This window comes from Oenanthe melanoleuca, chromosome 2 (assembly GCF_029582105.1).
Source record: "Oenanthe melanoleuca isolate GR-GAL-2019-014 chromosome 2, OMel1.0, whole genome shotgun sequence".
NCBI lineage: Eukaryota > Metazoa > Chordata > Aves > Passeriformes > Muscicapidae > Oenanthe > Oenanthe melanoleuca.
In genome coordinates, this window is record NC_079335.1 from 94,194,389 (window position 1) to 94,482,746 (window position 288,358).

General features: G+C 40.9%; 2 protein-coding genes and 1 pseudogene across 3 annotated transcripts; 2 read left to right on the plus strand and 1 right to left on the minus strand.

Moving 5' to 3' along the window:
- The first annotated feature begins 4,120 nt into the window (after positions 1-4,120).
- PDE1C (phosphodiesterase 1C) lies at positions 4,121-229,154 on the plus strand. Of its 2 annotated transcripts, XM_056485529.1 has the most exons (19): positions 4,121-4,307; positions 22,600-22,650; positions 33,381-33,552; positions 82,871-82,897; positions 153,231-153,344; positions 154,202-154,384; positions 156,558-156,624; positions 158,606-158,722; positions 161,104-161,244; positions 168,545-168,645; positions 170,363-170,491; positions 176,122-176,223; positions 177,526-177,646; positions 186,445-186,526; positions 191,640-191,760; positions 192,915-193,090; positions 196,196-196,492; positions 199,770-199,844; positions 226,805-229,154. In XM_056485529.1, exons 1-19 carry the CDS (start codon positions 4,223-4,225, stop codon positions 226,972-226,974), a joined length of 2,331 nt encoding a protein of 776 aa, XP_056341504.1. In that variant the 5' UTR covers positions 4,121-4,222; the 3' UTR covers positions 226,975-229,154. The 2 variants fall into 2 exon arrangements, with proteins under 2 accessions (XP_056341504.1, XP_056341505.1); XM_056485530.1 differs by lacking the exons at positions 4,121-4,307; positions 22,600-22,650; positions 33,381-33,552; positions 226,805-229,154 and adding exons at positions 62,376-62,505; positions 63,090-63,192; positions 213,902-215,166 and having other exon boundaries at positions 196,190-196,492.
- Positions 229,155-240,131: 10,977 nt separating this feature from the next.
- Positions 240,132-259,055, minus strand: PPP1R17 (protein phosphatase 1 regulatory subunit 17). Its single transcript, XM_056485630.1, has 5 exons — positions 258,512-259,055; positions 251,221-251,333; positions 248,192-248,341; positions 246,605-246,766; positions 240,132-241,896 (listed from the first exon to the last, which is right to left on the minus strand). The coding sequence occupies exons 2-5, from the start codon at positions 251,300-251,302 to the stop codon at positions 241,820-241,822; spliced, it is 471 nt and encodes a 156-aa protein (XP_056341605.1). The 5' UTR covers positions 251,303-251,333; positions 258,512-259,055; the 3' UTR covers positions 240,132-241,819.
- A 20,065-nt stretch (positions 259,056-279,120) lies between these two features.
- Positions 279,121-286,414, plus strand: LOC130248807 (uncharacterized; annotated as a pseudogene).
- Positions 286,415-288,358: the final 1,944 nt, after the last annotated feature.

A 288,358-nucleotide genomic window follows, 5' to 3' on the forward strand; every position in this document is an offset into this window, starting at 1 on the left:
CACTGCTCCTGTGAAATTTGCCTGTGTTAGGAACAAAGTAAAGAGGAGCACAGATATGAAAAACCAGGAGGACAGAGCTTCAGCCCTGTTGAAGTGGGTGGGAATTTTACCCTTGACATTTGTGGAGCTGGGATTTTATTTAATGCTCTCATTTTTCATTTCTCACACTACATGAGCCAGGAGATACAAGACTGAGAGAACAAACTATGCCTGTAGTTAATACAAAGAAGTATTTCTCCATCTAAAATAATAGTGATTATTTTAGATTATATTTGGAAAGTTTGTAAACTGCAATTAAAAATCTTTCAGTCCTGCTGAGGCAAATTTATATCAATAGTATGCCTTTTCATACTGAATGGCAGAAAAGGACTGGTTAGAAATAGGAAGAATTTCTTGTTTGTTATGGGTGGCTGTTTTTTCACCACTTTCTCCAATATGTATTTTGGAGATTTGGATGTGATAGAAAAGATGTGTATTAATGTCTTTACAAATAATTTGATGGGTAAGGGCGTTAACCTCTTTAAAATGAGTCCTAATGTCTCTACTGGCTTTGGGTAGCAAGATGTTTCCAGGCCCAGACAGTTTGGCTCCTGAAAGAGACAAGGGTCTGCACAAGCCTGAACTTCTGAACTTTGGGATAAAATAATAAGTTCAAGGGGAGGTATGGAGTAGGCAGTTCAAGAAGGCTGTGCCTTCCTAGTACCTCAGCCAACAGGGAAAGGAAGAAAGCAACAACAGCTGAGAGTTAGGATAAGAGGGATGCTGCAACCTCTGAAATCCTGAATGAGAGAGAGAAAACCCTGTGGGCATGTGCCAAATGAACTATCTCCCTTTATTTGGATAAAATTGAATTACTCTTTTGTCTCCTTTTTGGACATAAACCTCTGGTGTTTGCGAATTTTCCCATCAGATTGGTATTTGGTTTAATTTGAGATGATCATTGGTTAAAATAGACTTCCTGAGAACATACAAACTCTTCCACACATAGGAAAGTAAAAGGCAAAATATCAAAGTAATGCTGTTTCATGGGCTGCTAAATCAAAAGTTATGTAGACTGTGGTCTTTTAACAGAAATAATAATAAATATTTTTTATTCACATTGTGCTCTTCACTTTAAAGGATGTTCAGGCAGTTTACAAATGACACATCTATTGCTCTACATGGCAGTGAACTGCAGCCACAAGAAGTGCCTGGTAATCTATATTGGTACTTCCCAGCAGAGGAAGGTAAACCACCCATTCCTTGGATGAATCTGTAGGAATTGTTTGGGAAAGCTGGATGTCACAGTGGTGGGTGACAGAGACACAGCACAGCACTCGCGGATTATGTGGTAGAGAGAGTGTTTAATGGCTTACACAGCTCTTACACACCCTCTTCAAAAGACTCTGCATTCAAACCTGGTTGGCTGTGAATGGCCACCAAATGCTTGTGTCCATCCTCAGGGATTGGCTCTCTGAAGCCAAACCCCTCCTCCTTTCAGGCTTCACAGACTGACTGTTTTCCTGTGCATAGCAGGATGTAAATGCAGACTTGAATCCAGCCAAGAACTGAACAGCAAAATGCAAAGAATCAGAGAGGATCAGGTATCAAGCTTCTGATACAACTTGGTAATTATTTGAGCAGCTGGATTAAGTTTTAACTAGAGCTAGGGAGAAACTGTTTTCTTCTTGGAAATCTTGCAGGTCAAAACTTTTCTCTTTTCCCCCCAATGTGATTACTCTGCAGTTTTGAATGGAGGGAGCATCCCTCTGCAACCAGCCAGTTAAGGGCCCTCTCCAACAGTATGGATAATCTGTCTTCTAAACTTATTTGATCACTTTACCCTCTTGAGTGAATGTCTTTATTCTTTGTGGTGCAAATGTTCACTTTGACCTAAATGAGCTACTCAAACTACTACAAATGTTTGAATTAGCATTAGCTGGACCTTGAACAAGTATTATAAGGTAGCTCCAGAGTTCTCAGCCACAGAATGGCCAGATCATTTTCTCTCTGGCAATCTGTACAAACTGGCCAAAACAGCAGTGAAGGAGATCAGAAATGAGCATCACAGCAGTAGCTTGGTGATCTGGATACTCTTCTGAGAAGAGAAATGAAAATATAATTTTCCTGCTTCCTGTGTGAGTACATGGTCCAAAGCCAAGGAGGAAACAGGACTGTCTCTACCTGCCTTTTTTTTTAGAAGAACATTTCTCCTCCAACTTAAAAACCTGGCTGTAACTTCATCAAATCGTCACTAGTATCTTCTCACAATTTTTCTTTATGAATAAATGTTTTATGGCTTAAGGAATAAAATGGTGTCAGCAAATAATTAAAATTTAAAAAAAATCCCATACCTGATAGTTCCAAAATATTGAAACTGTTAGGGTTCCTTACCTTTCATTTAGGCAACATTTAACTTTCTGCTTTCTAAATATAATATGATTCATTCTCTGTGCTTTTGCTGTCTTAGGAAGAGCATTGGTGCTTATATAATCTCTATGACCAGTGACAGACAAAATAATTCCTTAAAAATATTTTATACTTGGATTATTTTCCTACCTTCTTTTGGAGAGGCAGCTACATGATGGATTTCAATAAACTGCATGAGCAGTCTTCATTGCAGTGGCTATGAAGTGTCTACAAAGAGCAGCAACTTTTTTTAAATTCCAGAACTAATGCCTACACTTTTCATATAAAAAATAATTGAAGGTGCAAGTATTGGAAATGTTATATGTAAGTAGTTGTTTTTGTTTCAAAACAATGACTTATTAAAAAAGCCCAACAAACCCTCACTGCTAGAAGCCCTTTTCATAATGAACTTGTCTTATATTATTGAACATCCAAATAAATAATTTTAAAAAGTTAACAAAAGAAACCTCCACTATGGTAGAACTAAGTGGAATTTAAATTAACTGCTGGAGTTCAGTAGTGATTCTCTTCCATCCTTTGAAGAGAGGGGATTTAAAAAGTGCAGCATTCCTATCTGACTTAAGCTTTTGTTGAGAAACCAAGGTAGGGCTGAGGTTTATACCTTAAACATGACCACATTTGCTGATATTTTGTAAACCTTCAGGTGTGCATAGAGCAAGCTTTTAGTAAACTGTGTCCTGGCTATTATTTTGATGACAGTCTTCTTGAAACCTAGTGTTTCCAAGTGGTTTTGATCCAGACCAATGCAAAACTTGATGCATTTATGTGGAATTTACGTTTTTTCTCAGGAACATAAAAATTGGAACATTTCAATAGCACATCTATAATTTTAACATATATTACAAGAAAAAGAATTGCACAGACTTATGTGTACTTAATGAAATCGTTAAGTGTTTTTTTAGATGCCTACTCAAAACTTGAAGCTGATGTTCTTGTGAAAACTTTGCTAGCCTTTACTCTAAATTTTGTCTGTTCTTAGGATTTGCCTGCCTTTTTCAGTGGATTGCTTGCACATGCTCTGAGTCAATATTTCTAAACATTATTAGGAAAAAAACCTACAGACAAGAGTTTACAAACCATGATAAATGACAAGGAGAAGGAAGAGTTTAGAAGGCTGTTTTGTGTGTATGCATGCATGAACATTTTGCTCAGTTTATCAATATTACAGCTAAATTACATAGTTTCCCTGTGTTCTTCTTCACTGATAATCTCTAGTTCTGTGCTCTCAGTTAGGTTTCTAGAGACTTGCTGTTCACGTAAGTAGCAGGTGATTGATGGTGTACTGTATTTGGGTTGATTCTTTATATCTTGAATTATTAAAACATACTGCTTCTGTTTTAAGTGCTGAAATCTGAGCACAGTTTGCTGCAAGTCAGAAATCCCTATAAGTAAGAGGAGCCACAGAAACTGGTTGCAGCATAGCAGGGAATACAGGGAGGGTCAGTGGGTAGATAACAGCAAAATCTAAGCCTTTATGTTTTTCTGTGTGCTGCCTCCTACACAGAGATTTGACAGCTACGGCTGGCTTATTGACTTGGTAGTCTAGCACTAATTGACTGCCAGCTTTGATAGGGGAGCCTCTAACCAGCTGAACTCTGAGCTGGCATGTAGGTAACTTGCCAATGAGAGTGTTTGGGGGAGGAGAAAATTCTTGGGTGCACGCCTCTCAGATCTGGCTCCCTGCAAGAAGATGTGAGGCTTGGTGTGTGAGCTGTCACAGGCAGATACTCAAGGGCAGCTAAGAGGGAGCTTGAGTGCTCTGCTTCCATCAGGGAGAGAAAGGCAGCTGCTGGAAGTACAAGCTGGCAGGATCATGACAGACCCAAGTAGCAGAAAGGAAGCATTTAAAAAATGCCGGAGTGCTACATTCAGTATTGATGGCTATAACTTTACAATTGGTGAGCCTGTTTTAATTTGTCTTCTTTCATCTATTTTCTTTCTTTTCTTTCTTTCCTGTCTTTCATAGTAGTTCCAGTAAGTACAGGTAAAAGACAGCTGTTGTCAACTGCCATTTGTCAATATATGCCTCTAAAATGTACAAATGCCCTGCAAGTTTTGCCTGTATTGGTTTTGCATTCTGTCTTATTTTCTTTCCCCAAGAAACTTGCCTTTGATATGCAGCCACTCTACATCCTTTTGCTGAGTTTTGGCACAGGTTCACCAAGATGTTTGCAGTACTTTTGTTTTGGAGCCTTACCTCAGGAAAGCCCAGGCTCCAGGGCTGCAGCTTTCCAGCTTGCTAACTGCATTTCCTTCCTATGAGCCCAGAATGTCATTCTTGGGAGCCTTGGCTTTTATTGTTTACTTAGCCAGTGTTTTCAAATTCTGCAATCTTTTGTCATTTCTCACTTTGCACAAAGATACATATGTAACAGTTTGCAAACACAAAAGTGAAATTGCTGAGGCTATGAGAAATATTGAGGAAAGATTAGGAATTTTAGGATGGATTGCTGAAGTTGTTTGGAGAGTGCTGTTTCATGTTTATGTTTGCTGTCTTAGGGAAAAGTGAGGCTTCTCAAAGTGAAAGGGCTTTTTCCAATAGATTTGGTACACAAAATTTGAGGATTCTCTGAGCAGAATCTCTGCTTTGCTTCAAATGCTAATCCTACTAGGGTATGTGTATATATATGTACCCCTATACATATCTAGATACCTATAGCCTATACCCCATATAAATATCAGAAGTAAAGCAAGCTTACGTCCCATTTGAATTTTTATATTAAATCCAAGTTAAAGCATATGGATAACTTACTTGTAATAATCAATAGAAATTCCTGTTGAATACCTCTAAAAAGACAGAGGTTCCACTTCCTTGCTATTGTGAAATCAGAAAAGTTTTTCCTGGGTGATACTAACATAATTGGGCCATAATTTATTCTTATAATGATGGATACAAGCTTTTATTGGTGTGGAAGGAGATATCCATTTAGTCCTTTGTTTAATGGAGAATTTGTTTTGCAGTCATTAACATCATTAACATTAAGCTTGTTTTAAAAAGCTGAATATATATGTTTAATTAAACTATCTTTACATAGTTAAAATATCTTAACTATCTGTTAATGTTCATATAGCACGTTAAAAGTGAAACTGCCAGGCCAATGCTGCTTTTGAAATTTCTTTCTCTAATGGGAAGGCCCTCCACAGGTTGTTGCAGTAGGCTCACTTTTGCACCCCCTATCTTAATCTCTTCCACTCTCAGCATCATTATTAGTAGTGGGATTTTATCAGTTTGTGTCAGTCTGGTGGATGAAAATTTTCTTTTTCTTTGGATGTGGGGTTGTGGGCATTCTTTTTGCTGTTTTTTTTTTTTTTTTTTTGTTTGTTTGTTTGGTTTGGTTTGTTTTTTTTGTTTTTTGTTTTGTTTTGTTTTGTTTTGTTTTTTTAAATTCAGAAACAAACCAGCAGGATTGCTGGGTTTGTTGCTCTGCTATCTTTATTGCTGCTCATACTCACAATATGACTGGATCAATTTTAGGATCAAATGACTCAGGGTTTAGAACTGAAGGTGTCTTGGGTAATACAAAAATGTTACTGTATTTCATATCTAGTTTTGAAAGTTACTATCTCTAAGGTTTGCAAGTCTGGAGCCGGATCATGGGGCAGGCAGGTGTGGTACATCTGAAAGGTTGGAGCACACATGGCAGGGACCCTTTTTTCACCTTTTGACTTGCTTGCCACACTTCTGGGCTTTCACCTTAAAGCTGAGATAGTGTGGGCAGAGGCTTCCCTTTTGTGTTCTCTTTTGTGTGGTGGCATTTTGCTTAAGGCAGAGGTTGTTTCAGGGTGAAGGTGTGGCATTTTGGCTATAAAAGCGGTGGAAAGAATAGTGCAACATAGTTCTTTGTGTAATGGAGAAGCAAGAGAGCTTTATTTAAAGAAACATTACAGTTATATAGGGTAGTTTGTGCAAAACAGAAAAGGCTCATTGGTCCAAGAAGGCAACACCTCTTTGAAAACATGCTTTCTGCCAAACATCATGTTTCCAGCAGGTGTTTATGTAACTGTTATAATTTCTTGTCCTTGAGCAGCCTGAGAAACCCAAGGCTCCAAGGTGCTTTTTCCCTGGCTCCCAGCAGTATCCAACGACATGAGGAGGCAGGAGTTCTGGGCTAGCCACCCGGAAAAACAGCATTTCTGCAATCAAAAACTGTGACAGAGTGAAATTTGCAAACCTTTGCTGGCAGTGCAAAGCTTGAGCTGCTCCCTCACCAGGCCACGCTGTATCGATTCCAGATGTTTCTCTCTGCCCACAGCACACCAGTGGCTCAGGGGACAGCAGCACCAACATGGTGGAGCACAGTGGGAGGCAGAAGGAAGAGAAGGAGGTGGCAGGCAGTGGAGCTGACCCCGCACGTGCCGGCAATTCCCATGTGCCAACAGAACTGCTTTGCAAGCTCCTGCTTTCCCAGGAGGGTTTGCTGCCATGCTTTCCCCTCTCTCTCCCGAACCGCGTGGCTGCTGCCAAACGCTGCCATCTTGGCCAGACGCCATTTTGGCTTTGTCTCCCTACATGTGGTGGGCGCCATCTTGAAAGGGCTACTTCGCCATTTTGGGCTTCTTTTTGTTCTCAGGGAGTTCCTGAGATTGACCAATTTTGTACCTAGTGATTGTTTACTGCTGTTTTTTGCCTGTTGTAGTTTTGCTTGCTAGTAAACTGATATTTTTTTCACTTATATCTACTTGGATTTAATTTCTCCTTATTGGTGGAAAGGGATTGATTAAAACAATGGAGGCGAACTCATGTTAAGAGTGATCCCCTTTAAATTGTCTTAAAGCAAGGCTCAGGTTTTTGCTGCTTCTTAGCACAGTTGTTGCATTGGTGCTTCTGTGCTACTTTCTTTGGTGTGCATCTCTATTTGATGCACATAGTGTATTGATTCTATGGTCTGTGTATTATATAACATTTATTTTTGTATCTGGGCAAGTGTGCATTGTATTGAGCGACATAACTATAAAAACTTTGTAAACATGCTATGTAGTATTACCAGCACTGTGTGGTAGACAAACCTAAATAATTAATGTATTTATTAATCCTCTATCCAAGAAACCCCACAGCAATATTAGTGCGTCAGGGATGGGTTTGAATGTCTTTTTTTTCCATCAGATGAGAATTCTGTTTTTTGCGTCCTGATGTTTTTTTAAGAAGTTCTTGGGAAACGTTGAGCTGCTGCACCTGTAGTATTAGAGAGAAGGCTGATACCCTTGAGGAACAGGGAAATATTAGTTTGAGAGAAAGTAACATTCCTTTGGGTGCAAAACGAATCACAGTAGTTCTCATGCAACACTTGCAAATTATTGTCCAACTCTGTTCCAGACAGAGTGGGAACGAGACACAGGGAGTTTGGGTAGGTCCATGATCTGTACTATTATAAGTAAAACATGGTAAAATTGTAACTTCTGTCTTCACTATCATCATCTCCAGCTGCATGGTTGAGAGCACTGGAGAAGGATGTTTGGTCATTCCATTGTTTTTTTGGTGTACTTGGCAGTGTACAGTTTGCAATTGGTCTCAATTTTTCTCCACTAAAACATAACAGAGAGGAAGTTAAGGCCTTTTTTCCCCCTGTGGATTGTCTTATCACTGTGTGCAAATGAGAGACTATTAACTCAGAATGCCAGTTAAGTGTTGTACAACTTGCTGTTGTAATTGACTTTCTAGAGGTTGGTCCACTGTTTTTAAACCTGGGAAAATGATAAACACAAAGATTAACAAGAAGATGTTTTCCTTCTAGGACGGATTGCTTAATTTCAGCAAAACTCCAATTTTCTGCTATTTATATCCAGAACCATCTGGCAACACTATTTGTCCTATCCAATGTATAAAATAAACTTTTAAAAATAGATTTATAGAATAAGTGAAGTGGTGAGGAGTTCTGCTGTAACTTAAGTGTTTTGGAGAGGAAGGATGTGGTGCTGAAACACTCAGTCTAACTCATAGCAGTTATTTATAAATCTTGTAGGTAACTCTCTGTATGAAAACACTTTTTTATACTTTTTACATGCAAAAGCTGTCCCTACAGTTACTATGGAAGCCCTGAGTTTTGTTTGTGGTGATTTTTTATTCAAACACAAGGTGCAAATAGGGCAGAAGGTGGAGACACCTGGCTGGAGATGAGGACACCTATGCTCTTTGTGCTGGATCCTAGACCAAGAATTTGTCCCCCCATCCAGAAATGCAGTCAGGCCTCTTTTACAGACAGTGAGTGATGGTTACTCCCTACAGGCAGGAGTCCAATCCTACCGTGATGAGAAATAAAGTTGCCTCTGCTTTTGTTCCTCTCTGATCTTTGGTCAACTATTCCTGTTCACAGTGCCATCTGAATTGATATAAAGGTATTAATTTAAAAATTCATATTTTCTAGAATCCCTAAATTTCAAAATAAATAAAGAGGCATAAACTCTTCTGTGCCTTTTGAGCTCAGTTTTAGGCAGGCCAGCAGCCAAGCCTGTCCCTGACAGGCAGAATTTAATAGGGAGAACCTTCTCTCAAGACAGTTCCTTCTCCCCTGCTGAAAGCCAGAGGTCTGCCTCCTCCTCCTCCTCCTTCTCCTCCTTCTCTTCCTGCTGAGGATCAAAGTCTAGGAGCTTTCAGACTAACTGTCTTTGGGGATTTTTAGATTTTGCTGCAAATTTTCTGTTTTAAACCCTTGTGCTCCACTAATTGGTCTATTGTTTTGATGTCATGTAAACACAAGCTCATTTTTTCTAATTCTGTAGCTTTGCATGACTAAGAAAGCAAAAGGCTCCTGGACATATAATTCACTTATTTGTGTACTAGTACAAATCAAATCAAGGGGCAGAATCCTGACCAGCAGTAAATATTCATCACTCCACTGCAGTCAGGAGAACTGCAATGATTTAAATGAGCAAAGGATCTGTTCTGTTCTTTTCCAGTTAAGTAAAAGTTGCTATATGTTAGAGAAGGAATTGCCCTACCTACAAGGTAGGCAAATAATGCAGCTTTTCCATGGCTTGCTTGCAAGAACTTTGTCAAGGTTGTGCTGATATGATTTTGCTTGCCAGGTGACAGAGCTTGTATCTAACCAACCTGCTCCAAATTTCTAATAGCTACAGGCTTTTTACAGCTTTTTTTCTAATAGCTACAGGAAATTTTTAGGACTGAGAAATGAACCTTCATGATTGTATTCAACAGCTTGGCTGTAACTGCATGGAAAGTTAGAATTGTGGTGCAGGGAAGGATGCAGTAATTACTGAATAGATGCACTTAATGAATTCTCTACTGGTTTCCTAGCTGGTGAGTGAGTGGTTCACTGGAACAACATGAAACAGTCACTTGGGTCATTATGTCACATCCTCCCTCTTGTTGTCATAGCAGCTGCAATCAGTCCCCTGAAAATTTTTCTTAGGTGCAAACATCATCTCTCCATTAAATGGCAGTGCATGGTTTGTCTCTTGCTGCTACTGCTGCATGATGATACATTTAATGTCTGTTGATTTAGCACCCTTTCCAATCACCTCAGTCCTGCTTCTCACTGTTGTGCAGAGTGATGAAACCTGCCAAGTGTATTGGGAAAGGGGAGAGAGCAGACAACTAGCTCAGTCAGTACCACTTAATTCAGTTTCAACTCCAAGGACTTAAAGTAGATTTCCCAAGTAGATTCAAAGCCACTGGAGATGAGGATAAGGATTCTGGATTAATGTTGCATGTCTTTTCTCTTTTAGTATTGATAGTCAATCATTATTAGGAGTCAAAGTGTTCAAAAATCAAATTTTACTTGTTTCTTCCCCACATACATGGGTAGATGAGATCCTTGCAGTTCTCCTATATGGCATGCTGATTGCTTTTTATGGACTAAATTTTTCACATTCTTTCTTTGCTTTTGTTTTTGGGTACTGCATTCTTGAACTGTGGTAATGGATGTGGTCTCCAAATTGTGTGCTAGTGTTTTCCTCTTTATATTTTATAATTTCTTCTCTTTTATTTTGTACTTTGTGAGTGCCAGTGTGATTTAGTTTGAATGGAGTCCACTGAAAGCTAATCTTTCTTGCTCTGGTACTCACACACAGCTAATCACATATAGAGAATTTCCAGGAAATTTTTTTATTGCTCAGGTTGAGCAAGTAATTTAAAATCTTTGGAAACAGACTTGAAGTACAGATTATAAATATGTTAACTTTCTCTGAAACTACTTACAATAATTTTTGGTCTGTTTAGAATACTGAGTTTCAATTTTGTTCTTTTTAAAAAATGGATCTTTAGATGAAGACAAACAATTGGCACATATGAGGCAGACAGCCTTAAGAAAACCTGAAATGAGATTTTTATTCAAACCATGGTTCTGTTGTTGGACTTGCACAAGAAACCTTACTGAAATAACAGGAAGTAACATCTGCACCAGCAGCTTATGGAGTGGTGTAGTGTTACTGTATGGTATGGCTGACTTGCTGTATTGAATATTAATGAGAGGTTTATTTACCAGGATTATCTTTTGTAGTTTTTTGCACATGTTGTTCATTGTGAGAAACCCTTCCTATTTGTTCCACCTGGCAGGTGAGCCAAAGCAGCATTAGGTTTGTTAGATCAGATTTGATTTCATGAGCTGAAGGTGGAAAATCCTGCCCTGTTCTTGGCCTGCTCTCTGAAGCACAGGCAAAATGTACAGAGTCTGTTCAAATCCTGGTTTTAAGGTTATGCAGTACTCCACGGCAGGATTTATTACTCAAATATTTGGACTCCTGAATGGAATCCTAAAAATCTCTTAAAGTCTGTTGTATCTGATCCCGTGATGCTTAAAAGGTATATGAAGGGTGCATGCACTGGTGCCAAAGTGTTTATGTGGAAATCCCCAGCAACACCTGTGGAGTGACAGTGATTGAAGACAGCTGGAAACTCAGTACACTTCCATTAACTGAACCACTTTTGCAATATTTCGAGAGCCACTGAGCTGTTCTCATTCAACCTTGTTATTTCTCAAGAGTTAATTCTCAAGAGTTCATCTCTTGAGAAAGAAAACTCAGAAATTCATGAACATTCAACTGTGCATGAAGAGTGAGAGGGGAGAATTCTCTGATGATTAAAACTGAGTTGCTGAAGAGTTCAGGAGAGGAATTATGATGAAGCCTCTTCAAAAAAGAGGTTGTAGTGCTCCTTTTCTACTGCCCAAGCAAACCTGCTGGTGTTGGTAGATGAAAAAGCAGTAAACTTCAGAGCATTTTCAGTCAGAGCTGATGTACTTGAGCTGTGAATCCACACTGCTCTGTGGCATGTGCAATAATCACCCATACAGGATTCCTGTGACTAAAGGAGCTAGCAGGTCTTCTCCCAGTCTCTCTGTCAGCATGCAGGTGAAGTGTTGATGTTATTGGCAAAGAAAGATGTTTCTTAGGCCTCATTTTAAATATGCATGTGTGGGTTTTCTTGACTTTATGGAAACAGAAAGGTAAAACAACTATGCAGCAATTGTACAACAATTTAGGAGAATTACAAATGACCAAGGGTAAAAGTCAGAGAAGACCTGGGATTTAAAGAATATCCAAACAGCGGAGTTGTAAAGGTGTCATTCACACTTAATTGCCTTCCTTGTTTAACTCTTTTGTACCGTTGGCTTTTTGAATTTCATGGGGAAACATTAGAAGTGATATGTAGGAAAAGAAGAATGAGAAAAATTACATGTTCAGAAATAGATATAGGTGTCCTCCAAGGGAAACACAGAACAAGGTGTGGACTTCCTGGCACATGCTTCCTCAAGTACTATCTAGGTGTTCTCTGGGTGCCCTCTGGGCTTGGATGATGCCTGAGGCTCCTTCCTGTACAGGAAGGGAGGGAGAACAGGCATCAGAGGAACTTCCTGAGAAGTCCCATTCACAGTCATAGGGCTAAATCTGGATCCCCTGGGTCTGCAGAATGAAATACAAGGGCTAAGGAAATGGTATATAATTAGTCCATATTGAAAACAATGGGATTATTGCCTTGTAAACACAAGTATTTTGTAAATAAAACTTCCAGAGACTGCATGTTTTGAAATTCCTTTAAAGTGAACTCTCCTAGGAGCTGAGATACAGAGCCCACAGCATGCTACTGTTCTGCAGAGTAGGACCTGTTCATATGTAGGAAGATACCTGATGAAAACCTGATTGGGCAGAGTGATGATCCCAGGGGTGCATACAGATTAAAAATTAAAATAGGAAAAAAATGATGCAAATAATTTCCAAATTATGCAAATATGAAAATAGTGAGTTCATCTCTTGAGAAAGAAAACTCAGCCTCTCCCAGTTGTCTCTTTGTCTGGCAAAATAGCAATAGTTAACAGGAATAGCAGTTCATCATTTATACAATATGTTAGTTGTAGGACAGAAATTTATCCAACTAAAGAAAAAAGTAATTCAGTCAGGTTAGCCATGTTTCTTTTTTAGTAAATCAGCTAGCCTGAAATGCTTGTCTTTATGAACTGCCACAGAAATCAGTCCAGGCTCTTGAGTATTGCAGTCTTTGTGTAGGGGGAGATGAAAGATGATGTATGTCCAAAAAGTATGTCCTATTCACCTAATGTATATAGAAGAGGCAATGTGGAGGAAGATTACAAGAGCTGACAGGTTTTTTAAGCCTTGAACTCTCAAGGAGTCTGTCTGCTCAGTGCATCTTGTAGCTTTGGCAAAAGGTGAAAGTGTACAGAATCACAGAGCAGTTAAGGGTGGAAAAGACTTCTGGATCCTGTTTGAAGCCCCTTCTCAAGCATAGCCACCTATACCAGAATTGCTTATGACCATGTCCAGATGGCTTTTTAATATCTTCAATTTTGGAGGCTCCAAAAGCTTCTGAGCAACTTGTGCCAGTACTTGGACAAACTTGCAGTAAGAAAAAAGAGGTGTTTCTTTATGTTCAGAGGGAACCTCCTGTTCTTCAGTGTGTGCACATTGCCTTTGGTCCTGTCACTGGGCACCACTGTAAAGAGCCTGTCTGTCCTTTCTGCATCCCAGTCCTACAGATTTATCTACACACATATGAGATCTCCCTAAAAAAAAAAAAAAAAAAAAGCCGTTCTCTTCTCCAGGTTGAAGAGTTTCAGCTCTTTAACTTTGCTTATTCATGAGATGCTTTCATTAGCTTTGTTCACTTTTGGACTCTCTCCAGTGTCTCCATCTCTCTCTTGCTCAGGGAAGTGCAGACTTAGACCCAGCACTCCAAGTGTGTCTTGATCAGTGCTGCACGGTAGGGAAGTATCACCTCCATTGACTTGCTGGCAATGTTCAATGAAGCCCAGGACACCGTTAACTGCCTTTGCTGCTAAGACAAGTTGCTGGCTCGTTTTCAAGCCCTGTTCACTGTCTTACCCCTTTCCAAAGCGAGGCTTTGCACTTTGGTGTATGTGTGTGACAGACATACTGTGACATCTCTCCTTTATGAACCTCTGGGCCAGATAAGAGAGAAACTGTGGCATTGCACAGTGTACTAGCTCCCTTCAGGTGTCCAGCTGGAAAATGTATTTTCAGGCTGCACTCCTGTAGCTCGTCTCCAGCCTTGAAATGCCTCCTCCCATGGCACTGGGTTATGCAGTGGAAACAGGGCTGCAGGACAGGTGTGCACGTCTGTGCTATAATTGCTGTTGAGGGAATCAATCTAATACTGTGTGACCTCTTGTGTTCTGTTTTGTGGCACATATTTGGCAGAATCAGGGCAGTTGAAAACAATCCAGGGCAATCAGGAGTAAAAGGCAAATGCAAAGTACTGTGGTTAGAGTTCTTATCCTTTGAATGTTCCTGTCACTGCAAATGTAACCTAAGACACATTTGCTATGTATACAAAGGATCTAGCTCTCTTAATTCTTCAGGAACAACTTGTTTACACCTGGCTGCACTAAGATCATAAAGAGGCATGCTTGTTTTGATAGTTATCAGAACCTTTCTGTCATCAGTGGATGAGCTTTACAAAAGCTCCAAATGAAGTAGCAGCTGAGGCTCTGCTGTCAGGTGTGAATACAAGCACTTAACTTATGTTTCTGTCATCCTTAAAAGTAGGACTCGCCCTTCCAAAGCATCACTTACTTCTGTATCTTAGTATCTTGGTACTGACATAGAGTGATGCATCTCTCAGTCCTGTATTTCCAGGTAACAGAAGTGCTTGTTTGGCTGAGTGAGGATGCAGTTGTGTCACTGTCAATTTAAGCATCTATTAATAAAGTGCTCTGGAGTTACTGCATTTTTCCCCATGCTAGGAATAATTTGATTTGATGTTGTATTGGAGCTGGCAGGTACTTGAGGTTAAGAACGTTTGTTGCTCTGTGGTGGTTACAGGATCCTTTAATTTGCAAGCCAGTTCCTTTGATGAACAGGAAACCCCAAACCTCACACATATCAGAGGCTGAACTTCTGGTCTGCTTTTTTTTGTTTTTGGCTTTTTTTAAGGATCATTTTATTTTATCCCTGCAGCACACATAATTTCCTTTTTTGTGTATGTACAGCAAGGGGATAAATGTGCCTGTGAGAAATTAGGTGCTATTACAAAATTCAGATCCTAAGGGTCATAGCCACAAGAGCTTATTGTCCAACTGTGCTCTACCAATGGAAAAAAATTTTCATGGTAACTTTGTAGTGAATCTGCTTAAGAACCTTTCCAAGAAGAACTTTTCCCCATAAGATTAGACATTTATGAGGTTGAGCTCCTCTGCTGTAGCTACAACTGCACATGGTATTACTGGTTGTTTTACACAGCCCAACTATTTTCAAGGGGAGAATCTCAAGCATGATCTATACAAGCTGCATAGCCAGGTCAAGGCAGGATTTCACTTAATTTAAGGCATCATCACCTGAGGTAATCATGTTGGATTTCTTTATATGAAGAGAAATAAATTCTTTAAAGGTGTTGTTCATCTGACTTATATTGAACATCAATCTTAGGCTGAGCTGAATCATGCCCTGGAAGTGACATCTTCTTTCTGTTTTCTATGAAGGGAGCTGGACAACTGTATCACACTTGTCAATATCTGTGTCTGTAGAAATATCTGTATCTATATCTGCCCCTCTCACTCTCCATATACCTTTTAAATCTAGAGGTCTAGAAAATATGCTTTTAGAAAAAAAAGGGTAGGGTGAGTAATAAATAGTCGGTCAAAGATAAAATGAGGGACACTCATGCAACAGTTTTCAAAGACATAACTCTTCTGAGAAGAAGGGAAAGTGATCAAACTGGACAAAAGGAGTGGGTTGAACACTTCTAGTAAGGATAGTGAGACACTGATGTTTCACTGAGAATTACTGAGTAGCTACTTTTTTATTTTGAAACATTACACAGTTTATTTCATTTTCCAGAACTCTGCGAGTTCTAGTCTTCTGCTTGAACAGAAAGTTCCTTATTGATATTCTTTTTTCCTGTTGTCATGACCACACATGCTTTTACACCCTCACTTTGTTTCTCAACAATGTAAAAACCCCAATCAAACAGGTTTTTCTTTTTCTTTTATCTTCATTTAAATTTTTTTTCTCCTTCATTGTAAAGGGATTTTATAAGCAAAGGCTTTTATGTTAGGATTTTCTGAGGGAGTGGTTGCCAAAGATTTTTGTCTGCCTGGAAAACAAGAAGTGTGATACAGCATTTGAATAGAAATAAATCTGAAGAAGATGGTTAAAATATCAAAAAAGAACTAAAAAAAAAAAGTGTATTTAGTATTTATAAACTAAAGTCCCTCATTGGACATAAGTGGGGATGTCACATGAATAGGGGATATTTCCTTGACCGTTAATGGGGAGATGTACTTGATCCTTGTTTTGATTTAATTTGGCCGTCAGTGCCCCAGGAAATTTGAGAACCTTGTGCCCAAGCAGTCTGTCAGCATCCTGTTAGGGGGACCCTTCAGAGAGCAGTTCTGCTGGATTTAACTGGCTTAGAGAAATACACTAAAACAGTATGTGGGACACTCCTCAGTGGGTTTTCCTCTTTATCTGAGTATGTTATTCACTGCTGGTGAATGCTAGTGCCCATGAAGGACTCACACTAACAGTTGGGGAATAGCACTCCTTCTTGTTACAGGTCAGTGATAGCATCTGACTGCAAAAACATATTCAAAGTAATACACAGACAAGCTCTAATCCCAAGCAAAAGTATTCAGTGTGCATAGAGTATGATTTTCTTACCCTATAGGGGAGAAGACAGGTTCAGCCCATCAACTGATCTGAGTAGTTATGGTGGAGTCTTCCTTAACTTTGCCCCCATTCTCGACCTCATTTTATACTGTTTTTTGTATTTTTCCCTCATTCTTCACTTACTTTTATAGTATTTCTTTGTGTTTTGGTGCTTGAGTGATTCTAGTCATGCATACCTTTGTTACAGATTGGTGTAAAATTATCTAGCTTTGCTTTTAAAGATACAGCCAGAAAGAATATAGAGGACATGCCCAGAGAGGTGTAGTTGTACCTTGGAGGTGGGTAACTTTGGGATTGTTAACATTACAATTAGACTTTAATGAACCATGTTAATCTGAGGAGAGTGCTATGGGTAACCAAGGGTTGAAGAGGTGAGGAAAATTTGTCTGACAGTGTGAGTGGGATGTGTGTGGGGAGTCGAGTCAGTTCACTGGAGCCATCTGCTGCAAAGAGGCCTCAGTCCCAGTAGTGATGGTCTGGGATGGTGGGAGTGTGGCTGGGTGGTCAGACAGGAAAGTTTTCTTAACATCTCAGCTATGCAGGAATGTACCTGTGTCTTTGTACAGGGGAAGTATAACTAAAAAAGGGCAAGGGGTGCAATGTGAGAGAGATATAAACACACTTGATGCTGTACTTCAACTCAAATGCTACATGTTGAGGGGAACATGATGAGAAATGGAGGGGTGGGTGAAGAAGGTCATAAAGGTGGTTTTCAAGGGTATGCCAGTCAGAAGGTATGCAGGCTACCACAGTCTAATAAAACTTTCATGTATCTAATCACAATACTAATGTTTATAAGATGTGTTTTCTAATAGAAGTGAGCTGGAAGTCATGGTAGTGAGTTGACTGCTGGCCAAACATCAGTACACTCTTGAAAATTGTGTACTCATCTTCCTCTGCTATAATTGGAGCAGAGGAGGGAAAAAAAAAGTTAAACTAAAGCTCATGGGATTGAGATAAGGATTAGGAGAAAATGCTTTACAGGCAAAACAGGCTCAAAACTTTAAAGAGTGTAAAGAAAACTTAATTAACAGAAATAAGAGAGGAATGATAAGAACTAAATAAACCTTTGGAACACTTTTTCCCCCAGCTCCTCTTTCCTTCCCACTGACAACATAAAGAGACAAAACCTGTGATTATCAGTCAGTTTACCACTTCCAAAAAGAATCTTTCTTCAGTTCATTTATGCACAGGAGTCTCTTTTGCCATGCCACAGAAACAGTTTTCTCATGGTTTTAAGTTCCCAGCTAACAGTCAGCTGGAAAAAACCTGTTTGCACGTGAAAGTCCCTCCCATTGACTTACAGATTTTCCCCACAACTGCTCTTGAAGGCCATTTGGGCTAATGGGGTATAATTTAAGGATGAGCTGTTCTGGTATAGAAACAAAAGTTCTGTTCTTCGATCTCTGAAACCAAAGGTTCTCTTTTATCTCTAAAAGTAAGTGTTCCTTTCTTCTATTTCTGTCCAAGTCAGATCGCAGCTTCTTTCAACACTTATATTCTCCAGTTCTCTTCTGAGCTGCAGATGAATGCTGCATCCCCCCGTGTGCTTTATGAATTACAGGGACATAGATTGGTATATTGTATTCTCACCTCGACCTGCAAAAGCTTTTCAGCTCCGAAACTGGAGTGATGCTTTAAGTTCTGAGTTTTCTGTTGTGCTTGGTTGTGCTTTTCCATTGTGCATAGGGTGATGAAGACAAAATAGTCTGATTTCATCTATGGACTCAAGGGCAGTTTCTTCAAACTTCAGGCCCTAAGCATAAACAACATGAAAAGAGGAGGGCGGGCCAGCAAGCAAGCAAGGAGAATGAAATTTCACAGTTTGAGACTATTAATTGGATGGTCGACTCCTGTATGCAAATGGACTAAAGTCTATAAAGATGTGAGATCATGTGACCAAGCCCTGTTTGCTTCCATCTTGGAGCCATCCAGGCAGGGGCCACACTGTGGCACTGGTAATGCCAGGGTGTGGCCTTTGAAGACCTCTCAATAAATACCCATTTTATTCCCCATAACTCTGTGTAGCCTCTGTTTCAGCTCCTCTAGGCGTCAGGAGCATCTCCTCTCCTTTTCTCCTTTCCGCCCTGTTGTTTTCTTCACCTTTCCTTTTCTCCAGCTTGGGAGAAGATTGGTGTTCACAGATTTATTTGTTCTCAGATGGAATTCTGCAGTGATAAAAAAGGTTGATCCTGCCTGGGCCCCACCTCAGGGAATGGTGTGCTCAGCCTCTTGCTTCCTCTCCCCCTGCCCTGGGCAGGCCTGGCCTTACTGGGAAGGGGAGTAGGGGTGAGAAGGCCTCCATTCTTTTGCAGAAATCAGGGAGCAAGAGAGAACTTTTCTCCATTTGGGGAGTAAGAGAGAACTTTTCGCAGTTTCTCCTTTAAATTTAGTATTTATAGAGGTGGTTCTAGCTTCTCTAATTCTCAAATTATCAGTTCTCAGAGCCAGCCACCGATTGGTTTTGCCAGGCATAGAGGAAGCTGTAATGGTCTTTACAGAGGGAATTACTTCCATGCCTGGTGTTTCTTTTCCTTAACTAAAAACCAAGCTATTTCAACCCACCACAGTAGCCTACATGGGAAGATTCCTGTTCTAAAGATCCCATTGTTTATAATTTCCATCAGTGGGGCTTAGATTCACTTCACAGAAATATAACCTAGATATATTTTTCCAGATGTATATTTATCTTTATGAGAAATGTGTGAGTGGGTTTGCTTTTGTCATTGTTAAGGAATGATAGGCCCCAATTTAGTGCCCGGGCTGAGATTCTCCAAACCTCACTTGCTCCCTCCCTCCCTCTCTCTTCCTTTCTGTGGTGACTGGAGATGGGAATTGAAGGCCCAAAAGGCCAAGTTAATGGGCTGAGATAAGAAAAATTTACTGTAAACAGCAATGACGTAAGAAAATGAGCGGTAACAGCAACAATAATAAAAGGGTACAAAAGAGAGAGTGATTCACATGCAGAAATGCTCACCATGGAGCTCGTGACCTGACCACAGCCACACCATGTCACCCTTCCCTTTGCTCAGGACTGGCACCATCCAAATCAGTCCCTCCAGCTAAGAACCAGCATTACCACACTGCTGCAGCTGCTACATTTGCTTCCTCAGGAGAAAGTCACTTTCCCCCACCCCAGCAATGATGTGAGGTGGTATAGAATAACCTTCATGTCCTAGCCATGCCTCCTCCCACTGACTGCAAAACATTTACTCTGTCCTGGCTGCAAGCAGGACAGCTGTAAGTGTAGAAAATTGGGCAGGATTTCCACAGTAAAAACTGCATCAAGTAGAATCTTCTAAGATTTTCACAGTGAGCAAATGCAGAAATGCTCTTTGCTTCTGAATCCTTTCCCTTGATTAAACAGCATTGTGTCTGCACAATTCCCAGGCAGAGGTTATCTCAATTGTACCAGGAATATTCCTAGTAATGAAGGCTTAGCATCCCCTGTGTTTCTGTCCTGATCTTGCTCTGCTGTTCTCATTGCACCTTTGTTCTGCACGGCTGTCACCATCTAATGTCATTGGAAAGCACTGCCAACTGAAAACAAACATATGCATCCTAGAACTGGAAAATATTAATATTTTAGGGGTTAATGAGACCTGTTGAGCTGGGTGCTGTAAATCTGGGAGCTGAGCTGCCAAACACAGATCCTAGGTGAAGCACTCTTGTTGTAACAACCTGGGTTTGGCACAAAGTTAAGATCTGTGCACCTGGAGGCCCTGGTGACCAGGGAGTGCCATCTGCCACCAGAGTGGAGGAACTACTCTAAAGCAAATAGTAACACACTTAAAAGACCCTTAGCAGGCACATCTAATTGTTCACTTGATGCTACAATTAAGATATCAGTGCATCATATGAATGTCTCTGCTGTGATAGAGACACCTAGGACCCCAGAAGAGACTGGCTGGTGATCTCTCAGCCTACCCCCTGCAAAGTGTCATCTCTGAGTTAAAGACAGACCAGCCTTGAGCTTTACATATTTGCTATGGCAATATTTTTTGGCATGGTTCTTGATAACATGGATCCAACTGTTTTGATACCAGCTCCATGGAGGATGCTGCTGCCTTTCCTTCATGCCATCACCTGAAGCAGAGCTGGTTTTGACTCTGGGCCAGCATAACTCTGTACAATCACTCTGACGTCTGCATATAATGTCCCAGGAGAGCTTATTTAGTCTGGGTTTGTGCTTCAGGTCACAGTGATGGACTTAATCCAAAGAAGGGTGTCTTATTCTTTTTGAGATACTTCAGGGCCCTTGCTCTGGCCAGCCTGGTGAGTTTCTTAGGCTGATACAGGCATGCAGTGTCTTAAGGCTACCATCTGCTGGCTAATGGGAGCAAAATGAGCCAGTGATTTGTTAAGTCCCTCTGTTCACTAAAGTGAGTGCTAGAGTGACCTTAATCAGCAGATGGAGATTTAAGAGCAAGTAAGAAAGCTGCAGTGACATTGGATATGGGTCTTAAATAATTACAAATTTAAACTGACTACTATAAGGCTTGACAGAAGAATTAAATTTTATCAAAGCCTTTTCTGACTTCAAAAGATCCATTACAGTTTACTTGACATTATCTTGCTAGGAACCTGTGAGTCTCAGTTCTGATCTTTTGCATCCTTTTATGGATTTTATTTGCTTGGTTGGTCTAGAAAGCAGCATTTTCAAAGAAAGCAAAGAATTTGCAAAGTTTCTATGTGCCCTTACACTCTCTTCCTATGTGCCTATCAGTGTTGTTCCTCATGATTATTTTAGCTACAGAAAAAAAGTCATGGATAGTAACTACTCTCCTTGAAAAATCCTCTCATTTTCAGCTGTAGTTTAATGTTGGGAGAATTCTGCAGAGTTGATTATGTTCTTGTCTAACTCTGTACCAAGTAGAGTTCCAGCAACATTGAGCTATGTCAATATGAATCTGGGGCAGAAAAAACCCCAGGATTTGTATGGAATTGTTTTTATCCTAGGTGATATCCATATGCAGTTCCAAAGGCTGGAGGATTCTTTTGCACAGGAATTTAATATAATTTGCTATTAAATCAACCTCTGGGCTTCCAAAATTGTTGGAACATTTAATTTATATAGGTGCAATAATCTTACTTTTTTATTACCATACTCATTATTGCAACTGGCATTACAGTCTGCAAACAGTCTTTTCCCCTATTCTTGTGGGTAGCCCAAAATGTTACAGTATTCTATATCTATCTGCGCCCAAAAATTTTTACTGTCTCTTTGGGAGAAAATGGAACCAGGATGGCCGTGGGGGTGTTGCTGTGGTCCCTTTCCCAGTCTGAGGCGGGGGAGCAGGGAGCCATCTCTCTCTCCTGGCAGTGTTTGCTGAAGGCTCTGCTTTGGAATGGGTTGCTTTGGGCTGGCGACAGTAACCACCCCAAAAAAATTGCATTTCACAATCAAAAACTGTTTCAGTGTGAACTTTGCAAAATCTGTGAGCAGCACAAAGCTTGAGCTGGTCGCTGGGGCTGGGCACATCACTGCCTGTAGGCTGGTTCTTCCCCCTGACTTTCCCCAGCAAGGAGGAGCAGCCCCAATCCCGGTGGAGTGCAGTGGGTGGAAGCAGGAGGCGATGGGCAGCAGAGCTGACTCCATACACGCTGGAAATTCCCATCTCCCTCTAGAGCTGCTTTGTAAACTCTGCCTTCATGGGAGGGTTCTTTTCGTCCACCATTTCCCCCCCTTTGTTTCCCAGACTGCACAACCAATTCGGGTGCCATTTCCCCTTTGTCTTTCAAGCCATGCAGGAGTCTGTGGGGGCACCATCTTGGAAGGAAGGGTTACTCCACCATTCATTTCCCTGAGTTGGTGAAATCTAATGATTTTGTATCTAGTGATTAGTTACTGTTATTTTTTGCCTGTTGCTGTTTTTCTTGCCATTAAACTTATTTTTTCACTTACATCTACTCATATTAATTTCTTAATGATGGAAATGAATTGATTGAAACTAAAGGGAGTAATTTTAGAGTGTTTATTTCTTTAAATTTTCTTAAACCAAGACATCTATATATGCATAAAAATTCATATTATCATTAATCTTACTGTAATAATAAATTTTAATGCATTTTTTCTCTGTTTTCTTCTTTCAGTTGCAAATGAGACAAGTGACAAACATCCACGACCGCTTTTACAATTTGCCCGTAAGTAGCCATTTTCCTTTTAACTGATTGATTTCTATACCGACTATGAAAATAAAAAAATTAATAATTCTTTTAATCTCATATTGTGTCTGTCCTGTATTATGTGTCATTTACAGTAGCAAACTGACAAACCATAATATTTGATTGGAAAAGTCACCTAAAGAAATTCAGTCTTACTGAACAGAGTTGAGGCAAATTAAAATGAATGGAGGGCATTTTGGCCTTACTATTATTTCAAGCATAAAAAGTTATAAATATCTCAGAGGCACTGAAGTTCACTACAGTGCTTACAAAGAGCTTTGTGTCAAATCTGAGAAATAATATATGAAAAATATTATTAAACCTTACTGGTACCTCCTTTATCACTTTGCTTCACGCAAAAAGATGAAAAACTAAAACTATGGCTTGGGATTTGGAATAACTGACCCAAATTTGAATAAAAAGGATGAGATGGCTGTGACCATATGAATTACTTGAAAGATAGGATAGAATATGTAGAAATGAGGATAAAGATAGGGCATCCCAACCATAATATATGGAGTTTCATGGTGATTTGTGATTGCTTAGCAGGGAAAAACTCTCTTCATTATTAAAAGGAGGCGAGCATTTGTCATCATCATGGCCAGAGCAGCTCAAAACATTAAAATAATTTACATCTACGGTGCAGTATTTTGATCAGTCACAGGATGGCATTCTGAGCCTCCAGCTCAGCTGTAAGGTAATATACCCATCTTCCACAGGGTACAATAAAATGGGGGGGGAAACATTTCTGCAAATGTTTAAACTTATTCACAAGGATTTGAAATTAACGTTGTTGAGGACTACACCTAGTGCAGGTAGCCTGGTGGGCAGCTGTAGTGCAAGCTGCAGGTTGTGCTTGGAGGGCAGGAGACAGCAGGAGCCCCAGCAATAAACCATGACCTGGCACAGACCACTTGCACAACAAAGAGCATGGGGACTTGGCATTAGCCAGGTGACTGGCCACAAAGAGACATGTGGGAGCCTGTGGCTCAGCAGAAAGATCTCAGATCATTGAGCACATGGACTGTAAAGGTATAAAAGCCCAGAGATTACTGGGTTCAGGATCTCTTCTCCTCAGCATCCAGCTCAAGCTGGCTTTTTCTGTCTGTACCAGACAGAAAGGATCCAGATGTCTGACACTGCTATGGGAAACCTGTGTCCAAGCAGGTAAGGAGGTCTTGTCTGACTGTGTGAGAGTGTTGGGTGTAGGGAGTCAAGCAGGGCAGCTGTCAGCTAATCGGAGCTGGCTGCTGTGAAGGGCCTTTGGTCCCAGCAGTGAAAATCTCAGGTGGTGGGAGTGTGACTGCTGGAGTGAATCTGGAATGCTCAGACAGGAAAGTTTCCTTGCAAACACTGTGGGTGTTTTGTGGGTCTGGCTGAACTTGGTTCAGAAAGAAAAGGCTGAGTTGTTTATATTTAAGAAAAACTGGCAAAACCAAACACCATGAACAAAACAACGCAACTACTTTTAGAAATTATTTGTGCCAGTAAAAACTCATAAGCCTTTTACAAGATTATGTGCAAAACTTTTCAAAATAGTGAGCTGTAAACAGTCTTTTAATGTACAATGATTCCTTCAAGAGTTTAGCCTAAGAGTCTATTTAACTTTTTAATGGGCTTTTTAAAGGATTTTCTTCATTCAAAACTAACAAATAAGCAATCAGTATGTAGATGAAACATTTCTGGTGAGCCCAAATAACCCTAACTGAAGTGATTGCTCACTTTGATCTGTTGCTACTTTGTGCACATGGAGCCTCTTCCAAAAGAAGGATTTGGGGAGACCTGCTTGTAGAGGCACACTCATCTTTAAATATCTGGTATTTTTGTCTTAAATTTTTTATGTGAATTCAGATTTAGATGTAATTATCTGTGTATTTATTGTTGGGGTGTAAACTTAAAACACTATGCCAAGACCGAATTTTCCAGAAGGTGGAGATCAGCTGAAGAAATATATTTTTTTGTATGAGATTTTCTGTGAACTAGTACTGGTTTATAATAATATCTTATGTAAAGTTTTTGAAAATATTTTCAAAAGCACATTTTTCTCCATGTACATTTTTATTAGGTAAGAGAATAATAATACTTCCTTGAATACTTCCTCCAGAAAAAGGAGAATAATTGCAGTTGCTCTCAAGGAGATTTGATTAGTTCTATTCCTAAATGGAGGGCATCACCTGTGACCCAGTTTAGTAGCATGTTCACAGCAGCAGGAAGCATTTTCACTTTTCAAAATGGTGTTATTTATACTAACTTAGGAAAAACGGTTTTGTTTTCTTCTAGGGGAGGGGGCTGATATGGAAAGGGTACTGCCAGGAAACTGTGGTTCTATTGCCTAGTGCTCCTTCAGGATAAAGGAAAGGAAAATACTCTTGCTACTGCAAGAATTTTAAAAAATTAAATAAGAAAATGCTTTAAATTTCTGTTGTGGTTTTCAAGAGGTAAAGCCAGTGAATCTGCAGAGAATTTTGGCATTTACTGTGCTGCAGTTAAGGTATAACATTATTGGTTGTTGCTCAATGTGAGGATGACTTCTTATTAGAAAATAGGGGTGAGAATGTTTGTACACTAGATGCTATACATTTAGATACTGCCCTAGCAAAGAAGGGACAGCCTGCCCCTCAAACCTTCTAAACTTCAGCTCTTTCAAAATAAAGCTACAATATTTCATCTTTATTTTGTAAAGGGACTGTGAATGACAGACTGTCGCGGTCCACTGTGGGGAGCTGTGAGGAGTTCTTTTAAAAATATGTGGTCAGGGACGAAATTAATTCAAACCAGACAAACATTGCATCTGTAACTAAAAACAAAAAGAAAAAGGACTTGCCCAAACAAAAGAGGCTGGAAAAGATATGAAAGAAGGAAGGAAAATGGAAAAGGAGTGGGGGAGAGAGAGAAAAGGAGAGGAGACAGAGAGGAACAGAGGAGAGCGTTGCCCCCTGTGAGCCTGGAAGTGCAGTCAGTGTCCCGGCTCCGGACGGTGCTCGCTGCCTGCCCTGCCCTGCCCTGCCCTGCCCTGTCCTACCCTGCCCTGCCCCGCCCTGCCCTGCCCTGCCCTGCCCTGCCCTGCCCTGCCTTGCCCTGCCCTGGCTCCGGGAGGTGCTCGCTGCCTGCCCTGCCCTGCCCTGCCCGCCCTGCCCTGCCCTGCCCTGCCCTGTCCCGCCCCGCCCTGTCCCGGCTCCGGGCGGAGCTCGCTGCCTGCCCTGCCCTGCCCTGCCCTGCCCTGCCCTGCCCTGTCCCGGCTCCGGGCGGTGCTCGCTGCCTGCCCTGCCCTGCCCTGTCCCGCCCTGTCCCGGCTCCGGGCGGAGCTCGCTGCCTGCCCTGCCCTGCCCTGCCCTGCCCTGCCCTGCCCTGCCCTGCCCTGTCCCGGCTCCGGGCGGTGCTCGCTGCCTGCCCTGCCCTGCCCTGTCCCGCCCTGTCCCGGCTCCGGGCGGTGCTCGCTGCCTGCCCTTCCCTTTCCTATCCTGCCCTGCCCTGTCCCGGCTCCGGGCGGTGCTCGCTGCCCGCCCTGCCCGCGCTGCTCCGAACGAGCCCGCGGGGATCTCGGAGAGAGCCGGGGCAGCTGCCGGAGGGCTCGGAGCGGAGCTCCAGGACCCTGGACAGGGGCACGGCGAGGATCCAGGGCCGGGCTGAGCGCAGGAGCTCGGCAGGGACGTGGGGCAAAGGGCAGGGCGGCGGTCAGGGACACGGGGAGGCAGGAGAGCCGGGAGGGAGAGCCAGAGCCAGCGAGGGCAGGAGAGCCAAAAGCAGCCTGGGGCCAGGGCAAAGGAGGGAGGGAGCAAACCAATAAACAGCAGCGAACCCCATCACTTGCAGTGAGCCCCTAGCCCCTCTCAAAGTCTGCCCGTGGACAGGAGACCACAGGCCCAGTCCAACCTTTCTTTGCCTTCCAGTGGTGGAGAACTTTAGTGACCTGATTGGAGAAGCCCCTCGACTGTATCTCCTACTGACTGCCTGAAGTGAGGTGTTGCCAGACGAAGTCCCCTCAGAGATGAGGCATCCCCCACTCCTGGTTGCCTCCTGCAAGCTGTATGTGTACACCCTCTCCCCCCACATACCTCTGACAACCACAACAACCAGGGTTGAGACAAACTAAATTGGCTAAATCGAAGCTAAATTGTCTCCTCACACAGACCCAGAAAGAATAGAGGCCATAATTAAGCTCCCATCTCTGGTCATGAAAAAGCAGGCATGATAATTTCTTGGAGCTGTGGATTTTGTTGGCTGTGAATTCCTGCATTAGAAGAATTGAGAAGACCAACAATGAAGAGTTAGAGCCTATTGCATGGTGCTCAGTGGGAGCTTTCAAAGCAACCAAAGGAGCTTTGGAGCCTTTGGCATCTGCTTCAGCTCTCAGGCTCCCTGATTAGATCAAACCCCTTTAATCTGTAAGTACACTGACATGAGGTGTAGCCAGTGGACTTCACCATAAACCAGTTGTGTATTACTCAGTTCAACTAGATCCAGTTGCAGTGGGATCACCAGCCTATACCAAATCAGTGGCAGAAAGAGCAACAGTATTGGAGAAGAGCTGCCTCCTTATCCTGAATCATTTTGAAATAGTCCATATCCCAGGTAAACTGGAAATAATGTTGAGACAGTATGTAACCCAAGCTTTGGACACAATAGGCACATAGATATAAACTAATCCTCCTAATGGCCACTAACTTAATCTTAAAAAGCTGTAACACCTTGAATTTGGCAAGTGTAATAACTTTGCCTGATGATTTGAGGCTGCACCTTGAATCCTTACGACAAGAAAGTCATTGAAATTCTAGAACATGGCCAAAGAAGGGCTTCATTAGGCTGGTGAAGGATTTGAAGCACAAGCCTTATGAGTAGCAGCTGAGGGAGTTTGGGTTATTTAGCCTGAGGAAATGGAGGCTGAGAGGCTCCGGAGGCTTTATTGCTGTCTACAGCTACCTGAAAGAAGGCTGTACTGACGTGGGGATTGATTTATTTTTACCAGTAACAAGTAACCAGATGAGAGAAAATGGCCTTAAGCTGTGCCAGGGAATAATTACATTAGATAGTAGGAAAAATTTCTTTACTGATAAGATAGTCAGGTACTAGAACAGGCTGCCCAGAAGAATACTGGAATCACCATCCTGAGAAGTGGTCATAAAACATGTAGATGTGGTACTCAAGAACCTGGTTTAGTGGTTTACATGACAATGCTTGATTAATGGCTGGACTTGATGGTCTTTCCTAGCCTTAAAGCTTTTGTGATGGAGAACATCACCATTGTGAGCAAGTGGTGTATTTCAGGTGAAACACAGATTGAGTTAACTGATGTTGTGTTATGTAAACTGTTGGCGTATGAATGTGAAACTCACAAGCTGAGAGCAAAATGAATCTGTTTATTGCAGAGTTATGACAGTACTTACACACTTAGTGTGAGAACCTTTGTTCAGTCCTTCACACTCCCTGGATGTCAGCCTGTGATAAATCCATCAGCCTGACAGTTTGTTAGTTTTCCCAAGGTTTGCAGGCTTCAAAGAACCAATACACCATTCCTGTTCTCAGATAGTGTGTAATCTACTTTCTTCTGTGCATCCCAGGAATTTTGTGCAGTGTCAGGCTTGTTTCTTTCTCACATAACCCAGACCTAGTTGCTTTTGTGAATGTTTCATTCTACTACCTGCAAGGACAGCGATGGACTGGGTACACTGTAGTAAACCAGGGGCAAGTAATAGAAACAGAACCACTCCCAACAAAGATAAACATGCAGGGAACAGAGCTTCTAGTCTTGTCTCATGCAGCACACCTGAGAATAGGGTCAAGAAGTTAATGTCTATATAGACTTGCAGAATACTTTTGGGCTATGTCATGCATCAAGAATGTAATGGAGAGAACAGGGATTTTTCACATTAGCAGGAAGAGAATATCTAATGGAGAGGAAATATGGAATTTACTATAATCAGTAAAGTTACCTGTGGAAACTGACGAGCCCACATTAGAGGCATTACAGAAACTGGAAGAGGGAATCCTGTAGCTGGTGCAGCTGCAAAGGCTGCAGGCAGGCAGTCTCTGATGCAATGTAACATTGACTCTGATGGTTGACCAGAGAGAATGGCTAAATTTGAGACACAAGAAGACTACATATGAGAAGGACTGCTCAACAGAAAAACCAATGGGAAAAGTGGGAGGAAACTCAAAATGATGATGGAATATGGTCAATTGGAGCAAAACCAATTCTGCCAAATAAATATTTAATTACCATGACTAGATGAGAAACAGACAGGATAATGACAACCCACTTAGTTTGTCTTGGAAAGCCAGTGGATATAATCTTTTTGGGTTTCAGCAAAGCTTTTGATACTGTCTCTCACAGGATCCTTATTGACAAAATGTCCAGTATACAACTGAATAATCAAGTTACAGTATGGATGAGAAACTGGCTCACAGTCAGACATAAAGAGTTATAGGGAATGCAGTAACATCAGACCAGTGACCTCTCTAGTGGGGTTTTTCAGGGCTCAATCCTCAGCCCAATTTTTTTCGTTAAGGACTTAGATGCAGGACTTGAGGGAATATTAAGTAAGTTTGCTGTTGCCCCTAAAGTGAGAGGAGCTGTTGACTCCCTTGTGGGCAGAGAGGCCCTGCAGAGAGCCCTTGGCAAATTAAAAGACTGAGCAATCAGTTACTGTAAAAAGTTTAACCAGTCAAATGCAGGATTCTGCACTTGGAACATGGTGTAAGGCCCCCAAAATTGGCTTGATAAGCCATTTAAAAGGGCTTATTTTTTTAAAATACTTGGAGTTAAATGTGTGGGTGATATACCAGCAAGATATTCTCAAGAGGTCAAAACAGCAAAGAAACTTTACTGGCAACTTCAGAAAATCAGAGAACTTCAGCAAAAGTCTAAAGTAGCATTCAATCAACATAAAACATTTCACCAAGCAGTAACTTAGCATTCAACTTAGCAAACTCCAAACCTATCTGATTTTATTTTACTAAAAACTCTGAGAACAGGGAATTAGAAGAAGAAGATAGAGAAAGAGAGAAAAGATAGAGAAAATAACAAATATAGAGTCAGTCCAGCAGTGTTCCACTGAGAGAAATTCCAAGAGGAGGTAGGGCCAGGTCATGTGCATGCCTCAAGTCCTGGCTTAAGTACCCCTTGGCTTTACTGGGCCCTTCCCTGAGGTGAGGCTTCTGGTCATCTGGCTACACTGGGCTGAGATTTGGGCTCCAAGGGTGGGTGGTAGCACACTGCCTCCAGTGTGCCAGGGGTTGCCAGCCAAACCACTGTGGGGCTGGAATACAGGTCCACAGGGATGGGGTGTGTGAAGCAGGGCCACCACCTCATCGAAGCAGGGCCACCACCTCATCAAAGCAAGGCCCAACCTTCCTCTTCCCTGGCACGTGCCTGAAATATTTTGAGCCTGCAATCCTTCTAGCCTCTCACACAAGGCAGCTCTGGTTGTGTGTATACATCAGGGAATGACAGTCTGGAGAGCAGTGCTGCAGAAAGTGACCTTGGATGATGGCCAGTTAACTGTGAGTCAGCAGTGTGCTTTAGAGGAAAGGAGGACCAACTGTGTTGGGGTTTAATGGGGTTTAATGGGGTTTAATGCAGTTTCCATTAAACACAGCATTGCCAGCCCTTCAAAGGAAAAGACTGTCTCTGCTCTGGTGAGACCTCAGTACTGTGTGCGGTTTTGGGGACTGCAATATAAAAAAGAGATTAAGCTATCAGAGAGGTCCACAAGAATGGTGAAAAGTCTGGGGAGAAAGCTTTAGGAGAAGGGACTGAGATCACTTGGCTTGCTTTCCCTGGAGAAGAAGAAACACAGGGGAGACTTCATTTCACTCTTCAACATCCTCATGAAGGAAGTGGAGGGGCAGGCAGTGATCTTTTCACTCTTGTGACTAGTGACAGGACTTGAGGATATGGCATGAAGCTGAGCCCGGGGAGATTTAGGTCAGCTATCAGGAAAAGGTTTTTTACCCAGAGGAAAAAGTGCTGGATTGGCTCCCTAGGAAAGTAATCCAGCACCAAACCTCTCTGAGTTCAAGAAGTGTTTGAACAATGCTCTGAGGCACATGGTGTAATCCTTGGGACTGTCCTGTACAGGGCCAGGAGTTGGACTCAATGATCCTGATGGGTCCCTGCCAACTCAGGATGTTCTCTGATTCTAAATGGCCCTACTGTTTTAGGGTGTTCCTATTTTGCTGTTAAAATTTTAGGTTAGGAAAATTGGATACACCATTCTGACATCAAATGAGCAGTGAATAACCAATCAGCTGGGCAATAACTAACTCTGGAGAATGCTTTTCTGTATTGATAATTATTTAAGCACTTGTGTAGAAGAATCTGTAATCTTTACTCTGCCCTATAACAACCATCTTAGCATTAATTTTTCTATGCTTGTTACTTGTAATAATGTCACATATAAAGGTAGTGGTTACATTTCTTGAAAGGTTTTTCTTTTCCTTTTTAATGTATTAGCAGGTGTGCTTAATAAAATAAAGTGAAGTCTGTTGAGGACTATACCTAGTGCAGGTAGCCTGGTGTGCAAGTTACAGCTTGTGGCTGTGGGGTAATAGAGAGCCTCAGGCAACAAGACATGGTCATTTGCATAAAAAAGGGCATGGGGCCCTGGGCCATAGTCCAGTGAGGGGAGGATGGTCAGGGTGGCCAGTCACCCAGAGACTCTTGAAGGATGAGAAGACCTCGGAATAAATATCAGCATTGAAATGGGTGCATAGACTGTAAGATAAAAACCCCAAGGATTTCTATTTTGGGACACCTCCGTGGAGGCTTCAGCTGTCATAATGTTGAGCGCCATGGGAGCCAGGTGTGCTATGGGAAACCCAGGGACAAGCTGGTGAGGGAAATCTTCTCTGACTGTGTGATTGTGATGTAGGTAGTGAGTCAAGTGGGGTGCTGTCAATTCACTGGAGCTGTCCTCTGCAAAGGGGCTTCAGTCCCAACAATGAAATTCTTGTGAGTGGCTCCTGGATGGTTAGACAGAAAAGTTTCCTAAACATTTGACTAAAGAACAACCATACCATTACAGGGCATTGAATAATAATATTGTATAGACTTTGCATTTATTTCTTTATTTCTAATTTTTGCATATATTTCAATATATATTGTTATTGTATAGTCATTACTTGGCTTTGGACTACCTGGGGTGAGAAATTATATTTCTAGCTATTGTAGCACATGGCTTGGCACAGAATCTCAAGGCTACCTATAACTCTGGATAAACCCAGTTCTTACACATTGGGTAGCTGCTTCCATTTAAGAGCAAAGAAGAGTATGGAGTTTTCCTGATTATGTGGAAAATTGTCTGAACATAATTAGGGAATAGGGAAAGTAGATAAGAATTATTAGTGGAGAATAATTATTATTCTTCTGTCTTTGTAACATTTAGACTGTGTGAAAATAAGATATTTAAGACAATCAGCAAAAAAAAAAAAAAAAAAACAAACCAAAAAACCGCTGCTGGCTCTTGCCCATAGCAGCAGATATTGCTGCTTCTGACAGCATAATTTTTTGTGATTTATTCTCCTGAGGCATGGGATAACAGCTTTTCTGGTTGGTTTTGTCTCATATATTTAGTGTGCATTGTATCAAAAAGTAACCCTTAATCCATGTACTAGGTCCACTGGATAATTGATCTGAAAGCTGGGGAAATATTGGAAAATTCTACCGTGCATATAGTCCCTAATTAAAATCTGTTGCTGACTTCAGAGGTACCCCATTTTCCAGATTTTTAAAAAATTTTGCATATTGTTACAATGCTCTTGGAGATGACTACTAGCAGAGCTGGTTTGTATTACTGTTTTGCAATGTGATAAGACTAATACTTGCTGCACCTCTGTTGTGGGAAGTCTGAAATAATAATCAGCATTTCAGTACCTATCTGTTCTTATTTGGTCTGCTATATGTATAATTCTTTAATACTTGAAAATTAGAATATGAATTAGAATATTAGAGGTGTTCAGTACAGGAGTATTGCTGGGATTTTCAGAAGTGCCTGATTTATTCAGAAACTCTTTGAAAATATTTGAAAATGTGAAACAGACACTTTACAATATTTAAGTCATGTATTGTCTTCTGCGCATGGTGGACAACTGACTGAAGGATGCTACTTGCACTTTGTATGTGGAACCAGACTTACAAATAAGGATGTATTCTCTGAATGACATGCAAGAGCCACTTGATGGCACTTCTAAATAAGTGTAAAAAAAAAAGAAAATCCATAGAAATATTTTGGCATTTGAATGTCTACTGTGAAAAGCTGAAAATTTGACAGAAAATAAGTTTGGTACTAATCCTGTGGTGATGGCTTATCTATAATTTAACCACTACTAACTAGTCTAAAGAATGTCAATGATGAGTATTTTATTGATTTGGTACTTTGATTTTTTGCCAATTCTTTGGCTAAAGACCCATATCAACATATACTGAGTTAAACCCTAAGTGTGATGTAGTGAGGATGTTTTTTATTGAGGTGTGAAAGCCTCATGTTCTAGAATAAAATATTTTTTTGGGAAGTATTACAGTTTTGCATTTGGAATGACCCTAATATTTGTGCTTATTTCCACTTCAGACTTTTTTTCAGGTTTTCAGGCTTATTCCCAAACTGTGGTCATGCAAAGATAAAATGATAGCAGGCCACCTTTGCTTTTCATAATTCTGACACACTGGGCAATAAACCTATGAATTTATTTTCCTTCTCACTCTGTTTTTTCAGGGTCTAAATCACAAAACTGCTTGTGGAACACTATTATGGGTGGGCTGACCAGCACTCACAAGGAAAAGCCAAAGCTGACCATTGTCAACGACCCCAGACCTCCTGAAGAAATTTTAGCAGATGAACTACCACCAGTGGACAGTCCTGAGGCATTGGTGAAAACATCTTTCAGGTCTGACTGATATGAGTTTACTTCATTTATCTTTGAGAAGGTATTTTTTAAGATTAAATCTGCAGTGTGGGTTTGATGACAGAAATTGATACTGAAAGATTCTGTAATGCTGCATATCTTTGTATTGAAAAAGAGTGCAAAAAGAAATCTGTAAATAATATTGCCTGGATTTGCATTTCATTTCTTACACTTCATTAGCCCCCCTAAAAGATTATTTACTAGGTGGAAAGTGTGTAACTAGTCAAAATAATATGCATAACCAGCTCATTATATGAAGATGACTTTGAAGGTGGGTATTGTTTCATTTGAAGGTTGGTGTTGTTTCATTTGGAAGTGGTGTAATGATGAATAATTGCACTTTAGGTCAGATGATGTGCTTCATTGATGCAAGGGTGAGTTAGAGCTTTTTCAATTGATGTAATCAATTGAGAATTTGAGCATTAATATATGATGGGGAAGAGCTCTGGCCAGGGACTTGCAAAAAAAGTGATTTCTGCTGTTGTAGAGTGATATATCTATGTTTTTGAAGTGGGATATATATATTGCTGTGTTTTCCACTGTTTTATTTACTGCTGCCGATGTAGAGTTGCCACATGTTTATTGGAAACATGTTTTCTGAAAAATTGTCTCTCAAAGCAAGGTAAAATAGAGAAGCCATAGGGCATACAATGCATTTTTGACTGAACTGTGAAAATTGGTGTGCCCAGAAAAAGCAAACTGAGTGGCAGAACTGATTTTTCAAAATGTTTTTTGAGCTTATTTTCTGATTGTTGAAAATTTATGCTCTACTTTGTTTTTGTATTAAATACACCTGTGTTTAAAATAATGTTCCTTATTTTGGATAAATTTCTCTGACTACAGTGTTTCTGATTATACCCTAGTCTGTGAAGCTTATTTCACTCTTCATACAGTTATGATTTTGAAGGTACTTGATTGAGTCATTATATTAGGTAGTTATTTCAGGTATTTGTTGATACTGCTTGATGTTTAAAAGCATAAAGTGAGTGTTTAATAACATAAAGTGAATTTATGCCAGTCTGTATAAATATTCCCGTAATTTCATAATGCATTTTCCTTTTTTAGTATTCACATTTAAATGATTCAGGACAAGGGTTTCAGAACCTGGATCCCCCTTTTATGGTGGCCTAAGGTATTCAATGACTTCAAAACTTTGTATCTCTTATATTTAAAAATCTATCATTACAAGATATCTAAGTATTTGTTTGCTTTTATTTCTGATAGCAGTATATGGGTAACAACATTCCTTATATTGCCATTGTCAAGATAATTTAAAATATTTATTGCAGCAAAATAGTGTCACAGAATTTCAAGTGGTATAGCATAATAAGGACTGATGTGTTGGAAAATGTAATTTAACAAAACAGCTTTGCTAATACAGGTTAAAAGGCTTTATAAAAATCACAGAACCTTTGTATTATGTCAATATAGATATTACTGTATAATGTGGCATTTTGGTGGGCTTTATAGATGGAAGTCCAAACAAGTTGTTTTTACAAAATAGATAGCAAATGCCTAGTTTTCCAAAGAAACAAAGCCCTGTGTGTTCTGAAGAACACTGAACACACATCTCTTTGTGTGGGTGAAATATTAGATGGAGACTGGGGAAGCAAAGTATTTCCCACTGTAAATGAATATCAGGTTCATGACCACCTGAGGAAAGTGATTCTACTTAAATCCATGGGGTAAAAATGCATTGCAAGAATTGGACAATGTAATTGCCAAGCCAACTCTCCATGATGTTCAAGAAGTTGGGGCAGTCAAGTGGGACCCAGGTGAAAAAGAGTTACATTGCACCTGTCTCAGAAAAGAGTAGAAATGAGAATCCTGGGAGCTACCAACCTGTCCATCTCACCTCTGTGCTTGGGAAAGTCATGGAACAGATCCTCCTAGAAGCCATGCTAAGGCATGTGGAAGGGAGATGAGTTGAGACAACCAGCACAGTTTCACCAAAGTAAAGTCCTGCCTGATCTAGAAACATTAGTGACCTTATATGATGGAATGATTCCATCAGTGAGCAAGGGAAGGGGTCTAATCTGGATTTAGGAAAAATCTATCTGGATTTATTTAAGGCCTTTGATATGGTTCCCCACAGCATCCTCTCTGTAAATTGGATAGATGGGTTCGCAGGGGAGGCTGTTCACTAGAGGAGGAATTGGTTTGACAGTCACATCCACAGGGTAGTCAACAGCTTGGGGACCCAATATGAGCCCCTGAGAGATATTGGGGCCAGTGCTGCTTAATGTCTTAATGATGAGGGACATATACAAAGGGATTGAGTGCACCCTCAGTGCTCAACAAGGTTCAGAAGCTCAAATGCCAGGTTCTGCACCTGGCTTGAGGCTACTCCCGGGACCATACCAGCTGGAGGGTGAAGAAATTGACAGCAGCCTTGCAGAGAAGGACTTGGGGAAGTTCTGGTGGGTAACAATGATCAGAGGGATGGAACACCTCTCCTATGAGGAAAAGTAAAAGAATTGGAGCTGTTCAGCCTGGAGAAAAGAAGACTCCAGAGACACTTCTTCGTGACCTTACAGTACTTAAAGGGGGCTTATAAGAAAGATAGGGACACACTTTTCACTAGGGCCTCTTGTTACAGGACAAGGGGTAATGGTTTTAAACTGAAGGGGTGTCAATTTAGATTAGCTAGAAGGAAGAAAATTGGTATACTTTGCCAATGGTGAAACACTGGAACAGTTGTCTAGAGAGACAGTAGATGTCTCATCCTTAATAAGATTTAAGGTCAGGTTGGACTGAATTCTGAGCAACCTGATTTAGTTGCTGGGGCTGGATGTTCCAGAAGATGTTCCTGGGGCTGGACTAGATGACCTTTAAAAATCTCATTCAACTCACACTATTTTAAAAATAAATTTTAAAAAATCTATAAAACCATAGAATATATGGTTTTAAATTGTTGCCAATGGGAATAACAGATATGAGCCTTACTTCGCTGTCTTGTCTGAGTCATAGCAAGAGCCTTTTTCCAGTCACTTAGCAGAGAGAGACCTGCAGGACTTTTGCTTTACCTCCTCTCACAGTATGTGGGGTCTGAAAATTGGACAGTGAGGTCATGTTGTGCAGGACAGCTGTGACTATGCAAAGGCTAACTGATGGGTAGAATAAAGCCCACATTGTCTCCTTGCTGGGTCTCAATATTTGTTTCTGCCTGTTTTATTTGGATTAAAAAAAAACCCACACACACACAAATAAGAGACATCAGTTTTACTTTCCCTAAATTGCTAAAATAATAAAATCACTGCACAAAGCTGAGCATGTGAAATACACTTTCTTGTTGTATTTTAAACTCATCTACAACAGATCCAGGTCGCATTTATCATTAAAACATTGTTTGTCTCTCTTCCTTTTAGTCATGTTTCCCTTCTAGGTTCATGTTATGCTTTGTGAGAGCAATGTGCCCATTTCTTGTAGATTGAGATTTACAAGTTAGAAGGGGAATTAGAGGAGAAAGACTATCCAAAGGCTGCATTTTCTTCTTATCTTTGTGTACATCCACATGAAGTCCAAGAAGGTGTTTTTAGGCAGTCAAAATAGAAATGCATCTCTTTTTTTTTTTTTTTTTTTTTGATATCACTGTCTTCTTGTACTTCATAGAATAAGTGTATAATTGATGATAAGAAAGTGACTTGTGGGTGTTCTAACAGAACTGTGCCTCTGAATAGCAGTGAAAAAATCACATACAGTTTGAGCTGAAGTGAGCTAAAGCTCCATGGATAAACAAAGGGGCCAGAAGGTCCTACTTTGAGGACTGTCCAATGCCTGTCCTTGACCACACTTCTCTGCCTGATGTATATCACCGAGCACTTGTTTTGTAGCTGTGCAAGATTTCCAGTTCTGGTTTGGCCAGCATCAGATCAACTTGATCTTGACATGGATGGATTATGCTGGGGACCTGACACACAGAGAGGGTAGATATATTTTTAAAGCCAAATGTTGTATACCTGTATGAGCATGAATGTCTGTGTGACATTAATGTACACAAGGCAGTTCCAGGGACAGTTAGTTGCCTGACTTAGTGAATTTGCCAGCCCAGTCTTCTCTTTAGATTTATAGAAGAAACTACATTTGGGTGGGAAGTTGTGTATAGGAAAATACATGAATTTAAGTATGGTCTTCATCTTGGTAAGGAAGTGTTTAATAAAGTAACTTAGTTATCTTTGCCTTGAGAGATTAATAGCCTCTACATACTAATACCAAACTGGTATGCCTTGCAATTCCTGTTGCCATAATTTTTAGCCTGATTTCCTAAGGGAAACTGGCTATGCTTTACCTAAGGAAACATTCTGCAGAGCAGGGTAGACTGTGACTCTTGTGTCCTGAGCAGTGTAATTCCTCTGGAAATGTCCACCCAAGGAGACCTGATGTGGATGTGCAGAGGCCTGAGGTGTCCTGGGATTTCTGGAGTGTTATGGCTGCAAGGCAGCAGGAACATTTCTTTCCTGCAGTATGATGCAGAGGCTGCGTGCTGTAATTTCAGAAACATAATACCAAATAATAGATTTTTGCAGGTAGCAAATCTGACCCAGGCAGTATTCTGCTCATTGCCCTTTCAGGCAATAAAGGGGCAAAGGATCTTCATAATCATATATACTCAGTGGGTTTTCCTTATGAGCAATGACAGGATTCACCTTCATATTTTTAAGGTTTTCTATTTGTGTGTTTTTGCATCCAACCTGAAATTTCAGTCATGCTAAAGCATCTTTTTAACTTCTCTGGGAATGTAAAGATGTTTACCTGGGCACTTATTGCACGCCTTGGGACATAGTGCTTGGTGCAAGAGTGAAAGACCCGTGATGTAAATGAGCATCACACTGGCAGATTTACAGATGAGGAGTACTTTGAAGTTGCTTATACAACTGGACTGCTCTAAAATTTAGAGCTCATGTTTAAAAATTGAAATAATGACTACAGTGTAAAACAATTGGAATTATATAAATGAAGGATCTTGCCTAACTGGTTTACTAGTGACAGAGTGTTATGGTCTCGTTTTTAAAGTTATTAAAAATGCCTCTGCCCAAATTAAGGTGCAAATGAGACCATATGCCAAAGTCAATAGTATGGATTTTACTTGGTAGTGAATAGGGGGGAGAGAGAGAGAGTGGAGAAAGAGAGAGAGGGAGAGAGAGAGAGAAAGAAAGAAAGAAATAGAGAAGAGATGGGGAGACAGAAAGAGAATGACAGAGACAGATTAAAGAAAAATTCACCACTCTGTGGATCCCAGTGGTGTTCCATTGATCCTCTCCAGCTGGTCTTCTGGGTGGTCTTGATCCCTCAAAAAGCATAGAATCCAATGGATTAAGATACACTCAGGCTGGGTAGGAATGCCCAGGTACCTCCCTGGGGGAGTGCAGTTTGACAGTGCCTCTGGAAGCAAACTCTGTGTCTGTTACATCCCTTTGCATCATTGCAGTCCTTTGATGAAGGTCTCAGGAATAAGTCTGGGGAGTTCCTTGGGGGTCATTGATGGATTAGACACCCCTCAGCTGCCTTCCAGGTGAGTGTCCTGTGGATGTGACCTGTAGGGCTGGGGGTTTCACAGCTGGGCTGGTTTGTGTATGGGAAGATGGATATTCAGAGGTTACACCACACCCCCAAAGCTCCTCCTTCCCCCTCAGTTGGGGGAATTCTGTGTAAACTTGGCCTCTGGGGGCTGTGGTGTCCCCCACACCAAACCCAGCCAGGGATGATTTTCTACTGCGTTTGGCTTTCTTATGGATGCATTCCTTTTCCTCAGCCTTGTTTGTTTCTCCCTAGACCTGAGATGATTGTTCCCTTTATCTTATCTGGGCAGCTTATCTCACAGTCCAAAGTTCCAGTTAGGAATCTTCAAGGAGGGATGGGCTTCTGTGGTTGTCTTCATACAGGCTTTGCTATAATGGGTAAAACCCCCTCATAACAATGTTTGAGGCATGAAACATTTCAGTCTCTGACACAGAGGTGTAAGGAAAAGAATAAAACAAGTTGCAAATCAATCAATTAGCACTTCATTGTGTAGTAAACAGATCACCGATCTACCTGTGCTGATTCACATTTATTTATTATTCATGTATAGAACCTCACACTCTTCAGAGTGCATTCAAGATGGTCACCCTTTCAAGCTGTATCACAGTATAATCTTTGTATTAGTCACACAGCAATAATTTGAAATAACTTTCTGGATCGGTGAAAACAGCATTGGAATCTAACATTTCTCATGTCATCTTCTCCTCTGGAAATAAACTATACAAGGTGAGTTGCAGTGAAGCTTATACTCAGCTGAGTGAGTAGGTGTTATACTTGTTTTCTCACATTGAGATGTGTTTCCTCAGCTGTGAAATAAATAACTGATCATTTACAAGGAAGACATGCATATGTGTTTTATAATCTGAGATGTGCAGTTACAGGACAGGAAGTTCCATGCTGGTGGGTAGCTGCACTGACAAAATACAGAACGTATTGCCAATAATAGTTCAGCTAACTTTATGACTAGAAAACTCCCTTTCAACCATTACAATCTGGGATTCATAAGGGGAAAAAAAAGCTGTCAGTGCAGAGTGAAGTATTTTAAATGCAAAATTATGTAGAAATGTTTTTCCTTTGGTGGAAGGGCTACAAGATGACTTGTTGGCATTTACTTTCCTGATAATTTAGTCTGGAAAAACAAACAAAAGCCAGTTAAGCCAAAATATCTTCTAAGAGGATCCTCTAATAGACTAATAGACTCATCTTTGTCAAGTGTGCATAAATGAAGAAAGGACTGTTAAATACTCATCTCAAAAGAAGAGTCCTCTAAGCTGCAGATATTTTCAAAGAGTTCATATAAGTGGCAGTTGTTGCTTTTGAAGAGAATGTTCCAGTTTCAAAGGGCAAGTCCTCTTCTATTTTCTTCTTTCTTCTTTGTATCATGTATTAGTCTCATGTTTGTCTATGCTTTGGATAGACAATACAGCATTCATCTTGGATGCACAAAATGAGGCTCGTGTCACACCTCATTAGCACAGGTATTATCTCACAAATTCCATACTCTATATGTGCAGGTACCATGGGAATCACATGAATGGCTATGGTTTGACTAGTTAATGCTGACTGTGAGATGGTATTCAAAGAAAGCTGTAATAAAAATTGCTTTAATAAGTTACTTCACATGGAGATGCATTTCTGAAGGAGTAAGTGTTGATAAGCAATACAAGTACTTAGGACAGTGTATAACAAAAGTCCCTTTATGGATAGACTTTGTTGCACATATGCCTGTTAGCACCTATACATCAGGTAATCTTAGCAGAGCATGAGCTAAAGCAGTCTATTTTTATACTTTTTTTAAAACACAAAAAATAGTTTTTGTTAATTCATCAATATTTTAATTAATTTTAGAACTTAGGATCTCTACATTGCATAGATTTTCAAGCCAAAGACAGCCTGGTTTACATTACCTTTTTATCTGAAGCAATGGTAGATGTTACAGGTTAGCATGGTCTCGTCTTATTACACCAGTTTGCTTTTCCTCCTTATTTGCAGCTCTCCATCTATGATTTAAAACTGATGCAGTCTGAAGGAACCAGGATTGTTTTCACAGTTTTAATGCATTTAGCAGCCACTGTAGTTAGTAGGGCTAGAGACTGGTACAGAACTAACACTGAGACCCCCATGGCAAATCATCTGCTACCCCATCTGTCTGCCCAAGACTTAGTGACTCATTAGGGTCCTGGGGCCTTGTGGCTGCAGTTCAAGCTTCAAACCTCATTAACTTGGCAATTAGTGGAAAATGGTTTGGCATCTTGCAGACCCTGCCTAGTATATTCTGGGCTGGGATTTGAGGGGTTTTTTCAAGAGTCTACCCAATGATTGACCAACTGTGTCTGCAATTATATACCTCTGTTAACTAGCTTCCTTCTCAGCTGAGAACTGTCATGTAATGTGTTTGAATTTTGTATTGTCATTGAAAATATAATTTCTCACTTCAAAAAGTAATACAAGTCTTGCAAGGAGGGATATGCAATGATGGGAATTGCAGAGGGAAGAGAGAGAGAATGTATGAGGAAAAGCCAAAAGGAAGCAAGCATTTAATAAGTATCAGTATCAAATCAAATTCTCTATGCCTCGTCACCCAGCTCGATTCTCTCACCTCCCTAATTTCCTTCTATGTGTCCAAATTTGCCAAATCAGCCCATCAGCCAGAAGTAACAATCTGCAGTAGGAAAAGGAGAATAAGTCCTTATATTGGCGGTCAGAGCACATACCTGGGACAGAGTGACATGGTTTTAGGGCCCTGCTCCAAGGATTATTCAGGTATTTCTCACAAAGCAGAATAACTGCAATGAGAGACTGAGGAAAAGAGGCAGGCATGAGCTCTCTTGCAAGGTGCTAGACTTTCTTCAAATCTCTACATGAAGTGAGGAAGTACAAGTGGAAAAGAGGCCTTTCACATTGATCAAAATAATCTGCCCACCACATTCCCCACAGTAGCAAGTTTAAAGGGCAAAGAGAGAACAGAGGTAATTGCATCCTTTTCTTCCTTGTTTTGTAGTCTGCACATTCATTTCGATCAGATTCCTCCACTTTTTTTTTCCCAACTAAGAAAAGCTTTTATTACTTTAGACAAGCTGTCTTGATCTTCTGTGGAAATAAAATCAAATCACTGATATGTCAAGACTATCAGCTAACAATGCTTTTTTTCTTGAAAGTCATCTTCCTTTTAGTGTTTGTGTTAACTTCTTCCAGACAGTATCATACAGTCATAGAATGTCCTGAATTGGAAGGGACTCCCAACCAAAGTCCAATTTCTGCCTTGTACAGAGTAGCCAAAAAAATCACAGTGCATGCCTGACAGCATTGTCTAAAAGCTTCTTGAATTCTGGCAGGAATGCTGCTGTGACCGCTTCCCTGGGGAGCTTATTCTGGTGCCCAGCCACCCTCTGGGCAAAGAACCTTTTCCTACCATATCACCTAAACCTCCCTCCACAGCTTCATGCCATTCTCCTGGGTCTTGTCACTGGTAACCAGAGAGAAGGGATCAGTGCTTACCACTGCACTTAACCTCAGCTCGATGATGATGATGTGTCTGATGGACCCTAGGACACAATTGGCCTTCCTGGCTGCCAGGGCACTGCTAAATCATAATAAACTTGATGCTGGCTAGGACCCTTTTCAGCAAACCCTCCAATCCAGGGTTGCCCTATCTCAGGTACAGAATCTGGCACTTGTCTTTTTTAAACTTCATACAGTTGATGATTGCTCAGCCCTCTAATTTGTCGAGGTTTCTCTGCAGGGCCTCTCTGCCTTTGAGGAAGTAAATAGGTCCTCCCAATTAATTATCTTCATCAAACTTAGTATCCCTTCAAGTCCTGCCTCCAAGTAATTCATGAAGATTTTTAAAAGAGCTGGGCCTAAGATAGAGCCCTGTGGAACCCTGCTAAGACTGGTCACCAACCTAGTGTAGCCTCATCCATGCTTTGTGCCTGACCCACAATCCAGTTACTTAAATAGGATATTTTTACCCAGCTGTGTGCTGGGCATTTTGTCCAGAAGCATCCTGTGAGAGACTGTATCAAAAGCCTTACTGAAATCCAAAAAGATTACATCAACTGGCTTCCCGTGATCAACTATCTGGATTACCTAGTAGATGCAGAGTGCTCCATATACTCTTAAAAATACACCTATCACCCACACTTTTCCCCTTCTTAATGTTATTACAGTTAGAGGATATATGCTGCTCACTTTCCCCCCAAATTTTTACACATCAACACAGCAAAAATATGAAATATAAGTATTCCTGATATGAACTGAAACTTGCAAAGAAACAAGATTCATGATCGTAGAGGTTCTTTTGCCAGCCTTGGTTTTTATGAGGCGGAGGTAATTTGCAGCAATATCTGATTACTGCAGGAAATACAGGTCATCATATTTAATGATCTGGAGCTGTAGATGTATTACAGCTTCCATCTGTCACTTTTGATTAATATAGAGCACTGAAATGGAATGGAAATAAAGAGCAATGCAATCAAGGACATCTGGGGTATGGGAGGCATTGGGAGCTGCTACCATCCACCATGGTTGCTGTGCACATGTCAGGATGACTTTGGCACTGTTTCTTAAGTTTGGAGCTGTGTTGACATGTGGCACTAAAATATCGTATTACTCCAAACATCTAGATCTTCTACCTCATGTCCACTGACATGCTCAAGACTGTTTTTCAGCAGCTATGAATCAACTAAGGGAGCTAAAGAGTGGCAGGAGAGTGGCAAAGGGCATTTCATTCCAGGACCCTTTCTGTACTGGAACAGGAATTGGATACCTGTAACTGCAATGAAAACTACCTGTACCAGTCATCATAGAAAGTCAGCATTCACCCACTGTGTCATAATAGGGTTAAAATTATGTTTTTCATGTCAGTCCAAAATTTGTACCATCAGGGCCTGATGAAAGAAGCCCTCAGCTGCTGTCTTGGGTCCCTGTTCTGATGAAAGGCAGACTCTCAAGCACTGTAAAACAGTGGCCCAACCTCAACCAGCTATGGCTTCACTCTAGAGAATGGAGAGATGTTATAAAATTCACTCTGAAACTGTTTTGAATTATGAAATGAAGTTTCTTGGTTTGATACTGCTCTGTCGCTTGGGAAAAAAAAAAAAGAAAGAAAACCAGAGGGGAGGCTCCACCCATATTGCCTTAGCTCTGCCTCCCTGCAGGAACAAAAGGATAACAGAAAGAGCCAAGAGGCAAGAGAGAGCTCTGCCTGAGTGTCCTTAAAAATCCTGGGCAACTCGCAGCCCCGTGGTTGTGTTTCCAGCTGCACTTCTGGGTCTTGAAGAGACTGTAGCAATATTTGGCACAGATAGATACAAAAACATTTTGGTTTATGCAGGACTGCAATTTAGCCAATTCAGTAGCTGTAAAAGGCATTTCTTTTGTGACCACAGCTGGAAAAGCATCATCATCTCCTTCATACTGCTATTCAGTTTTAAGGTCTTAACTTTTTTATATCCAGTTGCTCTAAGAGCTTTTTGGCTTCTTTTATTTCTTTTTGAAGGTAGAGAGACTCGTCATGGACTGCCTTAGAATTCATTGCTTACAGATGCTCAACTAGAGCTGTTCTGAGTCTCTCTGAGTGGCACTAATGCTCTTCTGATTGATCTCTGAGTCCTTTGACTAAATCCCTCAAAGAATGTATATAACCTCTGCCTCCTTGCTGGTTCTTTGTGATTTTTCCTTTACAGGAGCAGTGGGTGGCACCCCAACTATAGCACAGACATTGATTTTATCTTTCCTTTTTGCATTTTTCCTTTGGCCCATATACTAGTAATGCAACCAGCTGTCACCTGTTCATCATCTCAATTAGTGTACACTCCAAATATTAAACTTCTCCAGGAGAAAAAGCAAAACATTAGCCTTACCCCGGTCCTCCTGGGTAACCTCCTGGGTATTTTTCCTTCAATATCCCTCAGAGGGAGATGATTGGTCCCCACCAGGCAGGAGAAAGAGCAGAAAAAGTTTGGTCAACCTCCCTCAGAGGAGAACTTGTTGGCACTTTGGCTCAGAGAATGGTATCCTGTCCATGACTCCAATTAAAATGTTGCAATTTGATAGATGTTAAAGTCCTCTACTCAAATTAAGGTGCAAAAGAGACCAAATGTGGGTTCAGCAATTCTGACTTTATTTTGCAAAATTAATTGTATAAAGGGGAGAAAGGGAGGGGGAGAGACAGAGTGAATGGAGGGAGGGAAGCAGGAAGGGAAGAAAGGAGGGAGGGAGGGAGAAGAAGAGAGATAGTACAAGAAGAAGATAGTACCTCAGATCCAGTAGAGTCCCAGTAGTCCTTCAGTGCCCTGGACTTCTCGGTGGTGGGGTCCCTCAGATTCACTCCCTGAGTCATTTTTATTTGCATGAAGAGCAAAGGTAGGAGTGACTTTCAGTTCCTCATTAACATGGGAGGCAAGAGTAGTAGAAGTTTTCAGTTCTTCATATAGCCTGCTAGGTGAAAGTAGGAGTGGTTTCACTGTGGTGCATGCTTGGGACTTAATTTGGAGATCATCAGAGGTCTGCTGTGGGGACCATATACTGCAATGGAATGTTGGGGTGAAAAGTATCAGCTTTGGTCCTGCTAATGAAAACTCAGAACTGAGCAGTTTAATTTAATGTAAGTGATATAATGCAGTGTGAACACATTCTAGAAGGTAGCTTGTGATCTGAGGAAGAAATTCTTCAAAGAAATCCATATATATCTGAGAAAAAAAAAATCTGCAATATTTCCCTTTACTATCCTTCTGCACTGTAGATTCTTTAATCTTTTCATGCTAGAACCATTCCTAGCATTGCACCAGCTCATATCTGTGCAATACCAAGACCTTGCAGTTCACATTCAGGCATCTATAGGCTATTCATGGGGATATTAATGTTGTATCTACTTTTAAAAATCTGCTCCATCTTATGCACTTCAGGATCATGTGTAAGTTTTACTATGTTTTCTACATCTCCCTGCTTGAGGTCCTCACTGGTAATGGGTGAAGTAGCAGTATAATCTCAGCATTGGGACTTTAAAATTAAGGCTTGACGTGATACCAAAACTCCCAAAAGTCAATGTTAGCTTTGTGTCCTATTCCCTGTACTGTTTGGTGTGTCCAGTTTGTTCTGCACCCTGTGTTCTGTGTCGTCTTCATCTCCACCTTGAAGACCTGTTCTCATCTGAATTATGGAACAAAAATGTTGGTGAGAGTTTAGGCTTCGCCTTCCCACCCTCCCCTATTCCCTGTCTCCTCCTGAGGAGGTGCTAGGAGAAAGACCTGATGCTACAACCTGAGATCCTTCACCTGAGATTGTGTTGGAGGCATCAGAGACAATACAGGAGATCTTGGTCCTGCTCTTTATTCATGAGCAGCAGTGCCCATGAAGGGACTGCTTCCCTTCCTCTCCAGCAAGACCTGACCAGCCCAGTCCTTACCCACAGATTGCATAGCTCCCAGGGTCATGGGAGAAGTAGAAGCCTAGACAAGCCTCAGATTTTGACAACAGTATAAATTTAATGAATCACTCTTGTCCACAAGTTCTAAGGATGACACATCATGTCTATTTATAAAAATTAATTTTTTATTAAACAGACAAGAGATAGCAGATAAAGATCTTACCCAGAATTACTTACTACAAAGTATGCAAGTAAAGAACTACTAGTAGATTACAGCACAGCATACAACACTGCACTATATGAAGGTACCTATAGTTAAGAAACCAAAAGAAATAGTATTGATTAGGAGTTGAATGTAACTTACCACCGAAATGACAATAATGCACGCAGATTCCTTCACTTCACCCCTGTAAAGTAACTGCAAAGAAGGCATCCCTGCTCATGGGAAAAGATCCATACCTTTCCAGGAAAATGTATAGACGATTTCTGCTTTGTGAAAGTTTGGTGTGGCTTTTGTAGTTTGTAATGTGAGAAATCCAACTTATTTGCTAGATCTCACTTGAACAGCAAGACGTTTATTGGTAGCTGAGAGATTCCAGACCAGTTAATTCCATGGCACCTAAGTAATCCTCTACAAGACAGCATGTCTTGTTTGGGTAACCTGACTGGTTAGCTCTTGAGGGGTGGAGAGATGCCCTGCTATACCCAGGATTTTGGTAGTAGCATACACAGTGGCACCTTTTTAAGACAGAAAAGTGTGTGAGACCAGTGTTACTGCTCTTTGCAGGTCTTTGTCCATCTGCCGCAGAAAGTGGCATCATTGTATATAATAATAACTTTTCCTTTCTTAAAGAAAAATAAAATGCAGTAAAGAAAAAAATATAAATTTGCCAAGGAAGTAATGGGGACCTTTTAATTTATTTTCAAAAGAAATTTCCATGTTGTCTCAGGGTTTTTTTTCTGAACAAATTGATATTATTCTGCAGCTGCCTGAGCTCCTCAAAGGGATTTGGGTTACTTCATTGCTCTGCTCTTTCCCCACGCCACACTTTGTGAGTGAACTGCTTCTTCCTCTGATGCAGTATGTCAGTACCTGTCAGTGTAACAGTGGAATTGAGAGCCCTATAGTCCTGATCTTGCAAATACTTAAAATTTTGGAATTAATATGCATAGGCATGATTGAAAGTAGTGATGAACATTGTTATCAGGATAAGAGGCTATACTGATGTCTTGGGGATGATTTATTATCCCATCTGATTTTTGGGATCATTGATCTGTTTTGCTTTGTTTTGGGCCCAGAGTGGTTGCTGTCCCCTCCCTTCCCCCATCCTCCCTGCCTCTAGAGCTGTCACAATGAATGGAAGTGGAACTGGGGTTTCTGGGGGGATTTGGGGGTGGGGGGAGAGGCAGTTTTGTCTCTTCCTGTGGGCATTTGGACTGGACACACATGGCTGGTATCCTTGACCATGGATCCTGCTGTTTCTGTGGGTTTTGCCTGGTTCTCTTTGGTTTTGCTTTGCTTTGGCACTGTGACTGAGCTTGCCAGCTGGGCTTTTTTTGCCGCTTTGCTGTCGGGAAGCCCAAAGCCAATGCGTGCTCTGCCTGGTGGGGGCTGCCCCCACCCTCTGCACAGCCGGCATCTGAAGAACCAGCTTTTCTCAGCTGGTGAGAAAAGCCTGAGGAGCCTTTTACTGTGTTTGGGAGCTGGACTGCTACCACCCAATCCCCACCATACCTCTGCCATTGCTCTGGGTTTGTGCTACACTTTGTGCATTTCATCCTCTGCTTGCCAGGAGGTCCTGACCTTCCAGCTTGCCTCTCCTGAGGTTTCCTGATACAGTTCCTTTTTCTATCCAGAGGGAGCACTGGGATTGGCTGCCCCTGGAGGTTCATAAAAGAATCCCATTCTCTATCCCTTCCTGCCAGCTGCTCCCGCCATTACCGAGCCCGCGCCACAGCGCCCCCTGCAGGCGCGGGGGAATCATCGCACCCGCCCTGCCCGGCCGGGAGCCACCAGCGCCCCTGGCGGCTGTGACCGGAACTGCACCAGAGGGGAAAGGGCCCCACAGCCCAGAGAAGGCTGGCACTGAGCCTGGGGGGTTCTGTTTGCTATGCTGCTGTTGTGGTTGTTTGCCTCATTATGCATACTAGTAATGAGCTGTTATTCCTATTCCCATATCTTTGCCTGAAAGCTCCTTAATTTCAAAATTACAACAATTAGGAGGGAAGTGGGTCACATTTTCCATTCTGAGAGAGGCTCTTGCCTTCCTTAGCAGACACCTGTTTTTCAAACCAAGCTGATTAGAAATAAATGTATTGACTAATTCTATAAGGCATGATTTCACTCTAGAATCTTGCTGTCATTTAGCATTGTTAATGACAATATGTTCTCATCTGGAGTAGTAATGGACATTTGTGCATGGACACAGAAAATTTTTTTCATCCAGAAGTCTTTGCAAGGAGTGGTGCATTTGACAATGCATGTAGAAGTTCCTATAGCTTATAGTTTTGTACTGCAAAAGTTAGGGGAAAAAGCTCATGTCAGAAACTGCTTTATAGACTATGGGGAGCTGTTGTTATTATCAGAAGCTGTAAAGTTAATTTGCTTTAAATGAGCATTTTTAACAGTTTCACACTAGTAGCAAGCAAGTCACACCTGTAGGGACTGTGTAGAACTGTCCCTCAGAAAGGAGTTTGTGGCCTTCTCAGATAGGGTTTTGTAGCCCCCGTAAGGTATCACAAGGGTGATTGCTAGCTATGCTTCTACACTGTTGGTTTTGTTAGGGGGAGATTGAAACTACATCTTGAAAAGGTTTTGAACTAATTTCTTATTCAGTTAAAGGAACAAATTTTTTTTTTTAAGACTTCTAATCCATATGTCCAAGTGTTTGCTTCTTGAGCTGAGCTTGCAGCTAATTTTATTTTTCCTTTATTAATAATTTATTAATAATCCCTTAGCAGTCTGTAGTCTGCATGCATCACGTTTCTGCTGCTCCTCCTTGTTGGTGGTTTATTTTTATTAACACTTGTTTAAAGCATGTATTTTTATTGCAGATGCCAAAGGCTTTATTACATTAACTCTTTTTATGTCATATACTTTGGACGTAGTTATGTCTCTGGCAGCAATCTGCACATATCGTTGATTCACAAGTCTTCCTGGATGGGGAGAATATAAGAGCCAGGAAACAGCAATAATTATTTTAGTACTATAGTGACACAGGTGATTTTTTAAAAAATACACTTATTTTATTTGTTTCAGAATTAGTTTTTTTTTTTTTTTCTGTGCCTTTTTAATCTTCTGGAAAAAGTGATATATATAATTTAATACTTGAGGGCTCCATACTGTACTTCGAGGGAAATAAGACTTGAGAGAAGCTGGCATCAAGAAAGCAGTACAGTCTAGGCATCCTGCTAGACATGCAGCCATGGGACTTCTTCCAGTTGAATTCCAGAGTCTGATCTTCCTGCCATGGTGGGAATTTATTCCTTTTTTAGAAGATAAATGCTCTATGCTTTTAAGAAGGCACTCCACATGTGATGACATTGGGCTCCAGTAGGCAATTGTTCAGGTTAAAATACTGTATTTACACCAGTTTTACCTAGCCCTGCTGATGCTGAAAATGACTCTAGATCAAGTTCCCACCACATACTGCAAGTGTACTTGAAGTAAAAAAGGTTAGATAGTTTTTTGAGCAGGCTTGTTCTTTTTGGCAGTGCATAGACCCGAGTATGTGCTTAGTTGCCTGAAACCTTTCTAGGTACTGTGTCAGCTAATGGTATTTGAAAAAGAAATGCACGTAGCAGACACTTACCTAGGTTCATGGTTGAAGGCTAATCCAGGGTACTTAATGAATAAGTGTTTTCAGAAAATGACTATTCAATATAGTTGGTAAATGCGGTTTGCCTGTGTATGAAACAACTAACTCACTGCACTAGCTCCTGAGCAATAAATAATTCTGTGTATTCTACTTCAAATAGACTTCAGGAAGCTGGAAACTTTTTTACAGATACATGCAGGCAGACTTGCTTTACGTTTGAGCTCCTGGGTATTTCTTTCAGATATTTCACAATATAATTAGAGACTATAATCCTGTTAAAATAAAACTTAGAATCATAGGATTGTTTGGATTGAAAGATGACCATGTTCTAACCCCTCTACCCTGTGCATGGGCACCTTCCACTGAACAAGGTGTGTCAAATGATTTGCAGCCCAGAAAGCCAACTGTATGCTGGGGTGCATTATAGAAAAATGACCAGCAGGTTGAGGGAGAGGATTCTGTCCCTCTACTCTGCTTCCATAAGATCCCACCTGGGGTACTCTGTTGAACCCTGGAGTTCTCAAGCACAGGAAACACATGGACCTGTTGGAGCAGGCCCAGAGAAGAGTGGCAAAAATCATCAGAGGGATGGAGCAACTCTCCTATGAGGAAAGGACAAAAGAGCGGGAGTTGTTCAGACTGGAGAAAAGAAATATTTGGGGAGATCTCACTGTGGCCTTTTAGTACTTAAAGGGGGCTTGTAAGAAAGATAGGGACACACTTTTCAGTCTGTGCTCTAAGCAAAATTTTCTGTCATAATATTGATGGAATTGACCCAGCAGAAGAGCAGGAGCTGTGATTTGAGCAAGTAGCAGGGACTTTTCCTGGCCAAATGCGAAGTTCTTCAGTAGATGAAAGCCAATAGGCCTTTTGAATTATTGTTTAAATGGGATTGTTTAATTGCACTTCAATACAAATGAGAAGTGTGGAGTCCCTCCAAGAGCTCTCTGTGTCCTAAGATGATCAATCTTAGCTGAAAAGCAGGACTAAAACTAATATATTAAAAAAACCCCAAAGGGAAAACCAAAGACTAGGTTATATAATTTTGTTTCCTTCTTATGTATTAACACAATTATGTAATTTAAATCCGGGGGACTTTACAGCTTTAAAGGCTGGGCTCCTTGTTACAATTTTGAGCCTTTTGAGTTAATATACAGACAAAACACCTGTTTGTTTGACCCAACAAGAAGAAGTAACCAGCCTGCTTTGGTGCCTGCTTTGATGGCAATTTTATAGTGGCATGTGAAAATGCATTCATGTATATATTAAGAAATTAGACATGAAAATTTTATTTTCTAAGACGGAACTGAAATGTAGTACATTAAATTTCTTAAGTTACTCACTGAATTATTAGTGAACAAATAAACAAATGAATTCCATTATCTCATGTTTCTGCAGAAACTGAGAGGTTATTTTAAGGTGACGTGGGGCATATCCTGACATTTATTATATCTCTACAATTTACTTGGACACTAAACTGAGGATAAATCAGAACAGCAGGTAGTATCCATTCTAATAATTATTTCTGCATGCAGCAGAAAAAGTCTTCCCCTTCCTTTAAGCACACTTGCAAGATGAATTGTTGCAGCAAAATGCTTTTTCTAGGCTGTGATTAAAAGCACAAATCACAATTTGTCAGATCATTTGAGTTAGAATTTCTCAGGCTCTTCTGCTGCATCCATTTCAGTACACTTCATAAGGGACTGTGGAGCTGCTAGAATGAAGGCAGAGCTGGTGAAAAGAGGGAATTTCCTCTTCTTTCTGGCCAAACTTATACTTTTACTTAGAAGTAGAAGGCTCCTAGAAAACCCTTTGGATAGTTACAAGGCAGTGCCATGAAAGAGTCTCTGGAGAAGGAACAAATTTGAAATCAGTGAAATCAGGTGGGAGCCACTGAATAGGTTTGCAATACATTCACTGGTCTTTGAGACAATTAAGACAATTTAATCATGAATAAAGGTTTTAAATACTGCATGGAATTTGTTTAACACATATAGGCTGAGATTTATGCAGCATGAATTTACACTGAATCCAGTTTCTGACAAGATTCACAAAGGAGTTTTATTAATATTTGTTGGTTTTACAGTGCAGTGGATGCATTTACAGACAGGCCAAATCTAAGCACTGTTCTATTGGCACAACAAGCCTCAAATCATGCCTATATACTTGGAGTGCCAGTGCATATTTATCACTTATCATTAAAAATGCAGTATTTGCAGAGTCCATGGATAATATATTTAGCTAAAAAATCAATACAATAATTATTTGAGCAGAAGATGGGAGAATAAAACTACTTCATACCGGTGCTGGAGATGAAAATGCCTTATGGTAGCCAGAGCAATAATTAAAATGGGATATTGCTTGAAAAAGAAATGTAATTTCCAACTTTTTTACTTCCTAATATCAGTTTCATGTGTGTTTGAATGAGTGTGTGGAAATTAAACCAAATGATTAACCTGAGACTCTATTTCTAGGCTTTGTACCAGTATGCACTTTATCAGCTCTGCTTGCTAAGCTGAGTAGTCTAACATGAAAAGAGATTAATATCTCTGAAGAGTCCTCATGAAAGACCTTGGTGTGCTATATGGTCTATATAATGCAGTATGAAGATAGGTTTGGTCACATATCTACAAGTTTTCTCAAACTGTTGCCATGTATCAAAGTTGCATAGGGCTGTTTGTGTACTTTTACTGTGTCTTTTTAAATTTTTGATGCTAGCCTTCTTTACCTTAACATTCTTGCTAAGTCTTGTCCAGTCTCGGGCTTTTACTCAAAACCACACACATATATTCATGTATACAGATAAAATTTTAGCTTCTGTGCAGCTGGTCACAACTGACATATAGAAAAATCATATTTCCAGTCTTGATAAACGTTTAAAACCATGAGAATCCAAAAGCAATAGTAATCCTTTTAGGAAATACTAAGTTATGATTGTGGCAGATGCTTCATGCATATAAATCAAATATTTTCTAACTGGTGAACCAATTGCTGCTAAACATATCCTTTAATAGTCAAGGTATCAGGGGAGAATGAAATACATTAAGGCATGAATGAAGCTAGTAGATTCTTCTTTGGACTGCACAGTTCATATGGATTTATGACACTGAATAATATTTATCTGAAAGAAAGACATACAACCCACTTCTCTCTCTCAGATAGATCTATTACTTAAGAAAATAGTGTGATAGTTTTTTGATTCAGAAGTGATTTAACTGTAGCATTCTTTCTTATTAAAATACCTCTCCAGGCTCATTTTTTAAATGCTGTGGTATGTACAATAAAATACTTAAATTTTTCTCAGGTGTAACCTAGATAAGTAATTTCACAAGCCACTTGTGCAGAGTTCCAAAATCTTTTGATGTTGGAGATGCAGTGATTGTACTTGAGAGCTCTTCAAAACATAGTTTTCCATTTTTTGCCCCTTTATATAAGTTTGCCCCTTCCCTACTGCATTGCAGATGCAATTGTTTTGTCTATATGTACAGAGATTTTTATGTGTTGGACCCATGTGGTGCAACTGAGGCATCTGAAAAGGACCTTCATAGTTGCTGTTCTGGATATTCTTGTACAGGATTTGGCTGAGAACTTTCAACATATTTTCTGCTTCTTTGAACATGCAGGTGAACAGTGACACTGACATTGAAAGTGAGCAAAAATGCAGGAGTCCAGGCCTGTAAGGAAGGAATCTTTGCCAAATCAAAACTTCACCAATAAGCTGTGAGAGGGAGATTAGTGATGGTGATTCCCTTATACTGTATATAGGAAATGTTATAGTAATAGCTTTTTCCTGACCTCTCTTGCACTGTTCCTGTCTATTGCTTCGATTCTTAAATTCTTAAATCTCTTCAGTGGTGACCAAATTTGCACTAATGTGCAGTGGAAATGAGGAAACATGTTAGATGAGAGTGTGGACAAAATATTGCTGAAGTCTGACTTAATGGATTTAATTTAAATGAACATTTAAATAGAAATTGCAGCAATTAGCTTAAATGAGGGTTTAGGAATATCACTTGTTCTTCCAGTGAAGGATTAGTCATGAAGTATGACTTAGCAGATTTTTAGTTATTGATAACTTTTGATATTGCCAGGTAAATGCCATAGGACAGTGGTGACTATTGTAGGTGAAGTGGAGGTTGTAAATAATTTGCGATCTTCTGGCAGTGCTTTGAAAAGTCAGTTTAAAACTCAGTCCTTATAGATGCAGAATGAACATTATTTTTAGATAACATGCTGCACAATTTATTTTAAACACCCACTGGAAGTATAAGGATTTTTGTCTTAAGTCAGTGAGTTTCCTTTCACAATGTGGACCTGTAATATTGAGAGAGTGATAAACAAATGCAAAAGGGAGACTGTAAATCTCTTGCTGTTAAGAAAGCTATTTATCCATATGCTATTTATTTACAAAATGCAGTATCCAGGATTTTCTAGATATTCATGTTCTTTGCAGGATGTTAGTTGGTCTATTTTAGGATATTTTTCAGTTCAGCATGATAATGAAAAGAGGAAATAACAGTACAAAGACCATGTAATTTCTCTGAATTATAGAGGCAATCAAATCCCCTAGCATGTTATGTCTGAATGGATGCATGACTGTGAAACATTCTGGTCACAGGAGACACCATCCCCTTTTCCAGAAGACAAGGAGGATTTAGTTTCACAGTAGCAGGATGGAGGGTATAAATTGCCTTTGAATCTTATGTCCTGTGCATCCTGAAGTGTGGATGCCACTTACTTGCCTACAGAAGAGGACATTTCAACCCTTTCTCAAACTGTTCTGCGATACTGTTTCCCTGGTGTGACCAACCTCTTTATTTGGAAAGTGTCTGGAGTCTGTTCAGCTACCTCCATATATGTGTTTTCTTGCTATGACATTTTCCTGGTTTTGGGTTTTTTTTTTTTTTTTTTAATATTTATTATAAATATTACTGGCTTTAAGCAGTGCAAGAATCAATAATTGCAGAAAGACTAGCTGCAGCAAAAGAGGATGGGGAACATGCCACTACAGTAAATTGCTTAAACTACCCGGAGGCTCACAAAAGTCTTATTTTAATCAAAGGGAAAAGGTAATTCAGGTTTTGAGGGCAGATCTTTCCTCTTTCTAGCAGAATACAATGTATGAGAGGGGAGGAAGTTCAAAAACCCTTAAGCTGTTCAAGGCAGCTCAGCCATTGGAGCTGAGAAAAGACTGGTGTCTCAGGAACACCTTTTAAGACTTTGAAGCAGTACCTTCTGTGAAGTGAAGAGTAATTTGTGCTGATTAACTATTTACTAACTTCTTTCCTCTCCTCCCAGAGGACAAACTCCTGTTACCTTTTTTCCCTCTCAGAAGAGTGTGTTGCTCTAAGCTGATTGTCCTCCCCTGTGGTGTCCATCCAAGACCTCTCTGCAGAGGCATTGGCATCTTCAGGTCACAAGTCTTGGCACAGGTTGCTGGGTGTAGCCTGCTGTCTATATAACCCCTGTGTAGCTTGGAGAACCTTCATCTCCAAATAAGTGAGGTGGGAATTTTTTTTTGTGCTGTACCAATTGGGAGACTTTTCCAGAAACTCAGTGCTGTGGTACAAGTCTTCCAAGATGTGCTCAGGATCTGTTTATTTCCTTTTGATGTTGTGGGAAATTGTTCCTCTAAAGGTAAGGTTTGCAGTTGGTTTTTTTCCTGGCATTTACCTCTGAAGACTAACAGAGTATTGCAATCATTTTTAGCCTTCTTTTGCCTTGTTGAGGCAGCTGATTCTTTAGGGTTTTCATGAACAAGCACAAGTAGGAAAGATAGGTCAGCTGTGGCAGTGAAGAGTACTGTGAAAGGTATTTTACCCAACATCCTCATTTTACTTTTAATCATGTCCCAGCTTGCATTGCAGCTCTCTGTTCCACTGCCTGTTTTTCCAAAAAAATTGAAATTGAGGCCTTCATGAACAGATGTGCTAGATCTACCACATTTGTGTGATGACAGAAAGTGGATTGAGGAAGGAGAGCAGGTTAATCAGTGATGATCCAATGTTACAAATAGGTGTTGCTTTTTTATTTTACTTTCTCTCATACTTTCCTCTGAGCTCTGACACACTCCTGGTACCCAGTCTGGAAAACTGCTGAGAGCAGATAATAATCTTCTGTTTTGTGTGTCATTTCAGTAAAAGGTCCCTGTACATTGTAGATACCTGCACTTCTCTGATGATGGTGTTCTGGGCTCTCTGGTTTCAGAGCAATATGGTCTTGCATTTTGCAGTGTGGTTTTGTATTTTGCTTCTGCTTTCTGCTTCCACTTCCACTCCTGTCCAATGCATACTATTCATAGAAAAGCAAAGGAAATGTTAATTTAATTGGGGATTTTGGAGTAGAAAGGAATCTACATAAGGTCCTAAAACTACATGTATTAGTTGGTCTGCAGTCTGCCAGAATTGGTTATTTAAATAAACCTGACTTGGCTGTGTCTGCCAACAAAGGCAAGTGGAGCAATCAGAGGTGGCTCTCTATTTCCCCCAGGAGAAGGGAGAGAACAGCATTTTGGGCTCCCTAGTCTCAAAAATCAATGGTAGTGCAAGATGACAGCTGGGGAATCTTCTCTTTGCACAGCAACTTGACAGATTTTAAAAAGAAAACACTGTGGGGGGGAAATTTGAGGTCTGGTTTATAAATGACTTCCATACACTATTAAGTTGATAAAATTCAGTTTTATATGCTTATATATATGCACACATAGATATTCCATGATAGATTTTTTTCCTAACTGCAAAGGATAATATATGATGTGTTATAATTTCTGTCTTAACTCTAACAAGAGCTAAATGTATATATTAAATGTAACATGTTCATAGTGCAGGGGGCAGTATTGGCCTGTGTAATACAATGTGATTTGTATATTAAAGACAGCCAAGTGAAAACCCTCCCATTTCCATCTCTCAAATGTATAAGTAGCGATTAAAAAACCCTTTGAGGCAGCTTCATGCTTGTTTTGAATAAACTTCACTGTTTATTTAATCCCTTTGAAGATGTAAAGGATGACTTGGGGCAAAAAACTCTGTGAGAAAGCTGTATAGAGTCTTCAGGTCCTCAAAACTTTCTACTTTGACCTCATTGAATGTTGGTGAAAAAGGGAAAAACTAGAAAACTAGTCTTGTTTATTCCTTTAAATAGGTATTTCTTTTAAATAATTAGTTGTTTGGATTACTACTCACATCTAACCTCTTTAGGACAGACCTTTCATAGCAGAGTTTTCAAACTCTCCTCTTTCTTTTTTTGCAAAGCATTTTATAAAGCTCCTCTTCCCTTAAACATCACTCCTCATTCATCCCTTTTCCTTAAACTGCCATGTATAGTCATTCTGGTGCTGTGGAGGTCATTGAAGAAGAACAGATTTTCAAAATTGCCCTTCAAGAGTGCTGGTCCTTTTGTCTAAATTGCAGTACTCTGAGTGAGTACAATAGGAATCTTTTTGTTGCTATCACAATGCCATGGCTTAAGTAATAACTGCAGATGTCATCTGTGTGGAAAATTTCTCATTGGTAAGCTTCCTAAGTTGAAGAAGGTTTCTGCATGTTTTCTTAAATCTGCCCTCACAGAAAGCAGCAACTTTGAGTCAAAAGGGACAGACCACAAAAGAGGCATGCTTTTGTCTTGCTGATAATATTTTTAATAGCATTTGACAGAAAACTTCTTGCCAGTCAGTAGAGCTTTTAATCAACACTGTCAGCTTGATTGACTTGACTCAATAGAAGTTTAAATGAACAGCACCTTTCCACCAAATTAATCAGTGCCTTTTTTTTTTTTTTTTGGTGCTGATTATTTTACTGTTAATTTTGTAAATTTTTTTTTTGGTTTAATTTCTTAGATAGAAAGCTAAAATCTGTCTTTGTCTAATACTGCTGCTTGAAATTCTCCACAGTATGCCTAGTCCTGATGGCAGTCTGAGGCTAACACATTATTAGGATGCAGGGAATGCTGCAATATTCTTAAGTGTCTTATCTGCTGGTACATCAATACTTATATATTTATATATACACCTAGTACACTGTTCTTGAAACTTTCTGAAAGTGTGGCATTCTCTGGGTCAGCTGTGTCTGTGCTACTTCTGGACAGAAAAGATAAAACTATCCTTAATTACTGAGAGTAGCAGAAATCACAGTTCCTCAGCCCTGAGGAAACTGGATAAGTGCTTATAGTTAAAGATAGTTAGTAGTCTCTTCAGCTGCTACTCCTTGGATATCTTTAGCCCTTGCAGCCTTTTCTTCCAACTCTCTATTAATGGCTGTGTGGCTGTGGGGTGAGTCAGTTGCCATCAAACCCTAAAGTCTAACTTTGAGCAGAAAAAAGGATGAAATTTCACTTGTAAGCCACTGTTTAAGAAGCACTAGATCTACTTTAATAAAACTAAAAAGTGGAACAGTCTAAATATCCCCCATCACTCTCTTATACCTCAAGATGAAGAATAAATAGGGCCAATGCAATTCAGTGACATAGCTGAATATCTGTCCCTCCTCCTAACTCCCTTCCAAAGAAAACAAACAAAAAGTTGTTTTTAACGGAAAGGAACCAGAAGCTATTTCCTGCTAGGATAAAGATTGGGAAAAAATCTGCCTAGTTTATTTTGGCATTAGCAGAATTAGAAGACATGTCAATGTTTTACAACTGTTTGAATATAGAATTAGCAAAACATTTTGAAATATGTTACTGGCTGACTCATTACACTGGCATAATTGAAGTTCGGGGATCCAACTCAGATGCACAAAAAAGAAAAAACAGACAAATATTCTGCTGCAATTTTGGTTTCAGGCATTAGTGGTAATATAATAAAATATATTCTGGATTATTTATACATGGACAGATATATGAATACATTGTAGTTGTACTAATCATAGAACTTGTTTCAATGTTCACACCGGCAGTATGTAGGGATCACAGCAGACAACATATCAATACACTTCCAGTATCTCGTGCTACCCCTTCAGCATGGGATAGCTTCTCTGTTTTTGTTGCAGTTTTGTTGCAGCAAGGACTTTAGATAACTTGTTGTCTGAAATTATTGCTTCAGTTTGCTCTTGCTCACTGAAATGCTATTTCTGTCTTGGAGGCATTTTTGGATCCATTTTAGTGGGCCTTTTGATTGGTACTCCTATACCTACTTAGCTCTGATGAAAGTAAGGTCTCTGATCTTTCTCACTGTTTTTCTAGTCTTTGTTTAAAAAGTGCAAAAAAAGGAACTATAGATGCCTTTAAGGAAGTTTGCTGCTGAGGAGTTTAACATGAGGACAGAGTCTAATTTGCAGCCACATATGTCAGAGGTGGCTCTGAATTCTCAGCGGACTATGCATGAAATACTTGTACCCCCATCCTAAGAAAGGCAGACCTACTCCTGCACTCCCTGGTACCTTGTTTTATAGTGATGCCTGTCCTCATGGAGGCACAGTGTGGATTCTTCTCTTCTCAGCTGCCTTTTACCACCTCTGCTGCGTGTCAGCATCCTCCTGCATCTTCAGTCTTTCAGAACTGAAAGAAATACTTGTAATTAACATCCTTCCTGCACAGGGCTCAATCTAAAGGCTTTTAACGTGGGGGGTCACTACTGTCCTCAACTGAGAAAGTGGCAGTAAAGAGGGCAAAGCCCCAGTTTGCCCAAATCTGTGTGCTCTGATAAAGGAGACAATCAGTGAAGGGTTTAACTGGCCTGCCTGGGACCTCCATCTCTCTATCCCATTGCTCATCATTCCTTGCTGTCACTGGCAGTGCTGACCTAGTGACCTAGGAATGGAGTGTCTCAACTGGCTGAGAGGGGTATCCCAGCTCTTCTCCTACAGGCAAGCAGGCTGCTTCCAGGGCTCAGGAAGGAGTCATCCTGTGCTGGACCTCATGCCAGGTAACAGCAGCAGCAGAGGGAAATCCAGTCTCTGACTCGAGCTAGACCTGTTTGAAGACAACAGCTGTGTCCTGGACCCCTCCTGAAACTCCTCAGAGATAGGCTGGGGAAGTGCTTGGATACAAAAAAATTACTAGGATTAGTTCAGTTGATTAGAGCATGGGACTTCTAACACCAAGGTTGTGGGTTTGAGCCTCATATGGGCCATTCACTTAGAAGTTTGATCCTTGTGGGTCCCTTCCAATTCAGAATGTTCTGTGATTTTGTGATTTCAGGGATAAAGTTTGTACAGTGTTGCTTCAGCCATAGGGGCTTGCAGGGATATATACATAGTGCTGTTTGCCCTACCAGCTTGGTCATCACCTGCATAAGGCTGAACAAAAGATGTTTCTGACAGGCAGGTGGACTTCTACTCATCTGAGCTCCTCTCTGCTTTAAGGATATGGCTAATCCACCAGGAGGTAGGTTAGTGCTTGTATCCATCAAATGGCAGTCATGCTAGTCACACTCTTTAAGTGGAGTGAAACCAAATTTGGTTGCCTACAACCTGTTGCCTCAATGCAGCAATGAATGAGAGAGCTGAAAGAGTTCTGCTACTTGACCTGTAAACTTTGTCTTCTTAGAAGTTACTCTCACCATGAGGTGAGCTGTAAGTTTGACAAGGCAAGTAATATGATATGCATTCATGTCAGATACAAGTTCATAACATTTTACAGTCACTGTCTTGATGTTTACTAGTTTGATGGCATCTATCACAAAATCAGACCACCAGGACTTAAACAAGAAAGGGAATCCCAAACTTCAGCTCAAACCTAGTGCTATCAATATTCTTCATTCCCTTTTACGATTGTTGCTTCCTCTGTACCTTAAAATCAAATGTGAAAAAAAAGATAACATATTTTGTAACTGCTTTACTTACCACCAAAAGGCTTGGTGATATGTGCAGCATGTTCTAACTGTTTAATGGTGGGCATAAGAATAGCACTGTGTTTTGTTATCACTGCAACAGGAATGTAAGAAGATAATATGCCCCAAGCTTTTGTCAGAAAATGGCTTGCTATGACTGTTGTGCAGTTCTTTGTATCATTCAAAAGAGGTTCCTAGAGCAAACATACTGGCTTGTCCCTTGTAATCCACAAGAGGACCCCCTAGAGAATTATTCATGTTTTACCTCCAATAAGTTGTCTCTTTTCTTTGAATGTTTACCAACTTGACTCAGCTGCTTTCTGGTCATATTTGACAATCTTACTCAACTGCAGAGAGCTGGTGATGGTTAACAATTGCAGCAGCACTGTAACTGGGTGACTTCTTAAGAACTACTCCCAGGAAAGGATTGAAACAGCTTAGAGTGAATTTGGCACCTAGAAATGGGAAGGGTAACATTCATTACACAAAGAGCTTTCTGAACAGCAGCATCAAGTACTTCAGAGACCTGCCTTGGACCTAGCACTGCAGACATACTGTGGAATGCTATTGTGAAGAAGAGGTGACCTCCTCCAGGTCACAGGCTACCTGACTGTCTCAGGTGCTAATTCTTTTGCTGCAGGCTCTGCTTCTCAAAAGACAGTTTTTGCAATATGCAACAAAATGTGTTAAGGCTGAGACAATATTTTGACAGTTATTTTCCCTCTGCTCTGATGGCTTTGGCTGAAAGCACCACATCAATAACATTAGCTAAAGAGAAGTGTGCAGACATCTTGGCAGAGTTTGAGAGATGACTGATTGAGCTGGTGCAATGAAAGAAATCCATGTAGTTCCTCGTGCTCAGAGCATGAATCCTGCAGGTGCAGAGGGGCATGTCCCTGGGGGTCAGTATGGGGATGCTCCAGGGGAGCTGGAGGCAGGCATCCTATGGCAAAACTGAGTTTTAGCCTCCACTGTGCAAACCTCTTACTCAAAGATGCTGATACATCTGTGACTAATGTGTTGGACTTGATCTCTCTTCAGTGTACTGACTTCCCTTCTGAGCATTTTTGAGCTTTGGCACTTTACTGATTTGTTTATTTTAAAAGTGGATTTTGTCCCTGCTGAAGCCTTACAGCCCCTGCTGTGCGACACTCTCTCAGGAGAGCAGACTGACTGCAATGAAGTACATAGCTGTTTGCCAGAAGTGAGTGGCTCACTTTCTGTTATTTCCCTTTTTCTTTTTTTTTTTTTTTTTTTTTCAGTCAATGATTTTCCCTGCTTGGGTTTTTAATCATAGCCAGTCTTTCTCCAATAGCCTGTTCTCCCTCGTGTGTCTGTGGATATGCGTGCACATGGGAGAGAGGGAAGCAAAGAGGGAGGCAGAGAGTGAAACAATTCTTGGGCTATGTTGGCAGATGAATTCTTCCACAGTTGTTGAGGTTTCAAGCCTGTCGGCAGCACTGCTGGTAAGTGGGAACAAACACGGGTTAGGGAGGGGAGGGTGAGGCTGCCCTGGTGGGGGCTGGACAGAAAGGGGCCTGTGTAGTGCCCCTGGCACAGCAAAGGCAGCGTGGTGGGGAGAGCTGCAGCCTGGGGACCCTGCAGCCACCACACTCCCCACAGCAGCCCCTGCACACACAGCTCTCTTGTCAGCAAGGGATTTTCCTCCCCTCCTCCCTTAATAAAGATCCCTCAGCTGCTATTATGGGTTGAATCCTTGGCTTATTGTGGAAGCAAAACGAAACAAAAAACAAAGGGGGAAAAAAAAAAAAAATCTGCGTGGTTTTGCAATCTGGAGATGAGCCTTTGATCCTCTTGCTCAGCCCGAGGATGGTGGCATGCTGGCACAGCTGCCCCCTGTGTACACCTGAGCTCTCCAGGGCTGCCTACACAGCTCCCTTTGCAGGGATGGGGGAGAGGTGTGTGCCAGAAATGTTCACTGCTCCCCACCGGCGTTAAAGGTGGAGAGAGAGTGTGTGTGTGTGTATGTGTGTGTGTGTAGAGGCAGCAGCCGTCCTTGCAGAGCTTTAACCAAAGTGGTAACCTGCAGCTATGGAGTCACCGACTAAGGAAATTGAAGAATTTGAGAACAACTCTCTGAAATACCTACAGCCAGAGCAAATAGAGAAAATCTGGCTTCGTCTCCGAGGCTTGTAAGTAGTACTTTTCTTTTCATCTCCTCCAATTTCCTCCCACTGTCAAAATTATTGTAGCACTTTATTTTTTTGCTTCTTGCTGTACTTTCAAAATCTCCCAGCAGTTTCCACACCTGTTCTCCAAAAATAAAGTGACTTTATCTTAGCAAAAGATCAATTTACTTGCTTAAATTGAACTGCATTTACATTAAACATTTTCTTAGCAAAAAGATACATTTACTTCCTTAAATTGAACTGCTTCTTACATTGAACATTTTCAAGTGGAAATGTAGAAATGCCATTACTGAAGCATTTTAAGAAATAAGCAGTTATTGGGATTACTTCAGGTGTTATACTAGAAAAGTTTTGTTATAGCCTGAATGATACTTTATTGAAATCTCTGTTTTCAGTAATCTTACCCTTAGCTGCAGCATAGAGACTTTTTCCCCACTGCAATGTACACCATTTCTAGCACAAAATAGGCAGAGAGGGCACAAATGGAAAATATTTCCAATAGCATTTGTAATGGCAGCAAATTCATCTTCCACTAATTTGATTGTACTTATTAATTTATATGTGAAGCCTGACTTGCCATGAGATGACTGTATACTGCCTCCTGAGTAGAAAAAAGTATCTGTGCTTAAAGAACTTGGCACTGCAGGAAAGAAAAAGCTGTAGTGTCTGCCTAGCTTATTTAGAAACAATGTCTGGTGTTTTTCGTAATCTCAGTATGTAAAATTCTGTCAACCATTTGCCCATCATTTCTTGGCCATGGCAAAGAGGAGTGTTACCATGTTAAACTACAGCCCTTTCTGTGTTCAGAACTGTTTATGTTTGTCCTTTCTTTCTTCAGCCTCATATGTTAGAGTTATTAAAATTTCAGCCCTCAAGGGAAAGGTAGGGGGGAAGGGACCAAGGAGGCTGGGAAACAGCAGAAGCAAAAAACAAAGAAAGAGTAGGCCAGTAGCTAGAAACAAATGGGTCCAAGTTAAACTTGAGTTGCTTTTTGGGTGTTTGTGTGAGCAACCATGGTATGTGTTGCAAAGCATAGCCAAAACTTCTGTAGGACTTCGAGCAGCATGAGAGATACGCATTAACATGTGTTTCTTTCAAAGCATCATTCCAGGAAGCCTGTTTTGTGAAGGAACCTCATCAAAGTAGCTGACAGCTGACAGCTGTCTTGTGAGCCTTCCTACTAGAAGACCCACACTAAACAAACCCTCTATTAGGACTTCTTGAATTTCTGATTAATATAGAGTTTAGGAGCGTGCTGATTTGGATTCTACCTGGAGTTCACAGATAAGCAGCATTTTTTTTCAGGACTTCTCCTGCAGTTAGTACAGGGCAGTGTCTGTGTATTATAAATCAAGCATGGGTCTGTTCTACCTTTTAGAAAGTTAGAATAACTGTAAGACTAATTCTAGATGTGTAATAACTAAACCTCACACTATTTTTCAGTATAACCCTCTTTGTCATCACTGTGTATGAGTGTAACAAATATTCCAAGTTTCAAGATTGCCTAAAGAGGAGAGATTTTTTTCTGTACAATTCTTAATCACAAGATGAAAATAGAAAAGAAAATTTTCCATTCCCAGTTATTTTATGGAGGCTTAGTGCATCCATACACACCAGGCTGAGGTTTAGCATAATGTTTCATGATTTTTCTTGTCTGTCTTTATGCATGCCCATACGTGTAAGAAGAACAATCAGATGTGCACAACCCTCTTAGTTGAAGCTTAAATAAGAGGCTTCATCCTGGAGAGAACAAATAATACTCTACCACTAGTAAACAAGGGCCAACAGTGCGACCAGCACAGTGTTACACAGCTACTGAGAGCATGCTGCTGGCTGAAGCTCCCTGAGGAGTTGTAGTCTGCAGCAGGAAGACACCCAGTAGATAATTTGACACTGACATGTCTTCTTAAATGGGAAGGGCTGTGATTTAAACAATCTGAGGTCTCAGCATTGTGTTGGACATCTCCTTGGTAGGACTTCACCTGTGGCAACGCTGGTACTTTCCTCTTCTCTTTCCACCCCCAGTGCCCTTAATTTTCTGCTGAAGCAAGTCTGGTGAGGGCTTTTTTTGCTGTGTTCCTGTTATTGTTCTGTCATGCAGGATGGCTGGCCTCTGGGGGTTTGGGCATGAAATGTGTATTTTCAAGGCAAAGAGACATCTTTAGGACAGTGGAGAAGGACAGACTTTTGTGAGGCTGAAGCCACGTGTCTGTTGCAACATGAGTCATATGTTGCTGTAAAAGTCAGACAAGGTATTGAATTTGTCTCTGGAAGGGAGTGGAAGGGTTTGCTTCTCCCTTCTGTTTTGTATCACTCCAAAATGTGATTTAGTCAGGACAACACAGTTGCTTTATAAGCACAGCAGTGTGAGGTAGTGATTGTTAAGCCATGTACAAGTTTCTTCTGCTTTTACTCTTTAAGAACAGTACTGCATGTGCCGTGTAATGGTACTCAGGTGATCTCTTCCATAACCTTGCCCAGAACCAAGGTTAGGCTTGACAGGCCTGCAGTTCCCAGATCATCCTTCTGACCCTTCTTGTAGATGGACTTTACTTTTACTAATTTCCAGCTGGGACTTGTCTGGTAAACCAGGTGTTTTGTTCAATGCCAGTCAGCATTCCAGCACCACACAGCCACTTGCTGGCTCCCTGCACCAGCAGGATCAGGGACAGAATTAGAGGGTAAAAAGTATAAAACTCATGAGTTGAGACAAAGACAGTTTAATAGGGAAAGCAAAAGCCGTGACAGAGAAGCAAGACAAAACAAGAAATTAATTAATTGTTTCCCAAAGGCAGGCAGGTGTTCAGACATCTCCAGGAGACGAGGCCCCCATCACATGTAATGGTTCCTTGAGAAGACAAAAGCCATCACTCCAGGTGTCTCATATTTCTCCTTTGCCTCACTTTATATACTGAGCATGATGTCATATGGTATGGAATATCTCTTTGGCCACTTTGGGTCTCCTGTCCCTGCTCCCCTCAATTTCTTTTGCTACCTCCCCACTGGCAGAGCGTGGGACAAGTGAAAAAACCAAAACCCCTTGACTTATGGTAAACATGACTTGGGGAAAACCCAAAATGTCAGTGTGATCAGTGCCATTCTCATTCTGAATCCAAAACAGCAGTCTTAACAGCTACTGAAATTAACACCATCCTAGATGAAGCCAGGACACCAGAACTGCTGGCAGATGACTGAAAGTGGTTTGGCAAGTTCTTTTGCAGTTCCCTCATTATTCTGTGGTGGGCTTACAGACTTGTAAGGGTGCAATTGGAATAGCAGATCACTCACCATCTCCTCCTGGATTATGGGGACTTCACTCATCTCCCAATCATCAATTCCAGCTTAGGGAGCTGGGTATCCTGAGGACAACTGGTCTTGATACTGAAGACTGAGGTAAAAAAAGCATTAAGTACCTCTTCCTTTCCCCTGTCACTACACTACCCTCTGCATTCAACAGATGGAGACACTCCTTGTCCCTCCATTTGCTGCTAATGTATTTGTTGTTTTTAACCGCGGTGGCCAAATCAAGTTCTAGTTGGGCTTTGGCCCTTCTAGTCTTCTTCCAACATGACCCTGCAACATCACTATACTCATCCCAAAATACCTCACCCTCCTTCCAGAGGTGATATATTCTATTTTTTTCCCCCTCTAAGGTCAAACATAAGTTGTCTGTTTAACCAGGCTGATAGTTTTCCCTGCAACTTGTCTTCATGAACACGGGGACAGCCTGCTACAGGAATATTTAAAAATCCATTTTAAAGCACAGACAGCATTCCTTTGCCCTTCAAGACTCACAAAATCTCTGTCAATCAAAGTCCTAAACAGATCTTGTGAGACCCCACCTGGTGTATAGCATTCAGCTCTAGGGCCCCCAATATCAGAAGGACATAGGCTGCTGGAGCACCAGAGGAAGCCATAAGGATGATCAGAGGGATGGAGCATGTCTCCTGTGAATACAGGCTGAGACAGTTGGGGTTGTTCAGCCTGAAGAAGAGAAGGCTCCAGGGGGACCTTCTAGCAGCCTTCCAGTACCTAAAAAGGGGTCTACAAGAAAGCTGGAGAGGGAGTTTTTACAAGGGCTTGTAATGATGAGACAAGGGATAATGCCTTTAAACTTCTAGAGAGAAAGTTTAGTTACAAGGAAGAAATTCTTCGCTATGACAATGGTGAAACATGTTGCACAGAGAAGTTGTGGATACACTATACCTGGAAGAGTGTTCAAGGCCAGGATGGACAGGGATTTGAATTTCTGGTCCAGTGAAAGGTCTCTCAGCCCATGGCAGGCTAGTTGAACTAGGTGATCTTTAAGGTCTTTCTACCCAAACCATTCTGTGATTGCAAACAGCAGTCTCTGAACTATGACATGAATGAGATATTTGAAATTGAACTCACTAAGAAATTTGGTGGGCAGATAAGGTATAGACATACATAAAGCAGTGCCTTTGAAAACTTAATGGTTTTGCTGAAAATCTGGAACAGTATACAGCATTTATGGTATATCCTTAGCTTCCTCTGCAAAGCTCCCTGCATCCTGTCAACAGTGAAGAGGTCCGAATGATAGATCTTGCATAAGACCAACTTTTTCTTTAAGTACATGGTGAAGAAGCAACTGATTTCATTGGAGAAAGATGAGCTTTGGCGACTGAAGATGATCTGGCAAGTGTTAGGGTGCCACTGCTGAGTTACCTGGTTCCCCATATTATCTGAACTTTTATTTTTATTATATTTTAATTTTATTTTTAGAATTCCTTAGTTGAAAAATGTCACGTAGGGATCAGCTGGTTCTACCTATCACAGTATACTGATTAAATTTTATTTATGGGGCCATCATAAACAGGAAAACAGAGAACTCTTCAATTCCAGAAGTACACTCTACGTTGTGGACTTTGTCCCTCAATATTTTAGCTCACAGAAGACATTAGGGTTTAAAAAAGTCCTATATAAAAGACCACTTTGTTAGGAAGTGTGTAAATATGTCAGTTTCCAAGTGGAAAATAAAAATATACTAATTAGTTTCTGGAGGTGAGAGAGTCCCAAAGGCTTTCTTCAGTCTTGGTTTAGGTTGTCCTGAAGGTCCTGAGTTTGTAGGTTTAAATTGAAGTACTCCTTGCCCTGAAAGCAGAACAGAGCTACTTTCAATCATATTTAAGTGCAGCTGCTGCCACCCTTTTTCTCATTTGGCTTTCTTGATAGACATAGAGAGGAAATACATGCCAAAGAACGATGTTAGAAAAGCTCTCTGTAGACACCTTGGGTCCAAGTTTCACTTTTATTATGGTTGTCACAGTTCACAGAAGGATCAGGAAAGTCTCATTTGTCAGCAAGTGGTTGCTGGGTATGTGCTGGAGGCAGCAGTGCAGCCTAGAGATTCCTGGTTTGGGTGAGCTGTGGGTATAGATGTCTTGATTAATTTTAGTTTGCCAGGGTCTGGTTGATCCATAATATTGTTCTTCATGTAGAGTGAAGAAGGGCTCAATTTTATCAGCAGACTAACATGCAAGTTAGTCCTGTTTTATACTGCCTATGGTATAGTCTGTGAAGGAGCAATGAGAAGTGTGGTCAGCTTCTAGTCTCATGCCTGACAAATGGACAGAGGAGAGAATATATTCAAATAAGTAGAAGAAGAGAACCTTCAGAAAAAGGCAATAAAAAGCTATACTGTTTGTAATTGTATTTATTCAGTAGACTGGTGCATTTTGCCTGAGTCATTCTGTGACTGTTCCACAGACTGACTTTCTTTTGAATCTTAACTCAATATATGGGTCCTGTAAATAATGAAAGAGGGAAGAGTTTGTGTTAAATGGTAAAATGTTGACCAAGCAATAATACACTCTTTGTTATTTTCCATAATTATAAAACAGCTTTTATTCTTCTGAAGATAGTACAAATGAAATACATTCATTTCAAGCCCAAAAAGTCATAAACTCACCACAATCTTTCATAGAAGAAGGAGTCTCCCTTTGTAATATTATATTCAGTGCTTTTCAAGTATCTTTCCTACAAAGCTTGCAGTCCTGCAACAAATGAAAAAAGTCATGTTTACTAAGATGAATTTAAACCTTAAGTCAAAGTGAAATTAAGAGTCTATATCTGAAATTCTTTTTTAAAACTGTCTTGGTAGGGTAGGAGTCTATATAGAAATAAGCAAAATCTGATGGAAGACATCACTAAAAAATCCTCTGCATGTGTTTTAAAAGCTGTAAGGAGAGGTCCTCTCCTAATCTGACAGCTTTTGTTGGATTCAAACACTGTATTAAATCCAGCTCAGACCTTGAAAGGATTTTTATTTAATGTGTTTCTGCTTCTTCCTGCAATTCGCACAAAATTTTCCAGTTCCAGTCCTTTTGTCTTGTTTCCTCAAAAATCACTTCAGCCTCTTCAAAATCCTAGAAAAGGTCTGACTCTGATCCTGACTGGTAGGTGAGGAAAGCTTAAGGTTCACATATTAGGGTTGGCCCAGTAAAAACTACAGAAACAGTAAAATCTTTACAAATGCAAATTGCTCTCAAAATACTGGGAATTTGGATAAACCAGAGCTTTTCTAGAAGAGCTTGTTTCATAAGGTTTCATAAGGATTCATAAGGCTGTTTCTGATCTCCTAAACTGTGGTGTACTAGAAAGCATTGATACCAATGTGTTTTCAGAGGTGAAATTAGGATGCAGCCCCTGGTCTTCAGTGTGGTGGTGGTTTTGTTGTTGCTGTTTGAGTTTTTTGGTTGTTGTTTTTTTTTGTTTATTTGTTTTTAAATTTGTTTTTTCTTTGTTTTCTTTGATAAAACTAGATTTTCTAAATAACTGGTAGCTTAAGGAAAGCTAGCCCTGTGATGGTGCAAAAATTTCCTCTGACAGCTTTCAACCCAGAACTGTGCTTGAATCTGAATTGTAGGTAAACAACAGTCCTTTCTCCTGCAGACCCAAACCTTTGCCAAAATTTATTTGGAACTGCCTTGGATATTTGAAAAGCAGATTAAATTTGAAGTTGATTACAAATAAAAGAAACCAGAACTAAAATTTTGCAAGACATCAAGAATACAACTCAAACTCTGATAAAACTCTTTGTAATTAACCAATTGACTTCAGTGAAGTCAGGATTCCTCAAAACAATTGGTAAGGTGGATATTAGGGACCTTTGAATTTTCCTGGCCAAGAAGGTGGGTGTAGAGTTCTTGGAGAGACATGGGTTTGTATGGCTGTCAAGGAGAGGTCTCTGCCAAGAATTCCAATTCGTGTCACAGCAGTCTGACTTGCCTTCTTTGGGAGGACTTCCATACCTGTCACTCAGTTACATGGGATGCAGGAGTTCACATGAGCTTAGGTATGCAGCAGGAAAAGATTGTCATGATCTTTCTCGTCAATAGGAGACAGTTTAGTTATTAAGATGAATGTAGAAATATATCACAACAATGTATGTACAAACATCCTGAATGGCTGTTTGTGTCATTTGGGTCACAGAGCAATAGCTGTAGGGTGATTAGGGGTGATTTCTTACAATAATAGAGATAGATACTGTTCATGCACAAAACTCCTAGCCAAGACAGAAAGTTTCACAATATCCATCTGTAGCATGAATCCTAGCTAGGTGCAAAGCCCATTTCAGCACCAAGATTAGCACAAGTTGGATGTAAGATCTATGCAATTTCTAATAGCTAAGGCTATACAGTGCCCTTATGGCTGTGGCAGGCAGGGCCAAGGAACAGAGGCAGAGCATCCTTACAAGGCTGAGAAGTTCAGATGGCTGCTGTAAACGATGCTCAGATCACAGTTCCTCCCATGCCTCTTGTGGAGCAGCTGGTTTTCAGGGATTCACTAATAATAAGCAGTTACTGGTGTCTGTTAAGCAATGAGTCTGAATACACAATTTAGATATGCTTCTCTACACATATTGATGCAGCAGGGACAGCTATAGCCAGATGGAATAACTGTCCTTTTCCAGACTTGCTTGAAAAGTAAAAGGAGAGGAAGCTGTGGGAATTGAGACTGGGAAGGGAGAACTGGGAGATCATTTACAAAAGAGCATACTGACTCATAGAAAGGTTGGAGAGGACAACCAGACTGAGCATTGTAAAAAATTTAGAAATTAAGAAAAGGGTGTTGGTGGGAAAAGATGTAGTCCTGTGAGTTCTTCAGATTCCTACATGTAAACACTTTCTAGATTTATTTACTTTCAGATTGAAATAGTTCACAGCCCAACATGTATGCAAGTTGTTTAGGAGTTTGAGTTCTGCTGAAAATCACAGGGACAAGGACTGGTTTAAGGGCATTTGAAAATGTGACTCATCTGTTGCATTTTTTGCATCTCTCAGATTTTAGTGAAGGCCTTGAAGGAAAGCCTGGTTTCAACTGGTTGCAACTGCTGCCCAAAATACTGCTTCTGTGTTACATTCTATGCATGTCTTTGTTTAGAAGAATGAGGATCTCTTCTTTAGGAGGCCATTGCTTTGTTTGGTTAGAGGAAGGGGGAACTTATTTGGTACCTTGGCCATGTTTTTGCTGTATTATCTGTCAAAATTCTTCCTCCCATTAACACTGTCTGGGCAGTTATTTTTTCCTTTCTCTCATTACACTAGTTTTATATTGCAGAGAGCCTACAGATTTGGATGCACTTTGATTGGAGGTGTAGAGGTAGTTCATATTGTACAGACAGTCTTCAAAGTGCTTTTCTGAGAAAGGCTTTTGCATAAATGCTCAGCAATCTCTTAAAGACTTGTTTCTAATTAGCTGTACTGCAGTGAATATCTTGCAAATGGAGAAGAAAGAAATTCCTGAGTTATGTAAATTTGCTGAAAAACTTAAATTATCATAATGGTCCTACCTAGCCTCACATTCTATGAAATGTCAGATTTCAGTTTGAATAACTTATTTACCTTGAAGGCATATCTGCTCCTCTTCTGGGCCAGAGGCTCCTCCCTTACAGCAACCAAGCTTTTAAAAGCTAGATTTGCTGTCTCAACCATGGCACCTGGTATGCAGAAAGCTCAGGACTTACTTATTTAAATACATCTTTATATCTGAGGCTTCTGCAGACATATCCCACTCCTTCCCCCATGGTTTCTGTGCCATCTAGATACTTGTGAGACAGCTGATATCAGCATGGAGGCAGGGTCTCAAGAAATAAAAATCTTGCACAGCCCCCTTCATTCTCTGTGTATATGCTCAGCACCTGTTCACATCTACTCACCTGCCCATCCCTGTTCTCTCTCCCAAAATTTCCTCCTGTGTGGCAAGATATTCCCATGTTGAGACCACAAGACAGTGTTTTTGAGCTTGCAGATGGCAGTACTGCCACCTCTCTCCCCACTTTCCTCACTTCCTTCCCTTTACCTTCATGTCTAACTCAGTGGAGCCAGATGTGTGCCATCACATCTGTGTCATTTGTGCCTAGGGAGGGGAGGAACAAAAGATGGGCAACCTTCTTTACTTTCTGCAGAAAATAATGCTGTACTGATACAGAAATGGGGTGAAGAGAGCAGCAGGCATCCTTCAAAAGATGATGAACCCTGCTGCAAACATCAGTTTTGAAGATAGGGGCCTCTGTGAAACCCTTCTCCTCTGCAAACACACTTTCTCTAGCTATCCCAGAAACCCATCATTTTCCTCTGTAATCTTTGCTCCTGAACACATGCAGAGTTCTAGGAAGCCTAGAAAAAGAGCATTGGCTCTCCATAAGAAGTTTAAAAGTTGCATTTTCCTAAGATTATTTCCTAAGACATTTAATATCTGGCCTGCTAGTGAAGAAGCATTATTAGGTCAGCAGCAGTCCTGAGTTACTACACAAAATAGCATTGCTAAATGGCATGAATAATTTTCAAAGTCTACCATGCTGCTGAAGGAGGGAAAGTTTGAAGGCTGGGATTGGGAAGTGAACCTTCTATTGGAAAGGGAACACTGCATCTTTGTGTAGGATTTTTTTCTCCCAGTGTATAGGCTTGTTCAACAGTAATCCAAGTGTTTTAGATTGTAACCCAGAGAAAAGGATCTGGCACAAACCCATGAGATTTAAAATTCTGCGTCACACCAGCTGTCTGTTAGCAGACAGAAGGGGTAGGTTGTGTTTGGGGGGAGGAAGATTGGAGGGGGAAACAGTAACAAGCAACATTTAGATCTAAAAATAGCAACAAATAGATTTACTCCAGCTTAGAGCTAGATGCAAATTTGTTTAGTGACTCTACGCACACAGCTTGTTGGGCTGGATATAATTCCATTCCGTGTTTCCTGTCTTCATATTTCTCCCAGAGTATGAAGAATGATTCCCCCTCCCCATTTTCACACATGCTGTAACATCACGGAGCCACCTTGCACGGGGAAAGCTGGACAGCTGACAGCTGGCTCCTACAGAACCTGGATATGTTTGTTTTACATGGTAATGATGATTAAAGTAAGTTTTTAACCTGTACATGCTTGTTTCTTTCAGGGTCTAACATATTTTTCCCACTGGGAGAGTGGAATTCATGTTAAGCAATATTATGTTCTTCATGACACATCGAGGCATATCAATATATATGTGCTCTGCAAATTTCTGCTTTGTCTTATTCGATGTACACTCATTGTGTTGATTCATTTTCATTACTTTCTTCTTAGTGAACAGCTAAATATAGCTAAAGGATGCCCAGTCAAGACTGTGCCTATCCTTTTTCTGAGACACTGTACTAGCAAGGAAGGGGCATCCCACTTGTTGACATCAGTTGTTGCCATGTAAGCACACTGTGCAGCACATTAATGCTCCAAACAGGGGTGGGAGGTATTCTTCTCTCTTGGCTCCTCTGATCCCATTGTGCACTAAGTGCCATGTTGTCTTCTAGTGGAGAGACTACAGAACAAGCATGCGGAGGTACCAACCCTCCTGTACTTTGGAGGTCATCATCTTTACTAATTTCAAAGCTAAAAGTTCCATGAATAATTTGTACTGGCCACCTACGTAGTAGAACTCAGCCAGGCTAAATATATATATCTATTTTTCCAATAATAAATATGTGGAGGTCATATACTATAATGTTTTTTTGTTGTTGTTGTTGTTTTTTGTTTTTTGTTTGTTTTGTTTTGTTTTGTTTTGTTTTGTTTTTTCTTTCAGAGGATGAATACTGAGAGCTGCTCTATTTTCTTTTTAGACCATAGAACTTTATTTTCCTGAAATGTACTTTCCTGTAACTGGATTTCTATGAGCCTGCATTTCTCTTGAGAACGTGATTTGCATGAAGTACAAGGGAATTTGCTTGTTGGTGTGCTGTAAAAAAGCAGAATGAGCATTAGATCACGTTCTTTCAAAAGGGTTAGATTTTCAGATGCAGACTAATTTTCTTTTTTACTTCATATTTTTCTTCAGCTGAATCCACACCAAATACAACAGCAGGAGCTTTTTGTTGTGGTTGGTTTTCTTTGTTTATGGTTTTGGGTGTTTCATTTGGTCTTTTGCATGAGAAGTGATGGAAAACAGAATACAGAAGAAGAACCTCAAAATCTCAGTAGTTGTACTGGCTATGTACAAAATCTACATGAGTGAAATAATATTTTTAGAAGTTGTCAGAACAAAATTTGCTGACTTCTTTTGTAGTTAAGAAGCCCAAAGCCCAGTCAAATCTGTTTTCCAGTACAAAGCCATTTCACTAGTGAATTTGAATTGACTCTTCTGATTTGGTGGTACTGAAAACTTTGGTGATACAGCTGAAGCCCTGCTTTTCCTCTGCTCCTTGCAGATCCTTGTATCTCAACCTGCAGGCCCTTGTACCTTACCTGTCTTGCTCAAAACCATCCTAAGCACACAGTATTCAATACAGATCAATTAAGTAAATATTTTCTATGTTTCTTTTTCTTCTCTTTAAGTATACATACTGTGCTGTGGAAAAATACACTGAAGTTAACTTTCCTCTTCTGATAGCTGGTGTTATTTATCAAAGTTTGAGCAAGCCATGATTGTCCTTTGCTGAAACGAATCTAAACAAAATTATGTCAGTTGTTCATAAATCATTTTTTTGTCAGTGGAAAATAATGTACTTTTAACTAATACAGCTCTCACACCACTGCTTGAATAAAAGTATTATAATTGCATATAGTCCTGTCCAAGGTCAGTAGGAAGTGTTTTTTACACTAGCCTTGGGAGATAAGGTCAGACCAGGGGTCGAGTTTGTAGTGCCAAATAGTTCAAGTCAGTTTATCCTTATTATCTGCAGGATCAGATCTCAAGAGCAACTTCCTTACAAGTCTCCTTTCCCCCTTCTTCTTTCCCCCTCCCCATTCTTGAACCCTTCTTTTCTAGGGAGTTGGAGCCCAGAACTCTGTGTGAGAAATGAAGGAATTTGGACTTCAGTGCAATTAAAGATCATCAGCTATCAAGACAGCATATAGTATAATAATATCATTAAACTCAGTCAATCAGATCATATCCATAACACCCATTTGTAGGCTCTGTTCACTCTTTACTAAATGGGTAGATAAGGGATGTCAGCTCTCTTGAGCTTGTACTGCAGAAGAAATTCCTGACTGACTGTGATCACTGAGGCTATTTTGTAAGAAGAATTTAAACTCGTTGCCTTTCCAGCTGTGATTAACATCTACTCAGTACACAGATTAGACATGAAATGAACAAGTAGGATACTGGTTTCTAAGCCACAGGTAAGAGTCCCACAATGGCAAAAGGTCACAGCTAAACAGAGGCAGAACAAAAGACCTCAACTGATTGTATGTGCTAATGATTGCAATCATTTTCAAAGCTGTAAGTTTCTTTTCTGTTGTTCTTTAGAAAACTTGCTAGTTAGACTGCTGAAATCCAATGGTCAGTCAGATGAACTATAGTTTATTAAAATAGTATTTTCTTGGACAAAATCAGACTACATTTTCTGGCTTAGGATTACTTACATATATTATTTACTAACTGTGACCTGTTGAGTTTCTTACCTGTCTTTTTATCATTTCTACTGAAATCATTCTACCAGTTTCAGGTTGTGAGCACTTCTTTTCTTTGTGTACCTCCACCATGCATGCCCATACTTCAGAGCATACAGGCTTTTCTAATCCACTTCGAATGAGACAAGTGACTGCCTCATCCTCTCTTGATTTCAGGATGTCCCCATTTAGTTTAGGGGCCAATTTAAAATGATTTCCCTAGTTTTTTAAAAATTCCACATAAACCCTCCATCAAATTTCAAGTGTCAGCTGAAATTTTGCCTTCTTTCCTCATCCAGTTCTTACTGTTTCTTCTTCTGTGCTGTTAATAATCTCTGAGAATGTATTGTTTTTAACATAGCACAGTCTTCTGATAAACAGCCCATGTGGCAGCAAAAAAAATTACTTTTTTTTTTGTTGTTATTTACTGGAGTGTGAGTAAAGCAAGAAAGGACATCATTCTGTTTAAATTAAAGAATTGAAAATTTGTCAGGAACTGATGGCATTATACCATCAGTAAAGTCTGGTCATCTCAATGTATTTCTGAGCTCTGGTCAGAGCTTCCATGGGATCCTGTGCTTTGCCAGATGCTGTAGTCTGTGCTGGGAGATTGGGGTCTTGTGAGTTGATTTATACTTGGTTATTAATATAGACTTTGGTAATGTAACATAAATGCATCTCTAATCCCGTGGTGATGATGATTACTTGGTAATGCACTGGGCGATTGAGAATATTGAGCTGCTGGGAGAGAAGATTTTCAATTTATTTAAGTGATCCCATCAGTCAACTTGATCTGAGCCCCCAGCCACCTCTCCTTTGGAGTGACGCACAGAGGGACAGTGCCTGCCCCCAGTACAAACTGCTGTGCCACTGCAATATGACCAGAGATGGCACCTGCACCTCTGAGATGGGAAATGCTCCTAAATCCTTCTGTCTAGACATGGTCACCAAGGGAAAATCCTGGGAATTCTGGACCTGTGAGCTGGAAGGGCCTGGGGGCAAGAGCTGGTTAGCTCTTACAGAAAAAGATATTAGAGGGATATAATTTAGAAAAAACATAGATTCACCTATGGGAAAAAAGGAGCAGAAAAAAAATCTCCCAGATTTGTAGACAGACATTTTTCCCTTTTGCCAAATTTCATTGTTTATTTCACTGTTGGTTTGCTAAACTACAAAATAGGATTTTAACAGTGTTATCTTAACACCAGTTAAGATAATATCAGAAGCCCAGCTCTGTCAGGAAAGAAAGGAAAAGGACCTGAGAGAATGTATGTGCTATGATATGGATATTTCACTCCAGTAAGGTGGCTTTTTTCTCTGTTTCCAAATGAGTTGGTCATAGGAGCCCTGCAGGAAGCAGAAATTATTAGCCCTAGCTAGTGTGAGCTCTGGATGCAGTGGGACTTCGCTATTAAAGGACATTATCATGTGCTTTTGTTAACAGATGACTAAGCTTCCCCCTCATATCTTACACATGCTAATTATAAACCTTTTTAAATATAGGAGGAAAAATCCTTCTTTCACCTTGAGCCTATGAACAGCTAATTTTAAGTATTAACTTGTGGCAACTGTTTTCCTAAACAATTGAGGTTCCTCTGAAGAAGTAGCTTTTGCAATATGATCATCTTCAGGCAGGAGGAACGTTCCCTTTTCTCTAATCATGCTTTTCAGGGTCAGTGACAACACTAAGGATATGGCAGGCAAGCTCTGATGAGGTTTGCTGCATGTTCTGGTAGTTTTTCTTCTCTGCAGAGTGGGCACTAAGGAGTCTACTTCAGATGTGTCAGTATAAAACCTGGCATCTCTGCCAAAAGTCACCGTTGTTGGTAGTTTAAGCCAAAAGGTTGAACCTGGCACTAAGGCAACTGATGCCCAGAGGTGTCCTTGTCCCTGTCAGCCAGGCTGTGAGGGTGCTGACCCATGGCAGAGCACCACATACAAGGCAGCTGGCAGCAATAACTTTTTTAACTGCTGCAGCAGATTCATTTTTTGCTAGTATATTGGTGCCCTAAAAAGCTGTTGCCCTCTTTATACTAGGAAACACAGATCCAGCTTGAAAACACACACTCTGCTAAATCTAGACTTATGCACTCTCAGCTGGTGGTACAGAGCACAGGCCACTGAGTTTTAGGGACTTCAAAAGATCTACCTGGTTTATTAAACTACCTTGACCACCTGTGTGTACTCTCTGAATCCATTGCAATGGCCAAGCAAACAAAGCACATTAGATGAAGCCACTGTGAGTGCTGATTGTAAGTTTTGGCCTTAAAATTGAGCCATTCCACCTCAGCAGGTGAAGGACTTTCTTCTGGCACTTATCATTCCTGAGTTGGGGAGTATCAACCCGTTGAAATGTGTCATCTGCATTCAAATGTGTGTACCTTAGGCCATCAATCACACATCCACCAAATGGTGGCCTAAGTCTGATCACTGCTGTGAAGGGAGAAGCCTGCAGAGGCTTTTTCCAAGGGCAGATATAGCCCCTAGTAGAGTGTGAACAGAGCATGAGATTCTTATTAAGTTTCAAATTTTAGTATAGATTTTCAAGGATGAAACTAGGCTAAAATCCTCCTATTGCTTCTGCAGCACCCACAGGTTTATCCATATTCTAAAAATATGCCATTAATACCAAGCCCTGTGGAATGAATGTGGAACAACACCACATTAACCAAACCACTATTATGAGTACAAATAATTAAGTGTTTAGGTTTATTTTTCAGAGTCTGTGTAGGAGTGAAATAGCAATTCATAAAGCTAGTTGATATTATGAGTTGTATGATTATGGGGCTGACAGAGTTACTTAATTTCCTAATTCCCCCAACCCCTCTGTCCTCACTTCTCTCTGTATCAACTCTGTTGTACTAACTCACTCAACTCTTTCAGAAGACTAAGGCCTGAGAACATCACTACCAAATGCAGGCACAGATTTTGTGTGTGTTTATATTACATTCTCTTCATTTCCAGGTTCCTAGGTGCAAAGGAAGGGCAGGAGCATTTTTGCAAAAACTCAAATGTAGTGTTACTTGGGCTAAAGTCATGAATTGTTGTGCAAAACCCTATATAGCTAAAACCACAACCCTGAAGAGCTAACAAATTAATGGAAAAGTGCCTGAAGGTGAAATATAGGGAAAAACAGTCTGGCTGAGGGTGCACTGGAACTAAATGGCAAAATTAGTAACATAACCCAGAGAATAGACGACTTTGAAAAAGTTGATGGACATTAAAGCACAAAGAGAAATTTTTTATGTCTATTTATTTCAATGGAAATTGAGTGGCCATACAGCTGTAGTAAGCCAAATCTTATTGATGATTAAATACCTTCAAAAATCTGTCCTGATTTAATTTTGGATCAGTATGCTGGCTTTATTTCTCTGGCTACAAGAAGGAGTCATCCTCAGAAGAGGAGATACTGAAATAGTTGACTCAACATTCTTGTTAACTTTACGGTTTCTGAGTAAAAAAATTTCATCTTATCTACCACTTCAATCACAAAATATCTACTTTAAGTGTCTTACTGCTTTTTTTTTTTTTTCCATTGGGCTCTAGCAGCCTTCTGAGACTAGGACTGACTCATTTCATACTACACTCCAGCAAGTGTAACTGCATTAAGTTCAGTCAAGTTATTTTTAGTTTGCACTGGTTGTACAGGCCCTACCTAGTGTGAGTCACTTGGTAATTCTCTTCAGCATGAAAAAAAGCTACTTTGTTCTAATTAATTTTTTTTAGTGTAAGCTAAATATAAGCCTCTGAATGATACATTCCACAGCCAATAACAGAAACTGAATGGCAGTCCAAGTGTGATGTGTGCAGTGAGAAAAGAAACTGAACTTACACAGATTTGTTAATATCAACAAGCCTCTTTTCAGGCATGAGCACAGGATGGCCCACAGATATGGGAAGCTGTAACATTACCTCCTTTAATTCTCTCATTCTTCCTCTCCTGGGAAAGACGTATAACTTGGGTTTGCTCAAAAATTAGAAGTCCCTTGGGCTTGACTGAAAATCTACCTGTTTCCAGGTTTATCGTAGAGCTTCTGCTAAAAACAATTTCATAGATAGTTTCTCTCTCCAAAGACTCATCCTGGGGACATAAATCAAGATATCTTGTCCCACACATTTATTTTTTAAAGAAACAACCAAACAAAACCCCTCATAACAAATCAATCTCAAAAAACAAACAAAAAACTGCAAACCCAAACAAACCTAAATCCACGCCTTCCAGTTTTCTCTTGTTAATGTTAATGTGATTGCTAATTCAAGCCAGTCTCTGATGCTGACTGTGGTATTAAAGAAGTACTTTCTAATTCCTTTGCTTCCAGTGCTCTCATTTAATTAAAGGCATGTCTAAGTATGGTCTGTAACCATAAAGAAGATAGATCTTGAAATTGTGTTTCCAAGAACAAACTGAATACTATACTACAGTTAAATGTTATCAACATCATCTTTTTAAAATGACCTTGTTTTATGAAATGCTGGAAGTTCAAGCCTACATAATTTTTTTTCCTGGATATCAGAATTTGCTAATAGTGTTCCTTTTAAAGCATGTGCATGCAGTATGATATTGCATCTATAAACAAATATTCTTTCAGTTACATGCTCTTCAAGTGTAAATTGCAAATTCAGTCAGTGCTTGGAAAAGCAGTCACTAACTTGGTGCATGCAAACCTTAACTGTGATTGGACTACAGGTGTGAAAACTGCAACAAAAAAAAAACTGTATAACTTTTTAAAAATTTCAATGACTGGCAAATTATTTTTTTCCTAGTACTATCATCTGTGACAGTACTTCTTTCTAAAGTATTAAAAACTGTCTTGTATGAAAGGAACATTAAAGGTCTAACTGATCAGAAAAGTCATGTTATTAATCAAATGTAAAGAACACTCTGAGACTGGAGTTAATGAGTTTTATCTTTGCTCAAATGTCTGAAAGAGTAACACTTTATAATGTTATATGGAATTTGCTAATCAAGGAAGGGAAAAATAGTTCTGACAGTGTTGGAATGAGCCATAAGAGCCTCTCAGAGGAAAGAAATAACTTGCAAATAATTTAAATTAAAAACTTAAACAAATTTGGATTTCTTGGGAATAAAATATTTTAATTTGTGTGGATTAGAATGGCCTACCAGATGGGCTATTTTTCAGCAGGGTTTTTTTTTGCCAGAAAACATAATGAAGTTCTGTATTTGTCAGAGTATAAAATTCCCAATGCACATTCTTCAAAATGAAAGTTCTACTTTACATCTTTCTCAAACGAAAATGAAGAATTCTCATAGAATAAGATTTGTCCATTTGGGTTTCTGATTTTATGTGTCAACATTCTTAATGTCAATAAGCTATAAACTTGATACTGCTATGGATATTTGCTCTATTACTTTTCTGCATAATTTCAAGTTAAATAATTTTTCACAAAGTAAATTGCAAATGAAATATTTTTTAAAATAGCTGTTCAGTATTTTTATGATTCCAACATGGTCAGAATACAGAAGTGGGTACAACCACAAGTACAATTTGTAAAGATATTTGTTGGCTGAAATATTTTACAGTCAGGAGACATTATTCATGGGTCTTGTTAAGTAGAAAATAGCGCTACATTCCTTTTTGCCATGGCTCTTATTTGTAAGGAAAGTTACTCTTTGTTTGGGCTTTCTAGGCCCACCCTAGCTGCAATTTTCCACATGCAGTAGTATCAGAAATCAAGGAGTATACTTGATGCTAATAGCCATATGCCTATTTTAGCAATATTACTTATCTATTGAAAATGTTGGGAATATCTCTTAGTGTGTTGCTAAATTACAGTCCACATTGAAACTTGTTTCAGTCGCTACTTGTGAAGTTTAAATACCGTTAGTTTTACTTTAGAACATAAAAGCAGAGCTGAGTTCAAGTAAATTAATGCCCTGCTTTGCCAGCCTCAGTGCAAAGCCTTTGGAAACAGCTGTATAAACAGCAGCTCACAGACAGCACACAGTGCTGGTACCCCCCTGCAGGTAGCTGCATAGCCATATAGATAGCTGTGCAGGAAGGGGTGTATTGCCTTTTTGTGTACTGCCTTACTCTGTGCATTGGCAGCCTGTGTCATTGCCTGCTGTTGAAGACAAAATCCACCATGCTAAGAAGAGTAAGAGGTTTACAGCCTTTGCTGTAATTGGTGTGGTGCCAGCATTGGGGTAAAGAAGAGGTCCTATATGCTCATCTGCTCTTGCCATTCCTAGTCCTGGGTCAAGGTCTGTAAGGTCTCAAGATAGGTGCCACAAAGTGAAGCTCTGTGGTAGCTGTGGAATTTGTACCTGGCTCTGTGGAATTTGCTTGAGTAGAGAACTTTCTAGGATCTAGACTTTCTTTTTAGAGAGAGTCTGCTGTTAAACCACTAGGGTTTTTCACTGAGTGACCACAGATAATATGGTTGGATACATTCCATCACTTCATGTTAATGGGATCTTAATAGGTCTCATCTTACTTATGTGTTGAATGAGAGATGTAAACATTACAGCAAGTAAATACAAGTAAGTTTCTGACACTTGGACTTCCAGTTGAGTCATTTAGAATAATTTTTTCCTAGTTACAACAAGCCTTTTTCACAAGAAAGGGCAGTATGTGTATACAAGCAAACACAATTTTTTCTCCTCAATGTAACCTCAAGTGGCCACACTGAGGTTAGTAGAAGGGAATGGCTACATCAGGTTTGGGCCAATCTTATGGCAGAAGTGACTTCACTGAATCATTCCTGATTTCTGTCCCTCTCCTTTTTCCTCCTTGTCTGTTAAGCTTCACATCTCAGTTGTTCTCATTTTGTTCTTTTCCTGCAGGAGAAAATATAAGAAAACATCACAGAGGTAAGAGTAAATCGCAGAGGACTGGAAGGTATTTGTGAGTCATCCTTCTCTTTTTGTTAGGGGGTTTGAAAGAGGATTTTCCTGTTATTGGGTTGGTGGTTTTTTTCTTTTTTTTTTTTTCCTGGGGAAATGCCATTCTCCTGATTGTTTCCTCCTTTGAAGGACCATCTTGTGCTCTTTCTGTTCCCAATCTCCTTTGCTGTTAATGGTAGTCCTCCCCTCTGATGTTAGTGGTACTTCTCTTTGAATAAGGACAGAAATTTTTGTCACTGAAGGTGAAATCCTAATAAACATCACATAGTTTCTTTGCAAGATCTGCTGGTTCTAACTTGTATTGCTTGCTAATTCTGTGATAACAAAACGAATGGCAGACTTGTAGAGTTACTAATAATCTGTACCATTTCAGTTGACTGAAGGAAAATATGAATCTTGTTGATTAAGGGTCCATATTGCAGCCTCCAGATGTAGTTACTCCTTTCTTGTAGGAGGCAGGCTCAATGGGGGTCTTTGACAGATAAATTTTCTTGCTTTGGAGCCCTTGAGTGTGCTGGCAGATGAGCCAATGTGATGCTTTGATCAGCTAAGGCATCATAGGCACCACTCCTGTTTGCTAATTCCCTTTGCTGAAGATTATTGCTCTAATGCAGCAGTGACAGGACAGGCTGCATGTCTGCTTGTGTGTCACAGCCACAAGAAACTGAAGTGTGGTTGCTTGAGCCACAGACAGGATGGGTTTAAGCTGTGAGAGTTTAGTGAAAAATACTGATTTGGAGATTTCTGTGCTGATCTGTGTAAGAGGGCATTGGATAATGTAAGACACAAGAAAAGGGAGAAAGTAAATATGCTCCCAGGGTTTTTTTCCAAATATGGGTCTGACACTGTAGTTTTGTTTGCAGTTCTACTTTTCTCTCCATTTTCCTTGCTGCTGCCATGACTGTTAATTAATTATGAACATATCTCTGGCCACAGGCCTTCAGCTGCTGCAAGAAAATTGTTTCCAGAATGAATGATTGAACTGTATTTGTGTGTATTTGTGGGTGTCTTGGTCTGCTTGAATTGTCAATGCATTGCATTGAGTACTGTGTCTTATTTAGGTATCTTTTCTGTGTGCATAATTGTGAATATTAGTGACATATTCAACATCTCTTTTCTGTGGGAGACTGTAAGCCTCTGAAGAGAGATGTAAATATGTTCTACAAGTCCAATACATTCTTGTGTTGATGATGTACAAAGAATAAAATATGTCAGTTTGTTTAAACATACCATTACAGGGCAAAGTTTTGTGCCGTGTGGGATTTTGACCTTTCTGTTTTTTTCTCTTACTGTTACACATGTCAGCTGCCTGCCTGATGGTGTGCATCCTTGCAAATGGTTTCATGACCTTCTGATTTCTGAAATGATGTGAGCTCTGCAGAGGCCAAGAGGCCACTCCAGGCATATGGCAACTGCTGAGCAGCTGTTCCTGATAACCTTGCCCAATGGGTGCTGACTGCTGGCCCAAAGGGCAATGTAGCACAATGGGCTAACTGTTATTTCTCTCTAGGAAGCACACACTGGCAGCACCTAGGGAAACCTAGATGGCTAGTAAGGTTCTGCCTTGAATTTTCCACCTGCTGGGTGATTAAGTATGATGCTAAATGGAAAATTGCACATACTTGTGCAAAAAGTGGTGGGACAGCAGTTCACTTAAAGTCTGGTTTTAAGTAATGGTTTTAAGTAACATCTCTTGAGTTGGTAATTCCAGCAATGTGCATAAACTGATGATTTAGCTTATGTTTCCACCTTCAGTTCTCACATTTGAGAGTTGTAGGTTTTCTTTTTGCTTTTGATATGTTTTTTAAAAACAATCTTTGTGCTTCCTACATCACTGGGCTCTGAGGGTGTCTGAATTTAAATTATTTATTACTTGCTTTTACGTCTTCCTTTTGTTTCTATTTGGGGAGTGTTATCACATAAGAATATCTACATGATAATAGCAGCAGCTAGACAGGAGAAACACTACTGTCCCTTGTAGCTTGCAGAGAATGTAAACAATTTCCTCTGAATGCAGACCTGTTCAGAAGGAAAATCAAATATATGTAAGAAAATAAATGAGGTACATAAGAAAACGTAATGAGAAAGAGCTGAGCTACAGTCTGAGCCAGCCTAAAAGTGTAACTAGAAATGACAGACAGTGACTTTTACATTAATCATTCTGTTAATTGAGTTAACTTGAATGCTTTTGTAGCAATAATATATAAGTATAATTTTCCTCATAAACTTGGAAGTTTCACAGCTATCTAGACAACCCTAACTTCATTAGTTCTAACCTGAATTGCAGCTGAGCTACTGAATGTGTTGTAGATTAATCACAGCAACACCAGAGAAGTGGGATATTTAATCTGAACTCAGGCATTTTATCATTCTGCTGTCTAGTTCTCTTTGTAAACAGTAAATAGCTTACTTAAGTAACCAGCAGATAGCTTGCTATGCAGTGACTGGAGAGGTAGTCAGCAGGAGGAAAAACTAGAGAGGAAGCCAAAGCTCTGAACTTTCCGGTCGTGAGTTGATTTTGCTTTTTATGTTTTTTTTTTTTTTTTTTTTTTTTTTTGTTTTTTTTTTTTTTTTTTTGTTTTTGTTTTTGTTTTTGTTTTTTTTTTTTTTTTTTTTTTAAGCTTCTGAGACCTCAGTCATGAGGTCAGTTTGATTTGACTGTTGAGACTCCCAGTTGTCCTGGAGACTGCCAGCTGTGGATTGTCGTGTATTTCTAGGAGATACTCAGCACCTTCAGCTTCCTGGAATTAAAAGGGAAAGGAGCATCTTAAGTACCTCTTGGCAATCTCCTCCTAGGTTAGGTTCATCCTCTTGGGTGAATTCAACTAGTGCAGGCAATCTGGCACTTCTAAAGACTCACTAAAGACCAATTCATTGTTACAAAATTTGTCAGATATATAATCTGTCTTAGTTTACATGGCATGAATTTTCCATAAATATTAGAGTCCACAGTCATGGATCTTTATTCCATCAGTAACACAGAATTGCATGTGTTACTCTTTTTATTTAGCTGCATGTTGGTTAATTTTACAGTTTAATTTTCTATTAAGATGCTAATGCTTCTTTTACAGTGACCTTATTGTAGATAAAAGCCAAGAAAAATGAGTCCTGATATTTTATCTGTCCATCATGAATGAATGAATTTCTTCCCCCTAAGTATCTGTTAATGCTACATAAACATAACATAACATAAACATAACATAAAGTACAAAGCAGAAAATGAAATACTAAAGGAGAAGCTCAAACATTCTCACACTCTTCAGGGAGTTACATACACATGCCACCCCAGAGTTAAACTGCAAGGTTCAGAGTCCCTCTACAGCAGGAAGCTCCATAGAGCTCTGGGTCCCTCTTTTGATTCCTTGCTCACACACACTCTCAGGTGTGCTTCCAACAGTAGGTTTCCTGCAGCAGGTCAGCTCAAGCTGGCTGCCTCCAGAGAGGGACCCAGAACATAGAAATCCATGGAAAATTATACCCTTTTGACTTACTTACCTGTTCCTCACCTGCTCTTCATGTGCCTTGAATGCACTCCTCAGTCCAACAGTGATTTTTGTTTTGGGGTCTTCTAATATCTTATTGAGTTATTTCTCAAGTGACCATGCAGGCAGGCCATTAACTCTTCATAACTTGTCAAGTTGCATCTTCTCCTGGTCGCTCTAGTTTCCTTATCTTCCAGTTTGTGATTCTGGTGCATTTGGTAGCTGGCAGAGCCTAGGAAATTAAAAAAACCCCAGATGCAGGATAAACATTACTTAGCAACACCCAAAACATTGTGTTACCTATACTCTTCTCATACTAAAGTCAAGACATAGCACTACAGCTGCTACTAGAAAAATAACACAGAATATTAACTGTCCCAGCTGAAAGCATATCTTGATGTAACTTCACAGCTTGAGGCCTAAAGCTTCACCAAATCCAGCTACTCAGGCTAAGCAAGTGAAGCCAAGAAGACTAAATCCACGCAGTATTATAACTGTGTGTAACTCATTCTACTTCAAATGTACTTATGCTAAAGAAGTAGTATGTCTCAGCAAGAAATGTAACCAAAGGGTCTTGGAAATATGACTTTGGCCCTGAAAAACATCCTAATGGGCTCTGAAAAAATAGCAATGTGGTTTCTTCAAAAGAGATTGTATTCTGATTAAGAAAGGTTGACATCTGATACAAACCACATGGCCAGAATATCAAGACCTCCCTAATCTTCAGAATGATTTTGTTTTTTCTGCTTCAGGCAATAAGGCAGGAAACTCATAGGCAGAGGTATTTTCCATTCCTTTCCCATTTTCTTATTCTTTCTCATCTATGTATGTGCTTCCTAGTTCCAGTTTGCTTCAGCATTTGGTTAATATATTCTTGGAGAAATATATTTATGCTAGTGTGGGGCACAATAGATGAAACCATAAATGTAATGCTGTTACTTACAAAATAAGTGGAAAAGTGTGCTTTCCCCCAAATTTAGTTGGTAATCATCAGGGTTGCTTATGCTGACACCTCTGTAGCTTAAAAAAATTCACTGTCACTTTTGAAATATTATTGCCTTGAAAGTCTTATTCTAAGTAATCTTAAAGTTTTTACTTCCTGTGAGGAAAACTCTGTGCTGGGATTAATCTCATCCTTGAGTGCTGTTAGGCACACTGAAGAGATCTTTATTGGAATGGAGCATCAGTGCTCTCTCAAAGCTGGTTGTCTGAGTAAGGATGTTATCACAGAATGAATAAAGCTGGAAGAAACCACAGTGGGTCATTGGCCCAACTTCCCTGCTCAAGCAGGGTCATCTTAGAGTACATGGAAAAGGATTGGGTGCAGATGGTTCTTCAATATCTTCTGCAAGGGAGACTCCACACTCTCTCTGGTCAATCTATTGCAGTGTGTAAAGTAGAGTAAAGATGTTCTTCCTCATATGCAAGTGGATAGATAGGTCATTAATTTTTTTTCCATCAAGCATTTATAGTGTATGAACCATAGTAACTTCTTGGCAATTTTCAGTACTGGGTAATTACGGAAATCTGGTCATTTAAATAACCCTAAGATGAAGCATTTCCATGACTAATTCAGACCTCCTATGTCTTAGCTGTGTCTCAGATTTGCTTGAATTGATAATGAGTTATTTTAATCCTTTGATTTAGCAGTCAGACATTGGGGAGGAGTGGGAGGTAAGGAGGAAAGAGGTAGAAAGAATAAAATCGTTAGTAACTGACCTTATCTTTGCAGTTAATATGAGAACAAGCTTTTAGTTGGGGACATCCATAGAGGGCAGGTGATGTGACCGAAGTCCTGGATAAGCTTCCAGCCTTCAAAATCTCACACTTCTTAAGGTGTCTCCCTTGCAAATGATGAAGAGTGAATCCTAAGGCATTTTGTTAAAAATCTATCAAATGGAAGGGCTGAGGCACATTTGCTGAAAGAATTTGCCCTAGGAGGGAATCACCTATCTCCTGGCAACAGGATGTTTTCTCAAGAGAAATCTCTCACTTTTAGTGCGAATAACACTTGAACCATGTGCTGGTTTTGGCTGGGATAGAGTTAGTTTTCTTCTTAGTAGCTGGTACAGTGCTATGTTTTGGATTTAGTATGAGAACAATGTTGGTAACACACAGAGGAGGTCTGCAAAAACCTGTGAAGGAGCAGAGCCAGGACAGCTGATGCAAACTGGCCAAATGGATATTCCACACCAAAGAACATAATGTTCAATATATAAACTGGAAGGAGTTAACCAGGAGCTGCTGATCACTGCTTTGTAATAGGCATGACATCAGTCCATTGGTGATGAGCAATGGCATTACTTATTTCTCTTGGGTCTGGTTTCTTTATTTCCTGCTCTTCTTTTCATTTTATTATTTTATATCTTGCTTCAATTATTAAAGCATTCTTATCTCAATCCAAAACTTCTACCTTTATACTAATTCTTCTCCCCATCCTACTGAGGAGATCAAGAGTGAGGAGAGTGAGTGAGCATCTGTGTAGTACTTAAGTTGTCAGCTGGGGTTAAACCATAACCAGCCACTAAAAGCCTTACCAAATCAGTGAAAACTATAAACCCTCTTCTCTCATTTCCACATCAGAAAGTGTATCAGCTTGATTTCTACTGACTTAACTCTGTGTTTTCTTCAAAATATTGGCAATAAACTATCCAAGTTTTTTTTCCTCCCGACAAATGCATTTTGTCTTGTCCATTTTGAGATGATAACTTGGGGATGGAATTTACTTTAATTAGATGAGAAGTGAAGAAGTTCTTTGTGCAGTTTCTACATAGATACTGCACTCTGAGAAAAATGATTTATCACTGTTTTCACATTAAGATGAAAACATCTATGAGAGTCTCATCTGAAAACATTGTCAGATTCATACTAAGTGCCATGCCTTGTCCACTAAAACAAGATAGCATGGTTAATAATGTATTTTGATAGGCTGGCTTCCAAGTGTTAACAGCAAAAATGGAAAATAAGCCTTATTTAGAAACAAGTACTTGGGCTTCCTTTGTGTGCACATTAGTTTAAAAAGGAATCACACATTAAATATTTGATACATGTTTCAGTGAGCACCACCACAGAGAAGAGTAAGAAGAAATTTATTGTAGTTTTTGCCTGGTATATCTCCTTTCCTCAATCCCATCCATCTACTGATTTACTAGATGAGATTCAGAATGTCACGTGTACATTTCCAGGGTTTGAACTCCTATTATGCTCCAATGGATGATGATGTTAGATTTTCATCATGCAGAAGAATAATTGTTCTCCTGCTGAGGAGAAGGTTCTCAAGCAGAAAGTTCCATTGGTTATATAGTTACCTGCACATGTTATCCTACTCAAGGGCTTTATAAAATGTCTCAGGTGGATATAAATTAATTGTGGATTATACGTTTGACCATACCTAAAAATGTGCCTGACTGTGTGGGTGTATAAGTGGGTACATGCACAACAGGTACATTATAGATGCATCTAGATTATTAAAACTGATTCTAAGATCTCAGGAGTAAAATTTGATACGTTCATTTCCGAAGATGTGGTGTGGATTTTTCGTGTTATGGTTTTACTTCCCCCCCCACCCTTCCCCCTCAGGCAGATTTTGGGAATAATTATGGTACAGAAGTGCTTTGTTTTCTCATGAGAGCAGGATTTTGAACATCTGGACCTCCAATGCCTGGTCAGAAAACCTTTTTAATATTAGTACTTTTATCAATACAGCTACTTACTTTAATACACATGTCCCCTCACCTAGCTACAATCATATCTTCAGAGAGGCTATATAACAATTGTCTGAACATAATAGAAGTGCTGCATATTGTGTTTCTGAGGTTATTGCTCTTAATATATGCAGGTAACTTATTTCTGAGCTGCTGTGAAACACATAGAGATTTAGTGGTGCATGTAATTAAGGTTCAGACTTTGGAACCTGAATTGACTAATGTTTCCATAAACCAAATTTTCAGCTTGTTTTAATTCTTGTCTTGTTTAATACAAGCAATTTTTAAAAGAGGAAAAAAATATTGCTGTTCTCTTATGTTATCAGAAACAATGCTTCATGCAGTATAGGGAGTGCTCTTTGGACTTGTTCATCAGTGACACATTCTAGGCTTGTGAACCTTTGTCTTATCAGGCTGGTTTTGACAGTCTAGCATGTTAGCAGTAATGAGTGGATAGGGCGAAAATAGTTATTTCCTGGATTTTCACTTGTTCTTTCTGGGGAAATTCACTGCTGATAGTACTTACTTTGATTTTTAATGAAAAACAAAATAAAATTTTAAGAAGTGAAAGATGCTGACAACATTTCAACCGTTCCATGCATGCAATCTATATATTCCGATTATTTGTCTGCCAAAGGCTGGTTTAAAGTTCTAGGCTTTTTTTTCCCCTTGCACTGTCAAAACAGATACTACTATAACTGAGTTCCACGTGAATTGGTAATTTCCCTGGTGGTTTTTTCAGCTATCTAACAACATTTATACAAATTCCAGTGTACTGACTAAAGATTTCTTCTCCACTTCTGTCTTTTAATGAAGACAGAAATGCTTATCTGCTACAGACTGCAAGGACTGCGTGACCCCACTCCAGCACAGAGACGGTCCAGTACTTTACATCTTGTGGTTTGTGAAATAAGTCATTGGCATTGGAGCGTCTGGTTAAGCCCTGCAAAATGCAACAGCATGTTGATTTTCATGGGAATACTCAAGGAATGTGCAGGTGCAGAGACTGAGCTAATTTACAACAGCTGCTGAACCAAACTCATTGTAGGTTATGACTAAGCAGAGTGATGGGAAAAAAAAATTGAACTACAAATGCTGTATTATGTCTGGATAAAGAAATGAGTTTGATTTCCTGGGCAGCCAGTCCCAACCTCTTTTTGTAGGAGCTGTTCATGTTCTGAAAAGCAATTAGTTTGTTGCTGCTTTTTTGTTAGTCTGGCTAAGCCACACAAATGGTTGTACTTCAGCTTTCAGGCTGCAGTTGCAATTCTTTTTTTTCTTTCACCTGGCAATAACGTGGATGTTTTCAGATTGTGGTGACAAAGTCTCCTTCTGTAAGTTTCTGCACTAATAAACAGTCACAGCATCACAGAAATGCAGAATGAAGTTGAAAGGGACCACAGCAGATCATCAGGCCCAACCTCCCTACTCAAGCAGGGTCATCATAGAGTATATAGCAAAGGACTGTGTGCAGATGGTTCTTCAATGTCTTCTGCAAGGGAGGCTCCACACCATCTCTGATCAATCTATTGCAATGTGTGGTCACCCATACAGTTAAGAAGTTCTTCCTCATGCTTGTGGAACTTCCTGTGCATCAGTTTCTGCTCATTGCCTCTAGTCTTGCTGCTTATCACCACCAAGAAGAGCCTGGTTCCACTCTCTTCTCACCATCTCTTCAGATACCTATAGACATTGATAATGTCACCTCTCAGTTGTCTCATCTTGAGGCTGATGAGCTCTCCCTCTGCCTACCCTTGTAAGAGATGCTCCAGTCCCTTAATGATATTTGTTGGCTTGGACCTGTGGTTATCAAGTTTGACTTGGTGTTCTGTAACCCAATCCTCCTTGAGCAAGGGAAGGTCCTCGTTCCAACATTTGTGACCCTGATTCTCCTAGATCAGAGATCCCTGAGGGCTGGTCTTTTCAGTGAGGTTGATCTGCCATTCCCTGTTACCAGGGTTCCCCCCTTCATTTAGTAACAGGCCCACATTTTCTTTTTTTTCCCTTTTGTTATTGATGTATTTGAAGAAGTCTTTCTTGTTACCCTTGGCATGCTTGGCCAGATTTAATTCCAGATGAGCCCCTTGTAATGTATTGAACATTGAACAACTCATGGTAAGCTACTGAACTTGGCTCAGGAATTTAATGGAAGGTCTTTCCCTATACATATACTCATTGCATGATCTCTCACATGCCTTCCTATACTGAATATATGACAGTGGTTCTGTGAGAACATGCTGAGACTCATAGTTTAAAACTAGGGGGAAAAGAGCTGTTTCCTATAGGTAATCTTGCTTCCATGTATGTAAAGTATTAAAAATACATTAATTTAGACATAAGGAAGTATTACACAAATGCTGAACTGGGATTGATGAATAAATAAATACATGAACATTAGAATAATGTCTTGACTTTTCATCATCATTGCCAAACCTTCAAAGTAGAAGCACAGTCATGTACATAGGTGAAAATAAAGGACAGTTAAAGTTGTTTGTCTTCAAATTTTGCTCATTTTCAGCCCAAGAAGGCTTAAGGAGAAATATTTGCATAGCTAAAGACTGAAATTTTCATCATACAATCTCTCTAAAAAATAGCTCAGCTGCTCTTATACAAACTATTTTAAAATTACTTAAATATTCATTAACTTGAATATAATATTTATTCTGTATTGTAATTTGAAAGTGGAATTTTAAACCTCTGTGCATTTAAACTAATGCACAGCTTTTTACTCATTTCAAAGCCATAAATGCAGCAGAATAAAAATTTGAAGCATGTAGAAGAAAAAACAATGTACCTGTGTGACACGAACATGAGAAGCCTAACTGTTTCTCAGTTTCTCCCACAGCTCAAGGGTAATGCTTCTTGAAAGTGCTTGAATCCCAGTTTTTCATTAGGGACATATCCACTAATATATAGATGGGTTTTTTTATTTGCATGCTTTTTTAGTCAACCTAACATATATAGATGCTCGTGTTAATATGTGATAACACACACCACACATTGGAAGCACAGGGCTTCACCTTCTTTCTGACTATACTCACAAAGCATATGTTGTCTTTCACTAACACTTGCCTTGTTGTCTCACTGCAAAAATGGCACGTTGCAAGTGACAGCCCGCAGGCTTCAGCCAGTCCTTTTTTGACAATTATCTCCAGCTGTGAGGAAGCAGTATATTAATAACCCAGTATTATATAAAAGGACTTATTTAGGAGTGAAATAGAATTGTGAACCAATTTTTTAAATTCAAAGAGTTTTCTACAAATTCAGTTTGTAGGATTATGACAAAATAACCCAATGAAATTGTAAAATATGAAGCAATGGTTAGGATGTGGCCCATCCCCGACGACACATCCTTCTTTGTCTTGCAGTGGGAGAAGGAAGGTACTCGTTGGCTTCCTAACCCTCTCTCCTGCCACTTCTCTGTCAGGGAGCTCTTCTTGATCAGAGGTGTGCAGTAGCTCCTTGATGGAAGTGTCACAGGACAGCGAGTTATCAGAGCCAACAGCTAGGCCAGTACCTGGTCAAGAGACACAAGATCAGACAGCTTTGGTGTCTCTCCTGTGATGCCTTTGGTCACGTAGGAGAGGCCTGAAGCTGGCTCCAGAGTGAGGCTTGGTGGATGCTTGAGGATGTGGAAAGGACCTTGTGAGGCTTTTGTATGCAGGGGCATGTGGAAAGGCAGGAAAGATGGTGTGATGCCAGCAGGATGAGATACAGAAAACCAAGCATGGTCCGGTCTGTGTGTCCCAAAAACTCCCTACAGTGCTCCAGGCTGGGGGAAGAGCAGCTGGAAGGCTGCACAGCGGGAAAGGTTCCGGTGGTGCTGGCCAAGAGTGGCCAAACTTGAGCTGGTGTGTGCCCAGGTAGGCAAGGAGGCCAGCAGCCCCGTGGCCTTCTGTGTCAGCACTAGTGTGGCCAGCAGGACCAGGGTGGTGACCGTCCCTGTGTGCTGGGCACCGGGGAGGTCACAGCTCAAGTGCTGTGTGCAGATGTGTGCCCATGTTGAGATGCAAGTAGTGCCAGAGGCCTCTGCCGAATTAAGATGCCAATGAGACCATCCATCAAAGTTAACAACAAGGACTTTATTGAACAGGAAATGTGGGGTGGAGAGATATGGGTGGGAAAGATGAGGGTGGGAAGGAAAGAGGGCAAAATCAGGATCTGGAATTTTCAGGTTTAGCTGGCACCTTAGGGCATGGTCCTGGTGCCGGCAGCCGGGCTCACTCCTCTGGCTGCCCCCTGAGGCAGCCGAAGGAGAAAAGGCGGCGCAAAGCCCGCCGGGCCGCCTTGGCGACGGAGCGCCATGGCCGTGGGGCCGGGGGCTGCGGGACAGGGGCCATGGCAGCGGGGCCAGCAGGAACACTGCCTGCCAGGGCCTGGGCGGGCACCGGGAAAGGCCCTGCCTGCGCCCCATCCTCACAGGGCTTTTCCTGGGAAGGGACGGCCTGGGCACAGACAGCCTGCATCCCTGCTGGGTCTGGCTCGGCTGCGGCATCGGCAGGAGAGGCGCAAACCGCCCCCAGCTTGGTGTCTGCGGGCAGTGGCGTGGGGAGAGGCTCGCTGTGCCCCTCCTCAGAGGGACTGCTGTCCAGAGGAGAAGGTGCTGTCTCTTCCTCCTCTTCTTGCAGTGGGAGACACAACACGCTCTCGGGCTCGCTGTCCCTCAGGCCTGCCTCTGCTCTGTCCTGGAGCTCTTCTTCTTCCCACTTTTCCAGGAGATCGTTCAGAAGAGCATCACAGGCTGGTGAATTGCCAGAGGCAGAGTACTGGTGTGCCAACAAGTCTGCATTGTTTTCTGCCTTTCCTGATGAGACTTCGGTCAAGCCCGCTGTACTGTGCGTCCCCTGGGAGCCTGCAGCAACTTCTGGGGTGGCCCATGACTCGTCTCTGATGACACATCCTTCTGTGACTTGTGGTGAATTCTGTGGCTCATTGTCCATCTCTCCTGCTGCTTCTCTCTCAGGGAGCTCTTCTGGGTCCCAGTTTTCCAGAAGCTCCTTGACTAGAGCGTCGCAGGACAGTGAGTCACCAGAGGCAAGGCCCAGCTCAGCCAACACCTGATCAAGAGACACAAGCTCAGACAGCTTTGGTGTCTCTGCTGCGGTGCCTTTGGCCACGCTGCAAGAGCTGTGCTGATCTGAGGGGGCTGCTGCTGCCTCCAGGCTGGGGCTTGGTGGATCCTGGAGGATGCACTTGGAATCGGTGGGGCTTTCTTGGTTTTCCTCCAGGGAGGAAAAGATGGCTCTAAGCCTGTCATCATAGAATTTTTCTCTCAGCTCCTGCACCTCCTCTCTCCTTTTACGCAGGCGATGCAGCATGGCCTCCTCATCATCATCTGGGCACAGCTGCTTGCCACGCGCAGCTTGCTGGGCTGGCCGAGGAATTCCCTCTCTGTCTCGGCGGGCACTTAACCATTTGGAGTTCCTCCAGTTGGACACCACTGGCCTGCACTCACGCAAATATGGGCTGAGGCCTTTCAGCAGGTCGCTGCAGGTGTAGGTGCCGTGTCCTTTCTGCACATTGGTGATCTCCACTCTCTCATATTCTCCCAGGTACTCCCAAGCCAGCTGGCTCCCAGTGCAGAGCGGCACACCAGGTGTGGCTTGCACGGCTGACAGGCGATTGCCCTGCCTTTCTGCTGGCCCGTGCCGTTTGTACAGCAGAGGCTGCCACTCACGGGGCTGGCCCTGGGCGTTCGCCTTCTGCTGCTTCGACATCTTGTAATTTTTCTCTCAGACACTGACCACGGGAACACAGGATAGCTGCTGCCTCCTGAGAAGCTGCTGACTCCTCAGAGAGCTCCTGCTGCTCTCCTGGGAGTGGCCACCCACTGCAGGCTTTTATAGCCACCACAGCCATGACACTGGTCTGCGTCACAATGGCCTCTGTGCATGATGCCACCTTGTGTCACAAAGGCCTGGTGGGCATGGCCACCCCATGACCTAAAGGACAGGTGGTTTCAACTGGGGTTGCTCCTGGGATATAAATTATTTTTTTTACCCTTTGGCCCTTGACTTTGCCTACGCTTATTCTTGTCCCAATGACCTGCATCTCTCTCTTGTCCCACCTTGTGTGCTCCTCCTGGAAACATCTCCACACAAGCCTTTTGTTGAGCGAACGTGTTCTTCCCACCCAGCCCATAATGTGTCCCAGAGCTGACCCCAGTCAGAAAGATCACCAGAATGGAAAAAAAGTCTTTTTGTATTTAAACTGGCTACTACTGTAAAAGACAATTAAAAAGTCTTAGTTAAAAAAAGATTACAAACACTGGAGTTGCAAGGAAAATCGCCCTTGTTCAATTGATGTGGGGATGAGGGAAGGATGGTCAAATATTATAATGAGGAAAAGGCTGAGGTACGGAATGCCTTCTTTGCCTCATCCTTCAACAGCCAGATGGGTTATCTGGAGGACAAACATTCCGTGGATCTGGCACACAGGGAGGGAATCAGGCCAGAGCCCCTGCAATCCTGGGGGAAGTCGTCAGTGACCTGTGTCTGTGGGGCTGTCCCGGACTGCCCCAGGGGTGCTGAGGGTGCCCATGGAAGAGCTCGCTGGGCCACTGTCCCATCCTTTATTGTGGTCATTCCTGGCCAGCCAGGGTGGTCCCAGATGCCTGGAGGTGCCAGTGTGAGTGCCACGGCCAAGAAGGGCTGCGGGAAGCGTGAGGGGAGCTGCAGGGCTGTCAGCCTGACCTCGGGCACAGCAAGGCTCTGGAGCAGGTCATGGGAGGGGGATCACACGGCCCACGGAGGACATGCCAGGGATCAGGCCCAGCCCATGTGAGTGGGAATTGCAAATACACAGAACTCTCCGGGCCTTGTGCATACAGGTAGAGAATGGATGCAGTGTTTCACTGCAGGCCTTGGAGGAAGCTTAGAGAATGAGGACAGTGAAAATGGAGCAGACAGAAAAGAAGTACATGAGTTGATAGTTTAAGGAAAGAGACGTCTTAAACCAACAGAAATATGCATTATGTAATCAAAGCAATATGCTAAGTAAGAAAGTAAAAGATTTTAAGACTCAGCAGTGAAACCTGTTATAATTAGAAATTTGCGATGTATCAATGTGGGTTTGTGAAGTGTTCCATGCTTGATCAAAAGTGATAGATTGTGGCAAAGGCACACAAAGTAAAGCAATTAATATTTTGTGTAAAAAGATGATACCAAGTTTTAAAGAAGTATGCAATTGGTGAAAAAACGAACATTAGGCATTGTAACAAGGTATTAGGCTGCTTCTGATTTTAGAGCATTTAATGAAATATCTTTAATTTCTCACCCTTCTGTGAGACTAATGCTATGAGGGATCATCAAAAAATTCTCTCAGTTTCCCCGTTTCTCGTGATTTGTATCTCCCAAGAAATGCGAGTTTAGGAAAGGCAGGATCTGCCTGATCAAAGCGATGTCCTTTAAGGTGTGGATGAGCCACCTCGGGTCTGAGGGAAAAGCAGTGGATGGAGTCTCCCTGGGCTTGAGCCGAGCCTTTAACTCCATCTCCCACAGCACAGTGGTGGAGAAGCCATCAGCCCAGGGCTTGGGCAGGGACACTCTTTGCTGGGATAAGAACTGTCAGGATGGCCGTGTGCAGAGACTGCTGGGGAATGGTGCCGCATCCAGCTGGTGTCTGGTCACTGGCTGTTTCCCTGTGCCCAGGCCTGCTCCTGTTCCCAGGGTCTCTCCTGCTGATGTGGCCAAGGGCACCAAGCACACCCTCAGTAGGAAATTTGGGATTACATGAAGTTGGGTGGAAGTGTCAATTTTCTGGACGATAGCAAGGCTTTTCAGGGGATGTAGACAGGAAGGGTGGATGGAGCGATGCCAGCAGGATGAGATATAATAAGACCATGGGGCAGCCCAGCCCATGTGTCACAACAAGCCCCTACAGTGCTCCAGGCTGTGGGCAGTACGGCTGAAAGGCTGCACAGCAGGAAAGCCACTGGTGGTGCTGGCCAAGAGTGGCCAAACTTGAGCTGGTGTGTGCCCAGGAAAGCAAGGAGGCCAGCAGCCCTGTGGCCTTCTGTGTCAGCACTAGTGTGGCCAGCAGGACCAGGGTGGTGACTGTCCCTGTGTGCTGGGCACCAGGGAAGTCACAGCTCGAGTGCTGTGTGCAGATGTGTGCCCCTGTTGAGATGCAATTAGTGAGAGATGCCTCTGCCTGAATTAAGGTGCCAAGGAGGCCATCCATCAAAGTTAACAACAAGGATTTTATTGAACAGTAATATGGAGGAGAGAGACAAGAATGGGAAAGATGAGGGTGAGAAGCAAAGAGGGCAAAATCAGGATCTGGAATTTTCAGGGTTAGCTGGCACCTTAGGGCATGGTCCTGGTGCCGGCAGCCGGGCTCACTCCTCTGGCTGCCCCCTGAGGCAGCCGAAGGAGAAAAGGCGGCGCAGAGCCCGCCGGGCCGCCTTGGCGACGGAGCGCCATGGCCGTGGGGCCGGGGGCTGCGGGACAGGGGCCATGGCAGCGGGGCCAGCAGGAACACTGCCTGCCAGGGCCTGGGCGGGCACCGGGAAAGGCCCTGCCTGCGCCCCATCCTCACAGGGCTTTTCCTGGGAAGGGACGGCCTGGGCACAGACAGCCTGCATCCCTGCTGGGTCTGGCTCGGCTGCGGCATCGGCAGGAGAGGCGCAAACCGCCCCCAGCTTGGTGTCTGCGGGCAGTGGCGTGGGGAGAGGCTCGCTGTGCCCCTCCTCAGAGGGACTGCTGTCCAGAGGAGAAGGTGCTGTCTCTTCCTCCTCTTCTTGCAGTGGGAGAGACAACACGCTCTCGGGCTCGCTGTCCCTCAGGCCTGCTGTTGATCTATTCTTGAGCCCTTCTTCCTCCCACTTTTCCAGGAGATCGTTCAGAAGAGCATCACAGGCTGGTGAATTGCCAGAGGCAGAGCACAGGTGTGCCAACATATCTCCTTTGTTTTGTGGATCTCCTGCTGTGACTTTGGTCATGCCGGCCATGTTGTGCGTCCCCTGGGAGCCTGCGGCAAGTTCTGGGGTGGCCCATGGCTTGTCCCTGGTGACACATCCTTCTGTGTCTTGGGGTGGATGAAGGAAGGCGTTCTGTGGCTCATTGTCCCTCTCTCCACCTGCTCCTGTGTCAGGAAGCTCTTCTGGGTCCCAGTTTTCCAGAAGCTCCTTGACGAGACCATCGCAGGACAGTGAGTCACCAGAGGCAAGGCCCAGCTCAGCCAAGACCTGGTCAAGAGACACAAGCTCAGACAGCTTTGGTGTCTCTGCTGCTGTGGCGCCTTTGGCGACGCTGCAAGAGCCGTGCTGCTCTGAGGGGGCTGCTGCTGCCTCCAGGCTAGGGCTCGGTGGATCCTGGAGGATGCACCTGGAGCTGTTGGAGCTTTCTTGTTTTTTCTCCAGAGAGAAGAAGATGGCTCTAAGCCTGTCATCATAGAATTTTTCTCTCAGCTCCTGCACCTCCTCTCTCCTTTTACGCAGGCGATGCAGCATGGCCTCCTCATCATCATCTGGGCACAGCTGCTTGCCACGCGCAGCTTGCTGGGCTGGCCGAGGAATTCCCTCTCTGTCTCGGCGGGCACTTAACCATTTGGAGTTCCTCCAGTTGGACACCACTGGCCTGCTCTCACACAGATATGGGCTGAGGCCTTTCAGCAGGTCACTGCAGGTGTAGACACCGTGTCCTTTCTGCACATTGGTGATCTCCACTCTCTCATATTCTCCCAGGTACTCCCAAGCCAGCTGGCTCCCAGTGCAAAGCAGCACACCAGGTGTGGCTTGCACGGCTGACAGGGATTGCCCTGCCTTTCTGCTGGCCCGTGCCGTTTGTACAGCAGAGGCTGCCACTCACGGGGCTGGCCCTGGGCGTTTGCCTTCTGCTGCTTTGACATCTTGTAATTTTCCTCTCACACACTAACCACAGGTACACAGGAAAGCTGCTGCCTCCTGAGAAGTGGCTGCCTCCTCAGAGAACTGCTGCTGCTCTCCTGGGAGTGGCCACCCACTGCAGGCTTTTATAGCCCCCACAGCCATGACACTGGCCTGCGTCACAATGGCCTCTGTGCATGATGCCACCTTGTGTCACAAAGGCCTGCTGGGCACGGCTGCCCCATGTCCCTGAGGAAAGGCAGTTTCAACTGGGGTTGCTCCTGGGATATAAAGTGATTTTTTTGGCCTTTGGCCCTTGACTTTGCCTACACTTGTTCTTGTCCCAATGACCTGCATCTCTCTCTTGTCCCACCTTGTATATTGCTCCTGTAGACATCTGCATGCAAGCCTTGTGCTGAGGCAAAGTTCTCTTCCCACCCAGCCCACAATGTGTCCCAGCGCTGACCCCAGTCAGAAAGATCACCAGAACGGAAAAAAAATCTTTTTCTATTTAAACTGGCTACTACTGTAAAAGACAATTAAAAAGTCTTAGTTAAAAAAAGATTACAAACACTGGAGTTCCAAGGAAAATTGCCCTTGTTCAATTGATGTGGGGGTGAGGGAAGGATGGTCAAATATTATAATGAGGAAAAGGCTGAGGTACGGAATGCCTTCTTTGCCTCATCCTTCAACAGCCAGATGGGTTATCTGGAGGACAAGCATTCCCCGGATCTGGCACACAGGGAGGGGAGCAGACCAGAGCCCCTGCAATCCCGGGGGGAAGTCGCCAGTGACCTGTGGAGCCACTTAGACACTGACAAGTCTGTGGGGCTGGCCCGGTGTCAGGGTCCACACCACATGCGGAGTCCTGATAGGTTCTTTTAGGGATCTCAGAGCACAAAAGACACAGCAGGGGACAAAACCAGTTTACTTTTGAAAAAATGCACCTTTATTTAGTGCCAACCAAATGCCATAGAGGGACAGGAAATAAAAAAGAGAGAGAGAGAGAGAGAGAGAGAGAAAGAGAGAGTTTGGGATTATAGCTACCAAGACGGGCAGACGATCCTTGTGGAACCAGCCAATAGATGTCTGTTGCCGTCCGGGGAGATCTCAGGGTCTTTATTTTGAGGATGTCTTTTATAGTCTTTTCCAAAAGCAAGTGGCTTCTGGCCAAGAGGTGGGAAGATTTATGGACTATTGTATGTGGAGATCGTTGCTCCAAGAACCAGGTGGAAACAGGACGCTACAGCAGGTAGCCTGTGCGAGAGCAGTGCACCATGGCAAGCTCCAGGCACACTAACAGTCCTTGTGACCAGTTCATTGCTCTCACACCTGTGGGAGCATTAACTAGCCATAAACCAGTCCAAGAAACCGGCCCTGGTTGAAATGGGCACCACCTGAGAACAGTCACTTGGCATTCCTCTCATCCGTGGCCAGCGCCTTTAAACTGCAGTTCTTTAGGCCTCGGACGAGGGTCGTTGGTCAGAACAAATGAGAGGCTTTTAGATGGACTCTTACACTCGGAGTACCCCAGGGGTGCTGAGGGTGCCCATGGAAGAGCTCGCTGGGCCACTGTCCCATCCTTTATTGTGGTCATTCCTGGCCAGCCAGGGTGGTCCCAGATGCCTGGAGGTGCCAGTGTGAGTGCCACGGCCAAGAAGGGCTGCGGGGAGCATGAGGGGAGCTGCAGGGCTGTCAGCCTGGCCTTGGGCACAGCAAGGCTCTGGAGCAGATCATGGGAGGGGGATCACATGGCCCACGGAGGACATGCCAGGGATCAGGCCCAGCCCATGTGAGTGGGAATTGCAAGTACACAGAACTCTCCGGGCCTTGTGCATACAGGTAGAGAATGGATGCAGTGTTTCCCTGGAGGCCTTGGAGGAAGCTTAGAGAATGAGCACAGTGAAAATGGAGCAGACATAAAACAAGTACATGAGTTGATAGTTTAAGGAAAGAGACGTCTTAAACCAACAGAAATATGCATTATGTAATCAAAGCAATATGCTAAGTAAGAAAGTAAAAGATTTTAATGTTCAGCAGTAAATCCTGTTATAGAGTTTATTAGAAGCTTCAGATGCATCAATGTAAGTTTGTGGAGTTTTATATGCTTGATCAAAAGTGACCAATTTTGGCAAAGTCAATAAAAGTAAAGCAATTAATGATTGGTGTTAAAAGATGTTACCAAGGTTCATAGAAGTATGTGATTGCTTAAGAAATGTCTTGTGAGGTGTGGATGAGCTACGTCGGGTCTGAGCGAAAAGCAGTGGATGGAGTCTCCCTGGGCTTGAGGCGCGCCTTTAACTCCATCTCTCACAGCACAGTGGTGGATAAGTCGTCAGCCCTGGTCATGGGCAGGGACACTCTTTGCTGGGTTAAGAACTGTCAGGATGGCTGTGAGCAGAGAGTGCTGGGCAATGCTGCCGCACCCAGCTGGTGTCCTGTCACTGACTGTTTCCCTTTGCCCAGGCCTGCTCCTGTTCCCAGGGTTTCTCCTGCCCATGTGGCCAAGGGCATCGAGCACACCCTCATTCGGAAATTTGGGATGACACCAAAGCAGGTGGAAGTGTCAATGTGCCAGAGGGTAGCAAGGCTCTGCAGGAGGATGTGGACAGGCAGGATTGTTGATGTGATGCCAGCAGGATGAGATACAAGAAGAGGAAGACATGGTCCTGCCTGTGTGTCCCAAGAAGCCCCTACAATGCTCCAGGCGGGGGGCAGATTGGGTGGAAGGTTGAACAGCGGGAAACACTCAGATGGTGCTGGTCAAGAGTGGCCAAGCTTGAGCTGGTGTGTGCCCACGTGGAGAATGAGGCCAATGGCTCCCTGTGTGCTGGGCACCGGGGAGGTCACAGCTCGAGTGCTGTGTGCAGATGTGTGCCCCTGTTGAGAGGCAATTAGTGCGAGATGCCTCTGCCTGAATTAAGGTTCCAAGGAGACCATCTATCAAAGTTAAAAATGAGGATTTTATTGAACAGGAAATGTGGGGTGGAGAGATATGGGTGGAAAAGATGAGGGTGGGAAGGAAACATGGAAAAAATAAGGATCTGGAATTTTCAGGGTGAGTCGGTGTTGTCTTGACACCAGGAGCAGGGCTCACTCCTCTGGCTGCCCCCTGAGGCAGCTGAAGGAGAAAAGGCGGCGCAGAGCCCGCCGGGCCGCCTTGGCGACGGAGCGCCATGGCCGTGGGGCCGGGGGCTGCGGGACAGGGGCCATGGCAGTGGGGCCAGCAGGAACACTGCCTGCCAGGGCCTGGGCGGGCACCGGGAAAGGCCCTGGCGGAGCACCATCCTCACAGGGCTTTTCCTGGGAAGGGATGGCCTGGGCACAGACAGCCTGCATCCCTGCTGGGTCTGGCTTGGCTGCGGCATCGGCAGGAGAGGCGCAAACCGCCCCCAGCTTGGTGTCTGCGGGCAGTGGCGTGGGGAGAGGCTCGCTGTGCCCCTCCTCAGAGGGACTGCTGTCCAGAGGAGAAGGTGCTGTCTCTTCCTCCTCTTCTTGCAGTGGGAGACGCAACACGCTTTCGGGCTCGCTGTCCCTCAGGCCTGCCTCTGCTCTGTCCTGAAGCTCTTCTTCCTCCCACTTTTCCAGGAGATCGTTCAGAAGAGCATCACAGGCTGGTGACTTGCCAGAGGCAGAGCACAGGGGTGCCAACACATCTCCTTTGTTTTGTGCCTCTCCTGATGAGACTTCGGTCAAGCCCGCCGTGTTGTGTATGCCCTGGGAGCCTGCAGCAAATTCTGGGGTGACCCTTGGCTCGTCCCTGGCGACACATCCTTCTGTGTCTTGTGGTGGAAGAAGGAAGGCGTTCTGTGGCTCACTGTCCCTCTCTCCTGCTGCTCCTTTGTCAGGGAGCTCTTCTGGGTCCCAGTTTTCCAGAAGCTCCTTGACTAGAGCGTCGCAGGACAGTGAGTCACCAGAGGCAAGGCCCAGCTCAGCCAACACCTGGTCAAGAGACACAAGCTCAGACAGCTTTGGTGTCTCTGCTGCTGTGGCGCCTTTGGCCACGCTGCAAGAGCTGTGCTGCTCTGAGGGGGCTGCTGCTGCCTCCAGGCTGGGGCTTGGTGGATCCTGGAGGATGCACTTGGACTCGGTGCGGCTTTGTTGGTCTTTCTCCAGGGAGGAGAAGATGGCTCTAAGCCTCTCATCATAGAATTTTTCTCTCAGCTCCTGCACATCCTCTCTCCTTTTTCGCAGACGGTGCAGCATGGCCTCCTCATCATCATCTGGGCACAGCTGCTTGCCACGCGCAGCTTGCTGGGCTGGCCGAGGAATTCCCTCTCTGTCTCGGCGGGCACTTAACCATTTGGAGTTCCTCCAGTTGGACGCCACTGGCCTGCTCTCACGCAGATATGGGCTCAGGCCTTTCAACAGCTTGCTGCAGGTGTAGACGCCATGCCCTTCCTGCACCCTGATGATTTCCTCTATCTCAGCTTGGCCCAGCTGCCTCCAAGCCAGCTGGCTCCCAGTGCAGAGCGGCACACCACGTGTGGCTTGCACGGCTGACAGGCGATTGCCCTGCCTTTCTGCTGGCCCATGCCGTTTGTACAGCAGAGGCTGCCACTCACGGAGCTGGCCCTGGGCATTCGCCTTCTGCTGCTTTGACATCCTGAGAGATTTCCTGCCAGACACTGACCATGGGTACACAGGAGAGCTGCTGCCTCCTAAAGAGCTGCTGCTGCTCTCCTGGGAGTGGCCACCCACTGCAGGCTTTTATAGCCCCCACAGCCATGACACTGGCCTGCGTCACAATGGCCTCTCTGCATGATGCTACCTTGTGTCACAAAGGCCTGGTGGGCACGGCTGTCCCATGTCCCTGAGAAAAGGCAGTTTCAACTGGGGATACTCCTGGGATATAAAGTGATTTTTTTGGCCTTTGGCCCTTGACTTTGCCTACGCTTGTTCTTGTCCCAATGACCTGCATCTCTCTCTTGTCCCACTTTGTGTGCTCCTCCTGGAAACATCTCCATGCAAGCCTTGTGCTGAGGCAAGGTTTTCTTCCCACCCAGCCCACAATGTGTCCCAGCGCTGACCCCAGGCAGAAAGATCACCAGAACAGAAAAAAAAACCTTTTTCTATTAAAACTGGCTACTACTGTAAAAGACAATTAAAAAGTCTTAGTTAAAAAAAGATTACAAACACTGGAGTTGCAAGGAAAATCGCCCTTGTTCAATTGATGTGGGGATGAGGGAAGGATGGTCAAATATTATAATGAGGAAAAGGCTGAGGTACGGAATGCCTTCTTTGCCTCATCCTTCAACAGCCAGATGGGTTATCTGGAGGGCAAACATTCCATTGATCTGGCACACAGGGAGGGGATCAGGCCAAAGCCCCTGCAATCCTGGGGGAAGTCGTCAGTGACCTGTGTCTGTGGGGCTGTCCTGGAGTGCCCCAGGGGTGCTGAGGGTGCCCATGGAAGAGCTCGCTGGGCCACTGTCCCATCCTTTATTGTGGTCATTCCTGGACAGCCGGGGCGGTCCCAGATGCCTGGAGGTGCCAGTGTGAGTGCCACGGCCAAGAAGGGCTGCGGGGAGCGTGAGGGGAGCTGCAGGGCTGTCAGCCTGACCTCGGGCACAGCAAGGCTCTGGAGCAGATCATGGGAGGGGGATCACACGGCCCACGGAGGACATGCCAGGGATCAGGCCCAGCCCATGTGCGTGGGAATTGCAAGTACACAGAACTCTCCGGGCCTTGTGCATACAGGTAGAGATGGATGCAGTGTTTCCCTGGAGGCCTTGGAGGAAGCTTAGAGAATGAGGACAGTGAAAATGGAGCAGACATAAGAGAAATATATGAGTTGATAGTTTAAGGAAAGAGACGTCTTAAACCAACAGAAATATGCATTATGTAATCAAAGCAATATGCTAAGTAAGAAAGTAAAAGATTTTAATGTTCAGCAGTAAATCCTGTTATTGAGTTAATTAGAAGCTTCAGATGCATCAATGTAAGTTTGTGGAGTTTTATATGATTGATCAAAAGTGAACCAATTGCGGCAAAGTCAATAAAAGTAAAGCAGTTAAAGATTGGTGTTAAAAGATGTTACCAGGGTTCATAGAAGTATGTGATTGCTTAAGAAATGTCCTGTGAGGTGTGGATGAGCTACCTTGGGTCTGAGCGAAAAGCAGTGGATGGAGTCTCCCTGGGCTTGAGGCGCGCCTTTAACTCCATCTCTCACAGCACAGTGGTGGATAAGCCGTCAGCCCTGGGCATGGGCAGGGACACTCTTTGCTGGGTTAAGAACTGTCAGGATGGCCGTGTGCAGAGACTGCTGGGGAATGGTGCCGCATCCAGCTGGTGTCCGGTCACTGGCTGTGTCCCTGTGCCCAGGCCTGATCCTGTTCCCAGGGTCTCTCCTGCCCATGTGGCCAAGGGCATCGAGCACACCCTCATTCAGAAATTTGGGATGACACCAAAGCAGGTGGAAGTGTCAATGTGCCAGAGGGTAGCAAGGCTCTGCAGGAGGATATGAACAGGCAGGATTGTTGATGTGATGCCAGCAGGATGAGATACAAGAAGAGGAAGACATGGTCCTGCCTGTGTGTCCCAAGAAGCCCCTACAATGCTCCATGCGGGGGGCAGATTGGGTGGAAGGCTGAACAGCGGGAAACACTCAGATGGTGCTGGTCAAGAGTGGCCAAGCTTGAGCTGGTGTGTGCCCACGTGGAGAATGAAGCCAATGGCTCCCTGTGTGCTGGGCACCGGGGAGGTCACAGCTCGAGTGCTGTGTGCAGATGCGTGCCCATGTTGAGAGGCAGTTTGTGAGAGATGCCTCTGCCTGAATTAAGGTTCCAAGGAGACAATCTCTCAAAGTTAACAATGAGGATTTTATTGAACAGGAAATGTGGGGTGGAGAGATATGGGTGGAAAAGATGAGGGTGGGAAGGAAACATGGGAAAATCAGGATCTGGAATTTTCAGGGTGAGTCGGTGTTGTCTTGGCACCAGGAGCCGGGCTCACTCCTCTGGCTGCCCCCTGAGTCAGCCGAAGGAGAAAAGGCGGCGCAGAGCCCGCCGGGCCGCCTTGGCGACGGAGCGCCATGGCCGTGGGGCCGGGGGCTGCGGGACAGGGGCCATGGCAGCGGGGCCAGCAGGAACACTGCCTGCCAGGGCCTGGGCGGGCACCGGGAAAGGCCCTGGCGGAGCACCATCCTCACAGGGCTTTTCCTGGGAAGGGACGGCCTGGGCACAGACAGCCTGCATCCCTGCTGGGTCTGGCTCGGCTGCGGCATCGGCAGGAGAGGCGCAAACCGCCCCCAGCTTGGTGTCTGCGGGCAGTGGCGTGGGGAGAGGCTCGCTGTGCCCCTCCTCAGAGGGACTGCTGTCCAGAGGAGAAGGTGCTGTCTCTTCCTCCTCTTCTTGCAGTGGGAGAGACAACACGCTTTCGGGCTCGCTGTCCCTGAGGCCTGCCTCTACTCTGTCCTGGAGCTCTTCTTCCTCCCACTTTTCCAGGAGATCGTTCAGAAGAGCATCACAGGCTGGTGACTTGCCAGAGGCAGAGCACAGGGGTGCCAACACATCTCCTTTGTTTTGTGCCTCTCCTGATGAGACTTCGGTCAAGCCCGCCGTGTTGTGTATGCCCTGGGAGCCTGCAGCAAATTCTGGGGTGACCCTTGGCTCGTCCCTGGCGACACATCCTTCTGTGTCTTGTGGTGGAAGAAGGAAGGCGTTCTGTGGCTCACTGTCCCTCTCTCCTGCTGCTCCTGTGTCAGGGAGCTCTTCTGGGTCCCAGTTTTCCAGAAGCTCCTTGACTAGAGCGTCGCAGGACAGTGAGTCACCAGAGGCAAGGCCCAGCTCAGCCAACACCTGGTCAAGAGACACAAGCTCAGACAGCTTTGGTGTCTCTGCTGCAGTGCCTTTGGTCACGCTGCAAGAGCTGTGCTGCTTTAAGGGGGCTGCTGCTGCCTCCAGGCTGGGGCTTGGTGGATCCTGGAGGATGCACTTGGACTCGGTGCGGCTTTGTTGGTCTTTCTCCAGGGAGGAGAAGATGGCTCTAAGCCTCTCATCATAGAATTTTTCTCTCAGCTCCTGCACCTCCTCTCTCCTTTTTCGCAGACGGTGCAGCATGGCCTCCTCATCATCATCTGGGCACAGCTGCTTGCCACGCGCAGCTTGCTGGGCTGGCCGAGGAATTCCCTCTCTGTCTCGGAGGGCACTTAACCATTTGGAGTTCCTCCAGTTGGACACCACTGGCCTGCTCTCACGCAGATATGGGCTCAGGCCTTTCAACAGCTTGCTGCAGGTGTAGACGCCATGCCCTTCCTGCACCCTGATGATTTCCTCTATCTCAGCTTGGCCCAGCTGCCTGCAAGCCAGCTGGCTCCCAGTGCAGAGCGGCACACCACGTGTGGCTTGCACAGCTGACAGGCGATTGCCCTGCCTTTCTGCTGGCCCATGCCGTTTGTACAGCAGAGGCTGCCACTCACGGAGCTGGCCCTGGGCATTTGCCTTCTGCTGCTTTGACATCCTGAGAGATTTCCTGCCAGACACTAACCATGGGTACACAGGAGAGCTGCTGCCTCCTAAGGAGCTGCTGCTGCTCTCCTGGGAGTGGCCACCCACTGCAGGCTTTTATAGCCCCCACAGCCATGACACTGGCCTGCGTCACAATGGCCTCTGTGCATGATGCCACCTTGTGTCACAAAGGCCTGCTGGTCACGGCTGTCCCATGTCCCTGAGGAAAGGCAGTTTCAACTGGGGATACTCCTGGGATATAAAGTGATTTTTTTGGCCTTTGGCCCTTGACTTTGCCTAAGCTTGTTCTTGTCCCAATGACCTGCATCTCTCTCTTGTCCCACTTTGTGTGCTCCTCCTGGAAACATCTCCATGCAAGCCTTGTGCTGAGGCAAGGTTTTCTTCCCACCCAGCCCACAATGTGTCCCAGCGCTGACCCCAGTCAGAAAGATCACCAGAACAGAAAAAAAAATCTTTTTCTATTAAAACTGGCTACTACTGTAAAAGACAATTAAAAAGTCTTAGTTAAAAAAAGATTACAAACACTGGAGTTCCAAGGAAAATCGCCCTTGTTCAATTGATGTGGGGATGAGGGAAGGATGGTCAAAAATGATAATGAGGAAAATGCTGAGGTACGGAATGCCTTCTTTGCCTCATCCTTCAACAGCCAGATGGGTTATCTGGAGGGCAAACATTCCATTGATCTGGCACACAGGGAGGGAATCAGGCCAGAGCCCCTGCAATCCTGGGGGAAGTCGTCAGTGACCTGTGTCTGTGGGGCGGTCCTGGAGTGCCCCAGGGGTGCTGAGGGTGCCCATGGAAGAGCTCGCTGGGCCACTGTCCCATCCTTTATTGTGGTCGTTCCTGGCCAGCCAGGGTGGTCCCAGATGCCTGGAGGTGCCAGTGTGAGTGCCATGGCCAAGAAGGGCTGCGGGGAGCGTGAGGGGAGCTGCAGGGCTGTCAGCCTGACCTCGGGCACAGCAAGGCTCTGGAGCAGATCATGGGAGGGGGATCACACGGCCCACGGAGGACATGCCAGGGATCAGGCCCGGCCCATGTGAGTGGGAATTGCAAATACACAGAACTCTCAGGGCCTTGTGCATACAGGTAGAGATGGATGCAATGTTTCACTGCAGGCTTTGGAGGAAGCTTAGAGAATGAGGTCAGTGAAAATGGAGCAGACATAAAAGAAGTACATGAGTTGATAGTTTAAGGAAAGAGACGTCTTAAACCAACAGAAATATGCATTATGTAATCAAAGCAATATGCTAAGTAAGAAAGTAAAAGATTTTAAGGTTCAGCAGTGAAACCTGTTATAATTAGAAACTTCCAATTTATCAATGTGGGTTTGTGAAGTGTTTCCATGTTTGATTAAAAATGATAGATTGCGGCAAAGGCACACAAAGTAAAGCATTTAATATTTTGTGTAAAAAGATGATACCAAGTTTTAAAGAAGTATGCAATTGGTGAAAAAACCAACATTAGGCATTGTAACAGGGAATTAGGCTGCTTCTGATTTTAGAGCATTTAATGAAATATCTTTAATTTCTCACCCTTCTGTGGGACTAATGCCATGAGATATCTTCAAAAAATTCTCTCAGTTTCCCCATCTCTCGTCATTTGTATCTCCCAAGATATGCGAGTTTAGAAAAGGCAGGACCTGCCTGATCAAAGCGATGCCCTTTAAGGTGTGTATGAGCCACCTTGGGTCTGAGGGAAAAGCAGTGGATGGAGTCTCCCTGGGCTTGAGGAACGCCTTTAACTCCATCTCCCGCAGCACAGTGGTGGATAAGCCGTCAGCCCAGGGCTTGGGCAGGGACACTCTGCTGGGATAAGAACTGTCAGGATGGCCGTGTGCAGAGACTGCTGGGGAATGGTGCCGCACCCAGCTGGTGTCCGGTCTCTGGCCGTGTCCCTGTGCCCAGGCCTGATCCTGTTCCCAGGGTTTCTCCTGCTGATGTGGCCAAGGGCATCAAGCACACCCTCAGTAGGAAATTTGGGATTACATGAAGGTGGGTGGAAGTGTCAATGTGCCGGAAGGTAGCAAGGCTCTGCAGGAGGATGTGGACAGGCAGGATTGTTGATGTGATGCCAGCAGGATGAGATACAAGAAGAGGAAGACATGGTCCTGCCTGTGTGTCCCAAGAAGCCCCTACAATGCTCCAGGCGGGGGGCAGATTGGGTGGAAGGCTGAAAAGCAGGAAACACTCCGATGGTGCTGGCCAAGAGTGGCCAAGCTTGAGCTGGTGTGTGCCCACGTGGAGAATGAGGCCAATGGCTCCCTGTGTGCTGGGCACCGGGGAGGTCACAGCTCGAGTGCTGTGTGCAGATGTGTGCCCCTGTTGAGAGGCAATTAGTGCGAGATGCCTCTGCCTGAATTAAGGTTCCAAGGAGACCATCTATCAGTTAACAATGAGGATTTTATTGAACAGGAAATGTGGGGTGGAGAGATATGGGTGGGAAAGATGAGGGTGGGAAGGAAACATGGAAAAATCAGGATCTGGAATTTTCAGGGTGAGTCGGTGTTGTCTTGGCACCAGGAGCCGGGCTCACTCCTCTGGCTGCCCCCTGAGGCAGCCGAAGGAGAAAAGGCGGCGCAGAGCCCGCCGGGCCGCCTTGGCGACGGAGCGCCATGGCCGTGGGGCCGGGGGCTGCGGGACAGGGGCCATGGCAGCGGGGCCAGCAGGAACACTGCCTGCCAGGGCCTGGGCGGGCACCGGGAAAGGCCCTGGCGGAGCACCATCCTCACAGGGCTTTTCCTGGGAAGGGACGGCCTGGGCACAGACAGCCTGCATCCCTGCTGGGTCTGGCTCGGCTGCGGCATCGGCAGGAGAGGCGCAAACCGCCCCCAGCTTGGTGTCTGCGGGCAGTGGCGTGGGGAGAGGCTCGCTGTGCCCCTCCTCAGAGGGACTGCTGTCCAGAGGAGAAGGTGCTGTCTCTTCCTCCTCTTCTTGAAGTGGGAGAGACAACACGCTCTCTGGCTTGCTGTCCCTCAGGCCTGCCTCTGCTCTGTCCTGGAGCTCTTCTTCCTCCCACTTTTCCAGGAGATCATTCAGAAGAGCATCACAGGAAGGTGACTTGCCAGAGGCAGAGCACAGGGGTGCCAACACATCTCCTTTGTTTTGTGCCTCTCCTGATGAGACTTCGGTCAAGCCCGCCGTGTTGTGTATGCCCTGGGAGCCTGCAGCAAGTTCTGGGGTAACCCTTGGCTCGTCTCTAATGACACATCCTTCTTTGTCTTGTGGTGGATGAAGGAAGGCGTTCTGTGGCTCACTGTCCCTCTCTCCTGCTGCTCCTGTGTCAGGGAGCTTTTCTGGGTCCCAGTTTTCCAGAAGCTCCTTGACTAGAGCGTCGCAGGACAGTGAGTCACCAGAGGCAAGGCCCAGCTCGGCCAACACCTGGTCAAGAGACACAGGCTCAGACAGCTTTGGTGTCTCTGCTGCGGCGCCTTTGGCCACGCTGCAAGAGCTGTGCTGCTCTGAGGGGGCTGCTGCTGCCTCCAGGCTGGGGCTTGGTGGATCCTGGAGGATGCACCTGGAGCTGTTGGAGCTTTCTTGGTTTTTCTCCAGGGTGGAGAAGATGGCTCTAAGCCTCTCATCATAGAATTTTTCTCTCAGCTCCTGCACCTCCTCTCTCCTTTTACGCAGGCGATGCAGCATGGCCTCCTCATCATCATCTGGGCACAGCTGCTTGCCACGCGCAGCTTGCTGGGCTGGCCGAGGAATTCCCTCTCTGTCTCGGCGGGCACTTAACCATTTGGAGTTCCTGCAGTTGGACACCACTGGCCTGCACTCACGCAGATATGGGCTGAGGCCTTTCAGCAGGTCACTGCAGGTGTAGGCGCCGTGTCCTTTCTGCACATTGGTGATCTCCACTCTCTCATATTCTCCCAGGTACTCCCAAGCCAGCTGGCTCCCAGTGCAGAGCGGCACACCACGTGTGGCTTGCACGGCTGACAGGCGATTGCCCTGCCTTTCTGCTGGCCCGTGCCGTTTGTACAGCAGAGGCTGCCACTCACGGGGCTGGCCCTGGGCGTTCGCCTTCTGCTGCTTTGACATCCTGAGAGATTTCCTGCCAGACACTGACCATGGGTACACAGGAGAGCTGCTGCCTCCTGAGAAGTGGCTGCCTCTTCAGAGAACTGCTGCTGCTCTCCTGGGAGAGGCCACCCACTGCAGGCTTTTATAGCCCCCACAGCCATGACACTGGCCTGCGTCACAATGGCCTCTGTGCATGATGCCACCTTGTGTCACAAAGGCCTGCTGGGCATGGCCACCCCATGACCTAAAGGACAGGTGGTTTCAACTGGGGTTGCTCCTGGGATATAAAGTGATTTTTTTGGCCTTTGGCCCTTGACTTTGCCTACACTTGTTCTTGTCCCAATGACCTGCATCTCTCTCTTGTCCCACCTTGTATATTGCTCCTGTAGACATCTGCATGCAAGCCTTGTGCTGAGGCAAAGTTCTCTTCCCACCCAGCCCACAATGTGTCCCAGCGCTGACCCCAGTCAGAAAGATCACCAGAACGGAAAAAAAATCTTTTTCTATTTAAGCTGGCTCCTAATGTAAAAGACAATTAAAAAGTCTTAGTTAAAAAAAGACTACGAACACTGGAATTCCAAGGAAAATCGCCCTTGTTTAATTGACATGGGGATGAGGGAAGACTGGTCAAAAATGATAATGAGGAAAAGGCTGAGGTACGGAATGCCTTCTTTGCCTCATCCTTCAACAGCCAGATGGGTTATCTGGAGGACAAGCATTCCCCGGATCTGGCACACAGGGAGGGGAGCAGACCAGAGCCCCTGCAATCCCGGGCGGAAGTCGCCAGTGACCTGTGGAGCCACTTAGACACTGACAAGTCTGTGGGGCTGGCCTGGTGTCAGGATCCACACTACATGCGGAGTCCTGATAGGTTCTTTTAGGGATCTCAGAGCACAAAAGACACAGCAGGGGACAAATCCAGTTTACTTTTGAAAAAATGCACCTTTATTTAGTGCCAACCAAATGCCATAGAGGGACAGGAAATAAAAAAGAGAGAGAGAGAGAGAGAGAGAGAGAGAGAGAGTTTGGGATTATAGCTACCAAGACGGGCAGACGATCCTTGTGGAACCAGCCAATAGATGTCTGTTGCCGTCCAGGGAGATCTCAGGGTCTTTATTTTGAGGATGTCTTTTATAGCCTTTTCCAAAAGCAAGTGGCTTCTGGCCAAGAGGTGGGAAGATTTATGGACTATTGTATGTGGAGATCGTTGCTCCAAGAACCAGGTGGAAACAGGACGCTACAGCAAGTAGCCTGTGCGAGAGCAGTGCACCATGGCAAGCTCCAGGCACACTAACAGTCCTTGTGACCAGTTCATTGCTCTCACACCTGTGGGAGCATTAACTAGCCATAAACCAGTCCGAGAAACCGGCCCTGGTTGAAATGGGCACCACCTGAGAACAGTCACTTGGCATTCCTCTCATCCGTGGCCAGCTCCTTTAAACTGCAGTTCTTTAGGCCTCAGACGAGGGTCGTTGGTTAGAACAAATGAGAGGCTTTTAGATGGACCCTTACACCCGGAGTACCCCAGGGGTGCTGAGGGTGCCATGGAAGAGCTCGCTGGGCCACTGTCCCATCCTTTATTGTGGTCATTCCTGGCCAGCTGGGGCGGCCTCAGATGCCTGGAGGTGCCAGTGTGAGTTCCACGGCCAAGAAGGGCTGCGGGGAGCGTGAGGGGAGCTGCAGGGCTGTCAGCCTGACCTCGGGCACAGCAAGGCTCTGGAGCAGGTCATGGGAGGGGGATCACACGGCCCATGGAGGACATGCCAGGGATCAGGCCCAGCCCATGTGAGTGGGAATTGCAAGTACACAGAACTCTCCGGGCCTTGTGCATACAGGTAGAGAATGGATGCAGTGTTTCACTGCAGGCCTTGGAGGAAGCTTAGAGAATGAGGACAGTGAAAATGGAGCAGACATAAAACAAGTACATGAGTTGATAGTTTAAGGAAAGAGATGTTTTAAACCAACAGGAATATGCATTATGTAATCAAAGCAATATGCTAAGTAAGAAAGTAAAAGATTTTAATGTACAGCTGTAAATCCTGTTATAGAGTTAATTAGAAGCTTCAGATGCTTCAATGTAAGTTTGTGGAGTTTTATATGATTGATCAAAAGTGAACCAATTGCGGCAAAGTCAATAAAAGTAAAGCAGTTAAAGATTGGTGTTAAAAGATGTTACCAAGGTTCATAGAAGTATGTGATTGCTTAAGAAATGTCTTGTGAGGTGTGGATGAGCTACCTTGGGTCTGAGCGAAAAGCAGTGGATGGAGTCTCCCTGGGCTTGAGGCGCGCCTTTAACTCCATCTCTCACAGCACAGTGGTGGATAAGTCGTCAGCCCTGGGCATGGGCAGGGACACTCTTTGCTGGGTTAAGAACTGTCAGGATGGCCGTGTGCAGAGACTGCTGGGGAATGGTGCCGCATCCAGCTGGTGTCCGGTCACTGGCTGTGCCCCTGTGCCCAGGCCTGCTCCTGTTGCCAGGGTTCCTCCTGCTGATGTGGCCAAGGGCATTAAGCACAACCTCATTCAGAAATTTGGGATGACACCAAAGCAGGTGGAAGTGTCAATGTGCCAGAGGGTAGCAAGGCTCTGCAGGAGGATATGAACAGACAGGATGGATGGTTTGATGCCAGCAGGATGAGATACAAGAAGAGGAAGACATGGTCCTGCCTGTGTGTCCCAAGAAGCCCCTACAATGCTCCAGGCGGGGGCAGATTGGGTGGAAGGTTGAACAGCGGGAAACACTCAGATGGTGCTGGTCAAGAGTGGCCAAGCTTGAGCTGGTGTGTGCCCACGTGGAGAATGAGGCCAATGGCTCCCTGTGTGCTGGGCACCGGGGAGGTCACAGCTCGAGTGCTGTGTGCAGATGTGTGCCCATGTTGAGAGGGAATTTGTGAGAGATGCCTCTGCCTGAATTAAGGTGCCAAGGAGACAATCTATCAGTTAACAATGAGGATTTTATTGAACAGGAAATATGGGGTGGAGAGATATGGGTGGAAAAGATGAGGGTGGGAAGGAAACATGGAAAAATCAGGATCTGGAATTTTCAGGGTTAGCTGGCACCTTAGGGCATGGTCCTGGTGCTGGCAGCCGGGCTCACTCCTCTGGCTGCCCCCTGAGGCAGCCGAAGGAGAAAAGGCGGCGCAGAGCCCGCCGGGCCGCCTTGGCGACGGAGCGCCATGGCCGTGGGGCCGGGGGCTGCGGGACAGGGGCCATGGCAGCGGGGCCAGCAGGAACACTGCCTGCCAGGGCCTGGGCGGGCACCGGGAAAGGCCCTGCCAGAGCACCATCCTCACAGGGCTTTTCCTGGGAAGGGACGGCCTGGGCACAGACAGCCTGCATCCCTGCTGGGTCTGGCTCGGCTGCAGCATCGGCAGGAGAGGCGCAAACCGCCCCCAGCTTGGTGTCTGCGGGCAGTGGCGTGGGGAGAGGCTCGCTGTGCCCCTCCTCAGAGGGACTGCTGTCCAGAGGAGAAGGTGCTGTCTCTTCCTTGTCTTCTTGCAGTGGGAGAGACAACACGCTCTCGGGCTTGCTGTCCCTCAGGCCTGCCTCTGCTCTGTCCTGGAGCTCTTCTTCCTCCCACTTTTCCAGGAGATTGCTCAGAAGAGTATCACAGGCTGGTGACTTGCCAGTTGCAGAGCACAGGTGTGCCAACATGTCTCTGTTGTTTTGTGGATCTCCTGCTGTGAATTTGGTCATGCCTGCTGTGTTGTGTGTCCCCTGGGAGCCTGCAGCAAGTTCTGGGGTAACCCTTGGCCCATCTCTGGCGACACATCCTTCTGTGTCTTGTGGTGGATGAAGGAAGGCGTTCTGTGGCTCATTTTCCCTCTCTCCTGCTGCTCCTGTGACAGGGAGCTCTTCTGGGTCCCAGCTTTCCAGCAGCTCCTTGATGAGAGCGTCGCAGGACACCGAGTCACCAGAGGCAAGGCCCAGCTCAGCCAACACCTGGTCAAGAGACACAAGCTCAGACAGCTTTGGTGTCTCTGCTGTGGCGCCTTTGGCCACGTTGCAAGAGCTGTGCTGCTCTGAGGGGGCTGCTGCTGCTTCCAGGCTGGGGCTTGGTGGATCCTGGAGGATGCACCTGGAGCTGTTGGAGCTTTCTTGGTTTTTCTCCAGAGAGGAGAAGATGGCTCCAAGCCTCTTATCATAGAATTTTTCTCGCAGCTCCTGCACCTCCTCTCTCCTTTTACGCAGGCGATGCAGCATGGCCTCCTCATCATCATCTGGGCACAGCTGCTTGCCACACGCAGCTTGCTGGGCTGGCCGAGGAATTCCCTCTCTGTCTCGGCGGGCACTTAACCATTTGGAGTTCCTCCAGTTGGACACCACTGGCCTGCTCTCACACAGATATGGGCTGAGGCCTTTCAGCAGGTCGCTGCAGGTGTAGGCGCTGTGTCCTTTCTGCACATTGGTGATCTCCACTCTCTCATATTCTCCCAGGTACTCCCAAGCCAGCTGGCTCCCAGTGCAGAGCGGCACACCACGTGTGGCTTGCATGGCTGACAGGCGATTGCCCTGCCTTTCTGCTGGCCCGTGCCGTTTGTACAGCAGAGGCTGCCACTCACGGGGCTGGCCCTGGGCGTTCACCTTCTGCTGCTTCGACATCTTCGGTGATTTCCTTCCAGACACTGACCACGGGTACACAGGAGAGCTGCTGCCTCCTGAGGAGCTGCTGCTGCTCTCCTGGGAGTGGCCACCCACTGCAGGCTTTTATAGCCCCCACAGCCATGACACTGGCCGGCGTCACAATGGCCTCTGTGCATGATGTCACCTTGTGTCACAAAGGCCTGGTGGGCACGGCCGCTCCACGACCTGCAGCTTCTGTGGAGGTGCCCCTGGTCACAAAATCTTTCTTTCCTTCTTTGCCCTTTGACTTTGCCTACGCTTGTTGTTGTCCCTATGACCTGCATCTCTCTCTTGTCCCTGCTTTTGTGTTCCTCCTGTAAACATCTCCATGCAAGCCTTTTGCTGGGCCAAAATGTTCTTCCCACCCCACCCAAAATATTTCCCAGCAGTGACTCCACATAGAAGGATCATCAGAATGGAATTAAAAGCTGTTTGAGTTTAAACTGGCCATTACTGTCAAAGACAATTAAAAAATCTTAGTTTGAATCGATTATGAACACTGGAGTTTCAAGGAAATTCGCCCTTGTTTAATTGATGTGGGGAAGGTGAGGGGTGGTCAAAAATTATGAGGAAATTATATGAATTATGAGTATAAGGACAAGGCATAGAATGCATTCCTTCATTGCCTCAGTGTTCAATAGTCAGATGGGTTATCCGGCGGTAAGCAGTCCGTAGAAATTGGTCTCAGGGAGGGAAGCAGACCAGAGCCTCTGCAATCCTAGTCAGTCTGGCTGGAGGGCCCCAGGGTTTTGATTTTGCCCAATGGAAGAGGTCGCTACACCACTGCCCCGAAATATCCTCCCTCTGCCCTGACCTGAGTCACTTTATTGTGTCTCTATCAACTTGCAGTCCAGTGCTTCATTCAACAGGTCCATTCAACATGTGTTGGTGTTCCATGCAGCTTTTTTTATGCAGTTTTGCTATAATTGACAAAAGTCCTTCATAAAAGTATTTAAGCCATGAACTATAACATTCCAGTCTCCAGCAGTGTGCCATAAGGGACTCAATGGCAGTCGGATACCTAGTTATCTGCAATGACTGTCAAAGACTCCCCAATGTCCCATTATTTACAGTGTTACATCATCCAGTCTCTCCACCCCTGGGGACGTACTGGGCATTTCCACCTGAACTCGAGCATATATATTGTTTGGGCTCAGGGACTTGTGGCACCTCTAAGCCATTTAGGTGCTGGAGAGGGTCCAGAGTATTATCCGCAATAAAGCTGGTAAAGGGTCTGAAATATGTGTCCTATGAAGAGCAGCTGAGGGAGCTGTGGTTGTTTAGTCTGGAGAAGAGGCTCAGAAGTGACCTTGGCATTCTCTAAAAATACCTTGAAAGGAAATTTTAGCCAAATGGGGGTCAGTTTCTTATACCAGGCAATCAGAAACTGGACAAGAGGACACAGTCTTATGCTGCACCAGAGGAGGTTTAGGTTGGAAATTCTTTTTATAAAAAAATTCTGTCAGAGTAAGACTAATTTTTTGTATTTCTTTTCTGTTTTAAGTATATAAGGATTATTAGGGAAAATTAATTCCTCTTCAGTAACTGTTCAAGAAATAATTTGTTGTTATTCAGATATGAATTTGATTCAGCTGAATGATTAGTAGAAAACATGTGCATGAATACCAAAGGGAAATGCATTAGGTCTAAAAAATGTGGTGGTTTTTTGGTTTTTTTTGGTTGTAGAAAGGGGAAATAATTGATGAGAAAAAAGGTTGGCACCCTGTTGAAAATCACAAATGATCCTACACTATTTTGATTTAATTTTAGAGCCTGCAAGCATTTACATTAAAACCATTTTGAAGGAAAAGAGCAGTCCCAGGGTTGAATATCTCATGTATCTCATTATCAGTGCTGGTTGGTAGAAGGATGAAATGAAAAGAGAGCAAACTGAGGCCAAGGGAGAAGAGGTTTTTAGGCAAGATGAAAAGGAAAAGTGATGTTTTTGAATGTTTAACTCATTTTTCTCATGGGTTTCTGGATGTTTTAAATGAATTCAGTCATTTGGGCTTGATGGATTGTTTTACAAAGTACTTGGAAATTTCAAAGCTAGTAACTCCAGAAAATTACCATGGAAATGATTTTTTATGTTTCTAATATGCTGTGGCTTTGAGTGAGACTGAGTTGTCTCATTCAGGGTCCCTGCTACCTTCATACTTGTGTATTCCTATCTCTGCATAAAGAGGCTTCATGCAGAGTGGGGGATTTTGCAAACACAGCAGAATGGCAGAACCTGGCTCTTGGCTTTTATGTGCTTTGGTTTCTGTTTAGGGTTTTGATGTGTGATTTTGTAAGGTGCTTATTGTCTCCAATCCAAATTATGTCACAGCATGGTCTTGGGGAAGAGAAGGGAAATAGTTATTCAACCTATTTTTGGTATGAACTGTTCTTAGATGCTTGTAATCAGATTGCATCAACTTTGAAGGAGGATTATGAAGAAGAATTTTGCACAGTGAAAGACTGATAAGTATGCAGACATTCTAGCCATTTTCTGCTTTGGGATGTATCAAATCAAGTATTTACCCAAATAACAGTTTCAATGTGTTGGAGGGAGGTGACTGCTAAAATAGAAGATAACTGTCTTGTACTTGTACTGGTCTGGACAAAATACATAATGGCTATATTAATGGCCTGTGACATAACAAGTAGAGTCTGGAGGGAGAGGTAGTATATTTTAATAGACAGAAAGGTGAAAGAATATATGGAATCCTTTGGAAAAACAAGTCTGCTGTCAGGTACATTCTCTAGTCTTACCTCTTCATCCATCTGTTACAGCTGCAAAAACATTACTTTCACAATCCAGAATAATCAGTACCTTTCACCTAGAAGCTTTAAGTAACACCATAAACCCCATGTGACTGAGCTCTGGCATTTGTTTTATGGGACACTGATAATAGAATGTTATTGTGAAGTCAGGAAAACTGCTGTATGGAGGAGACACGTGTCTTCATCTCATTCATATGATGTTATAAGAGACTCAACAATGCACAAGTCCTGGTTGGTAGTGGTAGTCAGCTAGTCTAATTATTAAGCACATTCTGTCAGACTAACTTTCTGGACTTTATAGAAACCGCCATAAAAACAGAGAAGAGCTTATTTTTAGCAGCGGAAAGGCTCATACTATCCACTGTGTGAATTTGTATTGCAGCTTTGAAAACAGCTGAATCCTGGACTTCCATGCAAAGGACATTCTGCTGTCATCCTGATGGTATTTCCTATGGTGTGCATGAGTCTGGCAGCATGCAAGAATTTGTAGCTTTTCTAGTGTGACTTTCTTCTTCTCAGTAGACTCACATAGTCTGTTTCATTCCTCTACATTCTGATCTTGACTTTTGGAGCAGGGACTGTTGTGCTCATTAGCAAAACCAAGACCAGCACAAAGGTAATGAAACAGATTTGTAGTAGCATCACCATTCATTTCACTCCTTCAAATACTACCTGTCACATCCACCACAAGAAAAGCATGGCTTCAGCCATAGAAACATTTCTGTAACTTTTCAGTCACCTACTTTAACTTCATTTATGAATAGTGTTTCATAACGAATATATATATATATATATATATATATATATATACACATCCATATATATATACACATACATACATACATATAGGCAAATCTTCCTTTCTCATATTGGTCAGTCCTGAAGGTTTGTAGTGAAATGTATTTGTAGCTGCAACTCAGAGTGCTTCTGATCAATAGCTGCCAATGAAGAGTTTATGATTTCTTCTGAGACATGGGTTATGTGAAATCATTCCTGAAGAGTATATGTGTAGCTCTTTGGAGGTAAATGTTTGTAGACAGACTGTTAAGTAGATTTGATATCATTATTGATTGTAAACTGACATGTCTGCTGGAATTTGCAAAATAATTGATTTGGTTTGTCAGAAAGCCCCAGAACCTACAGTGGTATGGTTCTGAGAGAAATCTCTGAGAATGACAAAGGTTTTAGTGCCTACTTGAGGGGAAAAAAGAAGACAAGCAAAAATCTTAAAAGATAAAGCAATATATTGAAATAGAATTTTGTGTTCTAATGCTAAAAAGCAGTGGCTGGTGTCATAAAAGACACTCATGGTTGTTGAACACCTTAAAAGAAGAAAACCTATCAGACAGTTGTCTCATTTTGAATACTGAAAGGGTGATTTTGGATGGAAAGGGCTTTAGGCATAGTTAGCATGGAGGTCCCTGACTGCAGGTTTGAAAAAGTCTGTGTGTCAGAATGGGACAAAGGAGAGGCCATCTGCTCCCTTGAATTTCCATGGTAGTCTCTCTGACTTCCTAGTTGATGTGACTGTTTTGTCTTAGAGGTGTGCTAGAGGGTCAGCTTTCTTCACCTATGCCCCTTTACCTCTCTTGTGTCTCTCAAGATGTCTGGCTGGTGTTCTTGGTCTTCTCTGCACCTGTACAGAGAATTACCTCCTTTCTGGAAAAAGGACAGAGTTTGTATCCTTCATCAGCTTTGGCAGCATATGTAGAGCAACTCCTTAGGGATGCATTTTGAGCTTAGTGCTTGCTTGTTTCACTGCAAGCTTACAGGAATGAAGAGACCAGTATAAAAACTACATCTCATTTTTGAGTTTGATACAGGGGGCTGTCAAATTTGAATTTCCATCTCCCACACACCCTGGCCAGCAGGTTTGGAGATGAACAAAAAGGAAAGTATAAAGAAGAATAGTTACAAATGGCCATCATGGTTTTTTTAAGAGCCCTGTCCAGAAGGAGTGCCATAGTAACTTTGGCTGTGATCTTCCTGGTTGCTGCAGACTGTTATACAGAGTATTTCTACAATTAATCTGATGCTCTGACTCAGCTGATGTTGCTGCTTTAATTAGTGAAGGAAATTTGCACTCACTTGCAAGCTTTTGTGTAGGTTTTTCCTTTATTCAGTAATGTGTTTGGAAATGTGTCTCTTAGTTCCTTCCCTAGTAGAAGAAGAAAGGTCGAGAATTTTCCCTGCTCAGACCACTCAGCAGACCCTAAATAGAGAGGAGCTTAAAAGTGTTAATTATACCCAGAACTTGTGGCAGCATTTAAACTGGGGAATCTGTTCTGCATTTAGTAGTTAAACTGCACTTAACCTGAATATGCATTGCTAGGACTGTGACAGGTGAGATGGAGGTACAACTGGATTCTCATGATGTTTATCCTGAAGGATTAGTGAACAGTTCACTTGCATAACAACAATATGCAGAAGTGAATATGAATACACAATTCATGGTTTATATGTGTAACCATGGAACATTTTCACATCAGCTGGATCTTGATTGCAGAGTGGCTAGAAGCTAAATATGAAATAAATTTTTCTTACGTCCATTCAGCAGATGTGGTTTACCTGGGCAACAACAAGAGAAAACTGATACATCACTTGGCATTCCAATGCAGTCATGATTTTAGGTATTTAGTCCTGAGATACAGCATACACCACAAATCATATCTTGAAGAAGAAGAATCAGGAATTTAAAAATGAATGGTTATTAACTAAGGCTTATGAAGGGCTGTTAGAGAACATCAAAACAAATGTTCTGTGTGAACTGAACCAGATTTAAGTTGTCAGAAACCAACACAGCCAATAATTTACACAGCTTCCTCACACATCCACACTTAGAAAAATGTTAATAAAAAGATTTGAAGGTAGCTGACAGAGCTGAGACTGACTAGCTTCAGTCAGTCAAGAAGAAGTCAGTGTATTGTTGCAGATCCTTTGCTTCTATAAATCGGCAATATATCAGTAAACTCCAGTGGAGTTTAGCTATTTTACATTGGCTGAGAATACAGTTGCAGATGTTTTGTATTATACTAATCATATATTAGGCACTGCCTTATTCCTGGTTTTTTGATGGAAACAGGATTAGACTTTTGGTTTTGAGAGTGAAAAGCATTGCAGATAAAACTGACACTGATTGCTAGAAAAAGGGAATCAGATGCTATCAGGAATAACTGCATACCAGCAGGAGACTTGAAATATTGGAAGGAGTTGTCTGTCCCAGAGGAGTTTTTTAGTGGCTGGCAAGACATATGATGAACTCTCCTGGGCACATCTCTAACTCACGAACCAAGCCAGGTTCCAGGTCTAAGCACTGCCTTTTTTCATCATTTATGAATAATGACTTTTATGAATCATTATTCATAAATAATGATTCACATCTACTAGTTTTAATCAAGTAAATTGAAAGATCACTATTAATCCAGTCAAATGATTACTGTTTGACTGATTTACATAGGCTGTGGTGGTAAACTTTTGAATTCATAGTTGCCTGTGTAGCTGCTTAGATCTTTTCTACCTTGTGTCATTAATTTTACTGTTGTGCTTTTATTCTAGTCATCCATTTCAGCTGCCAAATATTGAGTCATAAGGAAATGGTTCTGATTTATTTAATGGATATGAAAAGATGCTAGGGCAATAATAATCAGATATAATAAATATTTATGAAAGTCATACCACTGTACGTTTTCAGCTAAGGCAAAAGTCAAGCGTGCTGGCTGACAGAAGTACTGCCTTTAAATTTCCCCCTTAAAACATGTAATTGTTAGAGCTCAGTGACCAAAAAAATCTCATGAGAGCCATAAAATAATATCTACAAATAAATAAAAGTATCAGTTCCAAAAATTTCTCTGTGGTTTCTTCTGCAAGGAAATGTCTTCAGTTGTGGACATCAAAATTATTGGCTATGCATGTGACAACAGGTGGATGGTGTAAAGTATAAACAGACATGGCGTCTTGGTTTGAAAGAGAGGTGTCTGCTGAGGAGGGCAGGAGCCTCCCTTCGAATGGAAAATGTAAACTCCTCTCTGAATTATTACAATTTTGAAATTATGGGGCTCTCAGGTAAAGATATGAGAAAAGGGATTAACAGTTCTTTACTAGTATGTATATGGATAAGAATGGCAGCACAACAAACAAAACCCCCCAGGCGCAATGCCAGCCTTCTCTGGGCTGTGGGGCCCTTTCCCCTCTGGTGCAGTTCCGGTCACAGCCGCCAGGGGCGCTGGTGGCTCCCGGCCGGGCAGGGCGGGTGCGATGATTCCCCCGCGCCTGCAGGGGGCGCTGTGGCAGCACACGGCGATGGCGGCTCGGCCCAGATGGGAAGGGATGGGAGAGAGGATTTGCTTCACAAACCCCTGGAGCAGTCAGTCCTGTTGCCTCAGCAAGGACTTGAGTGCAGCAAGCTGGGGTGGCAGGATGTCTTGGCAGGCAGGGATTGCAGGGGTACAGTGCAGCAAAAACTCAGAGCAAGGCTGAAGAAACAGCAGGGGCAGCTCCCAGCAGGGCAGCGAGAGGCAAGCTCAGCATCCCGGGCACCGGAGCAAGTGGTGATAGGGCCCTTTTCTTTAGGTGATAACAAGGTCCCAGTTCAGTGGCTGCTCTCACAAGTGGAGGCTCACCCCAAGGCAGAATAAGCAGCTCTGGGCTGGGCTCTGGCAGCAGCAGTGAATTCCTTTCCCCTGAGTTTGGCCAATCCTTTTGTTTTTCTTAAGTACCCAGTCATTTATGTTTCCTAGCAACATATGGGAAAAATTCTATAGGTCAAAAGAAACAAAAGGAAAGAAACCTAACCATCAACACATGGCATTGCAGAGCTAGCACAGAGCAGGAGTGTTGTGGTGAGCAGATTTCATGGGGAAGGTTAGGACCACAGCTGACCATTCTGTCCTGGGCATTAGACTTTTGTGCCCAGAATCTTCCTATCACACCTGACCACGGCTCATTCTTCTGAGAGATGGATGTAAACACATGCAGCGTGGAAAGCTAGCTGGGCATCGGTTGTGTTTGTTGAAGAGCAGACCTGCTGAACAGGCTGGTGAAAAGCTGTTTTGTTGTGATGATATTTTTCTTGCCTGCTGTTTACTTAAAAGGTTGTTTTGTCTGTGGGTCTTCAACCTATCTCCAGTATTCTGCAAAGCACATGTGGTAGCTGGCTGTTGTTTGTGTGGCTTTAGTACAGATAATAGAAGTAGTTACAGCTGGGGAAATAACTGCATCCACGCTTATAATAAACAGTATCACTGCAAATGTATTATGTGCTTTCTAGTGTGGATCTTGCCCTGGAGACCCAAGAGGGAAAAGGCCTACCTATGTTCAGAGTAGTGGCAGGCTTATGTCACCGTAGGTACAAAATTTTCCTTCCTTCATTTGATTCTCTATCTTTCTCAGTTTTGCTTTCAGACAAGAATGCATGCTCATTAGCCGTGCAGTGAGTTAACAATACTGATAGGCAAGCAGCCTAATAGATAGTGGTTTCCAGAATTGTGAAAATAATGCCCCCTGGGAAAAAAAGATAATACTTCTGAACATGGACTTAGTCCTTCTGTATTCTGAATCATCATGCAAAGCGATATATGCTGTTTTTATAAACTTGTTTGTCTACACTGTATTGAGGAAAAAAGGGATATTGAAAAGTTCCTGAATAATCTTAACATATACTCTGCATTACACATTTAAATGTATATTGTAATAGGATTTAATCCATGCTTTTTTCTCTTTTCTCAGCTTCTGGAATGTGATGTAGCAAAAGAGACAATTTTTTTTTCAAAAGAATTATTTGTAAATGGTACATTACAATATATCCTGCAAATTAATATGCATTTCCTTTGATGGGACTTTTATATAATGTTTTGTCAACACTATGACGTATTCTTCCATGCTTTATTCAGACTAGATGATTTTACACTAATCTGTTAGCATATTTTGTTACAGTGAATAGTTCTCAAATTTATTTTTTATTTTCTGAGCCACAAATATGCTCTTGGACAATTCACTACAGATTATAACATCAAAACATCAAAAATAGTTTTGCTGAGTTAAATTTGTTACATTTTATGAATTCTCATTTCTCACATAAATAGTGTTATGATTAAAGATCTGTTTCTCCACCTTTACAGGCTGTGTTGCTATTGCTGACCTCTTTTTAATTGTCCATACCAAATAATTCACAGAGGCTGTGAAAGATTAAAGAATAAAATTAATAAATGTTTTGCAGCTGTGAACATTTCATGCTCAGAAGAGTCCTAAGGCTTGCTATTTAGGCAAATGGTATTCTGAAAGCAATCACTTCTTCTTTTTGCCAACACCCAATTCTGGGAGGTACCAAATAGCACTGATGCTGCTGGGATCAGCCTTTACGGTGCCATATGCCAGCCAATTATCCCAGTGTCATTAGGCACAGAACTAGTGTTTTCCACATGTTCAGATCATGCAATTAGCTTGCTTATGTGAAACAGAGCAGCAACATAGCAAGCAAGAGTAAGAGGCTAGGTGCAGCTTGCCCAGCCAGTTTTCATTTTGACAGGATATAGCAGCTGTGCTGATGGTGGCTGCCACAACTGGAAGTGGAAGCTCTTCTCACTGTCCTAGTCTATGTATCCCAGACTCACAGAAAAATTTTGATAGTAAGGGACATTCGTAAGCCATGCATATCAAACTCATGGCTGTATCTACTACTCCCCCAAATGTGATGCCATGCACAAACTCAGAGAGGATGGTTACATCTAATAATCCAAATCACTGATAATCATCTTGAATAGCACTACCACAAACATCACACTCTTGGTGTCTTGGGTTTGGCCATGCCTGTGCTGCACTGAGAATGGACTAATTTCTCCATCTCAACTGAATTTAGAGCCTGTTTTGGAAGAAGTATATCACTGCAGCTGGACTTGCCTAGTACCCAAATTTAAAGTAGATCTGCTGTAGCATGAAAACACACACAGAGGGAGTTGGGGTTTGATGCACAGGAACTAGAAAAATACAGTACTTTCCTGAGACAGGCTGGTGTTTTTCTGAGCAATACGCACATTTTTTCTCCTTGTGAGCTGCTTTTTTCCTTGTCTCCCTTTGAATACCATCTAGCTTTATGGGGAAGGGAGAGGATCTAAGAGATCCTCCTTTAATACTGCTGAGTATTGGAGGAGAGGATTCCAATTTGTGGAAGTTGTAGCTATATGACTCTGAGGTGCAGAAACACTAGTGTGAGATGCAATCTCTGAAAAGCAATCTCTGTCAGTGGATCCTAAGTCTTGCCTGAGAGAATGTTCTACACGCAGCCACACATTTGTGGAGTTTTCTGCTTAAAGGGATTTCTGGTAGAAAAAGCTGCTGAACAGGTTTTCATCTTTGCTTGCCTGCATGTTCCAAGTGTGGCTATAGAAAAGTTCTCTGTGGTTCATCTAAAAGTTGCAGCAAATTTAGCCTGAGATTAAATAAAATTCTGAAACTAGTAATAAGTGCTTGGTAAACTATGAACGAAGGGCAAACCTTCCAGGTCTCCAACTAAAATCAGCAGGAGGAGAGGTAGAAATTCTTATAGAGAATGCTTTGAAGAACTACAGAATCACAGAATGGGTAAGGCTGGAAGGGGCCAAAGTAGATCATCTGGTCCAACCTCCCTGTTTTAAGTATTGTTATCTTAGAGCAGATTGGACAGAATTGCATCCAGACAGTGCTTGTGTATTTCCTGTGAGGAAGACTCCCCAGCCTCTCTGGGCAATCTATTCCAGTGCATAGTCACCAACACTCCTCATATTCAAGGGGAACTTCCTGTGAATTATCTCCTGTCTGTTGCCTCCTGTCCTATTGCTTGGCATCACCAAGAAGAGCTTTGTTCCATTCTCTTGACACCCTCCCTTCAGATGCTTATATACATTAACCCCTCTCAGTCATCTCTTCTCAACTCTGAACAGGCCCAGCTGTCTCTATTGTTGTAAGAGAGGTGCTCCAGTCCCTTAATCATATTTGTTGACTGCCACTGGACCCACTTCAGGATCATTATGTTTCTTGTACTGAGGAGCCCAGAACTGGACACAGCACTTCAGATGTGGCCTCACCTGGGCTGAGTTGAGGGGCAGGATCACCTCCCTCCACCTGCTGGCAATGCTCTTCCCAATGTACCTCAGGATGCCATTGGCCTTCTTGGCACAATTGCTCACTGCTGGTTCCTCGACAGCTTGTTGTCCACCAAGAGATAATTAAGTTTCTCTGGCTGTTTCTGTTTGTCCAAAGGAAGAACCTTCTCCTTCCGTCTTGATTATGGGTAATAATGTTCATTATGCCAAGGGTGGCTTTTGTGAATCTACCTTATGATATACAGTTACCACAGCTCTGTTTTTGGACTGTCTGGGTTGCAGCAAGAGAAGGCACAGGCTCCTTGTTCCTTCAGTGGACTCACTCTTTGTCAGGCCATGTTGATTTTTGTTTTTGTCTGAGCTGTTTGCCTCTACTTTACTGTTTAATAATGGAAAGCTGATATGTAAAAAAAGAGCAGTTGTATCATTATTATTGTATAAAGCCCCATTTATTTCTGTGTTCCTAGAGAACACCTCAATTTCCTCTTACATTTTTGCTTCCATTGCTCATTATAGTGTTTTATAGTCAGTGCTTGGAAACATGCATGCTAGGCATATCTCTCTCTTACAAGGGAAGGTGCACATACTAAATCCTCTAGGGTTTTGAAGACATGTCAAGTAAGATGTTTCTGTGAGCATTTCTAACACCAAGTAAGTACTGACCTTTCTGACCATCTCTTTCAATACTAGCTGTCAGACACAGCAGCTTTTTAATAGGGCCAATCCAAGCGTTCTCTCTGTGATGTTTGTAAGTAACCTTTTCTGAGAGGAGTGGTATTTTAGAAGTTGCTTGGAAGAGTTGGAGTTTTTAGAGGCTTACTCAAATAAGTAAGCTCAGTGCTGTCAATAAATACAGCTGTCTGAGACAGCTTTGGGCTCTGGAGATACTACAAATACAACAACTGCAAACCAAAAGTGCAGCTTTCCTAGAAACTGAAGCTTTTTGTGTGTACTCCCATAGGATTTTTGAGATGTTAGAAGCAGTCTTGTAACAATGAATGGCATTATTCCTCCTTTTACATTGTTTATTGTCTTCATTTATGTATTTCTAGTGGATGGTTATTATTTTAAAATCCTTCTTTTAGCTTTTCTCATTGCACCTTACTAGGAAAATAATACTTTTCAGTACTTGTTCACTTGTTGTCAAGATTGGACTGAAGATCGTTACAGAATTAGTCCTCTACTTTGACAGGGATGTCAAACCAGTATTTATCTCACCAGTGCTTTTCCCACCATTGCACGAGTTTCTGAAGACTGGTCTTGTCAAGCTGTGAGACTGATTTTAAAACTAAAAGGAATGTAAATGATATAAACATTTCTGTTTGTACTGTACATGAAAAAACAGCATGTGCTCAGACATGCTGCCGAAGTATTTTTGAATTTCTTATTCCATCACCTAGACACTGTAATTATTATTTATTTCTGAGCACAATAATTTGAATAATTTAGCCTAAATAATATTTAAGTCTGAATTCCAGGCTTTAACGTTTTTATTAAATTATTTTATTTTTATTTGCTACATGTACTGGGAGGCCACCAAATTTCACAGACTCCAACCTGACGAGAACAAAGCAAAAGTAAACCAAATTTTGGTAAGGGAATATGACTTTCTAATGAGACTATGTGAACTATGACAAAGCTAGCTCTTTTTCACACTAATTCCACGTCCCCACTCCTGCTTATTGCTTTGAGTTCAGGTCTCTTATCTTCTGCTGCTGACACACTTGAAAATCTTTCTTTCTGGTTAAAGTTATGTGAATAATTAGGCTATTTTTTTTCCTTTTTAATTCTTTAGCCAAATAAAAATGTTTTTGGGGAAAAAGTAATTTTCCTTAACCCCGAAGGGAAACATTTGGCTTTTGGACCTGTGTTGTTCCAAAAATACAGTGGACTTTTGTTTTTAATGGACATAAAATTTTTTTCCTTTAGAAATAATGCATCTCTGACTTATGAGAATTTTTTATTTATATTGTGACATGTTTCAAATTGACCAGAATTTCACATCCATTTTCTTGATCTGGAGCACTGATTAAATGAATTATCTGTTCAAAGGGATTTCCCTGCTCTTCTGCTAATACTTAAACCATATGTCTTACAGAGCTACTGACATGTTATAGGAGTCTTCTCACCCGTTTCATGTACTGAGTCACTTTCTTTACAATGTCTCTATGCAGCTCCTCAGGGGCTGCTGTGATCACTTCTTTTTAATAGCAATGAAGATCAAAACCCTGACAGATATGGAAAATCCCTGAACTTTCTCTTTCTCACCTCTAGGCTGAGGAGAGAGAGGTGGCCACAGTACAGGGTTCCCCACACTGCACCATTCCCAGATGTGGGCTGATTCCATCATTTTAGTCATAAAAATATTGGGAACTAAACAAAAATATGTGTTCCTTTTTCATCATGTGGTAGGTCTCTAATATTTTCTTCTCACTTATTAATCACATATTCAATTTTCTAGTTCAATTACTTTGCTTTCTAATTTTCTGTTACATGCTCCCCTTTTCACATTTGGCCAAATGAATTATTATTTTCATACATTATACTATACAGTGGCCTGTAAGGAAAATTAATAATATTAGCTTATGATTGGGAAAGGGACTCTGAAACTACTCCATAGGTTTTCCTTACTTGTCAATTCTCTCAGTGTCTCCCCTATCAAATCTACTCCATATGTAAATGGAAAGATTTTATGTTAATCAAACTGCTTTTTTTTCACCTTTTGCTGTCTGTCCTGCTATCTCCATGACAAGCTGGTCCAAAGACTTATCTGTTGAGATTTCAGACATGCAAAAAAACAAGATAGATTCTTGTTGGATGCCTTCTGCTTTCCTGTACCCCTGGGGATGAGTTTTAGGGATGAGAATTTTATAAGTGAACACAAGAAAAATGGATGGAGGCATTAAAAGCTAGCAAAAAATAACAGAGTTGGAAAAGTAAGTATGCTCTTATATTAATCCACCTTCAAGTGAACATTTAGATATAGATTAGTGAGATGCAAACCCAAAAAATGAGTGTGAGAACCAAGGGCTTTAACAACTTGCTGAATTATTGATTTTACCACCCATATGTGTATCTGGATTTGAGCCACCTGCCTACAATTGAAGAGGAGGGTCATAGCAAGATGTAGATGATGCCAAGAATTGTGACAGTTGGGAGCCCTGAACATGAGAGTTTGGAACATTTCAGATCCTTTTTCCATAGCTGTTCTTCTTCCATTCAAAGCTCTGATCCTGATCTGCCCTGCATCTGGATGCCCAAAGCAGGGGGGATATAGCAATACACACTGCAAGGGCCTGAAAGTCATGAGGGGGGCAGATGAGGTTATTTGAAAAATGGCCAGCTGCAGGTCATGTCTTTTTAACATATTTGTCTGACTGTTGAGGGCATTCAGCCTACCCATGAAACCTTAATGGGAGCTGTTTAGTGTGACTACACATCTTGCTCTCATTGTGATGAAGGCACCACCCCAGTTCCATGGTAGGTATGCTTAGTGGCTGGTTATTCTATCCTTCCATATCTGATATAAGTACAACCTTCTCATAAATATGTGATCTTTAAAGTGCACATAAATATCTGCACTTTATGACCATTAAAATTAGCTTTAAGCCCACCCTGGGCAGAGAAGTTAATAATTCTATTAAGCCTATGTGTTTTCCCCTAAAGTTCAGAAAAGTTCAGAGTGTGCTCGGTTCTGCAACAAACTTGGAGGGCTTAATGTTCATAAAGACCCCCACACCTATTCTTCCAGAACCTCATTGATCCTTTCAGATCTAGTAATTTGTGAAGATATAAGCACCTATTTGTCCTATCAATTTGTACAGCATTTCCCATTTAGGCTTTTGAGCTGATTGTTAAATGCCTCGTTCATGTTAGCTGTGTGCAGCCAGCTGTTAGACTAGCATTTTTGGGAATGTACATCACCTTTGAGGAACACACCTAATGCAGTTAACTCAGTGTGCAAGTGGCAGGGTGTGCCCTGGGTAGTAGGAAGTAGCAGGACCCCTGTATTTATATTCAGTAACAAGAAAATATTTCATAATTTTATAATGTGGCAGTAAAAAAAAAAATCTCAGGCCTACTGTTCATTAACTCAGTATGAGTAGTAGTGTATAAGTGCAATTGCCATTCTAGGAGGTGTCAGGCAAGTTATTTTAAAGGCAAGAATTTGAAGAAGCCATTGCTGAAGTCCCCGTGTAGAGTACTGCACCATTCATATTCAATAAATTTGGAACATACACAGAGAAGGACAGGTAGATCCAGGCTCTAAGATAAAAGCTTAGAGTGAATGTGATTGATGCCCCTAAGTACATCAGAGAAGTAAATGCAAGAAAGAAAGAGGAGTCATTTGAGCTGATGAAACATTGTTACTAGAATAAAAAGTTTTTCCTGGCCAAGAATAATATTTGACTAGAAAAATGATGACGGTAACCACCACAGCAAGGGGTTTCAGGAAATGATTTCTCAGAAGTAATGGAGGGCCAGACATAGTAGTTGTCAGATGGACTTGACATGTTTGAGAGAAAAAAATCTCATATCTGATAAGGTGTTTGAGAAATCATATGGTTGTTTATGCCAGTGATGACTGATTTCAGCTCAGTGATTTTTTTATTCTATGTTTACCCTGATGTATCTGATTTAGAAAGCAGTTAAGAACAGGAAGAGCACTGTCATACACACTGATGCTACTTCACTGCTATAAAAGTATTTTTTCAACCTAGTGATTCATAATTCCCCAGAGGAGGGATGAAGTAGAGCCAGAGTGGTTTTGTGTACTCTAATCTCATGTTACTGGGAATACAATAGTAATTACCAATGAAAAAGAAAACATTTTATATTCTTCATTATGGCTACAAAATTTTCAGTCATTTGAGATAAATGAATCATTACACCTGCTGGAATCTGTGTGGGCAGAGATGGTTTTGAAATCATGTCTATCTTACCCATTTATGTGTCATACAGACTTTTGCCTTCTGAAGTAGTTGCTATTGCTTCCAGCATGTGTTCCCACCTTCTGGAAAGAAGTGTAATTTCTGTTTAACATTAATGTTTCTGTACAAGAACATTACATTATAAGATCTCAATTCTTTGCTGTAGTTACTATTATCTTGAAATTTAAAATTTCAGAAGACAATGGAATAAGGCTATTCCAATAATCTCTGAAGCATCAAAGTTAGAAATTACTGACTCATTTCAAAGAACTTCAGCAGAAGAACATGTCATCAATATATTAAAATGCAATTTGAATTGGTACTGTGCAGGCAAAATTTCTGTTCCCATGAAAGAAAATAGATGATTTGTTTGTAGTTTCTTTCCTCAGTAAAGATTTTGTTACAATTAGTAAATTTTGTTCTGAGAAAGCAGAAAGGAAATTTTCTCCCCAGTACCTCACCCCCCCCCCCCATAGGTATAGTTTGACAAAGATATGTGGAAGATCAAGAAGAATGAGCTTAGTTTGGTGATGAAAAAATGCCACTGGAGAACAGTGGATTGGGCAAGTGGAGAAGGCAGAAGATAGCAGAAGTCAACCTTCAGCTTTGCTGGTGGGGAAGAAAAATGAGAGTTGGTGGGGAGATGGACAAAAAGGACAGGTAATTATGAATCTCTTATTTCTCGGGAAACCATCTGTGGACAATATACTGGAGCAAGAGGGGAAGACTTACAAAAAAAAAGGTAGTGAAAAGGGTACTTCAGATTATATGGGTGTGGAATTCTATTACACTGGAGAAACAGAGTTACTTAGTGTATAAAATAGCAGGCCAGAAGGAGGAAATGTCCGGCATTTGCTGGAAGAAGTTGGTCTGCTCTGGGATTTCCCTGAGGGATAACTGAGTATATCCAAGAACTGAGATAGATTGTGTATGTCAAGGGAATAAGTAAGAACTAGTGACTGGTGGGACAGGCACTGAAAAATTATAGAAACAGCCTATCTTTAGCAAAGAAACTTTGCAGAGTGTTGTTATCCAGGATATAATAATTGTAGATTGATACACCCCAGTGACAGACAGTGTCTGCACATGCTGCAGGCACACGTGCTAGAGACTTTCACTCATTGTTTACCATGAGTAAATGAAGATTGCTTTCTGAGTTGTTTCTTTAACTTCTAGTTACCATCAGAAAGAAGGATTGAATTTCACTTTGCATGTTATTTAGTTAAATTATATCTGATGTCTTCTCTAAACTTTCAATTGCATGAACACATTTCTTTCCTCTATTCTTAAGTGTGAAAGGAAATCATAACTTTCATGATCACTCCTTAGTCTAAAACATGCAAGTGGAACTTTATGTGATCTTCTCAGTGCATTGATTTGATCTATTCTGTGGACCCATTCACACTTGACTTGCCAGAAAGCTATTTAGCTTTCTTCAGGGAATATTTTGACCTTATTTTCTGCAGTGCCTGTGTATGTACTCTCTTTGCAAAGTCACTTTTATTCTCCAAAGAACATGTGCTGTTGCCAGTTTTCATTATTTTTTGCATTTGTTTCTTTTTATGTTTTTAAGAAAGATAAAAAAATTTGAAATTTTCAGTCCTTGTAGAAGGACCTGATTATCTGGGGAACTCAGGAGTAAAAAGACAATCAAAATTATTTTGTTTTCTTTTTTTTTCATATAGTTTTCTGAATGTATTTTGGTCATGCACATTTTTAGTTTTAGTGGGAGGGAAGTTTCCTTATTTCAACTACTTTGTGTAGTCAATACTTGAATTAATTCAGAATGCACCATCTGCCTGCACAGAGCAGCTATACAAGTGCTGTGGTTTAACCCCAACTAGCCCCTCAGCCCCACAGAGCTGCTTGCTTACTCCCCTGCCAGTGGGATGTGGAGAGAATTGGAAGAGTAAAAGAGAGAAAACTTGTGTCTTGGCATAAGACATTTCAATAGGCTAAGCAAAAACCACACACACAAGCAAAGCAAAATAAGAAATTAATTTATTACTTCCCATGGGCAGGCAGGTGTTCAGTCATCTCCAGGACAGCTGTGTTCTATCTTGCCTAGTGGTTACATGGGAAGAGAAATGTCATCATTCCAAATACCCCCATCTTCTTCCTACTCCCCCCCAGCTTTATATGCTGAGCATGACACCTGGTAGTGTGGAATATCCCCTTGTCAGGCAGGGTCAGCTCTCCTGGCTATGTCCTCTTCCAGCTTCTCATGAGCCCCTAGCTGCCTTGCTGGTAATGCAGTGCAAGAAGCAAAAAAAGCTTTGATGCTGTGCAAGCACTGGTCAGCAACAACAAAAACATATCTATATGTTATCAACTGTTTTCAGCACAAGAATGCTACACATGGCTCCATACTAGCTAGTATGAAGAACATTAACTCTATCCCAGCTGAAACCAGCACAGGAAGTAAATGTTATCTTCATATATCATGACATCACAAATAAAATACTGAAGAAAATTAACGTCTAAGTTCCATTCTTCAGTTCATTTCTACAGAATGAAGAAATTTGTCCTGACAAGAAATCAGCAAAATTTGTGGTTGGCAGGTATCCCTATCTGGACCTTTCCCCCCTCTCTCAGGCCCCTCTAAACTTTCCACTCCACACTTCTTCCTCTCCAGTGCTTCCTATTGTTAGCTGATCTTAAAAATAATTTTAATTACTTATTTTCTTTAAATGATGCTGCTTACTAAGGAAGGATTATGATAATAAAGGGAAATAGTGCATTTTCTGCAATTGAATTGAGATGACTTATCCACATAATGTTGATGAAATACTAGCTGATAACATTGATGCTAGTGATATTACAAAATGAATGCTGCAGTTTCTGGTATTTTCAGTGTTTATCAAATTATTTTATTTAATATTTATCTGCATTGTTATACTGCCTAATTTATTTTTATTAGTAAAATGTTAAATAGAAAGCAGTATTTCTCACATCAGCTGTTTTTTTTGAGATTTCAATGTCACTCAGAAAAAATCAGTATTGGTCAAGTTTAATAAAAAGTCATCACCAAATTTAATGAAAATGAGTAAGCCAAAAAGTGCTCATCACTTTTATGATTTTTAATAATGCAGATCCTATATCATATTTTTAGTACAATTTCAGTACAAGACTTCAAGCTTCTGCTCAGCTTTATTCATAAGCACAAAAGAATTTGGTGTTTTCAGGGCCTAATATCCATTATTATAAAATGGAGACTACAATTTACCCCAGTTCCAAAAAAAGATCACTTATGTACTGAAATTAAATGATTTGAATATTTATCCATATAGTCCATTTATGTGACACATATCTGAAGACTTGACTTGCCCCATAGGTATTTGCTTAGGAAAGCCTTTTCTTGAACAAGATCCCTTCAGATCTGAATGCTTACATTCCTTTTGTATCTGTCTCTTTCTTACAAAGATGAAAGAGATAAATAATGGAAGTAGTTTCCATTTCAGATTTTCATAGGGATTGTGCCATGCAGTCCCTGTTTGGTATACAGCAAAAGAAATGAGGCTGTAAGAGACACTCCATGTTTTTTCCTCCTGCAGTACTCAATGGAAACAGCAGCATTTTCCATTGTGTAAGGCCACTTCATTTGGGTGAAGAGGACTTCCAATTTTCAGAAGTATATGATAATGAAAGTGTAAAGTAAGAGAAAAATTATCTTCTATTCCCTTCATGCTTTGCCATGTGCTAGGCTTTTTTTGTTTTTGTTTTTTTCTTGCTGTATCTGTTAGGGTATTTATTTCCTTGCATTGCAATTGCCACTGCTTCTATACTTCAACAGCATTGCAGAATATCATGGGCAGGGGAGTAGGGAGAAGGAAGTGAAGGATATTTCTCTTTGGAAAATTCACTTCGCTTGTTCTGGTTTAATTTCACTATTTTTCCCATAAGACACTTGATATTTTCCATTTAAGTTTTCTGTATAATCTGTTTTATTCTTTTTACTTACCATTCTGCCCATCACTTAGTCTCAAAATTATACTGTAACAGTATAATTTGCTTTGCTTATTTCTTTTTGCTAATTATTTTCTGCAGATGCTTACAATGTGTTCATTTTTATGCCTATTTATAACATAGAGTCTTGTTAAGAGGCATGTTTGGATCACTGAACGGATAGGGAATTTCCTTTGCTTTTCTTCAGCTGATGCTTTCTTCCTTTCCCTTGACACTGTGACTGGGAGATAACCTGGAGTACAAATTGGCAAGATTCAGGAGTACAAGAAAACAAAAAAAACTTGTTTAGCAGAACGAAAAAAAGGCAAAAAATTCCCAGAGCATCTTAATATTTGACGTCTCAGCCAATGTGTTTGAATGTTTACTCTCTCATAAAGCTCAGAAAAAATATATGTAGTTGATGCAGGACCTGACAAAGGGCTTCTTAAATTGCATGTCTTTTTTTCTATTTACTTGATTTCCACAACTGTGATACCCATGCAGCCTGCAGCCTCTTTTTGATCCCTATAAGGCCATTCATGTAAGAGTTGCATGTGATAATCCTTGTGGGTCCCTTCCAGCTTGGAATATTCTGTGATTCTGAGTGATATTCCAGAGAAGTGGGTGTTATTGCTAGGTGGAAGGTGTTTTCATTCCTATTTTATATATAGTTGTTGAGAAGAAAGGTATTGAGGTGGCAGAAGCTGCAAAAAGTATTTAAATGACCTTAAAATTCTGGTCTATGGTGACACAGAAAATACATCAAAATTTAAATAGTTCATATAATTTACCTGATCTCTGCTTTGTGTCAGTGATATTTTATCTGCTCCTGACCTTTTTCCCATAGAAGAAGCTGTCTGCTTGCTCCTTGTGCTCCAGACTTGAGTCAGCTTCTGGGGCAATAGGAGAAAGGGTCTGCTTGTAAAAATCTGTTGTGCTTCTATTGTATTTTAATATTTTATTACTGTAATTAACCCTGTATAATTTCATTTACAGTCAATGCAATTACATTTATTCTAGCTTTTGAGAGATTATATATTCTGAGATATTTCCTCTATTTAAAACAAGGAAACTAGAATCAGGCTTGCATTTTTTGAGAGGTTTCATTGTACCTTTCAGTAAAATTGAAGGCTGGCCTACTGTAGAACTTCCAGAAAATGTATCTTGTGCAAGTACCAGCATATCTGCTGTTGAACTCAGCACAACTACTTTTGAAAGAATGAGCTAGGTTTTCCACAAACATGGACAATTGTAATGAAAAATACAGAAAAAACAAAGTACTATTACACTTAAAAAATGCACATAGTAAGAGAATTTTTCTTTTCTTTGCTAAAAGAAATTTTATGCTACATTTATGCTGCTTCTTGCTTGTCAATACAAGGTCATGAAAAGATTGTGTCAATGAACTGAGAATAAGGTCAAAGATGAGTATTCATCCAGTCTCTAGCCTGTGAAAAGATATGCATTTGCAAGAAATTGTGATTCCTAAATAAAATAGGAATGGAACAACATGTACACTATCTTCCAAATTGTTGAATTACAAAATTTTGTGAGTGGTTTTGGGGGCTAATTTGGGATTGTAAACTATAATAATTAATAGGCCAAGCAAGTTGAAAGGAAGAAAACAGAAAGCTTGGGTAGAGGCTATAACAGTGAGAACGATTGAGGAAAACTGTCAAAAAACAAGTTGTGCAATTTTGTTGGCTATTGTGATTAATAGTGGAAAGATAAATTTTGAGAAACAAGATGGGCTCATCTTAGCAATGTGAAGAGTGAATTAAAAATACTATTTTATGTTGTGTTCACTGCCATGTCTGGCTTCTCAGATGATGAATATCTGTAAGTCTGGCTGTAGGGCTTGGGAGTGATGTGCAGCTTATTCATCTGAACATAGTCATCCTCTCTAGTCTGTTTTTTTGGGAAGGTTCTAGTGATGCTTATAGTGATTGGATTAGATGGGAAAAATACTCTGTAGGGCAAAATATTCTGGCCTTCCTTACACTGCTGTATAACAGGTAGACTAAGGTATGCAGATTTGGGGGAACCATCTCCCTTCCCTTTTCACTCTTATGTATGTCAGCCAAGGCCTTAAATGTAACAGAATCCACAGAGATTTGGAAATAAAATGGAGGAAAATAGTTCTTATAATTTATTAGGTGACTTCAACCCTTTTTCTACTGGTTCTTGAAAGACTAGTGGACAGAATGTGATTTGTACCCATTTTTTTTATTATTTATAATAATTAGTCAAATGATTATGAGAATATGGGTATGACAATATCAGTCTCTCTCAATGACTCACTCGAAGAGTTCACTTCTAATTTTCTATTTCTTCTGGCTCACCAAGGGCATGAAGTAGTTCTTTATTCCTGGACTGGAGGACTTTCACATTTCTTCAGATGGTGCTTTTCTTTCCTTAGCACCTGATATATAAATACTCGTGCACGTGTCATCATGCCCTTTATTCCCTTGGGTTTTTTATCCAAATATCCTAGTGAATATGAAATTTTTTCCTCAGAGACATGCATCAGTACTGAAAATAGTTCAGGAATGTTACCTTTTCCAACAATGGTTCATTATTTTTTTTAAAAATAAACCCAAACGTGGTTTTTCAGTGCTTGCCTTGTGTTAGTAAGTTACTACCACACAGCACTTTATGCAAAGAGTAAAAAGCTCTTCTGAAGATGGAGGATGGGAGGCTTTTTTATGCATTAATCAATTGGCTTGTAGCTTTCATTTCAAGGCAAAGACTAGTCTAGAACAGTTATATTAATTTCTAAATAATGTTTTATATGGAACACTGTACCTTCTTCCCCTTAGCTCATTTTCATTTAACATTGGAATAGTGGGTTAACATTGAAAATAGTGCATCAGAAACAGGTTACCAGCTGTGGAAAAGGGACTCCTTTTTGTTCCTCATTTAAGGACAATCATGTCTGCTTATACTCCTGTCCACTTCTATTAGGCCACTACTCACAGGTTATCAATGCATCACTTCTCACTGTGTCAGGGAATTTTAATGATTACCCTTTTGTTGAGCATCCCTAGGAATTTCTCTTTGGTCTGTCCTTCACCGTTGGTTGTATATAATAACAGATCAATTGGAAGAGCATCATGAGGGATGTACCTATGGGATTATAATTAGATTTTACTTGCTGATTTTGTTTCACTGCATATGTAAACAAAAAGGCATAAGCCATTGCTTTGCTGTAAGCCAGAAGGCACTGACCAATATGCAATGGTATTGCTGACTACCCACGAGCAGATGTCTGTTTCATGAAGTGCCAGTCATCATGCTATTGAGCTTTGAAAACAAAGCTGAGTTTTATTTCAAGCTGCAATTGAGCAGGGGATGTTCTGAAAATGCTAAAAGCTTTGCTTTTGCTGTCTTGCTTTTGCACATCCTGCTTCTATTCTCCCCTCCTTCTCTGGCTCTCAGCAGCCCCATAGAAATGAGGCTGAGACACAGAACTGAGGCATTTCCCCCAGCAAGTGAAACATGCCTCTCTTTCTCCTAAACTCTGGAAGAATTTATTTTCTATTTCAGCAGGCAACAGCTGAACTTGAGTCTTTGGTTTTCAATTGATGAAGTATCTAGAAGGATTTAGCACAGTGTATGCTCTAGTATGTCAGTGATTTAAAAAGTGCTTTGGAAGGAGGCTGCTGAAGTGAAAATTATAAGATTTCCTTTATTTTACAAACAGGGCAAACTGCAGATCCAAAACTTGTTTTTGGCTGCAGCATTAATCTAGTAAATGTCACTCAAGACAGTTTTTCCTATTTTGCATAAAGGGAAGGTTCAAGTGAAGCATTTCTCTTGTCAACTTTCGTGCTACCAGAGGAAAGTTTTTCGTCAGTCTCTGGGGTTTCAGCTAGCTGGGAAATCAGGACAAAGAGTAGCTGAGGAAGGCAACACAGGTCTGATGTCTGATGGCTCACTCTTCCTCCCTCCCTCCTGGTGGGAAGGACAGTCTTGTGTCCTTGGGACCAGAGATTCCAAAGGTGTCTCCTGATGCTTTCAGGGGAAAAATGCAAAAATAGGCAGAGACTGAAACTGGAATAAAAACACTTTTAGCCCTTCCCTGCTCTATTTTTCTCTTTAGTGGTGTGTGAGAGCTTTGAATTCCTATGAAGGAGGGTTTTTTTGTGAAGAGTCAGTTGACTATGAGGAAGAGAGATTTGGGCAGTGTGGTATTTTATGGACCAATAACCAGTGAGTTGCAATGGTATGTGTTATGAACGAGTGAGATTGCTTAAAAGATCACTGGTAAGGGTATAAGTAAAAATGATTAAATATTAAGTGACAGCACAACAACATTTGTTGGCAAGATTCTGTCTGCTACTTACTAGACAGTGGCACACTAAGGAAAAAAGCCAATGAAACAAAATCCAGTCTGTGTGTGTGACAAAAGGACAGTAAGGGCAAGGATATAATGGAACATGGCCTAAAAGTGTAACAGTACTCAAACTTAACAGTACTTAACCTTAACTTATTGCTTAATCTTAAAAATTTAACAAAGGAACAACACTTAGCTTCAACCTAACTTAACTTAAAACTTAATCATAACAATTTAACAGACGAATAACACTTAACAGCATTTAACCTAAGCTGTAGGTTAAACTTAGCAACTTAAAAAAGAACAACACTTAGCAACATTTTACTTAGCTTATAACTTATGACTTACACTTGCTTACAGGTCTAATTTACTTAGATACCTAATATACTTAAAAATCTAAGAAAGCAGTATTTCTCCCAGCTTTGCTATAGCATATGTGCATGCACACAGGCATAACAGGTCAGTGCAAGCAAGATACCTATGAAAAATTCCCCATGAGGGTAAGTAAAATACTCACCTCACCTTTGTATCCCCCCAGTGGCTGAAGGGTTGAGTATTGAAGAGTGAAGATATTTGCCCAGGATTCTTCACTGTTCATCGATCCTCCAAGTACAAGAACTTGAGAGTTCACTAGCTCTGAGAGGTGTCCCACTCAGATGGAAACTGCTGGTCACCGTCTGCTATGGTCCAGGAGAGCCCAAAGGGTCTCATTTTGGCTGCTTTTTCAAAGATTTCAGAAAGATCTGTTCCCTCTGCAGTGTCAGGTTGATCAATTAGGTATCACCCTCTAAGGTGTTTGTCAACAGCAGACTCACCGACTTGTCCATGGACTAGACCATTGATTGACTGAAGCTACAGGTATTGGAGGAGTTTCAGCTCTCAAAACTGGCCAGCTTTATTCTGTACAGCTCAAAAAGTTCAGGTCAAGGAACCCTCAGTTTACTCATACCAGTGTTTTGTATCTTGTTGCAGTCATCTTTGTGCAATATGTATTTTTCAAACTAGAGAAACAAATGCAGTCAGTGTTCATTATCACAGTGGAGGGAATTAATTCTTTTGAGCTAACAAACTTGTCATCAGTGATAATGGCTTTTGTATTACAACTATCTTGTCACTGGGGTATACAGTGTAACCCACACACATCCTGCTGTTTACTTGGCATGAAATTTAAATCCAGTAATTCTCAAGAAAGCATAGGTTACTAGAGTGTGTAGCAAGAATTAGGTATTATTAGTTGTATAAGTAATGGTTCACACTTACAAGTTTCTGCTGGCCTCACACATTAGGTTATGACTCAACTTCTGCTCAGACACCTTTTAATTAAAAAATGTAGCCACAAAAACTGAATGCAAACCTCAAACATGTCAAGAAATTAATAATGTCACAGAGACAGCCAATTCCTTAGTAATACCCATAAATTCTGCTCTCTCTGCAGCTCAGGGGATGAGGTCCTGGATCCCCATTCTGTTTTCCTAAGATAATTAAAAATCATCTTTGTCTGCATTTTTCTGTCATAGTCTATGCTTAGGGAGATGCAGAGGTTTCTTTTAAAATACAGGAACTTCATAGTTTTTTCAAAAAATAAAGAGGTCTAAAGATTTATTTGGAGATTTGTTTTTAATCCTGGGACCTGCTCCTTGACCCAGGAAAGTCATTTGCTTACTCTCCTCTCTGTGGAGGATTTACTCATCAGGGCTGTCTCTTTGAGATCAGGGATGCCTCTTGTTTCCATGCTGATGCACCTGGTTCAGGGTCAGCTGGGACCACACAGCCCTGGAAGGTGGAAGCATTTGTTCATCAGCTGAGGGAATTGCAACAGGAAGCAGCTGGGAGCCAGATAGTTGTAAGGCTGCTCTACTGTGTGGTCAGAAGTACTGAGTGATTGGCTTGACATAAAACACAGCTAACAGCAGTGTATATAGAGAAGAATTCTTCCCACCTGTACTTATTTTCTGTTTGTTTTTAAATGAGTTGTTAATTTTTGTCCGACACTGCAAAGCTGAATGGAAATATGAAATCAGGTATTTCTAAAGGAGATATTTCTATGGAATTTAGAGAAAGAAAAATGTTAGGTTAAATCTGTGCTTACACTTGCCTTAATCTGGTGATTTCAGTGGTGCCCTTCTGTTCTCTGATGATCTGTGGAATACACAGTGTTTCATGTTGTAGATAACTCCAGCTCAAAGCTGGGACATGTTGGTTTTAATAAAATGCATCTAATCCTTAGAGCCATTTAACATCTGGAAAGCAAGTTGTTAAAAACCTAAAGTACATCTAATCCTGTGAGCTGCTCAGAGGCTAGAAGAGGAGCTTTTTCTTTATGGAGTACTTGAAAGATGTGAACTCCTGCGATATTTAGTCTGGAGTGCTATTCAGGTTGTTAGGATTGTCTACCAGGTGCTGGATGAAAATGTTTATAGCATTGTCTATCATGTTCTTCATTTAACATATGTATAAATAATATACATTTAGAAACAGAGTATGACCATGAATGTAAGGATAAATAAGCATTCTTTTTCAGAGTACACAAATAGAAAATGTGAGAATATATGAACATGTACACTGAAGATTTTTCCCTGCAAGTATATTATTTTCCTGGTTAATGAAAAAGACTTTGATCTTCTCAGCAATATATTGGTAATCTGTGGATTCAAACTCCTTAGTTGATCAATATGATATTTTTTATTTTTACTCTAGCAAAAAGCTAAAAAGTAAGAGCCCTTTGATTTGTTTTATTAAACAGTAGTATATAATTCTCAAACCCTCCAGCCAGACTTGCAGACATTCATCACATTAGAAGTCAGACACATAGGTGAACACAACATAAAATAGTATTTTTAATTCACTCTTCACATTGCTAAGATGGGCCTGTCTTCCTTCTCAAAATTTATTTTTTCAGTATTTTATTAATCATGATTGCAAACAAAATTGCACAGCCTGTCTTTTGACATCTTTCTTAAATTGATTTCACTGTTATAGCCTCTACTCAAGCTTTCTGTTTGCTTCCTTTCAAATTATAGTCTATAGTAGGGATACACTGCTATAAAATCTTTAAAAATGAGGTTAGAATTACGTGATATGTAGTATATATACTTTTACTCCATCTATGCTACAGAGAATTTGTAAATATTTCTCAAAATGTATTTGAGAATACATTTTGCTGAAAAAGTTGTTTTGTTTCGTTGTGTAGGAAGTTGTGAAGCAAGAAAGATTAAATGTCTTAACAATTAGAAAATAGACTTCGATATTTTTAGAAGGTGCAAGAAGAGATGTATCAAAATTATTCACAGAGTCATAGAATCAACTATGTTGGAAAAGACCTTTGAGATCATCAAGTCCAACCTATCACCTAACACCACCTTGGCAACTAGACCATGGCACTGTGCCATATCCAGTCTTAAAGATCTGCAGGGATGGTGACTCCAACCACCTCCCTCACCAGCCCATTCCAATGCCCAATCATTCCTTCTGTGAAGAACTTCTTCCTAATGCACAAGATAAACTTCTCCATGTGCATCTTAAAGCTTTGTCCTGTTGTTTCCTGGAAGAAGAGGCTGAACCCCACATGGCTACAGCCTCATTTCAGGCAGTTGTACAGAGTGAAAAGATCTCCCCTGAGCCTCCTTTTCTCCAGGGTAAACAACCCCAGCTCCCCCAGCCAGCCCTCACTGGACTTGTGTTCCAGACCCTTCACCAGCCTTGTTGCCTTCCTCTGAACATGCTCCAGCATCTCAACATCCTTCCTAAACTGAGGATTCCAGAACTGGACACAGCACTCAAGGTGTGGCCTCACCAGTGCTGAGTACAGAGAAAGAATCACTTCCCTGCTCCTGCTGGCCACACTATTGCTGATACAGGCCAGGGGCCATTGGCCTCGTGGAAACTCTGCTGCTCATGTTCAGTCTGCCATCAGTCGGTCCCCTCAGGTCCCTTCTGCCTGGCCTCTGTTCTCCCACTCTGTCCCCAGCCTGTTGTGCTGCAGGGGGTTGCTGTAGCCAAAGTGCAGGACTCAGCACTTATCTTGTTAAACTTCATATTTTTGGATTCAGCCTATCTATCTGTCTTGTCTAGGTCCCTCTGCAGAGCTTGCTGCCCTCCAGCAGATTGATATTCACACCCAACTTGGTGTCATCTGCAAATCTGCTAATGATGGACTCAATCCCTTCATCCAGATCATCAGTAAAGATATTAAACAGGACTGGGCCAAACACAGATCCCTGGGGACACCACTGGTGACTGGCCACTGACTGGATGCAGAACCATTCACCACCACTCTGGGCCAGCCATCCAGCCAGCTCTTAACCCAGTGAAGGGTGCTCATGTCCAAGCCGTGGGCTGCCAGCTTCTCCAGAGTTATTCCAGGGAGACAGTGTCGAAGGTTTTGCGAAGTCCAGGTAGACAATATCCACACCACAGCCAGGTGGATCACCTGGTCATACAAAGAGATCAGGTTGGTTAGTCATGGTTGGCCCCTCCTAAATTCATGCTGGCTGGGGTCATGCTGGGCTGTCCTGTAGGTCCAGCATGATTGCACTCAAGATGAACTGTTCCATATCTGTGCCAGGCACTGAGGTCAAGCTGACTGGCCTGTAGTTCCCTGGATCCTCCTTTTGGCCCTTCTTATTGATGGGCCTCACACTGGCCAGCTTCCAGTCATCTGGGACCTCCCTGATGATGATAAATGATGGAGAGCAGCTTGGTGAGCCAGCTCCCTCATCACTCAGGATGAATCCCAACAGGTTCCATATACTTGTGAACAATCAAAGTGGCTCAGTTGGTCGCTAACAGCTTCCTCCTGGATTATAGGGGATCTATTCTGTTCTCTGTCCTTGTCTATTGGCTCAGGAGGCCAATTGTCCTGAGGAACACCTGCCTTACTGTTGAAAATGGAAGAAAATGTTTTAAGTACCTCAGCCTTTTCTTCACCTTTGATAACAATATTCCATGCCATGTCCAATAAAGATGTGAGGATCTCCTTGCCCCTCCTTTTGCTATCTATGTGTTTTTATTATCCTTTACAAAAGTGACCACGTTGAGTTCTAATTGAGCTTTTGCCTCTAATTTTCTTTCTGCATAGCTAACGACACACTTAAGCACTTCCTGATTTGCCTGTCCATTTTTCTGGACTGACGTCCTCTTTTTTCTCTGGCTTCATTCAAAAGCTCCCTTCCCATCCAGGCTGGTCATTTTCAGCACATAGGACGTGCCTGCTCCAGCGTCATGAGGATTTTTCTGAAAGTGTGTCCATTCTTCCTGGATCCCCTTGTTTTAAGGGCTGTTTCCCAAGATACTCTCTGAATCAGCATCCTGAATAGGCCAAAGTCTCTCCTGAACAGCATGTAGCCCCCCATTGCAGCACTCCAGTCATGCCAGTCATCCCACCACGTTTTCATGACAGTGACTGCATCACAGCTTTCCTGCTGTGCAGTGGCTTCCAGCTTCTCCTGTTTGTTACCCATGCTGTGTGCATTAGTGTACATGCACCTCAGCTGGGGTACTGATTTCACCCCTGACTCTGGCTCATCACCCTTAGGCTCCTCTCTGGAGACCTTGGCTTAATCCCCTTCCCTCTTCAAACCTAGTTCAAAACCCTCTCAATCAGCTCAGCCAACTCATGGGCTAGAATGCTTTGGCATTTAATTATGACCTCTGTTCTATTTTTCATAATGGAAAGACAACAATGCATCAATATAGTCAGCAGTGATTAAATTTGGGGCAGAAATAATGTAGAGTTTTTAATGGAATTTAAAGCTCTTATTAATGTGTAGAAGTGTGTTCAACCAAGTTGTTCACCAGGAGAGTTTTGTGACAAGTAAATCTGACATGGTAGGCTAAGAAAATATATTACTTTATTCTGAATATTTCACTCTAGAAATATGATAGAGAACATAAAGGAAAGAGTACTTGTTCAGTTTACAGTGAAAAATGCTTTTTAAATTGTTTTTTGCTTGTCTTTTCTGTTTGAGGAAACAAGAAATCTTTTTCTCAGGTTATAATGAAATACATCTTGAAATAGGGTTTTCTTCAACCTATACAAAATGGATCTTTTCCAGCTAAGACACGTCAGTTTTTCTATATGTAATATGAAAGAAAATTTATGTCCCCTGGAAAAAGTAAAATTTTAGTACAGAGGTTAATTATTAGCTGTGGATATATTATTGTTTTAACTTGCAGGCTTTGCCATCAGGAGGGGAGGCAGAAAGCAATCTGCTCATGGGATAAAAGAACCGGTATAGTGTTAAGAACAGCACTGGGAAGACACAGTGATAAAGACCTCATGTTTGGGAGCACAATAATTGAATACCTAATCTTAGAAGCACAGTACAAAAGTGAACATAATTTTTTAAACCTTTGAAGGAAAATGGGTCAAAATATCAATAAAAGGAGCTTATGTAAAGAGTACATAACACACACCAGATTGAGAAGGTTTTATCCCTTTTTGCTAGTGCAATTTATTGCAGTAGGTTTCTGCTCTTGAATTTCCAGTAGTAAAATGATATGGGGATAAACATTACACCCAAGAAAGACTGGTTTCACGTGGCTTTGTGGTCTCTTATTTAACACATATAGCATCCAAAAACATTGCAAAAACTTTTTTATATCTTTAAAGCATTCACAGTATCAATGCTACTTGGAAGCCCCAAAGTTTAGAAAATGTTGTGCTAGTACTGATATTTTTCTCATTCTGTTCCTGTATATAGCTACTACTGAAAACTTTGAAAGTCTCTAACCATTTACTCAAAAGGGTGATCACATCATCTGTGTATAAGCACCCATGTTTTAAAAGGAAAAGGATAGTATCATTAACAGACCATTTGGAGAAAAGTATTTGAGACCTGAGGTTTTTTTATGTTAATAGCATACTTTCTTTCCCTTCAGCTTGATCCAATAAAATATGTTTCTTCTCAGCCTTAAAACCTCACCTGCAGCATGGTGATTGCACTCTGATTGGTATAGGAAAATTAAGAATTATCACAATATCATTTTTCAGGACAAAAAGGAGTGAAATTGGTAATGATGTGAGGTGGTACAGAATAACCTCCAGGTTCTAACCATGTTTCTTCTTAGTTACTGCAAAAATCATCCCTGTCCTTGCTGGAACCAGGACAGGTTTCAAGTTCTCTTCCTAACTGTAGACTCCTAGATCAGGTTGCTCAGAGCCCCCATCCAACCACACTCTTAATGTTCTCAAGTATGGATCATGCTCAACTTCTCTGGACAACCTGTTCCTGTACCTCACACCCTCACATTAAAGAATTTCTTCTGTATATCTAACCCAAATTTCTCCCCTTTGAGCCCATTACTCCTTGTTTTATTTCTAGATGGAGCTCCTGATGAAGGGTCCCTCTCTGGCTTTTCTGTAGGTCCCCTTCAGATAATGGAAGGTTGCTATGAGGTCTCTATGCAGTCTTCTCTTCTCCAGGCTGAACAGCCCTGACTTGCTCAGCCTGTCTTCATATGGGAAGTACTCTAGTCCCCTTATCAATTTTTGTGGCCCTCCTCTGAACTTGTTCCAGGCATTCCATCTTATATTGGGGGCATTAGAACTGTATGCAGTATTCCAGGTTGTGTTTCTCATAAACAGGGTATGGGGAGAATCACTTCCCTTGAGCTGTGCTCCTTGTGATCCAGCCCAGGATTGAATTGGCTTTCTAGGCTGTGAGCACACACTGGTGGCTCATGTGGAGTTTTTCATCACCTGTCACAGCCAAGCCCTTCTTCACAGACTGCTCTCAATCACTTCTCTGCCCAGCTTGTAGGTGCTCCTGTGATCACCTCAACACAGATGTAGGACCTCACATTTTACTTTGTTGAACTTCATGAGGTTTGCATGGACCCACCTCTCAAGCCTGTTGATTATTCCTTCCCTCCCTCTTATTCACTGCACTGCCACAGAGCCACAGAGCTTGTCTTTGCTTCTACCTTCTGTAAACTTTTTTATTTCTGAGGTGCTCAGCAGCTCCTTATCCACGTAGGGGTGCCTCTTGGCATTTTTACCCCATGTGCTCTTGTTGAGATGCATCGTTCCTGGGCTTGGAGGATGAGATCCTTGGCTATTAGCCAGTATTCTTGAGCCCCTCTGCTCGCCAGGTCACTAACACAGGGGACTCTATGATACAGGTCCCCAAAGATGCCAGAATCTGCTCTCCTTAGTCCAGGGCAGGTGATCTTATGGCGTACGGTTTTATTATATGTACCATATATTATCTATTTATTGTATATTAAATATATTTATGGACAGTGCATTTCAGGTACCTGTTTTTAAAGATTCAAGTTACAAATTGTTAGATTTGTGTCTGATGTGTTATAATGGAGGATTTTTTGTTTAAAAGACAACGGCAGTTTGAAAATACTTATATCTGGAAGATTTCGTTTGTTGTCTTTGGATGTCATTGTCAGCAAATTCAATGATTGTATTGTGTTTGAGCAGTTTCCCTGAAAAACTAATTCACACTAATATCTCAAAAAGACCTAGTCTGCCAACAGGAATTCTTGCTTTGGGAAATACCACTTAGAAGATTGCTGGTTATGAAAAAAAGAATATAGCAGTCTTTCTTTCTCTCCCACGTCTGAAATTTATTCTTGCTTAGCTCTCACATTTATTCAGTGGAATGAGTCATCTCACCTCATCTTAGCCATCTGAAATCACAATGACCACCCAAAATAATCTCCTGCCTCACTTCTCTCATTAGTGGGGGAAGGCAGGCACATCGAAGAGGCAGTGCACCCTTTCGTGAGGAAGTTCATGACAGGCAGTTGGTTTATCGTTGATATCCATCTCCAGTGACTTCCATGAGCATCTGTTTACCTCATTTCTATAAAAGGTTCGTACTAGGTGAAGCAGTTGACTTGAATTTAAAAAAAAAACCCAAAACATGACCAATCCTTTAACTGCTTATATTTTCTCATCCCATTCCCAAAATTCAGAACCTGAGAATGGGGGAGGTGTTTGCATGTTGGAGGAGTGCACATCCTTTAAGAATTTTCAGTAGCAGGAGAGGGAGACAATGACAATTTACAGGACCTGGTGCTAAGGAAGTGCCTGGTGCTAAGGCTGTTGTTTTATTGCAAATCCTTCAGTAAGCCTAAGCTGGCTAAAGTTTCCAGTGCAGGACTTCCTTCAATAGGCATGAAGGAACTTATAAATGGGAAGTGATAATGTAAATGATACAATTTCACTTATAGTTGACTAATGTTGCCAGAAGTTTATCTGACTCAAGGTGAGCTGAAACAAGCTTCTTACCATCCTGCCAAGGCCACTGAACTTTTCATTGTTGCACTTTCATGCTTGTAATAATAATAATAAAAAAGTTTATTGCTTAAAATTTTTAATGTTTGTATTTTTGTTCAAAGGAAGAAAGATATTTCAGGAAACATGAAGAAGGCAAAGCAATTACTTGGAAATTACATATAAATTTTTTGGATTAAAAATGCCGGTGTAGCAGTACTGTGTTTGCTGTTAGCAAACATGTTTTTATTTCCTCTGAATGTTGTGACTTGCATTTTTCTGTATACAAAAGTAGTGACAGAAGATACTTATCCAGCCTAATAAAAATTCATTGGGTTGCAGGCTATCAGTTATTCTATTTTCAGTTCCATTTTGAGTATTACTACATGAGCTGACTTTCTTTCTAGGTTGTGTCTTTTCCTCAGTATATATATATATGCATAGCCTTATATTATATGCAGAGCCTTATATTAAGATAGGGCAGACTGTGGAATGAATAATACCTGCTGACTGTTGTAAAAAAAAAAGATGGTGAGCTTCTGTGTTACTTCCTGTGTATGCTGTACCTCTCCCACCAATCTTCTGTTGGAATGGGTTTCAGGGATTTGCTGTGCAAACTGGGGAGGCATCTGTCTGCCCAGCTGACTAAAACTACTGCTCATGTGCACTGCGTGTATAACCACATGTAGTCTGCTCTGGATACTTTTGGACAGTGTTAAGTATCCTGTGTATTTGCTTTACAGGTTTTTTTACGCCCCAACAGGCAGACAAATACTGTTGCAGGGCATCTGTCAGCCCCTCTATCTGCTTATGCTTAGATAGTCTGCACATGCTCTCTAACTCTGATATGATTCTCAGAATATCAGATTTATCAAGTTTGTAAATTATAGTGAGATGGCAGATGCACGCCTATTTCTGTGTAGAAATTCTTTTATATGGTTCACTGCTTCTCAAACTTAGTAAATATTTCTTACCAGTAATTATGGTGGTTTTACTGAAGGGATCAGTAAAGATCTGCTGAGGATCAGAAGGTAGGATTTGGTCCTTCAGTTCAGCAGATGTTTATCTTCTGAACTTTAGGAACAACTCTTCATCTTTTTTTGTTTATATACTGAAGCTGGCTTTTATGCAGTCTACTTCTGATTACTATTTTGTTAATTTATAAAGTTTGTTGTTGATTTTACTTTTTTTTTTAAAGGCTATTTGAGCTGGCTCTCAAAGGAATATTGTCACAAATGAGTTGGTCTTAGAGCTGACTGCTAAGGTCATTGAGTCCTGCTGTTAACCCAGCACTGCCAAGCTCTCACTCAACAGTGTTCCTAAGTGCTACAGGTGAATTTGATAGAATTTCAAAATTATTTCAGTCGCCTTGAAGCAGAATTTTTCAGCTAAAAATTTTCCTGGATTCCCTTCAGTCCATTTAGGATTATTAAAAAAACCTAAACAGATACATGGAATACATTAAAGGCAAACCATCATCAGGCTCTTATTTAGTACAATTAATTGGGAGCAGCTGCTGTGACTGAATCAGCAATAGTTAGAGATAATGGATGGTAAGACAAAGACAGTGTAATTTTTTCACATGATAGTGTGAGAAACAACAGCACTTCTGTTATTCTAAATGATTGATGCTCACAGTACTTTGCATAATCTTTGATGAGAAATGTTGGTTCCATGAAACAGTCATTACTTGCTGTGCTATTATTGAACATGAATTTTGAATGAGTTGCAGCATAAAGCTGCCACATACTCAGATCAATTAAATGAAAGTCAGGAAGGGCCAAAGGCCATGTTCTTTCTGTAATGTTGTCTCCTGTGGCTTGTGTACAATGTTTCTGGTAGCTAGTTAAGGAGTCATATCCGCAGACTCCACATACATGGAATGAAGAAACAAGGAGCATATGAAGCAATGCTTATTGTTTGGATGTGAAAGTTGTGTTCTGTTTAATATACATGGGATAGTCTAAGGGTGGCTGCTTGATCTAATGAAAATCATAACATTTCCTAACCTTGTATAATATTTCTACAGCTCTGTTTCTAAATATACTCTAACAGATTTTTGCATGTGTACATCAAAAACACCCGTAACAGTCATTTGTTAACAGCTACTATTCAAGAAGCTCCTTCTTCTGGCTGGGTTGAAATTGTCCTCTCTTAGCTCCTGTGTTAAATTTCAAGTGATTTCTATTTTCACTTATTTCACATTAGTTTTGAGTAGGGAACAGAAAGCTGATTAATGGAAGTGACTGTCCTGCCCTGCTCTGCACTGGTATGGCCTCACCTTGAGTACTGTGTGCAGTTTTGCACACCACAATATAAGAAAGATGTTAAACTATTAGAAGTGTCCATAGGAGGACCACAAGTATGGTGAAAGGTCTGCAGGGGAAGCCTTATGAAGACTGATTGAGACCATGTGATTTGTTCAGACTCGAGAAGACTAAGAGGAGATGTCATTGCAGTCTTCAGCAATCTCACGAGGGGAAGTGGAGGGGCAGATACTGATCACTTTCATGACTAGTGACACAAGGAGTCTCAGTTCAGAAGCCCTTGGGCAATGCTCTTAGACCTATGGTGTGATTCTGTGTAGGGTCAGAGGTTGGACTCAGTGGTACTGATGAGTCCATTCCAATTCAGCTTGTTCTATCATTCCATAACTATATGATTCTGTGATAACTCATGGACTTGTGTACATTTCCCTGGCATCATTGTAACTGATCTTTGAAAAGTAATTTTTGTTGATTTTATGTATCAACATGAAAAAACTTCAAAAAACTTGTAGACTTCGAAAAGTTTTCACCTGTCAAAATGTATGCAAAGGTCTCATTCTGGGAACTGACACTCACTCTCAACCTATTTTGCTTTATACTAATCAGATTTTTGTTTTCCTTTTCTTTAGACTGCGGTCTTTGGTAAAGCAATTAGAGAGAGGAGAAGCTTCAGTTGTAGATCTAAAGAAGAATTTGGAATATGCAGCGGCTGTTCTTGAGTCAGTATACATTGATGAAACTAGGTGAGCTAACAACAGACATCAGCACTCTTATATCTAGCACCAGTTGTAATTTATATGTCAATTGTGAAAGTTGGTTGAGCCAAGATTTATTTCTCCTAGACATTATGGTTTTAATAATTAGAATATTGTATTCTGTGCAGAACAGATCTTCAATCCTTCATTTAAAAGCTTCTTTAAGTTTCCTGGGACAGGGAAGGAGATCAAAACCAACCATAAATGTAATACACTTTTTCTCAGAGAAATTTTTTCATAGTCATTGTGTCTTACTTTTTCTGAGAGTTTTCAAATTTCTACTCAACTATTTGTTCTGAATAATGTTGAATTTTTAACTTGTATCATGTCTTTGAAATTAAAAAAAAAATTACTCATGGCAGAGGTAGACTGGTAAGACATTGCAGAGGAGTTTCCCCTCTTGATTACATGCCATTTACCCAGTGGTAAATGCACTTGTAAAATCAACACAGATGACCAGAATGGGAGAGGACAGGACTCTATGTTACTAATGCAGAAGCTAGAAATTCCAAGAAATGACCATAAATTACCTTTGGAAGGCAGAAGGTTCAGAAATATTGATGAACTGAAGATGTGAAATCAGTAGGTGATCATACAGTTGTGGTTCAGAAGGCTGATGCTTCTTATTTCCCAGCCTAGTAGTGAGTTCCACAGTCTGAAATGTGAGTATATAAGAGAATAAACAAACAGTTGAAGTCTTGTACTATTGTGTTTTATTAGGGCTGATGAATCAAAGACTTTAACAGCTGCTTTAATTAGAATATAATGAGTTTCTTTTTTTGTTAATGATGTTGTGGTGCTCTCTAAGGCAGTCCATTCACCCTTCTGTTTCCTCACCCTGCTAGGCGCTTGCTGGACACAGAAGATGAGCTCAGTGACATCCGGTCTGACTCTGTGCCCTCAGAGGTCCGTGACTGGCTGGCCTCTACCTTCACACGGCAAATGGGGATGATGCTCAAGAGGACTGAGGAAAAACCCCGGTTTAGGAGTATCGTCCATGCGGTGCAAGCTGGCATATTTGTGGAAAGGTAAAGTGCCATGTAGTTACTTTGCTCTGGTGACTACCCAGGTACTGCAGAGTTCACCTGTGGTATGTGATGGCACAATGACAGGAGGTGGAGGGAGAGCACCTTAGGCCAGAAGACCTCCAAGGACTAGTAGAAGACTACTGAATGAAGAACACATTAATGTGCTTCTGTTGATGTTTCTACACAGATCTGGGTAACACCTAGAAACCTGGGATTTATAACAGATTGCAGACTGAAACAATACCTACTCCTCTGTTCTTACTATAGTACAGATGTAATAGCACACTTGGTATAATTTTCTTGGACAATATCCACTTCTGCATAGTCCTAGGTCAGGAGTGACAGCATTTAAAATTTGGTCAGATCAAACTCTCCCTTTCTTCCATTTACCTCTGTGGTCTAATACTTATGAAGAAGTGCTATGATACAGAACAAATCCTTTACCATATTATTAGTGGAATGAACTACAGATCAAAACTGATGTGAAAATTTTGGAACTCAGAGAGGATTTAAAAAAAGCCATTGAGTCCTCTCAGCCTTCCCTCCTGTGATTTACATCACAACCTGTTGGTAAAACTGATTTTACCTTTTTGACCCTTTAAAACATTCATTCATTTCAATTAGGACTTCAAATCTTAGTTTTTCTTGTCAAGTGACCACTCTTTACTGACCTTCTTTCTTTGAGCCAGAAGGGCTGGCACATGAGAAACTGGAGACAGCAGCTCTCAGAGTTCTAATTTTGTAACAGCAAAATTCAAGTGAGGAATGGAAGAGCAGAGCACCTTTCACTGTTCATCAGAATTGCAGTGACAGCCTAACAGCCCTCTGTGCAGGAGGTTATAGACCAGACAGTGGATCACAATCCACACAGACACACAGAAGCCTCCTTTGTCATGACTAGCACCAATCTTTTTATTTGTGCACCAAAGTTACTGCTTATGCAATAAGACTAAACCTCTAATTTCTCCTTGGGATAGATTTCTCCAAGGTTTGACAGGCTACTTGTGAATTAACCTTCACTCTCAGTGGGGGACTTGCTCAACAAGGAAGTAAATGCAGGAAGCTGGCTCAGTAGGCTGTTTTCCAGATGACCTGGATCACTGTGACCAAAAGAAGGAAGTGTTCAGATATAATAAGGCACTGGAGGAGGGTTGTGACTGTCCTGAGCTTAAGGAAATGGGATCTGGCTCAGTTGTCTCTTAAGAAATGCTATGGAGCTTCTGACTAGAGAAAGGAAAGGATAAGAAATTCTGTGGTTTGGGAATGGGTGAATATGAGTCTTCAAAGGGGAATGACCATATTCAGGTCTGAGTGCAGAAGGTGACAAAGAAAAATGGCAGTGAAGGAAGACTTTGTACAGGATCATTTCAGATGGGAGAAGAGAGTTTTCCATCATCTCCTTTTAGTCCTACAGTGCTTTAGGGCAAATAAAGGGTGACCTGTGGAAAAATATTCTAGCTATGACAGAGTTTCTGTATTCACCAAATCCTATTAAACACAGTGTATCCTGAAAACAACTTTAAAAACTTGTACACACTTTACAATTTGTTTGAAATATACTTTATAATCAAGTTTAAAATCAGGGACATTACATACTTTTTAAAATATGGTTACAGATGTTGATTACTGCCTTGTTCTTTCTCTCTCACTCCCTGAAACACACACACATGGCAAACACCGAAAAGGTTTTATACTAATCTTGAAAACATGCAGACAAAAGTAACAGCTATATCACACTGGAGTTGATTCATTGCATACAAATGGTTTCTGAAGTACACTCAGAATTAGCTTGCATGTGGGCCATCAAGGACTAAGGGAACAGAAAGGTCAGTGCAGTTATGTGCAGTGGAAAATGGGAACATTTTGTTTAGTTGAGTGTAGACTTTCAGTCTGATGAAAACCTGGTACTGGCAAATTCTTTGTTATGTTCAGCTTGGTAACCAAGCTATGAGATACTGGGGAATGTGCAATCTCCAATTAAGTTGTACAATAAGAATAGCATTGATAATATTGGGCCAGTTAGGAGCATAATGGGAGGAAAAAAGGTCCATATTCCAGTTAGGGTTTTCTGGGCTATAATGGTCTGTTGTTTTATGAGTTTTATTGATTGTTTGATTTTTTTTTTAAACTTTAATTCTATTTATGTGTTGCTTTATCTATTTCATCTTTGTAGAATGTACAGGCGTACTTCAAATATGGTCGGCTTGAGCTACCCACCAGCTGTAATTGGAGTGCTAAAGGTAATCCCAATAAAAAGGTGTGGAAGGGGAGTTTGTACAAAGCTTTGAAATAATAATGTGATATTGGACATGATAAAGGAGGGGGGGTCTTAATGCTTGGCCTTTCCTTCTCTCTGACATTCAGTTAGTTCACATACATTAATCATTTAACTGGCCTAAGGGATTATCCTTTCAATAAAAGAAAGAATAAAATTCAAGACTGCAGCCATTTTCAGGTTGTGAACATTGCAATTCTGTTCTAGATTACAGTGATTAAATTGAAGATTTAGGAATCACAACATCCCACAAGGAAGAAAGAAAACACAGATGGAGAGAGATAGAGAAGGAAAAGGATCTGTTGCTCTGGGAAAAGGGAATTTCTTGCATTGTTCAGCTTCAGGTCTTCAAAGTGACAATCACTTTATGAAAATGAACTCCTCTGCAAGTTTTGAGTTTTCAGAGTGAAAACAATTAGTCAGAAGTAGTCTAAAAAATAAACAAAGCTTCAACCCATGGGCCAATTGCGAGATTCTTAACTTAGGCAGGAGTTATAAAAATTACAAACAGAAGTTGGCAACCAGCTACCTACACAGCAGCTTTGAGATTACTTGTTACATTAGTTCAACTATGCCATGTCATGGTGAAAAAAGGTGATATAGTGGGACAATACACAGGGCTATTAAGTGTAAAACTCATTAAGACATCTTGCAGCATTTCTCCACACTGGAAAGATTTACAGTTAGGGTATCCTTTTCATTTTGAATAGTAGAACTCATCAAAAGATCTGGAGGAATTGCAAGAATGATAAACATGCCTTTCATTTACAGAATCAGTGTCCACCTTTTTCCAACTGCATGTTGACAAATGCTAGCTTCATTCCTGCAAATGGGATGTAAATTCATTGTTCTTTTGCCACTACACTCCACAGCTAGTTTATGAGGGAAGATATCTATGATAATACCTCTTCTCCTGAGTTCCTCGGCAGTAACAAGACAGACTCATTACCCACTCTCAGCTGACTTCAGCCATCTAGAATTCCTCCATTTTTTCTATGTCTTCAAATGATTAGGTTGTAAAAAGAAGTGATCATTTTAGAAGTTAAAATAAACCAGTAATAACAGTGTCATTGACTAATTTTGCTCAGTGATATAGCACCTACCTAGTCACTGTGAACTCTAGAATATTTCTTTTTTCCAAAGCTCTTTTGAGAACATGTCTTTGCCTGAATGTTTTTGGGTTTGGTAATGGATTTGGTTGAAATGGGAGTTGCTTTGAAGAAATCAAAACAGGCTCCCTAGCAAAGTGGTCACACAACCAAGCCTGATGCAATTCAAGAAGCTAGTAAACACAGCATTTAGAAAGATTTAGTGTTTCTCTTCATTTCTTGCTAGATAATAAATGGTGTCACCTCTCACAGCCTTCCCTAACATTTGCGATTTGAACTCCACCTTCTGCAAAAAGGTTAGACCTTAAACTTTAGGTGTTCCCTCCTTGATCTCTTGACTGACCAGCCTGCAGCACTAGTATGTCATTTACAGCTGACTGTAACTTTCCTAACTGGAATTAGATATTTATTCTACTGTTATAGAGGTTGGAATTTTATATAATTGTTAGCACTTAATGTATTATATCAGCCCAAATAGGAACCATCTCCATGTCTCAGGTACGAAAGCAAAACAGGATTTTTATCTTTTAGGATTTGTCCTTAGGTGATTAAATTCTTGTGTAGAGAATTGCCATGTTTAAAATTAATACACAGCATACATGTTCTTGATGGAAGCTTCTTAAACACAAGTCACACAATACTGATAAGTATACTGATACTATGAGTACATTGATGATACTGCATTGGTTAAATGGATTATGAAGAATTTATTGAAAAAGGAAACTATACATTTATATCACTACTGGAATCCTCAAATTGTGAGAGAAATTAAAGAAATTGAACAATCATGGTAAAAATGGTGACCATATTAATAGTCTTTTCTACCTACTCTTGCAGAATGTAGATGAGTGGTCATTTGATGTATTTGCACTAAATGATGCCAGTGGGGATCATGCACTGAAATTCATTTTCTATGAACTTCTCACACGCTATGATCTGATCAACCGTTTCAAGGTCAGTAGTTAGAAGATGTCTGTCTTTATTCACCTTGAATTTTGTTCCACTTCCCTCTCATCCTTCTTTTTTCAATTAAAAATGCAACTTTAGTGATCTTCGAAGAATTTGTAAACACTGCACATTTCCTAATAAGCAAGAGGTGATGTAAGCAGTACTTTCAATTGCAGTGAGGCACCATGAACTAGTTGGGGTTCCAAATGAAATCTGGAAACACTGCATTTGATCCTCTGAGAATGATAGTGTCATCTTCCTGAGCTTTATAGGACCCTCAAGCAGGCAGGCACAAAAGACAACAAGAGAATATGAAAGCAAATTCAAATTCATTCCATTGAGATTTCCCGGCAGGTCACAGAAGGTGATTCTACTCCCAGCTTAGCTCTCATGAGACCTCATTTGGAGTACTGCATCCAGGTCATCCAGGTCTGGAGTTCTCAGCACAGGAAAGACATGGACCTGTTGGAGCCATTGTAGAGGAGGCCACAGGAATGATCAGAGGGCTGGAGCATCTTACCTGTGAAGAAAGGCCAACAGAGTTAAGCCTGGAGAAGAAAAGGTTCTGGGGATTGTTTATTGCAGCCTTCTGGTACTTTAAGGGCACCCATAAGAAAGATGAGGGAAAACTTTTTATCAGGGCCTGTTGCAGTAGGACAAGGGCTAATGATTTTAAACTAAAAAAGGATAGATTTAGACTAGATTTAGACATTTCCATTTCCCAGGGGGTCCCACTCACTTTGAAAGGAAAGATGTCTAGATCCCATAGTTTTTCAGGAACTGCCTATGCCTAATGAGACATCAAGATATCTACTCAGAACTGCATCCTCTGCTTATATGTACCTAAGAGGAGAAAAGCAGTGATCTTTTATAAAGAAACCTTAGTGTTTAATGTATTTCCTGTCTGAGCAGAGGAAACTGGAGAACTAGTGTTGCCAGTTACATATGTTACCATCTGGATAGTCTCCTTTTTACAAATCCCCTGAATTTCATTTTTTCAGGTAATTTAAGTTACTCTTGGAGTCAGAAAAGCATGGCAATCCCATAGGATCTGCAGGCTGGATTTTGCTGTGAAAACTCAGAGGTCTGATAAATTATAGTCCTCTTGAGTATATAACATTTGCTATATCACGTATTTTATTGGAAAATCTTAAATGTGAATAGTTATTTTAGTGATTCTTGTGGAAATTTTTGTATGACTTTTGTTTATGAAATAGGTTAATTTGGAAGTTGTTAACTTACATTGCCCTTTTGGGGTAACAGGTGTGGGTTTTTGAGGAAATGGTAGATTGTCCTGTGCAGAGTATTTGATTGTTTTTTTTTACATATTGTATGTTTTGATGGTTTACATAGCATATGTTTTGTAACAGTGGTGGGTGTTTTTTGCACCACTTAATTAATGGTTTGTCTGGAGTCTCTTCTGCTTTCACTCGGAGCCAGGATTAAAAAATACATGAAGGAAACAGATTTTCTTGTGTTAGGGCTTGGTTGTTTATTAAATCTTATCAAAAGTACAGAATGTTCAGCAACACTTCTGGCCACCAGCTAGAAGTGAGCAAAATGGAGCGAGATCCAGCTGCTACAAGGTCTCTTAAAGCTAAACAGTCCAATAGAGGAATAGCACCTATATTATTTATACTTTTAACCCAATAATTAAATTCCCATGACTTTCAGTGTGGCACTAACTGTCCAACCAGAAACTATTACCTGAAACTATGAAGAAGAAAGAAGATGAACACTGAAAGAGACCCCACCCAAAATCCTCTATCTTGTCCCATACTTACTACTATATTATAAAAACCTCAGATTTAAAACCCTTCACCATGTGAAAGCACACACTTCTATTTAACTACACACCTGTGATTTCAACTCCATCACTCAAATTTGGAAGTGTTCTCCAAGGCCTCAGGTCAAAAGCAGTGTTCTCCAGGGGCTCAGTGCCAGAAAGCACAGAAATCTCAAAAAACCCAGGTTTCTGGGATGCAACAAATAGTAAAGCAGAGATAAATTCCAGTGGATTGTGAAGGTAACAGACAGTTGCTTGCAATGTATTTAGAAATACTTCTCCATGGCAATCAACCCAGCTGTTGCTGTTACTTGTGTGTTCCAGACAACATTCCATAGCATACTTATTTCTGTGTATTTATTTGTGGGAATGATTCACATGAAAGGTAATTATGAATGGAAAAACCAGTCTTAAGTAGTAACCTGAATTCACTCTCTCTCTCAAGTGACTGTTTCAATTGTAATAGCATTTTGTTTGTCTGTGAAGTACAGACAGCTCTTTGAGAACCTCTTATCAAATACTCCTGTCTGAATGCTAGCCATTAAAGCTGGGGGGTTTTGGTTTTTTTTCTCTTTCTTTAATTCTGTTCTTCTTTACTTAGATTCCCATTTCTGCCTTGGTGTCTTTTGTGGAAGCTCTGGAGGTTGGCTACAGCAAACACAAAAATCCTTATCACAACCTAATGCACGCTGCAGATGTCACACAGACAGTCCATTACCTCCTTTTCAAGACAGGCACAGTGGTAAGTAAAAGACTTGTCATTCTGAATATATAGTGAGTTTACAACAGTTTCTGCTTATTAATGAGATAATGATTATCCACAGTAAAACCTGTTTACACTGTAGACACAATTTGATATGGCTGGGCTAGTAAAGGTAAAGACTTTGGATTATTTAGGAATAGAGGGTAAGTGAAGTTGTTGATAACTCTTTTAACAGTTATCTATAGAGGGTAATGAGAAACCCAAGCTTGGTTTTTCACTCTGCCATAGATCTTGTGTGAATCTGCCAACACACATTTGCTGGAATTCATTTCACCTAATATGAAAAATCGTACTGTCTTAGCTTTCGTCTTAAGGTAGGGAGACAGTACATTCAAATGATAATTCATTCCACTTATCTGAGCATAACAAGTGCTGGAATCTGGAAATGCTGATCTCCATCCACCTCTCTACAGCAAAATTATCTGGATTGGCTTGCTCAGAAACCTACAGACAGCTGAAGTCTGACAACAATGCCAGGAATGGATAGAGGGCTGAAAAAAGAAACAGTGCACAATCTGTTCCCACAGTGGTTCTCAAGACAAACAGTAGAAATGCATGAGAATGGACTAGAGAAATTGAAGGAAAATATATTCCAGACTGAAGATCAACCATTGCAGTCTGGATTCAGCTGGGGGCTCAGAAAGTTGCTGGACCACACCATTGGGGAGAATAAGTAGCAGGGAAAGTTCAAAGTGCACAGGACATATGTATTCATTCTCTTCTTCCTTCTCCTGGTTACTGCTGCAGACAGAAAAAGGAACGAAATTACCTTTAGTCTGATTCTGTGGAGCAGATCTTTTCCACACATGATTTGCTTCACTCTTTCCATGCATCCAATTTGCCCTTGCTCTTGCATGGGCAGGAGTGTAGAGGCAAAGGTGACAGTGAAAGGGAGGTTAATCTGTTAAATGTTTAATAGTTATTTCCTGTTATACCATGACCATTCAGTGATTGCTCTGTTTGTAGCTGGTACTTGAATTCTGTTCTATTACACTTCATTTCCCTGAGGTCCTTTCACTAACCAGTGTACAGTTCCAGGGTCATGGAATCTTTGCAGTGCAGAGCAGGCACATGAACCCAGGTCAGCAGATGTTGAGGCTCTTGCTGCAGCTCAGGCCCTCTTGAGCACTCCTCAGTTTTTACTAACTCTGGATCTGAAACCATTGAAAAAAGATAAGGAAAAATGATCTGCCTCAGCCCAAACAAATTCCAATACTCTTTCTCATGCAATGAATATCTTTAATCAGCTGTACAAAATCTCTATAAAAATTGTCTGTCAGCATCACTTGTGGTGGTATTTGTATGCTGATATTACCTTTTTCTGTGCAGCTCAATAAGAAACCCAAAAAAATGCTGCCACAGTGTCTGCTGGGTGATGGAGTACAGGACAGAGAGGTACAAGTTAACAAGGCATAATGCAGCTGTTGCTATATCTTTTAGGCTAGTTTCAACAACTACAGAGTTGCTCACACTTAGAACTATGTTTTGTGCATATGATCTGCATTTTTGCAGTTCCTTGATTGCCACACAGGTGTTGCTTTCAGTTCTGAAGCCAGAACTGGATGCTCTTCCTTGAGGAGTCACACTCCACTGCCTCCTGTAGACATCCCAAGTCTCCTGTGTTGAATGCAGATTGCACTTGTGAATTGCAGTCACACTGCAATTATAGCAGTAATTGCTGCTGCTGTTTATCATAAGCAGATTTGAAGGAGTCAGGTGCTATCTGTCTCAAGAGCTGATTCAGACAGGCTGATCCTAATGGAAGTTGTGTCCCTTGCTTCTGATTGTGCCTGAAGTAAAGAGGATTTAGGTCAGAATTGTGGCTAATATAGTTACCTACTCAAAACTTCCTGTGAGACACTAAATTGGTCACTGTTGCTTTTAGGAGCATTAGTTAATGAAAATGCACTGCAAGCACTGCAGTCAGTAGGAACAGGTGCAATGTTGAGTAATGTGAATGGTATTCTAGTGGTGAGGAAATGGATTCCCTTTTTCTCCTCAAACCATGGAAGAAGGGCAGTTTTCATGTGAGGCTACTCTGCTCCAAAAGGTTACTGGGTTAAAACAGCTGCCCAAATATAGCTGATCTCCATCCTATGTATGTTCAGAACTACCTTTTTTTTCCCATCTTGCTGCTTCTTGATCTGTTAGTCATTTAGCAGCAACTCAGATTGAGTCATTCAATAAATGAATGACTACTATTTCATTCTAGCCTGTGATGCACCAGTGCTGAATGGGATTTCCTATCCTGTCTCTGAGTGCAGTAAAGCAAGGAAAGTGTTAAAAAAGAGAGCCAGAAGGACTTGAAAATACATAAATAAGCATTATGGGCTTTTTTTTTCCTCTGAGAGAATGCAGTGGACTAGAAAGAAAGAAAAAACCAAACCTAAAACAACCCCCCCGGAAACCAAACTAAACCAACCTCTGTTTCAGAGGAAAAGGAGAGCTGAAATCACAGAATCAACCAGATTGGAAAAGACCTTTGAGATCATTGAATCCAACCTATGACCTAACAGCACCTTATCAACTAGACCATGGCACTGAATGCTACATCCAGTCTTTTCGTAAACACCTTCTGGGATGGTGACTTCAACATTTCCCTTGGCAGCCCATTCCAATGCCCAATCATTTCCTGTGAAGAACTTCTTCCTATTAGCCAGTCAACAGCTCCACTGGTGCAGCTTAAGACTGCTGTTGTCCTATAGCTGATTGCCTGGGAGAAGAGACTGACCCCCACCTGGCTGCTACCTCCTTTGAGAGAGTTACAGAGAGTCAAACGATCTCTCTCCTGAACATCCTTTTCTCCAGGCTAAACAACCCCAGCTCCTTCAGCCACCCCTCACTGGACTTGTGCTCCAGACCCTTCACCAGCCTTGTTGCCCTCCTCTGGACATGCTCCAGCATCTCAACATCCTTCCTAAACTGAGGGTTCCAGAACTGGACACAGCACTCAAGGTGTGGCCTCACCAGTGCTGAATACAGAGAAAGAATGACCTCCCTGCTCCTGCTGGCCACACTGTTCCTGATCCAGGACAGGATGCCATTGGCCTTCTTGGCCACCAGGGCACACTGCTGCTCATGTTCAGTCAGCTGTCACTCAGTACACCCAGGTCCCTTTCTGCCTGGGCACTGTCCACCCACAATGTCCCCATGTATTCTTACTGCAATTAGCTACACACACAGTAGCCCGTGCAAACCAGTATGATGGAGCTGTAGTCCAGAGGAGTGTCTTCTGCTTCCCAGGGATATTCCCAAGCACTAATCATTCCCATACCCAAACAATATCTGCAATTTGGTTTGGCATCTAATATAGCACAATAGGAAACCACTCCACAAACTCGCAGCACTGTGACATTTCAGCTGTGCTTCTCGTGTTTGAATGCTTTCTCAAACTTTGGTTTTAGGTTTTTTCCTTTCTTCTTTGTTTTCATCTCACCCTCCCTGAACTATACAACCAAACTCAAAGTGCATAGATTAATGTAGTTTGAAAATAAGAAGTCATCAGTCCTAATGTTCTGCTCACAGCTTCTTACACGCGTAGTGTGTTCACACACAGTAAAGAAACATAAGGGGCATTTTCCTATTTCCAGGATTTGCTCACATCAGTATCTTCTCATTACTGTAGTATGTATAGTTCTTCAGTTCATCACTTCTCTAATGTTTATGTAAGCAACTTGGACATGCTAGAACCCAAGATTTTCGTTTGAGAAGTGTGTTAGGGCCATTGGTTTAACTCTTCAACAACAGGATGAAAACCACTTGTGAAAAATTTACATACAAAAATAGGAAAAAAACCCCTCATTTTTCTTGCTAACTAGTTATTTGTAATGTGGAAAAAAGTTGCTTTTTTCACATTTAAATAGTCTATATAGTTAAAATTTGTTCTAGTCTTAAAAGTAAGAAACATGTTTCTGGTTTGTCTTCACATGGTTCATTTGCTTTTGTCATGCTCCCTGTTATTTATGAACTCACTGAAGAGTTTTATTTCATCCCTCTTTTTTTTAAAATTTATTTTCAATTAAATCTTCTTTCCCTCTCCTTCTGTAGAATTTCATCAGCTTTCCTGTTATTTTTTCTCTCAGGATGGTGCTTTGGAGTTAGTTTGTTATACTTTACTGTATGGACTACAAAGTTTTTGTCTCTCTCATAGACAAAATGTTGAAAGAGAATTTGGAATTAATCTGATGTTTATCTCATAGAGGATTGGCATACAAGCATGATATGCAGGAACAGCTTCCAAGAGCTGACATACTTTTTGCTCATTTCATTCCTTCCTTTATTAAACTCTTTTATTCAGCTCTGATAATTACTTTCTTTGGTATTGTTTTCTGATTAATCTTTGCAACTGTTTGAAAACGCCATGATCTCTTTTTTAAGAGACCTTTTTTTAACCTAGACAATTATGGGAAAATTGTAAAACTTAAGACTTCTTTCTCTAATACACAAGAATTGCAGGAGACTATTTCTTGTAGCAGACATGAAAACTGTGAAAGTGCAGGTCTTCTCTCACATCTTCTAGTACTAAAGGGAAGTGAGATGATTTTCTCCACTAGCCTATTGTGATTAATAAGCAAATCATCATAAGCTTTGAAAATAATACCGTCTTTGGAGTAAAAGTTAATAAACTCTTGGGGAGGAAACTGGTTAATTACTTACATTGTAGCAATTTCTTGGAAATGCATTATTTTTTTTTTTGTAAGATTTGGAAACACTACTCTTTCCTCTTCCTTCTTTCTATATTCATCAGTCCTTTTGCTTACATGCAAATTAGCCTCTCTAGTAGCTAATGCTTCACATTTGTTGTATGTTTTTGAAAGGCAATCGTGCTTCCTTACTCTTTTTTTCATTCTGGAAGTCAATACTTGGTATTTCATGCCTTTTACACTCTGCCATTTCTGACCTCCTAGCATCACAGAAAGTTTGATATGGTTTTATTCTGGATTGGTTTTGTCAGCCCTTTAGAAATCAAAACCATTCACATTTCCTTGCTCTTTTCATCTTTTGTGGCACTGTCCTGCTGTTCTTTGTGGCTTTGTTATTTAAAAATTATCTCTCTGTCTCCAAGATGAAATTCACTACAAAGCAGAGAAATGTAAAGTCAGCACTCTGATGGAGATTGCATCCATTCTCTGCAGGGTCTTTGTTGTCTTGTTTGCTTTCTCTTGCAAGGTTATGGCAGGAAAAAGGGACAAAGAGGTTCCAGTTACTTCCTTGTGTTACTCACAAGCCAATTTTCACTTTGTTCTACTTACACTGCTTTATTTATTACCAACAATTAACAGCTGTAATTCCAGTTTTATTCTGGGTGATCTTCCTGGAATGCTGTTATGATTCTTAATACTGCTAATACAAGATACTGCTAATAATGAGATCTAATGCACCCTATTTGAAAACCTACCTTACCCAAAATTGTTCAGCAAGTGGTGCTTTGGTAAGGTATGCAAGTCAGCACTTTTCTGTGTATGTGCCTTAAGAGACAAGATAGGAAATCTCAAACACTACAGCTCATTGCCTCAGTGATGATTTAAGACTTGAGTCATGAGATCTTGTTAGTGTGGGCATTTTCAGATGCTGTACAGATGGTCTGAAGTGGATGTATTGGGCTAGCTGAGTGTGTTCTGAATGAGTTCTGTGTGCATAATACAGGCTTGCTCTGGCTGTTTCTGAGCCCCTGATTTTTTTATATCATTTGCAGTGTCTCTTTTTGGGAAATGGCAGACTCCTGTTAGCAATGAAACTCCAGATCTAGACATGTAGCCTGGAAACCCTAGCTCCACTTTTTCCCCCATTGCAGTTGTCAGAAGTTGTTGCTTGAAAGTTGAATTAATGTTCTTAATAATTTGGAAATAATTCCTTATTCAGAGGTCACACCTGGAAATAAAATTGAATATCTCCACCATCAGTGCTCTCCAGGCATGTCCTGGATCAATTGTGTAGATATGAGAAAACAGTGAAATTTTGGTTTCTGATCATTTCTTGCTCTCCTCACCATCCTCTCTCTCTTTCTATGGAAAAAAAAAAAAAAAAAGAAAAAAAAGAAGAAAATCCCCAAACAAACAAAAAGAAACAACCCAATCCCAAGAATTATCTTGTCTATGGTCAGCAGCATTGTGCAAAATATCTCTGGGCTATGTTTTCAAATTTCATCCTTAATGTAAGAGAATCTTTAATACCGAGACTTGTTCCATTCTTCACTGGTTATGCAGAGATGACTGTGAAACACAGATAAAGAGCTAGGCAGGTTGCTGTGTGCAGAGTCCCAGTGTTACCTGTGCTTCCCTGCACATGCTTAACACACTAGTGGTGGCCCCTAAGCTATAGGAGATGTCCAGAATAGATTTTGGAAGCCTTAGTGCCTTTGAATAAAAAGGCAGTTTTTATATGAATGTCTGTCAAAATGTTTGCAGGATGACAGTGAGGTGTTACAGAAGTATTTGGCAATCACTGTGGTGAAGGCTTTTTCTAAATGTAATACATTTAAGCATTTCATACAAATATTTACAGTATCTACAGTATCTAAAACCTCTGACTCCAAAGTGCTTGATGTTAACAACCTACCTTGTGGGCTACCAGTGAAAAAGCAGACAATAAAATGATTTGTTGATTCAGATAAAAATTATTAAAACCATCTACAATGAATAACGAATAATTTATAAATCTAAGGCAAAAGTGACTTAATCCCACAAATTTCAGGGCTTTCTCAAGTGTTTTAAAAAATTATAAATAAATAACAGGAGGTACATATTCTGATGTTATCTTCCTTGTTCTCCTCATGATTCAGTGATTGACAAAGACTTTTAGTTTGCTGGAAAATAGTGACATTCTTCTGTATCTGATTCTCTGCTACTCAGGTAAACTGAACTGAAAATACATACGCTGGTGTTATGTGTTTACCTGCACATCTATCATCAAGTTCCCCTTGATGAACCTAGATTTTCTTGAGTTTTCCTTGTTTCTCTTCTTTAAACATTGCTCTTTCAGAAGGGCACGTTTCCCCTTGCTCTGCCTTAAACCTTATTAGCTCCTGAAACAGTTTTGCTGAAGTTCAGTTTATTTAGATGAGGATTGAAGTTCATTTTACTTAGATGAAGGTCCAGGATGAGCACTGGTTTGGCTTTTATGTATCAAGCAGAGAAGTTTGCTTTAAAACAGCTGGCGACTGCAGAGGAAAGGTAATTACATGCAACACTGACTGTCAACAGAGGATAAATAACTTACCTTAGAAGACAAAAGTCTGAGAAAATGACACTTACCTGATTGTACTGTAATTTCTTTTCAGCACTGGCTGACAGAGCTGGAGATCTTCGCAATGATTTTTGCAGCTGCTGTACATGACTATGAACACACTGGAACCACCAACAATTTTCACATCCAGACACGGTGAGGCCACTGTAAATCATGATCAAGGGTCAGGAAATAGAGGGAGGAACCTTTGGAGAATAACAGCACAGCCACCTTAGAAAAGTGTAGGAACTTCTGCTTTCAAGTGTTACACGAGAAAAACTTTCTCAGGTTACGTTTAATTTTCTCTTGTTCAAGCATTCACAATGGAATTCATGTACTCTAAATTCATGAGCATTGTTTCATGTTAATAATCAGGAAAAGGAAAGTTCCAAAATATTTCCATGTAAAGTTTTCAAAGACAAATGGCTGTATAGTGCAATGTATTTTGATGAAGATAAAGTTTTGAAGGAGATCCTGTAATTTTACAATTTTTTCTCCTTGTTGAATTTGAAGAATCAAACATTATTGGCATAAATCAGGTATTCAGCCATGTTTGTTGCATTCATCAGTGAACATGAACACTACACATACTATTTTTACTTGAGCTGAAAACCACACCTGCAGCAACAGGATATGCTTGCCTCTACCTAATCATGGAAATACTTTTTTAAAGCATCATAAATTGCTAGAGTGTAATTAACTGATCACAAACTAGACTAGACCAGTGTATTTTATAAAACTTCTGGGTTGGTGTAAGAGAGGAAAATAAGATGAAGATGGCAGCAAAATTCAGAAGTGTGCAAAGATTATGAAGTCTCTAGTTTCAGTGGTAATTGGGCATCTAATGTCTGTGTATTATTTTGACAATAGGAGTATATTGGTAGAAATGCCAAAATGTTTAAATGTCCACAGCTGACAGTGCACATTTGGGCATTTCTAAGATGCATTGTAATTAAATTAGGTTACATGTCTGTCATTAAAATAGATGTCTGTGGTGTGTTAGCTGAACCCTGCTGTGCTGCAGTAATGGTTTCTAGGATAAAGCACATACATGCACATAAAGACAGGGAATGTAGAAAGAAGTGTCCCTCTCTATTCGGGTGAAGCCACGCTATTCTACTTACAACTTCATGCATAAAAGAATTAGAGATCTTCTGTACTTTCCAAACACTTATAAAAATATTAAAGGAAGGGCAGTCATAATTTAATTTTTCTAACATTGAACATCAGATGGTGTGAAGTGTCAGAGAATAAAAATATACACTGCTCTCTATGAAGCAGGTCTGAGTGAGGACTGTACCAAAACATGTTCACCCTCTGTTGCTGTTAACTTCTTTGTCTTCAGACCAGCTTACCCATTCATCAATGACAGATCTCTGCTCTGAGGCTTAAAATCAGGCATGAAGTACCTTTGGTCTTACTCTGTCCCACTGGAAATTGCTTTTCCAGACCACATAGTCTATCACACAGATGCCAGAAATTAGTTGAGTTATATCTTGCTTACAGCCAGTTTGCTGTTCTGGAAATAGTATTTGGTCACACCTTGCCTACTTGGGTACAGTTTTAATATCAGAGAGAACTAAGAGAAAGCCTCATGGTTCTACTCCAAGTTTACACACCTCTCACAGCTTTCAGCACTTGTTTTCAATTATGTAATAATGCAGTTAGTTGACTCACATCTGGTGAAAGAGATTGTGAAGTATTCTTTAGATTTCTTTTACTGCATAACAGCAATTAACAAAGTATTACAAGTAGTCTTAAAATGCTCATGTCTGTTCTATAGACTTAATTGCTGTAGCTGATCAATAGAAAACTTCTGAGTCTCTCTAGACAGGGAAGAAACAACCTTTCTTATGTTTTCTTTTAAATGCAGGTCAGACTCAGCCATTCTATATAATGACCGGTCTGTGCTTGAAAATCACCATGTTAGTGCGGCGTATCGTCTTTTGCAAGATGATGAAGAGATGAATATTTTATCTAATCTCTCAAAGGATGATTGGAGGTAAAAATGAAAAAAAAAAAAAAGAACACGGTGTCTCCCTATGAATATTGCAGCATCATCATAGACTGGTATTACTTTGTTTGAATAGCAATATGCATTATTGTATATTACATATTAGTCTTTCTATGCCACAAGAAAAAGAACTTTAAAAGATGTTTGTCTCATTTATTCCTGCTTTCAATTTTCACTTCTGATAGTGAGATGACTGTGTGACAATGGGCTACAGTATACAAATTGACTCCCATATAATTATTAAGTATCACAGAGACACTCTTTGTATACACGTAATTGAGTGTAGAGCTAGCCTGCTGTTTCTTTGTCCTAAAGCATGAATATAACCTTTATCTACTCTAACACTTCCTGGCTGGAAATTATAAATGGGACTTAATGCAAAACATAATCCAGTCCAGGGGGCATAGACCTACTACATATACTTAGGAGATTTTTAAAAAGACATAATTTAAAATAAGTCTCATGAAATATATTATTTATGTGCCAAAATGAGCCCATTGTTAACTTTCTAATAGCAGACAGTTCCAAGTGATGACAGTTTTCTGTTTTTATGGGGTTTTGTGAATTTCAAGGAGTGATAATTTAAAAATAGCCTAGTGTGCTAGACAGGAAGGATCCAGCCCCATGGTCTCTTTAATGAGAGAGGAAGCAACTTATGAAATCCTATGTGATACACAGTGCCTTCTACATATTCTTAAATATAACATAGTGCTGAGGAGTTTTTTAATCTAATTTTAACATAATTGTGAGGAAATAAGCCTGCCTGGGGGGCTGACTTCTACCAAGATGGTCAGTGAAGGCTGTGCTTGCTAATCTATTTAGCCTGATTTTCCTACTTATTTCAACTTTTCGACAGTGATGTGATCCTATAACCAAACACCAGGAACTAACAGTGCTGATTTCAGTCAATAGGAGTGTTATGGAGGAGTGTCCTGAAAACTCTATATATGAAATACCGTCATGGTGGGCAGCAAAAAGGAACAGAAAGAAAATATCTCCACTGAGATGTCACAAATCTATTTTAGGTACAGATGGAAATGCCTTGTCAAATATTGACAGAAAATTACTGGTTTGTTTAAGGTTGGTGAGGGAAACTTAAGGAACTTAGTGACTAGAAAGATCAGCCTTAGAGCCACTGTTCCTCTACAAGGAACAGCCATGGTTTTTAGTAGAACAGATAACTGAGTATGCTTCATTGCATAGATATTGACTTTAGGTAAATGGTCTGCTTTTGAGCTTTAAACTTTTTAAAGCTTTTGGTTGAATCAAAGCCAGTTTCAGATATTGCTCATTGATTCTGTAGTGCCAATATGTGTGTTCTGTTGATGCAGTGTGCTTAGAACCAAAGCTTCAAAGATTAACCCATCCCTTTAAAAACATATTGCAACTTCCTGAGCAAAATTTTCAGTGGTTTGCACAGCTTATATGCTCTCTCTCAAGTATGATTTTATAGGTGGCAATCAAGCAGCAGTGCTGCAGAATAAAAAGCATTGTCTGGAAATGCTATGACTCCAAAACATTGTGATTTCTACGTGCTTTTGCTTTTGACTATGAAATCCCGTAGGCAAACATTTGGGAAGCACTATAAACATCACCTGATTTCAGCAAAATCTGAGGTGTTGAAAAATAAAACCCAAGAAGCCCAGAATTTCCCCATTCTAGGACTCAAAATAGGACCCTCAGTATTGAAGGATGCTTTGGGCAGCTAATAAGATGTGCCCAAATTAAACTTCACTTTTTCAGACTGATAAATCTCCCTCTTCAAAAGGCCTGAGTGATGTTTTTGGAATCTAAATTCTTGAGTACCTTTCTGAGCTGAGCTCTGACTCCTTTTTTCACATTACTAGGAAAGGAAGATCTGATGATCTGCAATCTTAGATATATTTATGGATTTCCTAACTTTTTAGTATTCTGTCATCAAATTAGGGAATGTATTTTCAGGAAAGATATATAGAAAATTAGAGACACATTTCTTAGTTGAAAAATAAATGGCCATGGGTTTTGTAAGGAAAGCAGATGAGAATGGAAGAGAAATTTTGGGTTACAGCCAAGAATAAGAGAGTTGAATGCTTAAACAAGTTTTTTTTTTCCTCCACAGAGAAATATGTATATTTTTCTGGTGCTTATTAAATATTTGAAAATTAATTGAGTTGCTGCATTTTGTGAATCCCATTTGTGCAAGTTATGAAATGAAAAAACTATAACTATAGTTAACTAAAACTATAGTTGGATTTTTACTGTCTTTTAGGAGAAAGAGAGAGAGAGAGGATGTAGCTGGGGAGGAGGTACTGAAGAGCACTGTTATTTTTCTTTAATGAAAACGAGTGTGGATTATGAAGATCTCAGGATATCTCTTCCATATTCCTACCATACTTGATATTATGATGCCACATGACCAGGAGTAATACAAGAGATTAATTTAGTTCTTAAAGGCCAATGGAAGCTTATCTCCAGGATATTTCCAGGGTCTGAGTTGATAGGCAAGCTATCTTTATTGGAAAATGTTTTGATATGATCACATTTGTGAATACTTAACATGATGCATTTGTGGCTTTCTCAAAGAGATTAACTCAAGGATGTGTCCGAACTTACCAGTTTGATATAGTAGGCAGATTATAGGGGCATAATCCTTTTTCCTTTTTCACCAGCTTGCACTATTTCTTCTTTTCTTGGATACAGTTTTAAGTTGCCTACATTTTAAAGACCTGGACAATTTTTCTGTAGTCAAGTTACAGAAGAAATTACTCAAAATAGTTAGTATTTAAATGAATTAACATTTATCCTTCATGAGCTTCATTCTGAACACAAAACTGTATTTGAATACTACAGAATAAAGGAGAAAAAGATACAAATACCTGGGGGTTATCTGACTTTATTGTCTCACTGGTAACAAGAAGAGAGAGCTGAATTTGCCTGCCTGTTCAACATTTGTCAATAATAATATTTATAAAATGAAGTATTCAGTGCTATGGTTTGGACTGTTTTTTGGACAGTAGCAATGTGTTGATATTTAGATGTAGTGCAGCCTCTTCTCTTACCTGATTTCTTCTTTGAGTTTGTCAAATATTTCTCTAAAAAAAACAAAAAAAAATTGGAAACTTTTTCAGTTGACTTGCTTTTCCTCTGCTTTTATATACTTTCCTTCTCTAATAGAAAGATGTTGGCCCAGATAAAAACCACATCACTCTGAAAGTATGTGATGAAACATATTAAAATGCTTTTTGTGAATTATTAGAATAATTAAATATAGTCAAGAGACACTTCAGTGGAAACATATCTTGTAAAATATTTCCAGGGTCTATTTAGCCAGAGCTGCTAGGCAGCACGCATAATGTGTATTGTAGACTTTGAAGATGATTGCAGAAACAAAGTGGTCAAGATGGTCAGAGCAAAAATAACAGCTGTGTGTATCACAGGCTCTAATCTGACTCAGATGCAAAACCAAGAAATGGATAAATTTCTATCTTCCATTTGCTCTGTAATGAATTTCAGCATTATATCAACTTAGCACCAAATGCACAAATTTATAATCCTCTAATGTCACAACTTTTGAGATCTTCTATGCATTGCCTCTAACTTTTACCTATTAATTTTCAAAGTTACATGCTGTTGTGATGCCTGTTGTTTGAAGTGAAAAATAAGAACTTTTCAGTAGTGAAATCCTTTATTTTTTGCCATCTCTGAAGTATTTTTCATCTCTGTTTCGTGGAAAATCATGATCTGAAATATGTGTAGAGGTCAGGGAATGTGCATGTTCCAGATTTACATTTATGAAAGGGAAAGTAGTATCTGTGTGCTTGCAAGCATATGTATATTCTTGCACAGCAATCACTGACTCGTGCCTGAATGAAGCCCTTTGCTTTTATATTCCTAGTGCAATAAGCTATGCACAAAGTAACACATGCAGAGCAGTATGGTGGAGTATATAGTTCAGAGGATGCAGTGAAAAGTCTCCTCTTTCCCAGCACTAATTGTTCCCACAGCATTATCACACAATATTCTTGTAAAAGTATATTTCTATTAATTCAGGTTCTTGTCTCTTGGTCGTTTTAACAGAGATGTGTGTGCTGCTGGGAAGTGACCAGGACTCAGGGGAAAAAAAAATAAAATTAAAAAAATTTAAAAAATCGTCCATTATATAATTATTTGAAATGCTGTTAACTATGCAACTGACTGTACTTATGGGTTGGGAGGAGAAGGTGGTTATAGGGGTGAAGACCATGTCCAGCTGATACCATCAGTGTTGCAGAACTCTGGTGGTGAAGCATCACTCTGTGGCACCTTTGGGACTAGGTAAGCACAGCAGTCCTGGGTCTGTACAAAGTTGAGTGCAGCTACTATAGGCAAGAGAGGAATCATCAAAATAGATTTCATGAGACATTCATAAAAAGGAGAATTTGATTTATTTTTAAATGAACGCTGACCCATTTCTGTATCTTCCAAATCCTGAGTATTCTAAACTTGAATTCTTCTTCCTCTGTTAATCTGTAGAGACCTTAACAGAGAGAAAGAGAAAATAAATTTGTATTGTGTGCTAGATCAGAACACTCTGGTATTTTAAAATTTTTAGGACATCCATACCATCTTCAGAGAAATTTCAACTGGAGTCTGAACTGGTGTTGTAATACTACTACTAATGATGATAATTATAATAAGAATAATGAAAATATGAGAGAGAGAGAAATAACATCTGAGAGAAACAAGTGATGAACATTGCTCACTACCTGCTGACTGATGCCTAGTCACTGGCTCCAGTTTATATATTGGGCATGATGTTCTATGGTACAGAGCATGCCTTTGGCCAGTTTGGATCAGTTGTTCTGGCTATGCTCCCTCCCAGCTTCTTGTGCACCTGATCACTGTCAGAGTATGGGAAACTCAAAAGTCTGTGATTTGGAGTAAGTACTACTTAGCAACTATGAAATCATCAGTGTGTTATCAAGGTTATTCTTATATTAAACTCAAAACATGCACTGTACCAGCTAAGAAGAAAATTACCTGTAGCCCAAAAAAACAAAACAAAAAACAAAACAAAAACAACAACAACAACAAAACCCCAAAACAGGACAGCAAGTTTGCTTAACAAAATCTCATACAGGAGTAATTTGAATACATAATAGCAGGGAAGTACTGCAGGTTCTCAAAGGTCTTTATTTCATATATGCATCATATATACTAGGTGATTTTTTTTTTAATATGGTGGTTTTCCACCATATGACTCAATTTTAAACGTGCATATTGACCAGTTGAATCAAGTTACCTGATTCTGGGGCTTTAAACCCTTTTTTCCCTTCCTTCTAAGAATGCCCTAGAAAATAAAAGAATTTAAGAAGTTTGTGCTTAATTGAAAAAGGAGTACTAATACCAATGTGCTCTTCAGAAAACATCTAATATTTTCCTTACTGAGGATTAGCCACCTGACTTCATTTACATTCCTCTCATTTCTGTGTGCAGAAAATCCTTCAACCTCTTCCCCATCCCTGAAAGAGGAATAAAGAGTTGCATACAAAAGCATTGCTGTCAATAATTTGCAGATAACAAAAGAAACTGGAGTGTGTCTGATGCTGGTTTTTGTGTTTATCTTTCCTTGCTGCTCTCGTGCTGATGCTGTCCAAAAGGGAATTTAGAGCTCTAGTCATTGAGATGGTGTTGGCTACAGATATGTCCTGTCACTTCCAGCAAATCAAAGCTATGAAGAATGCTTTGCAGCAACCAGAAGGGTGAGTCACTTCACAACATAGTGCAGTGAGGGGGCTGCATTTCAGCTGGTGCTTTGTCAGTGTTTAGCTTCAAAAGAGCCTCTCCAGAGGCCCTTTCTTTCTTTGATATCTACAGCAATTTTCTTTCTGCTGTTGAATTTTGAATCAATTCACTTAGGAAGGGATGGGCACATGCCTATGTGCACAAATATATTCTGTGCTGCTGGCCCAAAGCTTTCAAATGTCAATATTGTTGGGACCAGCCTCACTGGGCATTTCCCTGGTGGGTATCATCAAGGACATAATTCATTAGAGTGACCTTTATAATTGAGTATGACTTATAAGTTATTAGACCTGCAGAACATAACTTGCACTTTGCCCTTATGCAGCTGGTATCAGCTGTCAGCCCTGGAAGGGGCCTGCATCATAACCATGGAGCAGGTGAAAACTCGAGATCCACTGAGAGAAGGACTGGAAAATAACAGATGGAGCAGTATGGGGGAAGCCTTTTCTTCTTCACAGTATTCCACTGGCAGCTGTAATATTTTGTCCACAGCTCTTCCCCAAAAAATTCCTTCTATATTGCTCTAAGTGATGGTCTGTTTTTCACCCTGGACACAGTTATGTCCAGAGCCTCCCAGAATTATACCTGTATCAGGATTATACCTATATCAGAATTACACCTCTATCAGAGCAGAGTGTGGCTAGCCCCCTGATCATCTCAGAAGCTACAACTCTTTCAACTATTTTACATAGCCAAAAAGCAGAATTAAATATGAAAAAACCCATACCAAGAAAGTATTATTTACTGGATTCTTGGGCTAGCCTCTTAGGTCATTGCCATAAGAAATCACCATCATTTTTTTCTGTTAAATCAGGGTTCCCTTCTGTACTCACACTGGTTTTCTATCAGTGAAACATTTATCAGTTATTGTGTAGACTTGTCAGAGCCCCAGAGATCACCAGTGTTCATTACAGTGGAATGATAGGGACCATCTTTTCTTCTGAGCTGCATAAAATACAGCACTGATGAAATGGGGAGCCAAGCAGCTCTTCAAGACTGCTGGTGTGGACAAGAAAGCCTGGAAAATTGCTGAGCAAGGCTGGGCAATATTTATTTTTGCATTTCTTAGTATCTCTTTTAAAACAGGAGTCATGTATGCTGGAGCAATAAGACAGTCTTTCATAGTTGTCTGATTTTATGATCAGGGAAACCACTTCACAACAAAGATTCTAATTACCTTGCTTTCCTGTAGGTAAGATTTTTGATGTCCTTCCCTGCAAGAGCAGACAATTAATTTTTTTGATCCTTTGGGTTTTCAGAATTGACAAGCCGAAAGCCTTATCACTGTTATTGCATACAGCAGATATCAGTCATCCAGCCAAGGCCTGGGATCTCCATCATCGCTGGACCATGTCTCTGCTAGAGGAGTTCTTCAGACAGGTAAAGCTAGGGAAGCTATTTTCTTTTCTGCAGTTCAGAGGGAGAGTGTAGGATTGGGTAAGGAAGTAGGAAAATATTAACACTTTGATGTTTTTAAGAACCTCCTAAGTGATATGAAGCTTTCTCCTCTAGCACCATTAGCACTGGGTATTATCCCTCTTAGGAAGCTAGTATCTGATGTATTCCCTATAAACACTACCTACATAGTAGAAATTCTAATTTGGGAAGCTATGATGCCTTTCAAATTAAGAAAAGATGGAATATATATCACTCTACTTAGCTCTGAAACCATAAAACCATGTTTGTGTAGCTGTACTTTATAAAACTCTACTTACATTTTTGTGATGGATGTGAAAAAGGCTTACTTTACCCCTACTTTAAAAGAAGTGAACTGATCAAAATTATAGTTCATAGTGGACCACCTGTTGGCAGACCCACAAATCTAGACAAATCAGTGAGCTCTCTGTGATGGTTACAAGGTTCTCAAGTGATTAATGAAAAACATTTAAAGAATTTAAAAAAAAGAAAAAAAACAGGTAAAAGCAAACAGATCACTTAAGGAATGTATAGGATACCTTTCTCCACTATGAATTACTAACCTGAGCAGTGCTAGCACTTAAGTGCTTATTTTCCCTGCAAAGTCCAATAATTTCATGTTATATAGTAAATTTAAATGCAAAAGGAAAAAATATGACAATTCTTTAAGACTTCTGACAAATTTTAAAAAATGGTATCTGTTTTTAAAGGCAGTAATCTCACCCCCCCTTTTTTTTTTTTTTTTTTTTTTTTTTTTTACAAGGATATTGCAAAAATTTGCTTTGAAATTAATCCTTTGGTTTGTTTTTCAAACCAAGAATCATTTTACTGGGTGGAAGCCAATACCTCATACCTGCAACTGATTCTGTCTTGCCATCTAAGAGGCTCTTGCAAGTCATATGATTTTAACATTAATTTTAGGGGAAAATCTGTGCATATTTATGCTTTTCTAGCTCAAAGTTATACTACACTAGATGTGTTAAAATGCATGACTGCCAAGGACTTGTGAGGGAATTAAGATTACCTCATAGTAAGATGGGAGACCATGAAACCTCCAAGTTTTGATTTACTTTACACATGTAATGAAGATAAAACTATTATTTTATATATTTAAAAGAGTATTTTAATTTCAGCCAACAAATTCTACTTTAGTTTTTGTGATGATTAACAACTTTTAGATGAAACTATATATGAAACTTGTATTCTAATTCCAAATTCAGATGCAATATTAATTTCCTCTTCAGGAAAACCATTGAGCTTACCATGAAGCATGGATTTGTGTTCATTGAAGTTATTTAGTACTAGATCAATGAGTACATCCCTACTTGGCATTACAAGAAAAACACACACCCTTCTCACAAATTGATGCCCTAGTTCTGGCCAGGACAGGGTTAATTTTTGCAGTAGCCAGGAGGTGGCATGGCTAGGACCTGGAGGTTATTCTATTCCATCTCACTTTATTTTCCAGGGATGGAGGAAGGGCTCTTTTATGGGTTGGGATGGTGTTGCATATGAATCACTTTCTCTCTCTTGAACTTTCTTATCTCATTGCTGTTTCCAGTAGATCATTGTTATTTAAGTTGCTAATCTTTACCTTTTGTGCTTCCAATTGTCCTTTTCCAATACCACTGCAGGGGGAGGGTGAGGGAAAGGGGAAGGGAGGAGTAAGTGAGCAGAACATGGTTTGGAGGTTTTGGTGGGAGCACTAAACTGAAGAATACCATTCCTAAACCAAAACAGCCTAGTTTGGCACCCACTGTGGGTCTCAAAGAATTGAGATAACAACAGATATGGCCACAGAGTGTTGGAAACAAATTTGATCTAAGCATTAGTTTTACTATGTATGGAGCCACTGGTCAAGATGTTGCTTGGTCTCTTCACAAGCCTGTGGTACCTAACCCTGTTAGTGAAGCCATGCAATTGTGATCCCTGTCCCAGGATGTGGGCATTGACAATGGGATTGGGAAGAGGACAGAAACTGTAAGCCTCTGGAGCAACTCCCATCAAGTGTGAGAGAAAGGTATTAATTTCCACAAGTATGTTCTAGTAGTGTGGTCAAGCAGGGAAAGCTGTGGAGAGCTGTATCCAGTATCTGAGAGAATTAGCTGGTAACCTATAGAATTAGGAGGTAACCTATAAAGATTCAAATAACAAGCAGTCCCTTGTAAACTCAGACACAGAACTAGAGGGGCTCTGCCTCCAGCAGGAGGAAAGTGACAACCGATTTATTGGACTGTGTGGATCCCATGGCCTGGCACATCAGATCTGCAAGAGTAATAAGGCTTTAGCTGACACTGACACACAGTGTACCTTGATGCCATCAAGATCTATAGGGGCAGAGTCTATCTCTATTTCTGAGGTGACAGGGGCATCCCAACAGCTGACAGGACTGGAAGCTGAGGTGAGCCTGATTAGGAATTAATGGCACAATCCCTCATTCTTACTGGCCCAGAGGCCCCGTGTGTCCTTGGCATAGATTAACTCAGGAGAGGGTATTTCAAGGACTCAAAATGGCATTGTTGGGCTTTTGGGATAGCTGCTGTGGAGACAGAGGAAATTAGACAGCTGAACACCTTGCCTGGTGTCTCAAGGGACCCTTCTGCTGTGGGACTGGTGAAGGTCAGAGAACAACAGGTACCAGTCACCACCACAACAGTGCATCATCAACAACACTGCACCAGCAGGGGCTCTGTGACCCTCATCCATGAGATGATTCCTGAACTGGAGAGCCAGGGAGTGGTCAGTAAGACTCACTCACCCTTTACTAGCCCCTTAATATGGCCAGAGTGTAAATCCAATAGAGACTGTGAGTGGATTATCATGGCCTGGACAATGTCACACCATCACTGAGTGCTGCTGTGATGGATATGTTGGAACCTGAAGATGATCTGGAGTCCAAGGCAGCAAAATGGTGCCACCATGGACATTGCTAATGCATTTTTCTCCATTTCTTTGTCAAGAGAGTGCAGGCTTTTACCTGGAGGGGTGTCCCATATGCCTGGAACTGATGGCCCCAGGAGTAGGAGCACATCCCCACTGACCTTGAAGAGGGTGAGACTCCAGAACACTTGCAGCATGTTGAGGACATTATTGTATGGCACAACACAACAGAGAGAGTTTTTTGAAAAAAAGAAGGTAATTCACATCCTTCTGGAGGTGGATTTTGCCATAAAATAAAGTCAAGGGACCTGCCCAGGAATATCAGTTTTTAGGAGTAAAATAGCAAGATAGATATAATCAGATTCCAGTGGATGTGGTCAACAAACAGCAGCTATGCCCCCACCAGCCAGCAAGAAGGAAACACAAGCTTTCCTCAGTAGTGTGGTCTTTGAATGATACATATTCCAGATTCAGTCATATGGTAAACCCTCTGTATCAAATGACCCAGAAGAAGAAACATTTTAAGTGGGGTCCTGAACAGCAACAAGCTTTTTAACAAATTAAACAAGAGATTCCTTGGGAGTGATAGGCCAAGTTAGGACAGGACAAAATGTGAAAAATATGCTGTACACTGCAGCCAGGAAACATGGTCCTTCCTGGAATCTCTGGCCAAAGGTACCCTGGGAGACTTGAAGGTAACCTCTGGGATTCTGGAGTCTGGAATACAAAGGATATGAGTCCTGTTACACCTCAACTGAAAAAAAGGTACTGGCAATTTATGAAGAAGTTCAAGCTGCTTCAGAAGGGATTGTCACTGAAGCACAGCTCCTTCTGGCATCATGATAGCCTGTTTTGGACTGGGTGTTTAAAAGGAAAACCATTTTCACACATTGTGCTTCAGATGCAGGCAAAGTGATTTGTGCTGATCACTCAGAAAGCTCAAATAGAAACCCCAAATTGCCCAGGGATATTGGCCTGAAGGCAAAATCACAAATCATGAATTGGTCTCAAGGCAAAAATTTTAGACTATCATCATCATTGGAGGAGGAAAAGATGATGTCCTGAGGAGGTCCCATCATACATAATCAGCTACCAGAAAATGAAAAGTCATATGCACTCTTTACTGATGGTTCTGCTGTATTGTAGGAATGTACCGAAATCAGAAGCTGCTGTATGGAGTTCTGTGTGATGAGTTGCAGAAATTAGGGTGGATTTAGGCTGCAGAGCTGTAAGATGTCCAGCTGGCTTTAGATTTTTCTGAATGAGAGAAATGGCAGTGCTCTACGTCTATACTGACTTGTAGATGATAAAAAGTACTCCTTGGGAGTGACCCACAGACCAATGGAAAAAGACCAGTTGTCTGTGTGGAGTAAACCCATCCAGACTGCTGGAATGTTCTGAAATGTGGAAAGACACTGCTGCCTGGCTTGCAAAACTTAAGTCAAGTAGATGCAAGTGTATCCAAGAATTGGGCTACTGGAGAACAACACAATGGATAGATGGATTGAGCTGCCAAGATTAAAATGTCTGGGTGGATCTGGATTGCCAGAATAAGGGTGAATTATTTCTGGCTCAGTGGGACCCAGGATGCCTCAGGTCACCAAGGAAGAGATACAACAGGGAGGAGATGGGCTTGTGATTGAAAGTAGACAACCATGGATCCTCTCTCTCAGCTTATCCACAGCTGTAAAATATGCACTGCAGTCAAGCAGGCCAGGTGGGTAAAGCCTCTGTGGTATGGAGTACAATGGCTGAAATATAAATATGTGGAGGCCTGGGAGATTGACTACATCACACTCTCACAAACCCACCAAGAAAGTGCTATGTATTTATAGTGGTGGAAACCACCACTGGAGATGTGCTCTGTGCCTCAAGTCACTTCCTGTAATGCCATCTTGGGCCTTGAAAAACAAGTTCTGTGGCAACATGACACCCCAGAAAGAACTGAGTCAGACAACAGGACTAATTTTAAAAATCACTTCATAGACAGCTGGGCCAGACAGCACAGTATGGAGTGGGTGTATCATACTCACTATCATGTACCAGCCTCTGGGAATACTGAATGGTACAATGGGCTGTTAAAAACCATATTGAAAGCCATAAGTGGACATTCAAACATTGGGATCTACATTTTGTGGAGGCCATCTGGTTAGTCCACACTAGAGGCTTTGCTAATTGAGCTCCCCCTGTGCAATTAAAACCCTCACATACCATAGAAGGGGACAAAGTCCCTGTGGTGCATATGAGGAATGTGTTTGGAAAGACAGTTTGGCTTAGTCCTGACTCAAGCAAATGTGGGATTGTTTTGCTCAAGGATCTGGGTGCACTTGGTGTGTAATGCAGAGTGATGGGGAAACGTGTACCTCAAAGGGATCTGATTTTTGTGTGAGAACAGTCTGTAATGTTGAACTGTATAATGTTGGCTGTTGAATGACACTGCCACTGTGTGCCATAACCACCATGGACCATGGATATGAACTGCTCCAGATATACCATGCATGATCTCCTGATGCAGCTTGAACCACGCCACAGCACACCAGCCCTTCTGCCCTGGAAAACACCTAGTGGATAGAACCCACAGTCATGGACTAAATGGACTCAACAGGCATCTTGGAAGGATGGCCACTGACTACAAAAATTATAATAGTGATTACAAATACATACATACACTTTTTTTCTTTTTTTCTGTATACACATATATAGATGGAAAGTGCAGGATTTGGGCATAAAGCAAATGGTATAGAATAAAGGGTAGGTACTGTCCTGGTTCTGAACAGGGTAATTTTCACAGCAGCCAGAGGAGGTGTGGCTAGGACCCAGAGGTTATTCTATACCACTTCACATAATTTTTCTGGGATGGGGGAAGGGCTTTCTTCTGAGTTGGAATAATGTGTCAGCAGTCAGGTTGGGCTCCATGCTGAGAATCTGCATGTGAATCACTTGCTGTTCTCTTGTACAATTTTGCTATTCATATTGTTCCTGTTACTGTTTGTTTTCTCATCTCATTAATTTTTCCAGGAGATTGTTCTAAAATTATGATCTGTATCTTTTTTGTGCCTTCAATTCTCCTTTCCATCTCACTCCAGGGGGAGGGGAACAGGTAATGGGGAGTGAGTGGCTAGTGCATGGTTTTGAGGTTTTTAGGGGGAGCACTAAATTGGAGAATACCATCCCTAAACCATCATATTGAGAACTACTACTAGCCAAGGGGATATGGTTGTAAGGAACTTGCTTGACCTAGGATTGGACATTTACTTCCTTATGGTTACTTTACTGCAGACCCTTTACCTCTCCTCTCCTCTCCTCTCCTCTCCTCTCCTCTCCTCTCCTCTCCTCTCCTCTCCTCTCCTCTCCTCTCCTCTCCTCTCCTCTCCTCTCCTCTCCTCTCCTCTCCTCTCCTCTCCTCTCCTCTCCTCTCCTCTCCTCTCCTCTCCTCTCCTCTCCTCTCCTCTCCTCTCCTCTCCTCTCCTCTCCTCTCCTCTCCTCTCCTCTCCTCTCCTCTCCTCTCCTCTCCTCTCCTCTCCTCTCCTCTCCTCTCCTCTCCTCTCCTCTCCTCTCCTCTCCTCTCCTCTCCTCTCCTCTCCTCTCCTCTCCGACTTAACCTATATCAGAAAAGATCCCCAGATCTGTTGATTTCCCAGAATTTTGAGATGTGACATGACACACGTCTTCACACATCAAGTGACCATGCTGTAGACATGAAAGATTCTAAGTAGAATACTGTTTTTTATACTCAACATTTATGAGCATCTCTTCAAGCAAACATCTTCCCTTAATTAATTAGTTCTACTAATGTGTTTTAGCTAGCCATTAGGGAGCTTCTCAAACAGCTCAGAAGCCAAGTGCCTCTTTGAGCAGTCACAAAGACAGGCAGGTGTTCTTTTCCAAGAAAATAATATGCTGGCTTTTAGGAGGTCTAAGGAGTAAGAGAAGGATTATGAGCTGGCATTGAGAGATGTTTTTTTCTGGGTAACACAGCTGACACAATAAAGGAATATTACTTGGAAATATTTCTGTGTTTAGTTTGTGTTTTACCCTAATATTTGTATATCAGGCTCGTAAAATAAATCACAATTGTCCTATAGTAGAAGGATACTATTGCTTGTTGTTCTACATAAAATCCTAACAGAACTCGTGCCCCCCTTTTATAAGAATTCAGCTCTTCTTATACCCACAGAAGCTTTTCTGTGCTTAATTTCCTGAATATTTTAGCTTTAGTTTTTGACATTAGTCAGAACACTAACAAGAAGTTCAACACAATTATAATGAGCTGCTAATTTAAGTAAGTGATTTTACAGTGTATTTAACAGGCTAGTTAAATTTGAATGCTCTGTGGGGAGTACTGCAACTATGTCATCCTATACATATCTTCTCAACATAAAGCAATGTTATAGAGTGACTGAATTAAATTAAAGTGCCTTTTGAAACATGTGACTTGAAAAACTGGAAAATTGAGAAATATGGGGTTATAACTCTTAGTCTTCCACCATATTGTGATGCTAGATATGGACTTTCAGTTCTGAGGGTTGGTGGCATATTTGGATTTACGTGGTTAAAATGTAAATGTAATCTAAAGGTAACGTGAAATGTTGGATTCACAGCATCATAGAATACCAGGCTGGAAGGAAGCTGAAGGATTATCTGGTCCAACCTTTCTTGGCAAAAGCACAGTTTAGATAAGACAATCCAACACCCTATCCAGCTCAATCTTAAAAGTGTCCAGCACTGTATTCCAGCTGTGGCCTGGCAGATGCTGAGTAGAGCAGAATAATGGTTTCATGATCCCTGCTGGTGATGCCCTTGTTGTTTTCTTCACCAGAGCACCACAGTCTTCACTCATATTAGCTTGTTGTCCAACAGGACCCTCAGGTCTTTTTCCACAGAGTTGCTCCCCAGCTGGGTTGCTCCCAGCCTGTGGTGTGGATTATGTTTTCCCAGGTGTATGATCTTACATTTGTCCTTGTTGAACTTCATGAAGTTTCTTGTGAGCCCACTCTTCCAGCCTATCCAGGTCAGGTCTACCTGCAGGTTGACTCTCTCTTTAGAAGTGTTCCATTTTCCACTTGGTTTTGTACCATCAGCAGCCAGGGCACACTTGATCCCATCATCCAGATCACTTATAAAGATATTAAACTGCATTGGGTCCTGTATCGACCACTGGAGTATCCCATGTGTGACAGGTTGCTAGTTTGAAAAGAAGCTATTTACCCCCACTTGCTGACAGCTCCTGTCAGCCAGTTCCACCTGCTATACTTGTTTGTATGCCACTTGTCTAAACTGTAACACATCAGTGTCTTTAGGAGGTGGCTATTGGAAACCACATCAAAATTCTTGGAGAAATCCAAATAGACAATGTCCACAGCTTGTCCCACATCAACCAACCAGGTTACTTTCTCATAGAAAACTGTTAGTGTTTTCTTTGGAAAAAATTTCTAATCTGCATCCAGCCAGCCTTATCTGAAAGATTAAAAAAGACATGCAAAGAAGTGCAAGCCCTGAAAAATCAGTCCTGACACTGATGTTTTCTCATTAAAGATTTGGTCTGAGAACTGAGCTCTCTGGAGAACTGCAGTGAGAAGCATTCCTGTGCTCAAGAATGGTTTTTAGTTGGTACATAGAAGTACCAAGCAAGCAGGGAAAATTCTAATGAAAAGTCACTGGAATCAAGATGCTTAATTCACCAACTTCTCCTTGGACTACAGCTTTTCTAATGAGACTCAAATTCTCCACAATTTATATTAAAAAAACCCCAAACAATCTAAACAAAATCCAAACTTAATTAAAGAAAGTAAAATGAGAGACTTTTATAATTGTGACATAATCTATGAAAAGTGCAATGTGTCTTGTCTTTTACAATTTTCTTCTCAATTTTTTTTCTCCAGGGTGACAAAGAAGCAGAGCTAGGGCTGCCCTTCTCTCCTCTGTGTGATCGGAAATCTACTATGGTTGCTCAGTCTCAAATAGGTATGTCCTTTTTGGTGCATGCAAAGTAGCACCTTAAAAAAACAACTTCATCTTCTCAATAAGATCCTAATGATTTCATCATCTGGAATTATATTAGGGAGGAAATAAGGCACAATGGCATTATTTTCTCCAGATCAAAAATTCAAAGAAGAGCGATTAAATTTATGGTGGTGGTTCCATACAGTAACCAAATTACCTCTAATGTGTCTCCAGAAATATCTACAGTACCTGGTTATGACACTTACTCCATGATTTTGTGAGCTGTGAAGACAGGGTACACATGAGAATATAATGTGAATGAGAGTCATTGGTGTATATGAAAATGTAATGTCAATTACTTTGATGACCTGGACAAAATTTATTCCTTTCACCCTTTCCCTCCCAATGCTTTAAACCAACCATTATTTTTCACAGAAGCCAAGCAACTAGCAAACCTTTTTCTGCTCCACCCATTCAGAAAAAGAGATCTTTTTACAGACACACCAACAAAACCAGCTCTTTCTCTACCTCTCCTTCAGTTTCTGAGGGAAAAAGTAGGGGAAGGATGAGGCAACAAGCCTCACATTTAGTGGAAAAACAAGAAGGGGGGCCTAAGTGAAGTAAAACTGTTCAGGGATCTTGGTGCAATAAAGAGGACATGAAAAAGGTGGTTTTGAGGTGGATTTTTGTACCTTGAAAGTAAATGAAGTAGATAGAACATGTTCCACCTCACTGGAGAATAGGTAACCAAATGGAATAAAAGAAGAAAGATTACATGGACACTAAAATTGAGAGAACTGAGAAAAATAGAAAGACAGAAAATATATTAAAGAGAGCAAATAAAAAATTTGAAGCAAGAAATTTCTCTCAAAGAATGAAACAAGGATTTCTCTGAATCTAGGAATGTACAGATTCATATCTTTGGCTACGAGTTGTTTCTGTTTAAAATTATTTTATTGTTCCTGGTAGGCAAGTCATTTTCTCAGAGACAGCATCCCAGATTTTTCTGGCTTTGGAAATTTAGAAAAATCATCTAAGAATCTGAGTTTGAAGAGCCCTGTACAAGCCTGGCCTGGTTACCAGGCTTGTAGCATTTACTCTGGAGCAACAACCTACCATACAACCGTGTGTTCTGCCAGTAGCTCGGTGGAGAAAATCAGCAACAAACTTGAAGTGCTACAGTCTCAGCTAAAACTCATGTTGAAGACTCCTGGACATAGGCTAATTGCTGTGCTGTGGGAGAAGATAAACTCTCCCTCTCTGGTAGCTGTGAGGCAAAGTAAAGGTGGATACTTCTACACATCTGTTTTATCAGCTTTCAGATACGCTCCTCATTCCTTACAAAGAAGAGGAGCTGTGCCTTCTCCAGGGTCCCTCTACACTGGGTTGTGTGTGCTTGGGAACCTGTTTTCTGCTCCTCTCCTTTTGTGCTCCTTTGCTCAGAAAGACCAGAAGAGGAAAGAAACTTCTATTCTGACACCACTTGTGTCAAGACTCTGCAAAATTAATGTTATACTAAACCATCAGGAATACAATTTATTTTAGAGACACTTGTCAGTAGGCAAAGGCAGGCTTATTTAGTCATATACTTTTTCATTTGTGCATTTTAATAATAAAAATGACATTAATAGATTACTCTTTATTTTTGCCTTCTACCATTAGAAAATTATTAATTTCTCAGTCTGTTGCACATTTTGACCATGTCTTCTTTTAATGTCCCTTTTGTTAAATTGTAACCACCTGTTTTCTGGCTATCTTCTGAGATAAGACTTTCAAAGCTGGAGCTAGATTCTCAGACAAATAATCTCCTTTCATTCATTTATTTACCCAATTAATAGCCCCAAAAAATTGTTTCCTGGAACAATAATTGCATTTCTTTGCATTATTAAGTTCTTACTGAATTCCAAATTGTGCTATTATATGGTTGGACTTAATGATCTTAAAGGTCCTTTCCAACCTTAGTGATTCTATGATTGTCATCTGCACCAAGCAGCCATCAATTCTCACAAATTAAAAACCTTTGTTCTTTGTGAAATAAAACAATGCTTTTGGTTCTATCAAGGGCACAGTCTAGAAATCGTGTTCTGGTGGCTCAACTTCTTTGTAGCTGCTGGTTTGCTGCTGTAAGGTCACTGGAACAACAGTGGACACACATTTTCATTAATGAAAGCTTTTCACAAATGCAGACTGAAGATTTTGGAAGTATGGATTTCTTACATCCAACAGAAGAAAACTCCTTCTAGGAAAGAATGTGTCTCTCCTGTTGTGTCAGATTATTACAAACTGTTCAGTTCACACTAATAAATAAAATCACATAAATATAAATTGTTGAACTTAGTTTTGAAAACCTATTAATGTTAACTATAATGGCCAATTTATCATCCTTTTTCTTATTCAATAGAATGAGTATGGCAAATATTTCTGTACCATAGTGAAGCAGAGAAATTGGGAGAGAGTTTTGTTGGGAAGTCAAGCTGTTTGTCAGAGTGGGGGAGACAAAAAAACTGGAAAGGAAATCAGACCAAGACTTTCATATTTTTCAAGAAGCATATCAGGAACTAAAAATTCTCTGGCTCAAACTCTAGGAAACTTGTCTTACTGAAGACTAGCCTTTGTTGTCTCTTTTGCAACTTATAAATGCAACAGCATGCTTTTATTTTTGTCCTTTTACTGTCAAGAAATAAAAATGCACTTTCAGAAAACATTGGATAGAGGCTGATGGGTGCATGCTGCTGATTTTATTTTATGGTTTTATTTATTATTTATTATTTATTTTATTTTTATGATTTTAGAGGAACTGTCCTCTACCCAATTTCTTCTATGTTGATGTTCACAGGTATAATGAATGAACACTAGGCATATGCCTGGAATTCACTCAGCATGCAGCATTAACTGGTAAAATCATCTTAGTCTCTAGAGTACAGAAATATTTATCATGCTCATTTTATTGAAGGAGAAAAAGAATGATAAACTGGTCATTAGCACTAAGAGGTTTTAAAACTCAGGTTCATTATTTGGTATTCAGGGTTTTCAGTAGCAGACTAAACTACTGTATTTAAATGTCAGTGTCTTCAGGTGAAGAGTAAGAGCACACAAGGAGGGGGAGGCATCTTGGAATATGGCAAAAGTTACAGAATTTTAATAAAGTCATAATTACTTTTTTTACAACAGCAGATTATGATTCCAACTTTATTATAATCCCTATTTTAAGGTAACATAGTCAAATAGCTTATTCATGTTATAGGGAATAGAAGAAAAAAAGCCACTTAGCAAAGAAAAATTGTCCTACAAATTTCAGTTTGTCTGTTTTAAATTTTGTTTCATTTGAGTGGTCCCTTTTGGCACCTGTGCTCATCTTTGTTGATGAGATGCAAGACCTCTCCCAGGGAAAATTTGATTCTTAAACAGAACTGTTCAATGTGTTTATGTGCAACTGTTCAGTATCTCACAAAACAGATCCCACCTTCTTGCTGCTGAATTAGTGACACATTCCTGTGTCTGGTGTCAGAGATTTGTGTGTGTCAGGGTTGTTAGGGGTGAAGGAGCAAGTGGCAGTGGTACTGCTTGCTGAGCAGAATGACAAGGTATTGTGACTTGGGTTTCTTTGGTCATTAAGAGGTAAATAAATTTTTGAGTGATGGGGAATAGAAGAGACATAGAGACAGACAGACACAAAAATGTGTAAATCAAGTTATTATCCTTAGGATTCCTGTGGCATGCTTAACACTGTTCTCAGTCACTAAAATTTTCAGTGCTTAAAAAAATTATATGAAGTTTGCTGGGACTATCTGTATTGTGATCTAGCACAAAATTTCCTGTTCAAGCATTATACTGCATGCATTCTGATTAACTACCTGGGAATTCTCTTTTTCCTAAATTTTAACAGATAAGACTGAACCACTGTTATGGAGGCACATGATTCACATGTTCAGATAAGACTGCATGTGTCTCCAGATTTACAGAATGTTACTTGAAAGTAACATTTTCAATTTGATTGGCATGAAAATGCACCTAATAATCCATCCTTTTAGAAATTTAGCAAAAATATGGGGAGGGAAACTGAACTAGGAGGATGCTCATCTGCTTGTTTCCATTTAAGATGTGGATGGAAGCATCTATGAATTCAGGTGCCTGAACCACATGACCTCTTCTTTTGTTGTTATCACCTAGAATCACCAGTATCATAAAAACTTATCATGACCTGGTCAGAGAAATTACAATATTATTAATGAATTGTTGATAATTAAAAAATGTCTAAAAATTAATAGTAGGGATTTGTGATGATAGTAATTGTAACCTGGACTCCAATGTGCCTTAGGAGGGATTGAGGACTTTTTTTTTTGTTTTGTTTTCTTAGCTACCTACAGCACTAAGTAATTTCATAAGTGAAGTGCTACAAGAATTAGGGAAATGTGCAAGCTCCTGTAAGGTACTCACTTCCACATTTTATTCATCCAATTTGAATCTTCCTTCATCTGAAGACCTTATGACCACAGGGTTCTTCAGTCTGCACTTCCCAACATTCAGATCAGAGCCATATTCATATCTGTCAAACTGAATACTGAAAATATTTGGATCATTATTATTTTTCCGTTTCTTTTTTAATATTAAAAAATGTGGGAAAGCATCTAGATCTGTTTTATTATCAACAAGAAAAAGTTGGCCAAGCACTGAGGAAGAGAATTCTCAGCAGCATATTGATATACAGTAAGGGAGGTTTAAGCTTACTGCTATTATTACTGTTATAATTATTTTTCTTTGAGAGAGTTCTTCTTTGAAGGTGAACTTTAAAGTTTTATCAAAATCTACTAGGAATTTGATTTCAGTATCACACTACTCCTCTTATAAAACAAGTCTTGATGAGTCTGTTTATGTTCTGATTTACCAGAGTCTCTTTCTAATGTTTAAGTAGGTATTTTTATTTTTTTAAATATTTTATTTCATGCTATATTGAGGGTCTTGGGTCAGGGATTAATGTATAATTCATTTTTTCCTTTCTAGCGTGTGCCTATTCTTCTTTCAAAGTATAATTTTTTTACTGTCATTTACAGCGTGGTCATCTGTATTCACTGAAGCATGGACTCCACATAAATCCTGCTCTTGCCTGCTTGACTCTGCTTGTGTTTCTGCTCAGGTTTCATTGATTTCATTGTGGAACCCACCTTTACTGTGCTGAGCGACATGACAGAGAAAATTGTGACTCCCCTGATTGATGAAGCTTCCCACTCTGGCCTGTCTGGGTTTAGGCGTTCCAGGTGAATTACCTTCCACCCTCTCCCTTCATCTGCACCAGCTTTGCAACCAACTGCCCTGGTTTGCCTCTACAGTGTGTGTCTTCCTTGTGGCTTAAAGACCCATATCTGCAGTGTCAACACCACAGCTTACCTGGTGAGGTGACTTTGTGCAGGGAAGGTCCAGCCTGGAGGAGATCCAAGAGGGATGAGGGTGGCATCAGCCTGAGCCTGAGCTTCTAAGGCCAGGAGCACAAATGGTTGTAGCCATGCAATCAGATACACTGTCAGTGCTCTCTGAGTCACTAATGTCAGAGAGAAGATAATGAGAGCAATTGGGAGGCACTTGTTTCTTCATGCCTGGAAGTATAAATGGGATTGAAACACAAATGATAGCTGGAAGGAATAAGCACACTTTTGTGACAGTATTTAGGGTCATGCAAATGTGTGTGAACCACCACAATTACCTGGATTTTAGGTGTAGGAAGCCTTGGCCCATTCAACCTGCACTGCTGTTTTAGAGATACTGCTCTTTTATTAGTTTAATTGGCAAGGCATATCTTGGGATTCAAATCCCACATGGCTAGTGCTCCCTAGAGTAGGGCTATCAAGTCAGGATTCACTGTCCCAGGTGACTTCTTTGCTCTTGGGCAAATGAAGACCAAACACTAATATCCTTCTCTGTCAGTAACCTTGCTGCCTTTATTAAAATGTTCACAATAAATCAAAAGTCAACTGTAAGATTTTTAACAGAAATTAATGTCTGAGCCCTTGACGGAGATTGACCTGTGCCTAATACCTCCCATTGGTGAAATTTAGGAGACTCCTCCTGTGATGTATTTGATTTCTAGAATTGTCTGAGTTTCCAGTGATATTTAGGGAGTGGAGATACACAAAAAAAGTAGTTACAGCAGTTTGAGTGATTCTATTTCTCAGTGAGAATGAATGCCATGAAACAGACAGGGAAAAGCAGCCCTTTATTTCTAATACTGGCTCTGGTTGTACTCTTTGCTTTAACATTGGTTGGCCTGAGGTGGGAGAGAGGGAAAGGATAAGGGATTCAAGATTAGTTTTTCCAGGGAGTTCTGTTATCTGACTTTCAACCATTATTTTTTCTTAGCTGTATTTGAGTGTATGGGATGCTGATTTCTTCTGTGTTTTGTGATATTGTGTCCCAGTTTGAATAGCATTAGTCCCTCTGAAGTTAAAAGATCAAGTGTCAAGAGCACTGGATCCGAAGGAAGTGCCTCACTCCACTGCTCCATACTCACTGTGGACTTCAAAGGTTTTAAAGACACCTGGACTGAGGTGGTGCAGCAGAACAGGGAGAAATGGAAAGCACAAGCCACCAAAGGTAACAGCCAGGCTTCTTATTGAAAGAATAAAACTTCTGTTGACCTCTTCATCTTCAATCTAACCATTCTCAAACTGTTTGAAAGAATCCACCTATTGAGTTCAACAATCCACTCTGAATTCAGAAAGATAGGGACATTGTGACTCAGCTGTGACTTGCATTCTTCTAAGGCAGTGTAAGTGTACATAATAAAGAGGATGTGAACAATGGGAGGAGGAAAGATTTAAAGGGAATTCCCCTAAAGTCACAAATCAGATTCAGTGGGTGCAGGAATAGTTGGAATCATATCTGGAAATAGAGGTTTATCAATTGTTCATTGTTCAGGTTGAAAGGTGGTGATAGTTTTAGAAATGGGTGGTAGTTCAGGGGAGAAGGACAGGAAATTCTCTATTCACACCTGGTTTCATATTTCTGGTGATAACTTGGAAAATTAATTAGGAACTAAGCTGAAAATGTGTGTGATGACATCAGTCTGGGAAGGACTGCAAACATTTCAGAAGAACATGAGGGCTGTGTTGGTTGAAGGTTGACCAGGGTTTAATACTGTCATGAAACTGAAAAAATATCCCAACCAACATCCTACCACCACTGAAAAAAACAACAAAGCAAAGCAAAGCAAAGCAAAGCAAAGCAAAGCAAAGCAAAGCAAAGCAAAGCAAAGCAAAGCAAAGCAAAGCAGCACTCCCCCTACACACATAATAAAAAACCCCACAATAGACTTTGCTTCTATGACCCTTTCTTATCTTTTCAGCATAAACAAGGCCCTCAATGTTATTCTGTGTCCAGTTTTGGCCATTGCATTTGAAAAAAACATATGAATCAGTTATAGTCAGTGCAGAGTCAATGAAAATGATGATAACTTGTTTATAGCTAAGAAAGTGTATAGCTGAAAGCAGTTTTTTGAAGGCTACTGCAGTTGCAAAATAAGGAAACTATATTTTATTCAAATACCCTGGACCATTAAGAGGAGAAAAAAATGTCAGGTTATTATAGACGTTATTATAATGTCTAGTAAATTAGATATTAGAAAATCTCTATTATTGGAGTTCTTTTGGAAATACTGAGCCATATTTTGAGAATTATTTAGGTAAAATTGTCCTTTAGCTCAAGGGTATGGATGATTGCCCAAGATAACCTAGAACCCTTAGGTGATTTAGACCAGATTTGGAGCAAAAAAAGGAGGAATTTTTCACTGTTTTTTCTTTCCTTCATGAAACTGTGATACAATTTGTTCTCTGATCTGAATGGTTGTTGCTCAATCCCTTATTTAATGGAGTTTTTTTTGTTTCATATAAATGGAAAGAGTTTTATTTTAATGTATTATGCGGCTGTGACTTTAGGGATTTGGCATAATTCTCCGAAGTGCCAGAGCAGATTTTCCCTCTCCAACTGAAAGACTGTCTAAAGATTCAGGAAATCATGCATTATTCAAAACAAGTTTTCCTTTGTGATTAAAACTTGCCATTAAGGAAAAACACTTTCCAGGAATATGAAAACAAAACCATAACTCAAAATCTGTTTATGTTCCAGGGACTTTTTTTTTTATTGGTTGTTTTTGTTTGTTTGTTTATTTGTTTGTGTTTGGGTTTTTGTGTGTGTGTGTGTTTTGAGAGATATTTTGTTTGTTTCTGTTTTGTTGTGGTTTTTGTTTGTTTGTTTGTTTTATTTACTACCTAGCAATTTCTTATGAGCCAAATTAAAGCTAACTAAACAAGCAAAGCATTTAACATGTTCAGTGTCTTGCAGTAGAGGAGTGTTGATTGAATGAAGTTACAATACAGGTAACTAGTTTTAAGAATTAAATTTCAACATGTACCATGTATATTTTCCTCACTAAGCATAAACTGTATAAAAATCCTATGTGCAAGACACACCTGTGGGGGACTTCTACATAATTTCTGTGTTTCTAGGTACATTTAGCAGTATAAGCATGCATATTTTTTTAATCCTGAAAGAGTTATACAAACATATGGCCCAGCATACCTTTGCATGGGCTAAGGACTAAGGAACTGTTTTTGGACTCCAGACCATTTGCATCAGTATCTTTGCTCAGCTGTATTTTCTCTTGACCTGCAGCAGGTTTCTGCACCACCCTCCTTGCCTGTCTCATAGCAAGGACTACCACACAGCAGGGGCTTAAATTGCTGACCCTTGACAAACTGGTGTCTTGCAGTCAAGATGCATTGCCAATTAAAACAATTATTATTAATAGAATACAGAAAAATTTACTGTTTATTGACAGCAAATAGAAGTTGGGGATCAGAAAGGAAGGAACCTATTATTGCTAGTTTTGTGGCTAATACTATTATTAAACTATTTGTAAAGAGATTTGTAAAAATAAAAGATTTCTCACCCTGTGTGGGAAAAGTGAGTTTATTACCAATTGGGTTGCTGGTTTTTTGTTGATTTTTTTTTTTTACCTAAATGATCATCATTAAAGAGCAACAAACAAAATAACTGACTAAACAAACACTTTAATGTACAAATCACCATTTAGATAAAGTATTTTCTGGCACTGCTTTTGACAAGACACACTTATTCAATGGTGTTGAAGCAAGCCAAATTCCCCTGAGACAAAGAAACTTGTGGTTCAGGTGCAGAATAAAGCTTTTATTTTTTCCAGATCCCCAAGTGAGAGGAATCCTTTGGTGTGCCATAAGACCCTGACATTAGCTCAGTTGGTTGGGTATAGGTTTGACCTCTATATGGCCCATTCACTCTAGAGTTGCACTTTATGGATCCCTTCCAACTCAGAATATTCTATGAAATCTATGAGACACCCTTACAGTCTTCAGTAGCTAGTATATATTTTTGCTGTTTAAGAATTTTGAGAAACCACTTTTTCAAAGGTGATCTTTAAATGGTAAGAAAAGGACATGTCCATAAAATACATTTAGAAGAATTAGGGGTTTATTTTCAGAATATTTTATTAAATGTCCTCCTATATTCTTTTTCTGTTGTCAAGTCACTTCCTATATTTATCTAAGTAAATTTGTTTCCATGTGAAAAGCTGAAGTAGACTTAGATACTGAGTGAGTTGTTCTTGTCAAATTGACTGATAGTCGTGATTTCTTTCCTTGTTTGGCATCTCTGCTGAAGATGCAGAAGAAAAAGCTAAGAAAGAAGCAGAAGAAAATGCTTCTCAGGGAACAGATGAAAAGGAAAGAGACGAACAGGATGGGAAGCCAAGTGAAGATGTCACAGAAGCAAAAACAGAAAAGAGCAAAGAACCAAATTCTGGGGAAAGCAAAAGTGCAGATTCCAGTAAGAATCCTGTAAATGACACTTGGCAAAGTGGTATGAGCAAACATGAAGCCTCTCAAGGGAAAAATGCACCTAGGACAGATAAGAAAATGGATCCTCATCATACTGTGGGTGAAGAGAAACAGCATGTCCAGAATGGTGAGTTCTCTTCTACTGAAACATAAAGCCAGCCCTAAAAGCATCTCACCTTTGTGATGGGGGAACCTGATGTCCTAAAAAAGCATTCCTGGGCCCAGAGTCTCTTCCTGAACACAGGCATAGTCACCTATATATGGGAATCAGAAACTAAATTAAATTCCAAGCAATGTTCTTCTATAGATGGGATTCACCATTCCTGCTTGGAAAAAAAAGAAAAAATATTTTTTCATAGAACTGAAGTAGCCTTTTACAATACACAGCATGGAAATCTGAAACAAATATTCTTGCTTCAATGAACATCTTCATTGCTTGAAGACAAGAGAGAAGCCAAAGTTGGCTTATAAACTCATTTTAAAGCAAATTAAAGGCATCTTTGATTTGAGCCTCAGATCAAAATAGGTTTTGAAACAGAGAATTTTTTTCTCCTCTCTTTTTTTAGGATTTACTTTACCTATCTTTCCTTTGTTTGGTTTATTTTTTTTTTATAAGGGCAATTGCTAGCCTTTCTGTCTTGAGGTTTTTTTTTACAGAAATTTTTAAACTTGCTAAAGAACTGAGTTAAAATAAGAATCCCATTCTGCAACCCCAAAAAGGGTGGAAAAAATGTTTGAAAATTCCATTAAACATTAAAAAAAACTTATTAAACCCAACAGAAGAGATCATTTATCTCTTGGCCATTGCACTATCCTTTCCTGCACAGCTCCTGCTCCCTGGAGCCAATATCAAAAAATGCCAGTACAGCCACATGTATCTTGTCACAAACTTGGCTCATATCATGCAGTCCAAAAGTAGTCTGGACTTAGAAGCCTCCTCTTAGAAAAATTCTGAAGGAGCATTTAGGCTTTGCAAGTCCATGCTCAGCAGTGAGTTTAGATGGCAGGAGATGCAGAAATTCTGTTTAAAACATTCCTGATATCATTCTCAGGGTCGCTGGCCTTTCCCAGTGATTCCTTAGTAATTAGGGGTGGTTTTCGATTGGAAGGGCTGTGGGAATCAAAGCTATCATTCTCACTAATATATGAGATTTTTCTTCAGATAGTGTTACATGTGTGAACAGGAAGAGGCCCCTCAGGAATACAAAAAGGTCAGGTACATACAAAATGCCAGCTGGATTGCACCAGACTTTTCTTCTGCAATCCTTTGTTTTGCATGCTTCTAATAATATGGGAATTAAGTGTGCTCTAATGATTTTGCTAGTACTTTTTTTGGCAATGTGTCTCTGCTACAGGTGTCAAAAGTGCTCTGAAAGGAAATATAATGATTTCTGAAAATTAGTGTCTTCCTCAGGAAAAGAAATTCTGCTTCTTTTATAATGGGATAAGGCCTTTATGAGGAACAATCACTGCAGGGTCTCTGGGGACTGATGAAATCTTAACATTCATATCTCTAAATTTACCTCAGCTTCATTTATGCCTATATGTTAATATCTCATCTAATGTATTTGTTTCATTATTTCTCTGCCTCTGTAATCCCTTTCAAAAAGATCATTACGATCATTATTCTGCTCTGCTGCTGGCAATATGACAGGGTAGATATTCCATTACTCAAAAGTCCCCTTTTCATGATATTCACTGAAAGTTCAGAAACTGTGTTATCAGGGGAGTTTAAAGTCTCTCTGTCATACACTGCCCTGTGCTTTCTCTGACAGGTCAAACTCTGAAACAGTGCATGTGTAGATGGTCAGCATTTTTTCCTGCACACACTTAGGGTCAAGCAACTTGTTTATGCAATGGTCAAAAAAGCTTTGTTAGTTCATCCTTGCCATCAGCAAGAATACTTTTGTGCTTTGCTATGTACTTACCTGTTTCAGCTCCTGAAGACTGCAGCTTTTTTTTTTAAGACCACCTTCATCAAACAGACATCTAAACCCTGCTGCATCTGCTCACAACCTCTCTGTACAAACACCCCAAGTCAGTGGCAATGTGATTAGCTGAGGAGGGTGCTGCTTGTCCTGAATAATTTTGTGTTCTTTTTATGTTTTTTCACACATACAGTGAGCTTAGGAAGATAAACATGAAAAAATTTGAATAAAAACTGAAGAGAAAATGCTTTGGTTCCATCTTGTTAAATATTTTGTGGTTTGAAAACAATTCCTCTTTTATGCTATGATGAAGCTTAATTGGAGGGAGAGATTGATCCACTACCATCCAAAAATAATGAATATGCTAATGGTTAAGGCACACTGTGGAAGAGAGAGACCTCATTTCTCTACAATTCTTCATTTTTTGAGCTGTTCCAAAAATAAATATCCACTGCCCATGAGTATTTTGAAGGCAGATCATATCCTCTTTAACACTTAATACCTTTAATCTTGATCCAAAGGCTAGGAAGTAGTGATAGTCCCAAAAATAGTAATACAAATGGAATAAGCATCACTGTAATACAGCCTCACATTTACAACACTATGAAATGAGGCTTTTACAGTTTTTTTTGTGTTGAGGTGTGCATCACAAAAGGAAAAAGACCTTTCTTGCTGTTTGGACACTGCAGCTGAAATAGCTCTGTTCTGCTACAGCTTTCCATTTAAGTTTCTATTTGATCTAGCATTTGGCATTCTCATTCCATGGAAGGATGGTCTGGAAAGGTCTGATGTACTTTGCTGTATGGTTAATAGAGGATGGAAAAAAAGAGTCACTCTTGGTTGACATTCATAACATGCACCCCATCTTAAGTTGCTATTTTCATTCTGCATTGCTCTGCCAAAGGTCTTGAGTTTTTGGTTTGCTACATAGACTCTAAAGGCAATGATCAGTGCTAGGATGATTGCTCCCTGATACCAGCACAAATGAATCTGTGGTTAAAGGAGTCTGATAAGAGAAAGTAAGGCAAAATTACATAGGCCTGTTCAGGGTATCTAAGAGGGTTTTTAAAACAGACACTAATGATGAAGCCTTGCAGGATCTTATTTCTTTGGAGAGCATAAACATTTCAGACTCCTAATTCTGAAATGAAGCTTGTGATGAAGCTTTTAATGGCCTACACACAATCAGAGGAATTGTGAGTTTGCATACGAACTTTAAAAGGTTTTGATAATTAGAAGAAATTTATAAGTAGATTTTAAAACTTGCTTATCCATCAGAGTTGGGTAATTTTTTTTCTGGTGCTTTGTTCTGTGAAAATGTCTAAATTAAGTTCTTTTTTAACTCAGACCTTCCCTCCTAAGAACAACATCTCCTTTGGGTGTTGTGATTTCATTGACTTACAAGCATTAAAATACACTCTGCATGCATTAAAATGCTTATAGTGTTTCTGATTGTTTCTTATTACTTCTCTTTAGGTGAATTAAGGGAAGACAACAAATTGGACAGAAAAGATGAGTTTACTGTGGGGGATGAATCAAAGAAAACAGATGGTAAGGGCAACATTTTATTGCATTTTTGACACGCATTTTTATATTCAATCCATTGTTTCCTAAACTTCTCCAGTTTATTCTAAAACCAAAAAGGTTGTTTGGTAAACAGAAAAAAAACAACAGAAGCAGTCATTAGATTTGAAAAAAGCCATTGAAGCATTCTGAGGGAAAATCATTCCTTTCACATAATGCCTAGTACCACTTAGTTCTGCTGGTAAGCCTTATCCATCAATTTTTGTGCAGTGCCTGAAAGAAAAATCCTGGATTATTAGAGTTGCTTAATAGGAAATGCAGATTTGTGAGATTCTATCCTTCTGACTTTCTTCAGGCTGTATTCTGCTGTCTGTAAGGACAGCGTGCATTGGACATGAAGAAAACAGACTGAAGAAAAATGCTGCACAAGAGGTTCTATTAAGGATGCTGTTGAAAAGGGAAGCTGCTAAAACATTTCTGAATTGCAGCAATCCCAGTGATAGGATGGTTTCATGGGCATCTGGGAATAATTTCAAATGAGTCTGGCCTAGTGTAGAGGTCCATTAGAGACATTTTAGCAGCCTCAGCAATTTGGAAAAACATCTCTATGTTCTGCAGTGTTTACATTTTTGCACTTCCTCACCTGTGTACCACAGGCCTATGAGATGGTATCTGAACCCACATTGCTTCAAGGACAATTGCTGAATTATTAGCTAGCAAAATAAATTCAAACAAAATTTCTAGCATTTTCTTTTTGCATGTATCAGTGAAATTCACTGAAATGTAATTATTCCTAAATATAAATAATACAGTACTTTGTTTTGATGGTCAAAACCATCAAAATTATATAAATTCTCACTGCTCTAACAAAGTGGTAAATAGGAAGAAATATAATTCCTCAACTAAACACGTAGAAAATTTCACCTAGAAGCATATATTAATTTCAGAAACATAATTATGTACTTTTTCTTAAGAGACCCCTTAGTAACAATTGTTTAGAAAAATTAAGTTTTTTTGGTTAAGAGGTCATGTTACTTATATACTTGAGTTAAATGTCTGTCAGGAAAACCGTCTTGAACAAGTACCAGGCACATCTCTTCCTGCAGTCATGCAGAAACCAAGCACAAAGACTGAAATAACATGTGACTCCTCAGATTTTCAGGAGGAGGTGCAGTTCCATATATAACTATGAAGATTCCAGGAAGTTCAATGTGCAGAATGACTGCTCTCCCTACTCTAGAGGGTGATGGCTGAGCAACACTTGTGCTGGAAGGCTGTTTCCTTGCAGGACCTTGCAGAAACACTGGGTTTTTTAGGAGCACTCAAGAGGACCACCTCAGCCAAGAGAGTAGATCCATGACTCTCTAACTTTGAGGAAAAGGTTACATTTGAAGGCCTTCACTCTCAAGTTTTTAAAAAGCTTAGGGCCACATATTTATTTGGGCTGGAGGACCAAGACATGAATGTTTCATATGAACTTGAAGACTGAAGACTGAGGATGTGAATTTGGTTCTTTGCAAGTTGCTTATCTTTGGTGTTATTTATATTTGTTATCTATTGTCCTGTAACAGATAGATAGCGAAGTTCATCTCTTTAGGGAAAAGGCCAGTGCCATGGGACTAATTGATTACAGTGAATAAACAACTCTAACCATACAAAAACAATTTGCAGGCAGACTGTTTCTCATTCAGATTATAACTAATTATCTAATTGATAAAAATCAGAAAAAAATATTGTGAATTATGCATTTTAGAAAGAAAAACACTACAATGGCACTTTTGCTTTGCCAAATACTGCACAACCTGTTCTGTCCATTACTCACTCCAGAGCAAATCTCCTTTCCAGCCATGTGAGTGATGTGGAGAAAGGAACATTATCCATGGATAATACATAACTGTTTGCAGACTACTAAAATGTTTACTCAAACATATGCTTTCTCTTGTGCCAGTGCATGGTCTTTCACCAGTCACATGCTGGAAAAAAGATTTAAGAATTAGAAAGATTGAGATTATGGCTATAATGTGCTCACCACATGTAATTTGGTGGGTGAAACAGCCTGGACTTTTTTCAGGGTCGAGTGTACTTGGGTTTTACCACCTCTATTCAGTGTGTAGCTGTGGAGTATTTGTATTAAACAGGCCCATTTGTGTAACATAACATGAGAGCTTCAGCTTTCTCACCCCTACCTTTTGCATCAGCTGAAGTCTTGAACCCAACTGACAACACTCTTCCTGCTGCACAGGCATCCTGCACCCAGAAAAGAAAGATGCAGACTATATTTTGAATAAATCTTTGTAGGATATGTATCCACTTTGCTTTTAAAATTATATACAGAGGCAGCTATTGTAATATCTACTTATAGGCATACATACATACCAAAATCATTCTGTTTGTCCTTCTACTATATGGGGAACCTAGTGTCTAGAGAGATATAGAATAGCTAGCCATGTTGACACAAAGATGTTGAAAATAGATGTCTACCCTATAGTCACAGGTGTGAAATGCAGTTTCTGTGTCAGTTACCTTGAAGCTACCAAAAAATACTCAAGTGGGCATGCCTCCAGGAAAAAAGATAGAGCTCACTGAGAGTGTGAGGAATTATGTGTCTAGCCAGACCTTTGTATGACTAAATCTATCCATACCAAAGCCAATGGCAGTAAAGCTAGTTTGAGCAGTTTGAGGATAGCTATGCAAGTTGCAGCCATAACTTTGATTTCAGACATAACTGCTTCAAAATCTTGTACAAGTCTCTTGAATACAGACTAGTTTTCTCATGTTAATCTGATATTCAAATTACTGTTGATGGTTTGGTTGGTTGTTTCCTGTGGAAAATACTGCCCTTTTTCTCAGTTTCAAGAAAATTAATATGGGGATGTCGTTTCTCAAATAAAAATACATCCCTGTCAGAGACATCATCAGCACAAGTAGTTCATCAATTGTTTCCTGTGAGATAGAACACTGTTAAACCATCTTGGAAAACTGAATTTTTCTCATGTGAAATCATTGCTTGGCAAGTTTTTGAATGGAAAATTATAAGCAGCCTCATGGACATAATTTTTCTTTACATTCCAACATTTCTTTTTTTGAGATAGCTTATTTTTCTAATAAAACTAACAGCAAATGAGAAATTTTTTCTTCCCCATTACAGAGTCAATACAAGAAAGAATTTTTTTACAGTAATGGTGACAAAAGACTGGAACATTATGTCCATTGAGGTGGTAGAAGCCTCATTCCTAGAAACATTCAAGGTCAGGTTGAACAGGGCTCTGAGCAACCTGATCTAGTTGTAGATGTCCCTGCTCATTGCTGTGGAGTTGGACTGGATGACCTTTAAATTCAGACTATTCTATGTATGATCCTATGATTAACATTTTGACAGGTTATTTCTACCACGTCCTTGATTTTTTTTCTCACTGGGAAAAGATTCTGCAATGTTAATGAAAAGTTTTCACTGTAACTTCTTGTTTTGGGGAAAACACACTCTATTCAGTCAAATATACTCTCTCAACGACCCGTTGTAGACAAATAAAAGGTTCCCTTTTTTTGTGTGTTTGTTCTAGGAAAGTATTACTCTAATGGTAACATGCATGTTTTAGCACGGAAATATAGAGGGTATTTGCATCTTCAACAGCTGGTACATAAGTGAAAGCCTAATGTGCTCTGGCTCTGTGCTGAGCAGGGCTGCCACCTCATGGTCAAATCAAAACCTGTGTTTTGACAGGTCTTCTTCAGTATTACAGTCTTCTATGCAGTGCAACACAAAAGAATAGAATATAGTCACTTGTAATAGAATTTAATATAATAATACATGTAAACTTTTTAATGTACGGACTATATTTCAGAGATGGAGGTTTTAGCTTTCTTTATTTTGATTTTTTTAAAGATACAATGTTGCTCATCAGTATTTAAAGGCTTTTCTTTTGAGTTCTGTACATTGCCCACATGCAGAGCTGCCTTTCAGTCTTAACTTTTCTTGATAATGATTTCTTGATCAGGAAGTGAAAAATTCCCTGACTATTAAATTAAAGTCTTCATTTCTTTCTGTCCCAGTTGTCCTAAAAATCAAGTGGCAGAGTAGCTGGCACAGAATGTTATCTGGCAATGCCTTTGGTATAGGAAATGGTGGTGAGAAGACACCATGATGAGGGCTCCACAATTATTCAGAGAGAGTTAAATTAACAGGATTCTTCCTAGCTTCATTTGTCAAAACTTCTCAGCCATTTAATGTTGCCTGTCTTTGCAGCCTTCTGCAAGATGAAATTTTTGTATGTGCCAGTATAGCCAAGACCACTACATAGCAATGAACACAAAGTAGACTTCTGATGAAATCCTGCTTATTTAGTATTCACAATTCTGATGCTGTTTTAAAACAGGTTACTCAAATGTATAAATAAAGAGATTTTGTCTATGTGTCCTTGAGAGAAGTAAAAAGGTAAATTATAGGTCATATAAACAATGGTGCCATTTCTAATTGTTTAGAAAGATAAGCTGATCTCTCAGTTATTGTCAGAAACAAAAATCCATTTCAGTTTGTAAGGTAAACACATATTTCTCCTTGCTGATTGATAGTGCTCTTCATATTATGTGTCATAATCCAGCAACACAGGCAAATTGGAATGACTGTAGTCTAAGTCTACTCACTGAAGACAATTTCCTTCCTTTTTTCACTTCTTTTTTTATGGCCTGTTACTTGAATTACATTAACAGCTATGACCTCAAGTTACAAATCAGAAAAACTTGCTTTTTTTTTTTTTTTTTTTTCTGGAAAAACTTGGTTGTAACATGAAGGCATTTTACCTTCCAAAAAGATGTATTTCACTGTAATTTATCTCTACAAACAATTGTTCCACAGTATTGCAGTATAGGATATCTGGGGAGGTGGAACAGCTTCTTGTGCTTTTTAAAATTCTTTTTGTGCTCTTTTAAAAGAAACAGTTTGTTGAATTTAGCAAGTGGCACCTGAGGCAAGCTGGAATTTGCATAGAAGAATGCATTCTGAAGAAGATTTTATGCAGTTTTAATAGCAGATGAATATGATTTTTGAAGCTAAGTGCAAAATACATTGTTAGTATCTAGGCAGGGCAAAGAGTACATCACCATGGTATGCAAGCTTGGTGAGAATACAGGGAATATGTAGAAAGGTATCTTTTATAATTGTGCAGATGATTTTGCAACATGTCAGTTTTGTATGTATTTGTAAGTCTTACAGAAAGCACCTGTTTTTCCTTTGAGACTTTCATGTGTCTCATTTTTAACTTGCTTTTTATTATTCATAGGAGCCTAGATACACGGTCTTTAGGATGCTGGATTGCTTTTTGATTCTATTTACATGAAGTCACAGATATATGTGACAAGCTGAAAAATTGGGAATTCCATTTGTTTTGATTTAAGTGAATACTTGGAATATTCATGGTGAAAAAAATCATCACTGGAGGCAACTTAACCAGGGTTTTTTTAGTAGTTACCTGTATGGAGAATTTTTCCATGTTCCTTTGGGTCCTTTACATATAGTTCTGCTCAGAGATGGCAGATGGTTGCATTGCTCCTCAGGGATAACATTCACGGTCCTAGAGACATAGAGGAATGTGTAACTTACACAGTGCACTGCAGAAATTCTTCCTTTATTTTGCACCATCAATTAATTTATTGCACCAGTCAGGGAATACAGCTGTGATATTGTTTCTATTAGAGTCCTTATCCCATTTAGGAAAATTTGTCTGTGCAATGATGTATAGAAATTTTTCACTTCAGCAAGAGGAGAGTCCTCCTTGCTCCCAGCTGCAATAATTATGTTTGGTAGAGTGACAGTCAGGCTTCTTTTTCCTGATGTAACACTTAGTCCTGAAAGAGAAATAAGATCATGTCTTCTCATGAGAAGAAGGGAGAATATGAAATGGCTCTTCAAAACACATTGGTGACATTTAGATTGCATCTTCAATAAATAACTTCCAATTTGAGCACACCAGCTACAAGAGCCAGATAGGACTCTTAAAGTGTGGTATCCCATCTCAAAGGAGAAAGCAACACACAGGTGTCTAGAAACTCTTGACTGAAAAGTGTAATCTTTATTACTGATAATCATTAACTGATCCATCACTAGGCAATTCATTATTTCTCTCCTTCTAAACCATTTCTTTACTTTTCTTAACTTCAAAACTTAATACTTGCAGGCAATAACAAATTTAGAAGAAAATCAACAAGTGTTATTAGTTGAAAAGTGTTTGGTTTTTTTTAATCAGGCTAAAGTGTTTAGGAGTTTAATTCAAAACAAATAATTGCCAAAAACTGACGACACATTGAAAAAATCCAAATGAGAATTTTTGCTTTGAAATGGTGTTTCACATGTTTATTCAGCAATAAGTAAATGGTAAACATAAAAGTTTTGTTTTAAAAGCTTAAAAAGACTAAAGGCTCAACTTGATCTTTTATTTTATTTCCATCTACCTACTCCCCCCACAAAACTCCAATCTCCAACAGACATTTTGCTATGTGAGAAATACACCAATTCCTTGTGTCTGACCCAGAGCTAGGCATTATCCTAATTTTTTTTAGTCACTCAGCCAAAGAAGCCCAGTGCTTACTACAAAATTCTAATTCACATATGTGGCTGAAAACTTTGTTGGCTTTGATTATCCTACTTCCTGTGGTTGGTTGTATTTGATTTGCATGGTAAGGTTTTGGTAGTGGGAATGGCTGGAGGGGTGGCTTCTCTGAAAACCTGCTAGAAGCTTCCCTCATGTCAGAGACACTCCCAGCAGCTCCAAGACAGACCCACCCAGCAAGGCCAAGCCCATCAGCAGTTTATGAGAAGTCCTCCCCATGAGGAGAAAGGAGCAGCAGAGACAATATTTGAGGAACTGGCTCTAACCCCCATTCTCTGTCCTCTTGTGCCCTGTGGAGGAATTGGTAGAGAATCAGGAATAAAGCCCAGGAAGGAGGGAGGGATGGGAGAAAGGTGTTTTAAGGATTGGTTTTACTTCACATTAGCCTACTCTGATTTCATTAAAAAATTAAATCAATTTTCCCAAGTCAAGTGTGTTTTACCTGTGACAGTAACTGGTGAATGATCTCTCCCTGCCCTTATCTCAAAACATGATCCTTTCCTTATATATTCTCTCCCCATGTCCAGCTTAGGAGAGGAGTGATAGAGTAGCCCTTGTGTCTAGCCAAGGTCAACCCACCACACAACTCATCCCCCTTGCTCCTTGAAAAGGACTGAGGTTTTTATTTCCATCCACAATGAAACATCTCTTTATGAAAACAATGATCTAGCTTCTACCCCAAACATAGGCAGAGGTTTAAATTATGTTTGATTATCAAATATAGAATAACCATTTTCACTTAATCTTTTTGCACCTAATCTTCTAGGTGGCTTTACCTAGTAAGTATCTAATTTCTTTCATACATGCTTTATTCAGGAAACTCAATCATCACACTTAGCCAGTGTATTTATTATCTTTTTATCTGCTTTTATATATTTTCATAATGTGCTGGTAGGCAAATAGCATATTTAAAACTTATCTGTTTCATCACTGATATTATCCTAGGTCAAGTGGAGTGGAAGCTGTCAAGCAAACATAAAACTCAACATCAGTGTGAAAAGGACTGGAAATTGTTTGGCTTAATGAATTATTTAGGTGCAATTATGTGCCAAAGCTCCAAAACCAGAATACCTTCTAAACTAATGCTATTTCTCCTTATAGAAAAACTAATGTTATGCTTTTGAGTCGTGTGCTAAATGGAGTGATGTTATTTAAATTTACTTACTAAACAAGTATTCAAAACTTTTTCCCAAGATCATTTATTTTTGTTTTCCCTTGCTTTAAAGAGAATGCAAGCACCTTCAAATAGCATTTTGTTTTCTTTAAAAATACTAATCACTCAAAATTTTTTTATCCATTAGACATGCTGATAGCAGAGATGAATTAACTTATGATGCATATTTCTTCTTTATTTCATTGATCTTCTGAAGTTTGCTTCTAAGGCCTCATATATCTCTGGTGCCATGGAAGAAAGAAAATACCATAACTATATAGAATTTACTTCTCCATGGTCTTAATTATCTTAGAAAAGACTTTCAAATGGCTTTAGTAGGAGACAGGATCATCCAATGCAGAGAATGGAGTACTTAGATTTCAACATCTTTGTTTTATTTTGAACACTAGAAATAGCTTCAGTGGTCCTTTTCAGGTGAAAAAGCTGCAGATTATGACTGAGCCCACTTTAGCACTCATGGGGATAAGAAATACCCAGGTCTGGGGGAAAAAGCTTATGAAAAAAATCCAAGGTCGCTTCTTTGCGTCTTGTAAGATGCTGAGTCCACAAAGGAATTAAAAAGGAATTAAAAGTGGCAGATTTGATAATTTGATAAAAAGGACTGAATTATAGATTATGTGAGGTACAGTTACTCAGACTACTATTTCACCTCATTGTGCACTGCATCAGTAGAACTTGTTTTGTGATATCAAAGGCCAAACAAGAATGTGCAATTTCTTTTATCGTTTTACTCAGTGCTTCAATGGGGCTGGGTTTGGGGAGGGAGCAGAGCTGTGAATAAATAATCTCATTTTTAAAAACCTATGCTTTTATTTAGTAGGGGTGGAAGCTAATTTCAAACACCATCTCAGTTTTGCTATGAACACTTGAAAAACTTTACTGGACTAGACCAAGAGTCCCTTTAGCTCTCTGTCACCTGTGTGTCAACATTTCACAGCCATTGCCAAAATTAGTTTTCTGTGTTCCATAAGGCCAAGGCAGAGGTCAAACCTCTGACTTGGATACACTCCAATGGATTTTTTTTTCCATTACTTTGTCTAATTATCTTTGGAGCCCTGGTACTTTTGTGTACTGGGCACTGAGGCAGCACAATTCAAAACTCTCTTACCCATTGTGTGATAAATCATATATTTTTATTCTTCTAGAATTTACTGTTTGGTAAGTTTGTTTGGTAATTCCCTTCTTGGATTGTGAGAAACAGTGAGTAATTGTTCCCTTTCACATTCTTGGTGCCACTAATAATTTCATTTGCTTTTTATTAGACTCCCTCTAGAGCTCTGTTTCTAGGCTGAAGAGTCATAGCACATGAACTTTGTGTACTGAACTTCCCTTCAACAGCAACCCTTTTGCTATGTTAGGATGTAACACTGACAGTCTGTGCTACACATGTTTATTGCAATGTGGCAAGAGAACCAGATTTATAAATATGAGATATTTATAAATAAATATCTCATAAATAAATAATACAAAAAATATTAGATAGAAAGACAGATAAATAAATATCTCATTTCCCCCTATATTTTCAACAGTATAGTAATGAATAATTGTGCTGTCATCTTGTACTTCCTTTAGAATTAAGAATGGTAATAATGCTTCAGCAATTTTAGCAGAGAAAACAAGGACTATGCAAGGTCTTTAATTCACAGGGATTCAAGCAGGCTAAATAGTTTGTGAAAAAAATGCCAAAACCCCTGCCCAAAGAATCCTTAATCCACACCATGCTGTCCTGCAATTTGCATTCAGCATTTATTTTTTAGGAAAGAAGAGGTTTTTCTTTTAAATGCAATTTGAAAACTATAGGGCTTGGTCTCGTGCTGATAGCCTGGCCTGGCACTGGATGCCACTGGGAGGTGTCTGTCTTGGTTTAAAAGACAAGTGTCTGCCAAGGAAGGTGGGAACCTTCCTGGGATGGAAAATATGACTCCTTCCTTCCCCTAAAATTATTATAACTTTGAAATGATGATGCTATCAGGCAAAGAAATAGGAAAAGGAATTATGTTCTTTACTTTTATATATATATATATAAATATATATATGTATATGTATATGTATATATGAAAAACAAGACAAACAACAACAGTTACAGCACTAGCAGCAAACAGAACCCCAAGCTCAGTGCCAGCCTTCTCTGGGCTGTGGGGCCCTTTCCCCTCTGGTGCAGTTCCGGTCACAGCCGCCAGGGGCGCTGGTGGCTCCCGGCCGGGCAGGGCGGGTGCGATGATTCCCCCGTGCCTGCAGGGGGCGCTGTGGGCGGGCCCAGCCCCTCTCTCCACACGGCAATGGCAGCACAGCCGGGGGAAGGGATGGAAAGGGGATTCCTTTACAAACCCATGGGCAGCCGGTCCTGGTGCCCCTCTGGATAGTGAAATGGACTGTAGCAGGACCTTGAAACAACAGGCTGGAACAGCAGAAACAACCACACCCCAGGATGGCAAACAAAGTGTGGCAAAACCTTGAAGCTATTGCTGGAGCAGCAGGAATCCAGGTGGATGAGGGGTATTGAGTTAAAAAATGTAGCAAAAACCCCCAAATTAGTGGTGGAAAACAGCAGGGACAGGCCCTGGGATGAGAGAGAAGGTGGAGGGAGGGTGTTGTTTCAGGTTTTTCCCTGGCTCTCACATCTCCTGTGTGATGGCCTGGGGATGTCCACAGCAGCCGCACTCCCTCAAGCAGCCAGGAGATGCTCCATGGGGAGAGGGAAGGGGGTTGGGGTCCCGAGCTTCTCCTGGGACACCTGAGCAGATGGGGAGGGTGCCTCCCAGTGAGGTCAGGTGTTGAAAAGGTCCCACTTCAATGACCACTCTTGCTAGTAGATGCTCACCCACGGTAAGGAGAAGCAGGGAAGGACAAAGCTCCACAGTGACAGCAAATCCTTTAGGCAGCAGCAGCCTGGCACCAAAACCACAGCCATCTGCCCTCTGATCTCCCAGAGAGAGAGGGGGCTGAGCCCAGCCCTGACCCCCAGGCAGGGCTCGTGGTATCTCTGCACTCCCCAAGAGCGCTGAGTCCCCCCAGCCACCACACTCACTCCCCCAGCTGCAGCTAGACTGAAGCAAGCAGCATCCCTTCCCTCCTCCTCCCCATCCTGGCCACATCTTTCTCTCTTAAGTACCCATTATTCCCATCTGTTAGGTAACAAATGGGAGAAGAAGTCCCTGAGAGAATGAAAAAAAAAAAAAAAAAAAAAAAAAAGAAACATCCTAACTTCAATAGTGTCCTAGCACTGTTGTGTTTTTGGCAACTGGAGAGGAAGAGGTGGAGGTAAAATGCAGGCATTTACCTAGAGCAGCAGAGCTGGCTGCCATCCAAAGCAGTGGTGGGAGAGGTCAGCTCTCCACTTCCAGCTGGTGCAACCAGCATCACATCTGTGATTTCTGCTTGGTGAAGAGCAGGAGTCAATACAGAACAGATGTTTCTGAGTTAGTCTAAACTCTCACCTCAGTCTAAATGCTTCTGTGTGTCCTCTGTGTTGAGAGAGCAGGTTTTGAAAGTTTGATCTGGAGCAGATTTTGAAAGTTTGAATTAGGCAGAATTTGAATTTGAATTGGCAGGCAGAATAAATGCAAACTGTTAAAATGGATAGCTCTTCTAAGACTTTGGACTCCAAAGCATCATTAAGAGAGATTAATTACTATGCAAAACTGACAGTCAGCTTTGTTGCTGCATGGGTATACTCATACACTTAGTAATTCTGTGTGATGAAAAAGATGAACTGCAGTGTATTTCCATTTCAGTATGTCAGTCTGTATAGATATATAGCTTCACAGTCCAGCAGGCAGAAGATAAAAATGCCTTGATATAAACTAGGAATTGATAACAGAAATGAACTCACAGTATCACAACATGGAAAAGTTGTTGTAGAAGTCACTGGCATTTACATTAGTGATCAAAGTGAAGGCCAGTACTCAACATTGTCAAACAATATAAAAGTTCATTAGTGACACTGAAGGACTGAGATGTGTATTCAGGCAAGGCTATTTCAAATAATGATATTCAATATATGCTAAGTGGACTACTTAAAGTTTTGGGTGTTCTGAGCATTGCATATTCATTCCTTTTCTCTTTCAACTCTCTTTGTTGATACATGCTAGTATTTGCACTAAAGCTATTGTATTTAAATGAGAAGGATGCTGAATCACATCCAAAGCTAGGGTAATTGAAGGAAAGTTCTATTGTATCCAATGGGAAATTTGGCTAGGAAACAAAAACATTGCTCCACCAAGAAGAAAAACAATTCAAAGCAAGTTCTATGCTGGTTTGTTCTTACTGGAGCAGATGATGTTGCTTTTTAGAGAAGTAAAAGGCTATCACAGGAGTTAAGGGGTTGGAATGGACCTTAAAGATCATCTACTCCTAACCTCCCCTGCCACAGACAGGGGCATCTACCACTATATCAGGTTGCTCAAGGCCTTAGCCAGTCTGGCTTTGAACACTGACAGGGTTTGGACCTCCAGCCTTTTTGGGTTGACTCAGTTCTCCACAGGCAGGAAACTTCCAGAGAATGGAGAAAACTGCATTTTCCCTTGTTTCATTAGCAGGGATGGGAGGGGTTAAAGTTCTTCTAAGTGTGGATGGTGTAGGAAGAGAAGCATGGGTTAGGTGGTACTCCAAGCTCTGTTTCAGATCCCTGGTGTGATTCAGCAAATCCTTTAAGAAGTTCAGCAATACTTACTGCTCAAATATGTCATTTAGTCCACCTGCCCCAAATAATTACCCTTCCTTCTGAGTCAGTCTTTTCTCTTTAAAATGTGGCTAATTATAAGTGTCATGGGATTGTTATGATCCTGTTAATGACAGTAAATCAGGCTGAATGTTTTAGCTGGGAAACATCATGGAAATGTAGTACTGTTGTTATGGCTGTTAGTATTGCCTATTGTTGATTATGCTGGAAATGTGACAACTCAGTCTAAATAAATCAAATAAAATGCTGAAAGCCCAATTCTTTAAAATAGTGTCTTAGAATTTAATCACTGAGCAAGAATTTGTAGTAGCAATTTATAGGGGACCATCCTGAAAGGAAAGGTTCCCCTGCTATCTGTGTGGTAGAAGATACCAACTCACTAGTAGATCTGTGCAGCCACTGTATACATTCATCACAGACAATCCAGCAGTAAAGATCTTTGTTTATGCAGTCATTTTTCTCCTTTGCCCAAATACCACTTTAAAAAAAAAAAAAAAAAAAAAAAAAGACAGGATGTTATTGAGTGCAAAGTAAATTGAGTTCCTAAAAGGTACCAAAAGATGTTTTGATGCAATAATGTCTTCCAAGGCATGCCCAGCCCTCCAGGTAAATTCATCTGTCCCTGGGCTGAATCTCCTTTGTTGAGAGACTCTTTCAAATGCACTTTCAAACTCTGCTGATATAAGTATTGTCAGAATCACAGCACCTAAACAGGGTGCCAGGTGTACTCAGGGAGATGGTTAGAACAGCCAGTATAGAGTAAAATATTCATGTTCCTGCTTGAGGCTTTTCCAGAGGATTTCTAGAGATGGTTATGAGAGAAATTGGATAGATTTTCCTCTTTAATTAGAAACTGTCCATTTTCACTAGAAATAATAAAAATCTTTTCTTGTCTATACTTCTTTCTCAAGGAGGTCTGTTTATTTGTGAAGATGCACTTGTAGTATGACTAGATAGAAAACAGTTATGTTTGTACATTCAGGATAATATTAGTCAAACATAGCCTAATTATGAGGTCAAGGGATTATAAATATTTGACAGAAGAGTCAAGCAGATGGTAAAATGCACTTATATATGTTGTTAAGTCTTTGGTACCTCTCCATACTTAAGGCTGTGTTTTTCACTGAAAGCTCAATGGGAGAAAAGAGCTTTTAAAGTGTAGTGTTCTTTTGTGTTTGGAGCATTTTCTTTTCTTCATTTCAGACCACATGTACAACATTCTTGCCTTCATAAGCAAAAAGGTGCTGGAAAAGCTGTTAATCAAAGATGATCAGAGAGCCCTACAGCAAAGAGACCTATTAAAATGTCTTGATCTAAGCGTGCTGGACTCCATTATGTGATCTTGATGACTAAGTCTGAATTCTAGCTGGATTAGTCTGATCATAATAGATTTCAATTGGTTTAGGACAGAATGATATTTCCAGTTGTGCCCATAAGAGGTATTGCCTTGGCATGCCTCACCTTGTACCCTTTCAACAGTGAAGCAAAGCTTCACTGCTTGCAGAAAATTAGGCTGTCTAAAGTGATACCCTTATTTTACTTTCCCAGATTACCTACCCCTTGGACAAAGTAGAGAAAGGCAGCATTTGACACTTTTTCTTTTTTTTTTTTGTATTTTTTTTTCCAGATACAGAAGAGTAAAAATATATTTAAAAAGAGACTGCAAATCTCTTTCATCATTTTATCTGACCTTCTTCATTCCTGTTCTCCTACTCCTGCAAAGACCAGTTTCTGGGAAAGGCAACACTCCTCCTCTCACTGGCTACTTCATAGCTTATGACTCTGGGTTCAAGGGTGGGGGGGCCTTGTTTTTTTTTTTGTTAATTTTGTTTGTTTGTTCATGCATGTATGTTTTTTATTGTTGGTTTTTCTGGAAGGTTTTTATAAAAGGTCACATTATGATTTCATGATGCAAATGGTTCCATTTTTCTGGACAGGTCAAGCAAATAGAAGAAAAGTATTCTTCAATAGCTGTTTTTGCCCTTTGCTATTTCTCAGCTTGTGAAACCAACACTAGGACAATGCAAAAGAATATAAAAGAAACAAAAAACCACAAAAATTCCTTGATAATAATTCTCTTTTACTCTTTCTTTTCACTGAAAGCCTTTTCCAATTGCTAGTAGACAGAATTTGACATCAGTTTTACCCCTGAAGAAGATTTTATTAATAAGAACGGTGAATTTATAGCACCATTTGATTATTTCTTGGGATTTGATATCTTTTTCAGGGAATAGAAAAATGTTTTTCTTTCCAAACAGCCATCAGACTCCCTCAACCCTTGATTTTGTTCTCTTTTTGCAGTTAGGAAAAGAATAACCCATGAAAGCAATATTCTCTTGGGGCAAATTGTGTTGTCACTCTGAGCACATGTATTAATGTATTGTGTGATGTGCCTGTGTAACTTGATATCACAGAAAATTATCTGTTTCCTACATTTTTTCACGGCCCTCTAGTAATAGCTGATGTCTGACCTGAAGATCTAGGAGGAGAGGGGCATCAGGGAATCACACAGATCAATTCTTACTTTCATCTCAGTTTGATCTTTCTTCACTAACTGAATGGGCAGTCCAATGAAAAGGAAAAGCATTGTTGGATAAGGATGGACAGAAAAAAAACAAAATAAGAATTTATGAGGAATATCAAACCCGTTTGTGTTTCTGGCTTGGGATCTTAATAGGAATCCAGCTAAGTGTAAGCAATTTTGCCTGTTTATATGAAAGTCAAGATATGTACATATACATACAACTATTTTTGCAGAATAGCTTGCTGTTCAGTATGAGATCTTGCTGTATTACTTTGTATACAAAGCTATGTATTTTTTAAGGAATCATACTCCTGTCATGGATTTTTTCTATGTAAAGAAAATGCAAAACATTGGCTTAGGAATGTAAATCTTTAGTATTTCCTTTTCATGTTCAAAAGCCCAGAACTTTGCAACCAAAATTTGTGTCTCTGCTCCTTCTTAAACTCTACATATATAGGGAGGAGCATCCTGTGAACTAGCAAAAATTATAGCAATAAGCTTAGGCTAAATCCATTTTAAAAGTGAACACATTCTTACTTAAAAGTGTTTAGTATCTGGGATTTTCATTATTGAGGCTAGAGATGTTTTAAGGGTTTTTTTTTTGTACTTCAGTTTGAATTTATTCAAAGCCAGAGATGTAGATTATGTTCATGCTGTGTAAAGGTTGCACTTTAAGCATGTTTTCAGAAAGAAGTACAAAAATAATTCTTGAAGTTTCTAGAACTCTCAATTATCTTCACTGAACCACCTCATTTAAATGAAATAGAAGGGGACACGGTTTCCCCATTTGTGAGTTTGTGGTTCAGTGGTAGCTCTGGTGTAAATTCTGAGAAAAGTGAAGGGCTGGGAGGACAGTGGCTCCACCATCCACACTGAGCATGTACCATGTTGAGGCAGGCTATGTCACCTGTTACCATGTCTTTTTATTCCCTTTGCCCCTTCTCCATCAGCATTCAGCGCCAATGAGAGCAGTAGAATATGAATTCCAGCCCTGAGCAGGTTCTTTGAAGGCACATTGATGAAATAACAATAATGCTGAACTAAATACCAGAGTGGTGACAGTCTGTGCTTAGTTAGACTTTGTGGAGTCAGGGAGAATATACTCTAACAGAGTATTTGGTCAGAGGTGCAGAGAGATTTAGTCAATATTTAAGTTACTCTTACCTTTTACAGTGGCTAAAGATGCCTTAGATTATGCACAGTATAAAAATTACATCTTTTGAAAAAACTATATCTTTTTCTTCACCTGTTTCTAATATATTTTCTTTCTTTCTTTCTTTCTTTCTTTCTTTCTGTCTTTCTTTCTTTCTTTCTTTCTTTCTTTCTTTCTTTCTCGCTCTCTCTCTCTTTCTATTTCTTTCTCTCTCTCTCTCTCTCTCTTTCTTTCTTTCTCCATTCATAGCTGGTCGGTCCTTGTTTATCATGCACTGGCACAAAGGTATGAAATCAGGCTGGAAAATGTCCTTGATTACTTGGGTTATTCACTACTGGCAGGAGCTAATAAGGGAAGCGGTAGGTTTGATATCTCAGGGGCTGCAAATCAGACTTGCTGTTCTATAAGAGATGCTGTAGGAAAAGTTACTGATCTCAGCACACAGGTGTGGAGCAAAATGCTTTTTAATACACAGACAGTCAGAGATAGACCTAACAGTCTCCTCCTTTTAAATTATTTGTGTAAGCTGTAGTGGATTATTAGCACTTTTTAGATTATTTTTGTTGTCATTTTAAAAAAGAAGTGAAATCTATTAGCTGGGAAAATATATAAAATGAAAATGAAATCTAAAAATCAAAACCCTACAAAGAGACTGGGCCAGGTGAAAGCATCTGTTGTGGGGTTGCCTCCTTACTTTGCCCCCTCACCTTCCTGAAACACCCTGCAGCCTTGTGCTGGTGCATCATGAGCCAAAGTATGGTATGTTTAGATACCTCCCAGTTAAACTAGAGATCAGACACTGTGCAAATGTGTAAAAAAACAATAAAAAATAATGATCAAAAAAATACATAGCTGCTTTCTCTTATTTTATTCCACAAAGGAATTAATCAAAAATTGGGAAAGGATTAGGTGTTCATCAGCTAATGGCCTATAGTATGAGGAAGGATTTCTGTTTTACATCTTTACCTAACTTTCCCCAGGTGTATAGAAATTATGTTTCCAGATGCCTTTCCTTTCTACCATCAGGAAGACTACACAAGCAAAGAATAAACCAGAAATTTTGCAAATATTGGATCCGTACCCTTTGCCTCATGCTGAAATTTTACAGAATTATATGGGAGCACTCATCTGTAGGCACAAAGGAGACTTCTGGTGCCAGAGTGCTTTTTTGCAGAGGGCAGCACAGGAAGCTGTGTGATAGAGATGACACTCTTCCACCTCTGCACAGAGACTGCTGGTGCTCTCAGAAAGCTCCACCTAGCTGAAAGAACACCACATGTCTTCTGCTTCCCAGAAACTGATGTGCAATTTGAGAGGGAGAATCTAGGCACTTCTGCCTCCTAAAACAGAGAGGATGCCATTGGAAGCATCAGTGTTTTGTTCTTTATCTGGGACTGCTGTTCAGGAAACTAGCAGACCTTGGACTCATGGTGACATAGTGCTTGGATTCCTGAACACACTATGGAAAAAAAGTGTCAATATGTTTTCAGAGAATCATGGTATTAGAATAGTTTGGGTTGGAGGGGACATAGAGGATATATAAAAGCCATCTATTCCAAACCCTCCTGCAATGTGCAGGGACATCTTCCATTAAGTCAGGCTGCTCAGAGCCTCATCCAACCTGATCTTGAAAGCTCTCAGGGATGGAGCATCTACTGCCTCTCTGGGCAACCTGCCCTAGTGTTTCACCAGCATCTTAGTGTTTCATTGTGTTCTGCTAATTATTTAAATGGCTCAAAGAGCAACAGATTAGGGATGTCACTTATATTTTCCATGTTTGAGAAAAAATATAGATAAGGGAAGCCAACCTTTTTATTTTTTCCTGGTAATAAAATAGATAGTAAATTAAAAAAAAAAAGAAAGAAATTTTGCAAATTTTGATAGATTTAAAACATTTCAGTTTAGTCAATCTAAGCAGCCTGAAGCTAGCTGCAGCCTTTTGTACAGCTCAGGCTGGAGTAAACACATTCCTATTTATACAGTAGGATGTTTAGCATCAGAGTGAATCTGACATTTGGGGACCTGGTTCCTGATGGGTGAATTAAGGAAGCAAATACCTTTTTCTAGGTGTTTCTTTTTTCACACAGAAATTTTGTGGTTGGACAGAAGCTTTCCAAAATGTAGTTGGTTATGCTTGAGAAGAAATGGTATGTGGTGGTGTTTTTTGCAAACTATCCTTTGAGTATGAAAATGTTTGTGTGTGTATTTGTAATGTTTGCATTACAAAGTCTTACAAGCTCAGTCTGGAAGCAAATATATATCAAATTACACAGCTGATAATGCTATGCTGCTTTGTAATCAGAAGATCCATAAGCTCACCTAGGTAAAGGTAAATTCTACTGAATTTGCTGTTAGTCCTTGCAATTTCTACAATGGCTCCCAAGTCTGTCTTTTAATTGAAAAGTGCAATAACCTATTCAAATTAATAAATATGGAACCTGACAAGTATAGTATTTATTTTTCTTTAACTAGAATAAAATAGTGTATTTTCAGGAGCTTGTGAGATGGTCTTAAATATTTCTTTTCTCATTTTCCCTCACATTTCATTTTAAAACAATGAAATTACTCCTCCTTTGATGATCTTTACCACAGGTTAGCCATTTATACTCAAAAAATGAGAGCATTTTCTTTGTCCTTTTTTCTTGAAGTCCTTTTCTTTTACACTTTTTAAATCCATTACCTCACTTAATAATTCAAAACAAAACCATGATTTGCTTTCATGTGTTGAACCAGTGGTGATCTCAGAGCCTTACTGGCATGGTATCTGAACATCATCATTCCAAAGCAGAAACATGCTGGCTGAAGAAGAGAAGGAACCTTGTGGCACTGTCTACATGCAAATTGCTCCAAGGACCCAACATCAGTGCTGGCCAGACAGAAAGGAGAAAAAAGACTTTGTGCTTTCACTTTTCATAATTCATCTCCCTCTGAAGTGAGTACAGAGGGTTTCCACATTTGTGTTACCCACAACATGAGCAGGTCTCAGTCCCAGATTAGTGTCAGTTGTGCATCCCAATATGAGGCTTCTCCTGCTCCCATTTATCCTCATTTATTTATCCTCATACTTAAATGCAAGACAGCACACACAAGTTTCATAGTACACTCTTGGCACCTTGTATTATTTTGGTCTCTTCCAAGCACATATGTATTATAACCTGGGTTTAGATACTATCCAGTGGCAGGAGGAATATACAATGACATAATTCCATTGTCTTTGCTGGTGGTTGTAGGAGTGCACCTCTCAGACTAAATTACTTATGGCCATTGGGATTTTCTAGCAATAAAATTTAGCAGTAGAATGACAGAATAAGCATTTTGCTTTTCTTCTTGCTTTGGTGATATTTTTATACACTTTTACATGCAGTTTTAAAAAATCCTTACTGTTTTTCTTGCAGTGTTCTTGTTAGGCTCTTACCAGGTCTTCTGCTTTTCTACAGGCCCAGATTCTCACAGTAATACTTCACTACCCTTTTCTCCTCCCTATTCTTACTTGAGAGATGAAAGTAATTGCATTCACAAATAAGCTTTGTGCAAAATAACACTTAGGGCCTGACCACTCTTTTAGTTCAGTTAGTCCCAGGGCAGCATCTGGAGACAAAGATTGAACAACAAAGACATATTACAGCTCACCACACACAGGATGTTCTGTGTAAAGGTGGTGCACCAGGTCTGCCTTCAGCAGGGAGGAAGAGTGGGAGCTGTTGCTTATCTGTGACACAGATTTCACTGCTCTTGTGGTTAACACTACAGTGACAGGTTTTACGTAAATTTAAGAGGTATTAAACCTCTTGGTAGGAGCAATAAGGGGAAATTAATCAAATTCAAGAATTTTAGTCTTATGAAATAACCTTTTCCCAGCTGGCATTTTGTAGTGAATTCCATGTATGAGGTTGATAATAAACTTTAAAGTATATTTATATAAGCAAAACTGATAATAGAGATGTCTTTCCTGAGCTGACTTAAGATGAACAAAAGACCCCAGTTCTCTAACATCCTTCAAGGAAGAAAAAAGGGGGGTTGTTATGCTATGTTTTATATTCAGGAAATAGAAAACAAGTTAAAATGCAGGCTGAAAACAAAACTCAGTGCAAGTTTGCTCCTGGGACTGAGTGGGTACAGTAATGAGTAAAAAATAGAGTAAAAGCTTATTTGGCTTCTTAAGATTGTAAGGAAAAAAAATGGAAAACCAAAATGAATGACACCAAGTAATGGCAAATATTCTTAATTGTTCCAAAATTATTTTTTAACAAGATGTATTTATTGTTAGTTTTTGATTTGAAAGAAGAAGTTTGGGGTCTCTAAAACATTTTTCAACATTTTCAGGTTTTCTGTAACTGAGTTTGTGTATGTTCATCCTATTAAGAAGTATAAACAATGAGATCATTCCTTCATTTGAATTCAAGTTGTAGAAGGGTTAATTTTTTTTTCTTTTTTCATGCTTTTTACATCTGATACAGGCATGGTGCTTGCTGTTTACTTTTCAGCATCTGGCTCCCCAGAGAGTCCTAGTAATAATCAAGCATTTTTTTAAAGCATAGTGGGAATGTTGCTTGGACAGCTGTTATTTCTTACCACTTTCCCCCTGGGAGAAGTTAGTGTCATTACCAATGTAATTTCTAAAGATAGGGAAACTGAGGTAGAGAATTCAACTAGCTTATTTCAGGACCCCGAGGTAAATCTCACCTCTCCACTTTTCTCTTGTCTGAAATCACACTCTGTGAGAATATCTACATCAAGAACACTGCAGCTCAGCAGCCTCTAGCTCAGCAGCTTTAGACAAGTTATCAGTACTATAACTTGTTGGTTTCTCCTAAGATCCTTTATTGGGAATTTTGTCTGTCCTCACTGGTGCCAGTTTCTGTCCAGAAACAGTTTGAATGTTTAACCTTGGGATTGTTGAGTCAGGATAATCTCAGCATTCTTGAACATCAAAAGCACCTTGATCCCCCTTCTCCCTCCACCGCTGATAACTTTTGCAAATAGGGAAAAGCTTTACAGCTTTACAGCTGCCCACTTAGGCAGAACATCCTTCTAAAGAGCCTACTACTTTGGATCACCCTGGATTTTCTTGCTGGTGGCATTTGGAAGTCTTGCTCTTTGAAGAGATCTTGGAGAGGTCTTGCTTTTTGAAGAAAAACATTGCTTTAAAGAAAAATCGAGGAAGGAAACATTCATGTTTCACTACACCTATAATTCTCGTGTAATGTAAACAGGTCTAATATTAAAACTAACTCATTTTTATACCTGTTGGCATATTTGCATCGGTCCTTTGTTCATTTTTAATAAGCAATGATTACACAGGACTTTTCATTAATTTCTCTGGTTCTATCCCACCTTTAACCCATTGATCCGTTAATGAGAGCCTGCATCCCTTATGGGCAGTGCTTCCTCTTAGCCTGCAGACCACCATTGTAATAATCAGGTCAGGGGTATAAATGCAGAATAGAAGGCTTTGGCATAAAGCTGTAAGGCCCCAAACAACTTGCTCAATAAGGTTTTGAACAGGGCTTAGGGCTGCTCATGTACTCTGAGCTAGATGCACAGCAGAAATACTGACAAGATATTCTCAAGAGGTCAAAATAAAAAAAAAAACAACTTTACTAGCAACTTCAGAAAATCAGAGAAATTTGGCAAGAGGTTTAGTACAAAATTCAATCAGCATAAAACACTTCTCAAAGCATTCACTTGGCCCTTCAACTTAGGAAATTCTAAGCCCATTCTATTTTAAGTTACCCAAAAATTCCAAGTAGACAGAAGAAAAAGAAAGAGAGAAAATAGAAAATATATAAAAAAGCACACACATAGCTACCAGATTCTGATTTCCAGTTGTGTTTAGATAGAAATTCCAAGAGGTGGTAGGATGAAGACATGTGCTTGCCTGGTGTTTGACATTAAATACCCCTAGGCCTTCATGGTCCCATTCGCCCAGGTAGGACTTCTGGTCATTTGGCCACTCAGGACTTTGATTAGGGGCTCCAGAAGTGGGTGAGAAGCAGTGCCTCCAGGAATTGGCAGGTTCTGCCAGGCTGGGATACAGGCTCTAGGAGGTAGGGTGTACAGGGTAGTGCATTGCCTTGCCAGGGCAAGGCTCAACCTGCCCCTTTCTCCACATATATGCACCCCAAAATGCCTCGAGACATCAGTCTTTCCAGTTTCTCATAAGCTACCAAGTACAGTCCCTTCATTATGACTTGCTAAATGGCCTTGCTCAAATTCTTATTGTGTGCCCAGTTTCTTCATTTGTTTGGGAATTATGACATTTAATCCCCTTTAAACCTATCTCCCTACATAGGGATCTGTTAACTGTTTTGGTTAGAAAAATAGCAGTAGGGAGGATCTACCATCAAAAGAAGGGAGCAATCAACCTAATAGTGTTTGTTTTTTTGAAAAAGGACAATGTGGATTTGTTGCCAGTCATTCCTTGCTTCCAATAGCAACACTCACTGTGAGAATATCACATTAAATTATAGGAAGGTGCCTTCTGTCTGGCACTTCCAGAAACAACTAGCCTGTTTTTTATCTCTCTCTCTTTTAGAGATTTACTACCTCAGAGCATGTTTTGGCACCAGTTGGATTCGGGACAGAGTAGAGGTGTTTCTGACTTGGCTATTTTAACACTTGTAACTTCCTACCCATGCCCTGTTACTGTGGCTTATACAGCAATCTGGTTAGCCCTGGTATGGTTTGCAAATCAGCCCTTTCTGTGCAGGTATTTACAGTACGTGCTGGGGAGTAGATAATAGTGCAATGTTTTCCATGCATATAGTCTAGTGCTGATGATGAGTATTGGTTTTGCTGGAAGCAATCACTAACATAGTTAAGAAACAGTCTGCTGTTAACATACACACACACACACACACACACACACACACACACACACACACACAATTTTCTAATTGAGTACATGTTATTGTCTTGCTGTTTTTTGTGCAAATTGCACTCAGCATCTTGAACTAAAAGGGCAAGCTTTATCACATTTTGTTTAATATCACTTCTAATGGAGTGAGGGTGACCAAAAAAGGAATGTGTGCAAGGAGCTTGAACTAAACATTTCTCCAAGGCACCTGGACTAAGTGTGATAAGAAAGCTCAGGGGTATTGATTTACCAGGTTATTGTGATTTTCAATCACTGAGTGTCCATACTTTCATTTCTGTGGCTTAGAAACATTTGGAGGTCTGTGGTCATGGAAGTGCATGTCAGCCTCAGTGTCTTGGTCTAGCCTTACCCAAGACCCCCACCATCTTCTGCCAAGGATCCAGAGCTGATCCCAGCTCAGCCTGGGACTTTCAGTCCCTGTCTAAGCCCTGATGCAGGTGTGTCCATGTCCATCTCCATCCCCTGGGTGGGCCTGGCACCTGTACTGCAGAGAGCTGCTCTCCAGGATGGAGTCCTCAAACCTATATCTTAGCTTGTCATACAGAATTCTAGGAGTAACATACTCTGTTCTATTTCTATTTCTATTTCTATTTCTATTTCTATTTCTATTTCTATTTCTATTTCTATTTCTATTTCTATTTCTATTTCTATTTCTATTTCTATTTCTATTTCTATTTCTATTCTAGTTCTAGTTCTAGTTCTAGTTCTAGTTCTAGTTCTAGTTCTAGTTCTAGTTCTAGTTCGTTTTAGTTCCAATTTATTTTTATTTCTACTTCTATTTATATTTCTTTCTATTTCTATTGCCTGTGCACCATGACATAAATGATGAAAAGCAACTTAATTTGCCTGAAATGCCATGGGTTTTTCAGCATCAAAAATGGTTTCAAGGACACATACCACAATGGAAACAACTGGAATCAGGATTCTATTTTTGGGTTCATTTATTGTTATTTTTCTGAAACCATCTCACAGCTCCTGCTCACAAGTGTTAACACAATGCCCATGTGTAGCCAGGAGCTGGGTGATCTGTCTCAGTTTAGTTTGAAAAAAACATCCTTTGCTTTCTGTCAGTCTAACAGAGCCACAGAAAGCAGCAGAAGGAATACAAACCCTGTTTCATGAGGAGAACATGAATAACTAGCTTCAGTAACAATCACACAAAGGAAGAAGACAAAAGGAGAATGGATGTGGGGCACAACAGGCTACCTTCATGGTGCATGAGCAGCAGGCAGTGACCTGGCCAAAAGGGACTAGAGAAGCCTGACCAGTGGTCAGGTTTGATACTGCAGAGGAAGGCAAAAAGCTCCCAGGGATGAGTGCCAATTGCCCAGGTGGAAAATTGCTTCTTGACCCCAGCATTACAGGTTAACCATTCCCTGAGCATGTGAGAAAAATCCACTTCCACATCATCCCACAGGTTGGACACCTCCCAGGAGATGTCCAAAGCCTATTCTCCCTCAGACTGGAGCTATCTCAGTGGCCACAGGCCCTTGTGGGGGAAGAACTCTTCCCATGCCTGGCAGGACAGCAGTGGGTGCTGCACAGCACTTGGAATCCTGGTAACAGCTCTGCATCCCATTTCTTATAGCTTCTGCTCCTGGCTCCACAGGGGATGACAGAGGAGAGCTCTCTAGTGTCATAGCAACTGACCAAGAAATAGCTATATTTGGACTTGCATCTCAATGGATAAAAGTGAATTTTGTATAACCACAGATTTTCTTAACACTCTTAGGAGACTGACTTTCTCCAAGTTAAGACCATTTCTTGAATCACTCTAATGAAACACAGTCTTGGTTCTCCAGCTCCTCTGTCCTGCAGATCTTTCTGATAATTACAGCAGAAAACTCCTTTCTTGACAAAGGCTGCAGAAGGGAGAAAGATGATTTTTACCAACAGACTAGACTCGCTGTTTATATGCAGTTGTCTACTAAGCTTCAGCTCTGACATTCATTCTTTCATCTGGTATGCAAATCAAAGTGTGATGTAGACACAGGCCCAGGTGTTTATATCCATTGGCATCTCTCCAAGAATCAAAGAAAGAGTTGTACCAAAGAAGGGTTAAGGGGAAATACTGTGTGCAAGCTACCCTGGCCAAATCTGGGGTTTCATCTATAGGATGGTGGGTTGCACATCCCACCAGTCAGAGCAGACAGAGTGGCTTAGCTCTCAGCCTGCTTGCTGAATTAGTGTCTGGATAACACACAATCTATCTACTTGTGATGCTACTTGTATAACTATTCTAGCCTACACTGGCACTACCAACATTGTGCTACTAAATATGTTTTCTCTGCTTCCATTTCCTTGATGATAGACATGATCTTAAAAAAGAATTAATTTCCTTAAATTAAAAGAAAAAAAAATGAAAAATATACTTGCATCACTCCATACCTGAAGGTCCTGAGAATCACAATCTTTTGAAGCCCCCTATAAAAACCCTGTGAGGTAAGTATTGTCATTTTTATTCCTGTTTTACATGCAGAGAAACTGGAGGGAAAGTTATAGTCCAGGTAACACAAGAAGTCAGTGAGAAATCTGGGAGCAGAATTCCAGAGTCCTGGCAGAGTCTTCTGCTCATCACTTTGATGCACTGAAGTCTTAAGAAGTTAAATGTCATGAATGCCTTTTATCTACTTCTCTATGAAGATGATAAACGGTACTGTCACTGTTTTGGATAAACCCCCTTAAATCTATTACCAAAGTCATCTCTTCTGGCAAAATCTCCAATGAAATTACTGGTAACAATCAACATTTCTCCCCACTGAGCAATGGAAAATCCAATAACAGTTTGGCTGAATCCATGCTGAGTACAGAAAATGGAATTAATATTAAAAGTGAATGTGCCTCAAAGAACAGTAATTCTTCTGGTTACTTTTCAACCTTTTAATGAATGTGAAGCTAATCTACTTGAGAACAGGAAGGATTATGACTATGCAGAAATCTGGATGCACGTTTCTAAAGTTTAGAAAATCCTTAGCATTTTGTTTCCCAAGACATTCTGGGGTATGATTAATGACTCAAGGACTTTAGCAAGATGGGAGTGTGACTGTTGTAGCATTTGAATCGGTGATGTTAACTAGCTCAGTTAGCACAGTGGAATCTTTTTTGCTTCTTGGGATTCCTGCTAAGGGCAATGACTTTTCTTTTTAAATTCTTATCATACTAATTATTCAATTTGTTATTTTGCAAATAATAACTAAGCATAAGATGAAAATATTTTGATCATGCTCATGTTTAATTTTTTAGTTTATCTATGTAAAGAGGTAAGAAAGCAAGATGTAGGTTCAAATAAACAGTCAAGAAGTTGAGAATGGTCAGATTCATGTGTAGACCACTTTGAACTTTCACAATGGACTGTACTTTATTGGGAAAACTGAAAAAATACCACATATCCATCTATTGCTGAATTCTGGGAACATTATCTCAATTCAGATTTATTGCCTTAAAATTACCCTGACCAACAATATTTCGAAAACAATGAAGTGTTGCACTGTATATTTGTAGATAGGTAAGTATAAAGTCACTTATACATTTTTCTTCATAGTTCAATCTTCATCTTCATCAATCTTCATAGTTTTGGCAGATTCATCTTCTTGTCTAAACTGTTGTTTTTTAACCACGAGAATGTTCTTTCCTACATGTGTGGATGTGGTCTGCTAAGATGTCAGAATGAGGGCATGATTTCAACATTCTGTAGTGCTTAATTGCCCTACTTTCAATTTTGGAGATGCCTATGTTTCAATTTGCATCTATATTTATGATTTATATTTTTAAACCTTTCTTTTCTGTGAATTCTTTTCTAGCTGTCTGTAACTACCCACTAACCCAAAAGAATCCTGTCTCTCAGGCTGAGAAACCCTCCTTTGCACAGACAGGCTGTGCTGAGTGGGATGGATGCAGCTTCTGAGGAATCCATTTCTTCTCCACACGTGAGTGAAAGCAAGGCACATTAACCATCGTTGTTCTTTGTCACCACCAGCCATCAAACCTCAACTGCATCACCTCAGGAGGCCTGCTCACAACCCAGGAGACAATTTCCCTGCCTTACACAAGAAATTGGAGGAACGTCCAGTGAGAGGTAAGGTGTTTGACGAGAGGGGAAGAATGAAGAAGATTCAGCATATTTCCCAGACTTGGAATAGGAAATAGCAGAAGAGATAAAGAGGCTTCTTCTGGAATGGCAGACAGAGAACATTGTGGAATCACTGCACAGGCCATACTACATTGACAGCAGCTGCAATTCTAACTAAAACCAAGTGTATGATTTAACTATACTAGAATGGACATTTTGTTAGAAATTACTTCAATAGCCTTATTATTGTAGCATATGCTCACTTAGTACTAAAATATTGGTCTGTTACCTTGAAAGAATTACGTACACAAAGTAATTGTATGTGACTTACCTCCTGTCAAATTAAGCCAATGCTTTCCCAGATTATTGGTTTCCTTGTGATGTTCTCAATGTGACCTTCTGCCTACCACTGTTAAAACAACTCCTATTTCAGACAGCATGGGAAAATTTTTTCTTGCCTAACAGCACTGGGAATAAATGTCTCCTGTCACAGTGTGAAAGGTGTTCAGGAGGATGCAGGTAGGAGGCTGGAGTACAAAGAGTCCTCTCACTTCACTCACTAGAAAAAGGACCTATAGCACAACATTAAAATTGTCCTTTGCTCAAATTCTGCTTAATATCAAATCGCACTGATTGTCTTTTATGGCATTAATTTAGTTGAATTTGATCCCATGCATTCTTTCAGTGTCCCATGGGCATGAGTTTCACAGTTGAACATGTCCCTTGTGAAAAAGTTCCTTTTGCCCCAGATTTTGCACTTTGACAAACAGAGACAAATATCTCTCTGTCCTCTTTCCCCAAGCCCCTGGTGACTTACATATGACCTCAACTGCCCCTTTGCAATCCTCTTTCTACTTTTCTCACAGGCAAACCTATTTTACTTTTCATTTCCCTCACTGCTCTTCTCTATATGCTTCTTGATTTTAATCTCATTTTGAAAGAAGAGAACAAGCACTGCATACTGCTCAAGTTGCAGGTATACCAGAAATGTTTCGAATAATACAATTGCACTTTCTGTTTTACCTTCTATGCTTTTCTGAATAGATTTTAAAGCTGTACTTTTGTTTTTGAACCTCCTTGAGGGCTGAACAGTAGTTTCTGTAGAATTCTTTGTAAAAATCCTAATTAATGTTTAGCCCAAGTACACACTTGGACTTGTGAGGTTAGTGTTTCCTCTCTATATATGTGTCTTTCTTCACTAACCAACACTGAATTGGTGGATTTGCCAACTACACTGAAGTAAGCTGCTACTGCTCCTTCTTTTTTGCTTCTGTACTTTTTTCTCCATTTCTGTTCCCTATTTGCTTTCTTCTTCCACCAACAACTTTTCCACATCACATCTTCTGGAGAAGCACATTGAATTGCAGAATCAACAGTCCTTTTTTACTATGAATCCTGACGCTTTCATCACACTTTTGAATTTATTTATGCATTTTTATTTTTCTCCCCATTGTCAACTAGTTATTTACCCATCTTAAGGTCATATGTTGCCATCCTCTTTTAATCCATGACAACGCAGTAGCATTGACATTTTTTTGATCAGGACCTTGGAAAAATGGAGAAAACCATTGTTAGCTCCTCCAAGGAGTGTCAAGGTTTGTGAAGCAGAATTTCTTGTACAGAGACCTGTTGAACACTCTTTGTTATAAGTATTTTTGTTAGAAGTATCCCTGCCACCTACCAATTCTATTATTCCTGTTTCTAAAACTTTGCTCACTGTTAATTAGTATGGTTATATACCACAAGTTTGTAATTATGGTCAACACTAAAACTGCACCAGCTGGTACCACTGGTGCATGACAGTCACCAAAATCAAGGCTGGTTGTCACATGAAAAAGCCAAGATATTTTCCCAGTGCTACAGATGCTCTTCACTCCATTAAGAGAGGACCAGTGCAATTCCAGATGCAATCCCCTCAAAATCTCACACCTTTTTACAATATTTTGCTGGACATCTTCACTGCCCAAGGACTCTGATGTCACCATGTTTCAGTTACTTCCATCCTTTGTACTTGGTGCTTCATGTTTGTGATGTTGACCTCCGCTACCACCAGAACTTGTGACTCCAGAAGCAGGGCTGGGTCACTGCCTAAACACAGTGCTGAAAGGAATGCACTTTAAAGCCTCGTGCTTATGAGATGTGATTTATCTCTAGGAATTTTCTAAGAACTGTATTTTGCTTGTAGAGTACCCTAAAATGTTTTACTCAAATAGGCTGTATACTGCATATATTGTATCCATATATATGTATATGTGCAAAATTACATTCTCTTTCCAAACACATTTTCTGTCTGTGTTATTTCTTCCCCATAGGGCACTTTATCTAACAGAGGTAGGACAGGAAGTGGACAGCACTAGGTCACTTGTAGTCGTTGAAAGATAAACGTCTTTTTTTTTCCTTTCATTATTATCAACAGCTTATTTGTGTTATCATTCTTCTGTCATTAGTGTCTTACAAAGGGGGAGATTTTTGTCTTTGCTTTCCTGGTCCATGCTCTCTTTGCCATGAGGCAGAGATAAGCTGTCACCGTGAATGTACTGCTATGTAGTCAAGGCACAGGGTAATGAATTAACATGTGTGAGGTCATCACAGACTCTGAGAATGGTTTGGGTTGAAAGGGACTTTAAATATCATCTCATTCCAACCCCTCTTACATGAGCAGGGATGTCTTCCACATGGGCAGGGCCCCATCCAGGCTCACCTTGAACACTTTCAGGGATGGAGCATCCATTGCCTCTCTGGACAAACTGTGCCAGTGACTCACCATTCAAAGTAAAGAATTTATGCCTAATATCCAATCTGGACCTACTCTCTGTTTAAATCCATTCACCCTTGTCCTGTCACTACATGCCCTTGTAGAAAGTCTCCAGCTTTCTTGTAGGTCTACTTTAGGTACTAGGAGGTGCTAAAATGTCGTCTTGAAGCTTTTTCTTGTCTAGGACAAGCAACCACACCTCTCTCAGCCTGTCTTAGGAGAGGTTCTTCAGCGCTTTGAACCTCTCCCTGGCCATCCTCTGGACCTGCTCTAACAGGTCCATGTTCTTCCTGTGCTGGGATGGACTCAGCACTGCAGGTGGGATCTTAACCAGAGCAGGACAGGAGGGTGGAATCGCCTCTTGTCAACCTGCTGGCCATGCAGATTGTGATGCAGCCATCAGACATGGTTGGCTTTCTGGGCAGCACTTCCAGCCTCTCATCCACCAGCACCCCCTATTCCTTCTCAGCAGGGCTGCACATGATCTGTTCGTTGCCCATCTTGTATTGATACCGGGGCTTGCTTGACCCAGGTGCAGCACCTTGCACTTGGTCTTGTTGAATCATGAGGTTCACATGAGGCCACTTCCCAAGCTTCTCCAGGTCCCTCTGGGTGGCATCCTGTCCTCCAGGAGTGTCAGCTGCACCTCTCAGCTTGTTGAGTCATGGGGAGTGCCCATGGCTTCTAAAATTTAATGGAGTTCTGATCAGGTTCCTTTGCTCTCACTTTCCTCCAGCTAAATCCATGCTGTGCTGAACTGCTGTTTAATAGAGTCATCTCCAGAAAGTGACTGTTCACCCAAGTGGTTCACAGGCATTGTTTGATTTGTTTTTTTCCTGGAGCTGGAGAAGGTGAAGAATGCTGCCAGATACTCACTGGTATTGGAAAGATATCTCAGAATGTTTTTTTCCCTCTTCCAAAGCCTGAGGCTTTTGGCAGAAATTAAATAGTGGAGGAGAGAGGATGTTTGTGCAGACAGCTTTTAGTGAATACCAGATGTTTCACAAAAATAATTCCCAAACTTACCACTTAGTTGTGTTGATGGCATCCAGCCTGATGAATAGAAATGTGTGATGAAATGGATGGGCTCATCCACTCAGTCCAACCCTGACATCTAGTGTACAACACAGGGAAATCTTCCACAAATAGTCTGTGTTATTTGGAGGGGGACCAGCTTTGCAGTGCACTCAGCTTTCTTCTGTATTTATGATTTCTGAGATTAACCCTTGCTCCCAGCATAGAAAAAAGTCCATCCCTCTTGGCAAGTTTTACTGTCATTGGCTTATGATGCTGTTTAAACTTGTTATCAGTAAGTCATTGCAACTATCAACACTTGAAAATTTAATATGTTCTTCTCTTCAGTCCATTCTTGAACTGAGTCTTAACTGTAATCCCTGGGTTGCTTAGCTATGGAAAAAAAAAGGGTTTGGTGCTTTCTTATTTGAAGAGTTCTTCTTCTTCTTCTTTTTTTTTTTTTTTTTTTTTTTTTTTTTTTTTTTTTTAAGGAAAGGATTAAAGTCTAAAATAAAATCTGAATGTTAGAACCCACAGTTAATGAGGCATAGAAGGACTCTTTTGAATACTCACCTCTTATGATTTGAGTATTTCCTGGGAGCTCCTCATTGCTCCATTACTCCGGCACCCTACTGTCATGGTTTTAAAACTAACTTATATTTTCTGTGAACTTTAAATCTTTAAAACTGCAGTAATAAAATCTTATGGGCCTGGTAAGACTATTAGGAACTTTCTGTCATAAATGTAGTACAGTCCAGAGTTTGCAAATGCCCAGTCAATTTGTATGGATCAGTAGGGTATATAGAGCCTAGTGGTTGGTATGTATTGGCTTCAAAAATTAGGAGTTATAAGGTCCTATTGTGGAGGGGGGTCCAATCCCACTTTGCCTTTTTCCATAGCAGATCATATAAGTGGCTTGCAATTATTGAAAAATCAGGAATGTGTTTTCTCCAAAAAATCATCAAGCTTAAAGCATGCTGCAGGTCTTTTTAGTCTCTGGCATTTTAATTTGATCTACATGGGTGAGGGTTGTCAGGGGGAATACAGACCATTCCTCCTTTCCCCCAGATTCCCAGGAATTTTACTTCTTGAGCAGTGGGTCATACTTTTTCAGGACAAATATGTAAGTCCAGGGACTCTAATTGCTTAATAATGTCTGTTTGTGTTGATTCTACAGGTGAAATTTCATCTTTTGCTAACTAAATGTAGTCAATATATACTTTTACTCCCAGTGAAGGAGGAAGGAGTGGCAATTCTTGTGCCAGTGAATGATGTGCTAGAGTGGGTGAGTGTTTAAACCACTGTGGGAAGTGAATGAAAGTGTATTGCTGGCCCTCCAGTAAAATGCACCTGATCCTCTTCCTGCCAGCCTACCATAAAAAACATATCAGTGACATCAATAGGGGCCATAATTTTATGAGTTCTTGTATAGTAGCTATCAGCTCAACAATATTTGGGATTGTTGCAGTGAGAGGCCCCAAATTTGAGTTAAGATATCAGTAGTCCACTGTCAGTCTCCAATTGCTATTTGGCTTGTGGGTTGTCAGATAGGAGGATTGTAAGGAGAATGTCTTGCAATCACTATTCCTCTTTCTTTCAAATCTCCAATAACAGGTGATTCCTTCACTGTCTCACAAGGGTAAGGGGTAAGGCTTGGCACTGGTTACTGGGGAGGGGGAAGATCAGGGGCAGAACTTAATAAACACAGATGTTGGCTTTCCTTCCCAAAAGCCCATATTTTTCCTTCTTCGTTAGTCCAAGACCTTCCCTTTAAGAGGTCTAGCCCCAGTAAATCTGTAGGAAATTTACCCAAATCCAGTAGAGTTTCTATTATACTAGTAATTTCGTGCCCTTTCCTGGAGGAGGCTGTTTGGAACCAAATTCATCCAACAAATTGACCAGAGTTTGTGCATTATGTTTCTTGTTACCACAAAAATGTGGTAGATTTTTCTGGAGGGTACCTTGTGTAATTTCTAAACAAATCCCTTATCCCTGGAAAAATATTTTACAAAGTTACATCACAAAGGTGAAGTCATTGTTTCCAGAGGGTAGCTTGTTTAAATTACAGCTAATTTTCAAATTTCAATCCTTCGCCTTAGAAAGACACCTTGTATACATTTCATAAAAAACACACACCCATGGGTGATCATTCCTGACAGGCACCTTGTTTAAATTATTTTCCAATGTCCCACTCCTTACGCCTCAGGAGCACCTTATTTTAAACCCTTAACCATAGTTATACACCTCATTTTTGAGGGGCACCTCGCATTAATTTCATCAAAAAGCAAACAGCCACAATGTTTTATAAAGCACTTTACTTAAAAAAAAAAAAAAAAAAAAAAAAGTCACAAGGATATTCTGCTTTGTTTCTCTAGCACAAAATGATAAATCATAAAAATTAGCAATTTGTCGATTCTTTTGGAATCAGCACTCTAGTTTTAAGGGATTCGTGTCCCACAATTAGATGTTAAAATCCACTTAATTATGGAGGAGCATTCAGCTCTGTTAATTGTGGAGAGAACTTCACGTTTGAATATTCCCCAAAACATAATCAAAACTGAAAAGAAGTTAAATGTTGATACAAAAATAAAAAAATTTAAAAAAAAATATATATGTTCACTTTATTAACTGTAAAAGAGCCAGAGAGAAAGGGAAAAGTAGAGAAAAGGTGGAAAAAACCAAAGGATACTTTACAAGTATAGGATAGTTTACCAACCACACTTGCTACTATCTCGCTGAGGGGAGTGGGAGGCAAAGGAGTTTTTGCCCTTTTTTTTCTTCTCTGCTACTTGGAGTAGCTTATATGGTTTTCCAGTCTTGGGGATTATCAGCTTAGTTGGAACGCAGTCACTCACCTTCTGAAAAGTAGGTGCAGCATGTGGTCCACTCGTGCTGCTCACACCAGAGGATGCAGGAGCAGAGGAGGTTTCCACAAGTAGGCTACTGTTTTCCCCAAGCTGATGGTGTCCAAGGCTTGGTGGTGTCTCAGCTTTAAGTTCTTTTTGCAGCAATGAAAAAGCTTGGAAGACAGCAGGGGAGGGGAGGGGGAGGAAGGCGAAAGTCACAGTTTCTGTCATTCCCTTCCTTCCCCCTAGCTTTGCACAGGTTGTGCCTTCCTTTTCATGGACCTCAAGGCAGGCTGCTCTTAGTACTCGGGTGGTCAAAGAGACAATGATGAAGAACTTTTTGAGGCACTGTTTTTACTACCAGGTCTTTACAGCTAGGAGCACTACAAAACCTCCTATTTACATAATTGATGTGAAAAATTCCTTTTAATTGCTCATGTTGGTCCTGGGTGGAAAAAAAAAAATAATGCTGAATTGGCAGGCAGTGAATATGCCATTTTAAAAGGAAACAGTGGCATTCTTCTGTCTGGGCTTCAATTTCATCAATACAGGGATGGTAAATTAGGCTGCTGTGCCATTAGAGATGTCACTCAGACTGTAATTCCTCTTTGCTGAGCAATATACAGAGATAAAGGCTACTCTTTTTTAAATTTTCTTTATTTTTTTTTAATTTCCCATTAAACTGTGTCGGCATCTCCCACGCTTGGAAACAAATCCTTTTCAGAGCACTAAAGTCAGTCACATTGTATCTGTGCTTCTGCTTTGTGTTGTTAAGCCACTTCATGTCTAAACATGCAGATTTTCATGGCTAATCCACTGCTGATGTTAATTTGAATCTTTTCAGGACTCCACACTCCACTCTTGCTGTATTGTGCTGTATTGGGGCTGACAGAGATAGAGTTCATTTTCCCTTAGCAGCCCTCACAGTGCTGTGCTTTGCATTGGTAGCTGGAAAGATGTTGATAACACACCAGTGTTTATTCTGCTGCTGAGCAGCACTGGCACAGCACTGGCACTGTCTGTGTAATCTTCTCTCCCATGCCTCCTATCAAGGGATTGGGAGTGGGCAAGATCCTGGGAGGGGACACAACTAGGCCAAAATAGCTGCCCCAAATAAACCAAAGGGATATTCCATACAATATGACATCAGCTCAGATACAAAAGCTATGGGAAAGAGGAGGAATGGGGGACATGTGTTATGTTACCATTTTTGCCTTCTGGAGCAACCTCTCCAGAGGTGTGTGCTGAAGCTCTGCTTCCTGGGAAGTGGTCAAGGTTAACCCACTACAGTCTTTCTGGCACCCTATGTGTGGTGTGAGACAAAAACAGTAATATATAAGTATACTAATTTATAAATAGCACTTATCGAGTAGCAAGCTTCTGTGCAGGACATGGAGTTTGTCAGATGCATTGCTTATCTCTCTATTTTGCTGAGTTTGAGAACATGTGACTACAAACAGTGGCTCTGTGTTCTGTCTTTACACTGATGACTTTATTATGTTGGGGGAGTATCTTCTGTGGACAATGAAGGAATACACCTCCTTCTCCCTGCCCAAGACTGATGTGAATGCTTTTATAATGCAGTCTTCCAGTCTTTTCTCATCCTTATGTAAGCTGTTTATGTAATACTGTTAATAATATCAACTAATACTGCTGGTTCACTATGGAGTTTGTGGAATCTGGTGCCATCCAATGTAAGAGAGAACAAATTTTGGTGAGGAGATATTGAAATCTGCCCTGAGGCACCCAGTTTCTGGGTGGCAGGGTGCATGGAAGGATCTGGGCATGTTTCTAGGGTGATTATCACCTCCCTAAAACCCTAAACCCCTAAAGCCTGGGGTTTTACACCTGAACAGGTGATCAACCCAGACAAGCTGGCCCCTCAATTGGTAGAAATGTGTCCTGCCTACCCTGATGAACCCTGTATTGGGGCCTGGCCTGTGCCCACTGAACCACAGTTCAGCACTCTCAGAGGACTGTAGTTGTGGCAGGAACCCAAACTGCATTTGAGGACACTCTAACTGAGACAAGGACTCAAACTACAGCAGCTACAATAATTACCCCAGTATTGGGAAGGGAAAAAAAAGGCACAAGGTGAGTTACAAGCCCATACCATAGATTAGTAAGGGAGGAAGAGAAAGAGAAAGGGAAAGGGAAAGAGAAAGAGAAAGAGAAAGAGAAAGAGAAAGAGAAAGAGAAAGAGAAAGAGAAAGAGAAAGAGAAAGAGAAAGAGAAAGAGAAAGAGAAAGAGAAAGAGAAAGAGAAAGAGAAAGAGAAAGGAAAAAGGAAAGAAGAAGAAGAAGAAGAAGAAGAAGAAGAAGAAGAAGAAGAAGAAGAAGAAGAAGAAGAAGAAGAAGAAGAAGAAGAAGAAGAAGAAGAAGAAGAAGATAAGGAAGGACAAGAAGGAAAAGAAGAAAAAGAAGAAAAAGAAGAAGAGAATGTGAGAAACGACCAATCACTTTAACATTTTCAAAGATTTATTAAACCTTAATAAACACAGCAAAGGACTGAATAAGGTAAAAGGGCAGCTCTGGGAGTGTCAACCTCTGCCACGTGCTCACCCCCAAAAATGGCTGCTCTGCCTTTTATACCCCTGGTGTTGCATCAGCCAACCCTGGCCCCTCCCAGATTTCATCAGTCAATTCTTCTTCACCATCCATTGGTGGAGACTTTCTTGTAACGTGTTTGGAGGTGAGGTGTTGTCATGCCATGCCTCCCAGCTGCGAGTTTTCCCCGTTCCCAACTGCCCCATGGGAAGGGCACATGGGCATGCCCTCTATCCACATGTTCTAATAACCCTGACAATCAAGGGTGTCCAGTGGCAACAATACAGAGGGGGGAAAGGGGACTATGGGGAGAACAAAGGATGTCTGAACAACAATCTACAAAAACATAACTATACATCAATAAAACGTCTCTTAATATACACACAATATTCATCCCTTAATTGCAAGAGCCAACCATCACATTACCCATCTATAACAAGAAGAAGGAGAAGAAAGAGGAGAGGAGAGGAGAGGAGAGGAGAGGAGAGGAGAGGAGAGGAGAGGAGAGGAGAGGAGAGGAGAGGAGAGGAGAGGAGAGGAGAGGAGAGGAGAGGAGAGGAGAGGAGAGGAGAGGAGAGGAGAGGAGAGGAGAGGAGAGGAGAGGAGAGGAGAGGAGAGGAGAGGAGAGGAGAGGAGAGGTTAGATGGAAGAAGAAGGTCCTTCAACAGCAGATCCTTCAACAAAGAAATTGAAAGGAGTGACTCAAATCAAACAGGAAATCCAAGTTTTTCTGACCTCATCAGAACTTCGAGACTTGTGAAAAGACTACAGCCCCCAGCCAGGTGAGCAGATTTCGTTGTTGCTGGGATAATGAAGCCAACAGCCAGCAATTATAAGGTCATGAAATCCAACAGCTGGGATCCCTTGCTAGAGATCAAGAAGTTGAAACAGGAATTGGAAAAGAAGGAGCAATTAGCATCCTATACAGACAGCTCCTCTCAAGTGTGAGGCCATTTAAAGAAGATCTTTTAAGCTCATTTAGGGAAGCCCCACTATTTTCTATGGACTGATCCAGACTGCACTGGAACAGGATGGAGCTCCAGAGTACCTGCAATGTCTTGATGATATCATTGTGTGGGGCAATACAGTATAATTTTTGAAAAAGGAAAGAAAACAATTCAAATCTTTCTGAAAGCTGGTCTTACCATAAAAAAAAAGTAAAGTAAAGGGAACTGCCCAGGAGATCCAATACTTGGGAATAAAATGGCAGGATGGATGCCATCATGTGCCTTTGGATGTGGTTAACAATATGGCAACTCTGTCTCAACCAGCTAACAAGGAGGAAAACCAAGTTTTTCAAGGCCTTGATGTGTTAATGGAGAATGCACATTCCAGGTTATAGTCAACTTGTTAGCCCCCTCTACAAAATGCCCTCGAAGAAGAACCAATTTGAGTGGGTCCTTGAGCATCAATAGGCCTGTGAGCAGATCAGACAGGAAATAGCTTGTGTGATAGCTCCTGGACCTGTTTGGACAGGACCAGCCATGAGAAATGTACACTACAGTGCAGCTAGGAAGCATGGTCTCACCTGCAGCCTCTGCCAAAGAACATCAGGAGAAACCCAAGGTCAAGGTTTTAGAGCTTATTGAGGATAAGATTTAGGTTATTGAGGATCAGAAGCCCACCATACTCACACTGAAAAAGAGATATTAGGCAGCCTCTGAGGAGGTTTGAACAACCTCACCTCAGAAGTTTTTGGAACAGAAATATGTCTCCTGTGCACTGTGATTGCCTGTACTATGCTGGATGTTGAAAGTAAATATCCCTTCAACATATGGAACCAGCACTACATGGAACCAGTGGGTAGCACTGATTACACAACAGGCCTGAAGGGGAAAAGCCAGTTTCCCAGGAATGCTGGAAGAGATTATGGACTGGCTGGAAGGCAGAGATTTTTGAGCATTGCCTGAGTGGTGACTTGTGCCCAAGAAAGCACCACCATATAACAAGCTACAAGAACATGAAAGAATCTATGCCCTGTTTACTGATGGATCCTGCTGCGTGATGGGAATTCATCAGATATGGAAAGCTGCTTCTGGAGTCCCCCCACAAGGAGTCATTGGTGCTGCTGGAGGGGAAGGTGAGTTGAGACAATTTGCAGAAGTAAAAGCCATCCCACTAGCCCTTGAGACTGGTGAAAAGAACCCAAGAAAAGCAGCCTGTGCTCTCTTTACTGACTCCTGGATGGGGGATAATGGCCTATGGGGGAAAGCTGCAGCAGTGGAAGAAGACCAGTTGGTGATGAAGGGGTAAACCCACCTGGGCTGCTGTGTTGTGGCAGGACATTGCTGCATGGGTAGAAAACATGACTCTGAAAGAATGTCATGTAGACAGTCACATGCCCAAAAGTCATGTCACTGAAGAACACCAAAATAGTGAAGGAATATATAAGGCTGCCAAAATTGGGATAGCTCAGTTGGACCTAGTCTGGGAGAGAAAGACCGAGCTATTCATAGCCCAATGGGCCCATGAAACATCAGGATACATGGGAAGGGATGCAATATATAGGTGGGCTTGTGATTAAGGGGTGGACCTGGCTATGGAGGCTATCACACAGATTATTCACGAATGTGAAATATGCACTGAAATCAACTAAGCCACGTGAGTAAAATCTCCTTGGAACTGAGGGTGGTAGCTGGGTTTGCAGTATGGTGAAGCTTGGGAAATTGACTGCATCGGATCACTGCTGTGAACATGCCAAGGCAAGAGCTACATACTCACCATGGTAGAGGCCTCAACTGGCTGGCTGGAAACATTAACCTGTAAACCATGCCACTGCTTGAAACACTCTTAGGCCCTGAGAAACACATTTTGTGGTGACATGACCCCAGAGGCAATCAAATCAGACAATGGGACTAATTTTCAAAATAATCTTGTAAACCCTTGAGCAAAGAAACATGGCATTGAGAAGATATCACATCCTCTATCACCCACAAGCCTCTGGAAAGACTGAGAGTTATAAGGACTGCTGGAGACTGTGTTAATGGTGCTAAGGTAACTGGGCATGGAAGCATTAGGATGCAAATTTAGCAGAAGCCTAATCTGGTTAACAAGAGCAGGTCTGCTGACCACCTAGTCCTGCCCAAACAAAACCCTTCCATACTGTGGGTGGAGATAAGGTCCCTCACTACACAAAAAGAAGTGGCTGGGGAAGTTGGTGTGGATTTCTCCTCCCATGGGAAAAGGCAAATCCATTTGTGGCATTTGTATTTGGTGGGTAGTGTGGAATAATGGGGAGACCTACTGTGTGCCTCAAGGAAGTTTAACCCTGGGGAGAAAATAATTTGTGGCGTAAAAGTATGCTGCTTCTCCTGTCTTGACTACCCATCCTGATGGAATGGAGCCCAAGTCATGGATCTGGAGGGATGGAGGAAGCCAATGAAAAGGGAAATCAATATCAATCTATGAAAGAATGTGGGATAGTAATAATCAAAGTGTATATTGGTTATAGAGATGGTTTAAGGATGTAGTTTAAGTTTTATGTATTCCAGTAATGAGAAATATAATGGAACAGTTGGAAGATATATAAATTATGGGATCTGAGTAGGACAGACTGGTGTGGAATAAGGGGTGGAGATTGTGTTGGGGCTGACAGAGATAGAGTTCATTTTCCCTTAGCAGCCCTCACAGTGCTGTGCTTTGCATTGGTGGCTGGAAAGATGTTGATAACACACCAGTGTTTATTCTGCTGCTGAACAGCACTGGCACAGCACTGGCACTGTCTGTGTAATCTTCTCTCCCATGCCTCCTATCAAGGGATTGGGAGTGGGCAAGATCCTGGGAGGGGACACAACTAGGCCAAAATAGCTGCCCCAAATAAACCAAAGGGATATTCCTTACCATATGACATCAGCTCAGATACAAAAGCTATGGGAGAGAGGAGGAATGAGGGACATATGTTATGTTACCATATTTGCCTTCTGGAGCAACCTCTCCAGAGGTGTGTGCTGAAGCTCTGCTTCCTGGGAAGTGGCTGAATATTGCTTGCTGATGGGAAGTAGGTATTGTTTTCCCTTTTGCTTATGCATGCTTTTCTTTTCTTTTTTTTTTTTTTTTTTCCTTTTGCTTTTGCAAACTGCCTTATCTCAACCTACTAGTTGTTTTGCATCTTATTTTTTCTTCACTGCTGTAAAGGGGAGTGACAGAGCAGCCTGGTGGGCACCTAGCATCTAGCCAAGGTCAACTCACTACACATGCACTGAAAATATTCACCTGGTAAAGGTAGACCTGAGTCAAGCATATTTCTTGTCATATACTTGTTGTGGCATACTTTACTGTGGATCTTATATTAATGTTCTTATTTCAACCATTGATTGTTTATATATTAAATATTATCTCACTGACAGATTAATAGGATAAAAACATGTACACTTTCTAGATTAAGAGACATCCCATTAATCATATTGCAGACCTCTTGTACAATTTAATATGCAATTATTTATTGTAAGCTCGTTGACTACATCTTGAGAGTATATGTTCACACATATTTGTGAATGGACTGCATTCTCATGAAAAATACTGGGTCAGTCAGAGTGGAAAATGGACTCCAAACTAGTATGGTCCTCAGATGTCTGTCTAAGTGAGTTTAAAAGATAACTAAATTCAGTCTGCCAGGCTGGATAATCTTCAGCATCCCTGCTTAGTTCCCTAAGGGTTCAGCTTGCAGTGCTACTCCATCTAGCCCAGAGTTATTAAGGCAAGCAAAAAGTGTCCACTTCTATAATTTTTTTTTGTAAAATATTCTACCAATAACCATCTCTCTACAGATGCTGAAGGCTGTAGCTGGCTGTGACAACAATTTTTTGAATCATTGAGGTAAACTATTAAAAAATTCATGATGCTCTTCTACCTTGCAGTAAGCAGATGCCATTGAGTAACATTATTCCTTTTACTCAATTTTTACCTTTCTGTGATTTTGAATCTTTACAACATCTCCTAACTGATTACCCTAGGACTCAATTTAAAAAGCAGATGTGAAAAAAAATTATTTGGAGCAAAAAAGATCAACTATCCAACTATTTCAGCTTTCACCAAGGCAGTGGAGACAATTGTCTACACTTCTGTCACAGGCAGGTGTTGCACTTCCCTAGTATTTCTCCTCTGAGATCTCTGCCCTCCATCCTATTTGATGTGTCTGTCAATGCTGAGACCCCTTAGGTGTAATTTTAATTCTACAGTAAATCTATATTTTCCTCCTTACAGACACAAGTCATGAGCAGAGACAGGCAGAGGAAATTTTAGCTTTGCATTTCAGGGACTCTAGAGGGGAATCCTGGCCCTCTCACCTTCTTCATCTATCCCATCAGCTCTGCACATGGCAAATTTCACTGTGGTCAGTGCTTTTTCAGGAAAGGAAAGCTGGGAAAATAAGGTGAAGTGTTCAGGCAAAAAAAGCAATTTGAATAATTAGTTGATGTTTTGCTGCTCTGCACTACCACTTCTAGTGCCAGGTACTGTATGAGAACCATACTGCACAAAGCTAGAGCTGAACTGAGGTGGATTCCTCATTCACAAAAATGGTAGGAAGCCACTTGTAGTAAACCAACAGAATCCTTCAACCCTGTGCAACTGAAATTTCTGCCATTCATCTCCAATGAAGCTTGCTGGGAATTATAAGATGCAGATAAGCACTTGGTAATAGTTTAAATTCAAGTGTACAACTGAGAAAATTATTTATAAAGATGAAAGATCTTTTTTAATGTGCTGCCACTTTGAATGACCCATGATTATTTACACTGTATTATTGAAATATCACTGTAATCTAACTGTGGATTGTGTCTCCATCCTTTTCTTCATCTTCCATAATCACTGTTTGTTCTTCTGTAAACAGCTTAGTGCCTTGAAAAGAGAAGAACACAAAAAACAAACAATGAAAAAAAGGTGAAAAGGGGAATTGATTTAACACACTACTTTCTAGAAAATACCAGCCTAAAGAGAATTTTTCTGTTCTCTCTTCTTAATTTTAATGTAATTTTCCAACATCATGTGAGTCTATCCTAATTTCTTTTTGGCTTTTCAGTCTCCTAATACTTACTGAACTAGAGTTGAACCACTGCATTTTTAGCTAAAATTATTAAGCACTCTAAATCCAGCATATTTTTGTTACCTGTAAAAAGAGACCCTGAAGTTTCATTTGGAAACCCATTTGTTTGAAAGGTTTGGGTATCTAAATAGGGGAAAGATTTGCATGATGAAGCAAATACCATAATTAATCTTTGTGATGGAAACAGCTTTTGTGGACATGCATGTTTTCTCTATGTATATAGCCATATTACTGAGATTTTGCAAGTACAGGTGACAAAGAGACATGTTAAAATACCCACATGACAAGTGGCATAAATTAAAAAATTAAGAGCAATGTGAAAATAGACTTGGACTGTAGGTCATACCTCCCACAAATCTGTCTCTTCTCTTTTCTCTGTGTCTCCCTTTCTCTTTTTCTTTCTCAAACCACTAAGTCTGTCATTTGAGGATTTGAACACTTTTATATAATACCCAGTTATAACAAATGTTGTAACTGCTTTTCACATTAAAAGATAAGTGTGATGTGAGTACAATGCATTAGGTACAAAATATTGACCTGTACTGCCCTTTTAAGTTAGGTCCTGCTTCATTTATATGGTTTCAGCAGCACTGTGAGATAAACTGAAAGGCATAAATTAATGTTCTTTTGAAACACAAAGGACTTCATTTGTTCAAGCAGCAATTAAATAACTGTTGTTGTTAAATGCAAAAATGATGCCATTTTATGGAGATGGATGTAAATATTCCCCACACAGACTTCTATTCCTATAGGCAACCTAGGCAAATATAGACAAGTTGGTTTTTTTCCTATTGTCTTTGGGGTTTGAGCTGTGTGTGCTTCAAAGGGTTATTTGTTGCTGGTTTTTACATCCTGGACCACTTGAGGAACAGGGAAAACATAACTAACAAGTGCTCAAAATGTGCCTTAAAATGTGTGACAAAATTCTATCTATGTGCATTTGCTGTTGAGAGAATGACAGAAACCAATGCAATTTTCAGTTTTTTTCAATTTTACCTCCAATGACACTTTGTTGTGAAGACACCTTCGAACACCTGGCATGGAGTCAAAGCAGACAGACAGATTCATATCCTCTATTAGATTCATATCCTCTATTCTGGATCTGTTTTCCAGTGATTAACTGCCTGTGGCAGACTTGTGCCTGTATCAGGCAAAGTAACCTGTGTATTTAAATGCCTCAATTGCATTCCTTCCTATTCTAAGGATGCATATTTACTTTTCAAGATACATACCAACATACATCATTTTGCTGGTTGAAATTCACCAGTGCTGGCTCCCTGTTTTTCTATGAGCAGCCTTTGGTTGAAGGCTGGCCCAATATTTGTTACTTATTTACTATCAGATTTATTCCATCCAGAAGCACACACAAAGAAACTAAGCTTTTGTGGAACTGCTGTGCAAAACAGAACCTGAATTACAGACTTTGAGACCCAAGAAGACCCAGCAGGACTATGTGAGCAAACATAGACAAACCCTTCTGTCCTGTCTCCTTGCTATTAGTCTGGCTGGAGTAAGGAGCCCTAAGTGCTACATGGCATTGATGCCTTGGAATGGCTGCAGAGCAGAGGCTAGACAGAGTTAAGAGAATAAAGTGGGTGTTTATTAAAGGCCTTCAATAGATACTCTTTGGGCAGTGTAAAAGCCTTGCAGAGGCTACACCCAAGATGGATGGCAGTCACAGGATTTTCAGACAGATATGAGTTTGGTCTATTTCCATATCAGGAGTTAATTCTCCAATTACAGCTCCAGGTAATGAAGCCATATTCCCCCAGCTGGCTCCTCACAGTTCACTTTTGTTTATACTTTTCAGGGGCTGAGGCTGTGGTGTGTCCTTGGGTCACAGGCCCAGAGGGATTCTTTTGTCTAACAAAAATGTGGAGATTTAAATGGAGTTTTAATTTATGCTCTAATGATGTACTGGATTTGAAAACTATGAAAGCTAAAATCTTAAGGTTTCAGTATCTCTTGTGACCTGCAAATGAGAATTGTCACCATTTCTAGTATTTCCCCTTCAGATCCCCTGGAAACCACTTTTAGATACCAATGCAAGAAACTCCACTTAGTAAAAGAACTTAATTAATAGAGTATTTTCTTGAACAGCTGTCCACACAAATACTTTGTTGTAAATGCAGCTAAAATGGCAGATGTGCTATCCCTCTTTGTTTTGACCAGCACACCTAGGACAGGCCCTCTCCCTTTTGGGTGGTCTCAGAGATTTTCTGTCATAAATAGAAGCAAGTCAAATGTACCATGTAAAATGAAGAAAATTAATGTACCTACAGGGTGGCATATGCTTCAGGTGAGAAGTGAAATCAGTTTTACACCTTGCAAACACCCAATCCAATTGGGAAATGCAGATAAAGAAAGGGGACTACTGAATTAGTTATCTGAAATCTCCTCTAAAAGGGTCAGGCTTCTAAATGTATTCAGCCTTCAAACTTCTGAAGTGGTGCAGTTAATGTTATGCCATGTCCATACAAATGAGTCATGAGCAGATGTCTCCTTCAGTAGCAAGCTCTACTTCAGTCAACTAACACTGTCTTTCTAAAGGGATTAGACCAGAAGACAAAATATAATCAGATTTCTAATGGTTTTTTTTTTCCATATCACTTGACAGTAAATGGCTTGAATCTGATCCAAGCCTGTAGTCAGCTCTGGAACACTCTATTGCCACCCCCATTTAGCATTATATAGTCCATTAACCAAATGAATGGTCTTCAGGCCTGTGGGTTTGAGATAGAATGTAAATACATGTGTAAATATGGGAATGCAGTTCCTGGAATGAAGCTGACTGAGGTTTCCTAATCAAATGAGAGACAACTAGTAAAAGCAATTTCAAGCCCTCATTCTCTCTCATAGCCTAGAAAATCAGTGGAGGTGGCTCCTTTAGGAAAATACCACATCCCCATTGAAAACCTCTGGGTGAGAAGAATGGAAGTTTAACCATACACCTCTTGCCTCTCCCAACGAAACCTGAAAATTGCAACTACTTGCAAGTTCTGTTGGGAAGTTATGACTACATTTTATTTACCCTCTGTTTTCTTTAGCCAGATCCCTTGGCAGATATTAACAGAACAACCTAACAATCCTTAAAATAGATCTGCAGGATGAGTTGCATTTCATGATATGCACAGCTAAGAAAACAGAGGTAGGGAGGCTAAGTGATTTATTTAAACAGCAAACAGAAAAAGACTAACTTACAAAGGTTTCCCAAATCAAACATGCTTCTCACTCCTTTAAACCCAGAACTTCCAAACTGCATTCAGTAAAGCACATTTGCTTCACAAGTGATCAGGGGCATCATATCAAAGAAAAAAAGCTTTCCCCATGTTATGCAAATCACTACTATTTTGACTTCCCATTTTTATTCCCTTTCCATTGTTTTGCATTAAAATGCTAATATGTCCTTGAAATTACTGGTGATCCATGGAAAGTTCATAACCTGAATCTCTGGGCTACATTTCTATCTGAGCTTTGAATCCTGAACTCTACTGGGAACCTCTGGCTTTCATCAGATAGCAAAGTGATTCGTTGGAAATGATCTTGCTATTGGTTGTGGTAAGCATCTGACACACTACTAGTCTGGGTGCATCTAAGACCTGGGGACCTCTGTTTGGGGTCCTATATGGCTCTAGCATCTGCTCTGAAAAGGCTGGTTTATGTGCTATAACTAGGTAAACAGAATTACATAAATATAATTTTCCTTCATCACATCTTAATTTAAATAAGAGAGGGAACATGATCATAAAGCACAGTGCAGTTTTATTTAGTGTTCATTCCTGAACTCTAATTCCTGACTTTACCCAAAAAGCAGGTTAGCTCTATTCAAATGATCTATGGTAGTGCTTCCCCTTCCCCTTCCCCTTCCCCTTCCCCTTCCCCTTCCCCTTCCCCTTCCCCTTCCCCTTCCCCTTCCCCTTCCCCTTCCCCTTCCCCTTCCCCTTCCCCTTCCCCTTCCCCTTCCCCTTCCCCTTCCCCTTCCCCTTCCCTATTGCCATGTTATGTAGTACATATTTCATGTCATGCCAGAAGCACAGAATTATCTTTAAGGTGCTGCTAATGAGAAGTTCATCACCACTTGGTTTCCTCAGTGCCTGTCAGGGGCTGCAGAATGAAGTGGAGACTAATCAGCACAGCTTTGCTCCATGTAGTTTGAGGCATGTTAGTGCTGGTGAGCTAAAATTTTCAGTGTGCTTAGGTTTGAAAAGCAGAGCAGTAGTTGGCTGTTCAGAGAAGTAGGATTGCAGTTTGCAAGAGATGATGAAGTGACAAAATGCCTTTTCTTTCTCCCTATCCTTTCTATCCCCAAAGCTTGAACATGGGATATATATTGGACTTTTCATGAACCCCCACTATTATTATATACTTAGACCAAATAGGTCCAGTTCAAGAATTGCTAAGTACACTGAGCAGAGAGCAACCTCCTTTCAGCCTTGCAAGTATACCTCTGACACTAGCCACTTTTTGCTGCCTCTTAGGAGGATCTTTACCTAAGTTTCTTACCTATTATCAAAGGTGGGATGTGTATTGCAGGTGTATCTTTTCTTCTGGGCTTTTTCTGCTCCAATTCAGTGATTGGAGTGACTGGACTCACTCTCTCTCTCTGTGACTTCTCTGTGATACCATACCTTTTCAGCAGATTTTCAGATGAGTCTGAAACTATGCCTGTAAGCAAGCAATAAAGAAAATGCTACTTTAGCCTGTTTCCATTGAAGAAACTTTCACCTGTGTAGCTCTCTCAAAGACTACTCTGAAGTGCAGTGGCACAACTGCACGATCTGCTGCATGATGTACCCACCCTACATTTCTTTCAAATTAATTATTTCCCATGGACTCTAGAAAGTGATGCTATCAGGCCAGCTGGCATTTGATTGTACATAATACACTAAACTGCAGCCCATCAGAAATCGTGGGACAGATAAGTGTAATCTCCTATTCCAGAACTTCAGACATGTTACCACAGTAGCTTAATCACACAGATTCTCAAGAGGTTCCTTGGGAGCAATGTGACCACACAGAAGTGGCTGTTTCAACTAGTGAAAGAATGTTTTCTTTATGATATGACAATTGCAGGAAGAAAAAACAGTTCTCCAGCCTCTGAGCTGCTCTTCTTATGAGAGAATTGCTGATGGAAGATACATGTGAAAACTGAACAGAATCAAATTCAGTATCTGAATTACAAATACTAGAAAATCCCAGTTGCTTGTTTTTGACTTGGTGAATTTTTGCAGATATACAGAGAAGCATACAAGTAGTTACTGGCTAACTCCTCTGTGTATGTGCAGCATGGGAAGAACTCAATAATGTAAGAGCACAGCTCTCTCACTGGAGATTATAACAAGGAGTGCTTGTTAGCTGAGAGTGACAAACATTTATTCCCACTGCTGTTCTTAGATCATTAAGTTTCAGTGGCAGTCTCCTGCTTATTCTTCCCTTCTCCAGGTTGCTGGAATTTGGCTCTCAAACATCTCTGTTTGTGCCACAGCAGGGAACATCCTACAAGAAGCCCCTTCATTGCTGCAAAGTTTTCTGGCTTCCTGAAACACCTACCCTTTGCCAGTGTCCCCATAAACACATGAGCCCCGTGATTTCCAGGAGGAGCATCCTGCAGGTGGCTGGTGTGCTTGACTGGTCTACTCCCAGTGTCATCCCCAGCCTCCCATTGTGCCCCATTGGGGACAAGTTTAATGAGAAAGTGCAGGGGCACTTGATCCTTTTTGATTTTGGGCCATATCCAATTGGGACATCTACATGGCTCAGCAGCTGCCAATAGATACACATCATTTCCCACATAAATGTAACATTATTTATCAGCAAGACTGTGAGCTCCATGGGAGCATGTTTTTCAGAGCATAAACCTATCCACCTCAGTATTCCCAGAAGTGAGACCAAACCCTTCAACTAACATGGAATGTCTTTGAGAAAGTCAGATTTTCTGTTCACCTGCCTTTCCGGGTGCACACGCATGAAGCTGTGTCTGCATCCAAGAGGACATAACTGAATAATAACAACAACATTGTATGGACTTCCACCCAGCTTCAGTCCCCAGAGATGAACTGGGGTTTCAAAGCTGAGAGATTTACTGCTCACCTGTTAGAGGTAGTGGAGTAAAAGCCGGTGTATCTTTTCTCTTTGGCTTCTTTTGCTCCTGTTCAGTCTTCTGGGAAGCTGTGAGAGCTTTACCTTTTCTTGGTTTTTTTTTGAGGTCACAGCTTTTAATCAGCTGCTCTGAAAGATCTTCTGCAGGGAAAAATTAAAATAGAAATTGAAACTTAGGGGAGGTAAAAAAAAACAGATAGTGAAAAGAATCGCTTTGATAATAGTGCTTTAATCCAAGTAAATGAAAATGCCCAGGAAGAAAAATCTCTTAAATATTTAGAAAGCCAGCAAAAGAGGGCTTTTGGGACATACTACATGGGAGTCAAGTGACTTAGGTAGTCCTTCTAAGTTGCTGGCAGCAGACATAAAGGAGAGAGAGCTGTGGGCAGCTTGTGTTTACATGTCAGAGGGAAGGCTGCATCCTTGTGTGCAGAGGTTCTACGGCCACCCCTGTTTCATCCAGTGGCAACTGTGTGGATTGTGTCTTCAAGAGTTACAAGACCAGTTTTGTGAAGGCAGGTTTTACATATTGGATCAATCTGAGGTAGTGGTAAAATGAGCCAGTCAGTATATTGTTCCCTTCACGAGTTAACTTTATTTCCAGAGCTACTGAGCAACTGGTATTTGCTTTTTGTTTATATAACATTACACTGGATTTTTGGTTTTCCTTTAAAACCATCCTTTGCTCAGATGACTCAGAGGGTCAACATGACTTTTTATGCAAGGGTCTGTATTTCTGGGCACTTTTGCAAGCTAAAAATACTGAAGATAGCCAGTTGTGGTAGTACATCCCCCTCCCTCAGCTCCTCTGTAGGCTTGCTCTACAATCTCAGCAGCTTCTGATAAGCCTTGGTTGAATCAGCTGAGTGGTGAAGTGCCCCTGAACTGTGCCAGCTGGGCAGTGAAGCATCCATGACCATACTGGGAGCTCAAATATGGTCAAGGTAGGAGCTATTCTGACCATACCAGGAATGTCAGCAGTCCCACATAGGCAAGGAACAAAGGATAAGCATAATAATAATTCTTGTTATCCTTGGCAAGTCATTTACCTGAGTCATAGCCCAACTGAAATGGTACCATTGCTATGTGACCTTTTGAAAAAATGAAGCATAGCATGATACTGTAATAGTGCTGTTTTTACTGGACTTTTTGGGAAAAATCACCTTGTGATGCTACAAACAGCAGTGCTAAGTAAGGCTGCTTGAGTTCTCCTGGAACACAGTGGGTCTCTGAGTGGGATGCCTCTAGGAGCTTGCAAGCCCTCAAATTTGCAATACTTAAAAAACTGTTGCTGACAATAAGTTTTTGTTGTCAGCAACACCTCACATACATACTCCTTGAGGTGCAGACCATGCCAGTTGAGAAGCACTGAGGGATTTGATATGAGTATTGCATTGAGCCTGAGGGGAATTTTTGATGGGTACCTTTACACTAGCAGATATAAATGTATTCATCTTTTTTCACGTGTTCATGCAAGTGAATGGATTATGGCATGAATGTTGCTATTTTGAGTATATAATTAACTCTCTGTTATAATTGTAGCAAATCCTACTGAATTATTTTAAAATATTAAATTAGTCAATGATTAAGTGTTTTTGCACCCTTTTCTTATATCCATATCCTCTGCACCCTTACCCTCTGGCATCCCCAATCTTCATGTAAATCAAATTGCTTCAAATTCAATTTACTTATGTATGCTTTGTCTACATAGTAAGTAGTAAAATGAACCTTGCCACCTACCTCTGTTAAAGCTGCATTTTCATGAATTCACATTGAACCCTGCTTTTTGCCAATAACCTTGACGATGATTCTTTAAGAATTTTAACCACTCGTTTGTGAACCTCTCATTAGTATAAACACAGAAACCATGTTCTGAATTCTCAAAAACTGCTTGTTTGCCTGCAGCTGGGCTCCCCACCTCATTGCCCAACCCCTGACTGCAGACTTGGATTCAAGCATGACTTGATTCCAGCCTTTCTTACACTATTTAAGGCAGCTGTTATGTCTGTGAGCCTGCAGGTAGATGTGGAAGGATGGCCTCCAAGTTAAGTCCCTGGAGATGTGGAGATTTTTTTTCTGGCCTTCACAGACTTTCTTCATAGTCCTAATGAGCTCATTTACCCTCCCACTGCCTCAGTTTTCCAACAGTATAATGAAATTCATTCTGTATATATTTAAATAAGCAATTTCATCGACCAACTATGTTTGGTATACCAGCAGTTGTATAAATGGTGTCTGTGGCTAGAAATGAAATGCCACGTAACAGAGACAGAACTAGGATACCTTCCTTGCAGTACAAATAAACAAAATTTATATAACCTGTGGTGAGACACTGTTTTTTTTACAAGGAAATGAAATTGCATTTGTGTTTCATTATTGTTATCACAGAGGTAACAACAAGCAAACAGATTTTTCTTTCTGTGTTGCTAAATCTTCAGGACAATTTTGTAAGATGAGGGTGAAATCATAGCACTTGAAGCAAAGACCATGAATATGCAAAAAGCTTATCTATCAAGCACATAGTCTGGTAGTCAGGAGCATGACAAAGCAAAGACTGCCTTGGTATGCTCATTGTAAAAATTGTATGAAGTAGCTTCAAGAAAGGAAACTGATGATGAAGGAGAAAACATTTTTAGACAGCTGTCTGAATGATAGCAAATGGAATCCTTGAAATCTTTTACTCAAATTGCATATGGAAGGTATATTCAGCTATATTCTAGCTTTCATTTTACTGTGGTATAAATGAAGAAACTGCTCTCTACCAGGGAAAAGACCAATGACTCTTTTTCCTTTCTCCTTTTTAATTAACTTCACTCTAGAGCTTCAGCTGACATTTATACACAGGGAAAATGCTCTCTGTCTCCATCTGGCACTACAAGTGTCAGCAGAAGGTGTAATCTATCTGTTTTCATGGGGGGTTAGTTGTATCACTGGAGGGGAAAAATGGACACTGGACAGGACTTGATGATGTGAAGGCAACACCCCTCATTAGTGCAACGGCATCATCAAATAACACTTACCTAAATGGTTACACTGTGAATCTTGCTTGTCCAGTCTGTCGTCTGGGATATCAAGTGGCTGAACACACTCTGTTGACATCATTGAAAGAGGCTTTTCCCCTCCTATAAAGATACTACACCACATTAAACAAAAAAAAAAAAAAAAAAAAAAAAAAAAAAAAAAAAAAAAAAAGTTTAAAAAAAATTCAGCAGCATGGCATAAAACAGACATATTGGTGTTACCTAATAGTTAGTGAGGAGTTCTTGTCTTCCAGCAGTCTGTTGACCTGATTTTTTACTCACACATGCTGCGATGCATTTATTCACTGCCTTAGTTACACACACAGTAACCTGTTTTTCCACCTACCTTGCTGTAAGCAACCCCCACTAGCATGGAGTGGCTCTACAGAAAAACATACTTTTATTTATTTATTTATTTATTTATTTATTTATTTATTTATTTATTTATTTATTTATTTATTTTTAGCATACAGAAAGTGCTATCTCGTACACAAAGTCCTACCTTACACAAAGTAAATGCTGAGGAATAGGATATTTTGTTCTGGTTTTCTTCTCCATTTTTTTCTCAACTGTAAACTAAGGTTCATATTTGGTATTTATTATATGAACCAAATTTAATAATGAATTCTGTTGACTTAGTCATAGAAGTCCAGGTCCACTAAGAGACCTTGCATACCCCAGAAAATCCAGGTGTAAAGTGTTGCCTCAGAAAGATGGCCAAGCCCACAGACCCCAAAGCATCATGAAGTAAACTTACTCATCACTTTGGTAAGACCATGGGAGCCCATTCCACACAGCCATTTAAGTGTCCATGCTCTGTAAGTCTCACTGGATTGCTGTTTGGGCTATTTTGTCCCCCTTTGCTTGTAGCTGCAGTGGGTGTTGAAGCCCATCCTTACCTATCCTCCTACCTGAGCTTCCCCAGCACCTTGCAAGCTGAGATTTGATCCTGGGGATGCCACCACAGAAAAAAGAGATTTAGACCATTTTTCACTGATGATCATTTCTATGGTTGCTTAGCAGAAAGTAATCAGAATGACAAAAGCAGCCTTAAAGGGAAACAACCTTTAACCTGAAGGTGCAGTCCAAGTGATCTTGGTACCTGCCTTCATCCAGCAACAGCTGTGGTAGTTTCTTACTCATAACCTCTGTTCTCCATTTTCAGGGAATAAGAGCAGATTGTGACTTCCTTGTAAGGAGGAGAAAGGCAATGAGGAAAAGAAAAAAATCTGGAGACATTATGAATAGTAGATGAAAGAAGTAATTGGGGAAAATATAGAGGAAGGTGAGGTAGAGAAGGAAAGGCAAATAAAAGAGAAAGGTAAGAAAAGAGGCAGCTGGAGAATAACAGTGAAAAGGAGGATGGGAAAATAGGAGACTAAACTGTGGGAGTTTGGTTTTATCTTGCTGGAGGAAACAAAATTACCTTATTATTTTTCTGTAAATTGCAATGGTTGTTTGCTGACAAGAAACAGAACAGTAGGGGAGTTAATCTCATTTCCATGACTAAATTTGCATCTGTGTAAAGAACAATTAACCCTTGAGCAAAATCCAGTCACAGAAATATTTGCAAAAGAAGGTAGGATGGAAACACATCTTAAATGCCAGTGATTTAAAAATAAATGTAGTAACACTGCTTTATGAAAGAATATGGGGGTTTAGATAAGCCCTTGCCTTTTGCTCAGGCCTCTGGCAGCAGGCAGTAGCTTTTTTGAGGTGGCCAGCACCCCAAAGCCCACTCTCATTCAAGTGTTCTTTGATAATGGCTGATTCAGTCAATTATAGAATGAATTCTTTATTTAATAGACAGAAAACTAACAGACATAAGACTTTAACACTACACAGGCTTAAAGACAAAAAGAAAAGAGACTACTAGAGACAGAGTGGGGTTAAAGGCACCTCTTAATGTTACAGCTAGCAAGGAAATAATATAACTTAGGATTGAATGTATTTTACCATCCAGCTGTTGGTGGGGCACACATCGAGATCCTTTCCCTCAATCCCCAGGGAAGTAACCACAGATTTGTGTCCAAGGTCTGGAGAGAAGCCTCCCACACTTTCAGAGTGTGTGTGTAGAAGGTTTCTGCCCCTGTGATAACTTGTGTGTCTTTTGTAGTTTGTACTTTACAGTGTCTCTCAGTCAAGAATATTTCCTTTATCTCTTCCCACATCTCCCCTCTGGTCTCAGATGTTGATCCTTAGCTGAGGTCTGAGCCCTTTTGGCTCCAGGGATGAGCTCTTTCCAGGTTTTATCTTTATGGACCAGCTGTCAGTGGTAGGGAGGAGGGAGGGATAGAGGTCCTGCCACAATGCCTGGCAACATTAAATTTGACTCAACTCATCAACATCAAAATATGACCTTGAGTGATACAGTACATATGGGATTAATTCCCTTACGTTTCATTATTTAATATTTACAAAAATTTTTAATATTATGCAAATTATTAAAATCTTACTGAATCAGGCCTAGATGAGGGATTTCACCTCCAAATGTTCACTGTAGAAATGTCCCAGTCCAGCCTCACACCTGTACTAAAGTGTTATACTACCTGAAGGCTCATTTGCCTTCACTGCAAGAAAAATCCTTAACTTGGGAGGACTTTACAGAAAGAAATCTTTGAAGGCACCTTAACATGGTTGCTCTGTTTATTCACTGTATTAGTAAGCCATAGCTGTGGTTTAAAATGAAGCAGTCATAATTTTATTTAACACAAAAGTTATTATCTGGCCATATGAAGGCTTGCACTACATTTTGTGATTTGAGGGAGTTTTATTCTTCAATGCCATTTGATTTTACTGGATTTGATTAGGGCATACTGGCTAAATATTATGACTGTAGGTAAAATATTCTTTTCTGAAAAATAATCTGTTTACACGGTTTTCAGTAAAGTCAGTGATATTATTTCAGACACTATGGACATTTTGTTTTTAACATGTCTTGAGGTGAAAAAGACTGAGGATAGCAAAATTTGAATTGGTAGTATATGATATTTACTGGAAATGGCTTATAAAATATAGTTAAATTTGGTTAGATTTCACTAAGTTGTTTCATTGAATTATTTCACCCAATAAAAATTAAGCTTTGCAAAGAAACTTAATACAGGATTTCTTCATTATTTTCTCTTAATATGATAGTTTGGAAAATATTATTCTAAAATATACCTCTTAGATCTGTGTTCATATTTTCATGATTACACATGCCAAGCCCTTGGCATCTTCAGTGCTTTAAAATTCTGGTTTCCAGGCTAACTTCTGACACTCCCCTTCCTTTTCTTTTGTAAGTCTGCCCTGAGGCCAGCATTGCCTTGCTTACCAAAGAACTGCATTTTGTGACAGTCTGTGTGACAAAAGATTAGAAAGATGAACATTGCCAAGATATACCCTGGATTTTGGTGTCTTGGGGGTATACACATTGTGTATGACATGTGAACCTGTGAGTGCTGCTACATCCTGTCAGCATGGATTACACACAGAGCTCTCCTTCAAAGGAAAGTTGCTGTATGTGACCATTGTAATGGTGCATTCCCAAACCACTAAAATCAGTCCCTGCCACTAAGGAAATAGTTTCCCCAGTAACATTTCACGTGGGTAGGTAGCTTGCTGTGGGGACTGTATGAAGCCATTAATATGGCTTTACAAACTGAAGCATGTTCTCAGATTTTCATGCATTAGGTGAAACACTTTTCCTCCACATTAGTACAGTTTGCACTCTCTGCTGCCATCATTGGTAGCAAATGCTATTCATAAGATGAAGTAAAGTGTTTTTTTCTTGCACTCTGTTATGTCTCTTGGCACAATGATCCACATTCATCCTTTGTGCATCTGTAATGGTTAAATTGGAGGCCTTATTCACACACAATAGAAGACACTTCCTGAGATTATATGGATTTTCCTATATGATTTAGGATTCAGTTGTCATTTAGCCAGAGACTTTGCTACAGTGCAGCTGTACCACCTTCTGCAGAGATATGTGCCTAAATGAGTCATCCCAAGTCTCTTATTTCTAAGAAAAGGGAGAGCTGATAGAGACAGCTGAAATGTTTTCTGAAAAACTGAGGCAAGTTCTAGCTTTGCCTACATAGTTTTGTGTTGCTCCTTGCTAAAACCTTTGGCATGAGATTGGATTGGCTCTACTGACAGACAGAGGAGGGCAATGAATGAAAAGGCAGACTGAAAAGTGCATGTACTACTAAATCTGCTTCAGCCTCAGGTGAATGAAGTCTCATACTAAATCACTGTCATATGACACCAAGGCTCCTTTGGGCATACACCCTTGTGAGATATTCAGATGAAAAATACCTGACCTTTTCAATTTCTGGATATCAGCTTTGGATTTTTAGATAGGTTAAAGCACATACTAAGATTTTTCTTCAAAATTCCCTGTTGCTGTATCTGCTTGATTAAAGTGCCCAAATAAAGTTATCACTCACTAACATACTCCTGAAGCATACAAATACTTGCAAGTAATGTGATTACTTTATTTGCTGAAATTTTCGGTTTCCATAACGAAATTCACTAACACAACCAGTTCCAGGCTCCAATTAGGTAAAAATACTTTTCTAGAGACAGACAAAGAAACCTGTTATGGTTTACTATTTTAATGCACAGTTGGTTTAATGTAGACATGTGTAACAAGCTTGGAGTTTAGGAAATACTCAGTACAGCTACTCTCACTTATTTATAAGATGATGTAAATCTTTCAAGACCATCTGATAATATGACATTTAAACCAACTTAAAATGAAATCTCATGAGAAAAACTTACCTTGTAATATAGAAAGCTAAAGCTTTGAGAACAAAACTAAAGGGCTGGACTTATTTTTCATTTGATCTTCAATTAGGCATGGAAATGGCTTGGGAGGGAAATCTCCATTTCTTGTCTTAGGGTTTGAAGGGTTGTAGGGGCTATGCAACTACATAGGTGTTAGGTACTATGGATAGTTATATACAATCTGAAGGGACAATGCAGTTCTCATATGAGTCACTCATAGGTGATCATTCTTAACTATAAGATGGAGAAATGAAGTTCTGATACACACAGTTCTTATAAAAGTTTACAGGGGTTATGTGGGCATCAATGTCAATACTCCTCACCATTGTACATTAAGGCTTGTGGTTTCTTTGTATGTTGAATACTTAGAATTTATAAACTGGACCTTTATGAGGTATCCACAGCCTGTGCCACTGAAGATTTTAGTAGACCACGTGGTGCATGTGGTACTGTATGTGGATTATTTTTTCTTGCTCAGGAGAGTGTTTTGTTTCTACAATTGACAAAATCCTGAAGAAAAACTTGCTAATTTCCAGGGCATGCATAATTATTAAACAAACCACTGGCATGTTGACAAGGATGCTAGATAAATAAAAGTACTTTTGAGAGCATCCTTGTTGGGTGACAGCAGTCAATTTGAATTTGATAACTTCATTTTGATAGTTGGTAATAATGTTGCCACAGAAGCCTATGTACTTATCTTCTGAAGGCAGAGCAATTCCTAAGAAGAATAAAGAGAAGCAGAGGCAGAAACAGAGGAAACCAAGGTCCTGGGGTGGTACAGGGTGCACACTTGTCCTCATTCTCACAGGCAGAGCCTGGCCCTGCTGCTGCTGGTGTACTCAAATAGCTGGAAAGGGAAGTAGATAGGGAGTATCTCACAGGCTGCTGCCAAATGCAGACACGAGGCAGAGGCTGGACTTCATTAGTTGCAGCCCAGTCTGGGCTAAAAGCAACATGTTGCTGCCCTGCCCAAAGAGCTGCTCTGGCATGAGGGTTTGCTCTTTAAGGCTGGAGCCTCTTCTCCCACCAAGCACACACTTCAGTTCTCTGGTGGGCTTTGATTATTAAATTATTTCAAATTGGTGTGCCCCTTTCTGTCTAGTTCCAATGAGCACAAAAGCAGGGACAGGCAGGCTCCCAGCATCCTTTCCTCCTCCTTTTTCCCTGCTTCCTTAAAGCTTTGTGGGAGGCAAAGAGATTGACCTGTCATTCCTTCTGTAGCATGCTCCCTGTGGAGGACTCTGTTAGTGTGAGTGGGCCCTTATTGGCTTGAAATAATTTACAAATGCAGAAAGAAGGAATAAGATATTGGATGAAGCCATCTTGCAGACATCTGCCCTACACAGAAATCATGTGAAGAAGGTCAGGAGTCAAGGGGAACAGTACAACATCTGGCTGCATTTGGCTTCTTCCATCTGCACTCAGCAGGCAGCCCTGGTACCTTTATCAGAAAATTTGCACCTTCACCCATACCCCAACCTATCCCAGCCCCATTACAACTGCTTTCTGTGAACAAAGCAAGATTACAGTGGTCAGAGTAGAAAATAGAATGTCCTACAAGCAGAAATTCTCAGTGTTGCTGCTCTGCACTCCACACCTTTAATTACAAGTTTTAATATGTGCTTAACATTATTCTATTGGAGTCATGCCTTCCAGGATGCACAAGACAGTTTCATGCTAATGCACAGAGTTTCCTCTTCAGTTATTTAGGCACTAGGCTGCTCTCCACAGGCATATTGTCAGATTACTCTGATTTTCACTTTTATAGAGCATATTTAAATCTTCTTAGCAAATACTTAGATATTTGAAAGTCTGATCTGAGCGCCTCCCTCTACCCAAAACTTTTGCTACTAATAATAGCATGGATGCAGAAGTGCCATAGGATTGTCTGTCAGCAGTTTCTTCTCACAGACAGTGTGCTTTGGGTGCTAATTTCAGAAATTGTGGCTGGGTGGTGGACTGATTCCCACTACTAGTTTGTAAAAAAGCTTATAAAATAAATAAAAATATTTATTTGTTTGATTGAAAAAAATGGGAGTTTGCACAAGTTCTGGTTATGAAGTCTGTGTCTTTGGAGATCATAAAAAGACAGTGTTCCCTAATATTTTCCTTGAGGAACAAATTAACCCCTTGCACATGCCAAACTTAATAGTGAGATAGGAAGTTCTTATTCTAGTTCCCACTTTGCTGACTTATAAATCTGGTTGTGAACTGTCCCAGCAGTTAAAGTTAGTGCTTTAGTTTTCCCTTAAACACTCTCCTCCCCATCACTATATCCACAAATCCCAGACTCAGTTAGGTCATACCTCAGTTTTCCCCACATGGGACCATCCCCAGCCCATTCCCAGCACAGTGGGGACCCTGTGCTCTCTGCGCATCCCCAGAGGTGATAAGGCAAAACAAAAAACCAAAAAAACAAAACAAAACAAAACAAAACAAACAAAAAAAAAAAAAAGTAAAAGAAAAGGAAATCAAGAAGCCAACCAGCTGGGAGGCAAGCTGTGGCTGAAGTACTTACTGAGCAGTGTGAGGTGGCAGGGAAGGTGCAGTTTGTCCTCGGGGCTCACTGAAGGATCTGCCTGGGCTGGGGCTGCTGTGATGCTCTTGCCCGTCTTATCTAGGGATAAGTGGAAGTTGTTGCTGTGGCAACACCACACTCAGGCGTCCTCTTGGAGGCTAGGGAAGAGCACCACCACTCCCTGCCCCAACAGCAGACTCTAATCCTTTTTCCTTCCTCTTCCAGAAGTTGCAGGGGCCGAAGGAGAGGCAACAAGATGCCTGGGAGAGCAGCAGTGCCTCAAGGCTGAGGCATTATTCCTCCCAGATGACCAAGAGCAAGAAATGCTGATGCCCTCAAAAAGGCAAGGGAGGATGTTAAAACTTTGGCACAGAGAGCCAAAAGGTGAGCTGCAGCTGCTGTGTCTGGGGCTGCAAAGAAAATCACAAGGGGAGGGACTACGGCTGATGCCGTCAGGGGCCCAGGGGAAAGCTGAGAATAAAAGTGAAGCAAGAAGGCAGGGCACACATCCAGGAGCAACACATAGCATGGGAACAGATGGACACTGTCTCCAGCACTGAGGCTCAGTGATGACTGCACTTTTTGTGTGTTTATATAGCCACAACTGGTTATACTAGCATGGTGTTTATGGGGCCAGGCAGGGAGTTTTCCATGGCTGCCAGTTGTTTGCCAGCGGAGACCAGTCTCTCCTATTTTAGCCCATGCCTTTGGATGGAAATGTTATTTCAGCTGAGGGGAAGAAATAAAAACATGCCTGACATCGGAAAAGCTCTGGAAGAAATACTCTAGTCTGTGGTGGGTCTGTGAACTGCCCCTCTTTAAGTATTCATTTGGAACAAAAATGCCTTTGTCTATATAAGCTGTGACAGCTCACAGTTGCTGTTCTCTTCTTTTCCCCCACTCAGTGATGGCAATTCACAAGTGCCAGTGTGCATGGCATACTTTCTTTCATAAACAGCACATTGTACAGAAAGCCCAAAGGGGCCAAGTGCTAATTGCCAGCCCTGCAAACTGTGCTACACCCTTGGATCCTTTACGTATCATATGTGGTTCTACAAAATGCCAAGCATGTTAAATGCTCTAAAGGCACCACCTGAAAGAGCTGTGAGCTTTCTTCATCCATGCCTGGGAGAGACAAGTATGTTCACTACCTTGCAAAGTGTAAGTCACCTGTGCTTATGTGTCTCAGTGGCCCACCTTTAAAAGCAAGTTTTTAAATACTTAAAATATTCCTGAAAAAATGGAGCAGAGGCTCCTAAGAATTTTTTTGGCAAAGATTAATATTTCTAAATTTAAAAAAGACCTAACAAAAAACCCCAAACCTCAAAATCACACAAAACTCAACCTTGCTTTTCATGAATTGCCCACTACCCTCATTGTCCAGACCTCTCTGTTGCAGTAAATTTTAAATTAAAAACCCTCTAATTGTCACTGGGATGTGTTTTACTTAGAAACACAAATATTTCATATTTTTCTATGGAGTCAGAAAATCAGAATGAGGTGAATGAAACAAAGTGGTCAAGTCAGAAACATGTTTTGAAACTCAGCTGAAGATTGCCTTTCAATTGTCCCAATTGAAAAAGTCAGTCAGTCATTTATAGCACTAAAAATTCCCCGAGGACAAGAAAATAATTTCCTGTTCTAGCCACCAAATCCCAAGGCTGCTTTGGGAATTTTACAATATAGGTTTACTCAAAAGGAAAGCAGCCTATCAGCTATCTCAGCAAGATTGCACATCCAGCCCTGGTCACCTTTTAGGTTTGTTAGCTGCCACGATGCCATGAAGGATTTACATCCCTACAGCATGTCTGTCACATTATCAGTGGCATGGAGGATTTACTGTCAGATGTGGTCTTTTAAATGTTTACAGTTGTTGTCCTGCTTGTAAGAGGGCTGGGACTCCTGCCATCTTTCTAATCTTCTCTGTTCAGTTATTTCACAAACACTGGAAAATAGTCTGAGTTTGCAATAATCTGCACTTTAATCCTCTTCACATGTACACGAGCGCTCCCATCTTGGGAAAAGTAGTTCTTGGAAAACTACTCATGTAATTAAAGATAAGAACATGCCTAAAAGTTTCCAGGCTAGTGCTTTAGAAGACAAGCAATGGAAAAGGAAAGTAGGAGAAGATCTAGCAAAAAATTCAGGTAAATATGCACATATATATACATACACACATGCATTTGTACATATCTGTATGCATGTATGTATATTTCACTATAACCTTACTGTGCATTTGTTGTTGGTCACGGGTGTGGAACAGAGCATCTGATGCTGCCTGCAGAGGCCAGAATGAGTCTGCTGGAAGGAGAGAACCAAAAGCACTAGAAATCACCAGTAAGTCATATCCCAGGACCTTCCCATACAAACCCCTCTCTCTAAAGGGTTAAAGGTTGTCATTACCAGGAAGGCCTGTTGCCTTAAAGATGGCATAATTGTCACCTCTGTATGTTCCATATCTGGTGTAGATGGCTATGAAAATCTTACAAAACTAGTACACTAGTAACCTTGTGTACAATCCAAGACATACATACCACTGTGGCTCTGTGTGGGGTTGTTACCTCAAGTTTACATTAAGGTAAGATTTTACTATCAACCCTGCTGGTATGTGGAAAATTAGGGAATTGTACCTTGTAAGGAACAATTTATTAATTTAGTCCCTTTATAAATGTTGCCATAGGCATAAAACAGATTACAGCTGATTAAATAATTTACTTTGCTGCCACAACAGTTTGATCAATAGGTCAGTGGGCTGTGCTGGATTTTTAATCAGATTGCCTCCTGTACAGTCAACACTTGTCTTTGGCAGTTTCCCTTTAAGTTGTGGAGGTTAGAAGTGCAGAGGATCAAAACCTGCACTCAACACAGCTCACTTTTCAGACTTACTATTATAAATATTTACATTTCCCCCTATATGTAATTGTATATGCATATAGGGACATAAGTTGCATTTATCACAGGCACAAACATAAAGATATGTCATATTTCTGAAAAAGAAGGCTCAATGAAAATCATTGCCACATCCTGAGACACAGCATGTTTGTCCCAGGTCCAAGAGGGAAATATTTTTTGTTAATTGTACTGTTGAGTAAAGCCTTTAAGGCTGTAACACTAAGGCTCAGAGGAGTCTGGGTTTGTATCTACCCTGACAGATGACTCCCATGCAAATGTCTTTTCTGCTGCCCCTACAAAGCTTAGGAGCATTACAAAGGAAACCTAAAAGTCTGAAAGACAATAGCCCCATTTAGAGTGGCAAAGGAAATTTCTATGTCAAGAATCAGGGTCATGCCCAGATTCCCTGTGCAAAGCAAAGGAGAAAAAAACTATTACACTAAGCTGGCTTGAAAATGATTAGGGGTTAACCTGTGCTTTACATTTAAATTAAAAATAATAGCATTTTTTTGATGTATCTAGTTTACAACAAAGTCTTCCTTCTTATTTCAGGAGAAGCAACCCAGGAGTAAACATGGAAAGAAAAAGATGTGGCTTTTCATGAGGGAGAAAGATTTTCAAGTTTGATGCTTGTAAAGACACCAGTGCACAATTTTCATTAATCTTTACGTCACAAGGCTTTGGGAGAGATAATTTTAGGGAAAGACAGATGTAAAATCCAGCAAATGGCAGATGGTAGTGAAAAACTATATTCCAGGGAGACTTAGAACAATGCAGTAGCAGATGACTTCTGACCCATGTAATTTGTGCTTCTCCTTATATCCATCACTCTTATGCAGCATGGAGCAAGGTGAGAGCTGGGACGAGGTTAAAGCTGGGCTTTACCTCCTAGAGAAGTCTCTCTCCCTCCCTTTCCTGGGGCACTAGATCTGTAGAACTGCTCCTTTTCCTGGAGTTGCTGTTTCTCTAAGTTCTTGCTCTGGTTAACTATGTGCTAAGCCAGTGTCTCCCTGTGTGTGGATACAAAGGGGTTTGCCTTCTAAAAACTCTGGACTTGACAAGATTACAAAATTTCCAACTCTACATCCAAGGATCTTTTTAAATCTTTAAGCATCACAGTCCTCCTGAACTTAAAATATTAGATGGCTTCTAAAACACTCTCCTTTTTAACACCTTCCACTTGGTCTGCTTTTTTTTATTAGACTGAGAATCTGGGAAGAAAGCAATTTCTCTGACTGGAAATTGCACATATGAGTGTGAGAAACATGAGTGCCTACAACATATGCCTATCTCTCGGATTGGAGACAGAGACTCATTGATAAACTTGGGCTGTCTGTCAGGCTTTTTGTGCCTTGCAGCAAGGTGACAAGAGTTGTAGATACCTGACACAGGCTGTGAACTTCCCTGGTAAAGAATATTTCTGCATTTGTTATCCAATAAATGATTTATTGAAAGAGGAATAAACTAGACATGATTGAAACCACACCAAAGTTTATCAATACAAGACATGAAACAAAGTAAGGAGCAGAGTAATCCACGTAAGAGGGTTTTCAGAGAAACTCAGGGAAGGTGAATACTTCATCCTCTCAACTTCCTTGAGTTTCCAGTTTACTGCAAGCATCTTGAAAAATCCTTACTCGGTCTCTGTTCTTCACATTACAGCAGCAGCATAAACATTTTGGTAGTTCTGCCTGTCATGCAATGAGACTGCATTGCTGTGCTGACAAAATTCCAGTTTGTGGGTGACTCAGGTCTTGAGAAGGATATATGGCTGATTTGTTCAGCACTGCTCAGTCAGTGGCAAGCTGTAAGCTGCATCTTTGCATTTTTCAGTGCTTCCCCTCCACCCCCTGAGGTGTTTGGTTTTTTCCTTAGAGCTTGAGGAAAAAACTTATGGTCTGAAGAGTTCAGTAGATGAAAAACTGTAATAGTTTAATTGTTGCTGGCTAGAGAATATAGAGGATGAGATTTCAAGGGAGCAGTCTTCTACATGTCATGGCCTTGTTCTGGGTATCATCAAGGACTACTCCAAGTCCTCACCTGATCAACTGGCTGGCCACTTGGGGCCGTGGTAGCCATCATGTAGTCCTGATTTTGGAGGAGAGTAGCTCCTCAGAAGGCTGTGCAAAGAGCTGTGGGGGAAACAAGGGGATATTGCAACCTGTGCTGGTTCCTGAGGAATCTCAGCTAGTCCAGAGGACAGCACTGGTGATGCAGCAGTGGTGGCAGTCATGCAGGGCTTTTGCCATTGTCTTCATCCTACATCCCTAGACTTTCAGACTGATGCTCCAGCCCATACAGCAAAATTGAGGGAAGGAGGAAGGAAGTGTGCTAGTAGTCCTTTCTTCATTCCTATGCTAAGCAGATTACTGCCTGCTACTCAGAGCAGTATGGTGTCCTGTCTGAGACCATCACTTCCATTACAGGAGATGGTACAAAGTAGATAATGCAAAGTATTTCTGAGGAGAGAAGAACCCCTCTATTGGGTGGAATTTGAAAGCAAGTCTAAATTGCCCCTAATTTCACTGCCTGCATTTCAAACTTGCAGTAGTAATAGCAAAAAAGCTGTGTTAGTCTTCAGCATTTCATAATTTTTTTCTATAATTCCAATAGAAACTGAGCCCCCTGGAGGTCTGACAGCAAGCTGTTGAGCCCAGCATGGATACATTACATTTCATTCATTCGAGACATACAAGCTCTGCATCATGTGGGATTAGTGTAAATACATGCACTGATTCCCCATCTGCAGAAGCTTGCTTCTAGGAAGTTGTTAAGCTCATTAAAATGGCAGAGAGAAAATTGTGCTCCTAGAGTTTCCATTTCAATTATTATAGACTTCATAACATGCTAAATCTACTGAAGTTTAAAACAAACTTCTACTGGTTTAATAGGGCCAAGATGTCACAAATTTAATTCCTTAAGACAGCATAAAACCTGAAAACTGCCTCAGAACAGTGACTTCAGTGGAGTCTGGACCTCAGGAAATTAAACTCTCAGTTGGCTCAGAAAGGCAAATTTTGTGCCTTACCAGAAAGATGACACAGTTGTTAGAATAAGAAACATTGCCATGATACACAGAAAAAATGCTTGATGAATCAGCTAATGTGATCATACTTCTGTTGTGCCCATAGAGTTTGGACACCACCAGGATAAACTGGGTAACTTTTCCTTCTCTAAAGGCAGTCACATATATTTTCAGCTCCAGCTGTAATATTCTGACCCACAAGACATTGAGGAAATGTCTTTTCTGAAGTAGTATCACAGGGAAAAGTGACCATTTGGGCTATGTGGAGAGAACAGTGCCAGGGTGATGTCATAGAGAGGAACATCTGTGAAGCTGGTGTGCAGCTGCTGGTCTCTGTTTCAGTTACATTAATATAGACTGCTTCAATTCAAGCAGTGCCCAACCATAAAGTACACTTTGCCTGTTGTTTAATTAAATTCTTGTTCTTTGGTTAGGTTATTTGAATTTCTAATCAGTGATGAAACAGCAGAACAATATCTGCTGATATCAGGAAATTTTGAAGAGGCAGATGAGAGCTGTCTCTTTTTTAATAGTCCAGTGAGACCACAAAGGACTTATTTTTCTTTGCCAACACCAGGAAATTATTAATATACTACATGAAAGAAAAGGCAGATAGATCTTTCAACAAGTTGGTTTTGAAAGTTTGTTACAAAAAATTGAGTAAAATAAAAAACTCCTTAACACCAATGTAGCATTAAGAAGCAGGCTTTCTTTATTCAGCCAGATGCACAGGGGACACCTCCTTCCAAAAGCCCACCCATACTGAGTACAGGAAAGCTTTTGTTTATGTGCTGTATTTTGCATAAATATTCATGGATTGTCATAGATTAAACATGCATATGATAATCATTTCCCTGAAATCATTAAATATTTCCCCTCCCCTTTATGCAGGCATTCTTCTGTTCTGAGGGTCTCCCTGGTGGTCCTTGGTGTAGAACCCCAATGTTCCAGGTCACCTGGCTGAGTTGGCAGGAAACTGAGGCTGGTGAACTTCCAGTTCTTCTTTCACAATGGGCATTGTACAGTTGCCATAAACCAGTACTTTTGGAGAACAAGCATTGTGTTATCTCACCAGGTATAGGCCATTTATCATCTGGTAGCAAGTTGAACTGAACCCTCTTTTCACTACATAAAATCTTTTTCATGAAAAGTATGGTGCTTGTTAAAGCGAAGCACCATGAATTTCCAGCCACATGCAAACCTCAGTGAGGATCTTGCAGAAGAGCAATAGCAGGGTGCTCACTTTCTACAGCCACTGTCACAAATGCTCTTCTGTATGTGGAAGGAGGACCAAAGACATTGTGAAATCAGCAATGTGGGTCCCTGCTGAAGGTGCTGTGGTGAAAGTCAATCCAGCCATTCAGGTAAACATTTGGATGCACTTAAAAATCCCAAGGAAAGGCTGCAGGTGCATTTCTGCATAGCCTTATTCTCTTCCCTCCTCCCTCTGCTGCCCTCCTCTGGAATACAACTTTTATGACTTCCCCATTAGAGCAGCAGGAAGAGATGATGGTGTTAGAAAGATGCAGGGGGGAAGGGTGAACATATGCCAGTCTGTGTTCCATTTAATATTCAATTATTTATGTAAAGAAGAGCAGCTCCATCCATTTGGACAGCTTGCATTCATCCAGACCCCATGACACTCCACAATCCTGTCTGTAAAATATACCCAGACTTGGTTTGGGATTTGCTGGAGATGGTATGCACAGAATGAAGATGGAACTCCGTTTCCTGGGGCCCCTAGGAGCAAATAAAAGAAGAATGTCTCTCTCTATTTCACACAAGTATTTTGTTTTTTAATTATTATTTCTAATGATCTACAACCTATCTCAGAGCCAGGCTTTGTGAACACAAATGCTAAGCAGGCAGGGCTGACCACTATTTTTCTGAGCAGACAAGACTTGTTCCCTTTCCTCAGCCAGCACAGGCATTGCTCCATTTGGTACTTTTGGAATCCCTTTCCTTAACCAGCATGGGGAGATCTGGGAAATCAACCCCATGAGCTGTGAATTTGACTCTGTGCATCTGACTTGAGTCATTTATTTCCGCTTGTGGGATAACATATGAGTAGTTGCTATGACCTGCACACTGGAAAGTAGCTCCTTGCTCTAGCTTAGCTGGGTTGACTTGTGCCAGCAATAGTAGAAAATGCCATCAAAATTATTTTAGTTGTAAAAGCTGAGCTTGTCTGTACTTCTGCAGGGAGCATATGTATTAAGATAAATGCTATTGAGGACTCTGTAAGACAGGAAATAAATACTCAGACATTTGTAAATATGTGCAAATCCATTTCTAAGTATTTTTTCTTCTTTACACACAAAATTTACAGTAGTCTAACATGGTGAATCAGCACTGGAAAGATACTAGCCATTCCTTATTTTACATAAAATGAATTAATTTTAGCCAGAAGGGGAATGGAGGATTATTTTTGCTAATTAGTTCTGAAAATAATTCATTTAGGCAATCACTGACTCTTTAGGGCTTAATGGGCAGTGTGAAAGCAATGCTACATTCTTCTTGGATCTCTGCAGGATTCATAAGATATGAAAATTCACTGGCTGTATCTATGTCATGGCTGGCGTGGTTATAGGCACTTCTTCTTTATGCCTCAGCAAAATATAAATAACAATGCCATGATTGAGAACATCAGGACTTCTTCCATCTCATAAAATTAGGAAGAGGGAATAGTTTTGTTAGTTATTGAATTCCAGCTGCTTAATTGGTGTTTACAGTATCTCTCCTTGAAAATAGCCATGTGTATTTCATTCCCTACTTGCTTGTTTAATTTAATTAAATCAATTGTTGCACACCTGTTTCCACTTACTTAAAACAAGCAGTATCTGGAGCATATCAAATGTGAAGTAACATTGAAAGCAGTTAATATTTATCCTTGAAATGTTTCTTTTGGAATGGTATTATTAAAAGCCCACATAAAATTAATCAGGTATCAAGTTTATACATTAAAACACCAATAGATGCATGACCTTCATTTGAACAGTACAGGCAGATTTGAACAGGCAGATGCACAGAAACAAGTAAGACATGGAGAACATTTCATAGGAGATTGCAGAAAAACCTTTTCTTTCTCTGAAAACTGATGCTCTGTTAATGAATGTTGGGAAGAAACATCTTCAGAGGACTGCAAACAAGTATTTCTTAAGCTATAACAAGGAGAGAGAGGCTCAGCTTTGATGGACCTTGTGCCCAAGAACATATAAACCTGTATTCCACTTATATTCTTAATAAGATACAGAGTGACACAACTTAGTTCCTAGACTTTCTGCTTATTGGAAAAATCTTGAACAAGGATCAAAAACATAAGGAAATTTAAAAAATACAAGACATACATTCCCTACACCCTCCCCCCACCTCCTTTTTTTTATTCCATTTAGTGATCTTTGTGGGGAACTTTAGCTAGCCTGACATGTCCTGGAGAAGAAATACAGAGAAGCACAAACAGTCTAGGATGTTCCTGTTCCATCAGTCTTCACTGATGACAACTTCCTGACAGAAGTAGTGAAGAACCCCAGAAGGAACAGTGTGCTGCTTGTCCTTATATTAACAAACAGGGAAAGCTTTGCTGGAAGTTGCAGGCATGTGGGGGCTGGCCTCTTCTCCCAGACAACTAGCAATAGGAGAAGAGAACATAGTTTTAAGCTGAGCAAGATGGGGGTTAATTTGAACATTAAGAAGACTTTTTTTCACAGAAAGGGTGATGAAATATTGGTGTGAGCTGCACAGGGAGGGTTTTAAGGAAAGACATGATCTAGTTGACATCGTGGTGTTTGGTCATAGGTTTGACTTGGTGATCAGAGGTCTTTTCCCACCTACTTGATTCTATCAGATGTGAAGGCTGGGGACAGCCTTGGCTTTAGTGACCATGAGACTGGAGTTCAGTACAGGCAAGGAAGAAACAGGCCAGCAAGCAAGATTATGAACGTGACCTAGCTAGCTTTAAACTCTTCAGGGATCTCCTGGGAAGAATCTCATGGAAACAGGCTCTGCAGGGAAGAGGAATCTGGTTGATATTCAAGGATAATTTCTTCCAGGTTCAAGAATCCTGATATACCAGCAAAGGAAGCAAGTGGTCTGTGTGGGTGAATAAAGAACTACTGTCATTAATCAAGCAAAAAGAGGAAATACACAGGAGGTGGGAGCAGGGACAGGCCACATGGAATGAATATAGAGAGGTTGTCAGAGTAACTAGAAATGAGACAAGAAAGGTCAAGGCCCATCTGCAACTAAATATGGCCAAGGATGTCACGGACAACAAGAAAAGTTTCTTCAAATACATCAAGAACAAAATGAAAACCAAGGAAAATATGGGACCATTGCTAGATGGAGAGGGGTCCTTGTTAATAAAAGGATGCAGAGAAGGCAGAGTAACTGAATGCTTTCATTGCATCAGTCTTCACTGACATGGCCAACCCTCAGGAATCTTTGACCCAGGGGACCAACGTCAAGGAACTTTGGAATAAAGACTTTCCCTCTCTCAAGGGTGATTTGGTTAGAGAACAACTAGGCAGATTTAATGTCTGCAGGTCCATGGGTCCTGATGGGATGCACCCACGAGTGCTGAGAGAGCTGTGGACACCACAGCAGGGCCTTTAATGGTCATCTCTGAAATGTTGTGGAGATCAGGAGAGGTGCCTGAGCACTGGAAATATCACCTCAGTCTTCAAAAGGGGCAAGGAGGACCCAGGGAAACACCAGCCAGTCAGCCTGACTCCATCCCTGGAAGCACCTCATTCTGGAGGTGTTCTCTGTCCACATGGAGAACAAGAAGGGGACCAGGAGTTGTCAGCATGGATTCAGTAAAGGCAGATCATGCTTGACCAACCTGATGGCCTTCCAGGATGGGACAACTTCCATGATGGATGAGGGGAGAGCAATGTGAACTGTCTGCCTCAGCTTCAGCAAGGCTTTGGACTCTGCCTCTCACAATGTCCTCATAGGCAAACCCAGGAAGTGTGGACTGGATAAGTGGGCAGCAAGGTGGATGGAGAACTGGCTGAATGGCACATGACAGGGGGATGTAATCAGCAGAAGAGGATCCAGCTGGAGGGTTGTGACAAGAGGTGTCTGCCAAGGGTCAATATTGGTCCAGCATTGTTTAACTAGTTCATCAGTGACCTGGGGGAGGGGCAGATGGCTCCCCAGCAAGTTCACTGATGACACAAAGCTGGGAGGAGTGGCCAATGCCCAAGAGTGTTGTGCTGGCATTCAGAAAGGTCTTAACAGGTTGGAGAGAAGGGCACAGAAGAACTGTCTGAAGTTCAGCAAAGACAAATGCAGAGTCCTGCACCAGCACAGGTTGGGGGTCAAACTGCTGGAAAGCAGCTCTGCAGAGAAGGACCTGTGGGTCCTGGTGGACAACAAGCTGTCCATGAGCCAGCAGTGAGCCCTTGTGGCCAAGGCAGCCAATGGTCTCCAGGTGCATTGGGAAGAGAATTGCCAGCAGGTGGAGGAGGTGATCCTGACCCTCTACTCAGCCCAGGAGAGGCACATCTGACTGTGGTCCTTAACCCCTTTGCAGGATTTGTGATCCTGACATGCTCATAAATGTCCTTTGAAAGATGAACAAGTAAATTTGTTTACCTGGATTTCTGAGCAAGGTGTACATCAGGTCACATATTTCATTGAAAGAACTCTATGGGTTACTTTTAGGCTATTTTTAATCTGATGAATCTACACGTAGAAGAACTTTTGTTGAGTTCCAGCCTCTTATGTCTGTTGCATCTGCTCAACTCTCGTTAGCTTTCTGCTTTTCTTCTCATATCTGTCCCTTGTTTTCAGATTCCTCTGTCCCATCCACAGCTCCCACAATGAGATTTCTTTGGCACTATCTGCTCCAGGTTTTCCCAGACATCTCACTCCACCTAACCTCTAATCTGTGCTACACCCACACCCACACACTCACTCCTCTGTGGATTAGCTCAGGAGGAAACCCAGTTCTGGGAAGGGTGGTTGTTGCATTAGACTGGCCTGGTTTGGGATGACTCATTTGCCCTTGCTTCCACTTCTCTGTTTGTTAAATGGGACAAGGATGTGAGGAATCCAGGCTACTGTGCTTCCAACATGCTTTGTTCTGGTTAGGGAAACCCTAGATCTGGAACAACTCTCCTGAGGTAAAGAGATCATTATTGCTATTCCTTGTACATGAAAAATTAAGGATAGTGAAGCCCTTATGCAGGACATTGCTAAGGTGTCACCAATATAATTGACTCTGGCTTTCAAGTAATTAGGTTTTTCTTTTTTTTTTTTTTCTCCCAAGTGGTTATAACTATTTACTACACTCCATAATTTCTTTCTCTGCCAATAGCTTAGAAAAAAAGTAAAGTCCAGACAACCTTTAAAAAGCTAATTTACCAGCAAGAGAATACTTGACTACAGACTTTTACACTCCCCTCCTCCTACCACCCCTTTTTTCACCATAGTTTATAATAGCTTGTCTGTTATAAAATAAACTATCTTTGTTTGGAAGGTGCACATCACTGTGCCTTCACAGACTGGGAACTCACCTAGAGTAATTTCCCAAAACTGTGTACAGGGTAATGAAAGTAGTAGTGTACCATTAATATTGGGGTGAGCACCACAGTTTTCTTCACCACCTTGTATTATTTTTCTACTCCTTTTCATGACTTCTAGCAGCCTGTCACCCTTGACAAATTCTTGCATTATCTAAAATTCCTCTGATCAATACCAACTGCAGTTATTCCAGCTGGGTTGTCAGAGAGCACAGAGGAACTGGAATGTTTTAATTGTCTATATTTGCAGAAGCCTTTTGCAGGTGACAAAGCCAGAGATTTACAGTGACATTAAAGGGAAATCTGTGGCAAACCTTCAGGTGAGGTAGCAGAGAGCCCTCACACTCCCTTGGGATAAGGGGTGGGGGGATGGAACAGACAACTTAGCTTCCAACTTTTGATCTTGTCTTCTCACTATTTCCGTGACTGTCCTTACACACTTTTGTATTTTAAGGGTGGAGAGGGGGTGGGAGAAAGAAATCAGGAAAAGGCTGCCTGTGTCTTACCATGCTAATAAATATTTCTTCTATCAATGTTAAATAGCTTCAAGGGTCTACACCTGTGTCCCTCTTACTAGCTGTGATTTGGGCTAGTTTAGAGAGTACTTCATCCACTGAAAGACAATGAAAAACAAAGAAATGAAGATGGATGAATTCAAATGCACCTCTCTAGAGAGGTGAGATCAGTGTTGTTTAACAGTGCTTTAATTCCTGGCAGTCTCAGATGTTGTGATTTTGAATTTTCCCATTTAATAGCAAAATTACCTTTGTTCAAGCTTCAGCCTCTTTTACCCATACCCATTTCTACAGGGAAGACTAAAACCTTGTTTCTGGAGCAGAGAGTTAAAACAGTCAACAGCCTTATAAAGTGACAGTGCAGCTGTTTCTTAAGTAGCAATGGATCTTAATGAAAGTCTTCTCATAAAATTATTACCACAGCAGAAAGTAAAGATCCCAACTGATACTAGGTCCCTATTGTGCCAGGCACTCTATGAACATATTAGGAGACAAAAACTTTGCTGCAATGAATTTAAAACCTTGTTAGATAAGACAGAAGGAAGCTGTGCCAGGGATAAGAGTCCCCCCAGGGCAAAGAAAAATACCCTGATCACAGAAAAAACATATGGTACAGCCTGGAATAAGATGAGGGGTTCTTGTCACCAGGTGTTACAAATGGAGATGGGAGCTTAGATAAGTCCCTGCATTTTGCCCAGGCCTCCAGCAGCAGGCAGTAGCTTTATTGGGGTGACCAGCAGCCCAAAACCCACTCTTACCCACAAGTTCTTTAATTATGGCAAATTAGGTCTATTACAAAATAAATTATTTACTTAGTAGACACAAGATTAACAGACATAAGACTTTAAGCAGACAACTTACTACACAGGAATAAAGCAAAAATAACTACCAGTAGATGACATAGACTGCACAATTAAGGTATCTACATTACAGCTAGTGAAGAAATAGTATAGATTAGGATTCAATGTATCTTACCATCCATTGCTGATGGGGCACTCATAGAAATCCTTTGCTCTCAGTTTCCAGAAAAATAACCAGGAAGATTTGTTCATGCTTTGGGCCAGGGAGTGTGTAAGAGGCTTCTCCCTCCGTGCTAATTTGTGTGACTTTACTAGTCATAAAAAACAGTGTCTTTGGTCAATGATATTTATTTTTCTGTTATCTCTTCCCACATCTGCTCTCCATACAAAGATGTTGATTATTGCTCAGGGCTGCAGACCTTTTGGTGCCAGGAGATGACCCCTTGCCTTGCTGGACCTTTGACCTGGGCTGGGTTATCTCTTCCATCTGCACCAGCCATCTGTGGTAGAGAGAGGGGGAGGATGTCCTGCCACACCAGGCTCCCTGATAGCCCTAGAGCAGAAAACCATTCATATCTAGAAGCCCAGAACTAGTTTATTTGTATTGCTTGAGTCCAAGGTTTGCGACTTTTTTGTTTTTTTCAAAGATAAAATCCAGCACAGGGGATGCCCTGGGCCTGACTTGGGGCACCTCATCACCATGCACTGTGATGCAAGAGGGAGGCAAGAGGGAGGCAGTAAGCCCAGATTGAGTAGGGCTGGACTGTGCACCTAGCAGGAGGCCAGAGCTATGTTTAAAGCAGCTGTGCCCACGTTTTTTTGGCTATCACGTCCACTCTCCTGACCCTGCCTTCTTCTAAGCTTGTGTCAAATCATGCTGGGACTTGAAGTTGGAAAGGGCTGAATTCCCAAGACAATGCTTTTCTTGGAATGTCATGGCAGCATTGACAATAAGGCAACTGATGCATTAACATGCCAGAGAGGTTTTGATGTTTATTCATGTGATGCTCTCAAGGGTTGATTGAATTGATGTTTGATATGACAACTAATGGGAGCTCTTGGCAGGGTACCTTAGATTAATTTCCTTATTATCTGACTATATTTTATACTCTTTAGCAAAATCAATAGTGAAGCTGGTGCACAAAGCTTCAGGGTTTAAAGATTTGTGGGGGCATAGGGAAAACCAGTGAAAGCAAAAGACAATGAGAGAAGAAGTAAAATCCAAGTTACACAAGCTGCTACTGAACTAGAGTAGGTAAAGGCAATCACTGGGTTTTGAATTTTCTAGGGGAATAGAAATTTGTTAGGGAATAATTTTTGAATTTACCTCCCCCTTCCTGTCTCCTTCTTTTCCTCTCTCCTGCTTTGCTGAGGCTGCATGTTTTCCTTGCACTCTAGATGCTGAATCAGAACAAAGAAAATGCCAAACTTTCATGTCAATAGAGAGTTCAAGGATTTCAGGTGCTAGTTTCAGGAGTTATAGAGGCAAAAGAGCACTGAAAGAGCACCAGAGAGCAAGGAGAACACTGCTGTAACCCTATGTGTCTTTTCCTTTTCCATATCTGGTCTGATATATACTGCATGGACCTTTGTGAAGCCACATGAGTCATGTAGAAAGTGGTTCAACATACTTTAGTTTTGGAGAGGTAAAATGGGGAAGAAAGCATAATTTTATTTAAATACTTCCATTTATTTCCTTGTTTGTTTTTTTGTTTGTTTGTTTTTTGTCAGAGGTCCTACAGTTTCACAAAGCCAGTTTTCTTCAGATTTCAAATTTTCAAACTGCTTAATGCTAATGCTTTTCACAAGTAATGTAGCTTCCACCACTCCTCCAAGATATGAACCTGCAAGCTAATTTGTATTTTAGCTAGCTAGAGCAATTGTGATGCTCAATCAGATATATTATTATTTAATCAATTATTTTGAGTTGTCATTAAGATTGTCACCATATTTGCATATGGCTTCCCCAGAGGGAAAGAAATGATGGATTTTAGAATGTTGGTAACACTGTGAGTTTGAACAGGTATACAGCTGGCTGTCACATTCACCAGCGTTACCCCCGGACTTTCCTGATCCCAAAATCACTGCTTGTATTCCTTTTTCTCCAGTCTTCAGCAACAGCATTATGAGACACAGTCCAGTCATCCTTGTAATATGTTTGGAGGAGTTAGGAAGTGAAACACCACTTGTGCTCTAGGATTATTCAGAAATAAATAATTTCCCATTGCTTAGTATGCTTTTTTTCTTGCTATAAGATTGTGGCTTAACAATTAAAAAAGTGTTGAGGGTTTGAAAGGTTTTCTAGCTCTGCATGCAAATACATTCACATTAACAATATTTGTGTCTGAGTGTTGCATACAGGGAAACCCTATACCATTCATATGTTGTATGAAATTATGTTATAATTGAATTGAAAGGAGGAGCTGCACTGCACATACCAATCTAAAGATCATTCAAACAAGAAAGTTTTGTTAACTAGGGTCAGATTCATCCCTCATCAATATAAATGGTAGAATTCAAGTGGCACAAGAGATCCTGCATGATCTTTTTAATTAGGAACAGCTGCCACCTGCCAATACCATCTTCTCCATACATAGGTGTAAGACAGGCCAACAGTAATTCCATCACATCCCTACAGTGCTTTTATGCATTGGGTTGCTGTGGCACTGGCAAAAATCATCATGTTTCAAGGGAGGAATCACTGAGGCAAGGAAGCTTCTCAGCCATCCTTTCTTCCAGGAGATCTTCAGCACTGGCACTGTTGTTTGTCCTTCACCATGCTCTTGCTTTTGTCCTCAATCTGAGAGACAACATCTGCAAGTGCAGTTTCTGAGCCAGTGGTGAGAGAAAACACTATGCCATATTTATTGCTTATTTCACAAAAAATTTCCAAGGAGATGTTTTGGTCCTGTTTTCATGCTGCCTAAAGATACTCTCTCAATCACAAACCTTGACATATAAACTCTTAAAAACTTGGTAGTATGGAAGTGGTGTACAAATCCCATGTGGGGTCTTAAGAAAGGGGCAAATTTCAACCTGTAAAATTCATAGCCCAGCAGGCTGTGGAGGATCTTGTTAGTTCCTATGTTATGTACCTCTTCTTCTAGTCATTTTATTACCCTGAACATCTGTGGAAACATGGAGGTGCAAGGAGCCTCAAGGCTGCTCAGCATGTCTGACTGCATTTCTCCTTAAACGTGTAACTGCTTCTCTATTTGCACCTTAGCAGAGCTGTGATTTGCAACACCAAAGCCCAAATGATACCTAAGATCCCTTTAGAACATTAAACAAACAAGACAGTAGGACATCTCACAGTCTGGGAAGCCCTAAATTGAAAACAGCACTGCTTTGAAAATGAACCAATTGCATTTCTTTGCTGTGATCTAAACTTGAGAGGCTTTTCTGCATAAATCCAGGCTCTGTGTGCTTCCCAGAAAACTGAACCAGGATTCTGATTCCAGGCTTATAATGTAGAAAATCCTGTGTTTCTAATCTCATTTTGGTTGTAGTTGGATTTATATTAAGCAAACATGAAGAGTACAGCCAGTGACTTTGCACAGTAATAGTTTGAGAGTTTAATTTTCTATGCACTGTCAGTGAGCTTCTAATTTGACACTGACAGTAACAGTCAGAGGCAGTTAGTAACAAGTTAAAATTTGGAATGTGGCTAGGACTACACAAGGTACTTTGCACCTGAAATCAGTATTGGTTGAAGGACTATTAAAGTAACTGACTATAAAAAGAATACCTTTTAGTACTATTTCTTGCCCTGTCTGCAAGTTCCTAAGTTTCTTCAGAAAAAATAAGCCTTTCCCTCTTCTTTTTAAATGGTTTTGCAAAAGACAGCCCTATTCCATGTAATTTCTAATAGGAGCATAGTAAGTTTAGTAATCACATAATAGCAAAATACATAGCACCTCTCTTCAAAACATCCTTTAATAATGCCTGCTTTTCTGCTCACTCATCTTGTGGCAAATGAAACTGCTGTGATCAGAACTTCCTACAATGCAAAGTTTCATCATTTTCTTCTGTCATATACCATACCTTTCAAGAAAAACATCACAACTATTAAAAACAAAATCCATTAGTCTGACATCCATCAGTCTTGTCCTGCTAGATCATTACTAGAAAAGGAAAAGGAAAAAAAAGGGAAAAATATGCTGTTTTCTTTGTATGTTGAAAGAATGACCAAGACTAGACTTAAAAAAATGTAAAAAAGAAATACAACAAAACATTATCTCAAACCTTTCAGTTCCTCACTGTTTGTGGCTGAGGAACTTGATTCTTGATTCTCCTTGGTACCATCAGTGTTAATATCAACATAAATCAGTATAGTAGTATGAGACTACAATGAAGGGCATAATTTAACCCTAATTTTTCATTTAAGTGAATGATAAATCCTTTAAAAATTGGGACACTTGTTTAGATGGAAGGCACCACTAATTCATAAGGCAGCTATTTACAATATTTTCTAGGTTTATATTCTATTTTTTAAATCAGGTAAAATCGTTTATGGCTACATGGTGAGATATATGCTTATTTGCAATTTCTTCAGAAAAACAACATTGACTTTACTGCCCTTGTAAAACTGATAAATTTGGTCTAAAATGGAATAAATTACAAATTTCACTAGGAGATAGAGGGTTGAATATATTAATAAGTCAAGCAGTTGCCTTCAAAGTTCAAGCAAGCCAAATACAATCCATGTATTTATATGTTCTTCTCTCTGGGGCATCTAGATCATTGCCAGAGCTTACTGAGAAATATCAAGGCTGATCCAGTCTCAGTTCTGCCAGTGTTGTCTATGCAGACTGAAAGTGCACCAAAACACTGACTTAATCCCTTCAGATAAATGCATGGCTTGGAATTAAATAAGCTAGACTGTGGCAATTAACACAGAGAATAGCAAAATTGTACTGCAGGTCAACAATCTCTTCCCCTTAAAACCTTGAGGCTGAGACTGAAACTTCTTACATTGTGTATGGAAGTGTTAAACTTCATTTTTGCTTGTGGATGTTCTTTCATTTCCTTATTACTGAAGAGCTACTGTGTGGCAGGCTCAGCTGAATTTGGATCAAGTACTGTCCTGGTAGGAAACTGCATTGAGGATGTCACTTGCTGTGGGGCAGACAGAAAACCTGTTGCTGTCATGTTTTTGCTAGGAGCTCTTTTGTGCCCACTTCAAGAATGCACAGTGTCAACAGCATCTGGAAACACTTGTTTATTCTGGGCTTTTCTTTCTCCCTTTCAGTCAGAGAGTTTGAGCTCAGAAAACAGATGGGATTGTTCTGCTAGTAATTGGTCCAGCTGCTGCAAAGAAAATAGAAGGAAAAGCATATTGCAATAATAAAAATATAATAAAAAGAATCAAGCAAGATACACAAGAGTATATGAAACATGCCTGCTTTTGCTTAGTCTGAAGAAGACATGCAATATTTGGCTACTGAGAAGCTGCCACAAAAAGGAGGCAAAAACCCTAAAGGACATTTTATTTCAACAAATCTAATTGCCTAAGGGATCACTTGCAAACAGACTTCAATTTGAGGCCAACACAGTCTTGTCTGGAGCATCTAACAATTGAGAGACTGTGGGAATTGGAACTGTTAAGCTTAGAGAAGGCTGAGAGGGGACCTAATCAATACATACAAATATCTCATAGGAGGGTGTCATGTCAAGAGGATTCTTTCCAGTGGAGCTCAGCAACAGGACAAAGAGGAAAGGCCATAGAGTAAAACACAAGGAATTTTACCACAATATGAGTAAACTAGCTATTCTGCAATTCTGAGACCCTCTAACCCAAACTTGTCAGGTAAGAATCAAAAGACAAGTCCCCTAATCACAATTTCTTTACTTTTCCTTATCAATTGAGACATGATCCAGAAAAGAACCAGGCTAGTAACTATTTCCCAATAATTATGTAGGCTGACACCTGTGACATCTTTTTTTTTTCTGGAAATGAAGAACAGGGTAGGATACAGACCCTTCTATAAATATTGTCACTTTTCCTGGGTAGTTGAGTTCAAGTAGCGTAGCCAAGGAGAAAGAAGGTCAAATATGTAAACAAATATGTAAGTCTTGTATTTGAAAATCCTCCTCTTTGCTCTGAAAGGGTTTTCAGATGTACCTCCAGAGTTAGGATTTTGAACACTAAATAACAGGACTTTCAATTCTTCCCACATGACCCAAAGCAGTGGTTGTGAAACATACCATAAGGATACTCTCTCTGACCTGACACACTGAATCATTCTGCTGAAATTCCAGCTCTGCGACTTCCTGACAAATGGCTTGCTGTAAGAACTGCAGATACCTGCTTTCCTTCCTGTAGGAATAGCAGTGGAAGCACATGAGAGTGAGCAAGGGATACCCTCCTTTTTCTCAGCCCCAGCATAATGCCTGTATCTTCCCCTGCTGCAGTCTTGTTTTTATTAATGATGACAGGATACCTTACAAAATAATGAATAAGAGTCCATGTCTGCTTGATTCTCATTTGCTTGATTATCCCAGCTGCAAAATTCAAAATGTAGTTGCAGAGCCATTTTGAGTATGCTAGACCTGCTGTTTGCAAACAGAGATGAGGTAGTGGGAGATGTGGTGGTTGGAGCTTGTCTGGGGCACAGTGATCAAGAAATTATAGACTCTTCAATATTTGGTGGAAAAAGGAGGGGCATTAATAAAACTTCCACACTGGACTTGCAGAGGGCAGACTTTGGACTATTCAAGAGACTTAGACAGAGAGTTCCTTGTGAAGTAGCCCTTAAAAACAAAGGAGTCTGGGAAGGATGGGCATGCTTCAAACAGAAATCTTGAAGGCAGAGGAACAGATTCTCCCTGTGTGCCAAAGGATGAGCCAATGAGGAAAATGATCAGCCTGGATGGGCAAGGATCTTTCGAAGGACCTAAGAAAAAAAACAAAGGTCTTTTACCTTTGAAAGGAGGGTCAGGTACCTCAGGAAATGCTTAAGGATTTGCTAAGTCATGTAGGAAAAAATTGAAGAGGCAAAAGCCCAGTTACAACTCAATCTGGCCTCTTCTGTGAAGGAAAATAAAAATTATTTTTATTAATACATTAATTGCAAAAGGAAGGGCAAGGACAACCTCTATTATCTATAAGATGCAGGAGAGAATTTAGTAAATAAAGATGAGGAAAAGGCAGAGGTACTCAGCACCTTCCTTGCTTCAATTTTGACAGAAAGACAGGTTGCCCTCAGGACAGCTGGCATCCTGGGGTGGTTGGTGGTGTCAGGGAGCAGAACAGCCCCCTGTTATCCAGGAGGAGGCAGTCAGAGCCTGCTGAGCCCCTTAGATACTCATAAATTATGGGACCAGATGGGACCCATCCCAGGGTGATGAGGGAACTGGCAGATGAGCTTGCAAAGCCTCTCTCCATCATTTACCATCAGTCCTGGCTCAGTGGGCAGGTCCCAGATGACTGGAAGCTGGCCAAGGTCACACCTGTCCAAAACAAGGGCCAAAAGAAGGATCAGGGAAACTACAGATCTGTCAGCCTGACCTTGGTGCCTGGCAAGGTTATGGAGCAGATCATCCTGAGTGCCATCACCCAGCACCTACAGGATGGCCAGGGAATCAGACCCAGCCAGCTGGAATTAGGAGGGGCAGGTTGTGCTTGACCAGCCTGGTCTCCTTTTATGACCAGGTGATCCAGCTGGTGGATGCAGGAAAGGCTGTGGATGTTGCCTATTTGGACTTCAGCAAGGCCTTTGACACTGTCTCCCACAGGATAATCCTGGAAAAGCTGCAGCCCATGACTTGGACAGGAGCACTCTGTGCTGGGTTAAGAGCTGGCTGGATGGCTGGCCCAGAGTGCTGGTGAACAGTGCTGAATCCAGCTGGTGGCCAGTCACCAGTTGTGTCTCCAGGGGTCTGTGCTGGGGCCAGTCCTGTTTAATATCTTTATTGATGATCTGGATGAAGGGATTGAGTTCACAATCAGTAAATTTGCAGATGAGACCAAGCTGTGTTGATCTGTTGGAGGAAGACTCTGCAAAGGGACCCGGACAGGGTGGATGGATGGGCCAAGTCCAATACCATGAAGTTTAACAAGCCCAAGTGCTGAGTCTTGCACTTTGGCCCCAGTAACCCCCTGCAATGTTCCAGGCTGGGGACAGAGTGGCTGGACAGTGCCCAGGCAGAAGGGACCTGGGGGTGCTGGTCAGTAACTGACTGGACATGAGCCAGCAGAGAGCCCTGGTGGCCAAGAAGGCCAATGGCCCCTGGCCTGGATCAGGAATAGTGTGGCCAGCAGGAGCAGGGAGGTCATTCTTCCCCTGCACTCAGCACTGGTGAGGCCACACTCTGAGTGCTGTGTCCAGTTCTGGGCCCCTCAGTTTAGGAAGGATGTTGAGATGCTTCCAGAGGAGGGCAGCAAGGCTGGTGAGGGGCTTGGAACACAAGTCCTGTGAGGAATGGCTGAGGGAGCTGGAGTTGTTTAGCCTAGGTAAAAGGGGGCTCGGGGGAGACCTTATCACTCTCTACCACTCTCTCAAAGGTGGTTGTAGTCAGGGTCAGTCTCTTCTCCCAAGCAACCATTGGAAAAAAGAGAAGACACAGTCTTAAGTGCCACTGGAAGTTTAGGTTAGACATCAAGAAAAAATTCTTCACTGGAAGAGTGATTGGGCACTGAATTTCCAAGGAGGTTGTGGAGTCACCCTCCCTGGGCATGTTTAAAAAAAAGAATGGGTGTGGCACTCAGCGCCATGGTTTGGTTGATAAGGAGACATTAGGTCACAGGTTGGACATGGTGATCTCAAAAGTTTTTTTCAACATAGCTCATTCTGTGATTCTGTCATGGACAGATTTATCACTTCTGATTTATCACAAGCACAAAGACTGCATAAATGTCCTACTTTTAGGCAAGTCCAGGTTGGAAACCCCTAGCAACATTTTAGGAACCTGAGACCTCTTGGTAATCACTGTGGACTTGTGCAGAATCCATGAAGAGCTAGTTTAAATTTTCCTGCCTTGTCACTGCATTAATCATGAGTACTAATTACATGGCCTGAACCCAGCATTGGCCTGGGACACCAAGCCCCAGCTGACAGATAAGTGCAGCTGCATTCTTAATACTATTAGAACATAGTATTTCTGTTCTAAAAATCTAGCCCAAATTTATGTAGCAGTCTTCCCCTTCAAAATGTTCATCTTTAACCTTGAACAATGTGGAGAGAATCTGGAGTTTCCTCTGAGCAAAAACCAGATCACAATACATTTCTCCTCCATGTGTGGGACATCCACAGCTGTATCTCACTGACCAAAAGTCAAGCAGTAACACAATGATATCTCTGGATTTAGATAAGTGTGTTTGCCTGTTTACCTTTCTTCCTCTGACATAGCACCAGAAAACAGGGACTGTTATCAGGGACTGTTCAATCTCATTCAACTTCTGGAAGTGGTGGCAGGAGCTCTTCATCACTTCTATTTCATGAAGGATACACTACACAGAAAACCAAGAAGACATTCCACTTTACCATGCTAGTTTGAGCACTTCCATGCTGAGTGCATTTAAAGCTGACAGCCTGAATGGAATGTGTCCTCTTAAGCTCACAAGATCTCTCTGAGCAGCTGCTGTGAAAATTTAGATGACACCTCAAGGGAGTTTGCTCTGGGTGCATCACTCACATCCCAGTCACTCTAAAGCATTTAGGTTTAAGTCCTGGCACTATTTGGGCCAATGGGGATGTCATTTTTGCCCTTGAAGGGGAAAAAGGCTTTGATCAAAGTTCTGACAATAAATTCTGATGTAGCTGCACTATTGTCAGACATATTTGAGCAAGATGAGTTGCTACGGATTAAAGATAGGTTTAATTCTGTCCACTGGAAGTTGAAAACTGTTTGTAAAATGAGAAAAAGGGAAAGAGGAAAGAGAGGAAAGATGAATAAGGACTATGAAGAGGAAAAGCATCTTTCATTATGAGTTCTGTTGAGTGTTGCATTGATAATTTATCATCTATCACGAGTTAGAAGCCTAAAATTGGATTTATCTAGCCAAGGGCAGACATTTATCACAACAGATATACATGCAAGTATTGCAACACAGCAGTTGCTCTGATCAGGATGTAGGCATCTGTAATAGGTCAGAGGATCCATGCCATAAATGTCACAATTACTCTTCATTGTAAGACGGTATCTAATATAATTTGTCCTCTGCATCTACCCCAGGAGTTTTTTGAACAAGGGGAGATGAATGATCAGGAATGGAGAGGAAAAAGTATAGGCAAATTTTTTATTTACTACTTTTAGCACAGGACTAATACAATGGCAGCCTCTACTGACATTGAAATAAATCCTTTAACTGGTGTCCAACAGTGTCTGAGCTCCTAGAAACATTAAAGACTTTTTTTCTAAAGGCTTATCCTTGACTTTTCACAGCTGGTTCAGGATAGTAATACAAACAGTATCACACAAGTTATTTTGGAGATAGTACCATCTTCTTTCTGAAAGCATGCTTCCTTATCAAGCTGAAACTGCTCTGAGTGCAACAAGGTGTTTGACAAGTTCCCATCATAGCACATTTTGGTCTCTTGAATGCCATGGAATGACAGTACAGAAACCTACACTTCACTCTTGACCCCTCTAACTGATAGAAAAATATAGGCATGTTTGCAAAGGACAGAAACACCCAGTCTCTTTGGATTCCCACTGGTGCTTAGAGAGGCTTATCTGGAACAGAGACTAGACAGTTAAAATCACATCCTTTGATGATCTCTTAATGTTTACGTGTTTGAATGTATCCCTCAGACCCAACAAGGCCTGAAATATGATGAAGCCCTCCCTAACAGGAGATCAGGTTAAACTAGAGGGCAAAAGATGCTACCCATGCATTTGGGAATTCTCATTTTCAATCTCCATTTCAATGCAACTGCTATACCAGGCACAATCCTGATGTGTGTGACCCTGGGATAAACCATCCCATAGCAGTAAATTAAAAAATCTAGCCCCAAAAGTCATGAGATTGGACCAGAAAAGGCTAATTAGACACCAGCAGTAGTCTGATAGGGCCTTCTCACTGCAGTGGAGGTGAGATCTCCTAAGTGTGTTTTCCATGTGCAGCACAACTGGTGCTCTTGATCATAGAATCATAGAATTATAGAATTGTTTAGTTTGCAAAAGACCTTTAAGAGTATCAAGTCCAACCATTAACCTAGCACTGACAGTTCCACTGTAAAATAATGTCCCTAAGTGCCACATCTACATAACTTTTAAATATCATTAGGGACAGTGAGTCAACACTCAGACTAATTTCCCATTTGTCACCCATAAAAAATTTTAAATCTTGATCCTCGGATAGCTTTCTTGTTCTTAGATGGAAGTGTACTGGCTGCAAGTAAGCAGTGCCCATCTACTAAAATGATTTCTACCTATTGCTAAAACTGAGCACATTGAGGACAGGCAGCCATCAAAAAATGTCCCCAAATGAGCTTGAAGAGCTTCTGTCCTTCAGGTCACTAGGAAGAAGTCAATGGGCCTCAGACAAGTTTCTAGGTGGTTCCTCAAGGCTACTGAGAGTCTGGAAGGCACCATGCAAAACCATGCAAATGGCACTGTGTGGGCAGGTTTGGTAAAATTTGTGCCCGTCCTTATAGCTGAAGTACAGCCAGCTCCCCTGGTACTGCCTCCTTGAGCATATCACATAGCCCAATTCACACAGATTAATTCAGTGGCCATGCTCAGCAGGGATGGAGACAGGGACTAACTCTCACCCAAGACCTTGTTTGAAGTAAGGTAATGATTGTCTTGGCTTGCAATACAAGATGTGACCAGAAATGTGTATTCTATCACCATCTGTTGAAGCTGGGTGTGGCAGTGATCCTTATCTCCATGGGACATATTATCTGCTAATGGGCCATCTTTAAAACCAGGTGGGGCAGTCATCTTTCTTTTTTCCACAACCCATCCTTCCTCCAGGAAGATATCATCTGTTGATGGGCCATTAAGTCCCACTGTATGACTGATAAAATTACATCATCCCATTGGGAGATGCTCCAGCCAGGAGTAGGAGCTGCACCTTTCCTACCTAGATAAAAACTGAGATTTTGAACACCAAGGCAGCCTTTTCCACTGGATTCCAGAGGAAAACTGGACCTTTCCACATCATCCCTGGACCTTCAGAGGAAAACTGCACCTTTCTACAGGACCACTGCTTCAACAGAACCACATCTGTCACTCCAGGAGGACTGTAGCCACCATTTAATGGGGCTGCTGCCAACACTCTGACTGACAGGATGTCAGGTTGTTTTCTGACTCTGTCAGCTTTTAGGTTTGGTCTTTGTAATACTGTATTTCTATTTTAATTTTACTAGTAAAGAACTGTTATTCCTAATTCCCATATCTTTGCCATAGAGCCCCTTAATTTCAAAATTATAATAATTTGAAGGGAGGGGGTTTGCATTCTCCATTTCAAAGAGAAGCTTCTACCTTTATTGGCAGACAACTGTACTCCAAACCAGGACAATGATAAACAGGACAAATCTGCTGTCTAGCAGTTGCTTCATGGTGGTTGCATGCTCCATGCATGCCCTTGGTAAATGGGACATAACCTGAAAAACATCTCTAAAAGTTATAGATACTACATCACCTGCAATACAAAGTAGGCATGGATGTAATCTGTATAGTGACTAATATTCAGTAAATTCACTCACTTATTTCATAATGACCTGGGTGTGAAGCTATATTCCTAAGAACAGGTATGGATAATGGTACAGTGCAAATCTGTTCCTCCCACATTTCCTGTTCACAGACTAGAGAAAAATATCCCATTATCCCCCATTAGAAGGGTAAAAAATGGTATAGATAAATGAGAAAGGGCTTCTCAGTCTTGCTTAAGGACTGACTCTGCCATCTTCTGGAAATTGCAAGATAGTCAACAAAAAGCATATTTTATAATATACTGTTCAAAGAAAAGACATTTTAGATTTATGTATTCAATGACATAGCAGCTTAAAATTCACCAGTTTCACTTTCTGGAACTTTTATCTAATCATTTTCTTCCCCAATTTCTACAACAGTTCAAGTTTCTTATGAAGAGAAAACAAAAGAGGAAAAATTAAAATGTCTGAAAACTAGCAGGTGGTTATGCTGCTCATTCCACTCTTTTCAGGATAAAAAGTCACTCCTGACTCCCTTCCGTGCTTTCTTCCCTATCACAACCTGAGTCTTTCACAGCTTTGGAGAATACTCAGCATTTCTGAACAAATAAATAAAATATCTGATGACTTTTTACAATTGGTATTTTTATTGGAATAATTCATCTTACTGGGACTTTAGATTTTATGCAAGCTTCTTATTCTACCACAGTAAAACAACTTCAAGTATTGAGAAGTCACAATTCTTTTTGATTAATAGCGGTTTGGCTTATGGTATGTATCTGAATGTTCACAGTTAATCTTGAATAAGCACTAAATGATAAAACCTAAATGAGTTTTATTTTATTCAAAGGACTACACTAAATCATATAACCTCTCATTTTCTGCAAACCAGTAAGTTACTTATTAACTCAGTTGATTCACTGAAACTCATTCTCATTTCTCAGTTCTTCATTAGACTGTAAACTTTACCTCCCAGTTGACAATTAACCATTTTAACACTGAACTGACGTATATAAGTTACTAAAGGAATCAGCCTAACAAAATGGAAGGTACACTGATATGTTTGCTGGCTTTTTCCCAGAAGGGAATCCTTCTTTCCCTATCCATTTTTTCAGTTATTTTCCAATAATATGTATCACTAAGGAAGCAAGCACTGCTAGAGAGGAAAGGAAAAGGCAGCTCATAAGTGTTTCAATTGTTCACATTGCTTTGGTTTGGAAGACAGGTGTCTTCAAAGCAGCCTTTTCCTTCAAAGGGAAAGCAGGGCCCTCCCTTGAAACAGAGAAATAAACCCCTTCTCTCAGAAATAGTATAATTTTGAAATTAAGGGGCTCTCAGGCAAAGATATGGGGATAGGAATAACAATCCTTTTCTAATATGTATAACAAGGCAAACAAAACAACAACTATGATATTAAGAACAAACAGAACAGGAACCCAGTTCCAGTCCTCTCACCCTCAGGCCCTTTCCCCTCTGGTGCAGTTCCGGTCACAGCCGCCAGGGGCGCTGGTGGCTCCCGGCCGGGCAGGGCGGGTGCGATGATTCCCCCGCGCCTGCAGGGGGCGCTGTGGCGCGGGCTCAGGGAGCGCACAGCAGTGGCAGCTCAGCCCAGATGGGAAGGAATGGAAAAGAGAGGCTCTGCTTCACTAACCCTAGGCAGTGTTGGTCCCAGTGCTTCAGCAGGACACTCACGAAGCTGAGACAATGGGGGCCAGGTGTCTGTCCATGAGCTGATTTTCGAAATGAGTTCTGTTGTCCAGCTTAGTTCTTTCTGGGATGCCATTTTGCCACAAGACTTGCTTTTCAAGGCCAAAGATGGTCTGAGCAGTGGCATGAGGTAGAGTGCACATCTCCAGCCACTCTTTTGTTGCCTCCATCATTTTAAGTACATAGTAATTTCTTGGTGGGTTTGCAGGAGTGTAATGTAATCAATCTGCCAGGCCGCCCCATGTTCACGTATCAACCATCATCTACCATCCCACCACTTGGCCTGCTTGAATGCAGCATACCTTCAGGCCAGTTCATGATGAATTCCAATATCCCTGAACAACTGGAGTTTCCTATACAAGCTCCCTGTGTGATCAGTGTGATCCAGTTAGTCCATGTAGCATGAGTGGGGATGACATGTGGAAGGGACTTTCCCTTTGAGTATACAGTCCAGCACTGGTAGTTGGGGTGCCAGAAGAAGCTGTACTTCAGTTCCCATCACTTACGAAATGTGAAGTATTGGAAGGGAGGGTGTCAAGAGGAGGGAGCCGGGCTCCTCTCAGTGGTGCCAAACAATAAAACTGGAGGCAACAGTCAAAAACTGGTGCTCGAGAAGTTCCACCTGAATACGAGGAAGAACTTTTTTACTGTGCAGATAACCATACCTGGAACAGATGGCCAAGACACATGTGGAGTCTCCCTCTCTGGAGTTACTCAAGAACCATCTGGATCCAATTCTGTCAATGTGCTCCAGGATGACCCTGCACGGTTCAGGGAGGTTGCACCCAGTGTCTGCACTGCTGGTGATTCTGTGAAAGTAAGGGCTCTTTAAATTATTATATGTTTCTCTGACCGTAACATTTTGTTCAAAGCCAAGCAGTATTGTCTAGATTTCAATGAAGCCTGAATTATAAAAAATAGATAGTCAAATTAATATCTGCCTCCAAATTAAGGTGAGGTAAAAAGTTGTGAAGAAATATCTATAGTGCTTTCACAAGGACTTCAAAATTAATGACAGGCTTCCAGGAAAAACAAGATTGAGGGCTGCATCTTGAAGGCAGGCTGGGGCTGTGATGAAACTACACCACAGCTTTCTCAACTTGAGGCAGTTAACTTTAAACATATGTAAATGCAGTTTGGTTTAATGTCTCTATACCAGAGCCAAGTAAAGTTTTCATAATGGCCATCAACATTTGCATACCTGGAAACTGTGCTTTAGCTGTGCAGCGGACCAAACTATCACTTCATTTCCTCTTAGTGTCCCAAACTGCAATGAAATGACACTGTCAGTTAGACCATACCTGATGCTGTCCTGAGTAAGAACTGAGCTTCCCTCCTCTAAATCCTGAATAGAGTTTCCCTCCACTAAAATAGTGGAATTTTCACTAATGTTAATAGCTAACCAATGGTAATAGTGGAGCTTTTCTTGGCAGTTTCTAATAAGCAGTAAGGATATCCATAGGTTTCTGCTAGGAGATTCACTCTTTAGGGGCACAAAGAGGGTTTTTGCTAGGCCTCACAGGTTTCTGAAAATGAACTGAATGTTTGTAGTGCTTTTTCCCTGAATGAGCTAGCATCTCAAGCCCTTTCAGCAGTGGCCAAGGCCACCTTTAGGGACACCACTTATTCACAGCAACCATTACTCACGTTTAAGTGAATTTAAACCTTCTAGTGACTGGAATACTGTTTTTAGAAGGGATGTAAGGTGGGGAGGGGAAGGTCAGCCAAATCAGTGTAGAATATTTAAACATTTTTTAAATTATCTCATCTTTCTATTTC

Bases quoted from the DNA above. Each gene is read 5' to 3' on its own strand.
- PDE1C (XM_056485529.1), top strand. From the start codon at position 4,223: ATGACAGACCCAAGTAGCAGAAAGGAAGCATTTAAAAAATGCCGGAGT. The intron at 153,345-154,201 runs GTGAGCTAACAA...TCACCCTGCTAG, and splicing joins GTATACATTGATGAAACTAG to GCGCTTGCTGGACACAGAAG. The intron at 177,647-186,444 runs GTAAAGCTAGGG...TTTTTTCTCCAG, and splicing joins TAGAGGAGTTCTTCAGACAG to GGTGACAAAGAAGCAGAGCT.
- PPP1R17 (XM_056485630.1), bottom strand. From the start codon at position 251,302: ATGATGTCAACAGAGTGTGTTCAGCCACTTGATATCCCAGACGACAGA. The intron at 246,767-248,191 runs GTGAGCAGTAAA...GCTTGCTTACAG, and splicing joins TACTCCACTACCTCTAACAG to GCATAGTTTCAGACTCATCT. The intron at 241,897-246,604 runs GTAAGAAACTTA...TCTCTTTTCAAG, and splicing joins CATCCCACCTTTGATAATAG to GCACTAAGCTGTTTACAGAA.